At 39.9% G+C, this 252,725-nt stretch overlaps 7 protein-coding genes across 16 annotated transcripts; 2 read left to right on the top strand and 5 right to left on the bottom strand.

The window, feature by feature from the left end:
* Positions 1-819: 819 nt before the first annotated feature.
* On the bottom strand, positions 820-2,560 carry CALHM4 (calcium homeostasis modulator family member 4). Its single transcript, XM_054822209.1, has 2 exons — positions 2,003-2,560; positions 820-1,224 (listed from the first exon to the last, which is right to left on the bottom strand). The coding sequence occupies exons 1-2, from the start codon at positions 2,558-2,560 to the stop codon at positions 820-822; spliced, it is 963 nt and encodes a 320-aa protein (XP_054678184.1).
* A 5,941-nt stretch (positions 2,561-8,501) lies between these two features.
* On the top strand, positions 8,502-28,957 carry TRAPPC3L (trafficking protein particle complex subunit 3L). Its single transcript, XM_054820379.1, has 5 exons — positions 8,502-8,627; positions 11,345-11,442; positions 14,363-14,462; positions 26,886-27,071; positions 28,099-28,957. The coding sequence occupies exons 1-5, from the start codon at positions 8,586-8,588 to the stop codon at positions 28,216-28,218; spliced, it is 546 nt and encodes a 181-aa protein (XP_054676354.1). The 5' UTR covers positions 8,502-8,585; the 3' UTR covers positions 28,219-28,957.
* Positions 21,564-30,706, bottom strand: CALHM5 (calcium homeostasis modulator family member 5). 3 transcript variants are annotated; one of them, XM_054820378.1, is made up of 3 exons: positions 30,172-30,706; positions 25,593-26,013; positions 21,564-22,719 (listed from the first exon to the last, which is right to left on the bottom strand). In XM_054820378.1, exons 2-3 carry the CDS (start codon positions 25,794-25,796, stop codon positions 22,330-22,332), a joined length of 594 nt encoding a protein of 197 aa, XP_054676353.1. In that variant the 5' UTR covers positions 25,797-26,013; positions 30,172-30,706; the 3' UTR covers positions 21,564-22,329. The 3 variants fall into 3 exon arrangements, with proteins under 3 accessions (XP_054676353.1, XP_054676352.1, XP_054676351.1); XM_054820377.1 differs by lacking the exon at positions 30,172-30,706 and adding an exon at positions 26,146-26,549; XM_054820376.1 differs by lacking the exon at positions 30,172-30,706 and having other exon boundaries at positions 25,593-26,549.
* A 4,503-nt stretch (positions 30,707-35,209) lies between these two features.
* Positions 35,210-48,717, bottom strand: CALHM6 (calcium homeostasis modulator family member 6). Of its 2 annotated transcripts, XM_054820374.1 has the most exons (4): positions 48,619-48,717; positions 46,844-47,058; positions 37,625-38,324; positions 35,210-35,815 (listed from the first exon to the last, which is right to left on the bottom strand). In XM_054820374.1, the coding sequence occupies exons 3-4, from the start codon at positions 38,159-38,161 to the stop codon at positions 35,399-35,401; spliced, it is 954 nt and encodes a 317-aa protein (XP_054676349.1). In that variant the 5' UTR covers positions 38,162-38,324; positions 46,844-47,058; positions 48,619-48,717; the 3' UTR covers positions 35,210-35,398. The 2 variants fall into 2 exon arrangements, with proteins under 2 accessions (XP_054676349.1, XP_054676348.1); XM_054820373.1 differs by lacking the exons at positions 46,844-47,058; positions 48,619-48,717 and having other exon boundaries at positions 37,625-39,474.
* Positions 48,718-50,587: 1,870 nt separating this feature from the next.
* DSE (dermatan sulfate epimerase) lies at positions 50,588-87,037 on the bottom strand. 7 transcript variants are annotated; one of them, XM_054820367.1, is made up of 7 exons: positions 86,797-87,037; positions 85,894-85,963; positions 73,086-73,554; positions 61,983-62,236; positions 57,980-58,219; positions 55,634-55,841; positions 50,588-53,622 (listed from the first exon to the last, which is right to left on the bottom strand). In XM_054820367.1, the coding sequence occupies exons 3-7, from the start codon at positions 73,499-73,501 to the stop codon at positions 51,861-51,863; spliced, it is 2,880 nt and encodes a 959-aa protein (XP_054676342.1). In that variant the 5' UTR covers positions 73,502-73,554; positions 85,894-85,963; positions 86,797-87,037; the 3' UTR covers positions 50,588-51,860. The 7 variants fall into 7 exon arrangements, with proteins under 7 accessions (XP_054676342.1, XP_054676341.1, XP_054676343.1 ...); XM_054820366.1 differs by lacking the exon at positions 86,797-87,037 and adding an exon at positions 86,620-86,690; XM_054820368.1 differs by lacking the exon at positions 86,797-87,037 and adding an exon at positions 86,328-86,414.
* An 8,932-nt stretch (positions 87,038-95,969) lies between these two features.
* Positions 95,970-249,077, bottom strand: NT5DC1 (5'-nucleotidase domain containing 1). The gene is made up of 12 exons (XM_054822399.1): positions 248,961-249,077; positions 246,793-246,884; positions 245,027-245,098; positions 243,395-243,501; positions 241,896-241,975; positions 238,174-238,255; positions 147,583-147,757; positions 142,952-143,049; positions 119,124-119,242; positions 118,115-118,273; positions 111,902-112,070; positions 95,970-98,807 (listed from the first exon to the last, which is right to left on the bottom strand). The coding sequence occupies exons 1-12, from the start codon at positions 249,051-249,053 to the stop codon at positions 98,689-98,691; spliced, it is 1,365 nt and encodes a 454-aa protein (XP_054678374.1). The 5' UTR covers positions 249,054-249,077; the 3' UTR covers positions 95,970-98,688.
* Positions 225,096-232,623, top strand: COL10A1 (collagen type X alpha 1 chain). The gene is made up of 2 exons (XM_054822398.1): positions 225,096-225,238; positions 230,572-232,623. Exons 1-2 carry the CDS (start codon positions 225,103-225,105, stop codon positions 232,452-232,454), a joined length of 2,019 nt encoding a protein of 672 aa, XP_054678373.1. The 5' UTR covers positions 225,096-225,102; the 3' UTR covers positions 232,455-232,623.
* Positions 249,078-252,725: the final 3,648 nt, after the last annotated feature.

The raw sequence follows: 252,725 nt of genomic DNA, 5'->3' as shown, positions 1-252,725 counted from the left end.
AGCAAACCTTACTGCACAGAGTGCAATTTGTTTCCCATCCTGATTTGCTGTTTGTACAGTAGGCAAGCACACAAACAACTGAGAGATTTTGAAGTCTATCTAAAAGGAACAGGAGACTGACCTTGCTATTGCTTTCAGCCAGAATACATTTGAACTCTATTTTCCATGTATTGCACTCCTCCATCCTGTGCCCCTCAGTAGGCATTTTATCTCCTTACCAGAATTGAAAGGTCTCTTGCTGTATCTAGACTCAGCCTTTGTTGCTGAAGTTTCCCCCATATGTTTCTTCTGTGCTCCTGTAGCCACAGACTTAGCTTGTGGTTAGTTCAGTATATTTTACATAATAAGAAAGATGTGGAAGAGGAGAAATAAGGCATTTCTGCTAGGGGTCACTAAGACAAAGCTAGATATCTGCTTTCACTCTGTACAGAATGGACTGACTCATAGGATCTAATCAAAGCCCAGCTATTATTTTTTAAAGATTTTTTTTAATGGGAGGAAAGAAAAAGCATTAGGGAATAACTTTCTCTCCAAGTACATACTCATCCTTTTAGCACAAGTATTAGAAAGCAGAAAGCTGCAGCGTGAACCAGCCCACCCTAATGTAGATGCAGAACATCACATCCCACAGGAGTCAGATACCATCAGGAAAGGCGCCTGTAAGCATGTGCTAAAGGACTACGTTAACAAGATGTACTTGCTCACGTACTTTATATATCAATGTAATAAGGCATCAGAAAGTTCCAGAGCAGCTCAGGTCTGGTGTGGAGCTAGACACATTCCTCCTTTTCTTCAAGGTGTTGGTGGGGGCTTAGACCCTCAGAGCTGTGTTCTGATCACAGGGTCTTCATCAGTCTTCAGGTATTTTCCATCTACAGACTCCTTGAGCGCCCAGTCATGGAGCAGGCTGTAGTCATAGTGCTCCTCATCCACTCGTTTTAGAAATGCCAGTCCAGAGATAGCTTGCCACTCTCTGAGAGATGGGATGCGGATTTCCTTTACATTTTCACTCCCTGGGACAAAGCCAAAGAATTTCCTTACATGCTGCATAGCGTAGAGCCTGGAGTGCTGGTCTGTTGCTTCATCAAAGAGCTCCTGCTCATTATGGACATAGCTGCTCCAGTATCTGAAATGTAGAAAGCTGAGTGGGGAGAAACAGCTTGCCAGGCAGTAAGACAGGAAGACAGTGATGACTACCACAGCAATCAAAAGCCAGCCAGCCACCTTACAAAGAAAAAGAAAAGAAAGATATATTGTTACATCTGAAAATACAGTAGTAACTTCTGAGCATCAGAAAATCTGTAAGATGATCTTTACTTGCTTTTCCTGAATCAGTAGGTTAACAAGGTGTAAGCCTGGTAAGGGTCTGTTGCCATCAAACCCAGTCCCTGCCTACTGGAGGTAGCCATGTAGTAAAGTCAACTTTCTTCTGTCAAGTTTAAGGAAGTTCTGTTGTATAATTTGTTAAGGATTTTCCCTCCACAGCTATTATTGTGAGAAGTCATCTAATTCCTAGCTTAGAGCCTGTTTAAAACCCATTTTCTCTGAAGTGACAACTTAATGTTCCCCCTATTATTTAACCACTATGTAAGCTTTTAGAATTGAGTCTGATCTAAACCCAAGATTTTAATTTGGTTCATGTGGAGCTCTTGCAGCCTGGGCCCCTTAGTCACATGTTTCTTACACTTGAATGAAGAAATTTCATACTCTCCCTGGCTCTTGAACTTCCATTTGTCTTACTCAACAGTACTTTTCAAGATACTATGCAAGGAAGACTATATCCTCCAGTAGCAGGTAGCAAACAGGACAACCAGACATAGTAATTTATATACCTAAAGCTCAGTTCCACTTACAGGAACAAAGGAGGCTTCAAAACACACAGAGATTTGGCACTCAAGGCAGAAGATACTGATCTTCTTTTATCCTAACATTTTGCCTGCTGAATTAGCTCTAGTTCTCATCATTAGATCTGCAGGCAGCAGAAGCAACACGAGTTACTCACTTGTGACTGGTATCGGAGTAGGAGAATCACTTCATCTCTTGCCCGGGTCAGCTCTGGAGGAACTAACTGACTGCATGGAAACACAGCCAATATCCTTCTGCGTTCACTAGCAGTAACATTGGGGTTAGCTTCATAATAATGCACAGAGACATACTCACTCACAGCACAGACATAATATGAGCCATTTATCAGGGTGACTGCAAGCCACGTTACTGGAGCAACCAGTGCTCTCCCAGTGATGCTGCACAAAACAAAGCAGATCAGTTTGCATTGCAGCAACCGGTTTGGTGTAGTCTGTTCTTGAAGAGGAGACCTTTTGCCTGTAACCAGCCTCCAAGTCTGGTTATTCAGGGCATAGCCAACAACCAGAAGGATCAGTGCAGGAACTCCAAGGAAAGCCAGTCCATAGATAAGGTTCTGCCCAACATGACAGGGACAGCTGAATGTAAAAAAAGAAAAGAGTTGCTGCCCACCAATTGTCAATATTGCAATTATAGCATTAGCAATAACAACCTCTTTGCCTTTTAGGAAAGTTAACCACTTTGGAAGGAAAGTCATTTTAGATCTTACTCTCTACCAGATGCTTTTGCTTTAAGTCAATACTAGCTTTTAGTTATATTTAACTAATATTAATAGCAGACTAGAACAGAACAAACTCCAACAGCTTAAAAAAAAAAGCAAACCCAAGCACACAAAAAAACCCCAACCCCAAAACCCCCCTGCTAGTCTTTTTTTTTCTTCCTGCTAATTTTTGATTCTACTCCATGACAGCTAGAAGCTTGTTTGCTAGCTTTAAATATACTTACAGACATCCAATCATGTGTTTTAATTGATTCAATAATTTATCTCAGTGGTTCTGGAACATTTAGCTTTTAGGCAATTGTGAGCTCTGCCAGCCTCTTGCTAATTGTCTGAAACTAACAATAAATTCTCCCTGCTTTTTGGATGACATGTAATGCCATCAAACCAATGACTACCCTGTCAGGGTTAATTGGCAAGCTGTTTGCTAATCAATAGCAATTAGCAGAAACATGGTATGGGACTAGGAAGAAAAGAAAGTAGATCTTTCAACTATTCTTCATACAAAAACAACCAAAGCCTTGTCAAGTGGACTGATTATAAAAAATGAAGCATTTAAAATTTAAAATGCTTCAACTTTAAAATAAAACCAGAAGAGATTCCCTAAGTTGTACAAGGCTTGGAATCCCAATTCTGTTCATATTTAATGTCAGTTCTGGTTCTCAGGGAGTCTGCTGTCCAAACACCAGTCTGAGATGGAGTTAGCTGCTGGACCATGAGGACTTTAGTGTTTCACCTGTAGGTGGCAAGAAGCTAGCATGTCTCTTTTCCTGACAGTGTTGAATGTTTCCATCAGAAGGTGGTTTTTTTGGTAATGTGTAATCTATTAGCTTCACACAGTGTCAAGCCAGCTTCAGACATGCTAATGATACTAGCTGGCATTTATATAGCATGTTTGTGACTACAAGTTTTAAAATTTTCTGTAAGTATCGTCAGTCCCATTCTATGGACAGAGGCAGATAGAAATTTTTCAGTTAAACATTTCCAGAGCTGGCTGAATATTGGGATGTATGATCTGAGCTCTCAGCATCTCTGACAAATCAAGCCTTAAACAGAGGTTAGTTTAAAATGTTTCACTCCTGATGATTTTCTCTGGGTTGCGCTTTGTCTATGATCAAGCTACCCAGTAGTTCTGTACATTGCATACCCTAGGCTGATCTGAATATGCAAATACTTGTGTTTAAGTTCTAAGAAGTCAAAATATAAACATTTTTACCAAGAACAGAAAAAAAAAAATAGCCAGAAAGTCTATGAGGAAAATTGTCTTCCCATTACAGATGGCTGTCTCCAGGATGTGTGGACTTGGTCATGTGATATAACAGTGTCTGACTCCACAGCCTGTTCTCTCCCCTTGCAGAGAGCGTTGTTAATAATGATTTTCAGCTCAAAAAGTAGTTTTAGCACCCATGGTATCTGCTTGGATGACAGAGACACTCTCACAGCTGCTATACAAATGAATGGTATGTTACCCACGTCTTGCCAGTTTACTAGGCTAGACCTTGTTGCTCCAGTGCACTGTTAGGGTGAAGTCTGCTTGCCTCATCCCAGTTGCAATCTGTGAATGAGGTCCTATGTCACTATGTGACACTATTACACAAAATTAAAAGCACTAGAGAAACATGCTGAAACATCCAGCAGTACTTTGCTACAGCTTTTCTGGAACTTGTTGTCAAGTTCTTGGCTGGTTGGGCAGGGTAGTAGCACAACAAAAACCAAACACGGCCGTTTTGAAGCTTCATTTTCTTTCAGCATCACAGGATTTTCAATAACTTTTTTTTGTACTAGTGGCATTATATTTTGAAAAAAATTACCTTCTTTAAATTCAGTGGAATAAACCCATCAAGCTATTACAGAATTATTTTGAAGATGTGTTTTATAAGAGTCTTCCATTATGCCTCAGTTAATTTTAAAATCTCCAATTGATTGCTGCTGAGCTTTCTTTGGGAACCCATGACTTATTTTGTATTAAGGGAGGAAGGCTTTCCTGAGCCTCGCTTATTTACTCAAGAAACACATTAGATGTGAAACTGAAGAGAGGTGCAACACTGAAATATTCATAGTCAGCCTAAGGCTGTTGAATGAGGCAATTTATACAATCAATAAACAACTTTGTACTGCTGCATTGTCACTTGCTTTCATGCTGTGCTGCAAACAGTCCTGCTGGCTCATCCTATTATGGAACAAATTACAGGGTTGGATCCAATTAAGAGCTTGGGCAGCACGTCAAACCTTTAAGTATTGCCTTTGCAGAGGAACCCAGAGTCCTGCGGTAGACACTTAGGGTCTTTATCTGATGCCCAGGAAGAGTTAGGACTGAACCCGATCCAAAACACCACTACCTGAGGTGACAGCCAGCTTGCCTCTGAGGCAAAGAGATAGTTATAGCTGACATCTGAGGCAAACAGGCAAACCTTAGCCATGGTTTTGCTTGTCATTTTGCAGGGCTCTGTCAGCTTGAATTCACTGCCAGGAACCTCACTTCTGAGAATAATGATTTTTGGAGAACTGAGAATGGTTTGTCATTTTATTTTAAAACTTGGTTATTGGAAGACACATTACACCTTCGTATCCTCCCATACACAAGCAAATAGGTTTTTGTTTGCTATTTTTGCAAATTGTTTCTTGTTTGCTTTTTATTGAAGTAAAGCAGCCGTGGCAGAAGGGAGAGATGGGTTTCAGCTCCCTTCTCCCCCTAACTTAATCAAAATTCACTCACTCATCTCTTTCTACCAAGAGCTCACTTGTTATTAGTCATTTGGTGTGACTGTGGTAGGAAGAAGCTATATTCTGCAGCTTTCCTGCCATAGTTCTACCAGTTGCACTTAGTTCCCCCACAGAGAGGATTTTGGTATTTATTGTATCAGAAAAAGACTAGGATTTTGTCATCTAATGGCCAGGAACAAGTAGAGAGGAGGGAAGTGTTCTTCTGTTTTCCATCTGAAGGTTCCTTCTGTAAAGTTTGGAGGCGGCGACTGAACCCTGGTCTCTCTGGTCCTGCACAAATATTTTCATCACTGAGTTAGCAGTCAAAAGGCTGATGTTCTGCACCTCCTCTAACTGCATTTTGACTTACATTTTGCATGGATGTCAAGCCTGCCTGTGTATGTTAGAAAGCATACATTGAAAGTACCTACATGACAGATTTCCTGTGGGAGCATAGGGGAGCACTGCCCACGTCCTGCATTCTGCTGGGTCCCAGGTTGGCTTTAAGCTGCAAAGTCATTTTCATGGTCGCTTTGGCCTGGTTAAAGGAGAAGTTCCTCTCCCCTTAACCAGGACAAGCACTGATGAGAAAATCATCAATAAGCTTATATTAAGGGAAGGATAGAAACCTGTTGATGATTCTTTTTTAACTTACATATTTTACTTCAGAATTCAGCTGTGCTTTACAGGCAAATTTATATGAAATTTTAGGTGCCTGCAGGTGAGTTTCAGCAGAAAGTATGCACCCGAATCAAAAAACACCCTCTTGGGAACAGTTCCTGAGATGCCTAACCTAACCAAGGAAGTTTCAGCAGGTCATGCTAAAAGCATTTCCCAGGCAGGGCACTACAGGCAAGGTGGCAGCAACAGCACTGCTTCATTCTGAAACATGGCCAAAGCAGTAGCCACACTGGGCTTTGAGTAAAAGCACTCATTTGTGATGTGGGAAACCTGTGTTCAGGTTCTTTTTTTTCATGTAGCTTCAAACCCCCAGCACCTACCTTCTTGCAATTTGAAATAATTCAGTTTTCTACAAGTGTAATATTTAACACGAGCTGTTGAGCTGGAGGTGGAAAGCAAACAAAAACCTGATCCTGTATTTTACTAACTCGGTCACCCATCTTTTGTGGCAAGGGTATTCTTGTTTTGGCTCAAATAACTTTTTTGGGTATTTTTTTAGGCATTTGACACCTAATTCATTATTGACTCCACAATTCATACTGCACTCTGCTCTGGGATATTCATGTTTGGGAGAATCTTTAGGTACTGGACTACTAAAGATACCATGTGCTTGTCTCTACAGGTTTCAGCTTTCCCACAATAACCAGTCCACTTTAAGAGATAGGGTGCTGTTGCACACTTTTATCCATGCTTTTGAACTTCAGAAGATCCTTTGAGTTTTATGGGGTTTTTTTTCAGTTTAATGGGAATGAAGAGAACTGGTGTAGTCTAATGCTCAAGCAGTGTGCCAGACCAGCCTTCTTGGGGCTGAAGGCTAAAATCCTGTCCTAACAAACATGAGAGAAAGGGAGGTGCACTGTGATGCTAACTTCCTCACTACTCAAATTGCCTTGTATTATTTCTGAGCAGTCTTTGTTAAGGTTTAAAACAGGTGCCAGATATGTGCCAACCTCTACTCTTTTCACAGGGCTGCAAGTCAGATGACAGTTAAAATTAAGAAGGTGATTTTGTTCTGTTCCTGAAGATGTGGATGCAGTCCACCAGTGACTTCTTTCCCTCACTGGAGCCATTTGAATCCTCAGTTTATTTGGACACGCCGTTTCAACTTCATTTTCTCAATTGTGCAAACCTTTCAAAACATAGTACATTCTACCTATTACATCATATTATATGTGTGACTTTACATGTATACACGTGTGCACGTATGTATTTTCCAAACAATGCTGATGTGTTCTCATCACGCATTGCATTGTCTGGTCCACAGTGTTCCTTCATGATTGCGGTATTACTAATGCAGGCTGAAGTAATTCATCCTAATATTCAGAACTGGATAAATAAAATGGTACTCATTTATGGGTAGCCTTAAGTGCTTTGTGATGGTTTCACTGCATTTAAAGTATGCTAATGATAATCTTTTAGAGCTGTTTTTTTAAAACACAATGCAATACAGTTTCTTATGGAATATGGGATGTCTCTTGCAATGAGAGATGTATTTGGTGCTTGTCGCTAGTTGGAGACAATCTGAGAAACAAACGCATCTCAGACTCAATTTAGAAATGCAGGTAGCTATCTAGAGAATTGTAATGCCTGGCTTTTATAATTTATTTAAATTTAGATATGGGAAGTACCTACAATAGTTTCACTTATAAAAGTGAGTTGGATTTTACAGGGCCAGAAAAGTGCCTAGAAAAAAATGGAAGAGGCTTATATCATAAAGTTGTCGACACCAGCTCATTCTGTATAAAATGAAAGCTGTTAGGATGACTATGTTTTCCACAAAAAAAGCTGAAAATCCTTTTATCTGTGCTATTTTTTGTTGCTGAATTGTGTCATAACTTTAAACTACCATTTTTTAAAGTAAATTAATCCTTCTTATCCCCAATGAATCACATCTGCTGCTTTCTGTGTATCTGGGGTAGTAAATACCTGGAATTGTACTCTAGCACCAAATCTATTAATTAATTGAAATTTAATACACAGTTTATTCCTCTGGGAGTTGGGTGCTCTAGATCTATCATGCCAGCTTTGCAGAAACACAGTGGTAGTAGTGCCTTGTAACCTGAACTGCTCCTGCCTAGGCAGACAGTAACTCACCAGACTAAAGCAGTCAGACCATAGCTCCTTTTAAGTTGAAAATGATCAATTTTTAATTACCTTGTGCTGCAGTATCTTGCAATTGTGTTTTTATTCTTGAGAGATGGAGCTTTTGTTAACTCTCCAAACACCGAAACCTCACACAAACAACAGAATGAATTTATTGTCCCTAAAAATGTAAGACTTGTGAATCTCTTGGGGCTGCCCGCCTTGACTTCCCATGGCTGCTGCATATCTGATTACAAATCATTCTTATGGATGGAGCTGTTATTTATATTATGTACAGGGACATATCTGTTGCCCATAAAATTCCTCCCAAAGGGCTCGGTACACGTAGAGAATAGGAGGAGCATCACCAGCATTACAGAGTGCAGCAAACACATCTCATGCAAAAGGCGGAAGAGCAGAAAGGAGAAAACTTTAGAGAAGGGAAAGAGGAAATACAGCGATTGAGAGAAAACTATGCTGCCTGAAGAAGAAAAGACATAAACCGACAATCAAGTTCGTCCGATGTTACACAAGCAATATGTCTCGACCACCAGGAAGAAAGCAGGAGAACCACAAAATAGTAAGACATTTTTGTAAGGTGTCATTAAAACTGTGCATGGAGTAAGAATAAGCTATTATTATATTGATGTGTTTTATAGAGTCATATTTGCGAATAGCCTGAAAGTACTGAAAGGGTGGGGATGATGCTGCCAGTATGAGAGCAGAGGTGCTGACAGCATTTATGGCTACAGTGGGACCCCCTTGTGAGCTGCCAACAAGCTTCCAGCTATTTAGCAGTGACATGAAAAAGCCTGCCCATAGGACTTAGAGTCTGTTTGAGCAGTAATACTGAGATTTGCTCTAGGAGCCTTGATGTCTCTCCAGCTACCTTGACTATTACATGAAATGATTTTCAGACAGTCCTGCCCTCAACATGAATCCTTGAGGCCAAAACTCTGTTCTTGTTTTGGAGAAAAGAAACTGTGCCGGCCACATCTCTACCCCATGAACAGTTACAGGAAGAGATGGTTCATCTGGGACCTCAGCATACCTGGTACCCACTGTGTGCCTCCTACATGGCAGACCATGTCTCCTTTTGGGGGTGATGTTGCACTAGCAGAGGTCCTTCTTCATCCTCCTAATGTTGTGATGTTTCTATGCCCAGGGAGTGCAGCATCACAGGATCTCAACAGCTGACTCTAAGGCCAAAATCTGATTCTTGGGGAAACAATAGTAAAACTGTAACCGTTGTCTTTGAATGTTGGCTTTGACCATTGATCACATAGCACAGAATTCTATCAAGTAGAAGTTATATAGACCAAAACTTCCTTCTTTTTCTGCACTTCATGTTAATATTCTCCTAAAGCTCCAGCAGTTGTTTTAAATATACCACATGCAAGATTTTCCCAAGAGGCCTTCTTAAACTGCATGGTCACAAAAAGGAGTATTTTTTGCCATTAAAGATACGAGTTATTATCCTTCTTGTTCTCTGGAAGTGGTGTGTCTAAATACGAAAAATTGAGATCGCAAGTTTCCTCAGAATCTCTATCTGTGGTTGAAAATTTCTAACTGTTTAGGAATATTTTACCACAAGTCCAAAAAACCAAAGTGCCGTCATGCAGAAATAAGGCCACAGTGGTTTAAAAAAACCAATAATAGTATTGTGCTTTGAAGAGAATAAGTTGGCATCTAAAAGTATAATTATGACACATGTATCTATGTATACATATATGTAACAAACTGAAGAGAGAGGAAGTTGCTAGTAAGGAAAAGAGAACATAGACAACTGTAGAAGATTGATAACGAGCACAAAGTGACTGTCTCGCTCACTGGGCACGTAACTGCATGGTTTTACTTTATCCCTAGTGCTGAGATTCTGAACAGGCTTAGGAAAGATTGGCACAAAGTTGCTGAGACTGGGATCTGTTCAGAAGCAGAGGTCTAAGTGCTTAGAGAGACTTATGGTCAAAGATAGAAATGCCAGCTAAGTTTTTGTGCCTCTGTGGTTAGATAGTCATTAAATGAAATGCAGAGAGGAGATCTCTGTTCTGTGCTTGGATGGTTCAATTTCACACAAATCTTTCTTCAGGAACGTGGAGCCTTTGGGCTCTCTGGATGGTGAATGGTGATTTTTGCTAGGAACTGGGGCAGTGGAGAAGTTCCAGAAGGCTTTAAGAGAATGTCGTGCCGATTTCTGAAAAGGGGACAGAGGTTTCCACTGAAAAAGAAATAGAAGTATATAATATAATCAAAGTTAATATACAAAAGTTTATGGACAAAACATACTCCAACACATTGCAAGAGTGGCTGATAAATACAATTATGTTGATAGAGTATGCTGAAGTTTGTCTGAGGTATTTGTCTTATTGCAACACAGACTTTTTGCTGAGACTAGAATAATACAGAACCTGTATGACATCCATTTACTCCATTAAAAACTTGTTAGTGAGAATTTGGCAAAGTATGCAATATTATTGTAAACAGGAATTATCACCAAGGTGAGTTTAGGAGATGGTTCCATACTAAAGACTTTGAACGGTGACTTGGTAAAATGGGAACACTGATTAAACTCCAAGCTTTTGATGCAAAGGGAGCAGGAAGAGTTCTTTCCACCAAGCCGTTCTTCCTTTCCTTGTGTGATTTGTTCTATTGTTTTCACTGGTATTCACTATTATTTTTCCATAGGCTATAAATGAAAAGCACCTCTACATGCCACAGGCCTGTAGCACTTCCTTTAATTCCTGTCCAAGAAGTTTAGTGAGAGTCAATTCAGCTGCTACTCCTGCTAAATACAGTCAATTCTGCAGTGCCATGGCGGTGATCTGGCAGGGCAGGGTGGGAAGAAAACTTCCTCCAGATTGGTGCACAGCTTTGTGAAGGAACTGGAATATCAGTGGATATACTATTGTTCCTATTGTAAAAGGACTGACAGCTCATTGCCTTTATTATTCTTCCTGCAACTAGATGCTTATCACTAATCCTGGATGGCATTTGAAAGCATTTATCAATCCAGCATACATATGTGCAGTTAGACGATGCAAGAATGCACCTGAGGAAAGTAGCTATATCCCAAGAAATGGTATTTCTGACAAGCAAAATCCCTGTACAGAGACTCAAGTGATGATCAGTTCCGTTTCTGTCACACTTGATTTGTGGATTTCAGCAATTACATGCCCATGAACAAAAGTTTCTTTATTAATGTGAATGTTATTTTTGCTTGCTTTTAATACAGTAGCAGCTCAGTGGAAAAATTTGATTCTAGTTTGCTTCATTTTCACTTTCCACCTTTTCTGGCAGAGCAGAGAACTTTTTGTACTCACGTATGGGGCTTTGGTAGCCCAGCTGTGCAAGGACTATGAAAAAGATGAAGATGTCAACACCTGTTTAGATAGAATGTAAGTACTGTTTTAAATGTTCAACTTCATTGATACTGCTGTTTGTTCACCTATATGTTACCGTCAGCTTTATGTCTGTTATCTTACGAGTTCCTGCACTCAATCTAGGGGCAGACCGGCCTCTCACCTTTAAAAGACCATGCAGCAATGAGTGTGATAGCACAAATGGTCAATGAGGAACTCATTTTTACATGGATAACCGCTTTGGAAAATGAAGATCCTACGTTTATAGGATCCTGTCATCCTGACTGAGATTCCTAGGCACTATCACAGCAAAAATAATAGCACAGAAAATCAGCAAGAAACAACTTTTGAGCTGGTTAAATACAAAGATCTTTTGCAGAAGAGTAAGGCTTGTGTTTTCAGGCAAAAGGGACATGCAAAATGGATTTACAACAATCACAGTGGACAGAATACCTGACCACTTTACTATTAATCTGAAAGTTTGCAAACAAGCTATAGTCCGATAGCTATCTATGGAAGTGAATAAAAAACCCACATTGATTTGAAAAAAGAAAAATAATTTATTCATAAGCTAAGAAGGGACTATATCCCTCAGATACTTACTTTATATTTACCTCTCAGTCAGCTCTGATGAAAATCATACACTTCAAAAATACACAGGCTTCTTTATGATGCTATGGTAGAAATTATTAAAGGATTGTTTTGGAAGATGTGAAGACATATTTTGCTCCTCGTGTTTTTATTATTATAGCTGTTTCTATAAAATAGTTTTGGTTTTGTCCTGATAAAGACCTGATAAAATAATGACAGATTTCATTAAAGCAACATGACCATCTTTACTTCTGTGAAGAGATGAAAACAGCTCGGCTTCAGGAAGAAACCGTATAGATTAGCAGACCTGTGACAGTTGGGGACAGTATTCTTAGGTCCCTCTCTCTCTATATATATATATGTACATATATAATCTGTAGTGAGAAGGGTGTTTTTCACTGTACAGTTGCCAAATAGCTGCTTGTTAATTTATTATTCATTTGACTTTGCAAATCCAAGGCATAAAAGTCGAAAAGGATCTAAGTAGTCTTGTGTATCACCAATACATACCTTGCTAACTGCTGATGACATATTTACTAACTTTATTGATATTGATACTTGGGCAATAAATAAATATTCCATAGTTTTCTGATGCATGACATACTGCAATTTTAAACTTCACACTGCCAAAACTGCTTTTTGGTCTTGTCATCACAGTAGACATCAGATCACTTTTTGGGTTCTTATCAAAGACGTGGTACAAAATCAGTAAGAAACTCGCATTGAGTTCAGGCTGCCTCACTGAAGGAGTAGGGCCTCTGACAAACAGGCAGAGACTGCCAACATCCACATAAATGGAAAGGAAAAATTCCCTAAGAACATTTCTGAGTTGAGTTCACATTCTTGCATAACATTTGTGTCAACCTCTTTCCCTTTTTCGAAAAATACTTGGAGGCATAGCTGTTTTGCACACTATGTAGTTACTGACCTTTGCTAATGTGTGAGAGCTAGGAATGAATATTTGTTGTATAAAAAATTCCATTAACCTCCATCCTTTTTTATTTCATTTCTCTGAAATTGTAATGTTTTAAATACAAAATTAAGGTGGTGCTGTACCGAAACTATGTATTAACTAGCAGCTTTTGGATTCTTTCTGCAACTAGTAGATGAAGGGAGAGAACATGTTAGAAAAAAGACAAAGAGGGAATTGTGGAGGAAGAGTAAAAAATGAGGTGAAGAGATAAGAGGATAAAGTGAAAGAGATCAGGTGTGAGTCCATTTTGTTTGGGTTTTCCTGGCACCTGAACGGTGCAATTGTCACCGAAATCCGGGAATAAACCTCGTAACACCAATGTAGTGTTAAAAGGCAGGCATTCTTTATTGCAGCGCTGGATGCACGGGGGATAGCTCCACCCAACGTGCATGCCAGGTGATCACCAACACACAGGTTATGTAGGATCAAAACATATATATTCATCGTTTTTCTCAGAAAGGGTAGTCCTATGCTAATCATTTCTTGGAATCCATTTCCATATTCTCCTCCCCGTCACGCATGCTCAGTGATTTGAGTCGGTAGTCCTCAAGGGTCTCTGGTGGTCGTCAGTGGTCTCGCACCTGTGTCTGCTGGATGACCTTCTTCATGCAGGCATGCGCAGTATCCTTGCTGTGGGTGCACCTGTCCATAGCAACTTACTTCATAAGATTAATATCTCCAAACCTATTGTTCAGTTTGGTAGGGACTGTACATGGAACATAGCAGCACTGTACCTTGCCATGGTCAGTGAGCTTCATTACCTATTACCTTGGTTACAAACTAATTATCTCAACCTGATTCTATAGTTTCTGTTTCACGGCCCCTATCCCACGGTTACACAATGAGGGTGCCCAGGATTTGCTGAACTCTGTACCAGCCCAGAGGTGAATGCTGTGACCTGAAGGGGCTGTTGCTTTGGTCTCCTTGACAGAGAGGCTGTGAGATGAACTCTGGGGATCACAGAGGAATGGAGAAAATCCTGTGCTATGTTATCCTATCATATTTTTAGGGACAAAGCAGTATTAATCAGGTGTATTATTTGTATATTATTTATATATTATACTCATATATCTAAAATTAATATTTATTCATATATGTAAATATAAATGTATGTGTAGACAATGTGTATATAAACAACATTCATATCATCCTTGCCAAGAGCGTCGTGCTTAAAGGACTGTTCCTTAAATGACTATATGAACAGCAGTCCCACTGTGCTGCAAAATGTGATAGAAAGAAGAATCTAGACCAGCAAAATCTGTCATCCTCAAAGCCGTTCATTTAGGAACATGCAGCTGTTTTGCTGAGAAAATGCAAGAGGCAGATTAGGGAGATGGTAGGTGGAAAGAAGTTCCCCATTTGGAATGTTAACTTTCTTTGTTTTCTTCTTAGGGGATATGGCATTGGTGTAAGGCTGATTGATGATTTTTTAGCTCGTTCAGCTGTGAAAAAGTGCCGCAGTTATTCTGAAACTGCAGACATGATTGCACAGGTAAATAAGATTTACATTCTCTAGAGCTTCATCGGCTTCAATGGTCTTGGCTTTTCCCTCCTCCTGTATCGGTTACCTACATTTTCTGCTATATCATGATTGTCTTCTCAAACCCCACACATCTCCACAATCACACCCATGCTTCCATTGGGTGAAATACAGCCTTTTCCTTATCTACAATTTCATATCAATTACTAGCTCACAAAGGTTGGCCTTGAGAGGAGACATCAGTTTCTACCTCTGTAGCATAGTGTTACACCAGGCTGGGAAAAAGCCAACATTCAACAGAACGCAAAAAATGTGATGTGTAGTGAGAGAAGAATTTTGCGGATGGTCTCGATAAACCCACAGTGGTAAGTTTACCACAAAGGGTCATCAGAACCACAGAACTGGTTCACATGGGCATTAGTTTTATATCTGAGTTGAGGACAGAGAACATAGAATGGGATAGCACCTGTGAGAGGCTGCCAACCCCTGACCTAAACTGACCTTAAAGTCAGTTGCTGAGCTGAAATAAAAATCTTTCTATTCCTAGTAGCCTATGAGGCATTTTGACATTAGAAGAATTGAAAAGTTTTTTTGTTTGCTGCAGCTTAAGGTGATTTCTTCTACTCTTGCCAGAGAATGAAGTGAACAACAAAAAATGATCTAGTTTTAATGAACTTCAAATCATATATTCCCTCACTTTTTTCTTTTTCTAGGAGCATAAGCCTTAACCATCTCACACAGATCTTAAACTTTGATATTCTTACTCCTGCCATCTGAATCTCCTCAGCATCTCCATAATTATCTTAGATGTCTTTTAACCTTAAAATGGTAATATTAGGAATAAGCTGCAGGTTTTTCTGCAAAAGGAAGACGCAATGGTAGCAGAAAAGAACTGTAAGAAAGTAACAGAAACATTTTCCTCACTACCCACAAATCTAATAATAAAATCAAAAAGATAAAATCAGAGTGGGTACTTTCACTTTCTTTGATGGAAATTTCCCTTTTATTGAGTAGTCTTTCACACTTCTGTCAGACCACAAAGATCTAGAAGGAAATTTAGTGGCAATACACAGGTTCCTCAAGGTGTATCTTTGTCCCCATGGGCAAATCAGATCTCCTGGGGAAGCCCAAAGAAAAATCCATAGGACATCCAGCCACTTTAGACTGCTGAGTCACTGTAAAAGAGGTGGTAGTTCATAGATACTGAGTTAGCTCAGACTACTACCTGTTCAGGTCATGGTGAATGATCCCTTTTATCCTTTATGATTTTCAGCTGTGAAGTGTTGCCAGTGAAGATATGCCTGGCCGTTCCCAATGTGAAAAATGAACCACACTTCATAACAAAGAACTGCTTGCTAGGTAGTCTTTTGTCTTAAGAGAGCATCAGTTAATTGAACTGAGATTCATTTCCATTGGCTCATTTTAGGAGACAAAAATATGCCTGGCATACTTTTTGATTGCTTCAGAATTACCAGCAGCATCAGCTGAATGTGAGCATTATGTTTAACCGCTGACTGCAGAACTGGGAAACGGCAGGCTTTCTGTCCAGTGAGCTAAGGCACCAGTATACGCTGGTTATACAGGAGGATCTTAGTTCAAAGTGTACGTGGATGTTATCAGGTGCTGTGTGAACCTGCTCACATTAACCATATCAGAAATACCTACGTTAGATCTGACTGAAATGGAGGGACAGAAGTTATGTTATCATTCCAAAATGCTTGTCATAGAGGAACTGATGGCTGTCGCAGGATAGAGAAAGGACCTCTTTGCATTTGCTGTTGCTGGCAGGGCTATATAGTGCACATGCGCACAACACACACACATACCGTCATCTGCCAAAGTTTAAAGCAGAAGCGGGTGACATTACTAAAAGCCAGCCAGATCCCATTACCTCATAAAGGAATGGAAACTAAATTTCTTCCCAAAGTAAAGCATATTTTGGAGTGTCAAATGACGATGATGTATAATAAAGTTGCTCCTTTGGAGGAGCTGAGCCGGGGTAGAGGATCCACTGGAGATAGTGAGGACAGCTGAATGAAAACCCTGAGACAAGCAGCATTTCAATCACTGTATTAAAATACACTGTCTCATTAAAAGAATGATACCAGGCTGCGAAATCACATTTTTGTTCACTTTTATGTTCTTCTTCAGATGGTATTTGTACTTAATTTTCTCTGAATTTTCATGTATATGCCAGATACCTGGTTTTCTGGGTCTTGTTCCTAATGATTCTCTTATTTCCAAATGCTTTAATACAGTTAAACCATCATTCTTAAGTACAGGGGATTCAACAACAAAATACAGTGAGAAATTAACCATCAAAGTAAGGAAAAAGACACTATTTCTCTGCAGGTTGTACTTCAAAAGAGACTTACTGAGAGAGATAAAATTACTTGCAAAGATTGGAACAAACTTTAAAGCACACAGTCTCTTGAAAAGACTATTTTTAGCAAACTAAAAGAGCAGTTGTGTAGTAGGAGTATAACCTTTCTGAGGCAAAATGGGATATGGAAAGCATTTTCAGATTTCTTTGGCGAAACATTTTAAAATAGTCCTCAAGCACATTTGTCTGAGGCACATACCAACAAAACATATGTAAAATGACCCAGCAAGTAACTGCAAATACGCTGTTAAAGTTGTTGGTTCAGAATTACACAGCTGTTTACATGATCTCTAACTCTTCAGCAGAAGTGTTCTCAGCCAAGAGAAAGTGCTTAAATACTTAACTGCACTAACTCTTCTGAGGTAGAAATCTGTTTGAGGATGACTGTGTAGAGTAAAACCAGTTAAAAGTTAAAGTAATTAAGGCAGTTAAGCAGTTCAGGTAAACATAGCTGTTACCTGCAGTCCTTTGGAAAGCAAAGAAGTCTGCAAGATCAGGCTGTGGGTGTTCCCCGTGGAAATGGAAAGAGATGAAGTGAAGGAAAAAACATAAAATGAGGAGTACAAAGCCAGCTTGCCATATTAAGAAATAAATACCGGAGGAAAGGTGCCCCTAAGGCAGTGACTGAGGGCTTAAAACTTCCACCACTGGTTCAGACTGCAAAGCCTGAGATTTACTGCTAGCTTATACTGGACTGGAGAAGGGCCAAGTTACGATGAGCCAAAGTGAGTTCTTCTACACTGAGTTCCCATGTTGCTCACTGACTTCTCGTGTTGGTGCTATGACTTTGCATGCTTACAGTCGGGATTGAATAAAAAAAGATAAAATAGGTCATGTAAAAGTAGGCTTTCTGCTCACTGGCAAATTGGGATAAGAAAATGGAAACCAGCTGAGGTCAGTATTAAGAACAAAGCTCAGTTGAAGAAGTAATGTCCAAGACTGGATTCAGAATTTGCATCTGAATATAACTGAGGATTACTTTTGAAATGAGGGTGATAATTTTGCTCTGTAATCCTACAAAATTCCTCCTCACAAGACCCTAACATCATTGACCTGATCAAAAAAGATGCAAAAAATAAAGAGCTTCTGGTTTTAGATCTAATCCTAGAATGATGTTACCTTCTATAGCACAATGTCACCATGCCCCAGGAGGTGTCTGTGTGCTGCAGGTGGGAGCGGCTGGGCCATACCCTCTGGTCCTCAGTGAGCTACTGCTGGCTCACAGGCTCCATAGCTGTCTTAGTACAGTGCTGTGCCTAAGGATGTATCCCTTGCTGGAAAGCAGTGGCTGGAGACATGGGCTTTATTGTAGAAGCTCAGTACCCCGGGAACGCAGCAAACGTACATCTCTGCAGCTGCTTGTAGGGAAGCCCAACCACGTCACCCCCAAGCCCAGAGCTGTAGGACAAGAAATGTGATGCCTCTTCCCATGGGAGGTCCTTCCACACAAGGTGCCTATATATTGATATATGGCCAGTCTGAAAGTCTGACAGAAGCTGGCAGAATTTCGGAAGGTGGTAAATGTTGCTTTTCAGATCTCAGTAGTGAGAAGGAAATGGATACAGCAGGTTGCTGTGCTAAGTGGTAGACAGTAAACTGAAAAATGAAATGCTGCACTGTAAAGAGTAAAGTTTGTGAGTGCATGGAATCAGTAACAGATGGCAAGACCTTTAAAGCATCTTGCTCTTCCCAAACACTGACTGTGGAAAAGTACTAAGAATGAAAACTATGCTAGCAAAAATGTTATTTTGGCTGCCTTTCCCCTTCTAAGCAGATTAAATCTGGTCCTTCATTAATCTTGTTATTATGTCATCTGAAATTATGGTTTCAATTTTTTTAACAGTCTGTACTATCACTTCCTTTGCAACATTACTTATGCATACAATGTTTTGTAGTGAAAAGTCCCCAGTAGTATACAAAGGGACTGATAAGATAGTGGCCTCCTAAATATTTCAGTAATTCTAGACTGTATTTGAGCACCAGCAAAATGTTAATGAATTTTATTGTTGTTGCTTGAGAGAGGTGGGATGCTGGTTGAGACGTTGAAAAAGGGCAGTGGTACATTTTTAATTTTGACTGGACAGATTTCTTGTTTGACATTAAGCAATATATAATCCCATAGAATTATAAGTAACATTTTCAAAAGAAAGATTTTGCTTTATATGGGTGTCATGTTGATGGTGAGCCTATGTACATGTCTAAATAGATATTCTTTTTTCTTCCACTTCATATTGATAGAAATGAGACAGATTTATGGATCCAACTTTCAAACCTGCTCATTCATACTACTTCCCTGTCTTTTGGAGTCACAAAGATTGAAAAGACCTTTATTTTATCCTCTGAAAAGTTGTGTATTGTAGTTTTAAAGGAATTTCTGTCCAGTCATAGCCTGGTTTTTTTTAAAATATGTTCATATCTATTAATTGAATTACTTATCTAGCTACTTATTTTTTTCTGCTGAGACTTTTTTACAATTTTCACTTTATAGCTCTGCAATTTTGCCTTAATTTGGTGCTCCATTGCAAACCAGCTACTGGTTTTGCATAGTTTCCATGCAAGTTCTCTTTTACACAGGAAATTTTTACAATAGAATTTGGACAGATTCATCATACCATAATGCAAAGTACAGCAGAAACTAAATTGAAAGCATATGAGGGCCTAGCACAGTTAATTAGTTTTTGTAACAAAGACTTGAAGTTTGACGGAGCAGCAGACATGTAGCGGAAGAAGAGTTAAGAGAATTTAAATGAGAAAATTGAGTTCTTAAGAGGAGAAGAAATAATAAACTGAGCGAAAAAGCACAGAGAATTGGGCAGAAGTTTCCTGTTTATTTGTGCACTCATATTTTGATGGACATCAGAGTTAACGCAAAAATCTAAATTTTCCAAGAGAAAATGTTGATTCTGCTGTTTGGGGTTTTTTTTCCAGTTTGTTTTGGATAGTGTAGACAATAGTCTTTGCCTCTTTCTGAGCTGCCATGGCAGCTGCTGAACTTTAATTCAGGGACAACATTGATACAAAACAGTTTTTATGATAGCTGCTTGAAGAACAGAGTTAAACTTGCCAAAACCAGATTCCAGTTAAAAACAGAGGGTCAAGCTGGGTTTTATTTTTGTCTATTTTTCTAGAACTATTCCAGTATCCACACAGCAATTGCATTCAATCACAGGCATTTTGGTAAGACAGCACCGTTAGAGTAACACAGCCCTGGGAGCGAGGGTCAGTGAGAGACTCAGGCTCCAGCCAGGCTTACGTGTTCAGCACCTGCTCTTGGAGATGGAGGCACTCTCGACATGAGTTACCTGTGAACACAAGGTAGGGTAAGGACAGGAGAATCCACCTTGGTTTTGCCCCTCCACAATAAAGGAGAAGGCCAGGCTGGGAAGCATTCCTCTTTCAGATGGTCCTGGTTACTCGGGTGCAAAGCTTTGAGCTGTCTCCTGAGGAAAAAAGGGTACCAAAAGCCCAAAGCAGGATCCCTCCCACCCTTCCCTCTACCAACTATGCTTTTGCCTCTGTGTCCCAGCCCTTATATCACAGTCGAGACCTCATCCTTACATCAACCCACTTGTTTCCCATATTCCTTGTTTAGCTCTTTATCCTACTGAGTCCCCTCCCCTTTGCATCCCTACTTGCTTTGGTGTTCTGTGATACCAGTGCGGAAGGAGATGGAAAGCTGGTTTTGGGAAGTTTGGCCCAGGCAGCGGGGACATCCTGTTAGGTGATGTCTCCTCTCCTCTTGCATGTAGGGAGGGGGTGAGATGGGGCTGGGCAGTAGATGTTGGGGCATCTCTCATAAAGAAAGAGAAAAGCAGACAAATGGGAAGGGACATGGACCCTTAAATTAGATAGTTGCTATACCAGGAGAGAAGCCCGGGGAGAAAAATGCATATGCACCAGGCATGGTGTCAGACATGCCTGCTGTTATGATTTTCATTTTGGCAGCGTTGCCTCTGTGCTTTCAGCTGCAGCAGGTACATTTAGGCATATAACATGTCGTAAGTCTGCTGCAAAGTGGGTCAGCTAGGATAAAAGCTTTAAAACATTTGCTTAAAGACCACAAGTTCTTCAAAAACACACAGAAAATTCTAAGCAGTGGGATTAGCTCTTGGATTTTATTTTAAAAAAAGAGTAAATGCAGATAGATGTTTTTTTCTGCTGACGAAGTGCAGTATGAGAACAGCTGGGCAGAGCACCCTGGTTTGTTGATAAGAGCCTGATTCAAGCAGAGCAAAAATATGATGCTTTGCAGACTCAGGGAGACTGGCAGTAAAATGCTGCAAAAAGCCTGCCCAGTCACCCCAGGAAAAGAAACTTGGCAGAAACTTTGTTCTCCTTTTGTACAGTGTTTGCAAAGGCTCTGGACACCCTGTGTGAGCGCCACGTGCTGAATTCCAAGTGGGTGAGGTAAAGCATAGGGCTGTGGGGTGAAACGCATTTGTCAGAAGCAGTGATTGTGCAGTCGCCTCACCTGTGTTGCCTGCTGGTTCCTCTTGCTCCAGACACTGTTTCCTAAGATATTCAGAAAAATGAATTCCTTGTCTTAAAATGTGGAATTTTCTTCCAGGCCCTCTGTCATACACTGGCTGCAGGCCCAGTACAAACAATATTACACAGCTCTACAGGCTTCACCCAGTGCCCAGAACGCACTCAAAACAGGAGCTTTATACCCATACAAAGGGAAATTCTCAGTGGGAGAAAATAACACCAAGTACTCTATGGAGGCAAAATATCAGTGATGCATTTCATTATTGTAACAAAGCACTAACAACATATTATGTTTCAAAATAGCATGTTATTTTTTAACAAAAACACAAAACTGCTGAACCATTTGGTAATTTCAAGTTCTTGGTACCCTACACTTTGGCTGTAAGATTTGTCTGAAAAATTACCTGGCACCTCACTGTGCCCCATGTCCCAGGCAGATATCTCAGGGCCTAGAAGACCAGGGCTGATCACTGTGACCATCTGTTGCATTCTAGGTGCAACAAGAGTCCAAAGACACTGAGATGCCTTGAGTGACCACTGGTGCCTCACAACAATGCTGTACCTGCAAACGGCCTGGAAATGAGCTGGAAGCAAAACCTTTCCTTTCTGTGGGCTGTCAGAAAGCCACACACATCTTCTGTTATTATATTCACATCTTTTAGATGGTGTTACTTTATGATCGTCTCTTGATTTACATAGGATGAGCATACTGTAGTGCCTTTTACATAAGGTATTGTTAAAACCCTCTTGTAGAAGTCATTATTCATCTCTTTTTGCTGTCAGCTCTTGATCCAGAGCCAGCGAGCATGAACCCTCAATGCCATGGAGGACTGCAGGCTTTCCACTGACGTAGGAAAATAATTTCATTCCATCCTTCTGGAGCAAATTTGTAACTAGGAGGGAACATGATGAAGAAGAAAGAGGCCATTGTGAAAAAAATATAGAGATGGAACCAGCTAGAAGTATGCTATATTAGCAAGATATAAAAAAGCTGAAAATATATTTGATCTAGGGTATTTCCCTTCTGTCTGCAAAGTCCAGTATTGTCTCTCTTTCCTCATTGATTTCTTTCTGGCCTTCTTCAACTAGCTTGTGAATTGTGCTATAATGCTGTTTGCTGCTGCTGAAAGAGTAGAGCTGGGAAGCATCTTCCCATGCCTGAAAAGCTGGCAGGGGAATTGTTTCTGGTTCCTTGTTCTCAAAAAAGCACTTCAGGTTTCGCTCGCTCAGCTTGCTGGCGTACAGCTGGAAAATCTGCTCCAGTTGCTCCTTCTCCTTCTCCGTGTACACCCTCCAGAACATCAGCTGGAGGTGGCTGACTTTTGACTGGCAGCTGGCACAGCAAGTGGTTAGCAGGGAGAGAAGAGCCGTGGTAACTATCACGCACCAGCCTAAAATCTGGGAAAACAAAAGAAATTAGTTTCAGGTTAGGAAGGGCCAAGTGAAAATGTTACTTAAATCAAGAGCATCCAACAGAGCAACCACTGTTTGTACGGAGGGCCTGCTGCTCCTCTTGGAACCCCACTGCGGGCGTCTCATCCCGGTTTGCATTCGGTGCCTGGCATTAATGTTAATAGGACGTCCATATGGGGACCAAGGGGAAGCAGAAGACCTCAGGACTGAGGCTTCTCAGTAGTGCTCATTTTGATGTCTCTCTCTCAGGAAGGCAAAAGTTGGTTGATTTTTACAGTGGAAGGTAAAATCCTCAAGAAAAGTTGGCTTGTACTAGAGTCTGGCTGCCTCCCCCTTCTGTTTTATAACAAAGGGAACAGGGGTAACAAGAGCTGAAGAGATGTGTCTGGCACAACTGCAATTCAGGTGCAGGGACAGACGATCTTGAATCAGACTCAACTACAAGACCACGTATGAAGAAAAATCTAAGATAAGTCTAAATGATCGATCAAATCATGTCATGGCTGAATAGTGCTATACAGAAAACAGAGTGGACCTGAGAGCAGGAGTAGTGTCTGGGTAATTTAGAGAGGACATCGATGAGAGTTTATTGCAAAACTATAACTATCTGGCACATAGTGTATTAGAATTGCTCACTGAATTCTGTCACACAAAGGGAAAAGTGTATAGGGAGAATAAAATATCGCAATCACTAGATAGTAAATGGTTGTCCATCTCCTGAAAGCATTAAATAAAATTACCCAGCAAAAATTAGGATTAAGACACAATTCTGAATTGTGACAAACTGCAAAAGCAAAAAGAGTAAGTAACTTTTGTCCTAGATCAACCTTTTAAACTGTGACCATTTTTAGATGTCATTTTTTCAGACTTCAATTTTTAAAAAACCAAACAACTAGAACTGTTGTAGCATTAATTAGCTAACAAGAATATAAAAGGTAGTCTTAAATTTAAAAAGCTTCCCCCAAATTGTTGTACCAGGTGGTTCACTGAAATCTAAGCTATTCTTGTGAACTGTTTTTGACTTTGATGAATCAGCCCTTTGTAGTGGAAAATCATTTTTATGCCAAAACTGGTTTAAAATTATCTTCTTGCCCAATCCTGTGAGAATGCTCGGAGGAGAGGGCATGAGAAAGGAGAAATGGCGTGTGCATTGGCAGGTCAGTGTTGGCACTGGAATAGAGCCCAATTCATCTACACACTGATTAGAAATAGTTGCTGTATTTTCAGAGAACTTTGTTTTTGCTGAAATATGCTTTTCCAGCATCATTCAACTTTTTTTTGTAGCAACTTCAGAGTTTGACAAAATTCTGTTAGGAACATATTAAAGGAAAGAGCTGCTTCCAGGGCAAAGGGTGGAAAAATGTGCTTGAAATTTGTTATCGTGGGATGTTCTGCTTTAAGGAGAGCAGAGGTGTGAACACGATTTTTTCAGGCCTAGTGCCACTGGCCTAGCCAGTAGTTTTACCCACCTACTCTACTGCAATGTGTAACATTTGAAAAAAAAAAAAAAAAAAAAGAAAAATTTGTTTTCAACCAGTGAAACAAATTCCAGTGTGGAACAAATCTTCTAGGTTTGAGAGACCCATATGAACTGGAGCTGATTTCCCATGCTTTAACAATGATGATATGGAGAGCTGCGACCTTTCTCATGTGAACTCTTGCACTGATGGTAAAAAAATAACCACCAATAAAAATCTATATTTAGCTGAGGGAATATAACAAGTTTCCTCGGGGAAATAAGTGAAACAGAGAAGCTCGACAAACAATTACTCGTAGGGACTGGTATGGAAGAATAGCTTCGCATTCCTTTATTTTTCCACTTTGTACTGACTGATGATTTCTATGGGTATTTGGGAAACTGCTCATTTTAGCAGCTTTTCACTTTCTTGCAGCTTGGAGAATGAACCCGTGTATTCTCATGCTATAAACTGAGTCACTGGTCTTTCGCTGTTCCCTATACATACAACTTACAGTCTTAAGCACTATTTGTTATTTCTTTCTAAAATTCTCAAATAAATTGCTTTGTCTGTAGCGCAGGATTTGTCTGCATTCCACTCCTATTTGCATGAGGACTTGAAAGTAAGCCCGGCTCTTGGGGTGGAAATGGTCCCATATGGATACAATTGTCTGACAAAAACTTGCTGGCTCCACAGAGCGTTTTTCCTTCCTGCTGACAGTTATCTTTCCATCTTTCCTTTTTTTCTTCCCCCCCCCTCCCCGTTTTGATTTTTTGTCTCTGAATTTATTTACACTACAAGGCAGCAAGCAGAACTGTATCACACAAATATTGTAAAATCTAATACAATTTCAGCTTTGCATGTTCTGCTTGTTTTATTTTAGTGTTTCTTCCTTCCAAGGAGGACAAAAACATGCTCTCATCTGGCATCATGAACATGAGGAAGGCAAACAGAAACATATTATGTAAGCAGTCACAAATCCGTCACAAAGCTTATTTTCCACTATTTTTCTGCCGTTAGTGACCTAAGATTTCATTACAGTATGATGATGGTATAAAGTAGAAGAGTGTCGTATGGATTTTTTTAGTAAGACAGACCTCTTTAATGGGGTTACATTTGTTAATTCAGCATCCTAAACAATCTGGTAGTTTTTTACTCTTTAGAACAATCTTCATCCAGGAAGAAAGCTTTAAGTTATCCTGTCTTATTGATCCTGCCGTTAGTGGGACCCCCCAGGAAGCTCAAACTGAACTAAAAGATGACTTGTTTGTATTTTATAAGGCAGCATCATGCCAAAACTTTGTTTATGTGAAACCAATGGGTTTATCATCTTAGCATTTGCCACAGGTAAATCGCAGCAGCCGTGCAAACTGTATAATGCTCTTTATTTTTTTTTCTTACCTGGGACTGTGCTTGAAGAGTTCGTTTCAGTTCGTCACTCTCTGAAAAGGGCAAGGAGCTTTTGTCACAGGCTACCTTGTGTAGCTCTTCAAAGCACTTTGCAGATTTGTTGCGGCAAACTGCCTGTAAGTAGGCAGGATTTTTCAAGCCACTCATGGCACATTCATAAAAAGTCCCGTTGAGCAAAGCCACAGAAAGCCACATCACTGGGGCTACCAGAGCATTTAAAGTGATTTGTCCAAAGATGTAAAAGAAATGGCAGATATTCCCTCTGGGGAATATTTTTCTGGGATTCACCCAGCAGCCTGTAAAGAGTTTCCAGGTCTTGCTGTTCAAGAAATATCCAATAACTAGCAAAACAAAAGCTGGGGAGAAGAGAAACACCAAACCATACCTGAAGTTTTCATTGCTGCAGGGGCATCTGAAAGCAACAAGAGAAAACACACGTTCACCTCCCATTGTCAGCAGCGCCATGAAACTGTAACCTATAGCGGTTTTCTGGTTCATAAAGAATTTCAGGATTGTTTGGAAACCATCCATGTTTGATACTCACTACAGAGGTAAAAATCAAGATACTTTTATCTTCAGTCGTAGCAGTCTGTAGTGGTGTAGGAGGGGAGAGCTCTCCAGAGGAGGGACAGCCTGCTGCTAGCCTGCCTGCGTGTGCGCTGTCTAGATAACGCCGTGATGTCACTGTCTGGAGAAACGTGCTCACAAGGCACCCCTCCACTAGCAGAGCAGATGTTGCACATTTACAGTAACATTCATGGGTAGCAGAAGGAATGCAAGCGATGCTCTGTATAATCAAATAAGTTTGCAGTCTTGGCAGTCTTATTCTTGGTGGGTTGCTGGGGTTTTGTGACTGCAGATGGAGATCAGAGTAAAAACACACACTCGCCAGTTGCAGGAGTTCCTGAGTTGTGATTAGCAAAGCTGCCGGCAACGTAGTGAAGGACCTAATATAGACACTAATGGTCCCAAGGGAGTGTGACATGACTGAAAGCAGACGAGTGGTAACAGTAAAACCACTTTGTATGGGGTTGTAAATGTAGGAACATCAAAGACAGAATAAGCAGCCTTCTGCTGTACCTCCCTGGAGTATCACATTGCTCCAGATTTGCGTCTCTGGCTCAAGCTGATCACCAAAGAGACAAACCTAGTTTGTTTTCCAGCCTGTCTCACCCTTCCCCCTATTTTCCTGGCATAAAGCTGTCTACAGGATGTTGCATCCTAAAGTTTGCCCTCTGATTTGCACGCAACAAGCTGAAGCGGAAGAGTTTCATCCTTTTGCAGGTTGCTTTCAAGATGTACCTTGGGGTCACCCCTAGTGTGAGCTGCAGCAGTGCCGCAGGAAATGAATTCTCCTTAATCCTGGACAAAAACCCACTAGTGGACTTTGTGGAGGAGCTGCCAGCAGAACGAGCATCGCTTTGCTACTGTAACCTCCTCTGTGGGGTGATTCGAGGTGCCTTGGAAATGGTAAGGAAGTGTATATCTGTTTTCTCCATTCTTTGTCAATATGCAGAGGCACAGGAAAGCAAAACCACTTGCTCAGGTAAATGAAGGAAATTTAGTAGTGTTTAATCTCTCTCTCAGATTAAATGTCTATATCTCAATAAAAGAGGGCCAGACTGATCCTGGATCCTGAGGCAGAGCAGCACAGGGGTTCGCTCACCTCCCTGCCTGGCTCTTCTGTGGCGGACTCAGGTGCAAAAGCCAGGTGGGACCGGGGAGCCAGCTAACATGTAACGTGCAGAGCCAGCGGGCACGCTGGACTCCTCTGCTGCTCCTTCAGCCTATCTCGTTTCCCTGCATAGGTATAACCAGTAATAGCCATCCCTGATTCTTTCCAAATACACGACGATAAATAATATTCTCAGGTTACCGCAGCGCCTGCTGAAAGGGAGAACAAAGTGTGGATGAGTATAATGTTAAACCCAAAGCATCAGAAGTGTATCAGATAGCAATTTTGTTCTTAAATTTAACACCTTTACAAAATCATACACAAAGAGCATCACCTGAAAGTCTCTGAGTTGTAAAGCCTCTGTGCTGTTTTCTGGAAGAAAACTTTTGGGCTGCTTTATGTTTCTGTCAATATCTAATTTGTCATGTATTTCAAGAAAACAAAAGCTGTACGAGTATTATGTATGTACGTCAGGCTCAGAATTATAGTATCTAAGACTAATTAAAAGTATTATATCATAAGTATTAGTATGTGACCAGGAAATTTTGTGATCACAAAAGTACACAATTTAGGTTCTTGGAAGAAAGCAAAGCGCTGGAATGAAGGGTAATGTATGCTATAAATTCCAGTGTGTATATAAACTTCCTTTTCATTTACTTAGTTGGGAAAGATATTTTAAAACAATCTGGCAATCTGTTTCTTATGAAACCTGAGAAAGGGGGTCCCCTTGTGGTAAGAGAGAGAGAAAAAGCTTGTTATACTGGAGGAAGAGGAAAAAATGGACGTTTTTTTGCTTTACTGATCAGACCTGATTCTTTCTAGGTTCACTTAGCAGCAGAAGTTACCTTCCTCCAGGACAGGCTGAAGGGCGATTCTGTGACAGAAATAGGAATTACGTTTTTAAGGAAGGCTGAAGACAGAAGGCACAAAAGAAATAAATGAAAGAAATACTGGGAGGAACCCTTGCTGAGGGATATTTTGCGCCTTTTGTTTCTGAAGGAGACATGCAGGGTGAAAATGGCTTCCCTCAGCCAGCTGCACCAGTCATACATTTAACAGGTGAAGAGAGCTGAGCAGCAAACAGGAGGGGCAGAGCAGGGGGAGAGCAATGTTAATCGTCATGACACAGATATCGATATCAAAGATGAAAATGGCCTGCCCTTTCTTCTCACATAACCATGCTCTTCAGCTCAATGAAAGTTTTATCTTGGTATTTAGTGCATGCTGGATGCAAAATACTCATTTGGACACCAACTGTTTTCAGCTAAACGTGACCACCTTTTCCCATTTTGTTTGTTGGTAATGTTTGAAAGCATGGTTGCTAAGAGATGCTTTATTTCCCTGGCTGTTGGTCGTTAGGAATAATGAATTCATTCGCTGTGCCTGCTGTATGCAGCATCTTGCTGTCAGCTGCCGGGTTAGATGTGTAACAGTTTGCACACCAGACATCCTGCTTCCTTTGAAACTAGAGAGGGATGCATCTTCACTGATGGCAGGAGCAGGTTTGTTATGGCTCTTTCAGGCCCCAAATGCAGTTTTGCTGGCATGCCTGTTCAGCCCCTTGCATCTGATGACCCCAGCAATGCTTGTGTTGCTTCAAGCTATGGGTCCTTTCACGTCTGTCTGCTCTTCAAGAGCACTGACCTTATGACCACACTGAACAAAGCATGGCATATTTAATGTGTAGTCACTGTGGATCTGTACTTCACCTAAGGAAACTTGAATAAAAATTCAGAGATTGCCACACAACCGGTTTGCTGGTCCTTGTGTCTCTTCTTACCTGACCTTCATCACCAGGCGTTGAACATCTTCCACATGGCAGTGGACTTCTGTTACACAACATGACTGAGAAGTACAGAAATAGCAGCCTCACAGAGACCCGAGTTACAGGAAAGGTTTAATGTTGTCCAGCATAACACAAGATACCTGGGTAAGAGTGGGACAAAATCCCAAATCCCAGGTCTCAAATCCTAGTGCAGTACCCTACCCACAAAGCCAGCTCACCTTCTTCTCACCAAAGCACTCCTTTTAATCTGAAATATAAACCCTCAGTTCAATTCAGTGAAGCCCAGAGTGAACTCCGATTTTATCACTGTGATTTGTACCCTTATCTGCTATTTTTCCCTCAGTCTGTTTACCTCTTAATTCTGCTGAGTGAGGGGCACCTCATACCTTGGGGTTCACTCCCACCAGAGCTGTACAATCCACACAATAATCTTTCTCTCTTGGCTTGTCTTAATTGTGAGGTACAATGGTGGCGTAGTGTAATGGAGCTTTAAGAGAACAACTTGTACGGAACAAAAACTGAGCTATTCATTACCCAGCCTTGGGCTCAGCCCAGCATGGTGTTGTTACCTGCTACAATAAAGAGTTACAACATGGAACAACGCTTTACACCCAGTAACAAGTTTCCCTGCTCTTTTTTTTTTTTTTTTACAGGGCTGAAAAGTCTTGTGGAGTTTGCCTGATTTTGAGCCCTCGGTGGGGTTTTTGGTGGTTATGCCTACCTCGCTGAGATGTGGCAACTTTGGCTGACTGCAAAAAGGCTTTTTACAAGGCAATGGCCATTTTTCCTTTTTCCAGCAACATCCTACCAAATATTCTCTTCTCTTATTATCTTGACAGTGAATAACCTGTACTGTCCTTATTTTGTAAGATACAATTCTCTTACTTAAACCTCTGTTGCATTAGACTTACACACAAGTGTGTGTGCACGCACACGCCTATGGTAACATTTTCTGTCAAGGTCTGCACCAGCTAAAAAGTGTCAGTCACCACACTGCAGCGACACGGCGGCTGACTCCTGTGTATTCAAGGCCTCTTAAAGAGTTTCTGCCTGCACACATTAGCTAGCAAAGTCGGGGCTGGATGTTACAACATTTTTAAAGCAAGTACCATTATTGTCATCCTGGGGCCTTTGCAGTTTTGCCACACTGGCTTTGGTGTGGCCAAGGCTTCCTCCCCTTCCTTCAGTGCCAAACACTTGCAGTGATGCTCCGTGTAGGACATTAAAGCCATTTCTTCAGGTTTCAGTATTTCAGAATAAACAGCTCAAGGAAATGTTTACTTCTGCTCAAACATGGTAAGTTTTGAAGGGTCAGTTTCTACTGTGCAAATGAACATATAGCAGAAATGTCTGAGCCAGTCAGGGCAGCACAGATAAAAGATCAAGCCAAGAGGTGACATGAGAGTGCAGACTAGGCTGGGTGCTAGTTCATACTCATGTTGTATTCTGCTTGTACATCTGGTCCTGCAGCAATCACTCCTCTCAGCTTGGCTCTGTGCTGGGCAGATGTGCTCGATGCACACGCGTTTTGCTGCTAGTGGTTTTTGTATTTTCTTCCTATACTGGATCACCTTGTCCATTGTATTCTAAAGATGAAGTAAATAAATGTTAGGTAGAAAAAAGGTAATAAAAAATAGAAAAAATAGTGACCCACACTACTGACCATGCCTTGCTGATATTAGCTACCCTATGCGCATACAATTTTTGCTTGTCTCGCTTGGTAGCATATTCATAGAATTATAGAACCACAGAATGGTTTGGGTTGGAAGGGACCTTAAAGATCATCTAGTTCCAACCCCCCTGCTGCGGGCAGGGACACCCTCCACTAGACCACGTTGCCCAAAGCCTCACCAACCTGGGCTTCAACACTTCCAGGGATGGGGCCTCTACAACCTCTCTGGGCAACCTGTTCCAGTACCTCACCACCCTCACAGTAAAGAATTTCTTTCTAACACCTAATCTAAATCGACCCTCCTTCAGCTTAAACCCATTACCCCTTGTCCTGTCACTCCACTCCCTGATAAACAGTCCCTCACCATCTTTTCTGTAGGCCCCTTCAGGTACTGGAAGGCCGCAATTAGATCTCCCTGGAGCCTTCTCTTCTCCAGGCTGAACAACCCCAACTCTCTCAGCCTGTCCTCACAGGAGAGGTGCTCCAGCCCTCTGATCAGCTTCGTGGCCCTCCTCTGGAGTCTCTCCAACAGCTCCATGTCTCTCCTGTACTGGGGCCCCCAGAGCTGGATGCAGTACTCCAGGTGGGGTCTCACAAGAGCGGAGTAGAGGGGCAGGATCACCTCCCTCGACCTGCTGGTCACGGAAGTGTTCCTCAGTGCTTTGTTTTGGTGTACACCCTTCTTTTGAAGGTGGTTAATGGAGCACTCACAGGTGTGCTGAAACTTCTCTGTGAAATTTCTTTTGCTATAAATGTAATTACATACAGAAGATATGAGTGTTACATAAAGGTGAGGAAAATCAAAACTCAAACATGACTGCATACAAAAACAGTAAATAAATATCTGCTTCTATCCTTATACATAGATATAATTTCTTTCCTTCCCCCAAAGTCACTTCATCTATGAAAAACAGACTGCCATCACTGCCAACAAGCTTGAAGCCTTTGCTCATTGATTTTAATTAGACGTGCCAGCTCTGTGTCTTCCCTGAAGAAGCTTTGGTAATGAGACCCTGGCAGTTGCGACCATGAATGGAAAGTGGCAAAAGTCCACCCAGATCCAGCTGAGGAGATTAACATGAATTCTGAGGGTGTTTTCACTGCAGCTTCTAATCATGGAATGAAGTAAGGCATGGCTTGTTCCTGGAAGCTTTCAGTCTATCCTGGATTATTTTATTGTATCTGTAAGGTAAAGCCTGGCCCCACTGCATCAAGGAACATTTTGGCATTGATCGCAATGGCGCCAGGACATTGTTTCCTTCCCATTTTTAACATTCCAGAGTAGATTTATCTTTCTCTAGACATCAATGAACAAATCAAGTCTTTAATATGAGAGATAAAATGGAACATTTTTAACTGAACCCTGCTTCCTGGAGGCACAAGTAACAAATTGGGCACTTGTTACTCTATTATCGAGTTTCTTAGAAGGAAAAGAACACCCAGCAAGTCAGTGACCCTGTGACAGACAGAATACTTTGAAAAATTCATTTCTACATACAGAACTAAATCTTGGTTTCCCTTTATGTGTTATATTTCCAGTTTATAATAAGAATGAAGCTTCTAAGCTAGTTATATTCAGCTAGTTAAAATAGGCTCTTCTTTTCCTTCCTCCTTGGAAAATGATTGCAATGAACAACTTTATGGGATTCCTCTCTGTCTGTCTGAATCATTTCCAAGTTAGAGTTTACTGTCTAGAAAGAGAAGATTTCTGGGAGGAGTGAAAGGACAGCTGGACCAAACAATCTGACTCATCTCTCTAAAATGCTCCCTAAAAAAGCTTTTCAGAGAAAAATTGAACTTTATGTTCAACAAAGAACAAAGATGTTCTTTGATAAGAACGTTATTATTTGCTATTATGGATTGCGGATTTATAATGTTCTTAAGTATGTTGCTGTGCTATAAATGTTTGTTAATATAAACTTCACCTATACTGCCATGTTATGCATAAGCCTAATCCCTCAAGACATGCTAATTTGCACTTCAGGATCAAGTTAAACAGTGTATTTGGTAAGGACATCCAGGTGTAGCTTAGGTACTGATTCTAGGGCCAAAACCCTATATGTAACATTATCACAAAATCCCAGAATGACAGGGGTTGGAAGGGACCTCTGGAGATCATCTAGTCCAACCCCCCTGCTACAGCAGGCTCACCCAGAGCAGGTTGCACAGGATTGCGTCCAGGTGGGTTTTGAGTATCTGCAGAGAAGGAGACTCCACAACCTCTCTGGGCAGCCTGTTCCAGTGCTCGGTCACCCTCACAGCAAAGAAGTTTTTCCTCACATTCAGACGGAACTTCCTGTGTTCAATTCTGTGCCCATTGCCCCTTGTCCTGTCACTGGGCACCACAGAGAAGAGTCTGTTCCCATCCTCTTGACACCCACCCTTTAGATATTTATAAACATTGATCAGATTCCCTCTCAGTCTTCTCTTCTCCAGGCTAAACAGCCCCAGCTCTCTCAGCCTTTCCTCATACAAGAGATGCTCCAGTCCCTTAACCATCTTTGTAGCCCTCCGCTGGACTCTCTCCAGTAGCTCCCTGTCTTTCTTGAACTGGGGAGCCCAGAACTGGACACAGGACTCCAGATGTGGCCTCACCAGGGCAGAGTAGAGGGGGAGGAGAACCTCCCTTGACCTGCTGGCCACGCTCTTCTTAATGCACCCCAGGATACCATTGGCCTTCTTGGCCATGAGGGCACATTGCTGGCTCATGGAGAGCTTGTTGTCCACCAGGACTCCCAGGTCCTTCTCTGCAGTGCTGCTTCGCAGCAGGTCAACCCCTAACCTGTGCTGGTGCTTGGGGTTATTCCTCCCTAGGTACAGGACCCTAAACTTGCCCTTGTTGAATTTCATTTGGTTTCTCTCTGCCCAACTCTCCAGCCTGTCCAGGTCTCACTGAATGGCAGCGCAGCCTTCTGGTGTGTCAATCACTCCTCCCTGTTTAGTATCATCAGCAAACTTGCTGGGGTACACTCTATCCCCTGGTCCAGGTCACTGATGAATACGTTGAACAAGACTGGACCCACTAACCTCTGGGCACACCGCTAGCAGCAGGCCTCCAACTAGACTCTGCGCTGCTTATCACAACCCTCTGAGCCCTGCCATGCAGCCAGTTCTCAACCCACCTCACTGTCCACTCATCTAACCCACACTTCCTAAGCTTGCTTATGAGGATGTTATGAGACATGGTGTCAAAAGCCTTGCTGAAGTCAAGGTATACAACATCCACTGCTCTCCCTTCATCCACCCGGCTGGTCGTGCCATCATAGAAGGCTATCAGATTGGTCAGGCATGATTTCCCCTTGGTGAATCCATGCTGACCACTCCTGATAACCTTCTTTTCCTCCACATGCTTATTGATAACCCCCAGAATGAGCTGTTCCATCACCTTTCCAGGGATGGAGAATAGGCTGACTGGCCTGTAGTTTCCTGGGTCCTCCTTCTTGCCCTTTTTGAAGACTGGAGTGACATTGGCTTTCCTCCAGTCCCCAGGCACCTCTCCTGCTCTCCAAGACCTTCCAAAGATGATAGAGAGTGGCAATAACATCTGCCAGCTCCCTGAGCACTCGTGGATGCATCCCATCAGGGCCCATGGATTTGTGGATGTCGAGTTTGCCTAAATGTTCTCTAACGTGATCCTCCTCGACCAAGGGAAGGTCTTCCTTTCTCTAGACCTTCTCTCCTACCTCCCGGGTCTGGGATTCCTGAGGGCCAGCCTTAGCAGTAAAGACTGAAGCAAAGAAGGCGTTCAGTAACTCTGCCAATAATTATATATTAAAAAAACCTCTGTAATAATGATGTGTTTCTCAGGAAAAAGTAGAAAACAGTATGAATGGAATAGAAACAGGAAGTTTAATGTCGGTGTGTTTTCCCTGCTTTTTTTTTCCATTAAAGAGCTTTAGAGTTACAGGAAATGGGCAGAAGGGCTAATTAAGAAGCCCTGCTGCAAAAGGTCATCAAGATCAGGCAGTGATAAAGAAAATTCACCACCATGGAAGGTTTTAGTTTCACTGTTATTACCTAAAGCTGCTTAGCACCTAGGGGTAAAATGGCTGGAATCTTTTTGCTCATCTGTTCAAACTGATAAGCAGCTGAAGTCATTCAAATGGAGACCTTTGTTATGCACAGGTAGCTCCAAAATCCTAATTGCTTTCCAGATTTTAAAAGATACAGTCCTTGCCTTGAGAAACTAATTGACTGAAACTAAATATTTTAGTCTAGAGCTTGTTCTAAGCTCCACTGAAAGATATATTGCTAAGTGAGAGCTAATAATCTAAGCTGAATTTCTGATCCAGACTTCCATTCCCTTTTGTCACTTTGATACTGCCAGGTGTGAAGGTTTGGTGTTGTCGCTCCAGCTGCCAAATGCTCTTAAGGTGTTTGGTAATAATTTGACGTAGTACGTGCTGACATCTTTGCAGATGCTTATTATTTTACACGTGTCTCTTAATGAACAACAACATATGAAAACTCCCATCGTGACCGATATATTTATTTAAATGTACTTAAGCAAAAGTAATAAAATGTATTTAAAAGCAAATCTGCTGAAGGTTACAACTATCAGCTTTTACATACAATTCGCATAGATTTCAGTAAGAGCACAGAATAAGATTATTCTTATAGCAGTAGGGTTAAAAGATTGCCAGTGTTGCAAAGGATTTGTTTCATTAAAATCCGGATTCGTTTGCGCTCGCTTCATCCACAAATCCTAAAACAGGGGGATTCTGAGCTCCTTCCCTGAAGCTGTGGCTGTTGCCTCTGTTTGTATTAACAAACTTGTGTATCATGCTGTAATACTGCTCTTTCGAATTGAAGCTATACAAGAATGAAATCTTCCGCCAGTCTTCATTGCTGGGAGTCTGAAACGGTGCTGGGTCAACGGCTTCAAAAAAGGATTTCGTATTTATTTCTGCCAGCCTGGCTGCATGCTCTTTAGCCTTGATCTCAAAGAGCTCCTGTTCCTTTTTTAAGTAAATTTTCCAGAACTTGAGCTGAAGGTAGCTAACCGGGGAGCAGCAGTGGCTGACACATTTTGAAATCAGTGCCAGAGTAATGATGCAGGCTATCAGGAGCCATCCTATCAGCTTGGGAAAGAGAGACATAGGTTAACGGTGGGTTTGCATGGTCATACGTAGGAGTATAGAACTTAACATTGAAAAGGACATGAAAACTGAAAGCAAAGACACCCTGGAGCGCCTGTAACACTCTGCTCGCTGTGGAAAGAGGGGATCCCATGCACACAATTTGGCCAGCCTTACACAGTTTCTGCACCCCTGAGCTGATCTAATTGGATTGAGGATGAATACCAAAAAAAAAAGAGGTGAAGTTCTTCCCTCAGCTTGCTTAACTGTAAAGGCAAGATTAGTGACCAGCAGTTTCTGCAGTTGTGGTCAGATTTGTGGTACAGAAGGCACAGAATCTTCCTGTCTGCCTCAGGCGCTGCGGGTTAGACTTCCTGCTGACTGTGATTTAGCCGCTCTTGGGAAGTACTTCCTTTCCCTGATGTCTGAGTCTCCAAAAAATAGCCAGTTGCCACAGCACACAGGAAAAGTTGCATCCTGTATGTGTTGTAGGCAGGACATGGATTTGACTATCGAATATGGGAATTCATTCTTGTTTTATACATGATTGTAACACCCCCAGATAAGTCACAGGGGTCCCACCTAAAGTGAGTGTCCTAGAAGCTGCTGGTCCCTCCAGCACCAGCGGTACTTAGCTGGAAGCTGCAGGCAGAGCTCTCTCAGCGTCCCCTTTCACATCAGGCTGATTATTTTTTTTTTTCAAGTGAACAACATTGAGTGGTAAAGAAACATGAATTTGTGTTCTTTTCGGTTCTTAATTTTGTTGGAAGTAGATCGGATATTAAAAATAATGGTCAGTAATAAAAATGCTCTCATGTTTTTTCTGGTTTTGACTGGTTTGTTTCTGATTTCATTGCAATATCCATAACAGTCAGCTTTCCTTGATTTTGCTCCTTTCTTACCCTATCTGGATTCAATGGTATAGGGTTTGCCACTTTTCAGCCTTGTTCTTGGGGGAGCAGCATGCTAAATATTTAACATTTTTGTTTTAATAAGCATTTGTATTAAGCACGAAGTTGTAAAAATCCAAGTAATTATTATCTCTTATAAACTTAAGTCCATTAACCAGCCTTAATATTTTCCTGAGAAAAAGTGGTAAAACCTGATTTTTCTATTGGAGTTAAGACGATGACCAAAGTAACCTAGAAACAAAATTGGAATGCTGCCAAAATTTGGGGGTTTCATTTTCACTCCAAACAAAAAAGTCCACCCACAAGTGCTATTTTTTTTTGGATCATACAGTTTGCCTTCAGCACAAGAGCAATTTAACAAGACAGATATGTATTTTAACTATTCTTCTAGAATACATGTGTGAAATTATTAACAGCTTCAGGTCTCGAGATTCATAGTCAAACAAGCTGTCCTTATTTGCTTCATCTGCCAGTTCTCTGTTGCAAGGAGACATCATCAGCTTTCTCTCTATTCATGACCTCAGCTTCCCCTCAGCTAACGCATACTTACAAAAGTTTGAGATATTTGGAGGGGTAAAAGTGGAAAAAGAGAAGAACTCACACCATGCCTAAGTTAAGCAAGAAGAAAACTTGCTGTGGAAAGTCCTGGTCTCTAGGCTGGTTCCCTGCCCAGCTTTGAAAGAGGTTTTGTAGATAGCAGTACCAAACAATTGCCAAGCAAACATGTAAAACCAGAAAATAGCACAAATGCACACTTATTACCTTTCTGTTAGTGTTTTTTTGCTAATGAATTTTTGCTAATTGTGTACTTTGGTAATTGTATAGAGTGAGAGAGAAGGCAGCACCATACATTGAGCAGCCAGGGTTGAAGCCCATAGGGTGAAGAGTGGTGAGGCTTTACCTGGGACTGTGCCTGAAGGCTGAAGAATTCACTCGATATGTTCTTCCATAACTTCTCATTGCAAGGTATTTTGACCATCAGCTTGCGGCACTCTTGTCCCTGATCTTTACAGAAGTAGTTCTGTATCAGGCTGTTCCCGCTTGCTGCGCACTCGTAGAAGCTGGCTCCGAGCAGGGCCACCGCGATCCAGGTGAGAGGGGCCACCAAGGCTCTGGCCGTCACCGGCACCAGCACAAAGCAGTAGTGGAAGCAGGTTCCCCAGGGGCGGCTGCTGCTGCAGCACTTCTCCGCAGGGCAGCTGTTTGTCAGCAGGCGCCACGTCCTGGCGTTCACCATGTAGCCAAGCAGAAAGAGGATCAGGGCAGGCACTGAGAGGAAGATGGAGCCATACAGCATGTTCCCAGAACTGCAGGGACATTTGAACACCACAGAGGAGAAGATGTGCTCACTGGCAGCTGTCATCAGGGACACAATGCTGTAACCCAGAACAGTCTGGTGGCGGATGCAGAAATCCAGCACCCCGCGTAACTTATCCATTTTCTGCCTCCCCTTACTTTGAGGAGAGTGAAATCTCAGTAAATCCCTTCCTCAGGAAAGGAGAAGAGAAAGACAAGTGTCCTGCAGCTCGCTTGGCTTAGAGGAGTTTGCAGAACTTTCACTTTCCGTTGTTGGTGATGCAGTGAAGCATAGAAGCGGCTCTCTTCAGAGGAAAAGGAAGAGCGTGGGCTCACTGTACAGTATCAAGGTCAAGGGGAGATCACAGTGGAAACCCAGCCCATCAAAACAACAAAGATCTATCTTTGTTTCTATAAAAATAATTTGTATTTGTCCACACATGCAGTGTAACTAGCAATGGCTTAAACCTCATCTTTTCAATGAAGCTTTTCAGTGAGGTAACAGATTCAAAGTGTGAATAAAATGTGAGAAAACCACCCAGAACTGTGTACAGTTTTTTTATCCTGCCATATTAGTAGCAATACGATATGGCTTGTTCTCTTATGGAAGAAAATTCAACTATCATCATGTTAATTTTTCAAGCTAATCAATTACTCTTTTTAAAGTAGTTAGAGCAAATTAGCCAGCGCACATGTAGCAATGATCCAGCAAGTGGTTTCCATTAAAGCTCCAGCTACCAGAGTACCATTTGCCAGGAACCAGACTTTGGACTCCTTTCTCCGTAGCAGGTAGTGGTAGCTTTGTAGCCCAGAAAAAAACCCCACCCCTAAACCAAACAGAAACTAAGCAGATGGCATGAAGTGGAAAAATGATGGAAAAGGCTTGAAGAAAAATATCTGGAAGGAATTCCTGGGCTTTGAAGACTGACCTGCTTATGGAAACATTTGCTCCAAGTCCGTAGGTTTCATTCATGCCCTGAGGGAGCTTAACCAGGCTGCTGACTAAGGGTTGTCTCCTCTAAATCTAGATGAGGTGAACTGGCACTCAGAATTAAGGAAGTTGAAGCTTTGTTGCTTGCTCGTAGCCATGTAGCTGAAGGCAATATAGGCAGTGTGGTAGTTTGTTGTCATCACATGCTTGGTGAAACCCAGATGTGCAGCCAGCCGGGGAGCAGGTGGTCACTGTCATCTTCCCTGCCACAACCACTTATCTGGGATTTTAGAGTCAAAATCACTTGCCTCTTGCATGAACCTGGAGCTCTCTGGCCTCACTGGCCAATATGAATTAATCTTGAACAGATTTTGAATGCTGTAATTTATACTGCACTGATTCATCCTGGGCATTATCATGGCACAGAGGTTAACCACAAAGCCAGAGCCTCACCCCAGGCTCAGGCAAACATTGCCTCCAGCTGGGCCAGCCTGATTTTGGCACTGGCTACTTCAGTCAAGACAGTAAGGTGTGATGCTGCCTGTATCACTCCATGCTGGACCCGTGGCTGCAGGAAACGAGCACGGTGGAAACACAATGGCTTGTCAAAATTCTGAGAGAACCTAAATTACTTTTAATGAACGTTGAGGGTCATTTAAAGCTTCAAAGGGCCCTTCCAGCTCTTTGGGCAGCTGAGTAGATGGCACGGAGGCATCAGAGCAGGCAGTGCTGGTGCAGGTGGCCGCCAGGCTTGCACCAGATGTGCCGTGCTCAGCACCAAGCTGCTGCTGCAGAGGAAAACATGCCACTAACTGAAATGCTTGCCTTCGTCTGGAGGACACTGTCCTTTGTTATTATGTGGCAGTATAGTATAAAGACATAAACTCCCAAAAGACATAAAATCAGCGAGAGTGAAGCAGACTGAAGGTTGAGTTAGTCTGGTCACCTCTTGGTTACAGCAGATACACAGGGACAGGGAAGCAAGCTCAGGAATGCGCTCACATCCCGTGAATCCGCATTTCAGGGATTTCCTTTGCATCTAACACCTGTTGTGGTATTTCTTACATAAATTTGTCCGGTTTCAGTTTTAACCCATGCAGACTTTTTAATATCCAAAACATTGTATAGCAAGTGTGCTTAACCTTCATTCGAACCTGACACCACCCCATTTGATGCCCCCAAGTTCTGGAAGGGGAAGAGATAAAACAGTGGATCCCTACCTGGTGTTTCCATCAGCTCATGATCTTGTACGCCCTTCATCATAGTCCCCTCTTTTCCAGGCTGAAAAGCCCCTAATGTATTTAATCATTCCTTGTCTGATGTATACTCTTGTGTATATATATATATATTTTTAATCCATGTTTCCACCTGAACCATTCTCTAAGATTCAGGTATCATTTTTTACATGAGGGGAAATGGGGGGTACACCAGATTTGCAGTGGGATAGGTACGGGGTATACCAGATGCACCGGATATACCAGATTTTGCAGGGATGAAGCTGCAGCTGAATCACAGTTTGCTACAACGGCATACTGACATGACTTTGTTTTCTATTTCCTTGTAATAATTTCTAGAATTTAACTACTTTTGATCATCCGTGAAGCACTGAGTTGATATTTTAGCAAGCTATGTATTATAATAAATTAAAAAAAAAATCAGTCCTGAGGGATAATCTCAGTCAGCTCAGAGTCTACCAGTGTATATGTGAAGGTAGGATTTGGTTTAATTTTGAACATCACTTCCTCTACACTAAATTTGACCTGCCATTTTGCTTTCTGGTCAGGTGGTGTAAGAAAGTATATCTGCAGTTCTTTAAAGCAGAGGTTTGTTTTTAACTATCCAGAATTACTTTGTAGTATTGGCAAATATCATTGCCTTGATTTTTACCTAGAGGTAGCTAGAAGCAATGGTTAGCGTACCTTGAGACTGGAATTCACCACATCTGAAAAAGTCTTAGCAGATGTTGGGATGGCAGAAATAACGGGAGCAAGGTGCAATTGTAACCGTGGGATAGGGGCCGTGAAACAGAAACTATAGAATCAGGTTGAGATAATTAGTTTGTAACCAAGGTAATAGGTAATGAAGCTCACTGACCATGGCAAGGTACAGTGCTGCTATGTTCCATGTACAGTCCCTACCAAACTGAACAATAGGTTTGGAGATATTAATCTTATGAAGTAAGTTGCTATGGACAGGTGCACCCACAGCAAGGATACTGCGCATGCCTGCATGAAGAAGGTCATCCAGCAGACACAGGTGCGAGACCACTGATGACCACCAGAGACCCTTGAGGACTACCGACTCAAATCACTGAGCATGCGTGACGGGGAGGAGAATATGGAAATGGATTCCAAGAAATGATTAGCATAGGACTACCCTTTCTGAGAAAAACGATGAATGTATATGTTTTGATCCTACATAACCTGTGTGTTGGTGATCACCTGGCATGCACGTTGGGTGGAGCTATCCCCCGTGCATCCAGCGCTGCAATAAAGAATGCCTGCCTTTTAACACTACATTGGTGTTACGAGGTTTATTCCCGGATTTCGGTGACACAATCACTGCACAGGCACCTCATTACGGAGACAGGGACCCGGGCTGCCTCTGAGCGCAGGGGAACCTAACGACCAGCGGCAGCTCTCTGGAGCAGATAAGGACCACACAGCGGAAAGAGCACAGCCAAGAAACCCCGCTACTTCACTGAGCCTAATTTTAGCAGTTTTATTTATCTGTAATAAAACACGATTTCAGGAGCAAGCTTCCTGGGGAAAGGGAGGGGAGCTCTGTGCGAAAAAAGGATTAACCCTCCCCTCCAAGCAAACATGTTTCCAGTAAACACTCGCAGAAAGAGGTGGGAGAGGGAGGAAAGACCACCCTGGTCGGAAAGCGGGGGAGTAGCAGTGGTAGGAGTCAAGCAGGGCGCAGCGGTGGCCGGGGCGGGGGGGTGGAGGGAAGGGGGGAGCCCGGCCTGCGGGCAGCCTCGGCACCCGGCGGGGCCGGGGAGAGCGGAGCCCTACGGCCCGGCAGCTTCTCACCTCGGAGCATTGTTCTCCCAGGGCAGCTCTTTCTTACCCTCAAAATTAACACTTGTCTCGCCGCAACAGCTGTAAAGCATTAACTGAGAAGTGTTTGGAAAAAAGAGCTTTCTGTTAAAAGAACCCAGAATTCCAATTTAATGGTTGTTTTTGCATTGATTTGCATTAAATTTCACGCCTTCCAAGGGGAATGAAAACAATGCCAGAATGAAAAAGACGGACGTTTTTAGAACAAAATGATTATTTTTGTTATTTGAAACATCTTTTCATTTTGAAATATACTTTATTAAAATGAAGGTCAGCTGAAAACAAATTGACTTCTTTAATATTTTATCAAGTTTCTCCTTGACGTTTTAATCTCTATCTTTTCATTTGCAGCTGAATGAATCTCAAATGTTTTCTAGGTGGGAAAAGCTGTAGTCTTAACTAGTTCTGTGGTTGTATCAAATGCATAATACTGGCCTTAAATGCAGCGTGTGTATGCGCATGCTGAGGGGGCTTTGCCAGTACATATTGAGTAGATCTTGTTTTAGTCAAGTTAGTAAGTCCTTACAATAGGTTATTTATATTTTTGCTAAGACATCTGCTCTTTGTTCGGAATAGGAAAAGACCGGGTTTGTTTTTCTCCAAATTATTCTCTTTCGGGCTGCTCAGAGCAAGGCACATCCTGTCCCAAATTCCTGTCAGTAACCTTATCACACTCCACTTCTTCTCATTATTAATCTAAAATCTTGTACACCCACAGATGCAATGGAAAAGAGCACCTCAGCACTGGTTTTCTTTTTATAACAACTGGACTTGCTTCTTCAAGTGAAAGAGCTACGAGCTGCATTTCTCAGTGCCCAGTTCAGAAGGACATATGGAAAAGGCTTTTGACTCTAGGAAAATTCTTGTAGCACCTTTTGTCTCGTTCCAGGTGAAATGAATGCTTAACTAGTGGGGGCCTTGTCCGCAAGCAGATCTGCACCTACCCTCCAGGTGGACTGATCTCCCCTGGAGGCCCATTACCTTGGTTTGTGAAACCGAGGAAGTTAGAAATTCTGACTTTACGGTTGAACCAGTCTTCTTACATGTTTGCGAAGTGTCACACAGCTCAGTGGCACCACATAAATCATTACTAGTACTAATACTTAGCAGAGCAGCAGCCTGAGAAGTAGCACTGTGACTGGGCATGTACAGCTTACAAGCATTTGTGTACATTACACTGCTATTTTAAGGCATTACATTTATTAGCAGGTTTTGGCTGAAAATGAATTTTAGTGGGTAGGAAGGAACCAGATCTGCAAAACCAAGCATAGCTCTGAAGGAGGCTCTGACGGGTGAGCTCTAGTACAGAGTCACACAAGCCATTGCACTAATTTTCTCTTGCTGTTATTTACTGCTGCTCTTTTAACACTACAGGTCCACCACAGGTCTCATTTCTGGATGGGGAGGGTCCTGTAACCCAGTCCTAGTGTTCTACAGCAACCAGAAGTGTGAGGGCTTTACTGTTCAATCTACACTAATCTACAATCCATACGTGGCATAAATAAGTTGGTGCGATTCTTCAAGTGTTGGCTGTGGATAAAGTGAAAAATACTTGCTGAGTTTATAAGAAAATATATGATATTTTCATGGGATTAGAAAGGTAGATGTCAGGTTTTATGATGAAATTAAGGACGCTTAGTGAGGCTGATTATAGAGTTAACTCATTTGTAATCAGGTAAATCACCCTGGGTAGTCAACTAGTCAGTTCTAAGAAAACAAAGCTCAGTCTTTTTCGTTTACTATGGAAAATGAAATGCCATAAAATTATTTTGCAATTTTAAGCATATTGAACCCAAAGTATTTCTTGTTACTTAAAGAGTATTTTTTTTTCTAACAATAAAGCAGTGCAAGAGCCTTTCAAAGCTGTCCACATGCAGTTATCTTAGCTATGCCAATAAGTTCACAGCCTTCTCTGGGCAAAATCAGGTGAGCAAGTTAAGAATGAAAAAAAGAAACCTAATGAATCTTCCTGTGAAGGGATGCCAGTCATTTTTTCTTACTAAGTTCAGAAGACAGGCAAACTAATCACCCATGTGGAAGAAACTGCACAAAAATATCAATACACTTTTACCAGTGAAAAGAAATGTATTGCAACAGCTATTACTCCTAACATACCCCTGGAGGAAGATAACTTCGCCAGGAAGCACTGCTTTGTCGAAGGAAATGATGGGTGACTGGACTTCACCGCAGATTTTTCAACCCCTCTCCCACCAAAAAGCCCACATGATATGCTAGATATAGCATATAATTAAAATTTAGCATACATTTCTCTCTGCAGAATGCGCATTCATCCCCCTTTTCATTCAGTAATGATGATCATGAGGGAGGGCTAGAAATGGCCTCAGTCTCCTGTAACTGAGTTATGTTCTCACAGAATTGAGAAGTTTCTGGCCTCTGGTCCTCAACCTCACCTGCTCATACAGTTTTTCTAATCAATCTCATTTCTTACCTGTAGAATACTCAAACTGTTTCAGCTTACCACAAATGTATGAGCTGTGTCAGACTCTGTGGTAGCTACGTCTGGCTTGTATTAAAGGCGGAACTCTATTACACTCAACGGCACCTGTGTGTGCACTTTCAGTACCTGCCTTTTATATGCAGCTAGTCCTGCTGTCAGCCTGTCCTGCCACTTGGGAGAATGTACGACATTGTAACTGGCAGAGAAAATATTTTTTCATTTTTTCTTTTTTATTTATAGGAAGATATGATTCAGAAGGAAAGAATGATAAATGGGACATAAGGAGAAAGCATTCCCAGTTGCCTGTATTTTATGTTAGCAGTAACTTTCCAAGTCTCTGGGTCTGCCCTCGTTTATTCTGCAATGCTCAAATACTCCATCATCACTGTCATTTTATTTGCAAGGCATTTGCAGCTGTAAGTATTTCATAGCATTATTGAACATCTTCTGTATTCCTCTACTTTATATAAAGGCGGAGTTATTTAAGTGCCTTCCCAGGGACTCTGGTCCTCTGCCCATTTTCCCATTGCTAGCAATCTGCAGTTGGGTGCACCAGAGGAAACTTCATGAGGTGTACAAGATTGTGTTTTACCAGAGTTTACCACTCTGGAGCCAGGTCCTCCACACAGCTTATTGGAGCAATGTCCTACGGAGCCTTGGGCCCTCTGAGGCAGTGTAGGATATATGGCATTTTAAGGCTAATCTATTGCATACTGTTCACCGCTCACTGGGGAAATGCGATCTCATCATTACCAACGGATCAACCACAGTCACCTTCATTACCCGACAAATTTAATAAATGAAAGAATACAATTACTTTACTTGATCAAAATAAGAGTTATACCATATAAAAAAAGACAAGCATGAGAGAAGCGAATATAGTTCTAGATTATAATTATCAGTTAAGATCTAGTATAACTGCTTTAGCATCTTTACTAGATCATGAAGCAACTTGGCCTTCCTTAGCATGTCCTGAAGAGTGCAGCTCCTCATCCTAAGGTTAGTTCTGTTCTTTAGGGCAAAAAAGAAATGCATATGCTGATCACGTACTGTCTCTTGCCACAGGCTGAATTCATCTAGCTTACTCCCACAGCAATGTGGCAGTCTAGGGAAGTTTCTACGCCCCATCCTCCTCACATTTTCTTCACTGGCATTTGCTGTGGGTAGATCCAATGGGCCCATCTTTCCTGGCATTCCTAACTTCCATTTACAACCTTTATGAAGACAAAGTGGAAAACCAGGGATTTTATACTTATGATTTTAGAATCATTCCACCTCCTTGAAGATTGCCTTCCAGCTGGTGGTAGGTACATAGCTAGACTGAGTGCGTAATGTTTGGAGTGAAAGCACTTACTGGTGAAAAAATGTATGTTAAAGTTCGGTGGAAAGTTATAAATTCATATGTCCTTCTCCTATGGATTATTGTTCATGGTAGCATGACCCTGGGGGTTGGAGTGGGACAGCTTTCCTCTTCATTGTCCCTGGGTCAGTTCGGACTGAAACCAGTAAAATCACTGGTGGTTTTGGTCAAAAGTCAAAGGGGAAAAAGGCCACAATATCATGCTAAATATCTTACACAACAACGTGTTTCAAATGCTAAGCAATTCTTCTCTGAGTCCCTAAACTTCTGGAAAATCATCATAAATGCTATGAATGCTGTTTTATTTTATCAGCCTGAGGAACCTGGCAGGAAAGGTAGCATCAGAGGGAACTGGTACACGTGCATTTGGCTGAAGGAAGGGCTAGATACACTGGAATAAAATGGCAAACAGGGTAACAAGATTGGAACTGCTTTCCTCATAGAGGCATATGCTCATTGCCTACAGCAGGCTTATGTATGAGGAAGAAGCAAGTGGGCCTTGCTTAGGTGGCAATGCCCAACTTTACTGTCGCAGTGGGCTACACTATGTCTGTCATGGAGGTCATAGGTACTGGACCCTGTCCTGTCAAATGACTGAATGTGCTACAACTCACGTGTAGTAGGCTTGAAACATGCCAACCTTTCTGTGTGTGTGCTGTGCGCATGAACATCAGGACGCTGCTGCCTGCCTACGTGTCAGGGGTTCCGAGAAAAGGGGGAAGCTGGGAGTGGGCTGTCACCCTCGTGACAAGTCACAGAGACCCTGCCGGACTGATGTCTTCCCCAAGGGTCTCTCATACACAGAGCAGGCTACCGGCCAGGCAAATGGTGGTCACAGCCCATTCCTCGTGGCTACCTTTCCTAGGGGACTCCACAGTGCTTTTCCTTTCTGTGACTGGTGAGTATCTGCAGCCCGGATGGATGGGGCTGTATCTTGGGCAGCCCCAAGTTAGATGCTGAGCTGAAGAGCTCTGAAGTCCCAGCTTACCTTACACCTACAAGTTAAAGCTTACCTGAGAACAGATGAGAACACAGCTTTCACAGCATCACCAAGGCCCAGGGGGACTATTAGGATCCCACTGTTTGTCTTTCAGTGTAACGAGGATTCCCACAGTAATTCTGGCAGTGTTGCAGGCATTCTTGTGGAAAGCATGGACATATAAAGGCATGCCAACAGCATCTCTTCTCCTGCTTTCTTCTGCCTTTTGGAATTTGACTGAGAACAAATCTGTGGGATTTAACCACGTAATTCCATTACCACAAGAACATGCATGATTGATATTGTTCTCTTGCTATTTTTATTAATACGAATTAAAGCAGAGAGGATATGACCTTGTATATATGGATTCTTGTGCTCCTTAGTATCTCATGGCCACTGCAGTTGTGCCCAGTTTCACTGAAAACTGAAGATGAAATCTAAATTATCATTAAATTATTAGTCTTCCTGTTGGCTTAAATGGCTGCAGCCACTATGCAGTGTAGAGTAGCAATCAAGGCAAGGACAAATTTAAATTAGTCACCTGTCTGTATTAGTTATTATCAGGAGAAGAACTGATGCCAGCTTTGAGGAAGACCCAATGATAATCCTGTTTTTCAGAATATTTTTTAAAATGCACTTATATATTGTGTAGTTGGGTCCAGTTCTCCTGCCTGCCTCAAGCAAACAACAGCTATGTTCCTTCCTTGAAAGGGTCCTGGGCTCACTCTTTGAAGTGCTTTGACATGATTAGTTTCAAGGCTGAACTCATTTAGAAAACTGTGTACTGATGACAGTATGGACATATCTAGCACTGGATCGCATAGGCCTCCTGCTGCAGAGTGCTGCTGGAGTCAACTGCCAAGAAAGGTAAGAAAATAACATCTTGGCTTCCTACTGAACTTTAACAGAGTAGCCAGAGCAAAGGGATTAAAGCTAGACAAAAGTATGTTTGATCCCAACTAAGACTTTTGCAGACCAAATAAATGTGAATGTAATGTCCCGGTGCAGAAATACAGCTATTTTCCAAACACTATATGCTTTCAAACTCTAAGAAAAAACTTTTCATCAGTGGAAAATACGTAGGCCAAGAGAATAATTTGATGTATTTCAGTCATATAATCCTTCAGAATAAGCTTTGATCTTACAAGTTTTAAGAAATGAGGTAAAGTGCTCCATTCCCTTTGCTTCCTTTAGTCACAATGATGTATGTAAGATACCTAGCCAATTTTTAGCTGCACTAAAAAAATCATTAAAAAAATCTAAGAACCAGATTCCGCTCTCAAACATACACACCACTACCTGTGGGCTGAATTCCCTTTAACTTTGTTCAGAATACACTGAACTAACTTTAGACTAATTTAGACTGCAGCCTTGAAATGAAGCATGCATGACTGAACATCAGTTATTGAGGAGAAGTTGAGTGAAGTCAGCGGGGTCTCAGATGAATAGAGGAACCCATCCACATACACCCAGTTGTAGGATAGCTATCTTTTCCTGCATCCAGAGATGCAGAAAATTAACATTTTTTAGAAACTAAAAAGAAGCAGAATAGGAATGGGAGCAGAGGCATGTGCCAGAAACTCTTCAGTCTTGTGACTCCATTTAAAATAGGGGCTGAAAGATAACTTTGCTACTGGGTACCGTACAGTGACATTTCAAAAGTGGTTCTGTATAACCAATCCAGATGAAACAACTAGTGCTAAGTGCTACTCCATGGACACAGAGCTCACTGAGATTGCTTCTCTCTTGCATTTCAAAGGACACAAAGGCGAGGACAGCATCCTCTCTTGTGTCAGAAGGAACACTAACCTTCTCCAGCCCTCCCACCAGCCAGTAGGTCTATCTGGGCTGATCCTGTTTACTTGCTCTTCCTCACCACACTTCCTAGCAAAGCAAGGGCAGCTCAGATTTTTCTGTATTCTGCCATCCAAGGGCTTAAACTGTTTCTTCATTGTGACACAGACACTCCTACCAAACAGCCCAAGCTGCTGGTTGCTGATGTCGTGGAACCATCTGTTCTTCCATTTGCTTCAAATTCCATTAAAAAATTATCTCTAATAAAAAATGAGAGGGAAAAGAAGAATGGAAGAAAAGAATGGAAACAAAACTTACATGACCATTGGAGAGGGACTTTTTAAAGGCTCTGGCCTGGAAGAGAATAAGTAAGAAAGTACACAAGATTCTTTTTGTATCCGAAACATACTCAGCACAATTACAGCTTCATCACTAGTTGAAGGAAACTTCAGTTGCCCTATCTGAATCAAAGTTACATCTGTGTAAGTGGAGTTCAGAGCGGCCAGTAATGACTGTCATATGCAGGTAACTCGTAAATCTTTAACAGAAAGGTTACCAGATGCAAACCAAGCATCTCCCATTCAGGAGGACAGACTGGTACAGTTTAGGTCCCTTCACTCCATCATTGCACGTACACTATTCATTTGAATGCTGGTCTGCTTTAAAAGCTGCTTTAAGACCTGGCTGTGAGCATGGGCAGCTCTTGCAACCACCTCTCTCCCTTTGCATTGCTAGAACGGTGCAGAGAGGTGTAGTGCAAATGAGAGCTAATGTGGAAGAGCATACCTGACTCTCTAATCTTTGTTATTCTGCAGTTTCATCTGACAGCTACATAAATCCCATGCTAGAATTCAGATGCCACACTGCAGACCAAGAAATGCATGCATTTCTCAAAAGCGTTTTGGACTATAGGTTAGCTTTCTATAGCCGACTGTTCAAAGCAGTAGCAGATTGACACAGGGTAAATGTGCATACACTTGAAATAAAGTGAAATATTTGTACAAACTCCACTGTTGACATTAGTCTGATAAAGGCTAAAAGCTACCACAGGTCTTTATTTTCCTGAAGGTTCATATGTCCACAGAGGACATGGAGATACAGGCACAGGTTATTTGCTTATAAGGCGTAATGACCCCCTGAATTACCCTGGGGCAATTTTATGGCACCAGCTCCCAGTGGAGGGATGTGCCAGGCTTTACAACTAAACTGCAACAGTACCTGCATCTTGATTTTTCAGTGTTTCATGGCCAATAATAGTATCATCTAACATTGAAAAACTAACCAACAGTGTCTTTGAAACTGAACATAACCCATCAGCTATTTCTGCGTGCCTTCATGTCATCACAGTGCAAAGGCAGAAATAAGGAGATTTCCAGCGATACACAGACTGTCATAATCTAGTCATACTTTCGGCAGGCACGACTACAAACATGGAGCTGTACTGGGCGACACTTTCCAGGCTCAGCTCCCTTCACCTTAACCAATTAAGTGGGTGATTTGAAATAGGTGATTAACCACCCTACATGCCTTTTGCAGTTAGGGAAAGGTATGTCTTGAAGGTGTGTCAAGGTCTTAGGTGGACCAAGTAGCTATCTTTCTCCACTGACTACGAATGGATCAGAAATCAACTGAAGTCCTGAATCTTTGCTCAGACTAAATGTACCAAATTTCATTGGATAAATCCAGACCTTGGAGATTGTAGGGGTTATGTACGTGAAAACAGTGCTCAGAACTGGCTCAGTAGCTTGAACCTAGTGAAAATACTCAGATCTGTTCACTGAAGATGTTTAGACAAGGAAAGCTCATCACATTTCAACACAGAAACTTGCATAAGGCTTAACAGCAGTGACGTAGATAACAAACACCTAAACAGGTGTAAGGAAGAAGAAACAAAGTTTGTGATTTGAACAAAGTGCTGATGAACATCATTACTGTAATTATTGGGAAAAATATTTTAATCAAAGAAAAACAACTTTTCCACAGAGACAATTAAACGTTTTTATTTAGCAAATGTACTGGAAGAATTGTTTTTCTGTAAAGACATACAGATATGCCCTAATTCCATAGAGCTTCCATTCTCTCAAATAGCTATGATTGTTTGAAATCAGTTTAATGAACAGAAGGGGATATATGTGGAGATGTCAAACTTATTTTTGTCATAAACCACATGATTCCATTTACCACTAATCCCCAAATAATTGACCCGGGGCCACCAAGAGCTTGCAGAACCCTTGCTGGTGCTTTATAGAGAACAGGCTGTTCACACACTTTTAACTGTCTTCTGTTTCTAGCCATGTGAACAGAAAAAAGACATTAAATACTTCCTTAATACCTCTTTTTCCATACTGGCAATTGCTGAGGTTACCACAGGATCGCTTTGGTTTTTTGTTTGTATTTTTACAATTGCATATGGAAGGGCAGTGATCAAGGACATTATTTCCCTACTAAGACGTGCTTCAAACTATAGAAAACTTTTGTGAAACCCTGCCTTGTAAAATTGAGAACAGACCCTACAGCATTCATCCTTCTACAGTCAACACTTGACTGAAAGATAAAGGGTTTTTTTTTCCTGAGAATTGTGTTCCTTTATACATTGAGTTAGCCCTGTATTTGCCTTCTGCTACTGCCTACTAGGTGTTGTGTCTCTCACATGGCAAGTACTGACATGATTACCATTTCCCACTGTGCCAGACTGTAAAGCATGGAAGAGATGACATGATGTAAGGGTCTGCAGTAATTATACAGGAGTGTCCCATATTGAAGCATTCTTTGGTTTGGCAGAGAGAAATGAAGTCTACTGCTAAGATCTGCCTTGCATACTTGTGTTTGAATGTCCTTATCTTAACAGAATGTCCAGAGACATCCATAGCAGCCTGAAATGAAAACTCAGTAAATGCAAATCCAATTCTGTATAAAAAAGAAAGCCCTTAGAAACAAATCTATTAAGAGGGCTCTTCTCACAAAAAAAAATTAATTACAACTTTACATTACTGAACTCTGATGAACAAAGCGTAACAGTCCCTCAGATGTGAGGCCCAACTCAAAACACAAAGGAGGAGTACTTATTAAGTACTTAGTTTTCTGAGATATTCATTGCTTGCCCTATTCTTCCATCCCTTCTGGTCTGAAACCAATCTTTCCTCAGCTGTTTTTGGAATGTTTCAGAAAAAAAGAAGATAAACTTTGGCCCTATTAGGGTTAATGCTTTTGCATAGACATATATGACCATAAACTGGTCGACTAGTAGAGGTCTTCTGCTAACATTGTGACTGAGAACAGGAAGAATACAGCCACAATAATATACAGCTGTCTACTAAAAGTATTGCATACAGACATCTTTGGCCATGCAGTCTCTTGGCCTTCTGAAAATACGTGAGCTGCATTGCTAACATGACAAAAAAAATAGCAATGTTGAGAATTAGAAAGAGGCGGGTATAAGAAGCTGATATGGATGGGGCGCTACTTCGAGCAGTTGTCACCATCTGTGCCAGCCCTGAGCGGCCTTTAATTGATACCCCAGTTTTGTGCTTCACATAAGTGGTATCTGCAAAATCCAGAAGATCTTTCATTTCCTCATCTTCATCTACAGGCAACTCTTTTTGTGCTTGAGTCTGTGCCTTTTGTCGCACTTTTCTTTCATTTACCTCAATTTGTGCAAAAATGTCAGGAACGGCATCAACAAATTTGTAGCCTTTGGCTACCTTTCTGTTTTTCTTTGCTCTGCCGTGCTGCTGCTGCTGCCTCTGTGAAATTGCAAATATCCTGTCAATGGCCTCCTCTGTCTGCCTCTTATCTGAAAACCTTAGCAGGCGCTCAGCAGTCTTCCTAAAGCTAGCTGTGTTGCGTACACGAGACAAGATCTGCTTCTCAAGTTGCTGGAAAACAGGCTTAAAATGCTGCAGGTTCCTCTCCACGATCCCTACGTAGTCCTTCACTTCTGGCACTGTGGAGCTCCTAATGGCAGAGGCTCGGTCAAAGACAATTTTCTGGCGGTCTGCAATAACCTGTGCAAAGGCAGAGCGGGACCCATCCTCAACGGGCCACAAGTACACCGCGTAGGCGTGCTCGCTGGTGGTAACAAAAACATCCAGCTGCGGAGAATCTCCACGGACGGTGAAGCTCTGCACGTCGACAGAGGGCCCAATGAAAATGTAAATGGCCCTCGTGACGGGGTGCCGCAAGAGGGTCGTCACATTCACGTAGTTCGTTCCATTGTACGGGTAGCCCCGCGGATACATCCTTGAGGCAATGGTAGCTTTCTCACTGTGACCAGTGTCATCCATCCAGTACATCTTATATATCCCATCGCGCTGCCTAATAAAGGCCCCATGGACATCATCAACAACTGTTTCTTCAAAAGGCACATCCACATTGTGGAAGAAACTGGTTGCTGCCTCCAGGGGGCTGTCATCTTCTAGATGGATTTGGTCCACTAGCAAGAGAAGCTGGGGATGGAGAAGTATGAGGTTTCTTTGCAATATTCTCAGCTTCAGTTTAGGATTGTATGCATCCACTCCTTCTCCCCTGATAAAAACCACCCCACTTCTCTCCATGGCGGCAACCACTCGTCCCTGACAGTCACCAGCCAAGTCATGCTTATATTTAAGCCACTTTGAGGAACAGTCTTCTGTAATCTGCCCTTCCCATGGGGAGAAGCAGCTCTTGGACACGGCAGGGGAAAACATCAACACATTATTTAAAAAAGTGTATTTTGGCCCATACAGAGCTTCTGTTATGAAAGGTACACCATTGGGAGCAAAAGTAAAGGAGTTCTGGTCTGGGTGTTCGTGGCCAGCATTAAAGTTCCTCCACCCCTTGATCCACTCTTTGTACTTGTTCTTATGAACAATATCATATATTGCACGTCCTCCCAGCTTTCCTGACTTGAAGGAAAGGAAAGGCCTGTTGATTTCAGCTGGCAAAGCACTTCCATAGGTTACCACTCCCCAGTCCTCAAAATAATGCAGCTTAGGAACCCCGTAGTCTGGCGGAGGTACGGAGCGCAAACTTGCATCATACCTGCCAAAAAGACGACGAAAATGGGCTTAAAAATCACTTGATTGATTCCATTATCAGCACTTCTACAAAACTTAAAAACAGATTCAATATTTACATCAAGGAGCAAACTAACAATATAAAGCCCACATGTATGCTTCCTCAGTGAACTAATCATACAGTTGTAATATTTATCATACTAATCCCTATACAAATTTATTGTGCGCTTTTTACAGAATAGCTGAAAGCATCTGCTCCATATTTAAAGCAAGAAATCCTTCTGCAATCCGAAAATAAGAGTGCCACTAATTTCAAGCTAGCCATGTTTTGTCTTATATCATAAAGCTACTTAATGCAATACAAATCTTTTAAAAAGACACACTAGGTTCAGGCTGTAGACACTGTCTATTTTGCACTAGAAGTCAATATTTGCACCTATTTACTGACTACTTAACCCAGAGAAGCAGAGTGTGTTTCCCCAAACTGATGATTACAGAAGTCTGTAGTCTCCAAACAGAATTAGCAATAAACTAAAAATAAAAGAAAAGGCATTTTAAAGGATAATTTTTTATGAATTACATCACTTAGTCTATGCTAGCTCCTTCTCCAACTAGGTTGAAGAAAAATTTGCATGCGTTTCTTGTATAAATTGTAAGATATAAGACATTTGGTTTAAAAAGAGGTCTTAATTCCAGAAAAGGTTACAATGCTTATAATTTTTGTTTTATTTGATCTACAGAAGTTAAAAGAAAACAAACCAGCCACGGAAAACAAACCCTAACCTCTAGCATTGTTTTTAAGCAAACGAAATAAACAGAACCATCATTAAGCCCCGTTACATTTCTGTTAGATGGTTCCTCATCAGATTTATTCTCTACAGCTAACCAGGAGACTCAGGCCCAAGACAATCACAGCTCATGTCCTGCGTATGGCTTTGGGTAATTCCAACCAGCGCTAGGAGCCTGCTCTATATCTAGTGGTCCTTGATGGAGATTCCCCTAAAAGTAGACCTCTTTCCTGAGACTCTAATGCAAGTGGACATGCTCATCACAAGAGCAACACTGCAGCACAGGGAAAAGGCAATTGTTGGACTATTCAGATACTTTTTTTTTCTTTTTTTTTACTCAGGTGTTCTTAAAAAATTATTTCCCTTTGACACCAAAAAGAATTTTCTAAGTATAAATTCCCAATATTTCCATAGAGATGCAAGAGAAAAGAATGATGGAATGGGGTTGTAGAGGAGAGAGAGTGTATTTTGTAAATAACAAGATGAAGGGTGCTTGGAGCCTAATAAACGTGCATTCTAATGTGCATATTGTAAATGAAAACCAATATATATTCAATAATATTTTTCTTGTAAGAGAAATAGAGCTACACAGACTCCCCGAAAATATACTTGTTCTCTCCACAGACTGAGGGAATTAATACGTATAGCTAGAGCCTCTTGGGTCTTTTCATTTCTTACCTTTAGAAGATTGACATACAAGTTAGCAGAGCTGAAAATTACGTGGAAAATATGGATCTAGGCATCTATCATGATATTTTTTTCTAAGCATAACTTGCAAATTAGTGTGCAAAAACAACTAATAGTACCCTTATTGCTTACTTTATTTTAGCTTTTAAAAGAAAGCTCATGTTATTACTTTTAGCTTTTAAAAGAAAACTATGCTTTCAATATTCAATATTAATTATTAAAGAAAACAACGGTATTAAAAAGCATTAGAATAGACCAAATAAACCGAAAATAACATGCAGGCAAATTTTCAGTCCTTTTGGAACTGCTTGCATTCTATAAAAGCAACAGACAACAGAAAGAAAACAAAAAAGCAGATGTAGGACAAGACCAAGGTGTTCCCTGTAGCAACACATACTGTGCATCTATGCCAAGTGAAGTTCTTCTGAGCCTAATGACTCTCTGGGTCACACATGGCCAGCCTGATCTCTGCTTCTACAGTACAAACCTAAAGATAATGAATTATCACTAATAGCAAACAGCTGTCAGGTTCCTTTTGAGCCCACTCATGCCCTTTCATACCAGAGAAATTCAGTGTGGAGAGTGCACCACCTCTGCCCTTTGGATGGTGTCCCCGGGCCCTCCACCACTCGGTTCCTTCTGATCTGCTCTGCCAACCAGTTCCCGCTGCCGTTGCGCATGACAAATTTGTCGAGAAACACCAGCTGGCTCTCCGGCCCATAGAACCAGTTATAGTTGGAATCCGCGATGGCCACAGTTCTCTGAAACCCTTGGGAAAAAGTGAAAAGGAATGTAAGAACGAACAAATAAAAGTACAAAGATGCATTTGTAGAGCATGACGGTGAAACCAAGCAGTACAAACAGACACAAACAGAAACAGCCTTTTCAGATGTTTATAGACCTACTTGTAAATGAGCCATAAACAGGTTACACAGGAGCTGTTTCCTTCCGCTGTGGCTAACTTGAATACTCACCTTTCTTCTTTGGCTAGGGGCTACAGACAAAGTACTACAAAGAATGTAAGCAGCAATGCCCCATCCACTTCCTCTCCTCACCCATATCTGGCAAGGTAACTTTCTCTTTACAGCTTTCACTATGTCAATCCAAACTTTCTAAAGCAAGCAGCTCAACATGAGCCGGCCGTGTGCGCTTGCAGCCCAGAAAGCCAACCGTGTCCTGGGCTGCATCAAGAGAGGCGTGACCAGCAGGTCGAGGGAGGTGATCCTGCCCCTCTACTCCGCTCTTGTGAGACCCCACCTGGAGTACTGCATCCAGCTCTGGAGGGCCCAGTACAGGAGAGGCATGGAGCTGTTGGAGAGAGTCCAGAGGAGGGCCACGAAGCTGATCAGAGGGATGGAGCACCTCTCCTATGAGGACAGGCTGAGAGAGTTGGGGTTGTTCAGCCTGGAGAAGAGAAGGCTCCGGGGAGATCTAATTGCGGCCTTCCAGTACCTGAAGGGGCCTACAGGAAAGCTGGTGAGGGACTGTTTATCGGGGAGTGGAGTGACAGGACAAGGGGTAATGGGTTTAAGCTGAAGGAGGGTCGATTTAGATTAGATGTTAGAAAGAAATTCTTTACTGTGAGGGTGGTGAGGCACTGGAACAGGTTGCCCAGAGAGGTTGTGGATGCCCCATCCCTGGAAGTGTTCAAGGCCAGGTTGGATGGGGCTTTGGGCGACCTGGTCTAGTGGAGGGTGTCCCTGCCCATGGCAGGGGGTTGGAACTAGATGACCTTTAAGGTCCCTTCCAACCCAAACCATTCTATGATTCTATAAGAAAACAGAGGTTTGGCCAAGGGGAAAAAAAAAAAATCAGCTTCACCATGAAACAGCTAACAAAGTTCACTTAGCTCTTAGGAACCTCTCCACATTAGATGTCCGAGGTCTCACATGAAGTCAGCACAATTCCTTACATGCTTATGCTGATATGCCAAAGCTGCGCTCAGCCCCCCTTACGTACACAGCTAGATCTGGGGTTCTTACAGCCAATAAAGTTATCACTGTCTTTTCAACCAGGAATTTGAACAATATAAGTTTCTAATGGATTATCCTGCAAATAAGCAACAGAAAACCATCACTGAAAACTTGCAAGGCTGCCTGAAACTAAATGTCTTCTGAAAGCTAGAAGGGGTCAGCAATATTTATTAACTTATAACTGGTTTCGTATTTGCACACCTCCATCTTTCAGTCAACTAGGACTTCAAATCAGAGATGCTACAACATACTGCGAGAGACTGGAAAGGTCCAGCAAAAGAACAGAAATATTAAAAAGTCTGCCAAATTGACCCATTAGTGACATCAGATATTTCCGTTTAATTCTCACATCGAAAAAAGAAAATGGTTTGTGTACCCCTGCACAGAGAAACCTATGATTAGAGTCAGTTACATTTTCCAGGAGAAAAATATTTTCATATAAATGGTATAAAAATCTATTTCAATGTTTTGTGGAAAACTGGTGATCATATAAAACTTTCTTATACTTTGCTGATACTTTTACCCTGGCTTCACCATTTTCTATTTTACCTAGTATTTTAGTGTGATGACTTTTGGCAAAGAAAAAAAATCAGTAAGAATCTTGAAGAATATTATTTTTCAAATGGAAAACCCCAGAAACAGGTCTGTTTCAAACTCTGAAAACCAGAAATCAAATTCTGAACCATAGCCTTTTCTCCCAAAGGATGTTCCTATCTTTTGACTGGTTTTAAAAGCCAGAGTTTAATAAACAATGATCTTTAATAAGCAGTGATAAACAAGGATGTCACTGTTTTGATGGATGATGAAGGTAAAATCCAAGGAAAACGTTATTTAAAAAAAATCCAAGTACAAAATGTTATTTAAAAATGGCCTACTTCAAGTATGAAATTTACTGCTGCTTCAAGAGTCATCTTCATACACCCAAATGACCTACCTGGCAGGACAGTCCTGTACAAAAATGCAAAGTGCTGCTTGAGCCAGGGGTGGTTGAAGTGATTGATATCAAAGTGCCTTTGGACAAGAAACATGTACTGAAACAGCGATCTTGTGGTGTAGCTGCCGTAAGCCACCCCTTCATAGAGGGAGCCATCTGTGACCTCCTGCAGCAGGACTACTGACTTCTCCATGATTGCCAGCACTTGCTTGGTCCACAAGTAAGCTTCCTGAAGGTAGCCTGAAAGAAAAAGATGTTGGCAAATCTAATTACAACACCGTAGATCATAGATTATGTCATCTGTACTCCCACAGTGGGATCCTTTACAGCAAGGAATCCGCAATCCAGAGCTTTAAAATATGGCCTAGCACTGCAGTGTCCCTGTAGTTCTAGGGTGAAAAATAAAAGGCTATGTTTAAACACAGCAAAACAAAGTCACATGAGCAGGGAAAATCTATGAAACACCCTTTGCTAATAATGTGGGATTATGCTTTCCATCTTAACGGGAAAATTTCCTTAATGCATTCAGGACATGCAAAAAGGGGAGAGCCACACCAAGACTATTGTATTTCAAATTAAAGCCGTATGCAAACAAACTTATGGTCCCCACTAGAGGGCTCCAATAATGCAAATATTCTAATCCATCATTTTTCACTGGCATGATCAACAGAGTTGTAAGGAAATCCTCAGAGTTTAAAAATACAAAGAAGTTCACATTTGAGCTGCAGTTAACTGATATTCTACTACAATATGCTCTATTTTAAGACACGCTCCATTCTACTTACATTTTCATTTTATTATGCAACCTAAAATATTAGTTATTTTGGAAATGTTTTGCATGGTTAATTCCAAATGCAGATTCCTCAACTCCAGAATAAAATTAATCTTCCAACTAGGCTGAGTTTCAGCCTCCACATATAGAAGCCCTAAACACTTACATTTCTTCTAAAGAAAAGACTTCTGGAGATCGTACTATTTTGTTCTGGTCTACACAAATCAAGAGTTGGGAAGAGGTTGCGAGAAGACCTTCTCAAGGCTTGTCTGCCTTCACCAAGAAACAAGCACAAGCAGGAGAGCCTCAGCACTGCATTTATGTCTTGCAGAAGGCAGCACGTGAATCCCAGCAGAGGAAAGGCCACGTGCCTTCTCTTATTTTCTTTTGGATCCACTGGCAAGAGAGGTAGGACTAAACAGGGACCAACTGCCTTGTGCTTCTGTATGACAACTTGGTGTCTACTCAACTCGAAGCGTCTGGACATAGATTTAACCAGACTTATTTCCACCATATAGCAGAGCTCAGCTGGCACATATTACAGCCCGTTATGTGGTGAAGCGGTGCCTGATGAATGAAGCGCCCGTGTCAGGCTGAGTATGAGCTGCATTCAAACCCGCTACTAAGACTGTTTCATGTCATTGCCACAATTACTGCATTTATGCTCAGCAGAGTGATGAGCAATTCAGACTTCCTACTAGTCAAGGCTGCCAAATCCTGCTCAGTTAACAGAGAGAAAAAAGAATTGGAACGTCTAAGTTAAACAGACAACCTGAATCTAACATGGTATTTTTATCTGTGGGCTGAAGAGATAAATATGATGGCGAAGGCCTGAGCAACAGGGGCAGGAGGTGCTGCTTCTACTTACTTTACTCACAGCTATCTTGACACCACTACTCTGATGGAGTTGGCAGCACAGCCGTCTCTCCGAATAAAATCCCATATGCTTCCAACCCTTGTTTTCCCTTGTGACATTAACAGCCACAATAGCTAGCTTTGACTACTGCACTAGCAAAAATGCTATTTTCCATGGTTCAGCAGTGTATTTACATGTATTATAATGCATATATGTTCTGTTTACTTAGCTTATATCTATGCTATAACCCCATACCTGTAGTATTTTAAAAGAATAATACATTAGAATAAAAAAGTAAGAGACTCAACACTCAACAGAACAAATCTCACCTAAAATTAACAGTATCTATGTCAAATTAGGCCTTACTCAAGTTTTTTCTTTGAATATGAGTGTTTATTTTAACTGCAAAGACTTCAGTATATGTGTGTGCCTAGAATTCATTTCAATTAGTTTCATTTTTCAGTCCTATGACAATGTTTACATGTTTTTAACCTGGCTATTTAGTATCTGCATGCTTCAATACCTGAATAATGTTTAAAATTATTAGTTGAAATTTAAACCTTTTGGGAGAAAGCTCTACTACACTGGGATACACCATTTGCAATTGCTATGCATCTGATACAGGGAGAATAGTATGTTTACTCCTTTTCTCCCTCTCTTTTTTTTTCTCTTTCAGAACAAGCCTTTCATCTTGGAATTAGAATTTTTAAGAAATGGTTTTTTTAAAAACTTTTAGACCAACAGAAAAACTTTATTTGAATTTCATTTTTTAAAAAATTTAAGTTGCTTTATAATGAAAACAATAGAATTTTCATTTAGAAATACAGAAACTGGATGTTTCGACCTTTTTTCATTTGAAATATCAGCACAAATTTTCAAATTGCTCAAGCGTTGCTGAATTTACCTTTCCCCCCAACCCCCCCCCCCCCAACCTCACCAACCTTTGGTGAAAGAAATATTGCCCAACTTTATTTGTGATGTTACCATTGTTTGGCATAAAGCATACTTATGGTCTTTAATGAAAAGCAGAGTCATCTTGCAAACCATCAGCTTTCTGCAATGACCGAGGCTCGGGGAAGGATGGAATTATGAGGAATTTAGCAGAACCCACTGAATAAAAATGATCTGAGTCTTCAATTTGTGGAAGGCAAGATAGGAGGAGAGGGAATAACTTCCACACATACTCTTGCTGCTTTTCAGCATGTGCACATCAGCGAATGCCCTTGTTTTGACAAACACTTAACAAAAAGATGACCTCCCTCAAACACAATAGGTGCCACAATTTTTGTCACACTTCTTTGGCATCTGAACGCTCCAACGATGTGTAGATGTGCCTTTGCTTGGCAGGGCTGCACAGCTCGGCGATGCCATCAGCATGCAGAAACTAGATTTTCCTTGACTTGCAGCAAGTAAGTAGGTCCATTGGGCATCATGTTTTCAAAATGCTACCAGTAAGTATTAAATAATCACTTGATAAAATACTGACACATTCTTAGAAAAGCAGGAGCTGGCTCCATGCCTGCCACCTCTCAGCCAAAGTACCACTGGGGTTTAAAGTCAGGATTTCTTATCTGCTTTCTCCCTCTGACTCCGTGACTTGCATTCTCCTTCACACCATGCCTCACTGAAGACAGGAGAAGGATAGCCCGCAGGCAGAGCAGCCAAAAGCAACTGGTGAGGTTATTCACCCGAGAACTGGGAAGGACAGACTTAAGTCCATGAAGCAAAGAAGGAGATGACACCTGGCACAGACACCTCTTGGATGAAGGTTTTGGGGTGCAAGGGCATAGTTCAGAAGGAAAAAGGTAAAGCCCTGCTCATCTCCATAGAAAAGGATGGTGGAAAGAAAGGTCCTGAGCTGTGGCCTTTGCCTGGATAAAGTGACACCTTTGCAGCTCTCTCAGGGAGAAAGGAGAGAAGTCTTGGATGACATTCCAGGTTATCCTCTCGTCTAGCTCCCAGCTCAGAGCGTGGGCTGTTTTGACTGCTGACCTTCTCAATGCATTGTCTAAGGAGACCAAGTGCATCGCTCTTTACTGATAATGCACCCTGGAAGACTCTGTCTGTAAATCTGGACTGGACAGACTATACACAAAGGGATTTTTAATTCTTACGAACAGTGAAGTAAGAATTTCAGAATCACTTAGCTAACTGAATTTATATACAGAGGTATATATGCATCTATGTTATACCTTGTACATCTGCCCACAGACTTTTGTTCTATTCAGTAAATTTAATTCTTCTAAGCAGCAAAAGAGCAAACCCAATACTGCTGTACTCTCAGAAGCATTTCTATCAGTTCCTGAACTTTGCTGCATAAATGGCTGATTGAGTTGATACACGTCAGAAAAAGGTTCCTATGCTTTAGCACATACCTTGATTCATCAGAACCAGGCTTCCAGCCAGCAGGGCCACACAGTTGGTAGGCTGGTGGTTGTGGAGGTACTGGAAGCCCCATCCACGTCTGTATGATGTTTCGTACATATATCCCGAGGCGTTGGCAATTACCTCAAGAAATCTCTCCTGCTGAGTCTTGCTAAGATAGCTGTACAAGAAGTCATACGCAGTGGCAAAACCAACTAAGGAGTGAGCGAGAGGGACCTCATCCCACGGGGCATCCTTCACTAGCCTGTCAATAAAGAAAGATACAAATTAACTGAGTTTCGCCTACTTATGACTTAATGCCTCTGAAGTTAGGCAATTCATGTTGACTTTTAACACAGCAGTAAGCTACTTACCAAGCCTCTGAGACCATTTGTTTTTCTTTCCTAAGTATGGACAACATTAACCTTCAAAGCTCATTAATTTGATTAGAAAGATTAAGTTGTTAAATATTAAAACAGTGCTTGCAATATTCTGGGTTTTGCTAGGAGAAACAGATATGCAGAATATTGATTGTACACAAATGGCATCTGTTTATCCGAAGCAAGATTCACATCATTTCTGTGAGAAAGTAATAGCATAAAGTTTATACTCCTCCAAAATACTGTAACAATCTTCTTTCTTTTCCAGAGGAGTTAAATGTTGATAAATTCCTGAATGGTGGCTATGGGTGTGACGCTGTCTTTAAAGCAAGTATAAAAAAATAACTCATGCTGTTTCTTCATTTCCCAAATGCATTCAAGAAGTAGAGATGATGGAATTTACTTTCATGACTACAGTTCAAATTAACATATTTAATAGCATTTAAAAAGCAGTGTTTAACATAAAACAGAGGTAAAATGATGCCACTACTCAAATTATTTTCTAGGAGCTACCTGCTTGTATCCAATGATTACACTGAACTTAGCAAAATAGAAAATTTGTACCAAGAAAATTCATAATGGAGGTGGAGGTAGTGTAGAACAAATATTTCTTTTAAATCAAGCATATATTTTGTATCAAAGATTTTAGTTTTGCAGTACTGACTGTACTTTCAGGCCACAGTTCTACAGAAAAGGAAATGTGAAGGAATACATATTAAAAAGAAAAAATCTTTGATAAACTGAACAATCATTAGTTGCTGTCACGGTTGCTACCTTCTTTCACTTTCTTTGCAATGTATTTTTTATTGCAGAAATGAATTTTAAATTGTTGAGATGAGGGAGCATCCTACTGCAATCAGTGGAAATTGTGTTGTGCTCCTGAAGATGTGCACCTTCCAGCTTCAACTATTCTATGACTCTGTTAATATGATTTCATCTTAATTTGGGTAAGCAATAGTGTGAACAAACACATGAGAAAAAATACGAAAAGACCAAGATTTTTAAAAAATCCTCATTCTGCTATAGGAGCATTAATTTGCATGGAAAATGCATGAATGAACCACACAGAAATGATGACCATCAGCCTAGGGCACTGCAACTATGGTAAAACACATGTACAAGTGAGAAAAATGACCTTTGATTTTTATTTCAGTTCATCTAACATCACTGGAAGAACTCAAATGAACTTGGCACAGTCGTACCTGTATGTAAGGTAACCCTCTGTAGGCTTTTTGATTAGCTGAATTTCCAACAGTTTTAAGTGTTCACCTCTCATCTTCAATCCCATCTTCTGCTGAGTGAAGTTATACATTCATTTTTCTTTTTTTTTTTTAAAATGAAATCTTTATCTCATAGATTTTAAATTAAATACATGAATGCATTCCACATTGAGCAGCAGGATTTGACCTTTTTTTTTGAGCCAGGCTTTTTATTAGACTAGATTATTTTGTTTGCACAATTTTGTTTCTTGGTTAACAGACAGGCATTGACAGAAAACGGTTGTGAACAATATTAAGACAGACAGCTATAAGGGTGGTAATAAATAACTGTCAAAGCATCAGGAAAAAAAGTTCTAGAAATTTACTACTCATCTTCTCCACATCCACATGCTATTCTCTGTGGTCAACGTTGGGAACGTTTCTCTGTTGTTTTTTCCACGGTTCAAACTCTAAACTTATCAGTGAAGACTTCCAGCCAGGTATAATACAAGTTCTTACTTATGTTTTCACTTAATTGTTGTGCAAAAAATTACAGACCTGTAAGCCAAAACATTTACATGCTTCTCCTAGACACTCATTCTTTCTGTTTTTCCAGATAAACTGTAAGAAAACGTAGCTGAACTAGGCAAGCGACTCTTCCAACTCTCCAGATTTATTTATACTGTGTCACTGAGGCACAAAAATTGAAAATCTGAGTTAGCTGGTTATTTGTCAATCTCAATTAATTCTCTGCATTTCTATTGCTGCTTTTTCATCTTTCCTTATCACTGAAAAAGCTCTTAAAATGTAGTTACTCCTATACATAAAAGTAAAGTTGCATTCTACGCCTGTTATATGCAACACCCTGGCACCATGATTGCTGTCAAAAATCCTTTGACACATGAACATACCTTTGACCAGCCATATCTTGAATCCTAATTTCCAAAGTATTTTTAGTTTTGCTTTTCACTAAACCTTTGCACATTCAGAAATCAGAGTTCAGATGGGTACGGGCAATATCACTTTAAAGGCCTCTGCCTGGAACAATTACAAAGTGATTGAGGCTAAGCTATACATTAGAGGGGAAGAAAAGAACAATGAAAAAATCTGAGTTAATTTAAAATATTTAATTCAAAGTTCAGTATCCTTATAACAACACACAAACTGCGAATCAGAATGTGCTCAAAGCTTTTAATGATCTTTACTCAACTTCATCTTAAATGGGATTTGAGAGTGGAACTGATTTATTGTAACTTACATTGTGAAGATGTATGCTAACTTTATGTTTGGTTTTGAATGCAAAACTGCATCAAATTCTATAGTATAAGAGCGCATATTAGTCTCTGTGGCACCACTTCTGATAAAACAGAAAGCACTCTTCTACACGGGAAGTGCTAAATTGATCAGTTATGACTGCATTTAGGTTGTCGATTTCTTCAGGGGAAAAAACCAAAACAACAACAACAAACCTTCAGTGTTAAAAACCTTATGTTAGAGAGGCATCCTAAGCCTCCATACTGGCATAGTTACGCACCTCAGGGTAGACAAAGTAATTTTGTCATAACTTCCCTCAAATTGCAATTCTGTATAGTAAATCTTGTATAGAATTTAACAGAGGAGATACACACAAGTAATAGAGAAAATTAAAGACGAAAATTTAAAGATCCTCATTTCTGAACATACAAAACCACAGTCAACATCTGTTCTTAAAACAAAGCTCTCTTGAAGTAATAACTCTTTAGCTGATATAAATTAGTGCACGTCCATTAACTGAATTTCAATGGAACCAAGCAATGTACACCAAACAATGTGGAACATGATTCACAAGAAGAATGGTCAAGTAGCAAGCATTAAATGCTTTTTGTATCTAAATTACACTCTCATTTTTCAAATGGATTTCCAGTGTCAGATTTGGTAAACAGCCTGGCTGATAAACCGTGGGAAAGCATGGCTCCATAGGCCTGCACTGAACATATTATGTGAAAAAAAGTTTTCAGGGCTGTCTATTAACTACTCTGCTCTGAAATATTAAAGAAAAGTTGTGTGTATTTATACAAATAAATAATAGGTAAATGCCAATGCTTTGCACTGGAAAACAGCTATTTTCTAAGCCTCTCAAGAGTAAAACTTTACATCGGATAGTATGAACCTCAGCTTAGCAATTAACTGTGTCTGAAGACACCAAGTAACCTTTACCTCAATGCTCCATTAGCCTCTTCGGTCTTTTAAAGGTATCGTATGTTACAAAAAAAAGAATCCAAAGTAAATAAAAATACCTATAATGGATTCTTTAGGATAGAGCAACTACTTCATTGCAAACATAAACACTTTTAGCAAAAGCAACTGTTCAAAAAAATTCTAAAACATATTTTAAAATAACAGCTAAACAATAAATGCATCCCTAGAGATAGTACCAAAAAAAAATTTTTTTTTTACACTTATATACCTATACCTGTATTTAGAAGAGGTGCCTATCTGGAAATTTGAGGTGGTTTATAAAAGAGCAAGAAGTGCTGAATGAGTTTGCTGCCTAATGATGAAACTCCATAAACATCCAAAGCCATATGCATCGTTCCGCACAAAGAACTGCTGTCTGGACAAATTCTGTGAATGGCACAGGACAAATACATGCCTGGGCTGTTCTTTAACTTCTCTTCATCTGTGTCATATAAAATATTTTTTGTTACTTTATTTTAAACACTTAGAGTTTGACATAAATCCTCCATGAAGAAATTGAAGAAATAAAGACATCATGGATAAGGTTGGTATTATGGATAAGTAGTATGGTTTTCCTATACGTGTTGAGAATTTTAGCAACAGTGCAATGTGGTAGATTTGCCATCTTCTACAATGAATAATGAATCGGAAGGGGTGGGGGGGTTAAGACCCAGTTCTTCAGTCATCAATTTACGATGTCAAGAACCAACACGCATGTGCTGCATTGTGCAAGGCTAAGAGTGTACATCCCACCTTCACTAAATGTGATTCTGTGCTCTTAATAAGTATACCAATTGTATAGTATTTTGGATGGGAAGTAAAAATCAATATCAACAACAATAACAGAAACAACAAGAAAAATTGTGGTAAGATTACAACTTCTCCTTTTCTTAACAACATTCCTAACGCTACTAATGTCTCTTCTCTCAGTAGAAACGGTTTTCTGTATTTTCCCCTCATGTCCCTCTACTAATAACTACTTACTATTATATATTATAACTACCAGAAGCATTTCTCTAAGAAATGTAAGCCAAGAGGGGAAAAACAGTCTGCCCAGTTCAAGGCAGGATTTAAATCAAACTCTCCTGCTTAAGTGAGTTCCCTGATCATGGCCTGTGGGATGTTTAGAATCACCTTTCCTTCACTTTGTATCCCGTTCTTGAAAACAAATAAAATTGAAGTAAATAGGAAAATAACACTCTCTAACTTGAGAAATAGACCCCACACTCCCTTCCAGGCAGTGTGAGACCTTATTTCTAGCCTCTAGGTCAGTAAGTAATATGGCATCACTGCATGCAAAACGAAGCATTAAGCACATCCTGACACATACATTACACAAGTAATCCACATCCTGTAGTTTAATGCTCCAAATTTCCCCATGACCAGTTACTTACTGCAAGAATAACTCTTGGAGGTTGAGGGCAGATTGAGCTGATGACTGAAGGAAGCACGCCAGTAACTCCCTCCTCAGTACTGAACCTCTCACTCTCACTAGGTGGATGCAAGGGAAATGAGTCAGGGCTCTTTTCTAAAGGCTTATAGGTGAAAATTAGTTCACGGACAGCCCTCTAGCGCGTTTCGATGCTATCTAGCTAGCTAACAGCATGGTTGAGTTTAATGCACGTTAAATGTCAAGTGTGGATGCAAATGTGGCACATGATGGGGCCACCTGACCTCCTGACCCTGAAATCGTTGGCGTAATTGCAGAGTCTTCCCAATGCCAATGCCCTGGCACTCCACAGACCCTTGCGACTGTTCTGACCCACTTCTGGGGGAAGGAGATACAGCTTTAAACCTCCCGTCAGGCAAAGGAGAGAAATATTCTTCCGTGGCAGGAGGGAGTATACCTACCAAGGGGAATGAGACCACCAACATTTATTTTATAAACTAGACTCAATTTTCAGTATTTTTCTTACAAAGCCTCCAAAACAAAATATTTCCTTGTGCTCAAATGGAATATTTTCTTCACTAATGGAATGATACCTTCTAATTTTTGTTTTGGAAAGAAAAAAGAAAAATCCTTGAAAAAATCTGTTTCATCCAAACAACCTCTCAGCTTTCACCCTTTCCATATTTTTCTGGTTGGCTGCCAAAACAAAAACCCCACTATCTGCACAACTTAAGCGCCTGGTCATTTGCAATGACGAAAATGTTAAGAATAAAAAACATCCTTGAAAGACTGACGATTTATATTTCCAGTGTCTAAGGTAAAACATGACAAGTTCGCCCCCATCTCTTGACCGGTTGTGTTTCAGCAGCTGCCACTCTGACACACTCGCGTTCACCGCAGCTCAGTGCACAGGAAGACAGGCAAAGGAGGGGTTAAACGTAAAGGGCGACATTCATATCAATATGGAAAAAAAAAAAGGGCAACATATAGACAACATTTTCCAGAAGCTTTAAGAGCTTTCTATAAAAGTAGGGTTGCACTGCTTAGGTGTTGAGGAGGCAACTAAAACTTTACTTCTTTGGAAACCTTCATCTACTTTCTATCCTCTTTTTCTCTGTTTCCCCATGCATCTCTAATCATCATTCTGCTGCTTCTAAACCTTCTTTCAGATCTTCTTCGCTCTTTTTTGGTCCTGATCACAAAAGAATCCTTTTCATACTGGGCTCGCTCTTAATATCAGTCAGGATCCTTCTATGTTGACATATTAATAAACAAGAACGGAGTCTGTTTTAGTAGTTCTCAGCGCCATATTAAGCAGACATAGAAATTTAGTTATGCTATTATTTCAACAGATTATCTCTAGTTCTTGTTGTAGCAAATTTTTATACCAGGCATGAGCTCCCTGTGGCTACCACAGAACTTCAGCACCAATTTATCTCCTAGAGATCCTACCAATTAAAAAAGAAGGTATAAAAGAAACTCTTCAAACTCCAGCTAGCCATTTAATTTCAGTCTCATGCACAATTTCTATTTTTAAATGCTACATATGAAAAAGATAAAACAGCATGAGGGTTTGATATTACACTTATTAACATAATATATATTCCAGATACCAAATTCATCCTCCTACCCTTCCTCCTCTTTTTCTTCCTCCCTGTAGGAGACTACCTCAGCATCCCCCAAGCTTCTTTTATACTAACTTCTATGCCACTGTCTTATAAAACCCTCCGAAGTTTACTTTGAATGTGACTGCTGGTTGATTATTGGGAGTCAAACAGATGTTCTAAATTTGTGGTGTCAGCACAGAGACTCGCTTTATTTCAACTCAGCGACTCCGTGAATTTATTTTAGTTATACATTTATCTACACATTTAATTATTTGCATTTATGTATTTTTACTTTGTAATCCATATTGTTCAACACCGAGCACTATCTGGACACTAAGAGCAATGGTCCTATAGCACGCTTCAATACTTTTAATAAACAGGGACTAACAGAAGGCTATAGGATTGCTGGTTAATAAGAAATAGCAGAAAGGTCTCAGATTTGTTATGCTGAAGCCTCCCGTTACCTTCTTCTTACTCGCTGCCATTTCCTTGGAATGTTCGCATGTGCTCGACAGTGATTATCTCCCCTCTGAAACCCGCAGGGCCAGGCTTACTGTCAAATCCCACACCTCACTGCACATTGGTAACATACTTGTCCCTAAAAAAGGTGCGTCAACTACATGCAAAAAAAAAAAAAAGTACAGAAATCTCTTGTCTGGCAATTGCAAATGGGGACATCTCTCCAGCTGTAGGAAGGGTGCAGAAGTTGTGAATTTCTAAGGCGTTTGTTTATAAGGCAGGCTTAGTAAAGAAGAGTTTTTCACTGTTTTGTCCAAAGCAAAGAATCCTTCTGGACTTTTATTTCTGCACGATGTGTGACTCTGATTACATCACTCCGCTCAGTGCGGGAACGGGCCGAGGCGGCATATGGAAAGAATCATGAGTACAGATCCCCTCGGCCAAAAACGCACTTCTGGTGGGGAGTGCTCTAGGGGCCAGTCAGAGATAAAATGCCAGAAAATGCATGTATATCCTCTGTTCTCCGTGAAATAAGATAACATGGCTTAAATATAAGGACAAATTTTCCCTAAGATTTTAGACAGCATCTAGATATCAAATCCCAGGAAAATCAAGTGAGTTATTTCACACCAGCTTTTAATTTTTACGGGTAAAACCATTAAAGTTCATCTATTTTTACTGAAATATTAATGCACTATGTTTCCCTGTTCCTGGTAATCTCCAAAACATTGTTCGTTCCCATATTATTCTGGGTGATTGTTATAGTTAGCTATTAGCCATTGCCCCTTTGTTTATTTTAAAATATAAACCTACTCCAGGATGTAGCAATTACGGATGCTCTGTTATGAGCAGCATGCCTATCAACATCAGTTGTTATGACAAACTGCTCAAGCTCTGTTAGCCTACATGAATGGGAACTCAATTAAGGGTGTACTTTATTATGTGATATAAAGTGACTGTTGTAATAGATGGGAAAAGACAAAAGTGCTTCATTACACGCCCCTTCCACGCGTGGATCAATTACCAGTAGACTTTCTCATAATTGTATCCTGAGGTATTGAACCATATTTGGACTATTGAGGATTCTCGCTAATAGAAAGATGAAATTTAAAATGTCAGTCTCCTTAATTTCCTAGCATTCTGGGACAAATAACCAGTGACATTTTAAACTATACTTATTTTATCCAGCTATCACACACGCTACCAAAATACACTTTTGTTTTCTGGTAAGGCTTAAATTTTATTTAGTATTTAGATTTATGCCTCATAGTAGTGCTCAGGCCACAACTCTCCTACTTACCTATTTGGTTGCTCTCCTAGTCTTACTCTAAGTGGAGAAGTGTGTGCAGTAACATGTTTTAGTTGAGTTTCTTAGGAAAAACAGATTTATGTAATCTGTCTGACCACTGCTTCAGCTTCTGAAGCTGCTGACCTGTTTGAGCAAAGCCAGACAGATCAGCACATGCCTCAGAGATGTGACATTCCTACAGTTTCCTGCAAAATCACTGTTGGACAAGGGAGGGGGATCTGTATTACTGCCATCACTGATGGAGCTATAGCGTGAACTCCACGTTGACAGCATTCAGCCGTAAGTTCTCAGGGGAAAAACAAAAATGGAAACCAGATCCATGTTTCTGTCACAGCATTTGAAAAGCTGGACGGTTGGAGGTTATACAAAGGGCAGCTTACCCCAGCCCTATGGCCTATGTTTCTGATTTCCTTCTCCTGTACTTCCCCTACTAAGCGCACTGCACCCGCTTCTTCTGCAAGGCGGAGAACCTTGATTAAACCTTGATTGTTTGCTGAATGACATGTCTACATCAGAAGGGAAAGTTGGGAAAAGCACGGCTTGTCTTTCACTGAGGTAATGCAAGATACTTGCTTGAGAAAAACAGTAGTTTGGGGGAGGTAAGTATCATCAAAGCCAAGTGGAAATAGGATATCCGCTCAGTTCTGATTGGCATCTGGTCAGTTGGGACAAAGGACAGCATTATGGCAAGGGACAGAGGAACCACAATTAATCCAGGGCAGGAATCACAGGGCACAAGGAACTGAAATGAGGTTATTGAGACTGAGATGTAGGAAACTGAGAAAGACGGACACAAATAAGTTCCAATACTCAAAATACTACTTGCTCCTCTTTCTTATTCCATTAAAACAGATGGTCATGCGTTTACACTACCCAAAGCAAGGTGAGAAAGACTGTGAACAATGAAACTAGGGCAAAAGGTGTTGACCTTGGAGCAGTCCATAGGTCCTGCTGGAGATGGTTACACGTCCTTGGCTTCACCTCTGTACAGCTCTATCCCTCTGCCAGCGTGCCAGGAGAAACACAGACTGCCTCTGGAGGTAAGTAAGGCTGAAGCTTTGTATCGCTATGCTTCAGTAGAAGATTTTGGAAATTACCACCATCCTGTTGTGGCAATACCTTTCTTTCCAATTCCCATGTGTCCTCTGTTCTGTGACATGCAAGAAACTTAAGCCCAGTGTGTCCCTTCTCTCCCAGCACCGCTTTTGTTCTAGTTCCTGTATTTCTGTGGAATTTACCATTTTAATACTCGGTATAGGGGAACCCCAACATTGTGATGCCTTTTAAATCATGCCCATCAGGAGGATATGGATCCCAAGTTACGTTGGCTCAAATCCAGCATAATTCCAATGACGGTCCATGGATGGATGCCATTTATAGGTTGGTCTTAACCCAAAGGAGGTAAGGAATAGTAGTTTGAGCAATGAATACTGCTTGAACAGCTAATGCTTCTTCCTGTGCTGACCTGAAACCTGACTCAGACTTCTGCTGAGCTGCTGTCACCACGGAGCTGTAGGACAGCAGCTGTGACAGAGGGGAGCAGTGCCCCATCGCAGCTCCTGCTCACTGCCCTGGGCAGAAGCCACTGTCCTGGCAAGGCCCACCTTTTCATCCTCTGAGCTCCTCACATTGGCAGCAACCCTGGGCCACAGTCTGCAAGGTGCACCGAGTGGCATGTGCTGCAGAGGGGTAGGAGAAATGTGTCTGCCTGAGAAAAAAAGATAAATTGCTGGTGGGTATGAAAAAGGAGGATGAGGAGAGAGACCTTGGGGTCCCAATTGCTAGGCTCACTCGTACAGTGAGCACATTAACTTCTGTCCCCATAGAAAGAGCATGGGACAGCGAGGACAGACTAACTTGTGGATGACAGCTCACATCCAGGTGAAGTTAACCCAGGAGATGGTCATCAAAATGCCAGTTACTCAGGCAGTTCCAGTAAAGTAATCAGATGCACAACTATCTTTATCATGTCCTACCATATCTTAAGGAGAGGCCCAAGAACCATACGGCCAAATGGAGCTGCAAGTCTGAACTGAAGCTCAGACAGATGATAGAGCAGACTGCAGAAACTCAAAAGTGTCATTTTTACCTAGACCTAATTATACCTTTTTCATAGATCCCTCTTTCCTGAAGGGACAATTCTTCCTAAGGAAGAATTGCCCAAAAGATATGTACGAGTCTGGAAAAAAAGAGATTAAAATAACACTTTTAGCACTTCTCGCCACAAATCAGATGTGAAACCCTGCCTTCTGATTGGGAGTGGGTTTGGAAATTTTTTTTTTTTTACTTTACAGCAATTAGGATGGTACACAAAGGGTCATGCTCCTTCTTTCAGCACTAATTTGCAACAGGCTAAGTCCGGTGAAGGTGAGAAGCTGTCTGTCACTGCTGGTCCAGGTGAGGGTAAACGCATTCAGCAAGTTAGTCACTGTTAAAATGTATGTTAGAACAACTGAAATAATTTAAGCAATTCACTCATCCACTCACTCCTCCAACTGCAAGCAGTTTATACAGTAAGAACAACTTTAAAAAAAAAAAAAGACAAAAATCTACCAACTAGGCTGAGCCGCCATCCTCTCCATGTAATCCTTGGCCATGCTGATGGCCTCGATGTTTTCAGGGTAAAGCACACAGAACATCGCCAGGGCCCCGAGGTTGTTGCCATAAATTTCATTCCACCGAGCGCTGAACTCCTTCGGGTCCCAGGGAGGAAGGTACTCCAGGGGATTTGACAGCATCGTTTGCACTGCCTCGATCAGACGAGCCGCAATGTGCTGGTGCGTGGTGGTGGCCTGGAGACGCAGAGCCTCCACGTCCCCTTTGGAAAAGTAGAGCATGGGGTAGCTGTCGTAGTTGGCATTGACAAAAGGAACCATCGCGTCCGGGTCCTCCCTGGCGCCGTAGGCAAAGGCGAAGCAAACCACGTGTATGAAAAACACACTTGGGGCTCCCCGTGTGTGAGTCCTCATTGTGGCATCAGATCTCCAGGTCTCAATGGCAGCCAAACCATCTTTGAAATATCCTACGGCAGATGGACAGGAGAGAAAGAGTTAGAAAATAAATCCGTGAGACGCTATAACTCAGGATGTCCTCTAGGAAATACGATTCCATCTGGACTTAAAAACCCCCACGTACTGTCCATGTGGCTTTCAAATCATTTCTATATGAATACTTCACATCAAATACCTACTGAGCAACTCATCCTAAAGAAAAAGCTGTACACTTTGCAGAAAGCCTCTCCCTCACTCCCACATCCTTCCCTCTAGTAGCCGATATGAGGCGAAGGAACACACTGACAGCTCTTGTACTCGAGATTTCAAATAATTGCAACGGTACCTAAGATGAAGCGGTGCTGACTGTACTGGCAAGCAGAGAAAGGCGGGAGGGGAGGAGGAAGGGGGAGAGGCAGGGAGCTTGTGCTGGCGGCAGCCAAGCCTGCGTGCTGCCTTGGCTGATGTTAGCAGCTGGAGAGGGAAGGATGAGGAATGCTGGAGGTTTGCGCCGGGGTCATTTTAGACTGCGCTCAAGGCCTCCGGTTCTGACACGTCTGCGTTTTCAAAAAAAAAAAAAAAGAACAAGTCAGAAAGAAAAAAGAGAAAGAGAAAGCGGCGGAGCCTTAGAAAAACAGCTGAAATACCTTGTCTTTAGGGCATCTAGGGGGTTTGCATGATTATTATTATTATTATTTTTCTAAGGTGCTCTCCATTTTGCATACGGAGATTTACAGCTACTAAGAAGGCTGAATGTTGAATTCAAGTACATATTTTCCTATGTACATGACTTCTCAAAATGTGCTCAACTGGCAAATCTATGCAGAGGTTACATGCAAGTATTTAAACATAGTAAGGTACTTCGTAAAAATTACCAACTATCTAGCCTGAAGCCTCAGATAAAACACAGCCAGGATTCCCCTGAGGAAAGCCAGCAAATTCCTAGAATTCTTCGGAGGGGAAAGGTTACAGAAAGCAGACCCAAGAGAGACAGTTTTATGTAAATAATGAACAGTAGTTTTCAATTATTAAAAGAAGAAATAGACAGAAGGAAAGAAAACCTAAAAACAAATATGAAATGTTTTTTTCCATGGAAAACCTGTTTCATAGGATTCAGTCATAAAACTCGTAAGCTGAAGTACAAGGCAACCTTTTATTTCCCCCTGCAGCTCCCTACCTATAGATGTCAAAATTTTCGAACAGAAACTTAGGCTGCTAGAGCCTTATTTAGAGACCCACATCCTGATTCAACAATGTCATTAATATGTGCATAGACAATGAGACAACCTTGATAGACTGGGTCCCTCCATGACTACTCTAGCTGCTTGCGTTCAGCTCCTAAAATTGGGAACAAGCATCTTTGGCCAAGAAGTACACCTTTTCTTGTGCATTCCTGCCTAAGGTAAAAATAATATTGCACCCTGTAACTGCCTACATTTATATTAAAGCATATTTAAAGCATAATTGCTTTAACAGAGTCTAATGGAAGATGACATTTTCATTGTATTTGAATGCATTTTGCAAGTAAGTTTTGCCCTTTCTTTGGATGTAAATCAAGCATTACAGGATCACAGGGTGGTTTATTTGGTAATACTTTTACTATATCCACATATTCTCTCACCACATACACACATACAAAGAAACATACACCATAGTTTATCCAAACATACTCAAGTCTACTCATATTCTCATCTATAAATAAGCAAAACTTACAAGAGTATATTTTGAAAGAAAGGAGGTAGAAAACAGCCAAACTGGTACATCATGTTTGAAACGTGCATCATGTTTGAAACATGATGTCATTTTTTCAACTGTTGAGAACAACTCCTTTTTCATAATTACCCCACCCCCCCAAAAATCAAACACATAGGTTTTTTTAAAGTGTTTATGATTCTTTAGAACCTGGGGCAGAGGAAAGAACCTAAAAACAAATCTGGAAAAAAAAAAAAGCACAAAATGCCTGTAACTTTTTCTGTGATCATGATACATTGAAAGAAGTTTCCTGACTTACACAATCAGAAAAAATCACAGCTAGCATTAAGGACTACATGCATTCTTTTCCTTGGCTTGAATTCTTAAAATACTTGTGCAGATCAGTGAGAATTAAGCACATAGATAAATTTAGGGATGGTTTTAAGAGCTCCCTAAATTAGGGTCTTTCTGACCAGAGATGAGGGAATATACACTAAGGTTGCCCAGAACTCCCTCTTTGTAAGTCTGGACACACATTTCCCAGCATTTCACCATCATTGAACAGCTCCAGTGTTGTCTAAAATTCATAGTCTATATTTTAAGAATTTGGTGACCCTCCTCATTTTCTCCCCTTATGCACGTGTGCATTTCATAGAGAAAGTAAACCCTTTTTTCACCTTGTACCAGAGAAGCAATCACCATACCACACTGTTCAGACTAACAACAGCATAACTGGAAAACCAATCTATAGTATATTCATAGGCAGCATATTCAGAGTCAAGATCTGGAAGAAAGGCAGTCGGCAGTGACAAGAGCAGGACTACAAAGTCATTCTTATTTATTCTTGGTTAAATCACGCTGACACCCTTCCTATGATATGAAGACAATAACTCACAGCAGCCATGATTCGGTAAGGCCAGTGAGCCCTGTCCCATAACTTTGCAGGGCTCAGCCCGGTGTGACTGGTGGATGGGAGGAGGCAGGAATAAGAGTCCACCTTCCTTTCCATACAAACCTCTGTGGAGGCACAGCCACGTGGAGAGAAATCCCCAGGTGAGGCGCCAGGATGGCACGACTATGGCTCAAACCGTGCTACAGGCAGTGAGGAGAGACTGATGTTCCACGTTTGCTCATCTGTGATGTCCTTAAAAGCAGGACCAGCAAAAGTAATAATGAAAAAAATTGCAAAGCTCCAAAGAGAGTAAGGGTGGATTTGCAATAACAACTATCACCCAGACTGCATGGTTCTGGACGCAGCCATGACGAACAACCCCTGCAGGGATTTCAAACGGCAGAACGGCCTTGAACCGCACACACTATCGAACTCTTTGCTGACTAGGACCAGACCTGACCACACACTTCACTGACTTGTCCAGGTAATTCCATAGGACTAATGGGCATGGTCATCATTCCTCAGTTCAGTAGCTGTTTAGAAACTACACTAATTAATAAGACATATATCAAACCACTTGCAAAAGAACCAAAACAACTTCAGCAGAAGGATGTGAACAAAGATAGTAACATTTAGGGACTATTTAAAATTCATTACAATGGTATAAACGTACCTGGGCGGGGGGAAGCCAAAACCCCTGACGCAGAATGCATGTTCAACTGTGTTGAACTCTATACTTTGACATTTCCTTAGTTAACTTACTTGCATACTGAAAGCTAAAGAAAAACATAGTACTGTTCAAAGACGCACATATGAACCTTGGTTATCTGCATAGCTCAATAACTGGACATAAACTCCAACTTACCAGTTGTGAGTGAACTTGCTACAAGTTTGTTTGATACACAGGGCTCAAAAGAATGGGAGCTTGGGCTTTCTGATTGCTTAAATCACACTGACCATTTTTTAAAGTTAAAAGAATTTCTTACTCTCATATTGCACTACATCATTACCAGCCACATCTTCCAAGAAAAACTTTACCAAGCAACTCAACCTTTTCTGAAAATGAGAGGTTTATTATTCGGTTTGGAAACCATGACCTGATAAAGTACTGAAAATTAAGAAGAGTGAAGGATGCTCGCCCATGGAAGAAAATGCTTATATACCATGAGCTTTGAAAAGGCTCTCACTTAGTCCTAGACTGAAAGAGCATTTGCCACGATTTCCACTCCACTGCCAGCAGAAACAAACAGTAAAGAACATCACTTACTCTACAAAAACAGAGTAAATCTTAACTATTGCAGTTCTCCCTATCTGCATCAACGAGTAGATGTTCAACTGCAGTTCTGAAGAGCCGCTATGCTTTTGTGGATGCTTTTTGCTGGGACACTTGTATCACTTCTTAAGAAGTAGAAATTGCAGGTGTCTCTGCTAGCATCTCCAACACTAGGTGATGACTCACCTCTGACATGGGTATCTCATCAACCTTTGCAGCCAGGAACAGAAAAGGTGGGATTTCTGGTGACTAAAACTTCCACCAACTGGCGGCATCGCAAAACCACAGTTCACTCAGGTTTCTGAATGAAAGAGCTTCCCCCAGCCCAGGGCTGGGACACAAAGAAGTCAGACCTGCCCACTCAGTCACACCAGGAGTGACTGTCACAGCACACGGCTCTTGCCTATGCTTGCTGAGGTCACGGGCTCTCCTCCACCTCACTGCATGACCCACCGAAGTCATGGGACCTCTTCTACCTCACTGTGTGCCCTGGGGAAGGCTAATGCTCAAAATGAACAGGAGTCTCCAGCCAGAAGGAGGTGGATGGAGTTACACCCTTGGTGAGATCTGGGCTTCCCACTCCCCACGTGCTATTTTCTCTTTCCAGATTGCTCAGGAGATGCTGCAGGCAAACTCCTGGCACCTCTGCTGCAGATATGTTGGCTTCCATCTGAACTCCCCTGCAAAGTACCTAGTTGTCTCCAGAGAAAGTAAGAGCAGCACTGACACTCTGCTTGAGTATCAAACCTCTATGCTTGTAAGAAAAAAAGGAAATATTTTAGCTAGTTTAAAACTCAAAATTACCATTTAAATACTTACCTTCACAGATTTTACAACTTTTTGTCTTCTTTTGGGCAGCTCCTATTTTCCGCAAAGGCTACAGTTCTCATTATTGCTACCTGAATGACCTCCACAAGTGTTTGGGTAAGAAAGAATTGTGTTCAAATATTTAATGGAAAATCTGTTCCACCATACTGTCAAAAAGCAAATCTTCAAACTTTTGCCTTAGACAATGACCTCTGAATCAGCAAGGACTTTCAAAGTTTTTTTTTTTTTTGCAGTGCTTCTTGATAAATTATTCAAAGTGAAAGCAAGCTTTTTCTACTCATTTTTTTATAATGCTTAGTCAGTTCCAAATTTCATGCTGAATAACAGTGCCACTCTGCTTTTGTCACAACTTAAATTACATGGTAAGATCACCTTGTTAAGCCATTCAAAAGTACTAGCACTAAAATTAAAATAAGCAATTGTAGCACCCAATACTAAAACAGGTAAGAGAGTCATAGCTATTTTCACAAGAAATGCTCAACCACCAGCAGCAGCTGCTGCGATACTAATGCCATCAAACTCATAGGTAATGTTGCAAGAAGATGCATGTGGTATCTTGTTCCGCTAAATGTAGATGGGTATACATCTTTTTGTACCGATGCTGACAGCTGCCAAAATGTAATTGTTCGTCATGAGGTTAGATCACAGTGGAGAAAAGCAAACTTCTGTAGGAACTCTTATTTAGCACTTTGTCCAAATACCTCAAATCATTAGCAATTTTTTTCACACACATTGCAAATGACTTTGTTGCTGATAAAGGAGCAGAATCTATAAAGCTGTATTAATCAGGTGGAAATAGTAGTGTTTTAAAATCATGATGGAGAGCTATTTTGTTCAACAATGTCAGTTTTACCACTGATCCAAATATTTTGCAAACCTATTTAAAAATGGGAGAGCAATTAAGTCCTCTAACTGAATCCAATGACATTTCAGTATTAAATAATGCAGGGTAAGTCCACAAAAGCAGAGAGGTGAAAGGGTCAATAGAGACTAATTCCCATATATATTGCCATTCCGTTCCTATTGACTCACAGAAACATTATCTGATACAGCAAAATTAAGCAGCAGATGGAGTGGGACCAAGAAAAGTATAAACTTATCTTTGTACCGTAACAATCACAATAAATCTACTGACCAAAGTCCCAAGCCGTACAGTTCCCACATCAGCAAGTGGTACTGCTGAGTCCCTCTCAAAGCTGCGGGGCTGGACACCAGTGCAGGAAATTCTCATGTCCCAAGGTAAGAGCAGTCGGGAGCTCTTCCTTCACCGCCCTTTCGGTCAGTCAGATAAAACACCACTGACCATCTGCCTCTCCAATAAAAATGCTGGAAAGGTGTAAAAATCACTCCTTACAACTTGAAAAATACCTATTACGACCTTAACCACCAGGGGACATTACTTCATTTCTTCCTCTGATTTTTTTCACTATGAGAAATACGCTACATCACAATTATATAATGTCAAAGGTATTTAAAAGCTTAAATACTGAAATCCCAAATATAATTCAGAATTAAATCTACAATAAAATAAAGTATAGCTCAGGTACCCGGCCATTCAGTATTGCACTTGTTCTGAAGCAATCTGAAATACCTTAAAAGAAGCTTTGAAGCAATTTACATGTCTGAATAACAGCTGTGCTATGAAAATCGTAAAGGCAATCAGAAACAAACAGTTCCTATAGAAATTATCAGTATATGACATCATGTCAGCAGTCAGGATTTAAACTCGTGTCTGTCCTTTGATCTATGCACAAAATTCAATGGATCTATTTAAAGCAGTACACAGTTGTCTGAGACCGTCATTCTGGGGGAATGGAGGGCTGCACTCATTCTCCACCATGCTACAGATAGGAGAGCAACTGCAAAGTATTTTTGTAAGTTTACAGTAGGATGTGTAAGGTATCTGCGATGGAAGATTCTTCTGTTTATTCCTTTCATTTAAAAGCTTATTTGTCTATTTTACCACTGTATATATAAATTAACAGGGCATACGCATGCGCACACTGAACATAGAACCTTTTCTCTGCCTCAGGCAAAACCAAGATTTAAATTGTCTGCATGTCCAAACCATAATCTGGGAATTTGGAATTTTCTTCTATTTTATAATTTATCCCAGTGCATAAATGCTTTCTCAATTTTTTGGTTGCACTAAAATGACTATTCCTAACCCTTACTGGGATCTTTTATTCCATACTTCACTGTATAGAATAAGTAAGAAAGTGATTTTGATATCCAGAACCCTGAAGGCGATCATTCCCAACCAGTACAGACAAGCCTGTTAAGGCATCCACATTCAGTGAATGAAAGCTCAGGCACTTTTACCATCAAAGGCATAAAACTATAAACTACCACAGAAAGATTTCCTTTAGAGCGCGAGCATTTTTTGTTTTAACTTGAGCCGAAGTACTTTTTAGAAGGCCATTTTGAGAATTAAAAATATAGTTATTTTTTGCAGAAATGTTTTCACAGAAGCTAACAACAATGGAAGACAGTTTGAGAATTTTCATGTAGGCCAAACCCGATATATTAACTATGTTTGTCTGCTCCATTACTGTCCCAGCAGTCAATCCTGCAAACCGCTCATCCGTCTATGACATTGCTACAGCGTGTAGGACACTTCTGGGGACTAGGACAGAACACAGAACAAAAGCACCTGTAACAGTCTGGGTGGTGAGAAGAAGGTATTAATTTGGCAGCTGCTAAGAAGTAACGCATCTTCCCGGCCCACGCACGTAGAGCCAGTCGGGGGGTCTGTAAGGATGTGAACCCCTCGGTGTGGGGTCTCAGAAACAGCGCTTAGGGTTTGCTCTGACAGCAGCCTCCAACCCAAGAGCGCAACTGCGCCTCGCAAGAGGAAGTGAGCAAAGGAAGAGATTATCCGAGGTAAGCAAGAGCGCGGTCTCTGCATGGATCGAGGGGTACAGCCGTGGCGCAGAGGAAGAGCTGGAAAACCTTCAGAGGGTGATTGCAATGCCCAGGAGGTGCAAAGAAAGGACAGAAAAAATTAATCATACATGTAAAAGGGGAAAGCCAATTTACTGCTGTCAAAACAAAATTCCTCCTGGTGCTTAATCCAGCCCACTCAGACTGCTGCATGCCATGGAGCTTCCCTTGCTTTTTAGGAGGCTGATTACAGCATCAGAAACTTCTTATACCGAGATCAGCGTTCCCATTTTTTACTTTAATTTCTATCCTCTTTTCCAACTAATAATTCTTTGTTAGTCTTGAACTTTACTCTTCCAAATACTTTCAGTCCCCTGGCTTGTTGTTCGCCTCTGCTATGTATAATTAACAGTTTTAGTCTTTCTTGTTTGTTGTTTTTAATTGCTCTTCATTCAGTCATGTCCAAGATGTTGGAAACGAATGAAATATTCCAGGTGGAGTTTTACAAAACCAGTTCTCACTCTCTCTATATCTCTATCTACCTACAGACTTCAGTAGCTGAAGATATGAAATAGATATATTTATGTGTAAAGCATTTCCACAGGACGTCATATTAATAGATGGGAATTCTAAAACGCATCATATCCTTCAGGTGCTACGGGATCAAAACTCATTTTAACTGTGTTTCCATATCCTGTTTATGACTCAGTCTTGCATACAAGACTATATTAAAATTTTATTTGTTATTTACGTTAAAGCATGGTGATAGCATGTGGGAGCACCAGCAAAGTCAATTTATGAACTTAAAAAGACTTCAATCTAAGCAATTTAAAACAACACTTGCTTTTATATTATCTGCATATCATCTTAAGATGTGTGTACGCAGACCTCAAATGCGTATTCACATAGAAGAACCGCTCTTTCATTTGCTACAGGATTATCGCCTCTGTGCTTATAGACCTAAATTGCACCACTCTACCCAGTAGTCATATCTCACCGCAGATCAATATGCTGTTCATTATTACTGGTACAATTCTGTTGTTACCTCTGCTGCTTTCATGTGTTATCTAATTATCTGTGGGGTTTTTATATATATATATATATATATATATATATATATATATGTATGTTACATATAGTTTATCCATCTATCTGTGGATATAATACATATGTACCCAGATGCAGCTGATTTTTTTCAAAGGTACAAACCTGGAGAAACAATGAAATGTATTGTCCTGCAGTTCCTTTGGGGTTATTACTACTGTCTGCACTGCTGCCCGGAATACCCTTGATAAAAAGTGACAATTATATTTTCATAGACAGAAGCCTCAAATGCACATGGAGTTAGAAGGCTACATTATTCCTGCAAAATTTAGCTACTCACAACTGGCATGACCAATTTGTGTGAGTAGGCGTCAACACAACCATTAAATCACAGGTTAATTATGAAATTTTGAATTGTATAATCTCATTTCTGACCTTGAGTTGTGCAGGCATGGCTCTCGCAGCAGAACTGAAACCTGACACGTTGTTTTGGCAAAAAATGTGATGCACCATGCTTACAAGGATCTGATTAAAAGGCTTTAAAATGACATGACATCCACAGAAATGCTTTCAAACAACTTTTGAAAATACTTTAATAACTCAAGGCAGCCATATGATTAGAAGACTTAAGAAGGCATACTGGCTTTATATCAAACATTCAACATTTTTACTATTTCTGTTAAAAACTGACAAAACCAAACCAAAAACATATACCAGGACAACTGTGGTGAAAGAACTCTTACGTTAAAATTCTGATTGTCTGGTACAGAGATACAATACCTGCCTGAGTCAAGTGACTGACGTCCCTACAATCTTGCTCTAAAATACGCTATTGCCGATTTCTACTGTATACTCTGTGAGTTTAAGCAAGGGGAAAAACGGACAGACCAAACAAAGGTAATTTCAGACAGTGTACATAATGGCCATGTTGTGCCTGGGCTTTCACACCTGACCATGTCCCAAGAGCAGATGAAAGCATGATGTCATCACCTGATGTCAGAAACTATTTCCAGCACTCTGCCCTTCATGTGAATCCCAAAATGACCAGACCCCTCTGGTCAGCTCTCCGTTACCAACACTGCACTTCTGCTAAACTTCTACTGACAAACCATTCATGAGAAAGGTCCCAGGTGACATCAGCTAAATTTCCTTTCTCCTGGCAGGCTTTAATCCCCTCCTCTGCTTTGTTCCCGTCCTGAGCAGATAACCGAGCCTGGCCAAAGTGCTGTGCACAAGGGTTTGGGGTTTTTGCTAATGCAGTTCTGTCACACCTCCCCTTATCCCAGCTGGGCTTAGCGGGGCTAACAGACATCGGTACAAAGCTTACCCATCTAAACAGAAAAGTAGCTCAAAGGAAGCTCTGTCCACCAAATATTGAGTCTATTTATAATAAATATGAGGCTACAGTCTTGAACACAAACTGGCACCATGGTTTAGCAGCTTTAGGGGACTACGCTACTGTAACTAAGCTCTTTTATCTACCTCAGCTGAATGGAGAGAGCAAAGAAGGTGTAAACAGCCAGGGCAAACTTGCCGCTGAGGTATCATATTTACCAGTTAAATAAACTTGCTAAGCAAAAGTCCTATTTTCTTTCACTCACCAGACACTTGGATTACTGAGTCTAAACCAGGGCTACGGAAAGTTGTTATTTTCTTTATTTTTTTTAGTGCCTTCAGAAAAAAACCAGGGAAAATGGGCTTTATTTCTTGCAAAATGTCCAGGAACAATAGCAGTAGTAACTAAATTTCTTTCTGCTCGTTGCTAGAATATGTTGTGGGTGCCAGATGTGCAAGTTTCCACACACAAGCCTAAGAATGTGAATTGGTTTTAGCTAAATGCAATCACTTCTGAGAGAAGGGACACTTCAGTTTTACAGACTCATTTACAGCCTCATTTAACCCTAGTTCTCACTGCTCAGACTGCTGGGTACTGATGGATGTGACCATTTCTCCACCAGCGTATAAACTCACTACGTTCATTCACAACCCAGCAGCTGCCTGGTGATGGGAATGACTTTCTACCACCACTGATCTAGGCTTTATTTGAACTCAGTTTTGAAAAAGCTTATGTGCTTGCTGTCATTGTACTTGAGGAAAAGAAATGGGACACACAGACCTTGTGAGCACAGTGTTTGTAAAGGCATGAGCCTTTAGAAAGTATCAAAACCAAGATGTCACTCTAAAACTAGCTTTCAGCTACTCCTTTTTACTTACAATTTTATGAAACCTATGAAAATCACATCTAACATTTAGCCAGGTAATTAAACATATTTTCCTCTCCATTGTGGTATGGACATTTACTAAATATCTAGTTAGATTAACTAATATACACTGTAACAAAAACTGAGCTCCCTTAGGCAACCAAAATCTACCAACTTTCACCACAGGCAGTCAATTTGTTCAGTTCATGGATTTCTTTCTTTGCAACCCATATTCTCTATGACCGAAGAACCGGTTTTAGAAGAGATTGTATATGAATATGCAGTGGAAAACCAGTATCAAGTGTCTTCTGAGGTCACTTTCCACCGTAGAGGATACAGATATGTTTATAAACTATTCTCATCTCTTGCTCTTCTATTAAATAACAGCACTCAGTTTTCTTAGTGGCAATTCAAAATTATGCATAGTGTCACAATGCTTCAAATAAAACAACAAAAGCAAACTCTTGCTTTGAATAATAAGAAAAGAAAATGACATTTTCTTTAAGTACCAGTAGTTCTGTCCCAGTAAAATATGCTGCGATTAGTATATTTTGGTTTCACATCCCAGTGAAGTTTGCAGATAGTCAAGAAAATGCCAATCCAGAACTGCTACTTTGTTGACTTCCACTAAAAATTTAGCTAATTTAGGTCACTGAAGAAACACATATAAGCAATGACACACAGTAAAAGAACTCATAGTTGAAATAATACTTAGCGCTTCTGTAGAAAAATGCACTCAAGGATCTCCAAGTAGTTATGAAACCAATTAATTAATTAAACTTCTCAACACCCCTGTGAAGCAAACAAGCACATTTATCTATTTTATGAGGAAGGAAACTGAGCCACGGAGAGGTGGAGTGACTTGCCCGAGGCTACCCAGCAAGAGTCTTTCAGAGTAATAAACAGCATCTGAATTATTGATTCCCACTGCCGCCCTGAAGCTGAATTGTTCCTTTTTTGAAATACTGCAATGAGTTATAATAATTGTTGGCATGATAAACATAATGTGGCAATATTTAGCTGAGATTTCCTTTGTCTTTGTTTAGATTATATTAAAACTTTAGTGTTATTTAAATTGCAATTGATCTTCTTAGGGTAACAAAAAATCTCCAAATAGTTGAGCAATATTTCATGTATTTCATTCACAATTGTATCTATTTCTTATACTGCCCTTGCTTATGCCCAAAAAAAGAAGCCACTCCAGCTTGAAAATGCAGAAAAATATCACAGCTTTATATTGTTTCAAGAGGGAATGACAGAAAAGCAGAGAGAATGGCTACTTTCATTCATACCAAACTGAATTTGAAGAGTTGGCATGAGACGCACCAAGTGAGGATGCATCCCTTCCGGGCAATACCAGCTAAAGCAATTGCAACTTGCCATCCTGGGGCTGAGGAGACTGAGCTTTGTGAGTTAGTAACTGTGGTCCCAGGTCACTTACAACTTTTCCACAACAACAACAACAAAAAAGAAGAGTGGCAGGAAGTTGCATCGGGCAAATCTCTCTTTTCCTGTCTCTCAGCTTCCCTAGGTGCAAGACAGGGATGCTGCCGCTTACCTTTCACACACGCATGTTTGGGAGGCTTAACTCGTTAGCAAAGGGCTCGGAGGCTCTTGCGGTAATGGTGCTACGGAAGAGCAGGAAGCTGTTACACACGGCGCCCAGAGGTAGAGCTTTAAACAGAAAGAGCTATGCCCCCCACCCCACCCCCCGCCTCGGACACGCGGGGCCCATCCTGCGAGCTGCCCAGCACCTCCGGAAGGGTGCGGGTGTCCAACCGCCGGTGCCCTGACAGCACGCCCGCACCGCCACGCCGCGCCGACCCGCCGTCCGCTCCGCCGGGGACAGCCCGGAAAAGCCCGTGCCTGGAGGCTGCTCCCCGCGGGACGCCGCCGGCCACCACCCCGCGCCCACCCCGCTCCCGCACCGGATCGACCCGGCCCCCGCTCCCCGGCCCCCGCCGGGCGCTGCCGCGGGGCGCCCGCCGACACCTGGTGCCCGCTAACGCGGCGGGCCGCCACCAGCGCCTTGGCGATGGGGACACATGTGGCGGGGCGGGGGGAGCGCTGGGTCCGACCTCCCCTCCCCAAATCCACCGGTAACCGGCGCCCCCGGCCCCGCGCGGGCGCAGGGGCGCTCCCGGGGCCCGTCCTGCCGCCAGCCTCCCCGAGCCCGCCGCGGACAGGAGGAGCGGGGGCGGGCGCCCGGCGGAGCGGAGGGTTGGGACGGGATGGAGAGGACGGAGCGGAGCGGAGCGCTGCCCCGCACCGCACGGGCACTCACCGCCGGCGGCCCCTGCCTGGCGCGGCTCGGCGCGGACACACTGCTCGGCAGCCAGAAAGTTTCTCCTCCGCAGCCCCGGGGGAGCGAGCGGGGGGGGGGGGGGGCGTTTTTCAACTGAGGAAGAAAGTGACTCCCCCCTCCCGCTCCACCTCCCGCCTCCCCGGCCTCCTTCCTTACCTCTCCCCGGTCCTCCTCCTCCTCTTTCTCCTCTTCCTCCTCCTCCTCCTCCCCCGGCCCCGCCGGCCCCTCACGCCATGGCGGCGGGCAGTGCCGCGGCCCCACTCCACTCGCCGGGGGAACCGCCCGGCCGGGCGCGGAGCAGAGCGGAGCGGCGGGGGAGCCCGCCCGGCCCTCACGGTCCCGCCGCCGCGGCTCGCTGCCGGGCACACGGGCTGCGCAGCCTCCCGATCCGGCCCGGGCGCTCCTTCGGTTCTGCGTGTGCTTATTTAGTTACTTATTCCTGGCGTACACACGGATTTTTCTCCCTCCCCCGCCCGCTCCTCCCCGGCTCGTACTTGACGGAAATACCCTAATTCTCCCTTTTAGCGGGAGGACTCGTTTCTCTGCAGGGAATGTGTTGGCCCTTTGATTTTCTGCAGCTAGAACGTATGGCACCGGCACCACGGTTCGGGCAAGGGGAGCTGTGGTGGTTAAAGCGTCCAGGGTGACCCATTCGTATGCAATATCCACCTCTGGTGCTGTCACCATGCTGTGTGAGCGTAATAGGAGCTCCCATCCAAAAAAAAAAGTTCCCTCAAGTCAGCAAAGAAACAAAAAGCCAATTTGTCAATCTGCTTTTTGAAGTATGGTGTGACTCCTTACATGAAATGTTTCACCTGTAAAACAAAAACGTGAAATATCATGACCATTCAGGCCAATCACCCTGACAATTTTTTGCAGCCACTCTACCGAAGAGACTTAGGAAAGTAATATAAAAGAGCATAAAATAAAGGGCCCTTAGGAACAGTTACCTTTGCTTTCTTTCTTAGTCACTATAACCAGGAAAAAGTATGAAGTGAAGAATTTCAAATGTTTGTTGGCTCCCAGAAGCTGAGCATGTTTTATCATCTTCAGACCTCTCTACTGGAGCAAAAATAAAGACATTTACATGTCATACATCAGGATGGTGTCCAACTACCTGAAGTTTACATTTCACAAAGCTTATTCTTCATTTTCATAAAGTGTTTACTGATGCTACTGGATCAATTAGTGGGCTCTAAGTGCTCCTGCCTTTAAAACATAAAAACTGTGTTTTCTGAGGATGATTTTAAACAAGCTCTTTGTGGTTTATAGTGTGATTTCCTGCTGTTCTATCAAGATTAATAAACTTGTGGAAACCAGGCGAGACTAGAAACTATACATTCCCCTTCACTCCTTCACTCCTGTTGTATTTCCCAGTGATGTGTATTGACAGTCTCAGCATAATGAATTGGGATGCACAAGCAGTTGCTGCAAACTCTGAGAGCAAAGCCAGAGCTTGGAATGAAACATTGGTTTTTTTACCAGTAATGACATGCCTAAAAGCACTAAGTGCTTCAGTTTCAGTCATGCAAACACTAGATTAATCATTAGAAGATATGTTTCTAACCACCTGTTGGAATGGTATCCTATACTGCATTGATAGTAGAGTTGTAAAATATGAATGTTGTGACACGAATGAACATGAGAAGAGCTACAGCCTCCCCTGGTCAGACCAGATATGGCTAAGAGGACAATTCTACTGGAATTATTAAAATAGTCAGGATACCTAAAGTGATGAGAAGGGAGGTGTCTAAGTACCAGTCGTGTTCTGCATCATTAGGTATTTAAATATATTAAGTGTCTGACTCTAAGTAAAATGGAATTAGACCTTACAATTCTGAACAGTTTAATGCCCGAACGGTTTTTGAAATCCTGACCTTTGTGGTTGTATCTATGTATATTTTAGACAAACTGCACTGTGCTGCCTTGTCATGACTGAATATCTGGGCAAAGCACACTGTGGCTCCCCTATAGCCTGTGCTCTCCGTTTCTGTCTCACAGAGGATGAGCTGGGCTATGCTCGGGTCTTGCTCTGGTGTGCAGTTAGGCTGGGATGGAGATACATATGCAGAGTGGAGAACCACAAATCCTCTCTGCCTTGTGTCCCCTCGTGTAAAATGAGGCTCATTTTACCACCCAATAACTCACAGGGTGCTTGTCAGGCTAAATAAAAAAAAAAATATTATAGGAAGATTCAGAGATATCTAAGAGAGGCAAGATCTGTCCACTCTAGATTAACTTGAGCATTGCTACTAACGATTTTGAAATGAGGATGATCCCAGGTTTAGCAAGCATCATATATATGGAAAGACTGAAAAAATTAGCCTAAGGTTGAGAAGATTGGAGGAGGATCTGATAACAGACTTCAGCTACGTAAAAGCTGCTGAAAAGAAGATAATAATCTCTTATCCACATCCTCTGAGAACAGCATGTAAGTTGCAGTAAGAGAAATTTAGGCTAAATAGGAAAAAAAAGTATCTTTAAGGGTAAATAAAATAGGAGCGAATGCTACCTCTGTCCCTGAAGGCTTTTTAAGTACAAGTTGGACATATATTTGAAAAGAACAGTTCAGGTCCAGAAAGTCTGATGGATCTTGCCTTAGAGCAAGATGAGCTCTAAGATCTTGCCTTAGACCAGATGACCTGTCAAAGTCCTTCTCAGTCCTCTTTTGTACGTTTATGTCCAAAATACTACTTGCATAGGCAAGGTTATGGCTCCTCTTTCATCTCCTATGCCCTTCACCTCTTTAGCTATGAATATAACCTCCTTTGCTAAGGCTGAGCTTCTTTCTGTGATTTGCCAGCCTTGCTGCATGCCAGTGAATTTGTTGCTGATGACAGCAAGAAGAAAACAATTAAGCAATAAAACAATGTCAGTCTTGAGCAGAAATTCTGTGTGGGATCCATCTAGCCTCTGAACGTGTCATGCACTTTAGTTCTATACTTGCTGATAACTACCGCTGATCTAGTCAAGTTAGATTCTATAACCGCAGAGAAAACAAAATACTTTCAGGCCCAAATTCATCTGACCTGTTTTAAACATTGTCTTTAGGATATGACGAATCAAATCCTCAAGCTACCTATTCTTGCCACCAACTATAAAGTTTGTTTCAATGACTGACTCCGTAACACACCATCATACAATTTCCACACCCTTGGTTCTTCTACCCCTGAAATCTCTCACTCCCTTTCTGTTCCCAAGTAGCAGAACCCTACTTTATTTGTTCCTTTCTTCTTTTTTTATTGGAAAGATCCCACTGAGATTAATAATTGGTGTAGCTATCATTCCCTTAAATTACATCATGCAACACCGAAACATACAGGAAAATGACCTTTCAGCTGGCATTGCTCCAGAATGGATTTAGGAGAGGAGCTAAATTTACCTTTTGGAGCTAAAGACCATTGACTTGGCTAGGTTGTGCAGAGCATGTTCCATGGAAATTATTTGAAAACTGTTCAGGTCAGAAACTGTTCTACTCATGCGTCACATGCTCTTTATTTTTCCTTGGCCTTTATGGCAAGCAATGTTACCAGGAACATGAAATGTCTGGTGTCTGTGTGACTGAGCCAAATGTACGTGGGAAATGTTGCCCTTTTCCAACAATGGCAATTTTTTTAGGTCGCACACACAGAAGTCACTGTCTTAGACACCAAAGTATACCGTGCACGTCTTGAAAATGTCTGCCACATCAGCAACACTGAGCAGCGAGAGCTCTTGGTTATGAGGTCTTGAGAACATCTGTCCTTTACTCCCCTTGTAGTAAATGATGTTTGAGAAGGGAAAACTTCCAAGAAGGCCCTGTGGTTATCTGGTTTGCAGGGAAGGGAAATGCCCTTTATTTTCCTGCTGCATTGATGAGCTGGATCATGCGGACATGAAGAGGGAGCAAGCCCCTGTTGCTCTGCTAGGGCTGTGGGAAAGGGAGGCAGCAGAGCTGCAGTGAGCCAGTGATGTAGGGCTCACCCTTTCTGGAGGACACACAAAGTGAATTGTCTGCTGATGCTTCATACATTTTAAAGCCTTTGGCTCTCACTTAGATGTGAAAATGGGGGGAAGTTTCCTTTTTCCTTCTTTATGACTGAAGATGTTAGCCTAAAGAGGGAAGCTGTATGTCACTCAGTCTGCTTCACATACACAGCCTTGGCCATTCTTTTCTTTCTTTCTGCCCAGCCTATGCAACAATATTTTTTCTCCTTTTATTTTTCCTCTCTGGGTTGTTTTTTTTTGTTTGTTTTTGCTTTTTTTTTTTTTTTTAAAAAGTACCTCCCTATCACTGAGGTGCTATTCTCTGTGTGATCTGTTTGGTCTCTAATTTCCATGTAAGAGGCACTTCTACTTTTATCATCAAGTGGCAAAACTCTTCAAAGAGAGAAAAATACAAAATTCTCTGGATTTTTTCACTAATTCTCCAGAACAATTGATTTTCTTTTGACCATGACCCTTGTGTTCCCTTCTTTTGTGTCCAGCTGTGATGATTTCTGATCTTAATGCTGTGAGCTGAAATCGGTAGGATGAGAGCATTATGCCAGTCTCTTCTTGTAGTTGAACTGCAGAATTGCAAGTCTGCGTACTTGCATAATGCTCACCCTGCCCTCCTTGATCTGGGCTGCTCTGCCCAACTCTTCCCCCTGGACTTTATTAGTGGTACATGAAGGCAGCTCTAATTTTCAAAACTTGTTCCAATTCCAGCCTCATATGGGGGAATGTTGGCTATCTCCTCTTTTCCAGCCAGGGTGTGGACCAGACAGTGTCCTAACTTTGTTGTTGTTCCTACAATGTCCTTCAAGTTTATGAGAGTGTTGCATGATTCATAGCATTTACTACTCGGGGATTTGGGGCTCTGGCTGACTGTGCAGGCAATGGGCAGAAATAGTCACAGCTCCAAAACTAGGTAACGAAAAGGAGTGGTCTGAAATCAGCCTTGGGAACCTGAAAGAGTGGGAAATCTGGAAATCTTGTCTAAGCTCGTTAGGACACCTTTCTGGCTGGGGCACATTTAGTGTGGTGCAAAGAAATTTCTTTGAAAGGAAGATCTAGCCAGTTGTTTCCTACAGGTCTATCAGGTGCCAGGTACATTTAGGGGACTGGAAGGATGCATTAGTGCAACAAATGCTTCTTCCCTCATTTGTCTGCCTCTATATCTGCAGATTGGAAATGCCTCTCTCTTCCTCACAGATGCAGTTTTCTATGTTGTGGTAGCCAAAGTATCAGTAGGGTAGCTGGAAGGGGAAAGCACTAGACCTGTTTCCTAAACAGCTCTTCTTTGTATGTAAATGGAAGATCTTTCTCTGCTTTACATTTCCTTTCTTTCCCTCTTTCTTGCTCTCACCATGTGTTCAGCCTGCTTTAGCCCGAGGCCAGCAGACAGAAAATCAGATGAGAAAACAATTCCTGCAGATTTCTTAGTAAATGGGAAGCATCAGCATCAGTAACCTCAGCAAGGAGAGGTAAAACAGTTGTGAGTGGAGACAGATTTATGGTCCTCAGACATGTCAGGAAGACAGCAGCCATAAAGCAGGTATATAGGTACTTAGAGCGAAATGCCAAAAAATACCTGGACCAATAAAAAAATTACATGTATCATCTGGTCCGTGCCTTTCAATAGTAGAATCCATTATGACAGCAGTAGGACAATACCGTTTTTATTGCTTTTACATTACTGTAGACATCAGCTGGGTTTAGGTTTATCTCCTTCTAGCAGCTGTCAGGCTGCCTAACTGTCCTGCTCTTTATCACTTAGCCTTCCTTTTCTCAGATGATGATCAGAACGGGTTGGAGTGTGCGTATGTGGAGGGGCACCCAGCAGCATGTGTTTTTTCATTCAGCTGAATTGGTTGTTACTTTATGTTCTCAAATGTATGACCTTTCTCAACATGTCAACTTCTGTCCTTCCATTTTCTGCGATGTTATAAACCGAGCAGTATCCCCTGGGGACTACAAACCATGAATGCTCATGCTGAGAGAAACCTTCTCAAGACGGATTTCATCAGTGCTCCCTTAGAGCTGACTGCCACAATCTCCCTCTCTGGATGCCAGATACATTGCAATAATGTTTTCCATTTGTAATACACTGTGGGTTTTTTAAGGCTAGAATCCACCTATTTTATGGAGTCACTTGATATGTAGAAAGCCAGGCAGATAACTAAACAACTGCTGGAATACATGAAAGTATTTACAACTTGCTTACTTTCCCCACCCCCAATTCTTGTGTTTCATACTCCTGTGTCTCTCTCTTCCTCCTTACACTAGAGATGTGCAAATGAAAAAGGTGTGTCTTAGGGACTATATTTGAACTTCTTGATGACTCTCCATTTCTCTTTGCAGTCGTCTCACTCTGATTTGCTGTATCCTAGTTGCAGCCAAGATCAAACACAAACACGGGCATTAGAAATTAATTTCCCCTTAAAGATAATGCTTACATATGCAGCACTAGAGGCTACCATAGTCATCAATTCTGCACACTTGATTCTGAAGCAACGGTGCCCACCACCTGGTTGGCTCTGGTTGTAGTCATACATACTCCCTAAAGACAGCTCCGTCTCTGCTCCCAGTTTTGGGAGCTTCATGAAGTGAAGTGGCTGCGATGGTTTCTCACCCCAGTGCAAATATTTAAAAGACGTTGTGACCATGTGTGAGAGAACTACGTATGCTCTCTGGCAGCGTGAGTGGGAAGCACGAGGGATTTTTAGCACAGTTCTGATTAAATCAGCTTAGCTGCAGTGGGGGCAGAAGTTAGACGCGGTGTTTCAGATGTTTGCCCTTCTGTCAGCTGTGGCATCTGGTCAGCTGCAAATCCTCTGCGGTCTTGCCATGCTTGCCAAAGAACTGCCGTGGGTACCCACCTCATCCTGAGAAAATTTCCCTTACACCTTTGTCCTAAATTCAAGAAAATGATCGGTCATGCTGGTGACAGCACTAGTCCATTGACCTGTAGATAGGAATCCCCAGTTTGCCCTGTAAAGATGCTGGCAAGCTTTTCAAGTTGGAAATGTCTGAGTCTGTTTAACTTCCTGGATTCCATCTTATTTTGGCCCTAATCCAGGCTCTGTTTTCAAGTTAAGCATTTCTATTTATAATGCTTACGGAAAAGCAGGATTTGTTTCTTGCACTGAAAGCACTTAGGAGAAAACCTCTATTTTTTATAGTTCTTTTTCCTCCTGTGACTCACCAAGGAGGTTCGATGTTCCACTTATTCAGAACTGCAGAAAATAAAATTACAGGCAACTGGATTTATAATGGGATTGAGCCTTTCCCCGGGGGCTTCTGGATCAGCTACGTGCCTGCTGGAAGGGCTGGTTCTTGGTCAGTTGTTAACAATAGATGTCTGTGGCTATGTCATTATAGCCGTTACACCATTATAGCTGGCACTCTCTGCAGAGATAAGGTTCCTTTAGCCGTGTACTTTCCCTCCTACATCTGATGCTATGCTTCAGCTGAAATACTATCTGCCTCCAAGCATGTGTACAGAAAGAGGCATATTTGGTTTTAAAAGTCAGTCGCTTAAATGTACCGGAAAACTTGTCTTGCTCCTTCCATGACGCTGAAGAGCAGCAGGCTGCCCCATGCCGTACCCCTTTGCCAGGGAAGTCAGAAGCAACATCTTCCTGTCAGATCCCTTGCTGTGTGGTGTAGTGTGTGAGACTTTTACCTTTTTGCACAGAAGAGACTTTATTTCTAAACCTGACTTTTGGAGAAACTCTTTCTACTGTAGGACATCAAGGTTGTGTAAAAAAGTGTGTTTACACTCAATGCATTTGTGTTGCCTGTGGTGGCAAAGGAAGGTTGACGTGGGAACTCAGACAGTGCCTTCTCACTGTCAGGATCTCCCTACTGATTTATATATTCTAACACTCTGTTGTCATTTGCCTTGGCATGATTTAATGCATTCTTGGCTCCAGGAGGAAAGACTGAAAGGTGAAACTACAGTATTTATTTGGTATGTGACTGGACAAGTCATGGCCAAACACCTCAAACAAGGCCACTGTGAGAAATGTAAAATCACATCTCCGCTGATGGTAAGAAAGATTATTACAAATTGTATATTGTCTTACATAGCTAGAAAATATGCATCTATAGGACAGAGAAGCACTCCAAGGCCAGGTTGGAAACCATTCGTTTTGCTAGGACAATAGGTGTTGGCCATACCCCACTCCTCTCTCAGGTGGGATTAGGACTCCTGGAAAGAAAAAAAATGAGGTTTCTACAGAATGACTGTTTCTCCGGAAAACACAAGCAAACAGTTTTGATTTAGAGCAATTTCACAATAAGCCAGCCTTTACTGAGAGTTACATGGTTTGCAATCTAGTTGTAGCCAGATCTGATCCAGAGTGTCCTAGGGCCAATGACCTGGAGATGGGCCAGAGTTTATATTTATTTTCCCTCAGACAAAGATCAGTGTTGTGTATCGCATGTGGTAGATGACTTTCTGCATCCCATTTTACAATACAGCAACTGATAAGTAATCGCCAACTTGTCAGTGAGGTGTTTTACATTTCTTCAACTTCTACAGTGTCTGTCAAAAAGATTGTGAGATCGGTGGTTACACAGTGTCTCAAGCCCTAAGACACTGGAGGTGGTCCAGCCACCTCGCCTGGAGCCCTAGAGCCCTTCTGCATCCCAAAAGATCTGCCCGTTGCACATCTGTATATGAACCCCCCTTTTCATGTTACCATGTTCACGTTTTATAGATTTTTTTCCCTAGGTAGGCTGTCATGCCAGGCTGGCCAACGGCTGGTTGCTACTTACACAAATTTAAACCAGTTTGGGGAGTGCTGGATGCTGGTGCCTATCATCAGGCAAATTTTCCTGTGAATTCCCTTAGGAATCGCTCCAGCATTGCTGCACTATCACACATCTGGGACTCGGACGAGCTGGAGAGCCCCAGCAGCCTGGGGAAGCACCAGCCTCAGAAAGGCCTGTGTCCTGCAGTGCCCCGTATCTACCACGGATAAGCTATCTGCATTTGTTTATTTAACTTTCACTCGCTGGGGATTAAGAAGCCTTTAGTTTCCAGGAACAAGCCCTGTTCAGGAAACATTTGCAGTGAGCTCTGCTTTGCATCAAAGTTGACTTCCCTATAGGTATTAAAGGTATTAATTTATTAAAGGTATTAATTTATACTAGGGTGGGGTTTTTTGATTTATATATCTTTTATTCTGAGTGGGTCAAGTTTTGCTTTGTTAGAGGCTGTTGCACGAAACTCTCCTTGCAGTGCTTCGTGATGACCTTGTCTGCCTTTTTTCTTTTTGCTGCTCAGCTATAAAGTAAATTCAGAGAACTTATATTTTTTTCAGAAATAAATTCTCTTTATTTTAAAATTCAGACACATGTGCTTTATACCAAAACAGACACCAAAGGAGACTTGCTATTCATCTCTAGTTTTAAGCAAAACTGTGCCTTTCAAGGCTATCTAACCAGACACGGTGATTCTAATGAATCTTTACAACTTTATGTCTCCCCGCCTATACTCAAGATAGTGTTGCAGGCACTTCAGTGATCTTTCTGTCAATGTCTCTCACAACAGAATCCAAGACATTTCAGAGATTTCCAGGGGTTTAAAAAAAAAAAAAAAAGGAAAGAAGGAAGAAGCAAATATGGGGTCTTTACAGTGTCATGTTAAATATGGCCAGCTCTCTACCAATTTTCTGCCACGTGCATTTCTTCTCCCTGGTCTCCATGCCACCTCCATTTCCAACAGCTCTCCCATCGCCACGGATTGCCCTCCTAAAGTTCCTTCACTGCCAACCTCTGCTTTGTAATAAGACCTGTATAATTTGCAGAGATTCTTGAATAAGAAGAGTCTTTAGTAAAAGTCATTAAGTCCTCATTTCACAGGAACTCTGGTTTTTGGGCAAATGCTTCTGTTATTTCCCCTAAGTCTTTCTGCAGCACATGGTGGCATCTGGAGTCGTGCTTGCAGTAGCCTTCTGTTATCCCCTTCTTCCTTGGTCCTTCCACCAGCAAGTGCAAATGGCTGGTGACAGCCTTCATCAAAACCAGGTACTGTCACCTCCCAGTTGAGCAAGTCTGTATATGTATTTGTTCTGGTGAGCTTTGTGTTCAGGCTGTCCTTAGAATCTGTCACCTTTCCATTAAAAAAAATACTGCTTCTCCACTGAGACACCAGGACTTACTTAGACAATTTTCACTCTTTCATTAACAATTCAATTGTAATTAATTCTCTTTAAAAAACAAGAAAAAAAATCCCCAACCTACAAGAATCAGTTCCAAATTCAGAACAACAAAAGTGTGATGGTACACAATATTGGTTTGGACCACAACCTAGTTAGATAGAAATTATTTGCAGAGGATTACTTGATTCAGGTTAGAATTTCAAATGATGCTGTAATCAGGGATCTGTGATCTTAATCTGGATATCTCTCTGCTTAATACAAATCATATCCTTATGATGAGACAGATTTGCTGCCGAAGACATTGATGCTAATTTAAAAATTTCAAAATAAACTCAAGTATTACTTATTTTTACCTTCCTAAGTCAAATATTTTCAGCCTAGAGTTGATGAGGAGGAGAATGGCACTTTCATTTTCCTTCCTCACCCACCTGGTTTTAAGGAAAATTTTCTCAATTTTTTCTTCATTTATGTTTTCCTTTCAAAAAATCAATGCTTAATGTTAAATGGGAAATGTGACATATTACTTGTAAGTATACTGAACCACAAGAATGTAAAAATAACATCCCTATGTAAATGAAATACAGGTAGGAAAAAAGTATGGAAACAAAGACTGGTATCTCTGAGATGAGGTGGAATAGTGTTTGCGTCTGATTCTGACACAAAATATTTTAGCTGGTGAAGCTGTAAAAATCGAGTGTACTGTTGTGACGTAAGTTAAATGTTAACACAAGTTAAATACATTCTGATAATTGTCTAGATCTCAGGACATAAATTATTATTGTGGGCCTTTCTTGAAAGCAAGACAATAAAATGTCTTTAAACTTTGAGGGAAATGTATCCAAAATTCTACCATGCTAGTGTGCCTAGACAAAACTGCTGACTAAACAAGTATCTTTGACATGTTTTTGCATCTGTTACCCTGCGTTAGTTACCGAAGGCTCCCTGTCCAAAGCGCTGGAGAATCTGGTCTTTCGAACTGAATGCACAGAGAAGAGGATGCCCGTTTGCTTAAATTAGCTGATAAGAAAGCACATATTTAGTTCATGTCTTCAGTCTTGCCTCTTTTCTGGGCTGAGGCTGTACTTAGCAAAGATGGCTCCATATACCGTATCCTTCCTACTCTTGGAAGAATTTCCCAGGGAGGTGTAGAATGTGGGTTTGAATCCACTCAAGCTGAGAAGGGAACTGCACACGTTTCCCCCCTTCTGCAGAAGAGCTCTGACTCTTGAGGTACTGGAGACTAAAGGAGGAAAAGGCACGTGGGGAACCTTACCGCTGAATAGTGGTTAGGCACTTTCAGGAATACGAAGTGTGTGACAAAGGCTTTCAGGACTGTCAGTCTGCATTTAGCTGCCTAGATCCCGTTCAAATCTCTTTTGGAGTATGATGCATCTTTCTCTTGGGCCTCAGTCTTTCTGTGTCAGCAAGAATAGTTACAGTGAGAGAAAAAATTCCTCAGAGCCTGCAAAACACTGATCTATGGTGATAACCTGGGCTGTCCAAGGTAGTTGTTAATGAAATATGGCTGAAGGTCTGGTTCATGTCTTTCCTGGGGCTTACGGTAGCAACAGCATCACCTTAAATAGGGATAGTAGTGAAAATGTCCTTGAAAATGTAGAATGTAACTTGGGATGAGTTATTACCAGTACATTTCTCTTGAAGGTTTTGGGCAGTACATGGAAAAAGCCAACAGCGCTTTGCGAAAGGCAGTGGTGGTCAGAAGATTTAGAGAGAGGGATGCATTGCTCACCTGTTCTGGCTGGACCAGAGCAACAAGTGAAACACAAGTCTACACAGGAGTCTGCTTTAATCCATCATTCTATTTTATGAAGCATCACACAGCATTTTCACCAATTAGCATTTGATAGCAGTTTAAGTAAGGGCCACAGGGTTATTCAAGGAAAAAGCCGACAACCTATTTCATAGTCACTGACTCCTCATTTGGCAGCAGTGCTCTTGGAGGGCTTGGGTAGTACCCAGCAGTTGCTGAGCTATTTGAGGAAAATCGTGTAAATCTATAATCCAGTGGTAAATCTGAAAGACAGAAACATACCATATCTGATTAGCAACACAGCCCGTATCACATAAAAAATAAGCCTGTGGTGAATAGCAGGACTTCTTAAGCCCTTGAGCTGTTTGCTCACCAGCATTAGAACTCAATCAGATTGCATGATTACATATTTATTTGACATCTTCAGCTGTACAAGGGATTGACTTACAGAGTCTACTCAACTGCAGTAAAGTATATTCAGTTCTTTGATTGCTGGAATTACGCTAGTCATGGAAAATGATTTAACTAATGCTTAAAAACTAAACAAAGATCTTCATTGAGCCTAGATGGGATTTTTCCACTAGAACACTTTCAAGTTCATTCTTCAGTTTATCACCTTTCTCTTTTATGTCAGCAATCTACTCATAAAATCTACTCATATGCTTAAAACAGAGAAGTTAGTTTCCTTTTTTTTTTATGGCTATTATAGCAAAATTCCCCAAAGGCACCTGCTTTTAGACCTTGCAGTCCAGTGTTAACATCATTTTGTACCAAGCATTCTTAGAAATCTGCACTTGTAACTTGGCGTACTCATCACTTCCAGTCTGTAAAGAACACCGAATGCCTTAAAATAGTTCTGAACAGTCAAAGCTTTCTTTTCTGTAGTGTTTTAAAAAAAAGTCTTTACTGCCAGCAGTGACCTGCCCACCCTCACAGCCAGAAAACCGATACTTCCCATGCTCACCTCATATTCAAAGTTCAAGAAACCAAATTAAACAAACCCCCACAAATAAAACTTCATTTAAGAAACAATTACCCTTCCAATACATGAAAAAAACCAAACCAACAAAAAAGGGTTAGCTCCTTCCCAAGTTGTCTGTTTAGAACCAAAGCAAAACATAAAAACTATTACTCAGCTCATCTGAACAGTAAGTTATTAATGACAACTTTTTTTTTTTTTTAATTTGGAGTAAATTTGGAGTGATGATATCCTGTCACTATATGCTACAATATTTTTTTTTTTCCGCTCAGCAGCTTTTGTGAAACAGAAGAACACAGTCTTAGCAGTTAAGGCACAAACAACAGGAAGTTCAGGTCTGTCTCACAAGCAATTCACAGGCAGGCACCAGGACAGCATCCAGGTCCGCAGCTTTAAAACCATATTAAACATAACTAAAGCAAGCAAATTAGTATCTAGATCCAGCTGAAAAATCAGAGAGAGGCTGGAATACAGTAGGAATGGGGGGAGATTTGATGGGAAGTGAATTACGCTTCATGAAGTGGGTTACTTCAGCTTGTCAAAGAAGTACATTTTCTCATTTGGCCTGAGTCAGAGGACTCTGGAGCCCGCTCTGAGCACGGCAAACCAGGCAGATGTTTTTCCCGTCTGCAGAGGGCCCAATGGATTTACTGGCTGCTGAGTCTATTTATGATAGCTCTGTATAAAACAAAGATTTCCAAAATAACAAATAATAATAAAAAAGAAAGCAAATATTTCTGAATATCTTTATGAGCTATAAAAATTAAATGCCATAGTTCCTTTTATATAAAAGCTTTCACCAGCTTTTTAGTCTAGCAGTCTGGAGGGTCCCAAGAATAGTTTAACCAAAGAGCAGCACAAATGGGGCAGATTTACTGCAGGGTTGCTTGTGCTGAAGAAAAGAACCAGTTGGATCAAAATGGTAATTTTGTTGATATTTTCTGGTGAACTAGTTTTACACAATCAGCTTAAACACCAAACCCATTCTATATACAATGCACAAGACTACAAAGGAGAATGATCACTTTTTTACATCTTCGAACCCCAATCTATCCATTTATGTATTGTTTTTGTCTGAGCAAACTGACTTTGGAAGATGATCAGAAGGTATCCATATGTAAAAATGTCGCCCAAGGCATCCCTGACAGTTGCACGAAGCAGATACTATTCTTCACCCATTAAGCAGATTTTATGTATCACAGAGTAAAAATCTTCCTCTATATCCAGGGTTTTTTTTTTTCATCAATGATTTCATTTCCTGCATCTGCTTTGCCTGGAATATGCAACATTTTATATTATTGCTTTATTTGTGTGATGTATTTATGAGAAAGCTCTGGACTGATTCAGAAAGGCATACTTGGAATCTTAGTGGCTATGAATAAACACACAGTGAGGAAGAAGGACAACTATATGGGGAAAGAGAAACGAAGATTTTTTTATTGGGGGAATGCAAAATTTATGAAAAAAAATGAAAATCCAGAAAATATGATGAAGACTGTTAATTTAAACTAAGTTCATTTAAGTTCTCTGAAAACTTTACACCTTAAAATAAACCACATTTGTCCTGGATTGCAAAGGTATCATACGAATTGTACGCCAAAGCTCAATCCAACTTCTTTTGATGTAAATGGCAATGGTTTCACCAGGTCCAGCAATATTGGCTCATCAACAAAGAAGAATGATACAGGTCTGGAGTCTGCCTCCTGGACACAGCAGCAGTTCATTTCCTATCTGGTCTTGTTCCATATTATCACTGACGACATAGAGGAGAAATAAGCAGCTCCATTTCGCTAAACTGAAATGCTTGCGCAGGCCACAGCTTGATGCAAAAGCATGCAAAAAATAAGATACAGCATTTGATAATAAAGCCAGTCTCAGGAAAAAAATAGTTGCTTATTTCCAAGTTGTCAGTTTTCCTAGCGTTTTTGCCAGTAAATCTCTCCAGGTTCTGCTACTGTGCATGCTCACACTGCTGCTGTAGTGGCAGACCTTTGCACCTTGGCACCCACTTCTCACCTAACACTGATGGAGAGTCATAAATTAGGCAGGGGCAGATACCCAGTCCTCGCTGAGATCTAATTTGACAGCCAGGCTCTACTCAGTCCTAACCTACACTGACAATGAATTCAGCACCAAACTCATCCAACATTGCCACTATCCTAAAAAACCAAAACCAAAACCAAAACCCTGAACAAATGAAAGAGCTTGAGGCTGGAAAAAATGAACTAGCTGGCTCTATCTAATCGCTTGAGGACCACAATCTCAGAATTTTTCTGTCATACTTAGGTAATTCCACCCCGACTCATTTTGTTACCAAGACCAATAGGACATTCATTTTTAAAGTCAAAGACTCTTAGAAATCAGACATGGAGGGTCTCAAGGTCTACACGACCCTTTCTAGATCTACAGAAATGTCAGTTATGAGATGCATCCCCCTGAATTTCTGTCCCGTTCCTTTCTTTGCTCCCACTCCAGAGCCTGAGCGCAGGTGACTGATGAAAACCAGTTTCCTTTGCAGTGACCATTCAGCGTTACTAGTGTTTCCCAATGGCTTGGGCAGCCCTCAGGGGTTATATGCCTTAGCCTGAGCTCAGAAGCAGGACTCCTGCCCTGCCCTACCTCACTTGCAGGACTCCAGCCGCCCTGGTGTAAATAAAATGGCAATGATGATGTTTGAACAGTAACCACTGTCAGTTCCTGTGTTCCAGTTACCCAGATCCAGGTATTAAGTGGCATTAATTACAAATTTTGCTCTGATGCTTATGTATACCCATATCCTTGCATGTATTTGGGTGTTGTGGATGGATTTATTTCATAGTTATTAAGCTGACAACATCTCAGCATCTGTGTGCTGTTCAGTTAGTGTAAGCAAACTAAATGAAAGCCACAAGCTTTTATCAGAAGAAAAATCAGAGTTCCAGCCACAAGGAAGCAAAAGGAAACCACAAGAAGAAGGGAAAACGTAATATTCTCGATGAGTGATCAGGAAAATATTTGAGTAACTGAATGGAAGACAATTATAATCTAATCCAGACACAGGCCTGCTTGATAAACTTAATACATCTAATCCTTTTTTGATATTTTCTTGAACAAACCAATACATTAAACAAATATAATCTTAACTAAGCTCTTTAGATGGAAGGCTTTTTTTTTTTTTTTTTTCCCCAATTAAAAGCACAGTCCAAGACTGAAACAGATTTCTCCCAAAATACACAGCAGAAATGTCAGGAATCATTTTGCAGTATTGACCAACAAAAGCGAAGCCAACATTTTTTAATCATGACACCACAGCAGCATCCCCGTGACGAGTGCGAAGCCTTATGGAAAGCACAACTCAACTCCCCTCCCCTCTTTGAGGTTTGCTCCCCGCCAGGCAGCAGGGCTGGAGCCAGACGCTGCAGAAACCTCCTAGCAAGCAGCAGGGTTGTCTTCTTAAGTGAATCCAAATATATCCTCCTGATTATCACTAAGGAAAAGGCACAGGGAGGAAAAGTAAAACCTCATTAGCGATACCCAAGTTTTAACTGGAAAAATCTTTAAACTGCTTAATTGTGGCTAATCTCAGAAAACACAGACAGAGCTCTATCTTACGGCTCAGCACCCAGGTGGTATAACTATAGGGGCAGATCGTCAGCCAGTATTAATTCTTCCGCTTTTACAGGAATTCCAGTAATTTACACTGGCTTAGAAGCTTTGCCATAAATCTTTCCTTATATTTCAAAGCTGCTGTTGAAGAAAAAGGAAAATATTAATTTCTTAATGGTAACAATTTCTAATAATAATTTCTTAACAGTGGAGTAAGCACAACTGCTGCAGGGGAGCTCACCAGTTTGGCTGCACTGTTGAGTGACCTGACTTGCCAATCTGCAGGTAAACTCTAACAGGTGTTGGCTTTTTATAAATACTAAATGTTTTTATCTCCTGATGCATTTCTATTTCATAACAGTCAAAGCAGCACTTGCAGCAAAAGCTTAGAATGTGAGGGAGCGTACTAGTGGCAAAAAGAAAAAACCCCAAGGTCACAAATAGATTTATCTGATAGCAGTTATTTTTAGCTAAAACTTCTTAGGCTGATTTTCCTAAACAGGAGGTCAGATGTTTGCTGTACTAAAACAAAGCTCCCGAAATAGTGAAGTCAGCACAAGGAAAATGTTCTCTCAGTTACATGAAAGTCATTGCTGCTGTCTGCACACTCTGCAACTCAAAAGTTAGAGAGGAGGAGGGAGGGTATCTGTGCAGCGTCGTATGGGGAAGGAGGGACTCTTCAGTACAGGTATGCTCTCTTTAGAAGGAAGTTGCTAAAACTTAAGTGTTTGGGTGTAGTTGGTGATATGAGCCAGTGCAGTTTATTCCTGGGCATCTGGGAATAAAGGAACAAAGGCCAAAACTAGCCTCGATGAAAGTGCAGGTTTACTGCTTTAATTGCACTGATGCAAGAGCTTTTGCCAACACAGGTGTATTGGTTGGAGATCATGCCGGCAGCTCTGCTGGTAGACATCTGTAGCATGAGCTTGGCCTGAGAAAGAGCTTCGCTGCCGCTGGGGTTTATCACTGGTTACTCTTCTGCTGTATCTAACACGGCAGATGGTGACATTGGAGGAAACCCAAGTGGCAAACTGCAGGGAGATGCACAGCAGCAGCAGCTTCACTATCACAGTTTTGCAGAGGGATGAGTGGTTGTTGCGATTGCCCATGGTGTGCAGTTTCACTGCAATTATCTTGGGAGCAGCAATTCACATTATTTTGGGTCTACCCTATGGCCAAGGGACCACTGACCCTGGCTTGAACAAAACAGCTGTGCACAAGGCGTGCGCTAACCCTCATAGAGACTGCAGTGAAGGAAAGTCTTGGAAATTCCTTTGCTGTTTTGTGTTTATATGAGAAAACACTTTGTATGTGAGGGAAATTTCTGGTTTAGTTTAGAAATTTTTGCTTTAGTTTTAATGGTGATTTTTGGAGATTCTTTGAGAAAATAGCCCTGTGTGGTTCTTTGCTTGATCTGGAACTGATCAAAAGAAAATATTGGATTATAATATTTTAAAATATTTAGATGAAGACTTAATCTAAAAAAAATCCTAAGAGAATGCCAAGATCCTACTGCAGGTGTTAGTCTTTCAGGGATCTGTTAATTACTTTCTGTCTGAATGACTCATCCTGGATCTAAGGGAGGTGGGGAGGGCTTCCGAGGTAAGTTGAAGAAGTTAACTCGAAAAGAAGGAATTGTTTGAGATGACAGGAATTTCTGATTGATTAAGAAAAAGAAGTAAGTTGCATTTTGAGACTCTGAAGGAGCTATATTAAGATAAATCCAGTGATAATATGCCTCTTCACTTTAATTTTGAGGTGAACTCATGATGATTTACTCTCCAAACTTGAGTTAATGTTCTCATGTTCCCCCCTCTTGTAAAACAAATATTTTCTTTCCCTTTCCCTATTTTTTACTCTGGATGAGTAACAAACATTGCTTACCTTAAAGTAAAAAGCCACACACAGACACACATTAAGCTTTTTAAGCAGTGAAGACAAACCCTACATTGTTTTTTGTGTGTGCGTTACCATCTAAATCCAGAGGGAATGTGTTAGGCATCAATCCAGAGTACATAAATGCTTCCAGCAACTTTTTCTTGTACATGTGAGGTTGCAGGTTGTGTAAAATTCCAACCTGGTCAAAGGAGTATTTCCAATACTTGGTGACTTACCTATTTTCACTGGTTTTCACACTGAAAAATTATCAACACTTTGTATTACCACCAGTGTTTTTAAAGAAGCAATCTAAACCCACCCCATAAGTCTGCGATCTAGTGAAAACCCAATTACAGCTTTAATTACAGCCTGCAAATGAAATTATGCTGCCTGAGTTGAAGGATAACTTTAAAGCAGAAATGACTGAGTTGTTCCCCCTTTCTTAATGAGTTGCTCATGAGTTCTCCCTTTAATCTTGTAGAGGTGGCTGTACTTTGACATCTCACAGAGCAGAATAACGATGGCAGGAACATTTCTGTCAGTTATTGGCTAGGAAGTAATCTTTTGGGTTCTGCATGATTTGACATGGCCTTCAGGGGCACAAGTCAATACACCTTTCTGGAGGAGGAAGGAAAGGCTGAACAAAGTATAATACACTGAAAGCTGTACTTTCTACTGTGAAAACTACTACCACGTAGTCAAATCCTTTCAGAAAGTTGGGGTCTCAGACCCTTTGGGATATTACTGGGTCCTGAAGACTTTTTAAAAGCTAGTTCTTCTGATTTATTGAATAATAGTTCATTATGGTTGAAATGCAGCTTATTGTTGGTTTCAGTTGTATTTTGCAGCTGAAAAAATAAATGCATTACATTTGTCTGTTATGTTGAGTATATTTTTCTTTCTCTTAAATGAAGAACACTGAAACTAGTTTCCTGGAACAGATGAATCAGATTTACGTTATCTGATGCTTTTCAATTTACACATAGAGCAAGATGCTGTTAATAAATTCAGAACATGTATCTTCTCTCTAGCCAGTCATCTTTGCTATCTGGTTTTTTACTTGCATCAAAACCTCAGAACCAAAAAACCTCAGAAATGCTGCCGTTGTATATGTATACCAATTTTTCACCAAATGTAAAAATACATTTCTTGCATAAAAAGTTTCATTATAAAAATGAGCTCTTCGGCCTTTTAGTAGCAACTGCTTTAAATCCTCAAAGCATTTTGATAAATGTAGTCTTTAGATGATATTGTATAGATACATTCTTACATTGAAGCTGGCAAGTAAAAGCATGGTTGTAAGGTAAGGCATTAAATATAAAAGGTTACTGCTAATTAACAAGTAATGTATAATATAGATAGTTTTTTATGTTTAAGGAAATTACATGCTATTATTGTATTATTTGAATAAGTAAGAACACATAATTATCACTCTAGTTACAGGAAAGACTAATTTAATTTTAATAGGAGCTGGATTTGACTTTAAATGATGTAATATCAATGAAAAAATAGAACTAATGCATTAAAATATGGGGAACTTCTTGTTTCACTTCAGCTATAATTAAGAATGATACTGTTCAGGATATAGAAATGAATATATGGCTACATGCTTAGTGAAATTCATGACTTCCATGGTAATAGTTGATTCTTCAAGGGCATTCACCTTTAAAATACATGTTGAAGAAAGAACATGAGGTTTGCAATTTGTAGTTGATCTGTGATGGGCAGACCCGTGTATCTGCGATCCACGTGTTGCCAGTTCTGGTGCCCCAGTCACAGCTGTCTTGGGCTTTCATTGTGCAGATAATCTGCAACTCTAAGCAGAAACATGAACTTCTTTGCCATGGTTCACTGGCAATTTTATCATTATATTTATACAGCAAGCAGGCTGATAACTCACATTCCCGCAGAAAGTGGCAGGGTACAGATCTGTAGGTGTCTTTAAAGAGACAGCTTTTGTAAATTATAACAGACATTTTTCTCTTGTACTAGCTAACTGAAATAACACATAGGCATGAAGAAAAACTTATGCACCCATATGGGCAAAGCATGATAGAATTTCATATAGCACACATGATTTTAAAAAATGCATTATCCTCATGCATGACACAAGCTTGGTTATCAAATCTCCAAAGTGTTAAATGAACCCTGTCTCCATAAAAGATTTACATTTGCACTAATTCTCTGAAATGCAACTCTCTTGAGCTGCAGTATCGCTCAATCTCCTGTTTTTGCTTGCAGTAATTTTTAATCCTATGACAAATCTCACCATTCAGAGGTTATGAGAGAAGTTCAGGAGATTAGGTTAACAATAATGAAATTTAAAAAAAGTGTTTTCTGGGTTCTCCTTATTAGGATTTGTAGAGCCCACTTTCTTAAACTTTTCTTTGCAATGAAGAACAAAACAAACTTATCAAAATTTCCCCCTAAGCTCTAAAACTCCACAGTTATTCATCATGGAATTTTTTAAAGTGGGACCTTTATAAAAATACCAACCATAATGAGATTCAAAGGAAAAGCATTAGCTTGAAATATGCATATCATTTTTGGCATCAAAGAATTGTTAATCAAATATGCATCTGAAATGGGAGCACTGACTAGTTATTTTAGTGACTTTTTCATATGAAAACTTCCTTTGTAAATAAGATATTTATATTTGATCTACTTTGTAAATCAGAGAGATCTTCTGTAATTATTGTTGGAATACCTATGTGATGCCGGACATATAATTATTTACATGGGTATCTGGAAATTCAATCAAATGGCAAACCTGCTCCTTGAAGATAAACCTGAGATTATTCAGGTATGATAGATAAGAGTACCTGCCTCTACTTGGCTCATACCAAACTTTCTGAAGTGGAGGAGGATGTATTAGAAACTGTGGTTTATGCAAAGTGCCATTTTTCAGACAGACCCCTACACCTTCTAATTTCCATGTGTGAGCTCGAATGTAACATTCCCACGGTAACAGATCCTGGTTTGGAAAATTTGGCTTATGATATCATTGGGCTTGAAAATGGTCAAAATCTGTAAGGGAGCTGTAAATGAGGGGAGATTCAATAGCAGAAAAGTGAAGAAACAGATGGATTTGTGAATGAGGTGTGTAGAATAGGAATAGGGGCATTGGCTTCTACTATTTAATTGACCATGTACTGTCAATATAATCATGAGCTCATCAGCTTTCCAATACTTGAGAAAAACTTCCCTGCTTACTGGAAGTGGGTAAGGAGAATTAGCTCATAAAAGACCTACAAAATGTTTAGAAAACTTTCAGTTTAACTCATCTTCTCTTAATGTTACAAAGATATAACCATAATGCTGCTATTCAGTTAAACCTTTCTAGTATCATCTTAATGTCAAGATGATAATGTCTTAAATGAAGAGATTTACGTGACCTTTACCTGATTTCCACTCCAAACTGAAGAAAGTACAGAGAAGGTGTTAAAGAAGATCCTTTCTGTCCTTTGGGCAATTTTAACAATAAACAAAATGCCCTTTTTCATGCACAAGGAAAATGCCAATTTCTCTTCAGGGACTGTCAGGGGAGTTTAGATGACAAACTGTGACGTGGTAATCTGCAATCCCACTAATACTTTCCTTGCCAGAGGCAAGATTAAAATTCAGAGTTTCTGATGCATCTTTGAATGCAAACCACTTTTGAGTCAGATAGTGAATTTTCAAGTAAAGATGGGGACAGAAGTGTAGAAGAACGCCTACATTTGAGTAGCACAGAAAGCTAATGAGGAATGGATTGGATTACCTTTTCACCAAGCTGTTATTTTACTAATTACACATACAATTTGTGTATATGCTCTGTTATTTTACACTCTGAGTGCCCAAAAACTGCAACAACAGCATTCCCTGTGAAACCCTTTTCCTACAATGCTCTTTGGTAAGTATCAGATTGTTCTCTTTAGTTACATATAGAAATTCTTCAAGTGAAACTATCAGAAGGCATCTGCACCAAACTTACAACATGTTGGTGAAAAAAGAGAACTGTCAAAGTTGTTTCTATTCCAACTTCTCAATCCAGATCTATAGCTTATTTTCATTTTTTTTTTTTACAAATTTTCTCTATTAAAAAAATGGAAACAGGTTTGAAGGGTTTTATTACCCAAAATGAATTTCTGCTAACTCTCTCAAAAGAATTCTCATATGAATTTTGATGAAAACCAAGTTATTTTTGTAAAGCACCACTAGTATTGTCTAACGTTGAATAATTTTGGAATAATCTTTTTCAATGAAAAATGTGTCTTGAGAAGTAAGCCAAGCTGTTCTTTACGCACAGACGTATGTCGCATCCAAACAACAAGAATCAATTTTAAAGTCAGCATAGCAGCAATTGCCTGCCTTCCACCAAATATTTTTGCAGATCGCAAGCTGTTGGGATATTTACTTAGACGTGGCACTTACTATTGCTCACACAGACGTACAAAGGCCAGGTCAGACATTGCTGATTGTGAAGCTGTGGAGAGCCCAAAACTCCCAGGAGGCTGCAGCACACCTTGATGGAGGCGGCAGCTCGTTCGGCCGGGTCAGGTTGAGCCAGGTGCTGCTGGGGCTGTGCCAGCCGGTGGCTGGGAGCCCATGGCCAGGAGCTGGGCTCGCACGGTCAGCACGCCAGCAGCCTGGCTGCGCGTTTGGGCTCGGGGGATCTTGAGGAAAGGCCTGCGTTTTTGCAGCTTGGCAGTGAAAAGTCCTCTGCTTGTGATTAAAGAAGATGAGTAGAAAAGGAAAAGCTGGAGCACATCAAACTCGCATAACCTGTTTGAATCTCTTCTAGCTAGTTATTCCCAAATAGCTGCAGCTAAGCTATGACTTACAACTGCAGCCAAAAACTTCAGGGCTTGGCAAAGCAGGGGCTCTCACAGCTTGCTGTGACAGGAGTCAGACAAGGTATTCGAGAGGAGTCAGGAATTCCTCAGCATCCATAATAATGAACATCTGCTATTCCACACAAACAAACAAGAAATACCTTTCTCTGTAAGAAACCAGAGATGTTCTTGTACCTTCAGCTTTGAGTCTGCTTTCAGGCACTCAGCTGCAAGTTAAAAATGTTATTTCTCCCCTGTCCTTTAGCTCTGGGGTATAAGTTTCGCACACACCTGCCCCTGCCCCAGCACCAGTCAGATGCAGCGAGGGATGGCACACAGCATCCCCGCTAATCATAGAATCATAGAATGGTTTGGGTTGGAAGGAACCTCAAAGCCCATCTAGTTCCAGCCCCCCTGCCATGGGCAGGGACACCCTCCACTAGACCACGTTGACCAAAGCCCCATCCAACCTGGCCTTGAACACTTCCAGGGATGGGGTCTCCACAGCCTTTCTGGGCAAATGGAGGAACAGGCTTTGCAGGGGCTCCGCTGCCGATGACAGGCAGCTATACTACTCACTGATTTACAAGGATATGCCTTTCTGGTTCTCACCCTTTCATCTGTAGCTGGAAACTTGGTGGTACGTTTGTGGTTTAAAGACTTTTGCTAGCCCTGCAAACTGAGCTGTGGCTGGGGGGAGCTGGCGGGGAGGCAGAGTTTCACAGAGTGTGGCTGACCAACGTGTTTCCTCTAGGCCAACATTTCCAAAACAAGCCACAGAATGACTCTGGAAAAGGTATTAGAAGGGTGTTTTACAGAATTTACCTGTCTCTTGGCAATTTCCCTTGGTATATTTGAGGTCTGTAGCTTTAGGCTGAAATACAGACTGCAACATGGCAAGTATCAGAAGCGTAAATAAATTGTGGCACTGTATGAGTTTTCTGTTTTGAGATATCTTTACAATGTGCATACACATGTAGAACATGGTTGCAAAGAACAGGTCTATCGCGTGTTCTGGTGTAGAAATAACTGCTGAGAAAATCTGAAATGGTCTCTTGGAACAACTTTTTATTCCTTGGTCTTATGCATGAAGTAGGTAACATGCTGAACAGAGGGATTAGTAAACTAAATGCTTTTCATGTATATTTTTATACAGCTAAGCACCTCATTCATCTAATAATTTATGTCTTCCTTTAGATATGGTGTATCAATAAAGTTCAGTAAGGCAAAATGATAGATTGAGAACAGATAGATAGATAGATAGATAGATAGATAGAGGGTCTTCATCACCACTTTGTAATCAAGCGATATGTACTGCAGTTGCAAAGTTATTGCGGTATTACTGCTACGACTATTGCTACAAACCATCAAAAATAACGTATGGTCCCTCCGGGGATAAACACTAGTGGAAATCAGAAGATCAGCCATAATTGTACCTTTGACGCAGCCTTGATATAAGAAGGTAGAAAGCCTGAGCTGGTTTCTCAATTAGGTGAATTTTTGGAGAACAAGACATTGCTTGTGATGGCCTTGTTTTCCAGATAAGGAGAATGTTTTAGGCTCTAGCTCTATGCATAATGATGCAGTTTCAAAAGCAATACACGCATTAAAAATGAAAAAGAGAAGCACAGTCATTTCAACTGTAATGGGATAAGTGAGCTGATTGAGGAAGGATAACAAGCCAGATCAGAGAGAAACATATTTGGAAGTGTGAAAACCCCAAGTAACTTTGCATGTGTTTGTTTCCTAATGTAACTCACCATTGAAAGTAGAAACAGCAAAATATTGTGGGGAAGTCCTGACCAAGTTCAGGAACTAATCTATGGTCTGTTAAATGTTGCATCCTATTTCTAACATAGGATAAATTAAACTTCTAATATTTGCAGAGACAAACAAAAAACTGGTGTATCAGACAACTATTAAAAGCACAAACATCAAAGTAATTAATAGCCACTAGCATTAACTGTTGCATGATATGAACAGAGTATTTTTTAATGTATTTTAGATACATGTAATCTCAAAAATAGATCTACAGTGTTACAAAGTTACTATGAATACTACATGTTCATTAAAAAAAAAAAAAAAAAGCCATCTTCCTTACCTGCTATTGCTTCAAGACTAGGGATTGCAATAGTGCTGTAAGTGCTAATACATTTACAGGACCACGTGCGAACCAAGGTTTCCTCTGCATTTTCCAGGCCTGGCAATCTGTCCATGAAGAAAGAACCCCACTGTATAGACACAAAGTAAGGAGCTTTGAGCTGATCTCCCTGAAAGAAAAATAAATAAATATGTAATCTTAAAAAAAGAAAAAGAAATCTTCTTTCTTTATCCAACCATAAGCATTAGTTTAAGGAACTCTAGTGTTTCTCTGATTTTCTGGGAAAACTGTATTCTATCTCAGGAGCAATGTGACTTGAAAATATACAGAAAACCAAGAACAACCTTGCTCCCTTAAGTCCTCAAGCTCCTATTTATGTAATTTATGGATTCCCTAGGACATAAAAAGTTGGCTTTATATATTTTTCCATTAAAAAATCTTCTCTTTTCCCCATTTTTCTGTTTTCAATAGTGTGAAAGCCTGCTGCCTTTGCTGGAGAAGCTGGGTAGCTGCAGCCCAAACTGTAACCCAGCCTGGACCTCCGCCTGGGAGAAAGGAATCTCCTGGTGCTGGATGAAGTAACTGCAAGGAACGCATCATGCCACCTGTGTCATGTTATCTGTTTCTGAGCTGAGGAATGAGTGAGAAGAGAGCCGCAGGATCCATGGAGAGCCATTCAGTTGCCTAGCAAATTGTGAAAAATTGATTTTTTTCATGTATATTTTCAGACAACAACATGTAGACTCATTATGTTTTAAAGAAAGCATTAAAGCAGCATTTGGAAAACTGATTTTTTTAGCAGTTCATCTTGAAATCTGCTATATATTGCCATGAACAAAGCTCCAGGAGGCCTCTACAGAAAGATGAAAAAATGGAAAACAAAACTGTGAAATACACTATAGAAAATCTGTTGAAGTAATTTGTGTGCAAAGTAACTTTTCAGACCAGCAAAGCATAGAAGAACAGATATCCTAGCGTGTGCCTCCAGATTCGTGAACTTTTGTACTTTATTTTCCATTTAACTCCTTTCTTAATAGTTTTGAGAATCTGTTGGAATAATTTGTGTTTATGACAGAGGTCTGTGGCTTTTGATCACAAGAAAGCTGTTGATCCAGCCAAACAGACCATGTCAGTAAACACAGAGCCATTCTTTTTGTGATTCTCTATAACAGTTTTTTCTCTGAGCATAGCTGGGGTGGGAGGAAGTATTGATTTGGACAAAAACAGATATTGGTTTCTGTCTTCTGATGTGAATAGGTTGGGAAAAAAAGCCCGTATCTTTTGTTTCAAAACAAGTAGTTAAGAGCTGGACTCTTTTGTGTTACTCTTTTTTGCCTCACACACAGGAACAGCATCTCACTCCCCCCCCCCCCCCCCCATCTTATCTTTCCATGCAAATCCTAGGACTTTATAATTAAATGTGGATGCCATGCTGAATTAAAATCCATTTCCCAGCTGGATGACACATGCAGAAAACTCTTAAGGCTGTTACAGCTGTTCAGGTGATTAACCAAAACAACAGCCCCAGTACTGGCCCACATAAGCATATGCACAAAAGACAGGGCCTTGTTTATTGACAAGAGAAAAAATCTGAGGCTTCTGCTTTTTGAAATGTATGACTGGTTCAATAGACAATTAAAATTGCAATCTGAGGAAATGAAATGATTTTTTCAGAGGTCTGATTCTCAGAGTGGGAATTTCTTCCTTATTAAGGAGGAGGGAGTTACATTTTGAATTTCCAGACCAAGCCCTTAGTAAAACCAAACCCAGTTAGATATGAGAGTTTTCAGCAAGTCACCTGGTAGAGAACTCCCATCATTTTGCTACTGGCTTATCTCCACATGACAGGAGTGGTTTGGTAGGCTAAATCTTGATCTCAAATCTGAAAAGAGCTGTCAAAACTTTGCCAACATCCTTAGCAAACATCAGACATCGCTCCCCCTGCCATCCCTAACTGATGTTCATATCTCCTCTGCAGCATACCTAGCCTGCAATGAAGGACAGACCATGTACCATGAATCTATACATCTGTGAAATGAGGCAAAAGTCCCCTGTTAACATCACTACTTCTCACATGCCTGGAGGCACACATTCAACAGTGGGGCAAAGGAGCTCTGCAAGGTGCACCAGCCACTCCTGTAGTCCCCAGACAGGCAGCAGGGCAGTAGATCCTGGGAACTGCTGAGCAATCCCTCTTTCTTATGCAAAACCCCCAAGCATGTGGTTTTTCTCTCAGGCATATTGGCCAGACAGTAGCAGGTCAGATGTTGATTGTGTCAGTTGAGGGTACAAAGTGTCAAAGACTTCAGAGGAATAATGACAGTACAAGTTCCCCAGGTCCCAGGGCTTTCCACCAAGTTAAACCACCTGGAATACTTGCTATCACCTTTGCTTTATTAAGTGCAGACGAATAGGGCCTGTTAACAGTGCAGACAGACTCAGTTAATAGGACCCTTGGGTAACACTGATTTGTCAGCTTACAAATGACCTTTCTAAAATACATACAGGCAGGGAGCTGAGCACTGAAGTTTTTCTACATTTGGTAGAGAGATGAAAGAAAGAAGGATGTAAAGGAGACAAGAGCAAAAAATAAAGCTGTTAGTATTTTTTAAAGGCATTATTTAGATGGAGATTTGCCATCTATGCCCTCGTCTTTGTACCAAGTGCAGAGCACTGGGGTTACTTTACTGCATCCAATATGACGGATGGTACTGATGGCCGTGTGCTTTGTGCCAAGGTAGTAACACCACCACTGACTCATAGTGCCAGAAAAAAATCAATGCTTGGAATATATTTTTGCCAGTATAACAGCAAGTTTTTGAAGTGTTTCTGCCAGCACAGCTGTGCTGGTCACAACAACCAGATGTCCCTGAATAACACACCCATACTGGGTGTGCAAGTGAAGCAAGCCTGTCACTGGTCTAACTTTTGCTCAGAACCTGCCCCCCACAAGTCATGTGCAAATATAAAACATTTCACCCATGATCATTGTACCTAAACTACAACATGGATCACTATAAGCAGACTTTAAAATAAAATGCATTTCACTTCAGGATATTGCTTTAAGGATACTGCTTTAAATCGCCAGGCTTCACAAAAGCCCATCAGGTTGTTCTTGAAAGCGCTGTTAGATTTGTGTTAAAGATAAATGGGAATAAAGAGGCAAACAGAGCCACAAGTCACAGAGTAATTAGCCTTGTCTATGGGAGTCCCGGAAATTTGGGGAATTAAGGGCCCTGACCCCCTCCAACTACCCAGCCACTAGGCAATACTGTAAAAATGAGTATTTCCTTCTAACTGCAAAAGTATCATCTATATCCTCCAATAAATGCTTCGATTTCTGCTCCATTCATTACTATAGCCCAAGGTTTTTACACACTGCCTAGCTCCTCTGTAATAATTTCCCTCGAAATTCTGGGACAAATTCCAGCTTTTCCTTGAGTTTTCATTGATGAAATTGATCACACATTTAAAGAACAGAAGGCAAACCCAAAGCTTCCAGCCAAGCAAACAAACCCCGAGATCTGGGAGGAATCTTGTTCCAACACAATGCTTGGTATTTTTTCCCCCCCTGCATGCTGCAATTCACTTAGGAGCCAAGTAATTGCATGAATAGTTTTTAGTTTGCTATTCTCTTGCTCATTTGGTTATGACTCATATACTTCAAAGAACTGCAGTTGTTACCATAATTTCACAGTTATGTGTATCTGGCTTATATCAAGCATTTAATTGAAGGGAAAAGACAAAAACTGCTAATGCAAATGGAAATTACTAGCCTCCTGGTTTATATGAGAGGAGGTTGTTTTCTTCCCCTCTCTCTGTTAGTGATGAAATACCAGTCAAACAACTGAAAATAGGTTTTTGTAATTTCTTTCTGAAAAATGCAATTGCAAATTAGAAGCAATACTTTATTTCTTTAATAATATTTTGTAAAGATTGATAGAAGGGAGGATTGCATCTTGTATGAACGTTTCAGTCCTTCTCGGCACACACAGCATGGCATAGAAAATCTGCAATAGTAGCGTATTTTTTTTTTATTGCCAGTGAATGAGAAGACTGATGAATAAGGCTAAATCTAATTTTAGTGCCTAATTTTCAAAGAACACCTGACTTTGTACAATCCTTTGAGTTGGCTTTTCTCTCCTCTTAACCAAAGGGTTAACGGGAGAAGTTGATTAGGGGAATGAAAATAAAACTTTCATAGGCCTGTAAAGGGAGTCCCTTTGAACTAGTCCTGTTAGTGGTGCCCAGTCAACTGCAGAGATATGGATGTGACCCGTCGTTCAGACTCCAGTGAGCAGTGTGGTAATGAAATAACACCACTGACCTGCCACGGCCCCCCTGGTTCAGGTTCCTTTAATCAACGCAATTCATTTCTCCCTTGCTTGCTTGCTGTCACTGGTAGCGGATGTAAACCGAACAGGGGTTGTGGGTGGCAGGGGTGGTGTCTCCCCGAGATACTGCAATCTCTTATCAGGGATACTGTAGTGTTAGTGAAATGTCAAGGACCTGTCTAAAAGTCTCAATTTCCTGCTTGATAACTGCAGCAATAGAGGAGATGGATCTTGTGAGCGGTACACCAGAGGTATTGCAACAAGATAAAACCAAGTCATCATCAAGGGCTTAGAAACACATCACTCAATACCCCTTTCCTTGTATTTCTAGGAAAAGAAACATTTTCTGGCTATCTGTTTAAAAACGTGTGCTTCAAAAGCACATACTGAACATGCTTAAGAAACCATGGTTGAATAAAAACCCCCAAACCTTACAGACATGTAAGCAGAAATGCAGCAGAGTCTCCAGTCAGAGAATGAACAAATTTGTGGAGGAGAATGAGTTATTTTTATAGCATTACATAATGAAATCAAATTATATTGACCTATGTGGCACTATTACTCACTCTTCCTTTCCTTTCCCCCTTTCTTACTGAGAAACACATTTTTCTTGACAGGAGACTTGAGTTTGTTTGTTTTCATTTTTGTTTTTCTACAACCCAGGAAAAAGCCTAAAAATTAATGATTACATTTCCTTATTTCAGTGACCTAAGTTTAGAAATCAGGACAGAGGGGGAAAATATTGGATACATCTATTAAAAGAAGTGGAGAAATAGATGTTGCATCTATATTGTTTTAGTCCCATTGAAGGAATCATTTTCTCCACTAAAAACAAGGGCTTTTAAAACACTTCTTAGATTAAAAACATCTCTATTACAAAATCTCACAAAAATCTTCCTATCAGTAAGTTAAATTTTTAATCACAAGGTGTAATTATTTAAAAAGAAAAAAAAAAGTTAAGTGCTTTTCAAAGCAAAGTTGAAAATGCATATCTACATCTCTGCAATTAGAAGGAAATAACCTATTCATTTAGGAATATAAGAAAAAAAGAAACAGTCCAAACGGCAAGTGAAGCTGCACTGTAGTTCCTACATAGAACACGTTGGAGATACAACGCCACTGCCTCGGCCATCTGAGCACCATTCCCTATTGACTTTATTCTTTGGCAGCAGAGAGAAGGATAAAGTGTAGTGACCTTCCATCTTCCGGGGAGGGGATTAAAGTGTGGCAGTTGCACTAAGGCCTGGCTTCCCAGGTGCGATCAACCTGCAAATTTCATTATTTATCTGATATCAGTAGTCTGCATTGGACTAGACTTTGAAACAGCCTCTCTTATCTGAGTGCAGCTGTCACCAAAATAAACAACCTACGAGGGAAGCAGCAAATTAAAATTTCTTTGTATATAAGGAAAGCACAAGCAAACTGTATTTCATGGAGAGAGAAACAGAGCTTTAAAACAACCTAAAAAAAATTCCTCTGTGTTTACAGTTGGCCATGACACGCAGGGAAATGTCGTGAACTCGGCAAGGTTCAGGTGCTGGATTTGTAATAAACGGCCATGAAATTTGTCCTTGTAGGACACAGGACAGGTTCTTGTTACTGAAGACTATGTTTTTTGGTTAAGGGACTGCACATACAGCTCTTTTTTTCTGAGATCTGTGATTTAGCTCCAGGTAGAGGATCTGTGTCACCCATGGAGTGCTGAGCTGGGACAGGACGGCAGCTCCCAGTGTGGCCAGGAGGGTACATCTGCGAGGGATGCTGATGCTGACAGCAGCCTGGTAAGATAAGCAGGCTCATACTCGGCGCAGGTGGCATGAGGCTTTTTTGTAACTTACTTTCTGTTCTGTTCCAGGAAACATCTGCAAGGAACCCTTACCTCATATTTTCCTTTCTTCTCCAAGGGCTCAGATTCAGCCTCCGCAGACACCGTAACTTTGTCCCCTAGAAGCTCCTCTAAGATGAAGACGGTTTCCCAGTTGCTATAGTGACGTGCTGGGAAAATATCTGAGTGCATGCTGTCACCAAAATAAACAACCTACAAGGGAAGCAGCAAATTAAAAGTTCGTTGTATATGAGGAAAACATAAGCAAACTGTATTTCACAGAGAGAGAAAAAGAACTTTAAAACAACCTAATAAAAATTCCTCCATGTTTATAGTTGGCCGTGACACACAGAGATGTTATTAATGTCACAGTTTGGGGTTTTATCTTCAACCAGCTCTGTAAGAAAAAGGCTGGCCCTGCACATCCTCCTCGCTCTTACCTTCCAGGGGCGTTGCACAGGGATGCCTGGCTGGGGCTGGCAAGCGGGATGCCGCTGAGATTTTTGACTGACAGAATTAGCCTTCCAGGGACCAGTGGAAAAGACTACCAAGAAAATACACTAAACAACAGGAATGAATTTTGGACAACTTTGGAAACAAGGGGAAACACAGAGAATCTCTTGGCTCAGAGCTCTTCTGTGTCCAGGGGGTAATCTACCCACTAGGGAAAATGTAGTCCCTCCGTCTTCAGTGGCATTTTCACCCATCCAGGCCTGTATTTAAAATAACATGATCCTAGTTTTCACTGATGCGACCTTTTAATCGATTTGATCTGCTTCCTCAGGGAGATTGTTTATTTCCTGATTACAATCTGATTCTCCTCAAAGCTGTCAAAATGCATGACCATGCACACAGAATAAAAGATCTAGACAGTTTACATATTCTACTGATAAGAAGACTAATATTCTGCTTCCAGTTCTGGACTGCAGTCTGTTAGACAACAGCAAGAATAACCAGAACAAAAACTTGTGACCGATCACATCAATAACTTTAATGAAAGCTTGTCTGGTGAATTTTAGACTCAGGGTATTTTTAGAAAGATTTACTCTCACTTATAACATACCTTGGGATCCAACTTGCCAGTCATCTTCTTCAGTAGTTCATAAAGCTGGATAGCGTTACCTTGGGAATACCAGCCAGGCTTGTCCAGTGATAGCAGAGCTTCCTGCTCCTCGTCATTCTCTGAAATCACCAAGCAAAATCATTCATTGTTAGTGAGAGCAGCCCATGCTCCTGTATTCGTGAGATGTGTGAGAAGCTGCCTGTGCACAGCTTGGAGATCGTGGTCCATTTTGACATTAAACCAGCTCCAGTGTCTGGCTCAAGTCCTGGTACTGACTGCAGGTTCAGTCAAGGTGTTTGGTAGCTGGGGGTAGGCAGGCATTTGTGAGGAAAGAAGCAGCCGAGCCTCGTCTGCAAGGGCTACAGAAGAGCTGAGGAATCAAAGTCATAGGCTTTGCCTCCCAAACATGGCAGCAGTGAAGGCAGGAAACCACACGGACCAGACTGATGGAGAAACTGCTACACATCTAAGGTGAAACCATGAGATAAGACAGACTGTGAGAGACAGCATGTAGGTTTCCCCACAGACGAATTACCTGATGCTTTTAAACACTGACAGAAATACAACAAAACAGACTGAGGTAGCTCTTATGGGCATTCACCAGCCTTAGATCAGCACAAACAATGAGCAGTTCCCAGTTATCATCCAGTTTTGAAGAAATGACGAGAGGACAATACTGCTGCTGGTGGTGTAAGCCACATTGGCATATATCCACACTGGCAGCTATCAGTGAATTGGAGACATCAGTAGAAGCTGAAACTCCCTGGTCAGCACCCAGCTGTGCTGTAGGCTTCGCTTCTAGCTGGTCCCAAAGTGGCTGGATCTGTCCTGGTGTCCAGGTAACCTTATTGTTCATTCAGATCCATGTGCTATTGCCAGATGAACTCCTTTTAGCTTCTTGCTGGAGCCAAAATACTAGCCTTAGTGAACTGATAAACTAGAATTTAATCAGAAATATTAATATTAATGTCTTCTGTCCATTGAAGTGGTTAAACAAAAGGGTGGTTTTGTTATTCAGTCTCAAACATGTCTTATTTTTTATGCTAGAGACAGAGGGGTTAGCAGCCAATACAGTACTTTGATCTGACTTAGGTGTAACATCAGGACTTCAGTTTTTCTCCTGCTTTATAGAATTTTTCAAAGTACTTGAAATTTGTTAGGAAGAAGACTAAGACAGAGCAAACTTCATTTGGTTAGAGACTGCTGAAAGCTGGAATGCAAATTTTGGAGAACAGTGAAATGACAAGACAACTTTATGTTTAGGAGCACTGAAGATGTACATGGTGCAGCACATTGGTCCTTGAAAAATAAAAAAAGAAGGAAAAAGAGGCAAATAGGTATGGGGAAAGAGGCAGTAAATCATTCTTTAGCATTATGAATACAAGAAGTTGAATAAACATAGGATTTATTCTCAGACAAAACAATTCTATATTAAGGGTGTTTTATAAACTAGGAAAAACCAAGGAAATTCAAAGTTGACACTAACAATTCACATAGAACTTGTGTGGAAATGTCTTTTCCTTTGTTCTTCTTCAGAAACCTTATGAAAATAAGTATGATAGCATCTATAAAAAAAAATAATCATTTCCTGAATTTTAAAATACTTTTGACCAAACAACTTCTGATCAAACAGAAGTCGTCAAACTTCAGCAAATTTGTTTTATTTTCCTTGTATTTTTAGACATATTTGTAAGGCTGGCTGAACAAATAGACACAATCTTCAAATGATATGGACGTAGAAAAAGAAACTTATGAAGACAACTCTTTTGAGCTGCTGTCACAAGTTTCTCAAAATTTGTGAAGGTTTGTATAGCTATCATTGTCTCTCCATTCAGTCAGTCAGGAAAATACTAGAGAAAAATGGAGCTATTATGAGAAGGATTTTCAGAATAACAACACTGCATTTGCGAATAGGAGCCCTATGTATTACAGCAGCACCAGAAGGCCCCAGCAAAGAGCAAGACCCCACCTTGCTACCTCTATGGAAAGGCATGAGGGGTAGTCCTGACTGAAAAAATTCACGCTAATTACAAGGTGGAAGGTCTCTCACTCTGTGAGATCTATTACTGTCACCCCTAGCAATGGGATTCATCTCACTTAACTCGATGCATCCGGAATTTAGGTTTCTAATTTACAGTTACAGTCTGAACTAGTTGGCCAGGTTCCCTCGGTAGGCAAAAGAGTGTAAGAAGCACTTTCTAGAGGTGCCAGTTCTGGAGAAGGAAAGGATTTAATTGTTAGGAACTTTGCTTTTAGGTAATGAAATGAAGGGAAATTTCGAAGCCTGGTTTCCTCTTCTGTGCTTGGAGGCAGCAAACAGCATTGAGATATCTAATTCATTATGGGAACACCTTGATTTTGGAAGGATCTTCAGAAATCTGAGGAATTAGATCTTTTATAATATTTGTGTTGTAGGGTTATAGGGATAATGACTCTCAACTGGTAAACCTTGCCTTGAACCATCTCATATGGTTGCTTGTGCTCACACATCTAAGGGTGACTCTGTCAATTTTATTTCTGTAATCTCAAGTGGGAGGAAATTAATGGTGTTTCATTTGTAGTGAGTCATTAACTAGAAGGGTTTCTAATCCACTTACACTTTCCCTGTGGCAAAATATAGTCAAGAAAATTATTCTTCAGCACTGGCTCTTAAGGCCTTTTGTAGTAGTTCTGCCATGTAAAAATTGATACGCAACAACTTAAAAATCCATTAATGACACCATTGGCTCTGGCCTTGTGTTGTATCCTTCAGATAGCAGCTACATGACAGCTCTGAAGGAATCTGCAAATTTCCTGCAAAAATGCTGCATAAATGTGCTTATAGTGGTTCCTAATATATTTTAGATAATCCAAGCCTAACATTGGCTACACTTAGACAGGAGAAAAACTGCTGCTGACCTTCCTTCCACTTTGCTGTTATTGATTTGTAAAAGTTCATTCAAAGGTCAGAAATGCTATAAATATTCCTCCAGCAGGAAGCAACAAATATATAGGCAGGGATGCTAAATCCTTCAGGTCTTATAAGCTGGGAGGAAAAGGAGACGTCCTGACAATTTTAAACAGACTGGATAACCAAAAAGAATTTCTCAGATGACTTAGATAGAGCAACTTGCTTCCTTCTGAAGTCTAACATATCACTGCAACCTGGATTCCTGTAGACTAAAAACATGCCACAACAAGAAATGTAAAGGTAGCAAGCAAGTAAAATTAAAAATAATTAAACTCAGAAAATCATTCTATAGAACACTCACCCAAACCTCAAAAGTGATTCAGAGCAATTTTCTGAGGGGAAGTTACCGTTCCTTTTTAAAAACAGCACCAAAAGTTTGACTCATGCTAGAGCAATATTAATATTGCTGGAAAGGCAATTTGCATGTTGCTGTGTCTAAGAGCTTGGGAAATGTTTTCTGATTCAGAAATGTACTCCCATCACCATTAGCAGATACAGTTTTTCAGACAAACCAATTCACTAACAAGACTCAGTATCCTTTTTCTTGTGAGAATTTTCTTGCCTGCCTTTACATGTGCATTGCCGGTTTATAACATGAGCTGAGGAACATCTGGTTTCATTCTGAATGAATATGCAAAAAGTAATCAGTGAAGCTTATTCCCCTTTAAATGACAACTGATGGTAATTTACTTTGGCATGGAGTTGCTCCTCGGGAAAGACTCTGCACACACTTGCTTACTGCCGTCGGCTTTGCTATCCTTTTATGGGTTATACCCGCCGAGATGGAAACCTGAGCAGATGCAGTGCTGAGGTTGTGTCCACATTGCATGTTCAGCCCATGGTCTGAACCTGGAGCTCTATCCCTAACCTGGCTGGCGTTTGTACTCTTAAACCCTGGCCCATGGCATGGGGCTCTCGTTTGGGAAGCCTAAGGTTAAGAGAGAAGCTAAGAGGTGAGGGCGGATTTATGCTTTGACAGTTATTCACCTATACTCAGCCACACCTACACTGAGGTTAATTTTCAACAGCTCACCACCCCTGAGGCCACCACCCTGCGCTGCTGCTCCTCCGGTTAGGGGTTGGGTGCCCTACGGCGAGTGTTGGCTACCCGTCGGGGCGAGGACCCACGAGTGACTCACCTGAGAGCCCGAGGACACCTCACACTTACTTGACTGGGCAGAGACTGGGGTAAGAAATCAACTCCAAGTGCCCGCACGCCATGCCAGCCGAAGTTGTGCTAGGTTTAACTGCAGTGTGTGTACAGCTCCCCAGCACCCCGTTCCCTCTTCTGCCTTCCTGTCTTTCTCCTGACAGACTTTTACTCCTTTCCATACAAATCTAGTTAGACCGGCTATTAGGGTTACTGATATTTTTTGTTCCTTTGAACTGCGCAACAGAATAAAAACATGTGGTGGTGACTGTCACTGCTCGGGCCTGTACCTGCTCCTGCCTCTTCCTCCCGCTGGGCAGCTCTTGCAGGCTCTCACCGCACGCAGGCGCTTGGCACAGATGGACGTACGTGTTTGGCACACTGAAGCCCTGGTTACCGCCTCAGGGGGCTTGTAATACAAGTAAATTTTATGATCCACAACTATCATGCTGATATGCCTCTCTGAAATTTAAAATAATGTCATTTCGGGCCCCAAGGGCATTAATATAAAAGCTGGGTTATGTTCCAGCCCAGCTCGCAAGCACAATCTGATTCTAGATGGCATACCGAGTTCATTTTAGAAACACAAACTCTCTTTTCCAGAAGGGAGGTGAGGGCAGGAAACCACATCATTTTACAGTCAAGACAAAGGGACCTGCATAAATAAAATCCTTCTGGTAGGTTCTTCCAGTTGTAAAGGTAATGAGATGGGATGACACAAGCTGTAGAGTTCCCCTGTGAGCATGCTCTCCATGAAGAAAGTAGGCACTTACAAGCTTGCTGGGGTACAATGCCATACCCTGTGGGCACCCTTCTGTAGGGTCGTATCCCAAATGCCTTTGTATAGACCGACCACCTTTCCCAGGTAGTTTCCAGGGTTCGTGCAGATGTTAGTATGCTTTGCCATCCCTGAATTACTTCTGTGCCGTGGAAGCAGCTGTGAAATCCATCGACCTGGCACATGCACCAGCACTTCCCAGTCTCCTGTCTGACTGGATGACTGCTGGGAAGTGATAAGGAACAAATTAGTCCCTGAGCATGATGCCTTGAAATAAAAGGTTAAGGCTTCCCAAAGTGAATAGTGATTTTGGCCGTCTCCATTTTTGGCTGTCCAATCTGATGTTTTTCAGAAAAATTGTGAAGATCAGCTCCCCTTCCTGCCCGTGAATCATTCTGCCTTCTTTGGGGTAGCTTATGACTGGTGAGACAAAGGCTGAACTAATCAAAGTAAAAATTCACTTTTAAAAACCGGAACATGAGTTTTAATTTTACATAGGCAGTGATACATCTTTCTTATGCTTAGCAATCCCAACATATATGTGCTCATTCATATGGAGGATTAAATAACAGTACTACTAAAAGCTAGCAATATTCCGAAAGAATAGATAAAGCTGAGAGAAAAATACAGATACTGTTCTATGAAAAAAAGGGAACTATTTCATAATAATTCACAAGTGCTACTTATCCAATCACTAACTATTCCTTTTCTCACAATGGACTTCTGTTCTTTCGCTCATTTATAAGGCCTGATAAGACCAAAGTACAAGATAGTGTACTTTCAAATTGCCCTGGGCATATAAGAATCACAGACTCCTTAGAGAAGAGAAATAAATATTAATAATAACAATAGGTGTTACATTTTTAGTTTTTCTAAAACCTTTGTACCTTTTATCAAAATCTGCCTTACTGCTTAATTGTGCCAAGCTATGTAGCAACAAGACTGAAGTTTTACTACTTTGTAAGAAAATCAGTATTTCCTTTAGAGAAGTCAGCAAGTAAGTTTCTTTAGGAAGTTTTGATTACTGTGTTACAGGAGCTGAAAATAACAGCTCACTACAGATTTAGTAACTTGTTTTCAAATCTGTCAAAGCATTAACTTTACAGCTTCCCAGGAACAGTCTGGTTAATGAACAAAGTGTTTCTATTTAAAACATTGATATGATGAAATACAAGCAAGGCCTTTTTTCCTTGGAAAAAGAAAATCACTTTTTGGGAAATGATTCAATTGCAAGTTCATTTTTAAATGTAGTCCATGTGCAGATTTGGTGAAGCTTTTTCCATAATTTTATTTAATTGTATTTATAACTCAGAGAACTTCTATTTTGGAAGGGTAAGAAGGACATAAATATGGAATTTCATTTCTTCCTTGCACATATTTTGTAAGTTTGGTTTGGTTTTTATTTTTTCAGTTGGGATCTTGAGAGATCCCAGTTGACCTTTTGAGAAGTACCAAATGGCAAGAAAATAAATAAATTCCCTTCACAGAACAGTTTTATTCTGGACTTCTTTAGTTTTGTAAGAAGGTCCAGAGCCTTATAAATGAGGAAGTCCCAATATCCAGACAAATGTCCCCAAATAACCCTATCAATATTAACAACACAGTTACCCTAGACATTCCTAGATAATTATAGAGAGACAAGCTTTTCCAGACAGCATTTTGAATTCAAGTAAGTTAGGAGAGGTATGGTAATTGGGGAAAAAACTTACATAGTCTTTTCAGGAATATGCACTTCAGTTCAAGCAACTGCCTATAACCTTTCTCACTAGGGTGTGCTTCACTGCTGCACAAAAATTTGAAGAATGGATGGAAGCAGAAGATAGAGAGAAGCACAGAAGATGAGGGCCACGAGTCCACTTGAGGGTAGGAAGGCTCTGCAGAGGGATCTGGACAAGCTGGATCCATGGGCTGAGGCCAACTGCATGAAGTTCAACAACGTTTAGTGCTGGGTTCTGCTCTGGGGTCACAACAACCCCATGCAACGGTACAGGCTTGGGGAAGAGTGGCTGGAAAGCTGCCCAGCAGAAAAGGACCTGGGGGTACTAGTCAACAGCTGGCTGAACATGAGCCAGCAGTGTGCCCAGGTGGCCAAGAAGGCCAACAGCACCCTGGCTTGTATCAGCAGTAGTGTGGCCAGCAGGACTAGGGAAGTGATCGTCCTCCTGTACTTGGCACTGGTGAGGCCGCACCTCGAGTACTGTGTTCAGTTTTGGGCCCCTCACTACAAGAAGGACATTGAGGTGCCGAAGCGTGTCCAGAGAAGGGCTGGTGAAGGGTCTGGAGCACAAGTCCTATGAGGTGCGGCTGAGGGAACTGGGGTTGTTTAGCCTGGAGAAGAGGAGGCTGAGGGGAGACCTGATCGCTCTCTTCAACTACCTGAAAGGAGGTTGTAGTGAGGTGGGTGTTGGTCTCTTCTCCCAAGTAACAAGTGATAGGACCAGAGGAAATGGCCTCAAGTTGTGCCAGGGGAGGTTTAGATTGGGTATTAGGAAAAAATTCTTCACAGGAAGGGTTATCAATCACTGGAACAGGCTGCCCAGGGATGTAGTTGAGTTGCCATCCCTGGAGGTATTTAAAAGACATGTAGATGCGGTGCTCAGAGGGACATGGTTTAGTGGTTGGACTTGGCAGTGCTAGGTTAATGGTTGGACTTGATGATCTTAAAGGTGTTTTCCACCCAAAATGATTCTATGATTCTAGTCAGTTGTGACCTAACCTATGACTTCAGAAAAAATGTCTCAATTTTCATAATTAAAATAAAATTGAGAGCCACAAAGCATCTTCTTCACACTGTGCAGACTATAATCTTACAGCTTATTCTAAGTCTCTAAGTCTCTCTAGTAATACCTACTGAAATAAGGCATATTGGAATTTGCTCTTGGACTGTACTCTTCCACACTGAAAATCGACACTGCAGTGCGGTGGGGAAAAACTTCCTGCCATCATTTACTTTGGCTTCACACATTAAAAAAAAAGAACAAAAAAAAAAAGAACAAAAGTTCTTTAATCCTCAGTTACAGAAAGACTGAGAATTTTTTCCCCTACATCTTAATACTTCAGGTATAAACTATACTACATAAACTGAACAGACAATTTGATTCTAAACAACCATATCTTCATAAAGCAATGCACCCTGCTGCATGGAGCCTTTTTTTTATTTCTTCAGTTCCCTAAAATATGTTATTTCAAAGGGCATAATAATTGCGAAGTAGACATGAACATGGATAGTTATTGCACATATTCATTTGTCTGGAATACACAATAGCTATTTTCATTAACTTTTATGTGAAAACTATTTATACAGCCAAATTGAGTTATGATTTATAAAAAAGCTCCATTCTTTTTTCTTAACTTACTACACTATCTTAAATCCCTACTTTAATTTTATTAATTCTGTCTGAAATTTTGGCTTTCCAAGTATCGGCTGCCTTTGAAGGGGGTAGTTTTACATCAACATTTAAAGTCTAACTTAAGATTCAAGGTTCCACAGGTAAAAAAATGAAATTTGGGAATTAAAAATAAATAAATAATTCCACCATGCCTTCTGCCTGTTAATAACTGTATAAGCATTCCGTAGCTGCAGATAGCGGCTATTAAAACCTTGCTCAGACTGTCTCTCTGACTCAATAATTAAAAAAGAAGAACTCACAACAGTTTCCTTATCCCAGTGCTGCTGCCAAGCCTGGCAAGCTTAGCAAGCAGCGGCAAGAGCACTCCTGGAGAATGCAGATGCCCAGCCACTGGAGCCCAGGCATCTCCCTGCTGCTTGTGGAGGTTAAAAAACTCAAACATGGGTTTTTTTCCTGTCTGAAAAGGAGAAATTTCTCAAAAAAATAAAAATAGAGAGAACTTGAAAATAACTTATTCTCTCAGTGCTTCACAGTGTCCTGCTTTTTAGAAGTTGTGAAGTATGCTCATTCCCAATATTTTTAAACAAAACTGGATGCCTTGGAATAAGCAATTTTTCCTGGAAATAAAAGCTAACATCTGAGACTACCGAGAGAGGGGTTGTGGCTCCTGCTGACCTAAGACTTCTTTTTATCACATGGGAGAAGAGAAGCATTACATTACACACTTAAAAATCATACTGCATTTCATATTATTACTATCCCTTCTAGGAAAAAAAACCCCAAAACGACCGTTAAAAAATTTGGGGTTGTGCGGTGCACCCTTGCCATGAGCAATGTGCACATTAGGGTCCATCGCAGAAAGCCTTTAACAGAAAGTGCTGAAGAAGGAAATTTGTTTGGAGTTGTGCTGGTGAGTAATTAGGTGGTGCTACAAGTTATAGCTAAACAGGAGAAAGAGGAGAATGTAAACTAGGAAGCCTCCGCAGACCATGGGTGTGCTGGAGTTGGGCCAGCTGGGGAGCAGGACGGCCAAGCCGCAGCCTTGCCGAGAGGTGTGGCGGGAGCTGTGCCTGAGGATGTCCTTGGCAAGGGTGCTCGTCCTTGGGAAGGGTGCTCGTCCTTGAGGGTGCAGCAGGGAAAAAGCATCCTAATGCAGTTAGCATTTGGGGGATCATAGTCAGCTGCATGAGGGGAGGACACTGCACCCATGGTTTAATCTGGATTAATTTGGCTTTTGGGATAGAGTGTCACCAGTTCCGCCATAGATTTCCTACCTGACCTTGGGTGCTTTGTATGTAAATAGAAGTGTTAAAGCTCCCATATATCAGAAGTCCTATGAGTGTAAATACGTTAAGGTTCATGAAGTCTTTTGGTACAGTGACAACAACAGCCATTTAAGTGGCTCAGGAGGGCAAAGTGAGATGAAGATGAGAGATGCAGAACTGGATTTATGTAGACTGTATAAAAGAACAAATAACTGCGCTGTGATGTTGCTCAGGCCATGAAAATACAGAGATGACAGTCAGAGGGAAAACTTCTCCTGGGGTCCAGAGAAACTAAGACATATTTTCATCTTCTTTCCATTGCTTTGTGCCTCTTCTGCCTCTTTGCAACTCCTGTCTACGTAGGGTGTGCCCACCAAGCTCCCTGTTGAGATTTACGATCTGTGGCGGATGGGAAGCAGAAGGGAAGGACAAGGCGTGTGCGTGTGACAGAAGACAGAGAGATGATGGCAAGTTCATTCTTGAGGTCTGGGGACAATGTCATGGCCCTGTGGACAACAGTCATGGATAAATTCAAAGGAGGGACAAAGAACATGACAGGGTTAGAATAACTGGCAGAGACTTCAGATGCTTTCTAAGTCTGCTATGGGGCCAGGCATGTCAGGGAACACCAGAATGAAAAAGAACAAGAAATCCTGTTCCTATTAGATCTGTTGAGATATAGTAGAACTTCATATTTAATAAACAAAATGAAAAAACATTATGAAATTAATTTTCTAACAAAGAGGAAAAGTTTTTATGTGTGAAACAGTCACTGTAAATCTCAGAACAATGTAGCCGGGCTGGAGATGGCAAGGAAAAATGGAAACTATTCCTTTCTGGCAAAGTACGTTTAGTTACTCTTTGATGGGAAGACCGACATGAAAGATTTGTAGTAATGAGGTTTTTGAAGACGTAAAAGAGAAATGATCCCCATGACACTTCCTATAATACTTTTCCACTGCCTTATCTGTGCATTTTGTGTGGTTTGCAAAACCACTTAGTCTTTATATGAAAATGCACTTTACCTTGTTTCTCAGAACCAAGAGCTTGTGCCAGATCTCCATATGCAGGAATTTCACAGATAAAATCTCTTGCCACTATTGTTCCAGAAAAAATCATCTTGGAAGGCTCTGGCAGTATCACAGAGACACCTGGGATCTGTGGACAGTAATAATATATAAAGTGGTTTCACAGCAGATAAGAATCAGATTAGGATGAATGTGTTTACTAATGAAAAGAAGTCCTGGGGTCACTAACTCTACCTAGAAAAACACGCAACAAACATACTGAAGTTTAAGACATCTGGAGTCCTATGTGAATAATAAAGAAAGACTGAAGAACAAAGGAAGTGAGGAAGAAGATGGTGCGTCACTTTTATGTTTTCCTGAGCTTTCAGGTTGTAAGAAGTAATTCCCTTCTGAACACCAGCTGCAGAGGACTTGCTACTCATCTAAAAAATGCAATGTCCCACTATTGCTTGCCAGCCAAGAAATGTTTTGTGTTCTCTCACCTTTTATTTCCCTTTATTGAGTGGGACAGGAAGAGCTGCTCCTGAACTAGGTAACTCTCTACCCACCTGAGATTTCCCCCATGCGCAATAAATCCACACCTGCTATTTGTTGCAGCTCTCCTTTGCCACTTACTGCTTTGCAGTTCTCCTGAGTGCTTCATAAACTAGGTAAACGTTGGTATTTAGAAACTGGGAAACGGAGGCAGAGATTCACTGTCATATCAAAGTGAACCAGATCTCGGCCCAGGCTTTGGTCATGATTCCTCCTCGTGTTCTCAGCTCATTTCTTGGGCTTCCTAACCAGCTCCTTTCACTAGTTGCTTCCAATAGCAGATCTGATGCCTGCAGTACAAAAATCAACACGTGTTTTCTGTGAAAAACAATTCTACAGACTAACCTTAATAAAAGCTTGACATTTTGGAAGAACACACAAGAGAACTCTAAAGCTCCTTAATGAAAACCAGCACTTACAAATTCATGGAAACTATGCTGAAGGGAAGCTTTCTGCAGTGGTTGCCAGCCCTCGTTCTGCCAGGAATGTACCATACACAACTCTCTTTTTTTGCTCTACTACAAACTGCCTCAGTCCCAATTTCCAAATTAATTAAAAATCAAATCACAAGGTAACTCTTTATGAAGTTCTCTGTCTAATCATCTACTTATTTTTGAATCCCTCAGAAGAAGCCAGTTAGAGAAGGTGGATGAATAACACCCACCCACCAACCCCCATTTCTATCACGTATTGCTTACACATGTGATCTATGCAAAGAATGATTTTTCCCTGCAAAGTCATACTGATAAATCCCCCCCATGACGTAGGTAATCTTTCTTTCTTCCAGAAATTCCTTGTGGATTTTGACAGCTGTTTAAGAACTATAACGTGAAGTTTAAACTAAACCAACCTAATTCACACAGGTTTGCATTGAGTCTTAGTAGTGTGGTAAAGTTTACAAACTTGTATTGATCCATCCTGTAGGCATAAGAGTAGACCTGCACAGATCCCAGCTTTCTACTCAGCAAGTAGCCTGGTTCTATTCACTTGCTAGTATACTGGTGCCTAGATACATTTGAGATGCCTTAAGGTCCGCCAGCACCTTAGTCCAGTTGTAAACTGGGAAGGCATGGGTCTTCCATAAGTCCTGTGCCACTTCTGCCAGACCTGTGTTTGGGTTCCCTGGGGCTCTTGATTAGCACTGGAGGCCTATAATTAGGCAATGAGCGCACCATGGCTGGGATTCAGCCCCAGATGCAGAAACATAATGTAAAGGCTCCACGATAGGAAGCGCAGCTGCTGCACATTGCAGCGGTGAGTCAATGGGGCCAATGTATTCTGTATCATACAGCGTGGGCACTGCCGTTTGGGCAACTGCACAGCCCTCCACTGACCGTGTTGGCCAGCTCTTCATTGCCTATAATGGGAGTTGTCTGAGTAATACCAAATGATAGATAGCCAGTGAATTTTCTATACACTGTGGCTTCTGTATCTATTCCTGGTACTTATTTATTTCAAAATAGACCTCTGTGATTTTTGACATGTGGTATCACCTTTACAATGTAGCTGTGAGTCAATTTTTGTATAAGGTAGAGGCTTGCAACTCAATGTAAAAAAATAGCTTCTGAAAACTATCCATTTCTCTGATACAGGTTTGGCAAGAAGAGAAGCCAGGTTTTGAACTAAGCTACCAACAGTGTAACATCTTACTTACAAACAGCAGGAGAGTCTGGTAATGATCTGCATGAGTTAATAAGGACCTTTATTATTCCATGGACAAAATAAAATCACAGAATTGTCATAGAATGGTTTGGGTTGGAAGAGAGCTTAAATATCACCTAGTTCCAACCCCCCCCCCCCGCCCCCCCCCCCCCCCCCCCCCGGCATGGGCAGGAAATCCTTCCACTAGACCAGGTTGCTCAAAGCCCCATCCAACCTGGCCTGTATCTATTTAACCACCTTATATTAAAATGCACAAAACAGATCGAAAGGAAATATGCATTCTTTTAATGCCAAAACAGCTGCTGACTTGCACGTGGTTTGTTTCCCTAGCGTTCCTTTCTGTCTTTTGATATTTCCAATTTAGCTCTTCCCCCCAGTCATGGGTGGACACTCTTATGTGTGCTGGGAAATAGAATGAAGGTGAAAAGAAATAGTTCATGTAACCAGAAGCAATATTAAAAACAACTTCTAGTCTAGAATTCTGGATATTGAATTATCTGTATAAATAATTGCTAGACATTCTTCAGGTATTATGTTACACTAGTCTGAACTCCCATGTATCCAATGTAAAGGAGCCACAAACTAATTGATCATTAAGACTACATCTTAATGTTCTCTTCAATAAATTAAATTGAGTGAGCTTACACATCCCTCAGATGCAATTGCTTAGCCAACCCTTTCAAGCTTTCAGCATTTCTGTAGAAGGAAAAACATGAGAACTGAAGGAATTATTTCAGAACGGGTCCTACCAATGCTGCAACGAGAGCTAGTATTGCAAGTCTTGCTCGTGTATGGAAGATGTGCATTTGCTTTTGTCTTCCACATAGAATTGGGTCTCTTCACATTCAGTGCAAAATCTTCTGTAAATCCGAAGTATTTTTCAGCATCACACGTTGTTAGAGTATTATCACACTATAAATGTGATCTACGTTGAGTGCTGACTGCTTTGCTTCTGAATCTTGTGTAGCATTTGGCTGTCTTTTCTCGGAAACTACGGAGGAAAAAATCATCTCCTCTTAATAATCTTTTCATGTGTTGGAGGAGACAAGTCTGTTTGCTGAACACAGTTTTGTCTGGAATACAAACTGGTCATTTAGATATTTTGGCTTTGGTTTTGAAAACACAGACTAGGATATGGCAATTCACGTTCTGTGGGGACTCACTACAGAGAGAGGATGGGGCTGACAGGCCCTTAGTAGCTCATTCTGCTATAAGAACAAGATGCATTTTTTGGATGAATTTGGCTTCCTAAGTGTGGGAGCTTTCGTGCCTTATCTCTCTGGTATTACAGGTACAATCCAGATCAGACTGTATCATGGTGCCACTCTCTGCTAATATCCTGAAATAAAAGAAAATAAAATAGCAACACCAGAAGGTGATCACAAAACTACGACTGAGGATTTTCTATAGATCCTGACTTTTAATGATCTCCCAGTCACATAATGTATGTGTTTAAATGCAGTTATATATAGCTGCTATATTTAACTCACTCTGTTCACAGTTTATATAGTTACTAACTGTTGTTGTTAAAACAACTGTTGCTTTTAAATCCTGATGTCACCTCTTTGGCAACCATATTTAAAGCATCATCATGACTTACAGATTTTGCAACCTATTTCACAGAAATAGGCTATTTGATAAACTTATTCTTAGCACACAGGCTTGGAAAACTTAACTCACCGTATTAAGAAGGCATTTGACACGCTTCCCTATGAAGAAAGTTTCTTCCATTAAAATTAAACATAAACACGACTTGATTACCACTAATCAATTTTAAGAAATCATTGGTATGGAACTGTCTTCCAAAACAAACAACTACTCTAGCTTATTGCTTTCAATAATTGGAAATAATTATTGAATAATTATTGAATGATTTGAGTAATTTCAGTATAGAACACATCAAGTTCGTAGGTCCAAGTCATTGAACTTACAAAGGATATATCACTGAACCATAAAAAGTAAATCCAGCAGAATTAATTGCAAGTATGTTATCTTAATTTCCCCCAAAGGATTTTCACAGTCAAGACTCTCATGGAGTCCTTATGCAAACCTAGTTTACGGTTCTTCACTGCTTCTGGATTAGGACATTAGAAATCTTAGCTAAATATGCAGATCTGCCAGAGATATGATTATGGGTAAGTCATTCAATGTCTTGGTTCCTTGGCTCTAACAGAAAAGCCAGTGCTTTGGTTTTTCTACCATTTGTTTATCTGGTCGGCCTGTGGGCTCCTTGAAGAGATTGACTCTTATCATGTGCTTGCACAATACCTTAAAGAATTGGGGTTTGAGTTTTATCCAGGCCTTGAATATAATGTAATATAATCAATAACTAGGAATTTGCAGTAGTGTTAGTTACTGTAACTCCTTTTGAAAAAGAAAATACACTTCCCATACACAAAGAATTCTGTTTTTAGAGTACTTGGCAATTATGCTAAACATGTTTTCCAGTTTTAACAAAAGGAATATTGTTGATATTATGCTTTTGAAAGCAGTAGCTTTAGCTTTCTTTGAACTAGCTTTCTGTAATATTCTTATCAGCTTTGTGCCAAACACGGTATTTAATATCAAAGGTAATCAGCTGAAGCAACCCCTGCTGTCTTTATGCAGAAGCACTTTGCAGTTTTTCACTGTTTTGAGTTTTGAATGAATAACTTCTTATTCCTTTTATCCTCTGAGGTACTTTGAACACTATGCAAACATATAAAGAACTTGGCTCAACACATTTACTTTAGTTTTTTCTTTTAAAGAAGGATAGACATCGGAGAATGCATCCATAGTTCAGCATTCATCTTGATACTCAGAAACAAAGATGCGCCATATTTCAAAGACTATTTAACGTTTTTTTTTCTATTTTTGCTTTAATAAACAAGGAGTTGGTTATTATCAACAGTGGAAATAATGGGGCCTATCTTCCTATGAAGTTGTGTCTTGCAGTTGGATTCAGTGAATGCTTAATAGGGTGCAAAGTCTCATGGATGCTCTTCCAGTAGCTGGGTCATTTGTGGCCGGAGTCTCCTGGCTGGATACTCCAGTATCAAATCAGGGGTAAGTTTACACTGCAGCCTTTCTCTGAGTTGGCAGTGACAGACCCATTTTTTCCTCTCCAGCCTGTAGAGGCTGTAATATCTCTGAGAATACTAGACCACACTCAAATGTGGTTGAAATTGCATTACAGATAGAGATTTGCAGTAGGGGATGGGCAGAAATTCCTACTCACACATGACATGTGATTGCATAAGCCTCAATGTTTAGGAAAGCAGACTAAAAGTTAAAGAATTAGCCTGTGTCCTGGTAGCTCTAGTTTCTGATGTGCTGTAAAACGCCCAAGTGAGACCAGTCATTGGCAAGAATACGTCTAAACGATGCAATGAGAATCTGGCCTCCCAACACTTCTGAAGAAAATACCAGCAAAGCCCATTCCAAGAAAAACAGAACAAAAGAAGAACTTTCCATTCCTCTCCCTAGGAAAACGGAATGGCCTCTCTGCTCTGATTGCCTGAAAGGATGTACCGTAAGGGAAAGTTTGGCTTGCTTATTCTTTGGCTACCACACAGCCTGGCTACTACAGAGTGGCAACTTACAGAAATTACACCAGCTTAACTATGCCGTTGTACGAGTGGATACATGTACCATCAGTGCAAACTGCAGAGTGGCCCCTTGCATCATTTTACAAAAGGGATAGAGGTGATACACTGCCAGTTAGTAATAAAAATGTACTTCCTCAATTTCTAATTTGGTATCTCTGCAGTAAAAACCACTATTTTTATGAGGCAATGACCATCAAATATTGTAGCCAAGGACATTGAAAACTATCAGAAAAAAATTAAGCTTTATGCCAACATTTTGCTATCAACTGTTAAAAATGTATTGTGTCTGTGACTTTAGCAATCTACTCTGCAAAAGGATCTGGGTATGCACTGGCCCAACTTTATTTTGATTTTTACATCTGTTTTAAATGCTTTCACATAGACCATTGTACTGAACATGTAAAAACAAAATCCAGACTGTTATTGTCAACTAAGACTATGTTTAGCAAACATGAAATAAAATTTAACTGTTAGAAAAGATGTCCTCAACATCTCCCTTACGGTCTCCCATCTTACCTATTGCATGGCTTAATTACAAATGTTGATGACAAGACAGGAAATGATCACCTCTCTATTCTAAATGATTCCCAAACTGTTGATTTCAAACTACACACAGGTATTATCTAGCAAACTTTAAAAAGACTAATTGGTAAATCCCTTTGATTACTAGATAACATACACTGATTTTTTTAAAATGTTTGTCTACAGCACATAAATAATACTGGGAAACCAGAAGTCCCTGAGAGAGTTGTTTACATTGTCAGAAAAAAATCTGTTGAGTGGCTGAAATCTGTGCAAATGCAGTACACAGAAGGGAATAGTTTTAGACTAAGATCATTTAAACAAAGGATGGAGGTGAAACATTTGACCAAGGAGCTTGTCATTGTAGATTTTTGGAAATACCCTCCGAGCTCCTTCAGTGGATGATGAATATCTGTATGAAAACAAACACTGTTACATGACATTAAGTTTGGTTTTATGTGCATCCCACTGTCAGCCCTACTGGCCCTTCCCACGCCGCTTTTCAGAAAATGGAATCAGGCATTGACCATGCTGCTGAAGAGGGTGTCCAGACATGATGGATAAACTGAAAATCCCTAGTTGAGATAAAAGCAGGGAATTATTTCTCATACTTTGTCCCTTAAAACAGTATACCTCCTATTGCAAGCTAGATACAGAACCTGGTTTTGATATCAGAGAGTTAGGAGACCGTGGATCGCAACATCATGATCTCATGAGCTACAAAAAGACCTAGTTTTGAAAATTAGAGTACAAAATATGATTATTTATTAGTTATAGCCTTCGTTTTCCTTTCCTAAATAGCAAAAAAATACATGAAAAATAGTGCCAATAGACTATACAGAATTGCTAACCAAGATCTCCTTGAAAAGAATTGCATTGCTTTCACAGACTATACAGTACTGTGGGATGTTGTAACAATATAAAGACAGTAACTTCAGAAGACATATGGGAAACATTTATGAACTTTATTCCTCCTGAATAATGCAGGCCTCAGCCAGCGCAGCCTTTATATGCCACTCTGTCACAAGCTCTCAGCAAATATACATTTTTATGTGGCCTCGTCTTACAGAATATTTCCAGACAGGCTGATATGAAGAGGCACCGTCTCCAGAAGAACGGCAGCTTGCACAGCTGCAGTAAATAAAGGAACACCCCGAGTCATCGGAAGAGCAAATTACACAGGTGTCCTTTGCTGATGGTGGTATTATTCTGCTCGTGTCTTCTAAGAAGCAGGAAAAGAGGCCTTCTGTGGTTTCTCCCCAGAATGTTTCCTGAGCCCAGAGAGCCTCCACAAAGGGCAGCGCCGCAGCCCCTGCTGTGGCCGGAGAGCAAGCTGGAAACACAAATCCATGTAGTACATGGATAAATCAGCTTAAGCTATCTGACATATTAGGCTTATTTCAAAAGTCCTCTTTGAGGCAATGGTAGAAGTCAAAAAGCAAAGACTTGAAATTGAGAAAACCCCATCAGAGTGAAATCTCTCTCCTTTTTGTGTTTACGTGTGCTGCTCTGCCCTTACTCTGCCTCCTCCTGTGCTCTCCCTTCCCATCACCTGGCTCCCCCAGCCCCTCTCTGATTCATCTTTGTCTCACACACATGCACTTGCACACCTCTGCATTTAGGTCAGGAGATTTTCCTTCCTCCCATCTCCTCTGCTGCTCATGGAGGGAGCAGTAGGCATCCAAGCCTCAGTGGTCAGTGATAAGGAGGTACCAGGGATCCACGTCAAACGATGGAAGTTCTATTTAATCCCAGCAATGACCTGTGGCTGGAGGAGTTTAGGACCAACCAAATCTGAAGAATGACAGTCTTTGCAGACTGAGGACCACAGCCCCTACATTTGGTAAGGATTCACAGGTGCAACAAAAGACCAGGTTCCTATTGGGAAAGCGAGCTCTCCACCAAATATCAAGCCTCTGCATGAAATGTGCTGTCGTGTCTGTGATGAGCTAAAGGCTAAATCTAAAACTATTTTTAAATTTAAATTTGAATCTACATTTAATATGAAGATCTGATGATCTTACCAAGATTGGTAAGAAGAGATGACTTAGCCAAAATGAATAGACAAGCTCTCTTGAGTTTTAACCTCACAGGCTGATGTAAAAGACAAAAAAATAATTTCTTGTTAAGTTAGCCTTCACTGTAGAGGTAGCAACTGAGATACCTACCACATAGCAATTATAGCAACTGAGCTATATTGCAGACTCAATTCAATGTGTTTTGGTTGAAATTTTAATCAGAATTTTCTAGAGATGGCATTTACGTTCTTCAAATGAGTGAATAATGCAAGACTCTTTAAAGGATATATTCCCTTTTAATGGTGCAATATCATCTGTTTAAAAATGTCTACATTTTTAACAGATATTCTACAGTTTTACTAAAGGTCTTGAAAAATTTATAGGGTAGTATTTTGGTATTCTTCTGGGCATAAAGACAAAAGTCTCAAATAAAAAGAATGACCTGAAAAGAAGTTATATGGCTTACACATTTCACTTCCAGGAAAATGAAGGCACTCCCTTCCTGATCCCACTCCTCGGGCCTAAAAGGCCTTAGAATATAAATGCATTAAAATAGTTATATAGGATCAGCCCTGATTCTCCACCCAGTTCTGTATCCCATCTCTGGAAACAGTCAAGCCAGACGTCGCAGAAGATGGCAGAAGAAAACTTAAATAGCAGACATGGGATCACCACTTCCTTCTGAAGTCTTGAAGCCTCTAATAATCAATGACAGTCTTCAGCCTAGAAATATGCAATTTTATATCCCGTTCCCTTATTTTCTTTTCTACTTGGTCTTTTCAGTTTATAGCATTTTCCTGTATTTTTAGAAAGCTAGAAAAGAATGACTAAAAGGGAGGAAAAAAGCTTCTGCAGTGAGTTGTTAAAATGGTAGTTACCAGAGAATCGTAAAAAACTGGAGGACTGAAAGAGTTTCCTAAATTGGGGGCTTGAACATGTAGCAGAGGCACCGTAAGCTGGACAGAAATTCAAGTGCAGGAGTAAAGCAGACAGCCTGGAAGTGCAATTGAAAGTGGACTTTTTGAAAATCTGAGACTCTCTGCAGAAGAAGGAGAGCAGGTTTGTTTCTCTGGGCATTGGGTAAGGGCACACGATCTCACAGAAATATGACATCCACTGGCACTCCATATATAGGATTGTTTTCAGCCTGTACATATATGTACACATATATATGAAGATATACATAAATTTTTAAACATGCATTGCACAGACACTGAACAATCAGCAACACATTTTCAGTTTACCAAAAAAGACAGTAATTGTTCTTGAGCTGGAAATAGAAGATATAAAAGTCTTATTTAGGACCAAGTGAGAATTCCCTGTGCATACAGACTTATAGAAGGCTCTAAGGGAATTTAGAGTTATCATCTTTAGCATTTCTATTGTAGTTTTGCATTCTAAAAAATGTATTTGACAATGATGAGAACTGGCAGCCATTTTGACTGTATTTGACATACAGTAACGAGTGATGTGATAAAGGGAACGCTCTGTTGTCAAATGTTACAGAAATCTTGGTGTACTGCAGATTATCAGATGAGTCACAACTGTATTTGCCATTCATATTCCTTCAAGTCCTTCATGGAATGATGTATTATTTTAAGCTGGATGTAGTGATTGAAAGCAAAGAAAATGATACATTCTCAACATAGGATTTACACAAACATTTTCGACCTGATCCTTAGATTCAATAGCTCAAGATACTATTAGTAATTTCAAGAACCATTTAAAAAATTTCCCAGTGTAAAATAAAATGTAACCTTGTGAATAACAAGTAAATTATGGGGTATTTGTATTATGGGACTAAAGTTTTTTGGCATAGCACTATTCTCATAAACTATTTGCTTTGCTACATAAGCAAATGTAGCAACTATAAAACTATAAAAACTTTTTTGCCAGATAAATGTAGCTGTTCTAAAACCTGGAAAAAAACATATAAATTGTTCCCTCATTTAACAGAATGGTACTTCAAAAGAAAATTACGCAAATTAAATAATTAATTACTGTGCTTTTCAGTGCCCCAGTTCAATAAAAAGCAGTTGCACAAATCTTTTAAGATTTCAAACTGTGTTTTGGTTGCTTTAAATGATGCATGTCTTGAAACTCAAATGAAGCAGTGATGCATTTTTAATTGTGCAATTAAAATAATTTTTCATGGTTTCTAAATGGATTAGTTCTAAAATTACTTGTCTACTGAAAAACATTTCTGCAGAGCAGTTATCCGATATCGTAATTCTAGACAATGTCTTCTTTGTCATCTTGTCCTGTTTCTTGTTCTCCTTCAAATGTTTACTGAACACAGTGGCCTTTTTGAAATTATTCACTGAAAAGAATTTATCCTTCTCTTTAGTAAAGTTCAAAACCTTTCCCTTAGTATATCTGCAGCAAAAATCCTGTTATATATAAGTAAAATTTAGCTCCAGTACACAATGTAACACTTGGGGTATTTGAAATTAAGATTACATTCCACATTTTGTGCTTCAAGTCCATTTATAATATAATTCCCTTGGAATTGAAGGAAATACGATATTATTAGGAATTTACTGTAATTCAGACCCACTGATGGATGGAACAACATGGCTGAAACTCAACCCTGGAGAAATGGATAGGATTGATAAGCAGTTACTTCAGTTCATTTTCTGCAACAAATTTCTTCATGGAACAAGCTTTGTTTCACTTACTGGAGCTTTCTTCCCTGAATTACACTGAGAAAAGTTTAGTCTTTGTGCATTAAGAAAATATTTACTATGATGTCCACCTCTAGTTTTTTTCCTATTTCAAAGCAAAAATAAGGAAATTTTGTCTCCCTGCTGTATTATGTTTAGTGCTCTCAGAGCAGAGAGGGTCTGAAGCACAGTGGCTAAACTCTTCGTCTGCCTGAAATCCATAGTGGCAAAAGGAAGATAGAAACTAGAAACTGAAATTTTTAATTTCCAGTGGTTCTGATATGAAAGAAAAATTAAACAATTTCTGGAAACTGGAAAACCACCACCATCAGCACACACATACCCCCCCACCCCCCAAACAGAAGGTCCACTGTATGCTGTTTAAGAAATGAACTGTGTTCCTTGGTATCTGCAGTGACTGAGTGAAACTATCAGTGCCTGCTCTGAAGCTTGTACATGTGTTGTGAGGAACACAGAGAGAGGGCAGCAAAAGATACATTAAAAAAAATATTATTTCAGACATTTTCACATATAATTGCTCCTATTTTGATGGCTTAAACTTCACATTCTCTTAAAAAATCATGTCTATAAAAAACAGTCCTATATGTATAATTCTTTGCTTTCAATGGTCTGGTTGGTCTTTCAGAAGAAACCACTTACTGTCAGTTGAATAGAAATATATGAAAAAAATCCACTCACAGGTCAGTAGTTTCAGCAAATTATTTATCTGATGATTGCTTTAGTTACATTTGTGTCCCTTATCTACTTAGATAGTGAGGTCTCCAGAACTTAAACTACATTTTATTCTGTATCAATAAGGTATTCCAGCAATGAGTGATCAACCCTCACTTGAGTCTCTTCGCAAAGCCAAAATATAAAGTAAATGAAAACCAGTAAGTCAGTAAGAGGACTCCAGGGAATACTGTTCCTGTTTGAACGCATGAGAAAGAAACAGCTTCATGAAAATTGGTACTTACAATCTAATAATGTCATTAAGATAATGCTACACAATATTTCTCAATGGAGACAGTAATTTCAAGTCTTCTCCCTCTGTTCTGCCCTGGTTTGCACAAAAATTTTGTTGAAATATCTCGGAGCTTTCTGGCTGTCTATTAAATTTACTGAAACCAGCCAACAGGTTCAAAAGTTGCTGGCTGGATTACTGACAGAGGGACACAGCAGGATTTCCGTAGGAAGTCAGGCTAATCTGACTGTTTAAAAAATACCCAAAGTGAATTACATTTTATTTTCAATTTGCATTATATGATACTAAATAAAATGCTTCCAGAACTGAGCCTTTTTCATCCTTTATGTTTTTGCTTCCCCCCCATTTCATATAAATAGTTTCAATTTCACTACTGAGCTTATTTTTTTCTCAGATTGTCAACTTGGCAGTTTTCTCTTTGAACTAATACTTTAAAAATCACATTTAAGATATTTCTTACTTATTTTCCTATATAAATTGGTGAAACATTAAATTGCAGTTTCAATATATATTTCTGTTGCTCATTTTAGTTTTACTGTAAAAGTTCCAGAGGCAAAATTTCTTTTGGGCTGGAACAGCTGACTTTCCTGTCATAAAATGCTAAAATACAGTTCAATATATGCTGACTTATGTTATTTTGGACATGAGATTAATTTTCAGGTAGCACTTAATCATAGGGGTATTTACAAAACAGCCATGTTGCTATCGTTATTTGTAGTTCAATGAACACTGTTTTTATAAACCTCTTTTGTTACAACCTAAGGGACAACATTGCCAAATGTTTCAGATTGTTTTAATTAAATTAAGTGAGTACAGGGGCACTTCCTTTTCGCCTACTCTGTCATTATTTAGCCAAAGTACACACAGTTAATACTGTCAGATTTCCATCATAAATAATTTCCTTCAAGCTTGCAATTTTATTTGTACTGTTGATGAATTTCCTTTAAATTCTTGAAATATTTCTGCTATGTTTTTTCCCAGAACTAAATTTCATTTTCTCTATATGACCGTGTCAGCACAATAAAGAAAAAGGATTGTTACTTTTTTATTAATGATACAATATCAGAGTCTCAATACCATTTTTAATTACTGATGCAGCTCTGCCTTTTCATTGTCCTCAGCACTGTAATTCTTAATTTCTCAGTGATCATCAGTCTTAAGAGAATTTTTTACTAATATCTCTATATCTCTGGAAGAGTCTTATGTAGAGTCTATTTTACCCCAATGCTACATATTCAAAATATGTTGTCCAGTCCTCTCACTTTTTTTTCTTTTTTTTTTTTTCCCCCTTCTTTTTCCAATGGATAGAGGTAAGCAGATGAGAACTGCAACTTACCAAGAGTTCGAAAAGGTCTTTGGTTTGGGGTATGGGAGAAGAAACCAGGTTTCAAAGCATTTGTAATCACAATGTCAAAATACTCTTCAAAATCATTCCTAGAAAGTAAAGGAGATTGAATTAGCTAAACTAATGAATTAGCTAAGATGCCACTAAATACTCCTCAAGACTTAAGAAAGTAATGAAACACTTCTTTTTTTCCTACGCTTGTCCAGTGTCATTAGTGCCCTTTCTTTTCCTGAGGTTGTCAAAAGTGAGAAGACAGCTGGCTGAGAACCCACCGTGCTGCACCTTCAGGACCACTCATTATTTGTACAAAGATGTTCCTTGGCCCAGGGAGTTTTTAAATCTCAGGAGAACACGTGACACATGACATATTTTAATCTCAGGTGACAACATATGCATAGACAAGTATAGAAAAGTGTAAATAAGGGATTTTTTCTATAAAGCAGAATACATGAAGTCAAGTGATGGGGTAGGAAGTAACTGAAGACTAAAGACACGCAGGTGTCTTATATTGTTGGTATCCACATTGTACGTATTCATAGGCCTAATGGGTGTCTAAGATGCCACTGTAGTCAACAGAGATGTAATTAGTACACCCGATTAAGTCTTAAAAGGTGATTTCACATACCCTAAAGTTGAAATGCCATTTTGTTAGCTGACCCTTCAGACTCCACTGGCTGCTCTGACTAAATCCCCGCTGGCTACCGGGAGGTTAGACATGTGGTTCACAAATAAACACCTTCCAAGTATGAGTCTTAATCTGCCAGCTGAAGCACACCGCTAAATTCAGATATTTTTAAAGATCATTAGGTCCGTGAAAATACAGACCAACATCTGAACTGTGGAAATCCCATCAGTTTAAATGGGATTGTACATTTGAGCATAGCATATAAGTGGGACTTAGGCATTTTTTAGAGACCTATATGCAAGTCAGTAAGATTACAAAGCCAATAAGAAAACCAGGCAACCTTGAGGAACATTCATGCCACCTGTCCTACTGTGAGATGGGCTATTTCTGGAGGTGCCAGTTATTCCTACTCTAGCAAGGGTCTTCTGTATTTTAAGGCATCTATTAGACCTCACTTAATACATCATCAGGCTGGGAACTATAGCAAGAAAAAATAACAATGTCTACCTGCAAGTTTTGAAGTTATTAAAACATAAAATTAAACAAATGTTGCTTAAAGAGTGGTTATTTTTTATTAGAAAATGTAAAAATTTCCCATCTGTGACATGTATTTTATTTTATTTAAAATGTTTCATTACTTAGGTGACTGTATTGCCCATAACATCCAAAAAAATGATGGATAGTCTTGTATGGAACAAAGAAGTCCCAGGTGGCAAGTGCAGGATGGGTACAGGCACTAAAAAGTCAACAGGAGAAGAAGTTTGCTGGAAGAAAACTAGCTAACCATGTCATTTTCAAATAATCTACAATTTCCCATGAGACTGAGATATCTTGACTAAAAAACTGAATGCTCTCCCCATGAGCTTATCTTCAAGCTTTTATTTCGTGCTCTAAATTACATTCCAGCCTTAAAATAGAATGTCTTTAAATTTCCTTCCTCTAATGAAATGTTAGGTTTGTCTATTTTTCTCCACTTGTGACCATATATAACCCTTTACTTTTTAAAAGAACCAGTATCAAATATGACAATGGCATGTTTTTAAAATTAGCTTCTGTGTGGAAGATTCCAGAAGTTCAGCAACCAGGCATGGCTCTTCTTGCCTTATGTGAAAACAGAGTTAAACTTTTCAAATTAGCATACAGTGCAAATCATGCTTTCACGGGAAGTTAAGCTTGAACTTTCAAAACAAGCCAACACTTCAGGAGCACAACAAAGACTTGTGGGAACTGTGGCGAGTGCTTTGTGTAAAAAATTCGAAACAGAATGAACAGAGTTTTCACAAGATTTGGGTAACTTTTTTATTGATTTGTTGAAGAAAAAACTATGTGTGGAGAGGTGTTATCTACGGCCTTTTCTGAATCATAGTAAATCTCATGTACAAAGCTACTGGTTTTATGAGAGCGTGTACCTTGTGTTACATTACTACGTAACATTTTACATGATAAAATCTGTTCCAGTTACTGCTTGTGTTTGGTATTGTGGCGTGTGGTTACAGTAAATGGCTAAAAGACAAAGGGTAGGATGTATCTCACATAACTTCAGCCATCTAAAAATTGCATGCTGAATTCACAGCTCGTGGCCTACACCACAGACAGAACCAATGGAGAAACATCCACATTCTTAGAAGGCAATTCATCCCACTTATTTCAGACATAATTCTATGGTACAGAATGAATCGCCAAAGATGATGCCCAGTGTTTTCTCTCCACTAACCACAGAGGGAATCAAAATGAGCAGCTTCAAAAAATTCTTAGCTTTTAGACGGCTGACATTCATGAAAAGGGCAAGCGACACTCGGCTTCAGTGACTATGTGATTGACTCGTCTTTTGGTGTGCTCCTGCCAACACCTAAACATTCAGTCAGCCTGCCACGCATTCTGATGGTAGGTAAGCCTGAAAAGCCACACCATGATGTTGCTACTTGTGTGAATGAACTCGCACTTCCTTCTGTAGGTTTACATGCCTTATACACCGATGTCAGCAATATATGTGTGCTGTCTCAGCTACATGTGCGTGCTCTCGCCGGGAAATGGTTCTCAATTTGTTTCAAAATGAGATTTTCTCTTAGACTTCCTCTCTTCTTACCAAAATGTCTTTCAGTTAAGGTCAGCTTGGTCAGATGAACACACTGGGATAGTTTGCTCTTGAAATGGTAAATGATACATTTAATCCCAGTGGTGATTTTATGTGGACAATAATTTCCTAGCCAAAAGGGAACTTCTTAAATAAAGTGCAAAAAAGTTAACAGTTACAAGGTAAGCATATTTGGAGTAAGAGGATAAAATTTCACACACATCTTTATCCTTAGGGGTTTTTTGATGTAATACTATACAGTTCTGAACTCTTCAGTATGATATTGATTAATTGAAAGTAGGGAAAGAAATTAATAAAGGATCACATAGACGTATTTCATAAGGGTTGATGTCAAGAATAAAATGCAGGTAGCCTGGTCAAATTAAAGTTAAGGGCAGAGATAATAGGTGTGAACCTAGACTATATTCCAGTATCGCAAAATGCAGCATGGGTTTGTAGAGTCTTATTGTCTGATATGAGGCATGGAACAAACAAAAGCAATAAAAAGTTTAGAATTATTTTCAGGAAAAAAATACTTCAGTCAGGTCTAATGGACAGTGAAGTACTCAGTTGTCCAGAAGATGTCTTGGAAGCCACATTGCATGAGTCACTGGAAAATATGCTTGTAATAAACACTGTAGAACATCCTACACTTATGTGGAAAGACAGAGTGATCCAATATCCTTCTAGGAGAACATCTCTCTTCTGTCTTTTGAAAGGCAACCGACCCTCTCTGCTACCTTGCTTACTGTCTTCCAGAAGGATCTCTCAGCTGCCTTAAACAGCTGAAACACTATTCATCAAGGAAAAGAAAGCCAAAATCATTATATGTGGCCAAGAATTTAGTTCAGTTCTGAATTTTCATTCAGAAAACAACTAGACAGATCCACACAAAAGAGTTAATTCACAGGCATCTTACTAATATGGAGAATTGCTTTTTGTGAGGAAGTATATTTTCTTCTCAACTGAGCAAGTATAACGTTCGTGCAAGACAGTGAGAACTGGCACAGCTGATGCTCAATTTAGCATTTAGCCCACCGAGTACAAAAGAGAAGTGATACTGGCAGGACTGGTTTTGGAAGGTCGCTCTGATTTTCACTTTAACCTTTAGTTTTCTTACAGTGTTGCTGTATTCACTCTGCTGTTCCCTTGCATAGGTAGGTAGCCAAGGTTGGCTCACATTGCACTACTTTGTTTCTTTGATACATTGTGTAAATAGTCTCTCCATGTCACCCACCTAGCTATTTGCATCACTGATTAATTCATTTCTAGGGATGTAAGCGATGGTTCTGCTGAATGTCACTGAATTTGACTTGACCAGTCACGTTCTCTACACTACAGCTAAAAATAGCTGTTGTGATCAGCAACTACAATCCCAACCAATTGTCAAGTGCAATGAACCACCTGTTTTACCTTTTCTGCTGTGATCTGTAAATGCATGTTTCTCATGGACAACTGTCTCTTGGAAACCACCATTGGGAAGAAGTATTTGTAAGCTTTTCCATGCAGATTTACTGCAAGGAAACGAATTATTACTACTACTTGCAGTCACCACTGGAGAAGCACAGAAAGGAAGTGGCTTGAATAACACAGTCTAGCAAAAACCTATGATAAAATTGGGATTCAGATGATGTATTGGGTGTTGGCCTGAAAGATATTCCCTGTCATCATCAATCCCATTATGATGCCCAGAAAAGGTGCAGGATATAAGTGTGCTGTGGGTGAGATACAGCTCACAGGCTCACAGATGGACTACTTTTTGCCTCAAGTACCCTGTAACACTCTACTCGAGAGAGGCCCACCAGAAAGCTCAATCCAAATAATTCACAATACATAAAGAAACTCAGATTGACTTCTCTATAGCTCAGGCTTATCACCCATTGCTGCCTGGCAGATGTAATTTGAAATGGACATTGCACTTACCCAAGAATATGTTCGCACAGGAGCCTGCAATAGTCACTGTGAGAACTAGTAATTAATAGCAGAATCTTCCCAGCACTCTTCAGTTGTTTCAGCCACTTTTTTACAGACTCGGGACATCTTTGTAAATATTTGTCTGGATGATTTTTCACTTCTGGGAAATATGTCCCACAGTCTTCTAAAAAATTAAAACATAATTATGTATTATCCAATCCTGCTCACAAACCACTTAATCCACACAACAAATACCCTTTTATGTGCAAACAATACAATTTTAAAAAGGCGAAGCAAAGTTTAAAATTTTCCTTGGGTTGTAACTCAATATAAACCAAAAAACCAATCAAACCAAGAGGGTACACTGTAGCAGAAATAACTTTGCATGACTTTTCTCTTTTATTATGGAATTTTCATAGTTATTTTGTTTGATGTTCTTTTGCTCATAAGAGTAAATAATACATAAATTGCAAATTATAGTCTTACATGGCAAACAATTTCTTCCTGTTGCCTTTGCTCAATTTTTGGATACTCAATTTGTGATTTTAAAATGAGTTTAATGTTTAGAAAGTGGTAAGGAACTGAAATTCCCAAGAACATCTGTTCAGTTACTTCTGACACTTTAGGTTAGCATTGTCTGATCAATAACGTCCATTTGAATATTTTTGCATTTTTCACAACTAGCACTTTATCTATGAACGGTTGATAAAACAAACTGACAAAGACTCACAGGTATGTGGAATACTAGGAACAGATGCAAAAAAACTCAAACCCAATTCCAATTCCAGCTTCAATAATGCTATTTTTGCCAAATATAACAGCAACAGAATTTTGGAAATACACTTGGAATGTAAGATTTTAAAAAGCGTGCAATAACACTAAGTTGGCAGTAAACCTTACCCGTTCATTAAAGTCACTAATACATATTTACCTTGCTATAACCCATAGATGTTTTACCAAGACATCAAATTAACATTAAACTTACCTTTTTTTTAATCTTTCCTATGACCTAGGACTATATATTTCCTCCATGCTCAAGACCTCTATAACAAAAAATGTCAAGCTAATTAAAGGTCTAAAAAGAAATATAATAATTGTAGAGACAGAAACGATACCAAGTATTTGGTGCTCTGTGTGCTATAGTATAACGAACATCATCACAGAAGATTATTTTTCTTCCAGCATTTGTTCTATATGTAACTGTCTGTGGTCAACTTTGCTGAATGATTTAATAAATCCCAGACATTACTTAGCCTTCTGGTATGTGAGTAATGCTATTCTCTAGTTTGAAAGAATAAGATTTAAACCACTTGAACTTTAGCTATTTAATGAAAGAGAACATGTATGTTTGAAACAGTAGTATCAAAGAAAGACTAAAAGATGCTGGGTGCTAAACATAACACTATTTCATAAATTACACATTCAAACATCTACAGATGGCAGGAAAAAAAGTCTCCCAAAAGAGGTTTCGAATAGGCTGTTATCACTGCAACTAGACAGGAGGCAAAATGTACTGCGACTTGACAGATTTCTTCCCAAAAGCTATAGAATGGACTACTATATCTGAGGAAAGCCTCTCAAACAAAATCTCTCAACTCATAAGCAGGTCACTATTCCAGTTCTTTATAGTATTTAGGTCAGGCTGTGTAACAGCCTGTACCACGGGAATACAAGCCTGTTCCTGCAGCCAGCATATTGGGATGCCATGACGTTTGCCTCGAGAGCTAACCTTGAGAGCTAGCCAAGACCAAAGATTTTTTTGATTAAACAAAAGAGATTTACAAAAGAAGGTTTCCTGTAGTGTTTCCCCCCATCTTTCCTGGGGCATGAATATTGTTTAGGATGAGCAGTATAGTTTTTAAGAGCAGAAGCTGCAGGTTTTTTCAGTATTTTTCAGTATTTTTTCAGTGTTATCATTAGTAATTATATTTCATATGCTATGCTATGACAATTTTTCTGTGTTGTTTTGGAAAATGGACAACATTACATGAGAATGAAGAGAGACACAACAAAGCAGGCTTGGCATTATCTGTCACGGGTTCAAACAATGAAAAGAAAGATGGAGAAGGTCATTTATATATACAGTGATCTGTCACTCTTTTTACCCCAGGGTAAAAAGATCTGGTTTATATGAACTTTACCGTTGGACGCTCTTTGTTTTTCTTTCCTTATCAAATGCTGCCTACCTTCTGTTGGCCATTCTTTGATGTGCAAGTAATTTAAAGACTTTGAGTAAATTTAGGCCTTCTTTGTCCATACTCTGTGCAGTATCTGCTATGTGATAAATCTATGTATTCGGCCTTTGAGTTAGATCTGCGGTGGAAAAGGTCGACAGCTCTGGATTCAACATATGAGCTGAAAGAGAGTCTTATTCTAGTTTTCTGTCCAGACCCTGAAGCCCAACTATTAATTGCAGACAAGCAATGAATCAGTTCTTGACACTAGGATCTGAAGTTTGCCTCTGGGCTGTTTGCCATATCAGGCAGAGGTACCTTAGAAGAACCCTCATTAAAGCATACTCTACTGTAATTAGGCCAACATGGCCCGGGAAAGTAGAGTTTAACTTAATTCCTAACATACTATTGCGTCTGGTAAAGACAGTTTGGTCAAATATACACTCGTACCTGTAAAGGAGCTTACCCACCAAAGCTTGCAAGATTTTATGAAAGCCAAATAAAATAAAAGCTGAAAACTTTGCTCGTTATCCCAGGCCAAGAGCCAGTTTTGAGGAGGACAGCAGAGCTGCAGGCACCTCGCTGGCAAAAAGAGTTGTGGAAGTTTTAACGTGTGATGGAGAAATAGCATCACATCAAGCCTTCACAATCAAATGGAATGATTTGGCCGTGAGAAATGAAGCATTTTTTCCAAGGGGACGTATTAGCACTATGCATATGCTGCACTTGTTTTTCTAAAGAAGGAAAATAATAAGAAAACTCTATCAAGCAAAGAGTCAGTGAGAAATCAGAAAAGAACTAACCTTACCAGAGCCAACAGAGGAAAGGAGAAAGTGATTTAATGGCAATAAGAGTGATTTTATGTAACTGTCATACAGCTCTGTTCTTGAAAAACAAAAAAAGTAATTCTTCAGACAAACACCATTCTTGAGAAATAAGAAATGTCTCTAGTTCGCAGTACCTTTCTGATAACACTTATGGACCATCCAAGTTTCAATATACTCTTAAAAACTGAACTAGAAGCACACTTTAGAGAAGCTTTGTTGGTCCACAAATTCCACAAATTCATCAAAACGGGGGGCTTGTGGTCACACAAGATCTACAACTGACAATTTGCTATCTGTAGACTGCCTAAAATAAAATCTCTACATTTTTATCCCTCTGTTTTATGAATATCACTTAACATACAGCTATATGGACATTGACCTGTATTAATGTGCACCCACAAATCAGTGAAAGCAAACCAAAAATAATAAAACAAATGTTCCAGCTTTCATCTAAAATGTCTCTATTGTGTTCAGTTATCTGCATGCATGCCAAAGCCTACACTAGTAACCTCTGGCTCTTTGGCAGTGTGAACACTTTCTCAAAATATAAGAAAGCATTTCATGAAAACAAAATGGAAACAAGATGACCACGACAATCAACATAACAATCAACATATTTACCCCCTGTGATTGTATGAGAAAACTTAATCCAATGATGTGGAACAGGAAAGCAAATGTCTAAGCATTTTATTCACAACTTTGTAATTTATTACATGTATGTTGCCATGGAGCAAATGCAGTTTTTCAATTTCCACTCTTGTTACTAAACAACTTGGAGTTTATCTGAAATCTCTGAAATACAGCCTGGGATAGCAAACTAGCAACTAGCCTCTGTAGGGATTTATAATCATCTTCCAAATACACTTTAAAAAGTAATAATTGCCTTTGCAGTCCATTAAGTATCCTTTCAGAAAAATATATTTCCTTTTTAAGTAGTAGAAATATAAGCAATTAAAATAAGTTGTCTAGAAGTGCCGCATATTAAAGTCCTGCCAGGAGCCTCTTGTCAGATCTACATCCTGTTTTATTTTCAAAGCAATATCATTTCCTCTCTGTATATTATCAGAGGTTCCCTTAGTGTCCAGTTTGGGGTTTGTTTTTTCTTGTCTCATCTGACATTGTAATTTGATCAAGATGTTCTTTGCATCATCTTGCCTTACAGTTCAGTTGCTTGTAATGCAGCTGTGATAGCAAGCGTGATGGGAATGATGTATAGCTGGAACGCAGAACCCCCCGACCAAACTCAGGAAGAGCCTGCACAATGCTCGCCATGACTGGCAGAAGTCCTCCAGCACAGACAACAATCCAGTCTTTAGTCCAACCACCCTGCTCTACTACAGTTGCAAAATTACTTTATTGAAGTATGCAGTTTGATGTTCTAATATAATACCTCTACTTGGGGAAAAAATAATTGTGGATTTCTCTTGCGCTCTTCGTTACACCACTTCTCTTTGGCAGGGTCGGTTTACACCTCCCTGGCTCTGGCCTCCTTTGGACTCAACGTCTGTAAATCTGCACTGCCAGGACACTGCAGTTTTCATACCTTAACTGTTATTTGGATAATAAAAAAGGCAAATGTTCAAGAGGCATGTTTCAGTCCAGAACTAAAACACAGGAACACAGTGTTTCAGTATTGTCACTGCTTCTGAGGGGCACCTACTTGATTGAATTAAAAAATTTTTATCCGCTATTTATACGATTTAGCTAAGCAGAGAGGTATGAGGCTAAAAAAATCCCTATAATTCAGCCAAGAAAAATAAACTTTCAGCTGCAATTTGTAGCTTGTATTTAGTGGCTTTAACAACTAACCATCTCTTACAATGAAAGTAGTATTTGGGAATGTGACTTTTTTCTCTTTTAAATTCAAAGGCGGTTTGATAGCTTAGCTATCAATACCCACAGCCAGATTCTCTGCAGCTCTGAAGCAATTAAGGACTTAGATCTCTTCCCTAATTTTTGTCTGAATGCAGGCTTGTAGGTAACTTTTATTAATTTGATAAACAGAGCAGAACCGAAATAAAGTGTTTCTACCAACGACGATGCAGACAGCTATATTCATTGTGCAGTGTTTTCCATTGCGGTCTTACAGCACTTCAGGTTTTTAGAGTGAACAGAGAGACACTTCTTTGACCATTGTTGTTGGCTTCTTTCATCTAAACAAACATATCCGACAACAAACGCGAGCATTCAACAGAAACACAAGGAAAATACCTTTATGACAGAAGACTTTGCAAAAGAATTTACATTTCATCTACTGAAAGCAAGTAGAGGAGAAAGGGGGTGATGGTTAAAATTACATTAGACAAGTCATCTTTCATTTCCTTTCATTTAAGTTCAAGTGTGTATTCTAGTAGGAGCAGCAGAAGCAAAATGAGAGACAGAGGGAAGGAAATGTTAACATAAGGCAAGATAAGAAAGCAGAGTGAAGCGTGAAACAGGGATGACTGGGCAAAATATGGTTACATTCTGGAGGCCTGGGTTCAGGCAAATATCAGGAACAGGGAGCAGCAGGAAGAGATAAATCATCCCTCTCCTTCCCCCAGGAGATAAAGACATGTAAAAACAGAATAAAAGGATGAGAGTCCAGGAAGATAGGAGATTTATGAAGAGGCAAATGTCATAAGAGCAAAAAAGAAGTGTGACATGTAAAATATTCTGTATTTTTATGTTCTCTGTGACTGTCTCAGTTCCTTACCTAAGACTGTGCGGTCTCTTAACAGACCAAAGGGTTAAGGATCCTGGTCCAGCTCAGGCAGTAAGAATACTAGTTATTTACACGTCTCAGTTAACTAGGAGCAGACATGAAAGGGGGGTACTGAGTTTGGAGACAATGGAGATATTAGTATTATGGTACTAAATCTCTCATTTTTGCCTGAGAGAACGAGAGAAGCAACTTTTCTGGGAGGAGAAAAAAAAGAGTATGGCTGGGACCAGGAATTCAGAATGACACCTTGGTGAGATGCTGCTCGTCACGAGGCTGAACGTGGCAGTATGCTGAACCTCTGCTTGTCAAAGCTAATAATTAGCTTGTGTGCCCGGATATACGAGTGGCTGCCTACAACCAGAGTATCTTTCAAACTACTCTTGGATGTGGAAGTGGAACAGAACAGGAAAGAAAAGGGAAAAAATGACAGAAATCAGACAGAAGAGAGGAGCTAGGAAATACAGAGAAATGAAAAATAGACCAGAATAAATTGTATTAATTGTATAAATTAATAATTCATACCCGTAGATAACAAACATGTACCAGTATGTGAAATCAAATTAAAGAGAAAAATTTCCTCCTCTGTTCTCGGAAAAGTCAGGATTTTTATGATCGCAAAGTAAAAGCTTTGCCTGTGGCACTGCAGTTTTGAGCAAATCACATATTACTAATGGACATACAGGATCATCTGATTCTCCGTTTGCCTCTTTTACCTGTCCATCTGCTAAAGAAAATGTTTACAGCTCATGTAACATTAACCTTTGCAATATTTTTAGCACATCCAGCTCTGGTCAGGCAGAAATAGATCTTATTTTCAAAACTGTAAACTATTTTCCAGCGGTGACAACTCTGTGTTCACCTTGATTAATTTCAAGGGGGTGACTGTAAGGTAAGGATCCATGGTGGGCTAGGGAAAACATGACTACCTGGATTATTAGTGACTGTGGGGCTATATAAATATTTAATATACTGAATGAAACACTTCAGCAGAACACACACAAAACATCACCTCTGCAAACATTTCATGGGTCACTTCCTCTTCTACTCATATTCTACTCCTGTGGCCTGTAAAGAGCTTACTGCAAAAATTAAAATGCTTTGGTAGCTAAAGATAGGTCTCAAACTGAAAGGAGGCTGAACGACTAGAAATTCTTCTAAGAAAGCCAAGAGCAGCTGTTGTTCCTTCTGGTCTGATACAATGAGGCAGGAACCACCATGCTCCCTCCCACCCTCGCGTTTCCGAGGTGAGATTCCCATGCCAAAGGCTGTCAGGAACTGCACAGGATCTTTAGCTATATTTAAATGGAAGTCATAATGTCAAAATTAGAGGCTATTGCTGCTCTGCCATCCCTTTGCTGAACATCATCCCCCCACCCCGCTCTCTGCGTTTCACAGTGGATCGAAGACCTACCATGGCCAGCCCAGAACCTCCAGGCTGCAGGTTTCAGGGCTGGCCCTAACCAAAGTCAGCTTCAAGGTGAGGCTGGCTCTTTTCTTGAAAACATAACTTCTTAACTACTTTTTCCCAAAAGCCTTTCAAGCAAGCTTAAAAACTGTCATTTCCTGACACCCCCCCGCCCCTTCCCATCTGAAAGAACAACCCCATTCAGTCTGCTCCTAATCTTTGCCCTCTTGCTTCCTAGTCCTGCCTCATCTCCCATTGCATCAGCAGCGTCCTGGCTGCAGAATGGCCAAGGCTCCTAGGAATGCAATGCCACAGTCAGATGCTTGCATGGGGTTTTTTTTGCATGTAGAATTACTCTTGTTCTTGTTGAGATCCATGGACACTGGAAGAGAAAGCCAGGCTATTTTCATATGTTATCTGTTCTTATTAGTGTTCCCAAATGGCTGAGACCAACCCAGATCACTTCCACCTTGCTGGTTTATAACTGCTCCTACTGCCAGAGTTGGCCCCACTCTCTAATCCTTGTCCTGTCTCATCCCATGCTTGCAGATCCCTTCCCTGTAGTAAAGGATAACAACACAAACTAAAAAAAGTCATGAGAAGCACATGGCATGTGGCAAAGTTTGCAGCCTGACTTCATGAGGACTGCTAACACATGACATTTGTTAGAAACGTGTCTAGATGTGGGTAGTTTGAATGACCTTCCATAGTTTTGTATACACAAAACTTGGAAACAGCATTTCTTTCTTTGTTTTTCCTTTTCCTTCTGGTTTAATGTTAATATTTACATCAACATAGCAACGTTTCCATAGTACACTACAAAGCAGGAAGGATGTACTTTGGAGGTAGGACAGAGGAAATTATTTCTTTCTCAAAATAATTCACTTCCTTGCTTTACCTTACCATGCTAGTTTGCAGTGTAACAGACCAGATTTAGCAAACCATATGAAATCAATTAATTTGTGATGACACTCTTGCAACTCAAGGGCTGAGCTCTAAACCCATGCAGAAGTAACTACCATTTGTTGGACAAACATATACAGTTAAATCAGTCTGATTCTTCAGAAATTCATAATCCCTCCTGCAACGAGTGACCTTCTAAAGTGAACATTCTGCAGGTGGAAAAATCTGTTTTGTTCCCTGGTCAAGAATGTCTTATAGGATTCATGCAACATGTTTACCTATGCTCAGAAGTAAAAGACAGGAAGGTAATACAGTGATTACTCAAAGCAACGAAATCCACATTTTTTCCTCCTATTAAAGGATCATTTGTTACATAAGTATTGCCATGGTGTTAATATTTATAGGGAGACAAACTATCAGTGGGAAATTATCAGAAACATTCTGGAAATCTCCATCTTCACCTATACACAGATTGCTGAAGCTACTGATCCTTACACATTCATTTGTCATATAAACTCGCTCTTTGCCATAGAAGTATATTTGAGATTATTCTTCTATAGACATTATAACTATTTGCACTGAACACCTTATTTTGCCAACAAACTTTGCATAATTAAATGCCTGTGGTCAACTCACACACCTTTAAAATGCATCCCCTGGTACACACATCATAAAAAAACTGCAAAAAAACTTAGGACAGAAGGAGGAAATTGTTTTGTTCAACTGAACACAGCTAACAAGGCGGGAAAGGGGATCTGTTCAGGATACTGCTGTAGTCTGAAAGAAATGCTGGCACCTAATTTGACAGGAAGGCAAATATTAGAGTACCTTTTTATTTGTACATCTGATGAGGCTTACCTGAGTCCATTGGCTTGCATGAAACATGCTGTTATGTTTGGCGTGGAAATGAAATGCATAATGAAGAAATAAAATACAGTCCATAGATATTTTATAATGACACCCAGACTACAAGTTGCTGATAAACAAACTAAAAGTCCTACTCAGCTGTGCTGCTCCACCAAGAAGACACCACAGGCAATGCCCTTTTCTGTAGATCTCAAATTAAAATAGCTCTGTGGCGGAACTGAAATTCTTTTTCAAGCTTTGAATGCACCAGCTACTTTAAGGCACTTGTTGCAGTAAGAATGAAGTTAAAGTTCTCAGAAATATTTTTACCAGAAGCAGTAGCATCATATATCTCTTATATATGCACAGGTACATACTAACACATGCATAGAAATATATATATATATATATATGGGTATACGCATTGTAAAGAAAACCCATATTTTTTTTAAACAAAGATTAATCTTTTTCTGTCTCCCAAGGAACTGACAATAACAAATGGTGTTAATTGCAGCCTCTGGGTCTACAGTTGCAAACTTTCCAAATGGGTACAGATGGACCAAGAGCTGTATGTAGACTCCAGTTTTTCTTGCTACTTAACAGTCCTGTACAGGTGCGACATCCACACTTCAACAACAGCTTAATGGGCAATGGGAAATTGCAAACAACAAGCACCACAAGAATGGGGTAGGGGGATGGACTATGTGTAAAATGAGGCATTTTAAATTGTATTAGAAAAACATATCAGAAAATTAAAGAGAATACAGAAGACTGTGACAATAAGGGAGATTTGTACCAGGCTATTCACCTTTCATCTTTATGATTAATGTATATATCCAGAAAAATCAAGTTACAGGTCATGTGTGCTTTCTGTGATCTCATGATTTTTCTATCTTATGAGTAGTGTTCAATAATAAGTACTTCTACTATAGGTGATGTACCACCTTCTGTTAAGCTTATTGTCATATTTTATTACATACGACGAAAGCCTTACTCTTCTTGGCTGGGATCTCACACTAGCTATCCCCTTAATACAGCTCTCAAATCACATATATACCAAGTACTTTTCATGGTTCTGGCCCACAGAGCTTCATAAACCAGGTCCTGGATGAGGCTGCAGAAGTGTATTTCCAGTCCACACGCATTACAGAAATACTAACAGGAAGATGTACCAAGAAGGGCCATCAGGATAAGACCCAAAGAGCTTAAATGACAAGAAGAGAGTGGGGTTATGTTTAGACATCGCAGTGAGACGGAGTGTAAACCCATTAATTTATCTCTTAGAAGGCAGCGCAGCTGGAGGAAACAAAACCTACATGTATGCATATTTGTTTGCCGTGTAAATTGTTCAGCCACGCGGTACTGGAAGGAGAGAGAGCAACTTCCCCGCCTGGAAACGCATCCTTTCAGGCGGTGTTTCTCCGCTGCGCCGTGCGGGTGGTGCCACCTAGCGAGCCCGGGACCCCGCTCCCGGGAACCCCGCGGGGCGCAGCCCCGCCGGCCTCGGCACCCCCAGCGCCCGGCGGGCACCGCGGGCGGCGTGGAGGAGGATGCCCTGGGGTGGGGAGCTGCACCGTCACCCCGAAGCACCGCAGCCTTTCTGTTACCAAGAACCATCAAAACATGGGTGTCGGGAGGAAAAATCCCTTCTGTTTCCTGGGCTGTTTTGTTTTGTTTTTTTTTTTTTTCTTTTATCTTTTTCCTTTTCTCTATTTATTGGCCTCCACGAAGGCAGAAGAGCCTTGGGAAATCCCCTACAATTTTTAGATAAAACTCTTAAAAGACAGAACAGAACTGAAACCAGCAGTTGCACAGAAATGACCCCAAATGGCAATGATCTGCAAACAGCAACCATCAAGAGGTTAGGGTGTGGGTGTGAGGGAAGGTTTAATCAAAAAGACTGGGTGATTTGACAGCTGACAGATAAATCTTAAAGATAATAACAGTCTTCAAACATGTAGAAAGCTCCAGCTTGGGGAAAATAAAGAAAAAGGAATAATCTGTCCCCTGAGACCAAGGTCAATGAGTCAAGAAGCAGTGAGCTTATGCTTCTGCAAGTCTAGATTAGAAATGGTAAGGAAGTTTCTAATTTTAAGGGCATTGACGCACTGGAAAAGCTGCCTAGGGGCTTGTATGATCTTCATAAGTGCAGGTCTTTAAAAAGAGGCTGGACAATCATCTGTTAGGAAGGGAACACCTAACCCATTCCTTTGGTAGTGGTGGGGTAAGTGCAAGGTATCTTCTATAGTTCCTTAAAGTACTATGATTACATGTTACAGATTAATTGCACCTCTATCTCCCCTCATTGCTTTATTTATCCACTTCACCTATGGATAATGATGCCTATGATCATGTCAGAAACCAAAGCTGAAGCACCAGAACAGCTTTTGACTTCTGGCTATTAATAGCAGAGTCTTCACCAATCTGAACAATACACGAACTAGAGGTCCACATTGGCAAATTCATCAAAACAAAAGAGCGAGACACAGACTGCTGACTTCATCCTACTTTCCTTGCAGACCATGCCTCTCCCACTTGTACCAGTGAACTGGCCATAGAAAGGCTGAGTGAGAAACATTCAATTTCTAATGCTGTTCTTTTGAGCATAGAGACCTGTTTATTCTTGTAGCACTATCAGCTTGACAACGAAGAAAACAAAGCTGCTTTCAAGAAATTTAACAAGATGTAAAGTCTCCATTAAAAATGTTTTTAAAATTGCAGAACTGATTTTGTGCAAAGCCTGTGTGTTGAGTTCATCATTCTCTTAGGCAGAATGGAAAAGAAGAAATTAGTTCAAATTATACCTAAAGTGCTGTTGGAAAGGTTCTTGCTGGTCAGTCCATCTACAAGGAGTGTAGAGCCCAGGGAAATCTGAAGTTATGAAAAAAAATCCTCCAAGTGCTCTATTTGTGATTTTGCATTCTTTTATCTCCTGGTTTGAATCTTCATCTGTTTTAACATTATCCAAACAAGGGCAAACAGATGAAAAGTAAACTTGTAAGTATCACTTAATGTAAAATAGATCCCAAATGAATGGTGGCTAGCCCAGATTAATTCCAGGAGTGAGCATCGGAAGGAAAAAGGGTTTCTGTAAGCAGAATTGTGCAGGAAACAATTACTTTGGCTCACAGATGTCTCTGGGATTCCAGATCCGCCCCCCCCCCCCCCCCAAATCCTGCATCAGGATTCAAGAGAAGCCCCTACAAAACCAAAAAGAAATAAGGAAGGGAGAAACACACATGTGCACATGGACCGGCGCTTGCTTACTGCGCACAAGTCCATTTTGCAAACCAGGCAGAAGTACTGTCTCTGCCTTGCTGGAACACGGTTCCAGTCGACTGAATCCTGGTGCTGACGTGATTTTGTTTTTGTGCTTTAATCTCACTTATCTGACTCTCTCCACTTCATATGGCAACAGGGACTCCAGCTTTACAATACCTCTCTGCATGTGGGTGTCCTAATTATCAAACCTGGAATTAGTCTCTGGCTCTGTATTTCCAGCTCATCCTTTAGAAATCTCAGTTAGTCCAAAAGTACAACCTAAATCTGGCAGAAAAGGAATCACGTGAACACAGGCCCTCTTACACGCCACATAAATGTCTGGCTAAGGATACCTGCTATGCTTGATCTCTCCTTTTTTCTTATTCTGATCAGAAATGAATTAACTGTCAATGTGGATTGTTAACTCTCACAGCCAGTTCCACTGCCATTTTCTTCTAAGAAATACCTCAACTTTTTGTCAGATTTTGTTTCTATGAAGGAGGTGCAGAGATGCGAGCATGGGCAATTCAAGGTGACAGGAATCTAGCATACAAGCTTGAAGAATCTTGCATGTTGAAGCAGCTACATTTACAGTTAGGACAGCGAAGTCCAAAATTTTTTGAAGATACCCTTGGATACACGTCCTTGGTGTGCTCTGCCTTTAAAAGAGACCTCTTGTAGCAAATGGATGGTAACATATCCTGGATAGATTGTATGTATTTGGACAGACCACTTTGCCATTTCAAATCACCTATGGGCTCTATCAAGTGAGAACTCTTGGCTTTCTGAGGCCATCTTTGTATGGAAGTCTGCAGCTACTAGCAGGAAATTCCGGAAATTTAAGGCAATTTACATATTTGATAAAAATATTTACATGACTACAGAATATCTGTTATAGAACTGTTGAAATGCTGTTGCTGTTTCTGCTGATGCAAACTTTACAGGGCTCAATCTCTCAGGTCTACTGAAGTCATTTAATACCTTTTTATTGAACATAATATTTGAAAAAACATTTCTTTATTCCTCTGTAACAAATCTGCTTGTGGTTCATCAACTTCAACAGTATAGAATACATCTAATTTATTGTTGGAAATGATTCTCTCTTGCTAGCCAACAATCCAACTGCTTACATCAAAAACCCCAGTTACAAAGGATGTGGACTGAGGTACATATTTTTAAAATATCTATACTAATTGCAGAGCTGTAAAGCTACTAAGAAATGCATGGTGTCCCCCGAGCAGCAAACAACAGCTGGTTGATCTCAGGACTCTCTCCTCTACACGGTGACAGCGCCGTAAAGCTCAGGGCTCATTTCTGCCTTGTCTGGCGCTGATGAGAAGGAGCCTCTGCCTTACGCACATCCCCAGGCAGCAGCCAGGAACAATGCCAATATTACAGCCCCAGACTGCAGGGATAACAGCAGAGCCCAGGGGACGTGGCTGAGCCCCTGCCCCGCTGTGCAGCGGCTGGCAGCCTGGCAGGGGGTGGCTCCGGAACTGCACTGCTCATTACAGCAGTGGGCACTCCTGGGCATCCTCCCGCTATTCTCTTGGGTGGGTGGGCTGTGGAGCAGGAGGGTTTCTGTGGACCTCCAATCCACCACCACCAGCCCTGCTCCAATTCTGTTCCCCTCCCGCTACACCCTCCATTAAACACTTCTTTGATGAGAAAAAACGGAAGGCAAGAGCGTGGTGAGCACCTGAACGAACCCTCACTAGGCTGCAAGGAAGAAAGTCCTCTCATTCAAATCCCACTTACACGGGGCTTAGCCAAACAGGATGGAGTATTTATGAAAGTAAAGACTGCATGAACAAATCATATTTATAAGTATGGTGCATTTAAAATGTTTGTAGAGGCAGTTTCCACAGAGCAACAAAACTCTGCCCTGAATATTTATGAAGAAATCAGATGCCACACAAACATCTCTTGTTTTCCAGACTGCAGAACTGGTTAATATGTCCCAAGAGAACAGATGTGTAAGGAGTCCCACTTCAGCTTTAGGCTTTAAAATACCATTCATGCCAAAGGCAATGACATATACAGCATGTTTGCGTGTAGCTCTATGCATTCTGCAATAATAAGACATAACATTTTAATCCTTGTTCACTTATTTTTTGGACTGGCATCTGAACATTAATGTCAGATTCCTGTGTCAATATCATGTGTTATATGGTCTTTCTTTTATTACCTCCTTTCTGCTAGAAGATATGAACTGAGTATAGAAAAATGTATCTATAATCAATGCTGGTCTCAGATTATTTATAGTGATATAGGACACAAAGTAGAGCGCTCTGTTTTTATCATTAAAACGCTCCTATCAGGATCAATCTGAAATTATATTAGCAATAGTAGCTACGTCACAATTGCTTTTTCAAAGGAATTTCCCTGCTGTATAAGGACTAAAAATAAGCAAAAAGAAATAGATGTAGAAATAAGGTTTTCTTTTTCCTTTTTAAATTGAAATTGTCAGGCATCAGAAACTATTTGAGTATCAAAGATGTAACTCTGTCTGATAATACTATACCAGATATACTTATACACAGATCTTTCAGGAATTTGCCCGTATCTGTATTCATTGGTAAAGGCTGCTATAAAACAAAATCTGTATGTAGACATTTTACATATGTGAGTGTAAGATGTATTTGTACAGAGAGATAAATATACTTCTATGGAAAATGCATTATACCATTATAATTACAAATTTTTGGGCCAGTGGATAGAATAAATCAGTAACTGTACTTAAAGAAAATTTAAATTTTCAGGTCTGTGTATACATAAAGACTTTAAGAATCTTTAGAGAAATGACTGCAAATTCTTACGTGCTCATATAATTGTTAGACATTTGGATTACTTCCGGCTTTTCCAATTTCTAAAAATTGTATTGCTACCAGTAATGGAAAAAGGAATACAGAACACAGTAACATCAAAAATTATGTAGATCAAACTTGGAGACAAAAATATCTTTAGTTGTAAGCGGAGATAATTTTCATATAGGAGTTCAGCTGCAGGAAATTCCAAGTCTCTGTAGGCAACAAAGAGCTGATGTAATGGAAGGTAGGGAAGCACACTTGTGTAAGAACGTATGAAATCCACCCAAGAACATCCTGCCATGAGATGGACAACTTAGTACAGACAGAGTCAGACCAGTAGATAAGACAAGCATTTTGGAATGCCATAAATACATTAGAAAACCAAAAAGAGTAACTAAATGACCTTCAAAGGTCCCTTCCAACCTGAACCATTCTATGATTCTATGAAATTGTGTAGTGCTTCAGTCATATAAATTACCCAATTGCCAAAGCTGCATGTGTAAGTTGCAATCATAGTATTTACTTAATAGCATAGAATCTTTGATACTTTTGATTACAGAAATGTACTTTTTGTGATTGTGGGCATACGCTTGAACATTCTCTTACAATGAAAAAGTATTAAAAAATATATTAAATTGTCTTTGGACTTCTCTTTTTACCTTCATACTCTTCCCATGGTCAGACAGCCAAAGTCTCTGTGACACTAAAAGGTGATGCTGGTTTTCTCTGAAAATTCAGAACTTTTGCCCTACGGGTTATGTCAGTATCCTGGGATGAGCCAGGGAATCTAATTTCATGCTGTTAGCATTTATCCCCTTCACTCGCTGCATCCAAGAAATAAGGTCTCTAATAAATCAAAGATGCAGGTGTTTTTGCCAGTGGGATGTTTTCTGTATTAACATAATTGAATATAAGGTGTCAAACTGAGGATGGAGACACAATGCCTGTATCCAGCTGTTACAACTTAAACCTGCCTTTTGCCCAAATTCAAGCTGTGGTAATACAATTTTACTGCTGGCTAGAATGACTAAGCATACAATAAAAACTACATTAGAAAGTAAAACAGAGGAACTTGTAAGACAGCAATTACAAGATAGTCGAGTGCTGTGGACAGAAATTTTACAGGCAGGACTGGAACAACAGTCAATATTTAGGTAAGCTGCAATATGACTGGAAAAATTAGTCAACTTTGAGGTGCCTTGATGTGGTAGCTGTTCAGACCGCAAAGATGAATGCCCAGTGTGTGATTATAGTGTGACTGGTTGTTGTTCATGAGAGCAGTAATGTGGCTGCATTTAGAGACTAGAATCATTCATTCACAGAAACACATTGTTAGAAAGTATGAAGACAGCATCACATACTGTTATGAACAGAAAAATATAGAAAGATTATAATACGCATTTTCTTGGAATTTTTATTTAACTCATGCTCTTTCATGATTGGCTCACCATGATCATTGTGGTAATAAAAGTCTTTCTTGGTATATCTGGGATCTATGGTTGCATTCTTGCATAAATATTTTTGCCCAAAGAGTGGGAGTGCTATATAGAAACAAAAAGTATCATGCCATAGGCTGTCTAAACAACTTCTATCTGATTGTTTCTACCTTTATACATTTTGATATGTGTGTAGCTGTTGGTACTTAACCATAGCTGTGTACTACTAAGAAATATTTTATAGATTGATAGAAGCATGCCTCTTAAGGATTTGTCCCTATTCCCACGACAAAATTCACACTGACTTCAGTGGGATAAGGATCTTCAAGGACTTCATTCTCCTAAACACGATAAGAGACTGAGCATCAGTTACTGACATTTTATACACTCAAAAGACACAAGCTGATTTTGCTCCTGCTCCTGCTCTCATTTTAATATCTGTGTTGCAGATGATTGCACGTCATCAAACAAGCAAATCTCAGCAGTTGCCATCTGGCAGCTGAGAACTTGTACCTGCATACCTGCTTCCTATTCCCCCTCGTTTAGGCGAACATTTTATTTCACCGTGGGGACAGGTTTAATGTGCGCATATACAATCAGTCACTCCATCTCACCTGGCAGGCAGTAACTTTTTAAGCCATTTGCAAGCCCAGGAACATGCCCCATGCAAATGCCAATCTAAAAACACCTTTCACAGTGCTCATCTGGGAAGTTTAAACTTTTCCTTTCCAGCTTCTTTAAAATGCCCTTTATGCAAGCCAAACGAAACGGATACAGAGATGATTGCAGCAGTCCATGACTGGGAAAAGTACTCTGGTTTATTAAGTGCAGAGAACTAAACCAAACAGGTGACAGCATTTCCCCACAGTGCAGTAAGAAGCTTGTCTGAGTGACTTACAATCTTAGGCACGCAAGAAACATTTCAGTTGTTACGTACAAAGTATGACTGCACTCATATGTTACTCAGTCAATATCTTATGTGAGTTGTAAGCTAAGTTCTAATGTAGCAGAACTACATCACTCCAAACAAAATAACCCCCCCCCCCAAAAAAAAACCCAAAAATGTAGAAAACTGTCTTATTCAAAGTGTTCTACCATGTTAAGGTAGAGATTTTCTTCCTCCCAAATAATGCCACAGTGTGAAATATCAAGTTCTTGTGTAGTTGGTGAGAACTGAAGGACCGTAACATGCCTTATACTGATCAATTGAAGCAGGAGTTCAGTTTTACAGAAACCATTTGAAATTTCAACTTGGTTGTTCACCAGTAATGCTTTTAGTAAGGACACCTTTCTGATCTCAGTGAGGGAGCAATTAAGGTATCTAATAACCCACTAAAATTGATAGAAGAGAGAGATTTCAGATTGTTGCGAGGGAGCTTGTAATAGCTCTGTCATCATCTTTAACCTGCCTTTCCCAGGCATCAGTGAATGTCCTGCTTTTTCAAGTATTTCCTGGCACCTCCATTGCCATCCACACAACGTGTTCATGATGGCCCAGTCCTGATCCTTCAAGGAGTAAAAGGGATTTGTAATATCAATTTCACTCGGAGCAGGATTAAAACCTTGAAATACCTCATGTCGGATGGATACAGAAAGTTGCCTTCCCTCCACAATTTGGTATTCTTAAATATAATTCCAGTTCAGTATCAAGGATAATTTATGTTCCCAAAATAGGTTTTCTAGAAATATTCTGGGAACAATTTAAATTGGAAGCATGCTTACGTGCCATTTTTTTTCTAGCTTGACAGATACAAAGTTTTGCATTATAAACAAAAAGCAAAAATCAAACAACAAGCTATATTTCTACATGAAAGTTCCAAAATGAGACCGACAAATTATTTTTCTTTAATTCCTTCGGAATACAATGAAATAATGGAATAAAATGGAAGGATTGTTTATAACAAAGATGGCATTCAGGGCCATACAGGAAGATATGTGAATTGCTCTTTATATTCACTGCAATGACACCCAAGCATCTCTACGAAAACCCTGACTGAACAAATATCTTATTTTACAATAAGGTTTGAATACAACAAGTTTTAAAAATAATTTTACAAATCTTATAAAGAAAAAATTCCTCATTACTATGATGTAATTAAACTATAAGCCTGGATGCAAATGTCACCAAGCACTGGCTCGGCTGAAACACCAGAGGGAGCAAGTTTCACAGGGGAGCGAACGCGTCTGTTGAGACTCTCCCAGCTATTGACGGTGCTTCATCATGTAGTAGGACGCAAAAGAATTCAGTCAGATTACCTGGAATGGCTGAGGACATGCCAGTGAAGCAAAGCCTTTCAACTTGTGAGGAAATGTGTAACAAGGAGCAGAATATGTAACAAAACAGCAGAAAAAGTGAGGATGTGCTTCATTTGGATGGCTGCAGGTTTTTACACAGAAAGTTTAAAAATCTTGTTACTATGGGATGAAAACCTAACAGCCTTGCCATCTTCATCTAATAAAGATTATTTTGGTACAGACAGGTTATTAAAAATTGACTCACACTCCTCCTTCATAGCACAAAGTCACAGATTCAGTTGTGAGTCACACCTCCTGTACAAGAAGATTAAAAAAAAAAAAAGCCATAGAAACGATCAAAGGTAAACCCACCTATGCAATGAACTGAATTACTTGAAAAAGCCCCCCATTCTCTTGTGCTCCATTAGGGACTAAACCTAGGCACGGCTCAAAGGAAAAAGCCCCCCAAATCAGTTGTCCCTCTGATGATTCACATCTGAAAAACCTAGATCTGAGTGAGAAGTGACCTTGCTGCCAAGTCCTACCAGGGAACTGAAATTGTTCAGCTGCTCTTAGGGACTGACCCAGTGAAAATTTATGCTTGCATCTTTAATACTGTTTAAAATTTAGCAATGACAAAAATCCTTCGATGTCATTATACTGGGCCCAGATTTGCCCAGAGGACATTGCTACCCACTACACGGCGAGGTCCCGAGGGATTCTCATCGCGACTGCTGTCCCGTTGCTGGTGGTGCCTCGCTCCAGAGTGACCTCTACAGTCAGGAGTAGTTCTTCCATTCCCATTAGTACAATTTCTCCTCATGGAGAATTTTTCAACTTTCTTAACTGTTCAATCTACTGATGGTCATCCGTTTTAGTTTAAAATACAGCTTTTTCATTTTAATTCCTTTTCCCTCCTGAAATTTAATACAGATTCTAACCTGGGAGCTCTCTTTGCCAAACCACAATAATTTAATCCTGATCCATATTTTAAAAAAAAGGTGAGTCAGGATATGTTCCATTCCCATCAAAATTAACTTATAGGCACTGAGTAACAGGTTTATATGTAATGCAGAAAGCAATCTTTGCTGGGACTGGGTTGCCAAGACCTCTTTGCTCAAGTTTGTAGTATCCATAGGGGGGAGACACAATTGTTGCTATACAGAAAAGATTACTCATCAGCTTTATTGATTGTGTCATATACATGCCTAAATTAAAGCTTGATAATATTTCATATAGTCCCTTGTGTCTTCTAGTAGCATTTCTCTTAGAAATCTTCACATATGGTGAAAATCTTTCAGAAGTGTCTACATATTCACATAAAGAAATGCTCCCCTGGCAGCAGATCACAAGGAAACAGGGCACATCTATCACAGCACCCATACTGCAGCTGCAGTGGAAGATGAATGATGTTCATCAGTAATTAACTTGCTTTTTTAGGAAACAACCTCCATCTTTGAAGGTTGTTAATAATACTGAACCGCTGCCTCCATCAAGTACTGTTCTCGCAAGGGTTTTGAGTATAATGTACTCGTTATAATTATCAAACGCATTTCTTTTCTTTAGAGCTAAAGCATGTTTAATTTGCTCTTTGAGATTATAATCATTCTACCTAAACAAATTAGGTTCCGCATGTAAAAAACCCACAAAGTTTATTTTGTACCTAAATCTCATCTGGATTAATTAAGGCTGAGAGGCCTCTGGGGAGCTGAAGACTTAAGAGTACATTATGTTTTTTGTTGATGCTGGTTTTATACTGAAGAAATATTTTGTACTCCTTTCCATCAATTTATCTGCAGTCAATTAATTAAAAATGTCATATATTATAACTTCTACTTTGAGGACTCCATTTTGCTAAAGAAAATAAACCCAGTAGAACTCTGGCAACGCTCCCCACAACATTCTACTTTGCAGACGTTATCATCTAAAAACCCCACAGCAGAGACCCCCAAACACATAGTCCCGCACCTGTTAAGAGTTTCACCAGAGCAGCATCAACTAATCAACTGTAACTATCTATCCAAACTGACACATTTAAAGGACAACAGCCAAAATTGCCATTTTAGAAGAACAAATGAGAGTATTTTTAAGGATGCTTAATCATCAACACATATCAAGTCCAATACGTGGTAAATTCTCACCTAAACCCAGACTCGAAGTAATACATAATTTCAAGCAATTAAATGGCATTTAATAATGTGGGGTACCGAAATTATATGAATCAGAAACTAAATAATATATTTCAAGAAACCAAACATTTCACAAAGTGCAGCAGACTGGGACATCTTTGATGATCAAAAATTTGCTAAAATCCTCATATCTATATTATGAAGCTTTAGGTCTAGCTGTTGGCCTGACCCAAAAATTAGAAGAAGAATTTGCAAGAAAGTTGTAAATAATCCTAATGCTTAATGCTCAATAGATAGAAGTTTATATGAGAAATGCATTTAGCAGCTAAGTGTCAAAAATCAACTGTTACGGAGTTAGTAGCTCAGTGACTCTAAGGGAAAACAAAGTAGTTTTTTTAAACTTATCGTTCCACTGTTGACCATGGTTATGTCCAAATTCTTAAAGAAAGACCATCCATCTGAGTTTTGTCAAGTTAGAAGTACAACTTTTATCTGATTTGTCATTTTTAAGTGAACCAGAAATATGTGCAGAAAATTTGCTCTGGTGCTTTTACACTCCGGCGGGACCGAGGGATGGACGTGCACACCATCTTACTCCTTCCTGCTCTCTCTGGCGAACGGTGCCTGACCCATCATACTGTTAGCAAGTCACTCCGTATATACAGTATGCACAAGAAGGGCTGATTCAAACAGAAGAAAACAGTTTGTGGCGCTTTTGGAGTCTGCTTTCAATTTCAGAACAATGAGCTTCAGAAAAGAGGGAGGAGGGCTGGAGGAAGTCACAGGGCCAAGCCTGGGAAGGGGAGGGAGAAGGGGAAAAAAGCCACCTCTTGAGTGAGTAGGGTTTCTGGTCAGGGAGCAGCAACAACAGCAGAACGCAGAATTCATGACATTTTATTTTGGAGCTGATGTAATTGGTATTGTAGTAGCAAAACGGCTCATATTACGTTCACGCCAAACACTTTATGATGACACAGGAGAAAGGCACTAATCATCCCAGGGATTTGAGCACTGTATTTATGGCAAGAAGCAAAGATCTGGGTGCAAGGAGCAAAGCAAGAAGAATGACTGAAAGACAGTAATTTGCAACATGTACTGTAGCTCTATTTAAGTCAGTTAAAAGTCTGTCAAACAAAAAAAAATATCAGAGAATGCTTTTTTGCCCCTAGCCACCTTTAGGCAGCATTAGGAGGATTTCTAACGCCTAGACAAAATGTATTTTCCTGCTTCTAAAGTACAGGCTGAAAAAAGGAAAACTCTGATGGTATCTGGCAACGTCAGGGCTGCTGGGGTGCAAGCACAGCCTCGTGACTGGGGCAGTACGGGAGACAGACACATACATGGAAAAGGTCACGCTCTGCCAAGCCTGCCCTCTGCGCTAGAGATCTTCAGAAGCACACCAGGTGTGTGCGGCATGATTTACAATCTCTTCTCCAAAACCATGCACGCATGCCGCATGGCTGCATCATTTCTCTGCTCAGGCTACATCACTGCTACACTGCCCACACAGCTGTTTAGAAATTAGGGAGATCATGAAACGAGATTTTAAGGAACCCAAAGTGAACACAACTCATGGCTTCTTGGACTCTGTCCACAAACTACATCCTTCCATCTCCTTCCCACTATTTTGTGACTTGAAAGCCTGTTGTTGAGGTAGTATTACGCTGTGAAACACTGCGTTGAACTTTTTCTTACAGAGTTCACTTCCTAACTAGTTTGAAGTGTTGTGTTCTACTTCTCTTGTTGCCCAGTGACTGCAAAGTTTCATCTCCCACCAAACGGCATGGCAGCCCTTCATTCTGGACGTACCTTTTCATCTAAAGTACCAAGCTCACCCGTGCTCAGAGATTCAGTGCAGTTATGTGAGTTTAAAGTTTCTAAGAGAAGCCACTTGAGTTCTCTTTTTCTTTGGATCATTGATATTTACCTTGTGGCAGCTTGTGGTGAGGGGGCTCCAGGCCGGCGCTGTTAGCAACCCTCATCCAAGGAAAGGCCATTCATACCAGGACAGCCACCTCTCAGTGCGACAGCCTCACAACACGGCTTTTTCTAATGCATCCTTTTCTCGGACTGTAGTTTGCAACTAGTACAAGTCCATCACAAAATTGGTATACAAAGTCTACGGAAGAACGGTGAGCTTTTCAAGACTGGAGGGTATATTTGAGTGAAAGAAATGCAACTCTGGTTTCATAAACTCCACAGAGTGTTTTTCCCTCCTTCTGTTAAGTAGAGAGGTCACTGTAATTAGGGAGTTTGTACTTCACCTGACCTTACTGGATAAACTTACTAGCTGTCGGATCACTTCACTTGCCCTTTTTAAACTCTGAGGAAGAGGCCGGCTGGCACCTAGGCAGGCTGCTGAGATCCAGCAGCGCCGTCACTGCCTCCCTGCTTGAAACAATCCCTTCCAGCCCTCTCACATACCACGCAGGTCTCACAGTTCAACTCCCAAGCTCCCAGAGACCACGAAATATTTGGCAGCGCAACAGGTCTAAGATCTTTCCTGTTTGGTTTTCCTCAGAGCTCTATAAGGCAAATACTTGGTGCAAAGGCAGAGGAGACTTAAAGGATTTCAGCGGTGGCGTTCTCCCCCTGGGTTTTGGGTTCTCTCGCTCTCTGTGCAGGCAGTTGGCTGGTATCCTCCAGCCATTTGGAAGTTAGTTTCCCTCTGAAATACACATTAATGCCACATATTGGCTTTCGTGCTGGAAGGTGGATGCATGCCATATCCCCAGTGATTGGACATTTTTCACACTGTTTTCAAATCCACCAGCAAGACAGTTCAAGTCACCTTCTAAGATTGATGTAAGTTACCAGAGTGATAATTCTGTGTTAAAGTAGTTATCCGGCTTCCTGACAGATTTCTTTGACACTTATAATTCTCCAAAAATAGCACATAATTGTGTATCATTTTTATGTTTTTAGTTTTGTCAGAAAATCAGTTACCACCAGTATCAATATTTAGCAGACACTTACCTGCTTTTAATGGAAAATGATTTAACCTTTTTTTTTCAGCCTACTTTTAAATTGCACACATAACTTCTGGTTCCTTTTCTTTTTAGTTCCTTTTCCTTTCTTTCAGTTCAAACTATGTAAATGCAAAAAGAAGCGTACCCTAAAATATCTATTTGATATAAAAATGTATGTAAATATCTTTTTTTTTTTTTTTTAGGAGGATAGTTGTTTATATTGTCTAACTTTTCCAAACCGGTTTTCCTAATTTATTAATGCAGAGACTGAGGCAGGTCCAGGTGGTGATTTACAAGAATTTAATGCAGGTGCTAACTCTGTAGAGGGAACAGCACCGAAAGCTCACTGCTAATGTTCTACTGGCAGCTAATTGCTTCTGCCCAGGCTAAATAATTAGCAAACTGAAGTGTACTGAATAAATAAATATTTTAAAAACCTAAACAAGTAACCCTTTAAGTTACTGCATCCATCCCAAGAAATCCTGAAACAATTCATTGACAAGACTTACCCAAGGAGAACAGAAAATATTTTCCAGTTCATGAGGTCAGGAGTAAGCTGTTGGCGATTGAACAGACCTTTCATTATTAGCTTGTGGGATCTAGTAAGTATTTTTTTCTTGAACGGTTTTCTTTTCCAGAACTGGGAAGTATTGGTTTCCTTCTCTCCCCTGCTAATGACTAGATGCAGTGGCTCTGCTAGGTTGGTCAGAGGCAAGGAGGCAAGAAGAATGTGTGATGTCTCCCACAGAGATTCTTTTCTCTGGACAATTTAAATGTGCTATGAAAGTAAGTCCTGTCCAGGTCAGCTTTAATAGGAAAGAGGATACTTGCCAGGGATTGTGGTTACCCTCAAGACTTCATTTAAACCTCTTGGGAGCACAAATATAAAATTCCATTAACAGCTTGCTATATTTTAGCTTTCAAAACCAAAGCTCTAGTGTGCTTTGTAATGTAGAGGAACAGCTAGGATATTAAGAATATTACTGGGTTTTTTAATTAATGAAATCTACACCAGCAAAAATTTGGAATATTGTTTGAACCACGAAGGGGTACTAAAGGCTCAGTATCTCTACTTCTTCTTCATTCTTTTTGTCTTTTTTTCTACTAGGAAATCTAGAAGAAAAATAAATAAATCAAGCACCAACAGTGTTGTCTTATTAAAATGTGCTTTTTTCTTTCTTTTTAAATTGTGATAAGATTGTGCCCTTGTTGTCATTCCTCCCAGGAACTAGAACAGTATTCACTTGTCCTTAGGGAAAGGAATACTAGTGCAGTTGCAATATAAGCACCTTTGCATCTTAATACCCTCACCAGGTGGTTTCTCTTTTCTTTTATCACTCTTTATTCTCCTTAGCATAGGCATGTAAGTTCACAGAAGTGTAACAGGATAAAATCTAAGCTCCAGAGACATTTATATCAGATCTGTGCTCTAGCAGATCACCCAAATTTACACCAGGTCGGGTGTGGACATAATCACATTACTTTCACATCTCCCAAAGCACACTATAACAAGGTCTTTATGCCGACATTATGGTTTCGTGCTGGTTATACGCTACATGCAGATCAAATACCTGATCCTTTATAAAGTTTGAGTGGTGCAGGCCTCAAAGAAAGCCTTCTGGGACAAAGCTACCCTGATGATATTTCTGGAGATAAATCTTATCAGCAAAGTGATTTTACCCTACACCAGTGCTTTATGTCATGCAGTGTTCTGGATCAGGCATTAGGAGCCTTAAGCCAGTTTCAGTTCATCACTGAACCTAAGAGCACATGCATTCAGGTTCAACTGAAAAGAAAGTGTTTGAAGATGCTCATACTCAGACACTAAGGATGTTTCTAAATCCATCCTTTTACAGCTGTCCACAGTTACCCCAGTTTTAGAACATCTACAATGGTTTCTACTTACTGCATACACTGTTTATGTGAAAGCTTTGCTTTGCTTGAGTTTCTATATTGATAACCTTAATTTGTTTCCTTTTGCTGCAGGAACATTTGCAGGTGCGAGCAGAATGCTGGCAAAGTCCTCAAACTATATCAGATCATGGAGGAGAGCAGCGCTGGGAATTTCTGTCTGTCCCCAGGTCTTCCAAAGCAGATTTTCACTGCCTTCATCACAGTGTCAGGAAGAAGAGTCAGAAGCTTCCAAAGCAGTTAATGCCAGCACTGACAGGTCACTTCTGGGACTGGTCCTAAACAAGAGCTCTCCCCTGAGATGCACGTACAGTTCCAGCTATATAATGTACAGCTACACTGTAATTGTGGGGTGTGCAAAGAGGGAGAATGAGAAGTTTCTCTCTGGGACATGGAAATTTCCCAGCTCTGCAAGAAGAGGAGAGGACTTCGTCATGAATCACTGCTTTGGTGAAAACCTAGCCTAGTACAAGAACAGTCCTCAAGGATGGGAATCACCCCACCTAAGATTGACAATCCCTAAATCTGTGCATGATGGCAAGGCTTTTATAGTCAGTGGAGACAAACAGGTGTCTCTAGCATGCTGCTCCTCCCATCCCAGTGTACACAGATGTCTAAAATAGATCGTGTGAGTCACAAGCTACAAATGCCCATTTCTTTCCTTTGCGTAAAAAAGGAATCTAGACAACAGATGCCTAATTGTTGATGTCCAGTGTTCAGTCACATGAAACCCAGTCTGGCTGGAAGGATGAGATTTGTTCAGCTGGGCCAATTAAACATGAAGATCTCTAAAACAGGAGATAGCAAACAATGGTTAGGCAAGAATGAATTGGATTAATGAATGCCAAATGACTAGAGGCATAAGACTATCTGAATATGAATTATCTGCTTTTCCACCCTCTTCTTCCTCTCTTTCATGAAAGATGAATGTTGACTATGCAGATAAAAAGGACATACTCCAAATCTTGACTCTCTTCTACAAATACCCATAGTTTGGCGAAAATAAGATGTCTTAGCTTGAATACAGCCAGTGTCAGAGGGCATGGAGACGAAAGAAACCTTTAACATTTACGCTAAGCAAAGTTATGTGGGTTTACTCCTCTTACTTGCATTCACTTTTCTCATAAAACATTGCAACTATGCTCTTTATTGCAAATTCTGCAATTAATTATCTGTATTTCATTTTAGATTAGGCTAAGCCGAACAAAAAACCCCCAGGGTAACTAGCTGATCCCAATCCTAAACATCAGGATATGACAACAGGTAGTTGTAACCTGTAACAACAGGTGTTTCTACTTCATTCCATGACCTGGATTAAGAAACTGGTAGTATGGAGATTTTTGAAAAAGGGTCTCCCAGTGACCTCTGATTGTCATGCAGAGCCTTTTTGCGTACAGCAAATAGCGCAGAGTATTCCCAGTGGGGCACATCAACAGCCTCCTTTCACATTTGCGAAAGAGAATACTGGCCTCTATACTTCATTAGCAACTTTCCAAAACCTCATTGACTAAACATTTGAACAAACTAGCTAAATAATCCTCTTTCTCTGAGCTGAATAATCCTCTTTTTCTCCACGTAATACAGAAGAAAAAAATATGCAGCCAAGTGTTATTGACGGTGAGGTATTTTGATTTCATAAGAAAACATTCAGTTGTGATATTCTTTGTAAATGTACTCCTTTGTTTATTGAACTAGGTTGCTAGGATCATAGTCCAATTAGTTCAGAGAAACAAAGGAAGTAGCAAACAAAGCAGCTGGGGTCCAAAATGGCAATCATCAATTGTATTTCTCCTTTCTTGTAAAGCAGACGGCTCAATATGTTGGCCTCTCAAAACACTCCTAAATCTATATGGCAAAAGGCCCTATACTGTTATGGTAGAGCCACGTCCACTGTGTGGAGCACGTGTCTACGGGCATTTGGTCTTTTTTCCTCTCCACATCCTTCTGGAGAACTTACAGCACAATAATTCTGTAATTGTTACTGAGTGATGTAATGCCACTGCATTATTTTCTTGCAATTCCTTTGCAAAATGTCTTTTAGTCTACTAGCTTTTAATGACTTTACAAAACATGCTTATATCTTAGTCAAAGTGTTTTGTAAAAGTTGTTCAATCACCAATATCAAAGCCTTTTTCTTTCTACTTATGCAATGATACAGTCACTGAAAACAAACTTTAAAACACCTTTTTAAGATCTCCCTTGAGGTGTACTTGAAAATATTAGTCCTCTCAGACAAAAAATTGCTAAAAAGACCAACGCATTGATGAAGGACATCTGATTTTCTTTATATCAAATACTCACATATTACTTGGAACTTGCATTTCAAGGAAAGTGAAATCCTTTTATATAATCCCAATGGACAAATAATGATATTTGAAAAAGCAGAGAGCCTAAAATGACTGGGAAAATAAAGAACTGCCAAAATGGTAAAATTAATTACTCCTTGAAAAAAAGATGCTCAAGGAAATGCAAGCAACTCCTTTATGTAGTGGGGAAAAAAAAGCAGTTCTAGAGAAGAAGTAGAAATAACATAGTAGAAATCAACATGTGATCTCCAAATTAAATGGAAGTCTTCAGTGAAGACAATGTGGTGAGATAAGTACATACCCATAATCATAGTTAAGGCTCAAGCAAACCTTGAACAGCTTAATGCACTTAAGTCTACTCACAAGCCCACTTTCACCTCAAAACTCTGAAAAATGGCCACATAATACCAGATCCAAGGTAGGATTTTTACCAAATCCGGAAAGGATTTTTAATGCAGATGCTACTTAGGTAGAGCTACAAAATATGTTCAAATCATAACAAGATTTGTGCCAACACCAGAGAATAAAAAGGGACTCAAAACTTTTTATCCTTTCACACCTCAGACTCTATGTTAATCTTAGGATAAAATTTGAAGGAAAGAATAATTAATGGCTTGAAGGTAAATGGACAATAGAATAAAATGTAACATGGCTTTAGTAAAGGTAGGTCATGTCAGACTAGCCTGAGTTTTGCCTTTGATAGGATACCTGATTTTCGAGACAAAAGAACTGCACAGAGAGATTAGATTTTATCTGAACTTCAGCAGAACATTTGATAAGGTGTCACAATGGAGATTACTAGGTAAACTGGAAAAAAAGGAAGATTAGAAAAAGGTGCTGACTAAAGTGACTGTTGCAGAGGAAATGCCAATGAACTGGGCTGAGAGGGGAACCTCTGGGCTGAAAGGAGATTACTCCACCAGTGCTCCTCCTGGATTAGTCTTGGCATTCATTTTGTTTACAATTTTACTTTGTGATTTGACCCCTAAACCAGGAATGAATGCAAGAAGTCAGAAATAAAAAGAGAAGCATTGCCAGCGTGAAGGGGGAAGAACACCATGGGAAGGGAAAAATGGACTGAATAGTAAATGTGGGATGAAATGTAATATTACAAAGTACAGCATCCTGCAGTTAAGATGGGATTCGTCTCATCCAATCTATGTAAAAACTTCTTATCTTCACAGCTGTTGAGTCTCCTTGTATAACATCTAGTAAGATGTGAACAAGTCCACTGGCAATTTTATATTATCTAGTTTAGGCACATGTCTAAATTGGATGAATACAGATTCTTTGGAGATTCTTCCCTCTTTCTATAGTTATTCATAAAGGCCACTTGGAAGATTTAGGTGCCTAACTTTTAAACTTCTAAATTTGATGAGAAAAATCTCCCCAAGGACTATTACATATTTTCATTATAGTAGCACATCAGCCAGAAATCAAACAGGAGGAAAACATGCATTTTTTGTATGACCCAGGACTCTGTAAAACACAAATAACTTCTTCAGATATACTACACAAAGTAAATTCAACGGAAACAGCAGAGAGTTAATACACGTACACAAAACAGTAGTGAGATCTCATCTAAGTAAACATCTGGCTGTCCATATTCTGCAAGTCTTTCAAAACACAGACAATCTGTCCTGCAAAAAAATCACTGCAAGAGCAATAATCATGTGAATAGTTAAATGCATCCTATCATTAGACCTGCCCTGCAAGGGAGAAGGACAATTTAATCTTAAAAAAGCACAAGAGCAACAGGCTATAAACTTGCCATGAACCAATTCAGGCTGGAAACTTTCTTAACCATCAGAACATGAGGTTGTGGGACAGCCTTCCAGAAGAATTACCAAAGGCTGGCAACCTGAAGAATTTTAAAAGTGAGCTGAACCGTTTTATGAAATAGATTATATGGTGCAGGGCCTGAAGAGGCTGCACTTGGTGTGCAGGGAGGGTCTTGCTAGCTTTATGTTCACTTGAAAGAAGACTCAAGAAGCTAAATTCCTAACTGTAATTTGAAAATGGGCTGAAATGCCCTGGAAAATCTTTATTTTGTACTTTAAAAAAACCAAAAAAGCCATCTCCCAAGCTCTTAAAAGATTTTTTCCAGTGTACTTTAGTATATTTATACAGGTTTTCAGAGGGAAATAACAGATTTGTCAATTCTGATGACAGTAACAGAACCAAACGTCTGAATCCAAAGCTAATGTTTTTCTTTATAGGGGTATGTTAATCTAATCATATCAAACATTTGGTTGTTGATTTTATGGTTGTTTTGGTTTTTTTTTTAGAAAGAAACAAAGAAAGAGTGATTTGAACAATGTAGATGAGCCTTTTCTCGAAATATGTTCAAATGCACTATTTCTTTACAATTTTTTGTTCACTTGGACAGATCAAACACATGAACTTTTTACTAAAGAGCTTTTTTCACTTTTTTTTTTTTTAAAGCTTTTTTGGTATATACACATTATTAAGCAAATTAAATCATTAGTGAAATAATATATATCATAATTAAATACAACTTGAATTTGTTTCAGTAACTATCTCTTTGCAATTTCATATGAAATAGAACGCTTAAAATTCATTATGAGATAAATTACTTAATTTCTGATGTCCTTATCTAAGTTTGAAAGAGAACTTGAAGAGTTTCATCAAAAAATTAAATTTACAAAGCCTACAACATAGCCACCAGATGGTTTTGTAGCATGTCCACTTTAAATCAGCTCATTGTAAGTAAAGAGTCAACAACTGTGAATAATCAGACTTTATTTCTTTCCCTAGGACTTCAAATCTCACTTTGTCTTTTTGCCATATGCCAGTCATCATTGTAGCAGTACCAAATAGCAATGGACTGAATCTACGTTTCTCATATAATGCATCTTCTTGTAGTGTAGATCTTGGGGAGCACACGCTGAAACAAGCATTTAAGGACAAAAATATTGGAATTGTAAAATAAATGTATGATAAAAAAGAAAATTGTTTATCTTCAGTTCCCAACCTTACATTACATTTACTCACCCAAGAAAAAGGAGGTAGTTATTTAAAAAGATATAAAGAAAACATTACGCTTGATATATTGTCTTTTCTTTCATGCATCTTTGAAAAGTCCTTTGAAGCCAGCATGCAGTATCTTGATTTTATAAGGGAAATGGAAAAATGAAAAGTTGAAGTGGCTTATCGAAAATCACACAATAAGCCTTCTGCAAAACCAAAAATATAAGTAAAATCAAGACATCTCTTGATTTTTCTGTGCTGTGTCTTAACAAACAAAAAAAGTTCAACAAACTCAGGAATGTCAATTACATTGTTCACAGGGATGTGTACATCTTAAAATTAATTATTTTAGCTGTACTGTTCTACAAACTATTTCCATTTGGTCATAAAAAAATAAATCTACTAACATAATTTCTGTCTTTATCAGGGATCTTGCTTGCACTGTGCTGAGATGCACTAATACTATGCAGTCAGAGCTATATGGCAGCTGCAGGTACACCGCCTAGTAGCTCTAACTACAGTCTGAAGTATTGGTTTCATGCAAGAAGGCTTTCTCTATACTCAGAGCATTGTGGTTGTGTATCCCTTACATGCTTATCCCCACCCTGCTTCATACATATGGTGGAATCTTGCTTGCATAATCAAAATGAATGCGTCTGATGACCCTATGGGTTTCTGTTGCATAGGCTGAGTCTGAATTTTAGCTGAGCTTGTTAGCAAATGAGCTTACATAAAAGGTAGTAAACTAGATCTCTTTCTTTCATCTGGTTACCAATTACAATGAAGCATTTTAGGAATTTAATTACATTTGAACTTCTAAAAATCCTTTGAAATTTCCCAAAGGTCTTCAATTTACCCTGTGACATCTACACAAGCTACACTTTTGTGTTCATATAGACTTCTTATGTGTTTTCTTAGAAAGCCAGGCTAAATATTTAAGGATAGGAAAACAGATCTCAAATAGTGTCATCCAGGATTGCTTTGCCAATCTCAAAAGGTGCCAAGATAAGGATTGGTATAATAGTGAAATTGTGACCTAAAGCCAAAATTGTATAGAAATGTGACATCTGCATATGGCAATAAAGAAGAGCAAACACTGCAAAGCAGGGCAGAACAGCAGGCAGAGGTTCCCTGAAAAATCAGGGTGCAGGAAGAGTGCACTTTCAGAGATCAATAAACATTAATTTAATGTTTAATGTTTAGTAACTTGACTGTCTTTCCACATTACATGTTATCTTGCCAGCTATAGCAAGCAATATAAAAAAATATATCATGTGAACATGGTAATGATTGAAGAGGTAATGACTGATTTTAGGGTGAACGTGCTCTGTTCCTCTGCATGAAGCTTCAGTGGCATTCTTTCATGTTGAAGACATAAAGATATTTTGTTAGGGGCAATCATAGAATGGTTTGGGTTGGAAGGGACCTCAAAGATCATCTAGTTCCAACCCCCCTGCCACGGGCAGGGACACCCTCCACTAGACCACGTTGCCCAAAGCCCCATCCAACCTGGCCTTGAACACTTCCAGGGAGGGGGCAGCCACAGCTTCTCTGGGCAACCTGTTCCAGTGCCTCACCACCCTCACAGTAAAGAATTTCTTTCTAACATCTACTCTAAATCGACCCTCCTTCAGCTTAAACCCACTACCCCTTGTCCTGTCACTCCACTCCCTGATAAACAGTCCCTCCCCATCTTTCCTGTAGGCCCCTTCAGGTACTGGAAGGCCGCAATTGGATCTGCCCGGAGCCTTCTTTTCTCCAGGCTGAACAACCCCAACTCTCTCAGCCTGTCCTCATAGGGGAGGTGCTCCAGCCCTCTGATCAGCTTCGTGGCCCTCCTCTGGACTCAATCTTATCCAAAACAGACATACAAACCTATATAGACAGTCAGTTTTCACTGTTGGGTCTCTATTTGTAACTAGATATATTAGCTATTGAGAAAGTATATCTTGCGTAGACAAATTATTTTAAAATACAGCCCATGTGAAACTGTGCCAGAACTAATGGTGTATGTTGAAGCCTAGTTGTAATACACTAAGTGAACAAGGTTTTATGGTTATTTTTTGAAGTAAAGCTATAAACTCTCTAGGAGAGCAGAAAATCATTGTAAGTGTTGATGTCTTCATATTTCGTATACATTCATAACAAAATACAGTTTCCATATTTTAATAGAAATATATAGAAAAACATTTAGACTGAACTATATATGCCATTACTATCTTCTTTTGGTCTATCCATCTATCTATTTATCTATCTACCTATCTATCTTTTCTAATTAGTTTTACAATATTTTAATATCATGTGATAACTTAATTAAGGGAACAAGAAAGAAGCCTTAGCTTTACATCTCTTTACTGTTGACGAATTCAGTTTCAAGCTCCAAGTGCTTTTGCTTCTTCCTGCTTATCTGTCTGTGTATTTCTATGAAGAGTCTCACTGACATTTCTAGGTTTCTTATAAATGTTAACACATTTATTTTCTTATAAATGTTAACACATTTATTTTCCAAACATGCCACGGGCTCTGTGGCAATCTGGCTGGTAACAGGCACTGGGACCCTCAGGCTGGACGTACTTGTTGCCGTGGTTAGATGATGTTCAGCAGCCTGAGCAAGAGATGCGCAGATTCTTCTCCCGAGGTGACAAGCTCGCTCTCCCAGCTTTTGTACATTTGTCTGTTCCTCTGCTAAAGGCTTATCATACTTACAAGTTCTGGCTCAATACGTTCATTAACCGAGTGCTATGTACAGTACAGTAGGAGCCATTTTATGCCCATGGAACTAAGGGCCAGAGATAACTGATTTGCATAACACGAAGGAAGGCCAGATGGCAGGCATGCCTTCCTGCTCCGGAGCTCTAACGACACCCCCATTTCACACCAGTAATATGTCATTCATGGAAGTATTCATTACAAAGTGTTTTCTAATGGTTGATTTTGTGGTGTTTTTTTGTTTGTTTGTGGGGGTTTTTGTTATTGTTTTTTGGGGGGGGGTTTGTTTGTTTGTTTTTTTTTTTCCCCCAAGAGTAGCAGCTGTGATAATGAAACAAACTCTGTCTCATTTACAGTAGGGCAAGCTCCAGGCAGGTTATTTTTTTAAAAGATGAAAAGTTTCCCATGTTGGTACTATATTTTTCAAGAAGGAAGGTTTTTTTAAGCAAAGCAGACAGTTAAAAACATTTTGTAATATTATTCCCTCTTAACAAACTTACTTACATGTAATTTCTATCATTTTGCAACTGAAAATGCTGAAAAGTAATGCTCACATCAAGCTAAGAATGCATTTCTTTTATTTTGCTCATTTCAGATATATGTTGTATATTCTTTCACGCCATTACCTTTTCAGAATTAGTTTGCATTTTATATGGCACAAAGCCTTAAAAAGCTGCTTAGGCCAGGCTAAAGCCTGGCATCAGGCTAAATCATTTTAAGAAGATCTAGGAGTGTCTAAGGCCCTAAAATATTTTTGCAAGGTAGAATTTATTATGCATTTATAGCTTGGTGCTTGTTTGAAGAGAGACAGAATCACGGAATGGTTTGGGTTGGAAGGGACCTTAAAGATCACCTAGTTCCAACCCCCCTGCCATGGCTGTATGTGAAGGAAATAAGAATATAGATAAGGGAGGACCATATCTGATGAATGAATGGGATTGTAGTCTTCAAGCATGCGGATGAAAGAAGTGTCTGTTAAGTATAAGAAAATAAAGTTGAGGAATAAATTGCAGCCAGAGTTTTTGAGAGACCACAAGTTTTTCCACTGTTGAAGAAACACTTGGTTCTCTTTCCCACAGAACAGAGCATTAAAGAATCTCTTCTTTATTAAGATGTCATTTTAACTTTTGTGTGAAAATAAAGACTCTCCACTGAAACAAAGAGTATATAAACCCAAGAATATATGTATCATGAGTCAAAAGTTTAGCAAATCAATATGGCATTTGTTTCATGGCTTTCTGAGATGTTAGAAATAAATGTTAATTTTGGGATAATGTTACTGCAAAACAGCTCAAGAACTAAATTTTGTTCTTAAGGAAAAAAAGTAAGCAGCTGTAAATACTACTTTTTCCAATTAACTGTAAAAGTTAGTCTGAAATGACTTACTGAATAAAACATAGGACAAAGACATAATTATTTTAATGATTTTATATAGAGATTTTTTTCTCTCCGTGTTTTCTAGAAGGAAATCCAGAAGACACATATTCTTGATATTATACACAATGTAATTTCTAAGAAAGACCAAATCTCTACTGAAGTTAGTCTACTGAAAAATATTTAAGTATTTGAATGAAATACCATCTACTTAAAATAATGACCTAAAATTTAGTTAGGTTTGTGGACATCAGATTTTATTCTAATAACAAGTTTGGCAACAGAAAAATGATCAGTCTTTTTGGATTAAAAGCAGATTTTTGGCTCATGTTTTATTTATACCAGTACTGTAATTGAAATTGAATGAATAAAATGATAATAGAGAGTTACTTTTTCAACAGAAGAACTACCTTGTGGACTACGTGTGAAAATCTAGTAAGATTTGGTACAATGGCACCAAATTTATGTTCTGTTTAGGTGAAGAGAAAGCTGAGGAAAGGAAAGCAAGGAAGTAGGAATCCGCAGCAAATAACGTGAGGTGTTTGGAAGTTGCTTAGAGGATCTGGCCTGTACAAAAAGGATATGAGCCAGGCTGAAGATACGACCCAATCTAGTCGGCTTCTTGCTATAGTGCAAGGCTTGTCTTGGTGCGTTCTGACTTGGAACAGGGCATTCGTAACTAATAGGATATGAATCATCCATGGGTAAGTACTAGCAGAGGCAACACAGAGAAAGTCACACAGATGTATGCAGAAAAGAATATGCAGTTTATATGTCAATAGTATTTGAAGTTACTAATCAAGACGGATATTCCACGGGATCAACACTAGTGTCCCTAATTGTGCTCTGTGGAATAAGAGATACTCGTGACACCCGAATGACTTAATTAATATTATGTGGCATCTGTGCCCCATATGGGTTCAACATGCCTTCTATTGCCTTTCTGAATTGTATAAAGACAATAAACTATGATGAAGGAATAGACCATCAGTAAATACTACCTAAGAGTACCACACCAAGTTAAAATAAATACAGCTGATGGCATGGGTGAAAGGCAAATCCATATACCTCAAGAACATTCATTTGTGGAAAACCTAGATATAGTCTGGATGATCTATCATCTGGTGGTGTAAAGAGCCATGATGCAAAGTCTAATTAATGAAGCAAACTTAAAACAAAAGAAAAAAATTTAAAGAAAAACAAGTTCCTAAGCAAGAGCAATGTAACAGAGAAAGGACAAAAATAAAGAATTCCGGTATCTGCAGAAGACATGATTATGAATGTCTTGTTTTGCTTCATTCTAGTTTCCTTGGGAATCACTTAGACACTCTAAATGACAGACATTATAGAAAACTCATGAATAGTTTAAATTAAATACAGGCCATGAGATATGAAGGAGAACCTATAAGCAAAGGGTTGGTCAGCATCAAAGCTACAATAATCATCAACTGAGAAAGTACTTAAATATTTAAAAAGTGGATTTATAAATTACAGAAAGGCTTTCTACTCGCTTTGGTTGCAGGAAGAATTCTTATGGCAATACATTGTACATAGGATGAAAATTCATTCACAAAATTCCACAAATGTAGCTCTAATGAAATGAAACCATTAAACTGCAGTTAACATTTAATAGATGCCCTTATTGTACTGTTTTAAAGACTCAAGGCAATGTTGCTAACTTTTAGATCAAAACCTCTAAATATGTATCATCCTTAGGAAAGTTCAAGATTTTGCACCTTCAAAAATTAAACCCAATCAACCAAACCCTCCCCCCCAACCTAGATCAAAACTTATGTAGAACCCAAACCTTGCCACTTGCATTATTTAGATGAGTTTCAAGCACAGTAGCATAACATGATTTGGACCTCAAAATGATGATCATTTAGGCATATATTTAGATTTACTGTTTGCAAGAAACAGTATTTTTCTAGATTTATAATACATTAGGCAATTAAGTTTTGTAACATCAACATCTATTAAAACTCAATGCGCTTTTAAAAACCATAAAAATCAGAAACCAACAAATCTTTGTGTAATTTATTTTTTAAAAAAACTGCAACTTGCAAAATACCTAAGACTAGGAGGCAACATAAAGGATCCAATATAAACCAAAAGCAGGAAATTCCAAATTTGAGGTTGAAACTCAATCCCCAAATGAAGCAAGATGTATGATGTATGCAACATTCAGTTGCAGCAATTTCTGGAAAGGAAAGCAAGAACAGATACTATTTTGAATCTAATTCTGAACTTCTTTGTATGTATGCGTTAAAATTTTATCATTACACTTTAAAGCTAAGATGTTGCATGAACAAAATTTTCTGGAAGATATTTTCCCTTTCCATTGTGAACAAGGTTATTATGTGCATTGATGCTTAGTTACAGGTAGTCTGTCCTAGCCTACAGCAACTTATGAAGTCATCAGGTCTGATGGGACTATCATGATAAACACATATGTATTCCTATACGGTTATGCAATTTCACATTCATGACTATTGGTCATGACTTTTACGACACAGCAATAGGAACACCACTGTCCTCTGGCATTAGCTCTGTGCCATCAGCAGCACAACCACTGAAAAATGGAAACTCTCCCACTAAGACACTTTGACAGTAACAGAAGGAAAATGCTTCCGTCTGTCAGGCTGTACCTATTGTAAGGTCATGACTTCCAATAATAACTCAAAATAAGACTCATGGATTAATGAAAAGTTATTGTTGTCAGATGACACTTGTTTCCGGTGACTACCTGACAGATGAATTCAAATTAGAAATTATAATCCTCAAATGTTAGTTCATGACCAGTCTCCCAAATCATCCGGTTTGTTACAGATTATGGTATATCACTTCCATCCTTTGCTTGAGCTATCTTTTGATTTTCAGTATTAAAAAAGTAAATCACAAATCCCATTTGTACAACATCTTTTGAAATCTGTACTTAAACATTTTTAAAAGCAAATTATAATGATCAAATGCCTTTCTAAACAACAAAGAGATGTCACACACTGAAATGCCAAAACATTGCCAGGTCCTGTTTTTATATTCTCACTTTTCATAATATTTATTGGCACTCCGGGCTAGGAAAAATTCAAAGTCAAAACTGAAATTCTACCAGTTTTTTCTCTCCAAGTAGAAATGTGTTAAAAGCTTTCTTAGGCAGATCTTAAGGTAAGCAGAGTGATCTCTAATGAAAGATGAAAACTAAATGATGAAAGAGTATTTGTACATATTCAAATTTCCCAAAATAACATGTTTTGGATGAAATGCATTTATCATCACAACTAACCACTGTATTAAAGAAAAAAAGAAAATTGAAAAGGCTTTAATCAAGAGACAGGAAAAAGAAAACGTATGAACACTAATTTAGAAAAAGTGAAAAAACCGCCTCTTCTCACAAATGCAATGTTTATTTATTTAAACTAAAACAAGTCTTTTAGATCAATGGTTCACAGTTTTAGATCACAGCCTCACAGTTTTTTGGCCACTATCTGCTTGTTTTCCATGATGAGCTGGTTTTAACAGCCCTTTTTCTGCCTCCAGAAACAATGCAGAATGCTTCACAGAAAACAAGTCAAGAGCTGGGGACCATGAAACAAAAGATTCTGCCTAAACAGAGTAACATCTTTTAGTGATCACCTCTCTGTCTCCACCAGAATTACACACTTGATGGCTAAAGAAAGCTACAGCTCTACAACATCTCAATTTCGGTTAAGCATCTGGCCTCAGGTTCTTCTTCCTTAGCAACTAAAATCCAATGGATCATGATTGTTTGTTCCACCACAGCAGAATTGGATTCTATGTACTCATGCTTAGTTGGGGAAAAAACCACCACCCTCAACCCTAAATATATTCACGTTACTGAAAACTGGGACGCAGTCATATGTGATTTAATGCCATTACCAAAGAAAAATAAGCAATGTATCTAGTAAACAAAACATCTCAAAAGTCAGTTGAAGTATTTTATACTGATACATAATTTACATCTTGAAATTTGTATTATCATTCCTGTCTAAAAGAATGAATTACAGAAATCGAGATTGAAGATGTACAAAAGTATGTATCAATGTGTCAACAAATAAAAAAAAATCACTCTGAACGCAAAATTCATTTTCTAAAGCAGACCAACACGACTCAGACAATACCCAGAATTCTACAATGAGCAGCAGTCCAACCTCTCTACAGCTCTAATCAAAATAAAACTAACAACCTGTATGCAGGATTTACTATGATGAAATCAGCTTGTATCAATGATTTGATTTTGGAAGTCTTTCTTTTCTAGTATTATAGATATTGCAATCACAAGAAATTAAAGACAAGAACCCAGGTCTGGTTTACATTCAGAACAAGATTTGTAAACAGGATTAAAAATATTTGTCCTTCAAAGATTTCATTTGCCGTGAAAAAGGCATGAAAAGAATGAATCTATAGATAAAGCACCATAACTACAGCTAGGGTGGGTTGGCATTTCCACTCCTAAACTGAGTGACTGCTAAACTTCTGCCAGTCAGTCAGGATTTTCCACACCAGATGGCTGCATCATGATCAATTGCTTTACCTTTTGAAAAAAATTTATTTGTAGAGAGTTTCAGGAAAATGGCTTAGCCACTACCATGAATGCAAAGAACAAGAAAAAGTTGTTTTAATATAGGCCCTTGAAATTTATGTAACGGCATAGGCTGTCTCCTGGTGTTAAAGTGCTCTGTTTTTACATTTCAGCAACAATCTAAAATACACGCTTCTGAAATTTGCATTATGGATTTAGGCAGTAAAATTCTCCAAAGATTCCACCTTTCCTATGCATTTTCTATTCCCATGTAGTGCTGCCGTGCCAGCAGGATTACATAATTCATTATTCCTGCCTAGAAACTCAACGCACCCTGTTCCAAGTCTCCTTAGCATGAAGAGGACCTTGCCTGCAATTCTTTCCCTCAGCGGAGAAGCAGCCATAGCTGAGAGCAATGAGCTTCTCAGTTCTCAGCTGCCTTGGCAGTCTGGAGAGGAACTAGAGTCTCCCAAGAAATGACAAATCTTGAAGACAACTGGCTTTTTTTAAGAAACAGACATGGGAAAGTGGGACTAGGAAAATATGGAGAGGGGAAGAAGCAAAGGAATGATGGTTTAACCATCCCAGCCATGTTAACCACCCAGCAATGGCGTGTGAAATAGCAAGTACAAGTGCATTCAACTCACAAAAATTCAGAACTGACAAAGACTGAATTGAGGCCCACATATACAGAAATTATTTTATGGAGATCAATAGCTGACCTGCTGACAGTCCCTGTCTTTCTCAACACTCCTGTAGCACTTGGCGCTCTGGACTATAGATGCTGTGGTCCTAAACTGTGAATTTCAAGGGGTGCATTAAGGACGTTCAGGTATATTTTAAAGGGCCAGCTCAATAAATACACGATAGGAAATGTCACCTTCATCGTAAGATCTACTGTAAAAATGAAGTCATGCACCCATTATGTGAAGCACAGTTGAGACTGAAGTGCCAGAAGTATGATGTTATATTCCTTGCACTTTATAACTGCACAGCTTAATTTCTTCTCTTAATATGCCAGGCTTACCACCTTACTTCTACATGCCTTTTACATGCGTGCATATACTTTGCCCAGAAATCTATTAAAGTTGGCTTTTTTATGACTGCCAGCATTACCACCCATCAAGGCATCTGAGACTTCTACAAACATTTATGAACTTCCATCAGATTCCTATGAGATATGGGTATTTTGTTATCCCCACCCCACAAGAATCTCCAGTTCCTTGAAGCAGAGAGATTCTGTGGCATGCGTATCCACTAATTCTGGGTGCATTTTTGCTTGACATATTTTTGTTTCTTCCAAACATATTTATAGACAGAAATGCCACTGACTTGTTCTACGCCCCTCTCTTCTGCCCTTCTGCATGTCAAGCCCTCAGCACCTGTAAGATGATAGAAGGTACAGCAAAAAATTAATGACCACTTGCAAAGAGATGTGCCTTGTGACAGCCTTGTGCCTCTAGATGTCTGCAGTTCAGTGAAAAGTTTGTGCCTCCTCAAAACATTGCCAAAAATGCCATGAACATGAACGGGATCGCTGCCTCCAGAGCAACAATGCCCTGAAACTGACATTCCCACTTAGTTTTCTCTATGGCACTAAACTACAATTTTCAGCCAAATTCTTTTCATTTCAGGGTTAGAGTCGCTGTAACTGACTTGCATTTTGAAGTGAAATTAATATAATCTCAGAAATTTGCTCATCCTTAGAGTGGACAGACTCATATTAAACTGAATTAAATCAGGCAGATAAGCAGCTCTCAAAGAATACGTTCCATGTAGCAAGATCAAAACCTGCAGACAGACTAGTCTCACAAGATTTTGGCTACATGCAGGAAAGAATTTGAAGTAAAAAGTATTTTCTACATCGTTGCAGATAAAATTCAAGGCCATGAAGCCAATTATAAATTTGATATCTAAAAGGTATTTTGCATTACATTTTTCAAAATGGTTTGAACTATCTCTGAAGCTAAGGTGCAGGGAACATGACAGAGTTGTCTATATAAATTAATAGAAGTATATAACTTTTCTTATATTGCACTTTGAAATTGCACAATAATGTAACTCTAATGGTGTTTAACAAGTGCTCTTAAGATGCACTTACAAGTCTCACATCAGAGAAATGTCAAAAAGAAACAGTGACTGTAAAAAAGACGAATCTGCCTCAACCAAGGGAAATGATGATAATTTACACCCTGCACTGTCATCTTCAAAATTTATACTTAATTTTCTAATTATTCTTTTTCCTCCCAAGGGCTATGGCAGTGACTGAATATACTCCAAAAGCAAGGTTTTCTTCTTCTGATAACAAAGAACTGTTCATGCTGAATACAAGTATCAGCATAAGATATATCTTATATCAACAAGATAAACCCAAGGAAACAAGAGATAAAATATGGATTCAGTAAAGCACAGCATAGTCTTTGAAAGTCTGGTATGGGACTATCATAGGCATGAAACCAGTGTTTAAAAGATGGAATTTTCAAATCATCCAAATCCAACACTTGAATTAACAGATTCAGAAGTAGTAATGGAAAGGAAGAAAAGATCTTGATTTGAGATTATTCTCTTGGATTCCAGGAAACACTAATACTTTGGACTTACCTATCACTCCTTAATATGGAAAAACTTCACAGATATTCTTTCTGACCCATACATTCAGAGAAGTAGAAAAATGGGTAACAGACATGAAGGCATTTGTAAGATCTTCTAGGAAGCTTGCCTCCTTTCTGAAATCTGAGTTTTGCTACGAGAATATGGATATAGTAACAAACATGGGAAAATGCTGTAACTTTTTCTCCTAAGAAGCAATTTTTAGTGGTTACAGAACATAAAGGATTTTTTTTTTTACTCTCCAAAAAAGCCCATCCCATTAGAGAGACACATCAAATAAATTTCATGCTCCTCTTTAACATAGATAAATAAGAACACGGGGGTTAAATGAGTGAGAATCCCCAATCCCCTTCCACCTCTCATATAGAGCCATTTTCTGCTGGGAAACAAAAAATTCTTCTCTCCTGGAACTGAATCAGATGGCAGACCCGTCAGTCAGTAGCCAGCATATGATTCAACTCAGCTTTTCAATAAGTTAAAAAGTCCAAAAGCCACCAAAAAAGGGGTTTTGAACGAGAGGGCTGCCTCCTTCTAACTCTTCCGAAATGCCTGCTGAGCACTCCAGTGAATCATGCCTGCTGCAAGAGGAGCACCTCTGAGTTAAGAAAGCAGGGACTCTCGGTGACAGCTGGCAAGCAGACACACTCCCTCTATCGAGGGACAGCCTTCATTCAACTAAAAGGTAGGACAAACACCAATTCCTGTAGCTGGACACTGAAAAGGAGCTAGATGATTAAAATACATAGCAATTACAACTCTCCCCCAACCACAGTGTTTTTAAAGAAAAAAAAAAATCCAATATAGTGTTTTCTAAAAAGAAAAATAAGTTTATTATATAGAACAAGATGCTTCAAAAATATGCTTATTTTTGTTTATATTTTATGATTATACTAGCAAGCATTGAATAATTGAGTAATTAACACTATTGCAAGTCGGAAAAAGACATTCCATTCTAGTCTCGGGAAACGATACAAAATGTTAAAATAGCACTAAGTATTCCACTCATGTGAAATTCAGAGCTTGAATCGCAGAATGATTTAGCTGTGCCTTCAAATGCTTTTAATATTCCTTCATGCAGTGTACACAATCAGAAAACTATTTCTGCTGTAATTCACTCACATTTCCAAGGGGATGCATTTTGAATGGGGGTTTTGTCCTACTCTTTAAGCTAATTGAAAGAAATACTACTTGTCTCCCAGATTAATCATATGTTAGGTTTTTACTAGTCTGATCATTTAACAAATTACTAACAATGAATATTTCCTGTGTGTTCAAAAGACTTCTGTTTAAAATATTCCAGAGTAGCCTTGTAACACTTACAATAGCAGTAGGCAAAACTGCTTGAGCTTAACAAAAAAAAGTGAGTTACACAAAAGTGCTGAAAAATTAGATTGAAAACAAATACTTTATTTTTTTTCATCTGTTTTGATGTCTGCTCTTATTGTCTAAATACATTGGAAATGTAGCTATATGAAAAAGCATAAAAATAAGGTGACAAAAATGACCATCTTTTTTGGGGAAGGAGCTTGTCACAGCTATAAAACTGAGGCTGCACTGAAAACTAATTTTTTTTTTTACTTTAAACAAGATTTGAACAGATACGTGGCATACAAGTTTGGGTTTTTTGTTTGTTTGTTTGTTTGTTTGTTTTTTGTTACCTCCTCTAAACTGATTTGGCTATTTTTAGGCCAAAAGAGGGGGGAATGCTTCAGGTATTTTTCGGTCTACTCAGTAATGTTTAATGAATAAATTTTACCCGATAATCCTACTTTGAACTTTAGGGTCCTCAGCAACCGATTGTGGTGTTGGCCTTATTTTACTTAAAAGTTTAAGATTTGAAAACTAGCTTTCGAAAGAACAAAAATTAACTTTCAATGCAGATTCCAGATGACCCTCACCATGCCAACTGTTACAGCTCCACTCTATGGTCACAGTTAGACTAAGCTGCAAACTTTTCAAAGTACCCATCTCAATAAAGTGAAAAATCATCTTATCAGAGAGTTACTGTGTTATACATTTATAGAGGATGGCCCAAATTTGGCACAGGAAGCCACCAACACAACTTCTTCCGCACCTTATCTTACAGCTCATATCGTAAAGTGCAAGTATGGGCTTATCTTTGCCTAAATACTGTCTTCATATCTGAAATTAAATAATGCATGGTGATAACTCAAAACAAATCATTAGTTTGCTCAATACTAACAAGAATACTTCACACGTAATCGTCTTGCAGACTATTAGATTGTTAGTATTACATTATTTTAAATTATTATCTTTTTAATTGTGTTATATCATAGTGTATTTACTTAAACGCATTTGACCCAGTTCTACTAGAGCTTTTGTTGTAAGAGGTTCTCAGATGTGTCTTAGCCTGGTGTGGAAACTTACACACCAGGACACACATAAATCAACGTGCCCCAAAACGAGTCTGTAAAAGGAAAACATAAAAGCTGTCACAGCTACTGCTCTCAATTACACTCCACAGCCTTTCTATGTAGGAGGAGTGGGGAAGCAGAGAATCAAGGACAGAATACGAATGCTGGGTTTGTTTGTTAACTTTGGAATCTAAGGACAATCAGAATATTAAAGTTGTTTGGTATTTGTTTTAAGGAAATAGGTCCCTGAAATTTGAAACATAGGGCTTTGCAAAGGCAAAAAGTCAGGGCAAAGATATTTCAAAACCATGCATATGTCTGGGACAGGGAAATGGCCTCTGGCAGCTGAAGCTGATCTTGACTCAGGGTCCATTTTGCCATAGAACCTCCCATGTCTCCAGTCTTCCTTCCCCAAACTTCTCTCCCCTAAAGCTTTTCTTTTTTTGTCCCAGTTCCTCCCAGATCTAATTTTCCCTACCCCAGAGTGCCAATGCTTTGCCTCCCAAAGCTCCACTCTCCTAAACTCTGGCCTTGCCTCCCACTGCCACTTCCAACCAAACTCCATCTCTTTTTCCCACAATGCTGCCCAAAAACCTGTGGCTTTCCCCTCTCTACTTCCAATTCCTTTCCAATCCTTTTGGAATAGGATAGGATAGGATGGGATGGGATGGGATGGGATAGAATAGAACAGAACAGAACAGAACAGAACAGTTGTAAGGGACTTAAAATGATCATCTCATCCAACTGCTTGATCACTTCAGAGCTGACCAAAAGTTGAAGCACATTATTAAGGGCACTGTCCAAATGCCTCTTAAATACTGGGGCATCGACCACCTCTGCAGGAAGCCCGTTTCAGTGTTTGACTACCTTCTTGGTAAAGAAATGCTCCCTAATGTCAAGTCTGCACCTCCCCTGAGGTTTTACTGTCAAATTCTCTCCCATTGAAACTTGTGTCACACACCCTCCCAAAATTATTCTTTTCCTGATCCACTCCTTCCAACTCCACACTGCACCTGAAATCTGCTCATATCAAAACCCACCTTTCCCCAGTTTAGCCCTGTAGCTCCTGACACTGGAATTACTCAATATTGCCCAATATGCTCAATGTGCTCAATAGTTTTTGTGTTTCCACTTCTCTATAACAAAATAAAAACACTGAAGACACTTTTAGAAAGTGATCAGCACATCTAAAGTTAGGCATGTCCCTAACCTTAGTTGGGCTGATTCAGGGCTCAAGATTGAACATTAACATTTGTGCTTCAGAAAAGCTAACTAATAATCTTTCATGCCACGCATTTACAGTTACATTGCTAATAGAAGCTCTGTAATGGCTCCCCACCTCTTTAAGGAGGTCTGTTCACAATCGGGTCATCCTGCACCCCAGCATGTTCTTGAGGGACTCCTCAAGTGTGAGGTGAAGGATCTAGGAGGTCTGCTCAGGTAGCCATCACCTGCAAAGATGTGAGCACTGATCACAAGGCCTTCTCCCACGCACCTTACCAACAGGAGCAGTATTAAAATCAGAGAAAGCTGGAGAGCATTCCAAAGAAAATGTCCTAAATTTATGACTGAATTGGTGTTGTCTTCCAATAGCATTAAGAATTAAAAGCATTTACTTTTTAAAAAATTTTTGCATACAAAGCAGCCAAATATTTTTGAACGTAACATCATAATTTTTATTTGTGCAGAAGACCTAAGCAGCCTGTTACAAAGATGTCATGGTTTAACCCCAGCTGGCAACTAAGCACCATGCAGCTGCTCACTCTATCCCAGACAAAACCAGCGCAAAAAAGCAGAACGCTCTTCCTTCATTTTAAAATGGATGTGCCAGAAATTCCTCTATGATACAGCACGCAGCCTTCCTAAAATTAAAGACTTAAAACTTTGTGGTTGGTAAAAGAGTTTAGCATGGCTTGCCATGAAATGCCTTTTAAAAGCAGCCTGCAGAAAGAAAAGTATGCATCTTAGTAATTGTGGCCTAAATGACTTTGTGGTATAAATCAAAGGAGAATATCCTTAATAATATAAGGAAGAGTGAGAGAGAAATGTACCAGGCAATATTGTTTCTCCTAAACACAGCCGTTGCTGATTGAGCTTTATTTTCCCATAATAGCCAGTTACTGAATGCAATTTTTAAAGATTCAGCATACCTTCCATTGGTAGCCTAAAGGATCTCCAAAGGGTATGAGTGCACACATCAGTTAAAACTTAAGATTTTCATTTATCTTTCTATTCTGTCAGGACTTGTCTTATTTGCTCTGCACTATGACTTTGAGTTATTATATCAATTTACTTCAAGCTATTATCTGAGGATATAATGAATAATATATTTATATTTTCTAATATATTTATGGAATGGATTGACATAATAAAATTTACCTTATGTGAAGCTGCATTTAGGAATCATCATATTAATAACTTGTACCAGGGACAACCTGAACTTAAACAGAATATAAGAAGTCTGAGTAACTCTGACAGCAAAAATCTTATTCGTGGGTCCTTCAGTATCAGAATTGCTTTTCAGCTTCTCTTCAAGCTCAGTGACTTTCTGCAAGCATATGGGAGACTGCAGATCACCAGCCTTTTCCTCAGTATGACCATTTTCCCGTGGACTCAGCCTGATCTTTCAGTTATAAACCACCTATCAATGCTCCATGCACAATTCCTCCCAGGATGGCATATTATTTATTACCAGTCACATCAGTAGTTCCAAGTGCTGAATTTTAATTTTTAATACTTTCCAAGAAACAGCATTAGAGCTATTTATTTTTGCATTAAGTCATTTTCTGGTTCAAGTTCAAAGCATATGTGTATTTCATAATTCTGCCACAAGATTATTAAAGGTTTGATAAACTGGTCTTACTTTGCCAAATTTAAATTAGATTAAGCATGGAATTGGTTGGTAAATTATTTGGGGGATGAGAAAAGGGTTAGTTGCTTACTAAACCAATTTAGATAACCTAAATGATTCTATGATTCTGTGTTTCCATGATTGCTTTCCTCACTGACTTATCAGTGATTTTTCTTCAACTTTTAACACTCTGAAAGAACTTACTCCCTTACCCTACCCAATACTTGCAACAATTTAATTACTCTTCTGAAACATTTCATTTTCATTTGAAAAAGTCCACTGTCATGTTCATTCACTACACAGTTCAAGGGAAGGTTACTCACCAACCTTTTATAAATACTATTCCTCTTGAACGACAAAACGTCATTTTAAACACTCCTTTCACCAGAGTACTTTTTGCGTGCCTTGACTGTAGGGGTATGAGAAGTGACATGACTGAAAAACTGATCAGTTTTCTGGAAAATCTTTACAGAAAGTAAAAATAATTCAACTTGAAAATACTGTAGTACTTTATATTTATAATTTCCAGTATTATCTGCACCCCTGCAGTCTGAGTGGCATGGTTGGCCCACATAGGACATGACATGGTCCTCCACTCTCCCACCAGAGAGAGGAAGCACTTCACAGGTAACTCCTGGCTCTGGACAGGACGACCACGGGTACCACAAGCACACAATGGCCCAGCAACAGTGATGCTATCAACTTTCACTTTACATTGAAGAATAAAATAAATCAACGAACAGAGTTCATTAAGAATAAATATGAAATCATACTTAAGGTCTTTCATGGAAAAATCAGCCATGTAGATGGTGATAGTGGTGTCTGGGAGACAACCCTAACAACGATTCCAAGATATGCTCACCAAATACTTTTTGTAAAACATGGAAAAAGACAAATAGCACACAATTCAGATAAAAAATAAATCTATTGAAAATAACTTCTGAACATGAAACCGGAACAAGAATTTGTCTAAATCATATCTTTTACCTCAGTATTTATCTTTCTCTAACACTTAATACTTATAGAAACCACCACTGATTATTGGTTCAGAAGAAAATAGTATCAAAAAAACCAAACCCAAAGAACTCTACTCGGCAATTTACAGAAAGAAAAAAAAGTAGGATAGTGATAATTTTGGGGGAAACATCCAGATTTTTAACTAAGAACATCTGCTGTTTGCAAAGACAAGCTTTGGGCCTGTACTGCGTGATCCATTACGACAGAATCTGTTTAAGTCTCAGAATACAATTAGGTAGGAATTTTGGGGGGTAATGTTTCACAAGCGCCACTGCTCACAGCTCCCTACCCCAGCATCAAACAATACCTGGATCCTTTGAATAACAGAGGATGTCTTCCCCAATAATGTTGCAAATAGGTGAAAGGAAAGACTGTACATGTTGGATTCTTTAAATGACAGAATAGGCCATGGAGAGCAAAACTGCATGCCGTGATTGACTCTAAAGCATACAGAACCAAAATGAGCATAATGTGGCTCATCTGTATTTTAGATGATAGCTTGGTGTTTCTAAGGAAGCGCAGTAGGCAGTGGTGGCAATGTGCTTGGGGCATTACCTTGAGTAGCATTATCTGGTTATTTTTAGGACAGCCACCCGGATGGGTGGTGTTAAGGAATGCCATAATCCTCGTTAGGCCACTCTGCAGATGGCAGTGTATCTGCAAATATAATACACAGCAATTGCCAGGTGTTCTTGCATCGGGGTTTGGATGAATACAGCAATCAACAGCTTACTCTGTTCTCAAAATAAGCAGTATATAAGAATCATACCCTATTTTATAAAACAGAGGAAAACAACAATCCATTGGGTCAAGGTTGCCTAAGTATAATCTATGTAACTGAAATAAGACTATTAAATCCTTATTAGCACATTAGCACTACTGGTACTCAAGTATCAGGTTCCTTTCAAAAAGCCGTGAAGGAAAAGACATGACACTTTGCTGAAGTTAAGCTGGTTAGCTTCTTTTTTTCCGGTAGGAAAAGTAAAAGTGTCCCCATCTTCAAAATCTAAGACATGAAAAATGTTCAGAGAAGACAATATTTATTGTCTAAAAATTATCTTTAATATTTTTTCCTAACAAAATCAAGACATACCAAGAAACTAAATTTTTATCAGGAAATAAGGAGGAGACAGCATGATAGGCGTACTTAGAAGTACTGTCATCTCCAAGTACTCAAATACTGTGACTGAAATCCAAGAAATTAAAACCAAATTGAACAGCCTTTTGACCTTTTCATCTTTTAGGATGCCTACCCTGTTCCTCCTCTTCCCCAAGCATCTGCTTAGGACTATTGTCAGTCAGCACACTGCAGGGACATTTGCTTGACAAAGTACTTCATTGCATTCTGACCATTTCTTTGTTGGATCATCTACAGCCAACATTCAGTTTTAAATACAGATTTAAACATGTTGTCTGTGTTTCAGTGAATACACTGATGTTGACCTTCTCCTGCTGCTGGGGTATGCAGAGCTGCCCGTGCTATCCTTTCTGAACAATGGGAACTCATTGCCAGCTTTCCACTCCATCGCCTTTTGCATTGCTCTGTCCTTTTCTTCTTGCACACTTTCCTGCTGCCACGTGCGTCCTTCTACTCCTCTCAGCTGTTGCCAATAGCTGACAATTTTCTTTCTGTCACTTTTGTGCTCTATTTTTACTCTCTCCGCCTATGATGTTTATTATATGACAAACATTTCCATAAGGTGACCTCATTCCTTTTCCCTTGGAACAGCGCAGTCCGTCTTTGTCAAGGACAGGAATGGAAAATGGTAACATTTTTGCAGCAAAGCAAATGTCATGAGTTTAAAGGCAGGAAGTAAAACTTCATTAAAATACCGAAAAGTTGAGGGATTCAAAATAATTAATTTAATTTCAGGGAGTCTACTCTTATATTCTAATTATATAAGACATAGATCTTAAAAACCATGCAGAATATATCAAATAGTAGCAAGAGGTACAACTATATTTGCTATTTACCAAACCAAATGCCTATTATGTTCTAATCTTTTGCCTACACTTTTCAAAACTATTTCAACACATAACCTAGAGTTCATAGAATGATGTGAAATAGTACATGTTTTCTTTTGCATCCAAGTTTTATATAAAAGTCTGTACAGTTGCTTTTGTACTAATGCAAGTTTCCTGGTTTCATTCGCACTCTATTTAGATTAACAGATTCTTGCTATAGCTTTAGAACAGTGATTTAACTAAGAAACAGCTCTGCTTAATATTTACAAAGTTTGCAACTTCTGTGGTCTCTAGCGCAGGATAATGTCACAGCTTGTCCTACTGCCCTGCCAGGGCATGAGCCACACACAAGAGGAGTCCAGCCTCGGCACCTGGCTGGAGCCTCCAGCGGAGCCCACCGGCCTGATCCACCTGCAGCTGCCTGCAACTAGCTCTGACCAAGCTGCGGGCATGGGCAGGAGGGTGGCCACATCCCAGACTCCTGCACATCTGCACTGGAGGACTGGCTATCCCATTTGTTCACATGCTGCTGTGGTGGCTCTACGTAGTCATGAATGTACAGGGGAAAAGAGGAGCTGGACCGGCCAAGCACTGGACCCCTTCCTCCAGCATATACTTCTCTCCAGTCTTGTTTTCCAGTATGAAGCAGTTTGAAATTACTGGTCATGACAGATCTGAACCCTGACTGCTTTGATTTCCTGCAGAACATCACATTTTAACTCAAGATGCCCCAAACTACAAAGTAATCTAAAAGGATTTCAAATATCTGGAGTGCACTGATACAATCAACCTTTTAAAGTTATAAAAGATAAATTGCAACATAGCTCATTTTCAGGACTTCAGTTTACTCCTAACCATACAAGGGAACAAATGGCTCTGTTTCACATGCAAGATACAGGTTTTAACAAAAATCACACCACTCAGCTAAACCGTAGTAACTATCTACCGTTCTCATGGCCAGAGCCAAAGACTTGCATTAAAAATATGGGCTATGAAACATGCTAAGTGATTTATGGACTTGTTCCTCCTCTGCTCACTCCTTCAATCCAATGCTGATAATCTGTAATGCTCTCTAATTTTCTAAAATGGGAGAAAACTAAACCAGCAAACAAGGTTGATTAATTCTAGCTATCTCAGCTAAAGCAGAAGAACCTGACAATCACCACATATGGTGTAAGGGAATGAGGAGAGCACAGGAGAGGGACAAGGGGACAGAGCTAGGGCAGAGAAGCTGACCTTTTGGTGGCAGCAGCCCACTAGATGGGATCAGCTACGAAACTTTGGCTTAGCCCACAGACTGTAATTAATTACTCTCATAATTTCACATTTACCACAGGCTACTAAGCACATATTCACGCATTGCTGTTGTGATGCAAGGTAATCCATTACATGGTGTGTTGCCGAGCTAAAGCACAGAAAAAGTGGGATGGCAGTTAACATTGTGCTTTGGACTCTATCCACATGCTGGTGGCTTATCCTTCTGCCTCTGAATTACTTTGAATTACCAGACCACAGTAGCACGTATTGCTCATAAAATGTGAACCTCCAAGTACCTGTCCTTGGAAATACACATAAACCATTCCAATGGTTATGACACTTTGGGGGAAAAAAAAATAAAAAGGTTACTGAGTAGAATGAAGCACATATCTTGCAGAAATGTAGGGGATACAATTTTGGAGGTATAAAAACATGCATTTGATAAAGATGTTGTGTAATACATTTGAAATTATTTAAAGTCATTGCTTAAAAATAAGAGACAGATGACAAATTTGGAATAAAGTTTTCCTCTTGGCATTTTAGATGTTAAGGCTAACTTTTGCAAAAATATCTTTTAGTGTTACAGTTTTCTTAGGTTTATTCCGACCATTTGCTAGGCCAAGGATTATCTTTAAAGTTATTAAATTAGGAATCAGAATTATATTACAAAGAAAAAGAGCTGGAACACTCTTAAAATATGGAAAGTAACTTGCAAATGCCACAAATGCTGAAGTTATTACTTCCTTTGGCTTCTGTTTTTTTCTTATTAAAGAATTTTTTTTTTTTCTGAATCAAATTACACTACTACAATGTAAGCTGAGAGCCCCCTTTTCCATCCTTACATCTAAATCCAGCTAGTAGTACTCATAAAAATAGGCACTACTGGGAAATAAAAGGGCAAGAATCTGGTACTCCAATAGTCAAGGGGTAAATTTTCTAAGTACAGTCTCTCCTGTCCCATGCAGATGACATTTTCTGTGCTAGACTGAACACTTAAACTCTTGTAGTAAAACATACATGAAATTGTAGGCTGAGTTATTAAAGGTAACCATAATGTTATATCTGTGGCAATTACTTAGAGACATCTTTAGTTTTAAACAGAAACGTAAGAATACTTTTAGCACTCAGGTATGTATTCTTTTTGTTCTTTACAAATGCTTTTTCCTTTAAGAGAGATTTCTGGTCTGGAGGCAGGAAGATAAACCCTGACGTGTCTGTCACCTGTGGTGACCTGTGTATGAACAGGTCTTCTCTGTTCATTCCTCTTACTGTAACAAGAAAGCATAATGCAAAGGCACATAAGGAATAACTGCTATGTTAAATATGAATATACTAATGATACTGGAGGGTGCTGAGGCTGCTTTGATAGGATGGCTGGGGTGTGCTGCCATAAGCAAAAAATTCTTTTTGACCATGGAGTTCTCAGTCTACTGCATACCTTTGTGCAGTTCCTCTGTCCTACTGAAAGAAGAAATTGGACATAAGGTTGTTCAAAAAGTCATGCACAGAAATTTTATTGTTGTGGCGAACCAGCTTAAAGCAAAGTTTCATATTGGTTATTATCTCTCACAACCACACTGCTGTTCCAGTTCTGGAAAAGGGTGAATTCTGCTTTCATCAAAATAGATTGTCTCTTGTCCATTACACATAAACCTTTGACAATTAAAACCAATAGAAGACAGCAGCAGACTTCTCATATTTGTAACAAGGACATAAAAGTGCTCAACAAACAATTTCAAGAAGATGTTATTTTCATTTCATTCTATGTAGCCAAATAGATTACAAGAGATGTGACTTGTTTCCATTTTAGCCTTAAATAACACATGAACAGACAATGCAACAATTACATATGTAATTTTGTGATACCATACAGAAATATTATCAAAAACAGCATGACCAGCAGGTCGAGGGAGGTGATCCTGCCCCTCTACTCCGCTCTTGTGAGACCCCACCTGGAGTACTGCGTCCAGCTCTGGGGGCCCCAGTACAGGAGAGGCATGGAGCTGTTGGAGCGAGTCCAGAGGAGGGCCACGAAGCTGATCAGAGGGCTGGAGCACCTCTCCTATGAGGACAGGCTGAGAGAGTTGGGGTTGGTCAGCCTGGAGAAGAGAAGGCTCCAGGGAGATCTAATTGTGGCCTTCCAGTACCTGAAGGGGCCTACAGGAAAGCTGGAGAGGGACTGTTTATCAGGGAGTGGAGTGACAGGACAAGGGGTAATGGGTTTAAGCTGAAGGAGGGTCGATTTAGATTAGATGTTAGAAAGAAATTCTTTACTGTGAGGGTGGTGAGGCACTGGCACAGGTTGCCCAGAGAGGTTGTGGCTGCCCCCTCCCTGGAAGTGTTCAAGGCCAGGTTGGCTGGGGCTTTGGGCAATGTGGTCTATTGGAGGGTGTCCCTGCCCATGGCAGGGGGGTTGGAACTAGATGGGCTTTGAGGTCCCTTCCAACCCAAACCATTCTATGATTCTATAAATCTATGATTATTACATAAATGAAACGAAAAAATAAACGTAGATTTTTAAAAAAGCCTATAATAAAATATGTTGCTGAAAGTAAAAAAATTACAATCTGAACAAAATTAGGAAAACCAAAGGAAAAAAGTACATAACAGTGACAAAGATGTGCAAAGGAAGGAGAAATAGAAGGGGTAAACTGTTTTACTCAGTTTTAGACACAGACATATGCCTTATTCCTTTTTATAAGGTGTTTTGTAGAAATCATATATTTCTATATTTCATCACATGATTTTTTAAAATCTAATTTGAAACTCAAAATGCAATGAAAAAAAATCAATTTATGCATTAAGCATTACAAATTAAAAGCTATTTGCAGACCAGTTGACCTGGCACAATTTGTGGACTTCAGTCCTCAGGCAAACAAAAGAAAAACAACTGCATTCCAGCTTCAGAAAAACCAGTATCCTCCCAGGCTAAACTGAAAACATTGTTAATAATTTAAATACTTTCTCCATCCTCAGCGTTAATATGAATTTTACTCTTTTTCTTTCACGAGCTGCTAAATAAACAAAATAGGTGTCCAGAAGAGGATATGTTCAAATAAGATAATGATTTCTTGTAAGTCTACAAATAATCACCAGCCATCTGCCAGTGGTATCTTACATTCTCAACTAGGAAAAAATACTCTTTCTCTACTACCAAAGAAAGCAGTTCCATATTTTAATACTTTGAGTTCAAATAAATAAGTAGCACTGTTCCTCCCTGCCCACTTTAAAATGTTTTAATAGACCTTTCAACTAACTTGGTACTGTCCGCCTCATACCACGTCTGCTTAAAGCTCCTGCAGCCAAAGTAAACATGTTGTGTTTCATGAGCAAAGGCCAGTTTGGAAAGAGAAATTTACTAGTTAACCATATATAACTAAGCTGGAATGGCTAAATTAGTGATGGGAAAATATTTCTTAGTCTTCTGTCACCTTTTCCAGCTTGAAGGTTGCCCGCCTTTCTCTCCCTCGCTATAAATACACATACACACACGTATGTACATATAAAAGTTAATTTGCTTTTAGTAAGAGAAAATGAAGACCATGTGAAATAATGAAACGGAGCCACAAATTTCCCAGCCTTTCACAATCATATTTAGAAGAAAAAGGGTTTCAGAGAAAAACATATCACAAAGTTTTCTCCACAAAAGATTTTTTGACTGAAAAGTGCTTTTTAAAAAGAAATGCAGATTTTAAAACATTATTGAAATTTTTTTTCATTTGTGGGGGACAGAGGGAATTTAGTTACTGAGGAATATGATGACATTTTCCAACAGCTCACTTCATCAACCATGTCACTTTTATCTCCATACACATAAAAAATAACCACATCTTGCATATAACTGCTTCCGCTGCTCTTTCAAGGCATAACAGCTCGTTTCTAACATTGCATTAGTAGCACTGTAAATCAACGTTCTACATTTCCCCCAGGCTATTTTGGAAGCTTTAACTAATCCATGACAGGGTGAAAATTATGCATAGATGAATTGGAAATTCATAGTTTGAACTAGGAATTAAGTTGGAGCAGTACTAAAGAATTTGGACACTTCTTTTTTTAAACAATACCTACTTTGGGCAAATCCATACTCCACTGAATTAAGTCAGGCTAGTACAAAACACCTGGTTGTGGCCAACATTGCAAGTATCAAAGCTGTGGTTGGTTCTCGAACAAGGCATATTTATTGTGTTTCTGTTCCTCTACATTTTCTGATGTATAACTATACCTATTTATCTAACTGCAAAAGCTAGAAAAAGTAAAAAACCCTTCAGGACTGATTAGCTTGGATTTTTTTTTTTTAATTCTCATCAAATTCACTTTTGAGTCCCAAAATTTGTCTCTTATAATAGCGCTGGCTGAAGTAGATAGCAGTAGATACTACTTCTCCTAACCCATGTTTGGAAGCTCCTCCTGCCATAAATCAGCCCCAAAATATTGCTTCTATCATCACAGAACATAGAAACATCAAACATATTTTTAAAAGATAAATTAAACTGTCTTCTGTGACTCCTGACCTTCTTTACGGAAGGGGAAAAAAGCACCCTCACACTAACCAAAAAGATAATTGTTCTCTGAATCATGTGAGCAGTTTGTGCGATTACATGGGGCTGTTCGTGTGCTGTAAGCAGAACTTGTTCAGCTGAATCAGTAACTAAAAGCATGAGTCAACTTTTGAGCTAAAGAAGGTGGCTCCTATACTATTATCTGGACGAGCTTTTTTAGGAGACAAAGACTAGTGCTACCTAATGTCACTTACACAAATATTTAGCTGTTCACATTGTCTAGTGTGTAAAGCAGGGCTTTTGATATATCTACATTTCCAGAATATTAACACAAACTACATCTATTTAAAGTGAAGAAAGACAACAGCTCTAGAGGAGGTCTTGGGGATGAGGCTGTGGGATTTGTTTTGTTTTTGTTTTGGGGATTTTTGTTTTGTTTTGTTTTTTAATCTGAGTCATGGAGGTTATGGTAAAATCTCTGTTGATACTAAGGAAGCATTTATTTTCTATATAGAAGGGGACCTTTAATTCATAAGGATTCTTGTCTTCTTTTCAGTCTTTTCAGTTGTAAAAACTGAAGTAGCTCTGATTTCTCAGAAAAAAAGTATTTCATATATGTTTAACTACAACAGATGTTCTCTGCTAAAAGGAAAATATCTGCTTTTCCAATGGGTGTGGAAGTATTTATCTTTCACTTTCTTTAAAATCGCTCAATCACCAAGTGAAGTTCTAGGAACGCAGCGTAACAGACACCAAAGCTGTTCTCTCTGGATCCACTGCTTCATAGCATACTCCATAATCCGTTACGCATATTTGTTACAAACCTTACCATCTGCCACATACCAACTACCGTATTTTGCAGTCCAGAACGAAGAAGTTCTGTTCAAAATCATAAGCACAGACAATAGGATTTCCAGCCTCCCCACTCATCCAGCTCCAAAGCCACTTTCCCTTAAGAGTCCCGCAGAGAACTGCTGCGTGGAGGAGGCTCCTGCCAATTCCCAGTTTTGTATGCTCTGGCCTTCTGATGGAAATAGTTTGGTGTAAAAGAAAAAGTTCTTTTCCCTTTCCAGCAGCATTCTTTTTCCACTCGTATTCTGTAACAGTACAACTATTTCTTTTTGCTGTAATTTGATAATTTATTTTTAGGTGACCAGAACTGGCAGTTCTACATGATCTGTTGGACACAGCAGAGATATCTACACAGGCAGGTGCAACCAGAGTCTGCTCACACCCTGGGCTGGCTGCATACAAAGCAGTGGTGGCCTGGAAGCAGCTGCATTAGCACGGATGTCCCCTCGCTAACACATGTATCAGTGCTCAGGTGTTGCACCACTCTAGGACGATCACGTAGCTTCCAGGCGAGACCTGCTTCACGTCCAGATGGCTTCTGCAGAAGTGCAAGGGTCTGGTGCCAGCTGTATAGACATGTCCAATGTGCTCAGAGACTCAAATATCAAAAAGCAGAATTTGCTTTGTGTAGCTGGCCAGATGCATGAAATATGCTGAGGAACATCCTCCTGTAAAGCTGCAGCTGCTAGAGAAGAGGCAACCTCCCAATAACTCAAATGGAAGTACAACAAAATTAAAAGGGTCAGCTAGACATTAGCAATGGAAGATGCGATGCAGCACCAGTGAAGAGTTAATAATGACAGTCAGAGGAAAAGTACAACCTGCTACCATGCTCTCAAATAGAATTCGGCATCCCAATTTTATTTGTGTGCATTTGGCAAGTCACAGAAAGGGTTTTATATCCAACTCTTCTGGCCAAAAAAAAAAGTGGCTGTTTTGGTGTCTCTCAGCAGAACTTGCCAGATGCAAGTTCAGTCATGCATCTGTCAATAGAAACACTGTGAAATGCTTCATGTAGGTCATGTAGGCTTTGGGCCTGCCAGGCTTGACAGCATTCCTTTGTTGACTTGTATTTGCTGCCACAGCCTTATTTCTACCTTAGCCTTTCCTGTTTAAACTCATTTTCCAGCTTGAAAGATACACTTCAGACTAATTTAGCAAACTATCCTAATAGAAAACCTTTGACGAGGGCAGGACTTTTGTCAATATGGGCAACGTCAGGATCCAACGGACTCCACTTACAGACACAGGGGGCCAGTCTAGTCATTTGCTCTGGTGAACAGTACGGTCTGTCATTCTGCTCCCTGGCATTTGCAAAGAAGATGAGTTTTAGTGTATAGAGCCTGAAATAAGTTTGAAACTACTCCTAATTTCACTTTTGGGAACAACCCCGTTCTGAAGCATAATGAATGAGTTAACTGAGCTCTATACATAAAGGCACTAATTAATAATTCTCAAAAGATGATTATATTGTTTAAAACTGTTCTGAAAAAGAGCAAAGAAAAAAGATGATACTTGAGAAAGCAAAGATTTTCATGCACTTAAGGGTAAAGTCTCAAGAATAATTCAAGGAATGCTCCTCCTTTGATAAGGCAAAAATACTCCTCTTGCTTTTGAATTTGTAGATAAACATATTAAATAGAATTTTTACGAAGTTTTGCTATAGCTTACCTAGCACTGATAGATATATCTCTTGGATATCAGTTATTATAAAAGTTGAATTTTTAAGTCAGGAACTAGTTGAATTCACCGAGTAGAAATAAATGTTTCTATACTTTCTATGTAATTTCATAACTTTGGATTAATTTTTTACATCACTTTCCCAAAACGAGTGTTTTGTAATAAAAATGTAATTTATGATTTTTATATATGGTCTGAAAATGGTGCTGGCAAGAAATACTGAAAATTAGGTCATGCTAGATAACTTTTCGTCTCCATATACACAAAAGATGCCTTTTATTAAAAAACATATTTGTAAAGTTTATTTGTGCAAGTCTATTATCCAATTTGTATAGTTATATACAGTATCTGCAGATATATACACATATATATTAATAGTAACATATGTGCTGTATCCAAAGACAGAATATATATCATATCCAAACAAGCAGGAAGAAGACAGGATAAAAAATTGATAAAAAAAAGAAAAAAAGAAAATGGAACTGTTGAACTCATTTTTAAAGCAGTATTTGAGAGAGAGAGAAAACGTGTTATCAAAATACTAAACTAAGAAAAATCAAGTTCCTTTGGAGATATAGGACAGATTGTGTGTCTGACGTAGCCATTTATGATAGTTCCCAATGCTTAGATTCTCCCAAATCCAAACAAGGCCATATAGTTTTACAAAGTTCAGTTCTCCTTGCATACTAAAATGCACAATTCACATTTAAAAGTAGGAAAAAAAAAAAAAAAAGAAAACTCCTGCCGAACATTTGAAAGATGTGATAACAAATCATCTAAAGGGAGCTCCCCTGTGTGGTGTGATATACGAATTCTCCTCCTGAGAATCAGGAGCAGTGTGTGAAGCAACCAGAGCAACTCAGAGCTAAGTAAAGGCTAGGATGTTATGTCCTGAAAGATATGCTTTGGGCAGAAACAGAAACAACTGGGCAAGCTTCTTTGGCTTGTGTTATGACAGTCAGAATGAATTATTGTAATGACCCAGTCTGGCTTTAGTCACTGAAAACATTTAAAATTATGTTTTGCTCAAGGGAGAATAAGCTGAAGACTCCAGAGAATTATTGGTAAACCTGGTAGTGATGTCTCAGATAGCAAGAAGGCTCTTCAGTCTCGCCATGTTTAAATAAAATTGAAGAAAACAAGTGACTGAGCAACTGCAAGAAGAAACCTGAAACGAGTGGCATATCAGAAAAATATCCGTATTTGTTTCCTGCTGGGAGAAACTCCTGTCAAGTTCACGGACATAAACAAAAGGGCCCTGAATTCCAAAGCTGACCTGACTGAGCAGATGGCATTCTTGGGCTGTCATCACAGCAGAAACATTTCATCACAAGCCTGAGTCACTCTGCAGCTTCTCAGAGCTAAGAGCCAAAAAGCAGGTTTTTCTTTTTTTGTGTGTGTACAAGCAAAATGAGTGAGAAATTTAAAAATTTTTATCCAGTACATCCAGGCTAGCACTCAAACTCAGATGATCTTCAGTTCTGCTGAACGAGAAAGATGCTATTTAAGATGAGACAGACTGAAAATTCTGCTCTCAGACAGCATGAAAGAAATTATAATAATAAAATTAGAAAATCTAAAGGTTTCACCTACAGTTGATGGTGATTCCTTCTGAAGTTTCAGGATTGATGGCTTTTGTCCCAGGTTGCATTTTTATAGGAACACATTTTAAAGTGAGTCAATGGACAGACCAGCATCTTTGGTGGTCTAATGCTAAATACTGAGTTTTGGATATAGTGTTTTTGAAGAGATGTAAAATATGATCTAAATTATGTGCTAGTTAAATTACTCTATTTAAAAGCAGTGATTCTATGTCAATATAGTTGATTTGCAGCAAGAATATAGTGTACAATGCAGCAGTTTCTTGCTATCTAAAGCCTCTCTTCTAGTCAACTTCAAAAATGTCTTTCCTTCTCTGTCTGGGCCTCATTTTTCAAAAAAGGACTCTCACCTTACTCATGCTGCTTGGCTCCAAGTAACCCCTGCTTGATAATGCATGAGTATCAAGAGCTGATATAAGGAGCAACAAATTCTTCCGTGCATGCCATGCCGAATGGCATAGATAGAACACAGTAAATAGTATGAGGAACCATCAAATACATGGAGAAGCAGACAGCAAAGCTAAAGGTATAGAAGATGGAAAGAAATGCATAGAAAGAATCGCCGAAAGACAGAGATAAACCTTCATTTCTAAAATTTATTGCTTGCATGTTTTATATGAGATGTGCAGCATTCATATTTCTAGTTACAAGCTGTCTTCTCCATTTATACCCACTTCCACCAGCCCTGAGACTCTTCAGGAGAAGAAATCCTGCAGCTCTAGAGGGAGTGAAAACACATTCTAATGTGCTGTTGGAAAGAGGATAGCCTGAAAGCAAAACAGGTTTCCTTTGTTATTTCCTTACGGTTTGCCATTTTGTCTTTGCAAACTTTGGAAAGCAACTTTCAAGAACTGACAGGCTGAGAAAAAAAATAGCAGTAAAGGGAAAGGGAGGTATTCTTAAAAAGTATTATATTAATATTAGTCTACTAAAAATCCTACAAAGCAAAACAAATCAACAAAATCTTTTGCTGCTGTAAAGTGTATTCATATCAACATAAGAAAGAAATTTTTTTCAGTGAGAACAATCATTCACTGGAACAACCTCCCCAGGGACATGGTAGTATCACCATCACTGGTGGTTTTCAAGATGCAACTGGACAGGGTGCTAAACAAACTCATCTAGGCTCCTTTTCCCACAAAAGGTTGGACCAGATGATCTTTCGAGGTCCCTTCCAAGCTGGGCTGTTCTGTGGTCGCATGATTCTATTGAATTCTATGATTCCGTATCAGAATCTTCTGCAGCTTCAATGTGTCCCTCTCTGCTCCCGAAACCAATAGGTAAAGAATCGGCATGGATCATAGATATGACGGCCCATAAGTTTATATACTTGTTAAAGGCCATTTAAATTACTTTGTTTAACAGAACACTTCTGAAACAAGGTCTTACACTTTGCAGCAAGACTAAAGTTTGCAATACAAACAAGATGTTATGCAAACATTTTCTGGCTCCCTGAATCTTTCACAGTTTTCAGCAGTGATCCAGCTTCAGCAGAAACAGAATAGAGTAGTTGCCTCCAATCTGGTCCAATCCACAGAATGGGAATTAGGTAAACATCCTGGGGAATGAGACACACGCTTTAAGTATTTAGTAGTGACCAAAATGGGTCAAATCAAAATATCTGCCTCTTCTACTATCCTGTCTCAAACATTTGCCATAAGCAGATGCTGAGGAAAGGGTCAGACAGGGAAAGAACACTTAAGTCCAAAGAAATAAAAAACCTCCCCATTTTCCACTGCCTAACTGTTCTAAATACGAACTATAATAAATGTGGTCAGCTGTACAATCTCATCCTCCTCCCTCAATGAAGGTACTTACAACTGCATTTTAGGAAGGTTTGACTAAAACGTGGAGAGCACCTGCTGTGATTTAGTCCTTGCGGGTGGTTCTGCCTACAGGGAGCAGATGCCATTCATCATCAGTGGGCACGACGGGCCAGATGCAAAGAGAGATGCAGAGCATTCAGTTCACTAAATAATGGACAGAGAGAGACATTTAAGGATGGATTTAGAACTGCCAGTATATCAAGAGCCAGAATACCTCAGTCAGCCACCTGGAGAAAGGAACGTATCTGAAATCTTATCTCCAGCCTTGTCCGAGGACGGCAGTTAGTTGCTTCTATAAGAGCAGTACTCAGAGCATGAAACTGCCTCCATGACTTAGGATTGAGGCTATCTGGTCATGGGCTTCAATGCCTCACTGCCAAAATGGAAGTAATTTTCTAAGTACTTAACGTACCTACAAAACTTAAGTCAAAATGTGTGGTGCCTAACAAGGAAGCAGTTTTTAAAGGGATTAGTTTTACTAATCTTAGTACTCTTTGCAAGAACCACACCTACTCAAATCCCTTTCAGCGTTGTATTTTCCAGTAGAAACTAACTCACACTTTGCTTTCAGAATTAAGAACATCAATACTTAGAGAAATGCTGAGGTCTACACAGTGAGTTTATTTTTATGAGCATAGGGCTAAAAACTGCCAGCATGCCCTCTTTTCTTACCTTCTCATAACCTGACCGAACTACAGTCAATTTTCTCTCTCATTTCTCTTTTGCTTCTACCATTTATTGCTGAGCAGCCACAACTCCTGCCCTCGGAGCGACTCCCGTTCTGCTCTACTGTGGCCCCCTGACACTGGCTCCTTCCTGACTGGAAGGGGAGGTAAAACATATCCCTAATTTTCTGAATTACAGATCCTGTCTGATAACTCAGGCTTCCCAGAGGGCCGTAGCACACGGGAATCCCAAGGCCTCCGAGAGAGGATCTACACTTTACCTTAACTATGAAACAAAACTTCCTGAAAGATGATGGTATGAACCCAGCATACACTGATATATGATCATCTGTACTTTTATTTACCATTTTAGCTACTGCCATTGAAACAGTAGTGGTCACATATATATGACCATTATACGCATACATACACACATGCCATTGGCATCCGAGATTCCTGGCATGAGGGCACCAAGACAAGTTAGAGGTCTGTATAATCATGAAAATCCTTAATACCTGCCTAACAACAATATCAAGGAGGAAACAAAGGGCTGGGGCCTGGAGGGGTGGGGAACAACCCAAACAAAAAAACTCCAAAAAATAATGACAGGAAAAAGGCTATCTAATAGTTATATTCGGATTACTTTGAGAGGTCAAGCCAAAGAGTGATCACCTACGCATATGTGCAGAGCTTTAAAATTCTAATCCTCTCTGTGTACTTATATGCTGTAATGACCAACCAGTTTCCAAAAGCATCTTACAATCCCCCTCCTCCCCCCAAAAGGGATGCACCCCAAAAGATGTATTGATATTCTTAACCATATTTATAGTCCTCTACAGATTATTCTGATATACATATATATAGAGGAGGATGCAAGACTAATAGTCTAATCAGCTCCAAAACATAGAGAATATAGAAAGCATTTCTAGGTCCTCATATTGAGGGACAATAACTAAAATTCAGAGCAAACTTTCTGTACTAGACAAAGGAAAACAAATGCCAGACCTTGGGAAAACAAAATTCAAAAAACCAGTTCTTACTGACTTTACTGTTGCTTTTTATACTTCAAAAGTAAAAAAACCCACTGTTCTTCAGAAAGAGCCAGAAACATTGCAATACTCATCATTAAAAGGTTCTCCAGATGCAAACTTCATAAATGATTGGGATGAAGAAGAGAAGAAATCCCACTGGGAAGAGATGGCAAGCCTGAAGCTGGTGTACTTGTGAATCTAAACTTTTCCAAAGCACTAGTTTCTTACTCTTAGGAACTGTTTGGCAAGAGGTTCTCAGAGGAAGGCAAATATCAGTAAGGACAAAAAATGCAGAAATAACAAGTGATCATGCTTTAAATTTTAGAATTATAAATGAAACATATGAAACATTGGTATTCTTAGGGTTTTTTTCTTGTGAAAATTTCATTTTAATTCATAGTAATTTAGTCTTAATACACCGCACTTTCAACACCAGTTTTTGTAGATTAAACAGTTTTAATAATAATATTAAATATTATTTTTTTAATAGTAATGATAATAAAAAATAAAGACTGTGAAAGTAGTTTTCCTCAAAACAAAAACCTGATGCCCTGAATTGTAAAAGTGTGAGAGAAAAGAGCTTAACCATTAAAATAATTACCTGATGTTGTAACACAGTTTGCTTCATCTCTAGTGGGAAGTATGAGGTTTCCTCAAGATTAGGTTTTCAGACAATTAAAACATTGCCAAATTTTCACCATTCCAACTCCAATTTCTTATACTTCAGGCTTTTTCAGAAAGATTTGTTTAAAACTGTTTGTCCATTCTTTAATAAAAATATTAGGAAAAAAAGTCTCTACCCTAGTTCTGTACATTCATATTGCAAAGCAGGTTCAAGTCCTTCATTCTTCCCATAGGTTTGGAATTTGTCACATACTGGTGTACTGTGAAAAATATCCATTCTGCCACAATTATTACAAATTTCAGATGGGATTTGTGCAATAGAGACTTATCAGAGTTTCGCAGCTAAATGCTCCAAAGAGCCTATCTATACGTTCAGCCCCTGAGACCTCCCTCACACCTAATTAGCCACTTAATGGACCACTCTCCAGACTGTGTTTCTTTTGGAAGAGGCAGTACCAGAATATAACTGCATCTGCTTTGTCCTCCAAGTACAAGAATAGAAACTTGAGATGCTTCTTACGTGCCTTCCAGGCATTTGGCACATGGCATAAATGCAGACGTAGAGGAAAGTGCTGCGCTGTAGGGGTACAGGGAACCGGTAAAGTTTTGATGGGCCATAAGCTTGACTGCAGAAACTCAGAACTAGGTTCTTAAGACTCTGTTTATACATTCATTTTCTGTTAAATACAGATTTGAGCCATACGTATCCTTTAAAAAACATCAGAGACCTGGTCCATGTTCACATAAACCAGTGTAGACCCCACTGCCAAACAAAGGAATATTTTACTTCACAGGCCACTGTGCAGTCACCTTAAATGTAACTAGATGCCATCAGTCCTTGGTGCTAAGTTGTTGACGCTTGGACAGTCTCCTACAGTCCTTTCCTGAACACAAGCATAACTGAGGACAAAAATTGTTTTGTTTCAGTTAGACATTTTAGATGTAGGCCATAAAATAACTCCAAACACAAAATGTAGTCTTGTTAACTATCACTTTTTTTGCAGTCGTATGCATGTAAGTATTCAAAATAACTGCCCACAGCTATTAGACATAAAAAAAGCATGTGCATGTATGCATCTGAGGTGTCATACTGGTCCACCAGGTAACCTAGGAATGAAGGACTCCAAGAACAGCATGGTAACAACTCAGGAGAGAGGCTCCTCCCAGGGCTTTGAACAAACAGCCTGAGGCAGTGTTCCATCGGAAAAGCCAGATAGTAGTGTGTCCTGCACGATCCTACAGAAGGAAAGTTTAAAAATACTGAAATGTTAACCTGTTCTCTGCTCTTGAAGTTGCAGAAGTCAACTCTCAACTGAAACAGATATTCTGATCCTTTACCTCTATCATTATTTTTGACTTTTAATTCTCAAAAGACCAAGACCCTGAGTTCCCATGAGATCATTTAGCCCTAGCTGGGAGATTCATAGGCAATATCACTGTGATAGCTCCTAATCAAATTCTCTAGAATCTAGAGACTGCTTTCTTAAAGAATATGAATCCTTACAGCCAGGTCTTTCTGTGCTTCTAAAAGATGATCCAGTAGAATTTTAAATATTCCAAAGCAGTTTTAGAAAGAACATGACAAAACCATGTTCATTACCCCCATTAAGTTTGTAAAATAGATCTTCCTTTGTCAACGCAAAGGTTTGTCTTATCATTATTTGGCATTTTTGGTCTAGAAACTCTAAAAGGTATTAAAATATCCTATACTATTATTAAATAGTTTTTTAAGGTTGTCCAGAGATTATTTCACATATCAAAGAAATTCTCATGCTCCCACCAGCTCTCAGCTTCCCAGCAGTGTTGACACTCCCTGCATGACTAGCCTAAATATATTTTCCCTTAAAGTACCTGCAAACTATTGGTGCACAAACAAACAATAAAACCTGTTATAAATGACATGAGTGTCTCGGGGACAGAGTACTGCATGAAGGCCTCAGAGGGAGAAGTCTGACAGAAACTTAGCATAGTTCACATAAACATCCTGCGGTCTTCAGCACAGCCCAAGGTGGAATCCAGCTCTGAAACCCAATACAATTTATGTACACAGGACATACCAGAAAAGATCTAGATTTAGACAGATATAAAAAGGAACCAGGAGAAAAATGTTAGTAATGTTAATTTTACTTTTACTTACTAACATGTAGGTAAGCAAATACATCCCACCATAGGTCTATAGACACAGGAGGTCTATTTTCTGAAACAATAAGCTCTCTCTGAATGACCTAATATGCATTCTTGGTGACCTAATATTTCAAAGGACAAACAGTGTTATGTTTAGGTCCTGAAAAAAGGAGAATGTTTAAAGATGCTCAGCTTTATATAAAAATATTTCAAGCTGGTAAATGAAAGGTCTTCAATCCAAAAACCAAATTCCAAATCTCATTCCTCTAACACCTACTGAATCTGCAGGTGGATTTTCTATATATACATATATTTCCCAGCCAGGCAAAATACATTTTAAAAAAATACCATTTTAAAACTCTAATCAGAGACATAGAACTGATGCAATTTGGACAACAGACTTCCTTTGCCAAAGATTTTCTAAAGTTGACTTTCAAGTGCTGTAAAGACCTACTAAATCCATTCAGCAGTGAGAATGAAATGAAATGAAACTATAGCAGTTTCATAGTCAAACTGTAGTGAATTTCAAACCCGAGTCACAACAGTGTAACACATAGCAAAATGAGTACACCCATGAGCATGCCTAAGATGCAAACGCACCGTACACAGTCTCAAACTAGCTGTATACGGAGATTGCTCATTCCCACAACAGCTTGGAGCACAGTGCAAGCTAACCACATGGCATTTACCCTGCCTTTCCCTCTGGTTTTGTAGCAGCTCAACACAGGCTGCAGCCAGACTGCCAAGCAGAGTAAAACTACTTCAGCTTTTCAGCACTGAGGTCCAACAGCCTGCACACAGCCAGAAATGCTGGGTTCAGGCCCAGGTTAAGGCATCTACATTTAAGGCAGTCTAATTTCCAACTCAGCTGTACCCAAACACCATTTATTTCTTTTGAACTTGTGTATTGCATAGGGTTACATTCATCTAGTATGGTCAACTACTCAGAGGTCTTCCCCATTTCAAGAATGTTTGATCAGAAAACAGATGAGCTGAGCACCAGGAGTTGCAGTGTCCTCCCTTCTCTTCTTTTATCTTTTCTTACTAAAGAAACCCACAGGTTCTACAAGAATTTCTAAAGAAAGATGTTGCATGAGATAAACATAAAATTCAGACTCCACTTCATTATCTGGATTATGTAACACACATAAATGACTCCTTCCCTCCATATCCCATTTCCTATCCTATATGACTCTCTCTGTCACCCTCATTTCAAGGTCCTAACTCTTTATCCTGGTTATTGCAGATTGGTGGAAGTCTTCTTCCGCTCCAGACCTGTAGCAATACCAGCATGTCAGAAAGCCTTCCTTGAAATCTGGTATCAGTCTTCTGCTGTAGCATATGTCATTGGCAGCAGCTACTGACAGCAGAGCAGCCTCCTCCTTGCTTGTGGACCATGAGCTGTTAAACAAAAGGAGTCCCAGAAACTTTACCTTTATCTACATCCCTAGCTAAACTATGGCCAGAGAAACCATTTCAAGAACAAGAAGCGGCTATTGGTTACAGATCACACAGAAGAAAATGGCCCATTTGTTAATGAATCAGATGGGGACCTGGCATTTTTGGATTCAGTTCCCTGCCTCTCAACTTCTCTGATCTTTAGTAAAACTATTAAGGCTTAAACACATTCACATTACAGCACTTTAACCACATAAAATCCAAGCAGCCACTACCTTTCCATAGCTATATTCTTAAGCTGTGACAATTACAAAGCCAAAGGTATAGCCAATTTACTGTGAATGTCCGGAAAGGTTTAATGGTTTCAGTGGAACCTGAACACCTAAATCCAAGACACTTAATTTCTGCTTGCAAAGTCAGCCACTTTTACTTCTGTATGCAGCAGAAACACATCAGGCTCTTCTCCATTAACTCCGTGGAGATCCTTGCTTACATCTCACCATCAGCAGGTGCAGAAATCATCCTATGTCACCTCCAGCAATTTTTGGTTTTCCACCACTTTGCACATCAACAGCAGGGTCAGAAAGCATCACCATTGGAAACAAGCTGGCAGTTTGGTCAGGTTGTCTGCCATAAGTTTAGGAGTCCCTATCCTTCTCTGATACCTGGACGATTTTTTGTATCAGTAGTTTGGGCAGTATTTACCTGCTTCACATATGAACCCTTTTTATAGAACTATCTTTCAGTCCTCAGATCTTTGAATGTGACAGTCTAGTGGTTAAAGTACTTTAAAAACCTCATCCTTGACATTCATGTGATTTTTCTCCTATGAAATGCAGGAGACATTGAAGCTTGTGGATTTGAGTCAGGTAATACGGTGTCACCTATAAAACTTTGCAGCCCTGACGCATTTTCTGTAATAATAAAAGCAGCCACTTCATTAGCACTTTATTATAAGCAGGCAATTACAACTCTCCTTTATGACAATATAATGCTTGTAAAAATTCAATGTCAGCTATGTGAAACTAAAACCAGTCCTATTAGTAGTCATCAGGAACAATTAGGCTCCATGGACTCAAGCCTATTTTGCATAAGGGAAAGAGTATAGAAAATTTATACTCACCCACCAACAGAACTTTCCTAAGTTTCAACTTGAATGAATGAAAAGGAAACAGCAACATTTAACACGCCAGGCTTAAAAAACCCAAACAAATCCCTTATTTTTAAAGTGAACTCAGACAACGTTTATTTGTTCTGGCTGTAAAAGTCTGGAGTTTCCACACACACACACACACCACCTTTGGCACCTGCTTTTAAACATGAAAGTTTAAAAACAACCAATTGTCCAAACCACAGCAGGTAGTAAGGTCAATGAATGAGACTATTTAGCAGGCTAACTACCTGCTCCAGTGAGTAGACTTGAAAAAGCAGCTCATTTACACCTATTTTCACCTTTGGGAAAGTAGGGGTGGTTCCCACTCTTTTTCACCATGGCTTCTACTTTATTCACTGTGCTCCAGGGGAGTCTGAAAGAAACCTCGAGTCCAGCAGGCACAGAGGTATTAAATTAGATTAGTATTAAATACTCTAAAAAACAGTCAGAGAAAAATAGGGCAGGAGTACTGTGTCCAGCTCTGGGGGTCCCAGTACAGGAGAGACATGGAGCTGTTGGAGAGAGTCCAGAGGAGGGCCATGAAGCTCATCAGAGGGCTGGAGCACCTCTCCTATGAGGACAGGCTGAGAGAGTTGGGGTTGTTCAGCCTGGAGAAAAGAAGGCTCCGGGGAGATCCAATTGCAGCCTTCCAGTACCTGAAGGGGCCTACAGGAAAGCTGGGGAAGGACTGTTTATCAGGGAGTGGAGTGACAGGACAAGGGGTAATGGGTTTAAGCTGAAGGAGGGTCGATTTAGATTAGATGTTAGAAAGAAATTCTTTACTGTGAGGGTGGTGAGGCACTGGAACAGGTTGCCCAGAGAGGTTGTGGCTGCCCCCTCCCTGGAAGTGCTCAAGGCCAGGCTGGATGGGGCTTTGGGCAACGTGGTCTAGTGGAGGGTGTCCCTGCCCATGGCAGGGGGGTTGGAACTAGATGGTCTTTGAGGTCCCTTCCAACCCAAACCATTCTGTGATTCTATGATTCTGTGAATTAAAGAAAACATAAAAATACAGCACCACCCCACCTCCCCTGGAAAATGTAACTATTCAGCATTTTTATGTGAATGCTCTTTCTGCTGTTACATATCAGGTTTTTAAACCAAACCACCAGGAACTTACTAAAAAAGAAAGAACACTTGCAGTAATCTTTAAAGACAAGTTATATATTTCAGGAGTTCAAAGAAATTTAACATATCCTGTGAAATTATCCGGGCCTATGGAAAACAAGCTTTCCTCCTTCTATCACTCCCAGGAAAGTTTGACTGCATTTTAGTCCAAATCAAATTCTTACCAATTCAGCTTACAGAAAAGATTCATAAACCATTCTATAGACACAACTGAGAGTGCAGTCAACATCAGGCAGAAGGCTGAAAATTAGCATCTCCAGATAAAAGGAACTGGAAATCTCTTCACCTGGCTTTGTTTAAGCAGTTCCAGAAACAGTTTTGTGGAATCCCCTCCTCCAAATCCAAAGTAAAATTTTCGTACGTGCTTAGGCTTTTCAATGGTCAGGCCCTTTGATTTTTTTTTTCCTAAATTATGCACAAAGTTAAGTGGATATTTCTGTTCTTCCATCAGAAAGACGTAAGTCCTGTCATCACTTGCATGTTTACATTTTTAAACAAATCTAGTGAACATCCAAACTGTAAATATATAAGCATTTATAGTAATCAGAAATGCACTTCTAGGAGAAAGAATGAATATCTATACATAAAATCAGCTTTGTGTTTTCAGTATCTTGAAAACTGATCAGTTTTCATTTAAAGCCACACAACTGATGTGAGTTTCAAACTAATGCATTCATTTGATCAGTATTTGTTGTTTTTGCTTTCAGAGGCAGGGGAAGAAGGAATAAAAATGAGGAAGGAATAAGGTCAGGCCAGCAGCATACCCAAGGTACTGGAAAACATCTTTAACACCAGTACTTCTGTTTGGTATGTTTTACTCTAGTATAAATTCTATAAGATGGGTGAAGACTACCTTATCTTTATCCAAGCATAATGAAATAAGGCCACAAACAATGTAGTGTTGTTAAAAAGCATTAATCAATAATACTACCTGACTCTGAGGAAGGTATAATCAGAAACTCATGTCAGTCTCAAAGCTTTCTCTATAAACTATGTGGAACACATCTTCTCCTGAGGTTTCAGCATGGTTATTCAGTGCCTCCACAAGTTAATTCAGTCAGAATACAACTATAAATATTTAACTGGGTGTCATCTATTTAAATATACAGCTATATTAAATAGAGTTCTTGTGATCAACAGTTACCTGAGCTGAACAGAACAAACTGGTCAGCAGTCAGTCATTTTTGCAGTGCCAGAATAAATACAGACCATCTTTCCATTACTACTTGAAAGTAGGACATTTATTCAACCACAATTACAAGTGTTAGAAGTACAAGGGCATTAAATCTATAAAAAGACTAACACAGGACTGTAGGGGTAACACAGTTTCTTTTGTTGTTTTTTTGAAGACAGAATTGTTTATTATATCTCAAAGTATGAATATGGATAGGACTGCACAACCCTGCAGATTACCTCAACAGGCATCTATTAATTACAAAAGACGACATGCATTCTGAAGCTCAAAAGAAATCTTATTTATTTTGCAATTAGCAAGGTAAACATTTTCTTCACCATTATGTTTTCTAGTCCCATGCAGTCCAAGTAGCAAGTGTTGGAACAGAAAATGCTCTCCATGTAAACACAAAGTAACAACGATTACAAAACAAAACAAACAAACAACATCATCAAAACATAAACCAAAAAAACCCCCAGACTTCCCACCGCTATTGAATACACAGATTTTCCTGCTTCCTATTTCTTTGGGTGCATTTGACTATAAGCACCAAGAAGCTGAAAAATAGCTGTATAAGTTTTCCCCATTAAGAAACAGAGTGAAACACTTTGTTCCTCTGCGCTCCCACTGAGGGCTTACCAGGCCGCTATCATGGGAGCGTGCAAACACTCTTCAGCACTGTGTGACAGAAAGGGAGAGAGGATGGTTTTAAACCATAGAGTTGAGATGATGTAGGAGTTTTCCAGAGTGTCATAGAGTGCACCACAAACTAGGAAACTCAATTAGTCCTTTAATTGCATGGCAGGCTTTCAAACTTCTCTTAGAAATTCCTAAGAGCCTTTCTTTGAGAACTTAAAATTGGAGACTGGAGAATTTCTTCACCAGAGATGGTGCTACAGGCTATCAGAATCCATTACAAAATGGCAGCTACCACTCATTTTGGGTATAAGTTTTCCTCTATTGAAGTGCTTATCACAGACCAGGGTAGAGTCTTCAAAGTTTACTTCAGGCAGGTAACAGAATTGGAACTGACAGCATCAGAAAGCACTTGTCACAGATACTGAGCTATAAGAAGCAAAATAATTGTGTCCTCTCAACTGTATTGAGATTTTACGTCATCAGTAAAAAGATACTCCAACTTTTTTCAGACTACTTTTTAAACTACAGGAAAAACCTCCCACCAACACATTCTTGCCTCTTTCTTCAAAAGTGAGATTACCTAGCCAAACAAAAGGACTAAACACCCCCCCCCCAGGTTCCTTGGGTACCAAATTTTAACTTAAAAAGTAATTATAAATTAGAAAAATTTCAGGATTAAGACTAACAGCCAATTATTAAAAATAAGAGAAATTCTGAGTTAAAGCTGTAAATTTTTACTTTCAAAGAACTCACAGTTCTTTGAAACTATGTAAGCACATGAACAGAACAAACTGGTCAGCACATCTGCTTAGATGGTGCAAAAATCAAGATCACATACTCAAAAAGTCAAACCAATAAATCTAAACATATTCACACTGAAAATCCTCAGTATCAGGAACATATTTAGCCAGTTCCCAACTACTGCAAGGACCTAGCCCAGCCTTTCTCTGAGTTTTGATGGTTTTATTTTTTGGTGGGGGAGGTGAGGGTGGGAAAGGGAGTACTTGCTTGTTTTATTACAGTTTGTGCTTCATTAAGCTGTTCCACATTTCTTCCTCATAAGCAGCTGCTTATTGTGGGACTCATTCAAGTCCCTTTGCGAGTAACTTGCAGGATTGCGGTGAAAATCAGTTCCCATTTCCCAAAGCATGGTGCCACTTCCATGTCACTTACGCATGTGTTTCCACTGACTGTGGGAGCAAGACACTGAAGAAACAGGGGATTTTGGAAAGCGTGTGCAAGTGCATGCTTTCCAACAACATTCAACAGCAAATTGAACATTCGGCCAGCAAATATGATGAAACACTGCAGACTGCTGAGAATAGCATTAAAGACTGTGATTCCACTCCCTACTTCATATGGTCCAGAGAAACTCTATTTTGAGTCTTTTTATTGCAGTTAAGCTTAGGACTTAAACAATTACATCGCTATTTTGAAGGAGTAGTACCATGGCTACCTTTACATGGGAAGAAGCAGCCAATACATAACTAAAAAGCAAGTTCTAGAGTGGTGCAATAGATCCATGTGTCACACCATTATTCCTGATTATTAGGGTAGTGGGACAGGGGGAGCAAGGGGCAGTGAAGATTACTTTCAAATGAAGGTAAGGCAACTTTCTAAATGCATAGCTACAAAACAAAAGCATCTGAATGTTTATACTTTGCAAACAGGTATGCAAATAGCCTATCTTTTTAAAAATGCGCTGTTTCTGTAAATAGGTGTACACAAGTATGGCTACTGCACGTATTTTTGCATGTGCAAATATATGCCGAAGCCTACCTTTCATACATGTGCTTAGAGCTAAATGCGTGTCAGTGCTCTGCCAATAAAAAACATCCACAGCGACAGGGAAAACATACAAAAGAAGTGAACTCCAATTCTACCTCAATTTCCTATACCCACAAAAAACAAAACCTCAAACCCAAGCAGCAGCATAAGATAGCACAATAGGGTGGAGCTCAGGTTAAACATAAGGACAACGGGTTTGCCTGTATATACCTTTTGACCCCACAATCATGCCTATTTACGCAGAGACACAGAGATGATTCACCTTCCTGGCCAGAAGGAGCCAAGGCAGGAAGCAAGGCTGCTGGGCAAATATCAGTATATGTTATTGGTGCTTTTGTAACCTAAGCGTGCCTGCTTTGGGGGCTAGAAATTAGCATGAAACTGTGTGTGCATAAAAATGTCACCTGCTGTTCTTAACTTTGTTAACCAAACATTGTCAAATTAGCAACAACCACACTTCCCACTAAGGGCTGTATATTTAAATGTTTTAAAAATCAAAAGCTATTTTTGGATTTATGTGAACCAAAAAAAGGTGCTGGAGTTATATTTCTTCAAGGAGGAAATAAACTCTATGCCCATACATTTGCTGCCTCTGTCAAAAGTGGATAGTTGGATTCTCATTTGAATTTATGGAGAATAATTTTTAAATGAAGCACCTTGAGAAGTTACACAAACATCTTGAGGACAAAGCTTCCTTCTTCAAAAGATTAAAGAGAACTGAATGCACGTAGGGGGAATAGAAATGTCAATCTCAGACATGCAAACAGACTCTGAAAACCACTGACCAGGTTGGGCACACAGGCTTAATGGGGAAAGCAGGCTTCAGTCTGAAGACCTCTGCAGCGGAAAGGGTTTATTTACAAAAATGGAACATAGCGTTGTTTAGAGGATGGCTAGGAAGAAGAATAGAAGAAAAGAACTGTTCGACAATACATTAAATAAATGATTGCAGCAGTGTTTAAATCACAACATTAATACAGCCCTCTAGTAAGCAAAGGTATTAGCACAATTGTAAGCAGAATAGACTTGATGGTCCATTGGTCTCTCAGTACACTAACTTGTGTTCTAGGATATTTGCCATAATACATAAAAGCCCAAAAAGTTGTTGCTTGAAGAGTGTGGAATTAAACAAAGACACAAAGCAGGTAAAATTCAGCCCACGTTAACCTGTCATTCCACAGGATTGCCGCACAGTTCAGGGCCACCAGCTCGCTCTTTTGGTTGGAACGGTAACAGGTGTCCCTTCTGTACCAACCATGCATTTGAACTCCCAGTAATGCAGGTTATTTATTAGTATTCCTATAATATAACATGCTAGTGCCCTTGCCTGACTGCAGTGTTAATACAATTGATATTAGGGTATGAGTGCACACACGTTGTTCTGCATAGGTATTGCTTGTACCTCACCAAAAGGCTCCCCAGATAGCTTCTACAAATGGCATAAATTAACTTGAAAAAATAAATACATGCTCATTTTACCCTGACAGCAACTTGTAGCACATGCTCAGTTTAGTAACAACACAGTTATTTATCTTTGTTTTTCCACTAATTTTTGGTGGAAAGAAAATAAAGAATTTCAGACACATCCAAAAAATCTAACTCCTACAAGACTGAACACCACATAACAATGTCAAAAAAGTCTGCAATTGGCAAAGGAGTTTTAATATGTAGTAATTTATATGCAGTTATTTTTGCTGAGAATGTTTGATAAAAGTGCACTATAGTTCTACAGTTACATCCTAAATGAGAAAAGTTTGTTTCTTCTCTCTTATTTTGCCCTTTGATCTTAAATGATGTTTCAGAATCACACACAATTCAAGGACTGCAAATTACTGCCTATTTAGTACTGAACACTAATCAAAATGATGCTGAAACACTGTAAGATTCCATTATTTATTAAAAAAAAAAAAAAGAAGTCACAATGTGTGGATAAAGCCTGTTAAGCAAGATTAGTTTCAACTTTCTTAACAGCTAACACCAGTTTATAACATGAGGAAAAATAAAAGAAAAAAAAAGAGAGAAACTGCAAACAAGTTTGATCCACCAACAATAAAACAGGAGTAGTTTAAATTTACTAAACTGAAACCATTTAATAGGAAAAACATGCATCTAGCAAAAGTACAGAAATAACTGCATTTGATTGAACAAACCTTAAAAAAAGTTAATTGCTGAATGAAGCTTAAAAAAGCTCCACCAGCCCCAAACATCAGCCTGTATAACACTTGCAAATTTAGGCAGTATGGATTTCAATACATTTGTTACAACTAGACACAACGATGCTCTCATTGTGTGAGGTAAGCTTGCATTTCAAGAATTCATAATACAGAAACATTACTTGCAGAATACATCGTATACATAGTACTATACCTCCAGCATCAAAACAGAAGTCTAGAAATATGATGTGCAGATAATCTCCTAAACCAATAACTGCTTAAAAGTACTCTTCAGGTTCTCACGGAACTCCCTTATTAACATCTTAATTGATTGCAAGTTCTCCATTTGTATCCCAATGTACAATTAGTCACATAAGTAGTCTCTATAGACTTTAGTGGGGTTACTCCTGAAAGTAACAGCTCACCAAAGTTCAAAATGTATAGATCTTTCCTTAAAACATTTACAGAGAAACCCAAATGAAGCACTTAGAATTATCAACCTTACTTACAAGTTCATGATTTTTTCCAATGTTACCTTTCCCAGTTCTAACAACAGAGGGGCCGTAAAATTTTAGAAAATACTAACTATGAGCAATACAATTTCATCAACAATAAGAAATCCAAGAGAAGGAGGAAAAAAAGTAAACTCAAAAACTACTTAACAGGATCTAGGATGACTGCCTAAAATAGCTTCCACCACCCCTAAAAACACACATATACACACAGATAATTACTGCTTACCGATTTGGGAGGAGGAGCTTATGCCCAGCAGTCACCCAACTAGGGGGAAAATTGTATAAATACTCAAGGGTGACACTTGAAATCATCAGCTTCTGCTCACTCACCAGTGGCAGAAGAACTCCTCAATAGAGGAGGATTCACTGCTCTACTACACTGCATTGGAACTCCACAACATTCTGGTATGTTATGATTTCATTCTATTTGGCTTTGAAGGTAACTTTTACAGGACACGTGTTTTCTGTCTGGGGAGGGAAGTGGGGGGGTCATATTTAAGAGCCAGTGACAGCATCCTTACTGCCACTGGGGCTACTTGAAAGGCTACAGATAAAAGCTTGGTTTCAAGCGAGGCAATGTGAGATTTTTGACACTGATGCTGAGGGAGCCAGGGCTTCATGCCTCATTTGCTATAGCATTAGACAGAGGCCATAAGGTGGTAGAGTGTCTATGTATTTCCACTGAAAACTTTTCTTCATTTCAGGAGTTTTGGTATATGCAACATCTGAACTTACTTTTGGAGCCCTGGTGTAACTAGGAAAATAATCACTGTTTCTGAAGACAGTGGTTTTAAATAGGCTAGCATCCATTTAAAAATGACACTTTACCTAAGAGTGAGACCATTGCCTCTAAGCTATCTATACAAGAGCTCAATCATTGAAAGTGACAGCAATAATGATTCCCTTTTTGTCAGAGAATTTCTCACAGCTAGTGAAAGCAGGAAGAAGTGAGCACAAAATGCTACTTTTAATACCAATACTTTAATAAAACTCATTTATTCATGCACAAGAAACAGAACTGAACAGCTTTATAACAAACTTTTTCTCCCCTTTCTAACACAGAACGGATTTGGAAACATGCATTTACAAATATCCTTACTGCTGCTTTGTCTGAACATAGTCCACGGCAGCGATGGATATTTTTCTGAGCGATACCAGAAACAATCCAGCATCAAGGGGCCACATTTTCTACCATTCAATGTAAAGAGTCAAGGTAAGTTTATTTTTTGTTAATAAACTAACACAATTATTCCTAGTGGGTCAATACATGAACAAAAGCTCTTTGTTTATACCATTGGTATTCAACTTTCACTAACAGTTTAGGTTTATTAAAATTATGTCATCACTGCAGAAAGAACTGGCAGTGGCTCTTACAGTTGAGTTCTATTGACAGAGATTGCACAAAGATGCACACTTGTCACAGACAAAATTTTTTTACACGATAATCACTACAGGCATACAGACCAGAAACAAAATCACAGCTACAGATCTGATCTTCAGTTGTGGGAATAATGCAACATGATTGTGTGCATAATTATGTACATGATAATTATCCTCAAATTTCTTGATTCAACACTGGGGTTTCTAACAACAGACCTGCCATTTACAATATTCAGAAAGAACTTTTACATATTCTGTCATATTACTACTCAAAACAGGCCTTAAGTGTGAATTTAAATATATATCTGATACATTTTTTATTATAAAAAGTTCTCTTCATTTCATAAATCAATCTTACTGTATAGGCAGATTGTACAGACAGTATCTAATTGCAATGCTATACATTGTGACATCTTATTTCTGGGTGTCCTCTCTGTCCTTATAAGTCAAACAGGTAGCTACACTTAGTGTTTGAAACTATGAGTTCTGTTTTATTTTTCCATGCTTTAAAAAAAGCCAAAGCTTCTTTTAAAAAGTTGAAATCAAAATTTCTGACTTGCTAGGTTCTGGTTTTTATGTGATGACTTGTCTCCCAAAGGATGATCAGTAGTCTCTGTTCAAAATTATCATCACTAAAATTAAGATAACTGAATCTTCCTTGTAAACATCCCTCCCCTCCCCTTCCCCCCCCCCCCAAGAGCAACATTATTTTCTTTCAGACATCAGGCAATTCAGAATAGCTTTCACTTGCTGTATCCCATCTACTTTCAGGTGTAATAATCATACTTGGGTAGAAATGAGGAAGCCAAATAAGGGACTCGGAAAATAGGATTTGCAAATAAGCTCCTCTTCACCAGAAAAAGGACATTTTACCCATTTTAGGCTATATCTGCATTAGAAAATAGGGTAGCACAACAGAAGCAGATCTGGAGAGCAGAATAGTTGCTGCTCAGGACATAGCATCCACATTACCTTCATTTAGGAGGTTTCATTTCATAATAGCTCTAGTCTGATCCCATGGATTAGACGCTCATGAACAGCACACATCTAGTCCAAAGATACAGCCTTGGTCTCAACCCAACCAGCTCCAGCTCACGTGCTCCAAGAATGCTCTGCAATAAGAGCCACCTGAAGGCAGCATGGCTGCGAAACACATCCCCCAAAATACTGTCACAGTTTCATCCCTTGCTTTCCGTACAAGGACTTTCTGGAATCCCACCAGCACTTGCAGATTGAATGTAGATACGTGTACATAAATAGCTACTCTGAGGACTTACTAACTGGAATTCCCACTGGGTTAGAGTTGCATTTCCTTCCTCTCCCCTCATTAACTTTTCATAGTTTTTCCATGACTTTATTCAGAATAATTTACATTTCTATATTACTTTTAAGTGAAGTACAATATTTACTTGGTTATCCTCTACAATACTTCACTTCTCTTCCCCTCATACTGTTTTGTTGTTTGGTGGGTTTTGGTTTTTTTTCCTCTCTATAGAAAACATTTGGATAGGGGGAAACCAACAGCAAATTAAGAAAAAGGAAGGAGCAGGGCAGACAGAAAATAGAGTGAAAGGAGGAAATGACTTGTCCTGAACTAAGTTTTCACTTTAGTATACTAACACAGAATCTAATGTATGTGAAACTTCATATTTAGAATGAGAATGATTGTATCAACATGTGAGAAGTGTAAAATGCTGTCTATTTAGGCAAGGTAACAAAGACTATATACTAGACCTCAAAAGGAGGAACAGCCGACAGTTTTACAGACATCGCAGTCTGGTCATTCAAAATTGCTTGACAAATCTTCATTTGGGAAACAAGTATCAAAACAGAGGACTGGAAAACCACTGCTACTCTTCACTCTGGAAAACAAGCATCCTACAGAGGGGTTTTAGAAGAGTTTAAAGAGGGCAGACTGTTACAGATCATAGTTTCTAGTCTGAGATGATCATGGAAGAATAAAATAGGAGACTATAGAACCAAATTCATCCAATTATTGTCTAGCGTATCTATTAGCTCGGGTAGCATATGGCAAGCTTTTCATCATAGCTTACTTCTCCTATTTGGTCACCAAACACTGGCTTCTAGAGATTTAGTTACCAGTAAATTCTTTTTGTTTTGTACAGCTTTGTCAAAAAGCAGCCTGGAACTAAAATTTCTATCTAGGCCCAAACTAGTGACTTAGGACAACATGTAATAAATCATACAATTTCTGTTGGCAATTAAACCCTTTTAAAGCTTCATTTAACTTGGTTAAATTGTTTTAACAGTTTTAAAAATCTTGTTCTTAGCTCTCCAGTCAGAATATACTTTCCTTTTCTGTATGTGTTTAGTGTTACCATTTTAAAAATACACTAGGACATAATTTTTAAACCAGTAGCTCTTTGGCTTTTAATCTTTGAAAAGTCCTAATTAAGAATAATCATTGAATGAAGTCTCACTGTTCAGCAGTGCTTAAATAAGTCATTATTGCAGGTTATGTTAAAGTCTTCATAATTAATTCAATATATAAATAGAGTTTGGCTGCACTCAGAGAACATAAACCAACTTCGCATCAAGATATGTGTCAAGACACATAAAAGAGTAGCCAACCACTACTTCAACTTTCCTGATAAAATTCCTACTTCTTTAGTGTGTTCAGCTGTCCTTTCCTCAGAGGACTTACCATTGTCTCTAGACAATTACCAGACATTTTAATCTAAAAGCAGCGCAACTTTGAAATAATATAGCTCCTCACAGAAAATCTCTACAGTAACATGAATACTGACAAAGCCTTTAGCATCTTACGCAAAACAGCAGAACCCACCACTTTGTGAACCTAGGACTGATATAAAGGTGCATGGTAAAAAAGCAAGAAAGAGAAGCACTCTGAAACTAAAGTGTGATGCAATTTGCCACCAAAAAAAAAATTAGATCAAGTCCAATGACTGCATGTTACTTAAATACAGCTCAATAAGATGAATGTTGCCTCCCTGCAGAAATTAAAATCACTCTGACTGCTAAAGAACAAAATACATTTGGTAGACCTGGACATAGTTCCTTGAGTTACGGTTATGAAAGAGCAGACCTGGCTGGTGTCACTGCTGTCTTCTGCCCAACTACCCACATAAATGCTTTGTTTTGGATTTGATGCAGTTGATGTAAAAACCTATTTGTATTTTTCCCCTAATGCTTTACAACTGAAATAGCATTAGCTCAGGAACCTGTTTAGATTGAGGCTTTGATCTGACCTGCCTGTGTTCTCTGATGTGAAGTTTCTGAAGTTCTATCCACAGACAGAACCTATGGAATAAATTCTGAGTCCTCCAGTTGAGTAAGCTGTTTTCTCTGATGGCAGCTCTCTTATCTGTGGCGAAGAGAAAATCTGTAACACGTAAAGAACATTTACATGCCACTTGTGCTGCAGGATATGTGTTAACTCTGACAAGCTTAAGCATTTTCCAAATTATTTCATCATATGATGTAATTATTAACTTGCCATATGTTATGTCACCTTTATAACAAGAAAATCAACTTGCAATTACACCCTACTGAATCTAGGAGTTCAGTACTAAGAAATCCATCAATATCGTTAAGATACCAAAGACTGCACCAGACCTGTCACTGGTACTCACAGATTCCACAATCTCCTTTGCAGCCGAGAAGGATGTGGTTTTGCATATTCAGTTTGTCAATAAATCACAGACATTCCTTTCTTCCTATGTGTAGGATTTTAACAACTATATTCCTTTTCATTGCCTTAAGGAGGATGAGATAGGAAGGTGTGCAAAATAAGGTGATAGGGATCTGTGCTGATTTTATGCACTGGCAAAAAAGAAAATGTACTCTCTACACTTGGTAGATAAGAACAATTTCCCTGGCAATATAGGAATAAGGCAATCTTGCAGATCCAATATCAAACCAAAATCAAATGTATTTCCTATACACGTCTCTCTTTCTAAAATGTTATGTACAAGAATAGTTTTCCTCCTTCATCTCATTTTTGGTTCATCAAGACTAACCACAGATTGGAAAAAACAATGTATTATCTAAGAGACAGCAGAATATTCATTGCATAAATTGTCATATATATATATACACACACAGAGCTCCCTTTGTAAGAGACTGGAATGCAAACTTCAGCTGATCCAATTGTTGATCTTATCAATCTGTTCTAAATAAGCAAACAGAATATATAGGCATTATAAAAAGCAGAATCCATGCTCTTCCTATATCCCTCAGTTTTTATTTTTAAAATGACCTCTTAAATTAACAGTCATCAGAGGTACAGTATTTTGTTCCAGAATGCTGCCAGTTGCTGCAAACTGCTAAAGTAGTCTCATAATATCCATATTAATCTTGTCTGTAACGTCTTAGAAATCAGCATCCTAATTCGACCAGGAAGCTGCAAGCTCCCCAAAGTGAACAGCAAACTAAGCAGTTAGCTTGTTTGTTTATTCCTCTATTTGTGACATTTGGTTAAGTGGCTCCACCTGCTGTTTTGACAACTGAGAAAATGCAGTATTATTAAAAGAAAAAAAATCAAAACAATGCCAGAATTCTGACTGCAGTAAGATGAATTATCAGTTGAGACCTTGCCACTGTGTGAAATTTTTATGACAAACAAAAATCTTTAAGACAGTATTTGAAAATATAACATTCGTGTTTACAAAAAAAACCAAACCAGAGTGGGCCATGGCCCCCTTTTAGAAGTGTGAGGGGGGAAAGACAAAAATCTCACTACTTAAATGTAGCACCAAGTAGTTTCAGAAAAGCAGCTACACCTGCACCGGAAGCTTTCTCTGGTTTCATTCATCACCAAGATGCAAGTCTTATAGCTTGCTAAATCAGTTACCTGTTTTTTTTTTCTTCCTTAATAATTTGCATTTTTTTGCACAGCATCTTTTAAGCTCTCCCATGATCCTAAATGCATTGAAGCAAAAAAAAATTTCTAGAGGCCTTGTAGCTCACAACACAACTCCAACACATTTGCACTTATTATTCATGTAAGAGCTCTGAGACACTTTTGCCCTGAATGTCAGGTTCTCAGTGACCAAACGCAATATTAGAAACTTGACTTCTATGAGATTCAAATTAAGTTAACCTCTCACACATTTCACCGCCATGCTACAAGTCTGCAAATCTGTTGTATCTGCCCTGGCTGACCTGGTTTCCTCTCCTTCACAGGTGTGCAGATAAGGGGTGAACAAGGACCACCCGGTCCCCCAGGCCCTATTGGACCAAGAGGACAACCAGGTCCTGCAGGAAAGCCAGGGTTTGGAAGTCCTGGACCTCAAGGCCCCCCTGGTCCCCCAGGACCACCTGGATTCTCTGCGGTTGGAAAGCCAGGCATGCCAGGTCTACCAGGAAAGCCAGGAGAGAGAGGACTAAATGGTGAGAAAGGAGAAGCTGGGCCTGTTGGGCTCCCAGGCGCAAGAGGGCCACAAGGACCCCCCGGCACTCCCGGCCCTGCAGGACTGTCTGTTCCTGGCAAGCCAGGACCACAAGGCCCTCCAGGAGCTCAAGGGCCAAGGGGCCTCCCTGGCGAGAAGGGAGAGCCAGGTATTCCTGGTATAAACGGACAAAAAGGAGAAAGTGGATTCGGAGTTCCAGGCCGCCCGGGTAACAGGGGTCTTCCGGGCCCGCAGGGGCCCCGAGGCCTCCCTGGTCCTGCTGGCATAGGGAAGCCTGGCGAAAATGGTCTTCCAGGTCAGCCAGGTATGAAAGGTGACAGAGGTTTACCAGGTGCACCTGGAGCAGCTGGTATCCCAGGTCCCCAGGGTCCCCCAGGAGAACCTGGAGAAGCCGGTGTTGGCAGGCCTGGGCCAATGGGACCACCAGGAACAGCAGGCATCCCCGGAGCCAAGGGACACCCTGGACCTGCAGGGTTGCCTGGATCTCCAGGTCTTCCAGGATTTGGAAAGCCAGGATTGCCAGGGATGAAGGGACACAGAGGGCCTGAAGGTCCTCCTGGCCTTCCAGGACCTAAAGGAGACCGAGGCCCAGCTGGCGTGCCAGGAGAACCAGGGCCAGCCGGGCCACCAGGGAACATGGGCCCTCAAGGACTCAAAGGTTTGCCTGGTGAGAACGGCCTGCCTGGGCCCAAAGGTGACACGGGCCTTGCAGGCCCCCCGGGATTACCAGGGGCCAAGGGTGAACGAGGTCTACCAGGATTAGAGGGAAAACCAGGATACCCAGGTGAGCAGGGTCTTGCTGGTCCTAAGGGACACCCAGGTTTCCCAGGTCCAAAAGGTGACACTGGCCACGCTGGGCTACCTGGCTTGCCCGGTCCAATGGGTCCACAAGGAATTAAGGGAGTGCCAGGCATCAATGGTGAGCCAGGCCCCAGAGGGCCTTCAGGGATACCCGGGATCAGAGGCCCCATCGGCCCCCCTGGCCTGCCAGGAGCCCCTGGTGCGAAAGGCGAGCCAGGAGCACCAGGACTGCCAGGCCCAGCAGGTATTTCTACGAAAGGCTTAAGTGGACCCATGGGACCGCCTGGACCCCCTGGGCCTAAAGGCAACAATGGAGAGCCTGGCTTGCCAGGCCCCCCAGGTCCTCCTGGTCCCCCCGGCCAAGCCGTAATCCCTGAAAGCTATGTTAAAGCAGGAGAGTCTCGGGAGCTGTCAGGAATGTCTTTCGTAAAAGGAGTAAACCAAGCTCTTACAGGGATGCCAGTGTCTGCTTTCAGTGTCATTCTCTCAAAAGCCTACCCTGGGGCAACAGTCCCCATCAAATTTGATAAAATCTTGTACAACAGGCAGCAACACTATGACCCCAGAACAGGAATCTTCACCTGCAGGATCCCTGGACTGTACTATTTCTCCTACCATGTACATGCAAAAGGAACAAATGTTTGGGTTGCACTCTACAAAAATGGTTCCCCACTCATGTACACTTATGATGAGTACCAGAAAGGATACCTTGACCAGGCTTCTGGCAGTGCTGTCATCGATCTCATGGAGAATGATCAAGTATGGCTCCAACTGCCCAATTCAGAATCTAATGGTCTCTATTCCTCTGACTATGTTCACTCTTCTTTCTCAGGTTTCCTATTCGCTCATATCTAACAACATCCCATTTACACTGTCCTCACACTCTCTCCTTCAGACCATTTTAATGGGGCACTGATTGCAGGTCATGCAACTTCAATTTTGCAACAGAAATGGAACAGGGAGTGAAAAGGTGGAAGAGATTGGTTCAAACCTAGTAGAATAATATTGTATGTTTTTTAGAGAATTGTCATAAGAAATTTGTTTCAAATGATGATCAATTGTCCAACTGAATGCAACATTAAAATTTTATGAATTAATATAATGCACCAGTCTCTCTTTTTTTTTTTCTAACAAAGGAAAATTGAAATTTCTAACTATCGCCTCTCATAGCACAGCAAGTAGCCATTCCAGGACTCCTGGTCATACTTCACTATACTTGAATTAACTGAAGATATTACTTAGGTAAACAGTCTCAGTTACAGCATGGTCATCACAACAGACAGATAATATACTTCAGTAACATTAGTCTACTGTCAGCTTCGTCTTTTACCTATCAAACATAGGTCAAGGAAACACAACTCTGATATAGTACATACCATGTCACAGTTTTAATTTAGTTCAACTTTTCTTATTAATGAATAACTGCCTTGCAGAAAGGTAGATTTACAAATTATTACCTGTTACTGAAGATCTAAAACTTTCAGATGAAAAAAGCAACCAGATTTGAAACCTAGAAATCCACTCAGCTTTCTTTGATGCACATTTTATCTGCAGCAATAAACTAGTTCAATAAGCTCCTAACATTCTGTAAAACTACAATGTTCAGAGTACAGTAAAACAACTAACACCAAATCCAGAAGAGCCTACCTTCACAAGCATGCAGACACTTGCAAAATCACAACAGTTTTACCACCCCAAAAACTGGAGACAACCTTTGCACGGTTTTTCCATCAATAGTTCATGCCTTTGTAATACAACACTTCTGGGAGTATATTTTACTTAATTTGTAAATGTATCGGATGATGACAGTAATAAGGCAGTAGACATATTTACCATACCTACATAAACTCATGTCTCACAAACACTAGACATTAATCTATTACAGCACCATGAAAAGTTAATGGTATAAAGTAAGCTAGCTTAGTAAAATTAGTGCTTATAAATTAGAAAACCATAATAGTTTGATCACACATTTCTTCCAATGACAGTTACCATTCACATACTTTAGAAGTCATATACATCAAAACCATACCAATTCAAGCTATTATTTTTAGCTTAATTTTTTAAACAGAAGTTTTTAATCACTTGAACTAAAAGTACATAGGTTCATGTTTAAAAGTTTTGTGATATCACCATTTCTTCCTGAAAGCAGAACCTGAGGCTGTTTGAAATCAGCAATTTCCCAAGTACTTGATAGTATATTGAGATTAACAGAAAAGAAAAAGTGAGGACACCTTTAGGTTGACCCATTGTTAGCAAAACTATATAATGTTCTGGAAACTGTAAAGAACTACTAAGAAAGTAACTTTGCAGAATTCTTTTTTTCTCCTCTTATTAAATGCTGCTGGGTAAGGAAGCCTGTAGCTTAGGTTATACTTTGTAAAATAGTAAGTGCTTAAGTAGAGAGCATAAAGTGAGATCTGCTTATTTCAGCAGCCAAGTAGACCTAGGCAAGCAAACTGGTACTACTGTTATTGCACACAAATGTTTGTATGGAAATAATACAGTGGACAGTAACACAATTAATAAGTAGCAATCCTGTCATACTTTTCTTTCAAGCCAAAATAAAACGCAAGACACTTGAGTCTGAATTGTCTATGCCCACTTTTCTACCTTCCTGGTTTAGGCCAAATATTAATTACAGATCTTCTGAGAATTATCTCTCTCTTTTCCTAAAAGTGTTTTCCTATGCAGTCACTTGCATTAGTTCAACAGCATTTTCCATTATTTAAACACAGCATGTGCTGCTGCCAATACATGCAACCAATCTGGCACTTTTGTTTCAGAAACAGAGGGACTGAGTACTGGAGCTGGAAAATACTGCTCAGTAGTTGTAAAGTTTGTGGTTAATTGCTTTACATCTGAAACGTATGCCAAAGCACATGTTTAAAATTGTTGGAGATGTTTGGTGCTCAGCAGTACATTACTGTCCTGTAATTTCAATTAACTCGTCTCTGCACAAGAAACTGGGCCTAGTGAGTATTCTTAAAAGCATGGTTCACCAATTCTTAATGTCCATCCACTTTAAATCACGTTTTGTCCTTTAACATCTTTGTTCCTTGAATGAACACATAGGACTTCAAATAAGTCTACAGCTTAGTACCTCAGACCTGTCTTGTGGAAGGCTTTTCATAATTGTTCAGACATTAAACCATTAAGAAAGCATCTCATAACACTGAAAAGCTAGAGATTACACACCAAACTGTGGTACAAGCGCAACTTCTACCTTGATTTTAGCTTTAGATTCTCAATGTAGAGGGAACTTTGAGAAGGTCTGTAAGTTTTTTTAAATTTCTTTTTTAAATATTTTCTCCACATGAAGATCAGCAATCTACCTGAAGATAAAGCTTTTTCAGAAACCACATCTTTTCTGGGTCATGGGCATTAGAGGAAAGAAAATCCAATAGGAGATTAAAATGAAAACTTAAGAGCTGGTAATAGCACAAAACTCACTTCTAAATTATGAATTTCTAATGTTTTGCAGAATTTTTGAAAGATTCTTTCCTTTTGGCCAGAAAAACATCTTTACTTTATTGTTTATTGTATTTGAAATTGCATATAAAAGATATAATGGACATATGACAGACATCTAGATCCACTATCTTCTGCCAAGACAACAGGATAACAACATAAACTTACAATCAAAAACCTCTGTGTGTATGTGTGCACACACGCATGTTTTTAGAGAGAGAATGGAATAGTTTAGAAAGATCCAAAAAGTTTTCCTCCCCAAAGTAACACTTCCCATACATCAGCATGCCACTTTGGAATACTGATCAATCACACAAAAGACAGGTTTTAAGTCTAGCACTTTCTTTCACTGATAATTTTCCTTTCTGTAAAAGATGGTCAGTGACAAATTTCTCAGATGCATCCTTGAAGCATGAGAGCAGATCTCATCAAGCCTTTTTATGGGCAATTCATGAAGTCTCTGCTGCCGTATTAGCTATGATCTTTTTACATCCAAAACTGAAACATAATCTTATGAACTGATTGAAAATAGTACAAATATATCATTTTTACTATATAACCACAGATGCCACAGTTTTCAGAAGTGTCAGGGAAATGATAGGGAAAGACAATCATGGAAGACAGAGAAAAAACAGCCTTTAAGAGAAGACATTTTACAAAATTCTGCTTTAAGAAGTTATATCAGGCAACTTCCTCCTACAAAACCTATTTATTTTTCTGTCCAAAAATCACCAAATCTGAAATTTTTCATGTGGAAATAATTATACAGTACTTCAAGCCCTCATGCCTCCTGAAAAGATCAAATTTGGTTTCCATAATGTGTTGTGGACCTTTGTCCACATATTTATACAGTGTAAAATACATTGCCACATGCCATTTATTTTAAAATTGCTCTTTACTAATTCATATAGAATATACACCAAGTGAAACACATACAAACTAATGTTAATCACCTTAAAGTTGCAAAATATTCTCGTAATAAGCTAAAGATTTACAAAAGGATTACTCAAGTAATTTAATGCTCAACTTGGGATAACAGTTGCAGAGGGCATTCTTGTAGGTATTACTGGGTAAGAAATAACAATTTTGAAAATACAAATATATCTGTGTTCATTGCTATCTGACATCATGCTTTTCTGACAGTATTGTTTAATAGATTCCCCGCAATTATTTTGAGTTATTCTTCAGAAAGGAAGATCTGAATAACACAAAGACTATTTTGTAACCCTCTTACTCTCCCTCTGCAAGACTCAGTTCTTCACTTCTTTACAAAGAGAAGAGTGGGTTAATACCCTTCATTAACTGAGTCAGGACAATTGTGGCTATCTGAAAGAGCCATCCAAAAAAAAAAAATCATAGGGCAATTATCTAAGGCAATTACCGTAGCTAAGACAATGAAAAGCAAGATCTACCCGACACCTGATTATGATCAAAGAAATCATGTGAAAAAGAGAAGGGACATAAGAAACAAGGGCATACTGACAACAAACCAAAGTGACTTGCAAACACTTACGGATTTCAAAAACTAAAGTAATCAGTCGTTCTGCTCCATCACTGACAATGGCATTACTAAGATGGCATTTTGACTTGGGAACTTTGCGTCTCCTCAACTGACCACTTAAGTTTGCTTTAGAAATTCTACCTTGACTAACTGTTAATGAGCACTGCTTTTCTCTGAAGGGTTAAACCCTCTACAAGGCATCGAGGGCATGGACTTAAGTCAAGAGGCTGTGGTTTTCAGGCCAGGTTCTGGGCTACGACAGATGGTGGGGCTTCCTCCCATGTAGACGTTGGGCTGGAGCCAGGTTTAGGAGTTTCCTCAGGAAGTTACGTTAAGCTTGCAGCTGAGGAAAAGAAAAATCTCTTTGGCACAAACTTGTGACAGAAGATTAGTATTGTTATTCTCATTTCGCAGAGGGACTTGATGCAAAAAGAGATACTCCATGGGAATATCACAGGTAAGTGACACGGGAAGAAATTCTCTAGTTCTTCTGACTCCCTGTTCAGTGCTTTATCCACTGGACCACATTATAAAAGGAAAATAAGATCACTACAAAGCCTTTCAAAGTGATGCATGGCAAAACATAGTACTTTCATATATTAAAATATTTTAAAAAGTGTATACAATCTGCATTGTTTTACTTCTGATTTCACAGAGCTTTATCCAAAATAACTCATGCCTATCAGTTACTACATTTTCTTATATTTTTAAACACTTTTGTGCATGTGCCTCACGATTTTTATAACAGAGATTCAGCTGTATTAAATTAAGCGCCAATTTTGATAACAGAAAGAGTTAAGTCACATCACACATCTGTCTGTATGCAGATTCCACACTTACACACACAAATAGGTACTGGATAGGTAGGTATATGCATAAATGTACACATATACACACACAAGCAGGCACTCATAGAAATAAAACAGAGCTATTATTTCCGATTTCAAAGATCACACTTTAACTTCTGTTTGATCTAATTAATTTCCAAAGAACACTTTAAAATTATTCTTTTTTGCCAAATACTGTGAGATCCACACCTTTTGAAACAAAGAGCTTTCATGGAGGAAGGCTATTATTAAAAATTACTCTGCAATTTCTAGTAAATTTATAGCAAAATAAGAGAATTTCAAAAAAAGGGTTTACAAAATAGGAAAACAATCTCTACACCATTATGTCAATACTACATGAGGAATTCTAATCAACACTAGACAGCTAAAGAAAATTATCAAATATTTACTACTGTAATTGTTTTTTTTCCCAATATATTTCTGATTTTATTTAGGAGTACAATACCACAAGGAACAGAATCAAAATATGGTTCAAGGGTGTCTACATTACCATACCAATCATGGGAAGAAACCATTTTTCCTCTAAATTCAGTGAAGTAGCACATCACAAGTGTTGTTAAAAATAGCAAACCAGTTCCAGCTAAACTAAATAGTAATGATAAAGATGCTCTATTTCAGGATAAACAAGTGTCTACTACACAACTATTTGTAAGCTGCATTGAGTAACCTACAGTGTACTTGTACATGTATTTGCTCTGGAAAGCACATGTAATATTTTCAGCTAGTACACTAAGTTTTAGGTGAACCCACTTACCTTTAAAAGCTGATATTTTATAATTGTGCTGGATAGCAGCCACCATGTCCTTCCAGAAGTCGTATTTTTTCTGACCATCATGCTGTAAGTGTCAAAAGGAACCTAGTCATTACATCAAGTATCAGGTATTTCGAGCTTTCATACTGAAACCGTGACAGGAATGCCATTACTAACTAAAATAATTTGAAAATGGAGTAATACAGTCTTAGACAGTAGGATTCAGGAGATCAGGATTCAGTACCCAGCTTGACTGTCAACTTTGGGTAACTGCTCACAAGTAACGTCCCTATTTCAGAAAGAGATGGTGGTGGTGGTTGGGGGCGGGGAGCGGAAGAAGGGTAAAGGAGAAAGGATTCCTATTTGTGAGGAACTCCAAAGCGTTACAGCAAAAGGGGGCATTAGACAGAACAGCAACTTATTGAATGAGCCATCCCACTGACATTTGGGGAAAGTGAAGTGCCTAGAACTGTAAATACTGTACTTAATTAGCAGGCTGACATTATCTACAGCCTGGTACTTGTATCACCTTCCACCCTCAGAACCAGCAAAACCCTTCACTATAATTTAGAGACAATGCTCTTCTACCAGCAACTCTACCCCAAACGCTGTATGAAATACTCATCCAGAAGCCAGGCTGAGCAGCACTGTGTTACATCGTACTCTGAAGACTGCCAAACCCTGGCTCTGGCAGAAGGATAGGGGAAGGAGATCTGCGCTTGTGAACGGTCTCTTGCCGTTCCTCGAAAGTCTCCCAAGCAGGGAAGAGCTCTACCTGACCTCAGCCACCCTTTCTGCATCTCACTCGGGGAGAGGAAAAGCTTCTCAGCCAGCTGAGCCCCACAGCATTCTCAAACTCCACAAGTTTTAGGAGTGCTGAATTAAACACAGATGCAATTACAGAGCCAGCCAGTATTACAGAGCAGAGGATTACCTATGGAGCCTGTAAGAGGTGCCCATAGTTACAAGGTACCGGGAGCAACAAAGCAGGTGGTATAGACTGAGTTTGCACACCATGGGAAGTATCATGTGGTGGTGTTACAGGCTTTCCACACCTACACTAGGAGAAATTTCAATGTGACTGTTAACAGATTTCATGGCATTGCCCTCTGTGTTCTGATCACTGCACTGATATCTGAATAATGACCCATTTTGTAAGCATAAAGCATTTTCTAGAGAGGGAAACATTCAGAAACTGGAAAAAAACCCAAACCCACCCCTTAACATCACCAACAAAAACCATGTAGTTTGTATGTACTGAAGTAAACTGCTGTTTCAGGCCTAATCTGCCATGGAGGCTTCCAGAAGAACAGTTCGCCCTTAATTTCACAGCCAGCAAGTCACACGAGGCCTTTTGTGCATGACTGACAAACACTATGGCAGTCTGCTTATCAGCCATCGGCTCTACAGTTTAATTAGAGCAGGTATTCGACTTTTTTTTAATCCACTCCTATAGCAAACTGCTACAGAAATACATAAAAGAACGAATAAAGAGAAAAGGTTTCACGTGTGTCAAACTTCGGTTAGCTGCTAAGCAAGGTCATTATTCAAAGCCGTGTTCAGGAGATGCTGGGGAGCACCCGTCGGACTAGCAGTGATGGCATGAGCCTACACTAGCGTTAACCTTGAGACAGATTCAACTGTCCGCTGCCTTCATGATCCACATGGCTGACTTGCTCCTTAGTTTGGGGTTTTGGCTTTTTCATTTTCTTTTAAAAAAAAAATAAAAAAAATCAGTGCAGTGAGCTAACAGTTCCTCAGAGTGATGTTTTGAGGACAGATGGATACTAATTTAAAAGTGGGTACACTTCCCTCAAAACACTTGACCTCAGAGAACATTAAAATAACTGTCAAACTAATTCCTTAGAAATTTACAGCCACTGCAGACCAATTCCCAGAAAGCAGAGAGAAAAATGTGTGGATGCACATGCAGTTTACCACGATTTGGTGTGATTATCAAATGTGATTTCATTAGCTGAACTATCAGACAAAGCAGTATTTTGTGTAGCTCTTCCATGCAAAGATCCAAAACACCAAGAAGCTCCCCTGCTTTGTCTCAAAATATGTAAGAGTTCTGGCTCTGGATACAGCAACAGCAGATTCATTTTTAACAGTGTATAGCAGCCCAGCATCCAACTCATGTCTAAATCCAAACTCAGCAGTTCTCCCATCTATTTGCAATAGGAAATTTTCCTGATTCTAGAATGTTTTCTAGAAATCGTAAGAAAATAGGCCTTACTAAACAGGCTCCCAGAACAGGCATCAGAAGCCTCTGCTTCCTTTTAGAAATGTGGGAGAAGAAATTGTGATGGTTTCTAACCCTTAAGATGCAGCATTTTGCAGGCATGAGTGCTGGAGGGGCTGACTACCTCCTACCTTGCATCTTTCTCATCTGGCTGATGCTAACCTTCCAGGGAATTCCTCTAACCCTCCTGTTGAAACTGAGCCAACATCCAGTAGAATTTCAAGAACTACTAGCTGATAAAGAGGGTGCACGACCCAGTTCTGGTAGCTCTCTGGAGAAGCCACATGGGTTTAATTCTCTCTGACGGAAGGTGGCACTGACTCTGGGTCAGTGTTGCAGCTTGTGAACTAGTAACTGAACATGCAAGCTTCTTACACACATACTGTGACATGCTTTCTCTCCCAGTAAGTAGGTGATTTGTGCTGAGTCTAAATTGAATATAAAATAAATACAATGCAGATGTCACATCTGAGAGAGGGTTCTAAGCTGTGAACGGTAGAGGAAGGAGATTTATCAGGCATAAAATTAAGAGCCTTATGGTACACCTGTGCTCAGCGTTTCCTGATAAGCTAGCTTTAACTAACTCTTCATACAGCACTTGGACTTAGGCAGCAATCTACTCAGCATGCTATTTTGGAGTGGAGGCTAAAGCCTCAAGTCAGCTGATAACCAAAGGGATCCCAGATACCCATCTCTCAGCTCCGAATTTCACTCTGCAGACAATGTTTAGTATTTGCAGTTTTCAGAGCTTTGGTACCTTTAGCGAAAAGATTACATCAGTACTCTCTTGACACCAATATACTTACTGTATGAGAACCCTCTCCTATCCCCAGCTGCACACAGTTAAAGAGTCAAGCCTTCTTAAACTTAACCAAATCAATTAACTTCAAACTTCAAAGGCAGGATTTAGGACATTCTGTCTATCTAAAAATCACTGAAAAAAGTTCAAGCAATTGTATTTTCCACCTTGAGAATTAAACTTATTGTTTAGCAAAGAAAAAGATACTAGTCTCGAGGTGTATTTACATCTGTGTACACAGCTCAATATATTTAGGACAAACACAAGTTTAAAAAAGGATGGAGTTAAGCTTTCAACTCATTAACAACTTGCAAATTAGCAAACCGTGTTATTCAGAAGACTTACATTACATTTAATTGAAGTATCATCAAGTATAATTAAAGGAGATTTTAAGAACTATATTCTGCATGTCATGGAGTAAACTTGAGAAAACAGTGCATTTCTATTCATATCTTAGTTATTTGTGCCCTCTGGTGGAAGTACATTTATTTTGAACATGCCATGTAGCTCACAATTCGCTTCGGAGACAACTTTAATACACTAAGTCTGACATGAAAAATTCCAAACAAGAAAAAAAGCTAATGACCTTGATGTGGTTCAATACACTATTTGTATGCATTTAATAATGTGGGGGAAGAGAAAAATAATGCAATACTTAGTTTCAAACAATCCAGTTCTTACCTGATCTAAGCTGTCCACAACCCTTGCGCACAAGAGAGCTCCTGGCAGGTCAAAATAATTATCATACAAATAGTATTTAGCTGGAAAAAAATAACAAAAAAGTCTACTTTTTTTTAATCCATATTGTATGATTTAATCACAAATTAAAAAAACCCATTTAAATAATAGCATCCACTCCTATTTGGATTTTACTGGTAATAAGCATTATCTGCTTCCCAATCTTTGTTAGCCTTTATTCCCACTTCTGATTCTCATAGTTGGCAACTGGAAGTTGTTCATCTATATCAAGGCAGGGAGATTTTAAAAGTACATTATAAGGTTCTAAAAGTTAAGGTGGAAGAGATGGGAAAGAACCATGAGTTTTAAAAGTCAGGATAGTATCACTCAGTTCTTCCAAAATATATATTTCCCTAGCAGTGGAAACACAAAGAAAGAGTTTGAGAAGTTGTTTCAGAAACATTTGGACAGGTCTCACACATAGTTTTGTCCTTTGCACACACACGCTGTAGACAGCGCCTGAGCCTGAGGGGAAGCATGCCCACATTACTACGTGGGCCCTCAAAACAGAACAAAATCAGGAGGGTGCAAATGTCCTCCCAGACCACCGTCATGCTCAACAACTCCTTCCTAGGAGTGAAATGACTTAACCATTGTTGTTTTGTTTTGTTTTTTTTTAATTCATGATCTTGTCTGTGCTGTCTGTTAGGTACGTTAAAGACCAAGTCAGCAAAACAGGGATTAACATTCACAAGAGAGACCAAGTGCACTTTTCAATGAATAAGAAAGGCACATTTGCTGTATGACCAAAGAAAACCCTTCTCTTCTACCTTGTTGCAAATGATTACCTACAGCTTAGAATAAGCATCACAAATAAGTTTAAGTCAGCAAAATCTCAAGGAAAATATCTCTGTTACATAGGACAATGCAACTTAACAGAGTACACTACGTGTATTACTCACGATTGCCAAGATCAAAGTAAAAGGGAGAGGAAGCACAGAGCGGCTAGCAAGAACGCAAACAGTGCCTTCAAAGGGACTCCCATCTTAAAACCAAGAAACTTCAATTGCAGGAGGAGAACTTTTGTTTCCGGACCTCCTCTGTTCTTTGCACCTGCACCTAGGCCTCTGGTAACAGCACTGATGGTAATGAGTCAACAATTAAGAAAAATCTAAGATTTACTAAATATGTCCTAAATGAGGACGTATCTCAGTCTACTTTATCACGGAACAACGTGCCCATCTCTGTAACTAAAACACACCTATAACATCAGCTCATTTGTCTCCTCACTGGTGACCTAAATTTAAGTTGAACTCTAGTATTAAAAGGTGAAAATACAAAAAAACCAACAAAGCCAAAACACTCTCCCCAAAATATGTACCTATTCCAGTAATTCTCAGCTTAAGTATTTTTAAATATTTGTGATAAGAACTAATACTATGAGGCACTAAAGGGGCCAGAGCAATTTCAAAGAGGACATGCTAAAGTAAGGACATGCTAACCTGAGCGGGAAACCATTCCACTGACTGTATTAAAATGCTTCCACTCCCTCCTTCCATATGTCTCCAGGAGCTCTTCGGATGTCATGCTCTTTGTACCATGGCTTGCCCTATTTGATGCATTAAGGTATTTATATTTAAAAAAAAAAAAAAAAGAAGAAAAAGGTTGAAAACAGCCAAACTACTCCCAGTGCAGAGTAATGCATTGCAACTGAATCCTGAGGTGCACGCAAGTTGCTCAGAAGTAACTCTCTTTATAACTTAGAACCTTTTCAGGACCTAAGCTTTTATCATATACATTACAGTTCTCGATAAAAGCCCTACTACACAGAGGCTTGGTTGGCTGGGGGCACAGCTACTGTGCCTCACCTGCTAACACAATCACTCTGTATTGCTTGAATGTTCTCAATTGTGTGAGGACGCTCGCTATACATGAACTATCAATATACACTGTACAATAAAACACAGCGCAGAAAGCCTATACATCATTCTAAAGCCTGGAAACATTCACAGACTGCAGGGCAGAACTATGGAAAAGTGCTAGTCTGAGCCCTGCAAGCAGCTGTGTAATAGAGAAGTACACACAAACCATTTTAGGAATTAAAAATCAACTAGCTTGACCATTAAATTGGGCCCCAAAAGAATGCACAGGCTCCAGTTTTGAAGCAAATGCAGGCAATGCTCGGAGAAGTAATCCTGTACCACTTTTCCCTTTACTGTGGTATATCCTCCAGTCTTGAATTCTGCATTTAGTACTCCAAAATTCACGGTACTAAAAGAATTTTGGGGTACACAGCATAGACTCAGAGGTATTCCTTCCTTTCTTTCAACGAGATCAAATTTTCCCTAGCATCTTCAAGCTCCTTCTCCCACATGTATCAGGAAAAAAAAAAAAAGTAGATTCTATCTTGAGTACTAAATTACATAGATTTTCATTTTGGAGAAAAATAATGGGGAAATGGGACTGGGATTGACATACTTGAGATATATTTACTTTCAGATTTGTGATTCAAAATAGAGTCTTCTATGTTTAAAAAAAAAAAAAAAAGAAAGAGGGAAGAGGAACTAAGGATGTACTGAAATGATGACTGAAAGCAAAATACGGCTTTTAAGAGGGAAAAAGCCAGAATTTTGACAGCAAATGTGTCAGTTTCTGTGTTTAATTTACCTGAGGCTATTTAAATTATATGCTGTTAGCCTGCAGAATTTTAAATGTACATGGTACAAAGATAATAGTGCGCTCGTTATTAGTATTAGTCATTAGCACTGACTATGAGTCAGGTTAATCACGATTCAAAGGAAAAAAACTTACCCTGGATCTTAGCGAAACTGGACAAAGAGTACATTGGTATCCAGTGAAAAGTGAATTTACTTTCAAGATCAGTATGCCCTCAGAAACTCAGATGATAGCTGCTAGTAAAGAATATATCTTGGAAATATTACAAAAAAAATGCATATGTAACATTAAGAGAAACTGAGCACCACGTTACCAAAGAGCATTTAAACTTTTACATTTAATAAATGAACGTATGCTGAAATTAGTAGTTTAAATATTTAATAAAACTGAGAGAGGGCTTTCAGAAAGAGTAAATTTTTTGTGTTTGTTTAACAATATCGACTTTTTGTCAATATTACCTTAAAACTGTTCCATCTTCTGCAAGTTTCAGGAAGTTTCCTTCTTCAATCTCCAACACCAAGCCTTTACAACTAAGAATAATTTTATTTTAAGGAAGAAACAAACAATTAATGCTTTCAAAGAAATGTCTTGTTATAGATCAGAATAGTGAAATGCAGTTACAGAAGGTATGCAGTGATGCTACATAAAAGCAGCAAAATCACAACCCTTTAAATACTTCCATGTTTGAACAACGGTCTATATATGCAAATACATATTACTACAATGAGGACTGGATTTCACTTACATAGCAAATTCCTACTAAATAAATCCAGTTCCATTGTTCAGTGAGTTCAGTGACTATTTGTATAGATAAGGTTGGAGGATTAAGGTCCAAACATATACAGCTAAGAAATGTTATACTTAAGCCACTTCTATTAAAGAAATATATTTCTTCTTGGTGGCAACTCCCCTACTTACTTATTATTACTAGACAGATAACACCAGTTATTAAGGGAGAGAGGAGTAGAACATCATTCTAAATGAAGCAACTAAATATCCAAGGAACACATGAAGCAGAAGCATCTCCACGCTAGGCAGCTCTAACAAGGTAAAGAGTTGACAGCATAAGACAGACATCTAACGAGTTCCTAACTCTCCTAGTATATCTGTACCTCACAGATAACTGAATGTACATTTGCTTAGGTCATTTGAAAAATTAATTCAGAGTTCAGTGGCTAGGATAATAATGAATAAACAAGACTGAAGAAGTAATGCCACATTCATCCTCTGTTTTAAGGTACCCAAAGGAAAGACGATATGCCATGAAGGCAGGAAGCAGACCCCAGCCTTTCACAAATGACACCTGGGTGAGTAGCAAACGACACGCTGGCTACCAGCACTGTGGGCTTGCAGGTCCACGTTAATGAACCCCCAGCTCCAATAAGGGACCAAGGCCGAGACATCTAGATCTTAACAAAGATTTAATCCATCAGAGGTCTCAAAATATGAGAAATATAGATACATTGATTTCAGCTTTCATGTGACAAGCAATCTGGTTGGAAACTGTCCAAATACTGAACTGTAAAAACAGCTGATCAAAACCATTCCCACAATAATACATGCATTACTTAACCCCCTGCCCTGTGTTTCTCCTAAAAAATTTAGTCGTTATGTGGCCTTACAGCCCCCACCCCGCTGGCCTAGACAATAACCTATAAAAGTCGGAAGACCAGAAATTCACATTCAAGCTCCTGCTCAGAGGCCACTGAGTTCAGAGCAGAAACTTGCATTTCAGCCTTTTGCATCACAGCTTTGTGCCTGACGTGCCACCCAAGGGCGACCTCCTGGCATGTCAACTTTCCTCGGTTCCTCAGAAGGCTGTTGGGATTATTCTCCCTTACACAAACAAAACCACATCTGTCAAGATAAAAATTACTAAATTCTGAGGGTTACTGGATTTACCAGTTGAATTGAAGGTAGAAGACAAAGAAGATATATAAACTAAGAGAGTAAGTCAGACTAAAAGGCTTGTGTTTAGACAGCTAGAAGCACAGACAAAGCAAGGTGGGATGCTCAGTTCTCTCTTCAAAATACAGCGTTCGAAGTATCTCACAACAAATACTTGTTCAAACAAGTATTTAAAAATGTAATTTTGTGTTTACCTATCGGGCTTGGCAATCATAACAACAATCGCCTAATAACAGCAGCTGTTTTCCAAGCTTTGTAAAAGTTACAGCATAAAGGAAGTTGTTAAGAAAGTTTCTGTTATTTTCAACATACTCACCAGAAGTCTAAGCTGTCTGGAGCTAGAGTCAGCAAGTCTTTGTCATAACCCTTCTCCGTTACCAGATACTGGGCAAAACTATCGTATATTAACTACAAATGAAAACAATAAAGGCATTAATTACATTGATCAAGTGAAACGAAAGATACTGCTGCTTCCCTGGAAAGTGGCAAGATGGGAGTGTTGGTGTGTCCCAAGCAAAAGCAAACCAGGGACCCAGGACCCTGCCCCGCTGCCTCCACTACGGGAAATAGAGCCTGAGGGTGTTTTTGTCACAGCTGGAAAGCAGCTCAAGATGCTCACACAACAGTTCTGGTGCAAGGCGTCCAGCATAATCAAGTTTATGTCATTCTACCTTACTGGTCCTGTGCTTCTGTTGGGAAACCAAGATGGTAAGTACCTACGACTAGTTTGCTACTCTCCCTTCCCCAATCTTTTTTTTGATTTTAAGTGTCACAGCTACCAAGTGTCAAGAAGTGGCTTCTGAACCAATAAACAACTACCCATAGGGGACATTTTCAAAATATCCAAAGGAACATATTTTGAAGGAAACAGGCAACTACTAAGTAAATTGTTACTATTTATAAGTTCAGAAAAAACACCATTAAAGCCTGATATATCAGTTGTGATTTATTAATGTAATATGTTGGTAAAGTTGCACAAGATCTATGCAGATGCTGCCAAGTCCTTAAAGACCATACAAAAATAGTAATTGCTCCCTTTTTTTTCATGATTCTTTCATTAAAGCTGTTCTCTGGCTTTTTCTTTTCTTCTTAATTACAAAAGCTGCTCTTGGAATGAATCTGAATAATGTCTGAGAAAGACTAATATGAAGGCCAACACTGAAAGAGTGAGAACTTTTCAGCTGTGCCTGTCAGCATTTTTAAGCATTTATTTCCAATAGATAAGGAGGTATGCAATGGGCATGGTCAGTCTGTCTTGATATGCTAGGAGAAGATGACGAGTGAACTAAGTTTAGTAAATGTTTTTGGGTTTTTGTATATTTTGTTCAGTTTTTTTTTTTTTTTACAAATTCTTCTAGTTATCAATTGTCTAACATCTGCGTTCATCGGACAAAATTCTTATCAGGAAGAAGGTGCCTGTGCAAGATGTAATATGCATGGCATAACAGAAAGAACATGAAAGGTAAGCCTAGAGTTGTATAGTTTCCAGAAAAACTTCAGAGCACACACATTTTATAACTTGCTACTATTGAACTCTCTTTTGTAAGAAGGACACCTCTCTGCCAAAAGTCACTCACAGCTAAAGGAAGCTATGCAACTGTTCAACACAGGACGCACTGAACCATACCTGCTTATAAATGGGACACCTCATAAACATTTGTGTCTAAACCAAATTCTGAACTATCTTGCAATTAACGTAGGAGTTCCGTGCAGTGCAAAATGTACCGTAGGTGAAAGCAAAAAAAAAAGGGGAGGGGGGACACCATCGGCATCCATGACACAAGATAGCTCCATGGCAAAGTCCCGACACCATCAAAGCAGGTCGAGTCAATGAAAGATTATCAGGGAGTTTAAAAGTGTCAGTCGGGAAAAAAAAATAAAAAAGCATCAAGGGCGGGAAAGCGCAGCACGTGACAGCAGTTGCTCTCCGTAAGGGGCAACAGGGCTAAGCCAGAGATGCTGAGCGCCCTTAAGCTCGGCGTTTTATTTTAAGCACCAGAAAGTTTGCAAGGTCGCAAGTGCTGCGGACTTGTAACTGTGTGCAGCATCTCTGGATTTGGCGGGGGAGTGTGGGGGGGGGGTGAGCGGGTGCACTACCTTTTTCTCAGCGCCGCTACAGTTAGGAAAGCTCTCAAGAAGCACCATTTTCAAGGAAAAAGACATGGCTGTCCCCTTTGCTCGGTCAGAGGCCTGCTGAGGAAGCGGCCAGCGAGACACGCACTTGTGCTTCTCTTCTCTTTTTAGGTTTCCCCAGAGGTAGCTGTGCCAGCAGGCTCGGGGCTCGCCGCCCCCGCAGCGGGGCTCCCGGCCCCCCGGCCCCGCCGCCCAGCTCCCCGGCTCTTTCCCCTTCGCTCAGGCAGGCGGCGGCGAGGGGGGCGGAGCGGGGGGGGAACGCGGGGGGGGGGGGGGGGCGCGCCGGCCCGCGGCTCCCAGGCCGTGCCGTGCCGTGCCATGCCATGCCATGCCGAGCCGGCCCGCACTCACCCGTGCGCTCTGCGGGAGGTGGTACCGGCAGAGCGTGTGGTCCAGGTCGAAGCCCATCACGTCGCAGTCGGCCAAGGAGAAGTACTGCTGCATCGCCGAGCCGCCACCGCAGGGAGGGAGGCGGGAGGAGGAGGAGAAGAAGGAGGAGGAGGAAGGGGCGCGGGCGGTGCTTCCTGCGGGGCGGTGCGATCGGAGCCCCCGCCCCGCCCTCGCCCCGCCCCGGGGGCCGCCCTCACCTGCTTGGGGTTCGGGGCCGTGCAGGGGCCGGGCGCGGAGGTCGGCGTGCGCATGTTGGTCCCCGCCAGACGGGCCGCCGCTTCTAGGGCAAGTTTGGCGGCGAAGTCCCCGGCAGTAAGCCCGGGGTTCGGAAAGGCGAGCGCAAGGCAGATGGCCGGAGGCGTGTTCAGGCGCTCGGATTTAAAAAGTGCGTTTCCCGCCGAGGTTTTGCGTGCTTGGGAGCAGGCGCGGAAACGGAGGGGCTCCTGCTGGGTCGAGCCCTAGCTGCAGTTCATCGGGAGTGTTAGGTGCGTTCCTCGCAAGCGGCAGTCCGCCGGAGGCTGCTTTGCTGAGACCTGGGGAGGGAAAAAAAGGAGTTGGCCTTGGTTAGAGTGCGGGCAGCCAGGCGATGCCACTCCGTAAGGGCCCTACCAGGGAGAATCTTCTTGTGTGAGTAGCCAAACACCGCTGCTACTTCATTACCGAAGTCCCTGTAGGGTACAGGCAACACTATAAAGTAAGCAACGCTGTATGTAGGTAGCTGTTAATAACCCAAAGCCCCAGAGGTAACTACCTTTTAATTTCTTGACAGCTTTGGTAAAAAAAAATAATAAAAAAGTAAATAACGTTAAGGACAGTACAGGCTGCCTCCAGATAACATAATCAAATGGGTATTTTGATAGCTACCTGCCCAACGACTATTGCTGTAGTGCAATTAGAAAGAAAGCGCTGTCTGAAAGGAAGTACTGTATGTGGAGATAAGAAAAGAGATGACAGTTGCATTGACTCGATTCTGTTCTCTGGGGCTGAACTTGAGCATAGCGTCTAGTGAAGGCCAGGATGCTTAAATAGCTGGGCTTGACAGCTCTGTTTGCAGGACCTCCTCATTCCTCTCTGCAATTCTTCTCTCTAGACCAATGACACCATCAAAACTTTGTTTTGATTCACAAAAGATGAAAAAGTCTAATTCAGTTACTCTGCAAATAAATATCTTTTTTAATTCTTGTGTGGTTATAAGTAGAATAATATTAAAAGTATCTGAATTGAGAGCAATTGTTATGAAACATTTAATGCAAGTCATCTTTTCCAGCATTGCCTTCCTGTGCACAGCTGTAAGTGTTGTGCTTTGCAGGTGGGAAAGTTGGGGTGCATAACCATAGCAGCAGTGCACAGCAGCGGTTTTGATTATATGAAAGTAATTATGTTTTGATTATATCAAATTACGATTTGATTTTTGCAGGATGGCTCAATGATGATTTGGTATTCCGGAGTGAAATGCTTTTGGAAATACAGTCAAACAGTTGAATGAGATACAATGTACTTATATATTAAAATTCAGTTTGCTATGCTCAGGTGGACACAGATGAGAGAAATTTAAATAACATGACCTATCACATATGTTTAAAAATTCTACAGAGAAGTTCAGTATCAGATTAGAAAATGGATTAGACAGGAAAATACATGGAAACTAGGAGAAAAATTCACTAATGCTAATAGTAGGACAGGATGAGCACTTAAGGTGTCAGAGGAAGAAAGAAATGGATTGCATAATTTTACCTTAGACCATTGTATAGCAGCTTCTTTCAAAGACTCTCAGTATCTCCCACAGATATTAATATACTTTACAATGCTCTTGTGTAAGTATATATATGCACGCCATATATATTATATACACCATACATTATATATATATATATCATAAATTAAGGATACATACGTATGTTTTAGATATATATGTTAAGGCATATATGCTTGAATACATACATACATATGCAGGTATGTATATGTTTTCCAACTTAACAGATGTGAAACCTGAGCATACAGAAAGATATTCATCCAGGGTCTCACACACACCAGGGATCACAACTATAAAGATGGGGTGGCAGCCTGGGAACTCTGAGCACAAGACATTTTATCTTCCTAAAGCTGCTCAATTTAGGGAACATGGAGCAAATTCCTGCCCCACTGAAGTCAATGACTACAATTTCGATTGACTTCAGTAGGTCCAAGAGTTTACCCACAGCTGCTGTTTCACACTGTCCTCACATTAAATTAAAGTATGTCTGATTTGCAGATTATATCAGTACAGGTCTCTGATTCCAGAATGACTTTTTTTTTTCACCGCAAGGACTCATGCAGCTTCCAAAATGGTGTTTAGATTATGGCATTTTAAATTTATAACTTTGCTTGCTATGCCTGTAATACATTTTATATGAAAACTCACCACAAAAACAACACGCTGCAGTACTGAAACGTCTAGGCAGATATTGAAAATCATATATTCACTGATAGAATCATAGGATGGTTTGGGTTGGAAGGGACCTTTAAAGATCGTCTAGCCCAACCCCTTGGTCACTGTATACACTGTCAATTGAATGTAATCTTGAACATCCACATTTTGTGAGTTCTGCACAATAAAGTGCTAATCATAGTTAATCTTAAACTACTTTGTGTGAGGAACAATACTCACCAATGGAGAAATTCAGCAAGTTAAATTTCAGGTGCATGAAGCTGAAGATTAAATTAGAACTATGACAACAAGAAATATAGAAAATCTTGATGAAGAGAATTGGTTTTCGGTTCCGGGAAAAGAGAAGATAAATGAGAGAATATCACCTTCACATTCAGTATTCACAGCACAAACCCGGTAACAGGAAAGTCTCGGCAGTTTACTTTCAGCACACAACCCCCAAAATTTATTTCTTTTCCTTTTGTCTTAAAAGTGTTGCTTTGTATCTCGCTTTTTTCCTTTCAGATGAATGCTTTAAACATACTGACATCCCACTCTAGGGCCTTTCTCAGAAAAGAGCTGCCTTTAATTGAAATCCCCAACTACCGTAATGTGTTAACAGCATCCTTTCAGATTACTTTTTCAGCTCTGTCTTTGAAGTTTGATGGTACCATTAACTCAGAGATGTCCACATAACTGAGGCTGACCTTCTAGGCTATCCCGTCCTAACTGATAATATTTTAGGTTTCTCCATGGTTAATTTATGCCTCACAGTAATTACTTTCATATTGTAAGTATATGGTGATAATCCACTGGGAACAATTGTAAATCCTGCCCTAGCAGGGGAAATTTCTAACCAGTCACGCTGAAGGAGGTGTAATTGCCAGTGGTGTGGCCCTCCTCCTGCAGCTGCAGCATCCCTCAGGCCAGGGCCGGGGCTGAAAGGCCACCGGGAGGGAGCTGCCCCCCGCACCCCCAGCTGCACCCTCCCGGCCACCGCGGCTCGGCACTGGGGCTGCCCGCGGGCACACAGACCCCACGGAGCGGGTGGGACAGAGCAGTGGGTGCTGTCTGCAGGCACACAGACTCCACGGAGCGGGTGGGACAGGGCAGTGGGGCTGCCCGCGGGCACACAGACCCCACGGAGCGGGTGGGACAGGGCAGTGGGGCTGCCTGTAGTCTGTGCCCTTGTGTTTAGTGACCTGCAGGAAACACGTGTGATGTGCTAGATCTGATGTGTCAAAGCCTTTTATATACATGCAAAGGGGCATTTTTTCATTATGCCTCATGCCTGCTTTCCACGCAGAGGATCCTACCCC

This window comes from Grus americana, chromosome 3, assembly GCF_028858705.1.
Source record: "Grus americana isolate bGruAme1 chromosome 3, bGruAme1.mat, whole genome shotgun sequence".
In the NCBI taxonomy this organism is placed as follows: Eukaryota; Metazoa; Chordata; class Aves; order Gruiformes; family Gruidae; genus Grus; species Grus americana.
The sequence above is the reverse complement of the archived record's forward strand: the minus strand, read 5'-3'. Positions and strand labels throughout refer to the sequence as shown.

Bases quoted from the DNA above. Each gene is read 5' to 3' on its own strand.
- CALHM4 (XM_054822209.1), bottom strand. From the start codon at position 2,560: ATGACTTTCCTTCCAAAGTGGTTAACTTTCCTAAAAGGCAAAGAGGTT. The intron at 1,225-2,002 runs GTGAGTAACTCG...TTTCTTTGTAAG, and splicing joins TACTCCGATACCAGTCACAA to GTGGCTGGCTGGCTTTTGAT.
- CALHM5 (XM_054820376.1), bottom strand. From the start codon at position 26,132: ATGGATGGTTTCCAAACAATCCTGAAATTCTTTATGAACCAGAAAACC. The intron at 22,720-25,592 runs GTAAGAAAAAAA...TTGTTTTCCCAG, and splicing joins CTCTTCAAGCACAGTCCCAG to ATTTTAGGCTGGTGCGTGAT.
- NT5DC1 (XM_054822399.1), bottom strand. From the start codon at position 249,053: ATGCAGCAGTACTTCTCCTTGGCCGACTGCGACGTGATGGGCTTCGAC. The intron at 118,274-119,123 runs GTATGTTATAAG...CTTCCCTTGTAG, and splicing joins CTGGCAAGTTGGATCCCAAG to GTTGTTTATTTTGGTGACAG. The intron at 98,808-111,901 runs GTAAGGAAGATG...TCTGTCTTTCAG, and splicing joins TAGTCTTGAAGCAATAGCAG to ATTTACCACTGGATTATAGA.
- CALHM6 (XM_054820374.1), bottom strand. From the start codon at position 38,161: ATGGATAAGTTACGCGGGGTGCTGGATTTCTGCATCCGCCACCAGACT. The intron at 35,816-37,624 runs GTAAAGCCTCAC...CTCTTTCCCAAG, and splicing joins GCCTTCAGGCACAGTCCCAG to CTGATAGGATGGCTCCTGAT.
- TRAPPC3L (XM_054820379.1), top strand. From the start codon at position 8,586: ATGTCTCGACCACCAGGAAGAAAGCAGGAGAACCACAAAATA. The intron at 8,628-11,344 runs GTAAGACATTTT...CTTTTCTGGCAG, and splicing joins AGCAGGAGAACCACAAAATA to AGCAGAGAACTTTTTGTACT. The intron at 27,072-28,098 runs GTAAGGAAGTGT...GATTCTTTCTAG, and splicing joins TTCGAGGTGCCTTGGAAATG to GTTCACTTAGCAGCAGAAGT.
- DSE (XM_054820367.1), bottom strand. From the start codon at position 73,501: ATGAGGACTCACACACGGGGAGCCCCAAGTGTGTTTTTCATACACGTG. The intron at 62,237-73,085 runs GTAGATTTTTGT...CTTTATTGACAG, and splicing joins ATGGCGGCTCAGCCTAGTTG to GCTAGTGAAGGATGCCCCGT. The intron at 55,842-57,979 runs GTAGGTCATTTG...CTTTTTCCCAAG, and splicing joins GTACAGGACTGTCCTGCCAG to GGTTTCAGAGAACTGTGGCC.
- COL10A1 (XM_054822398.1), top strand. From the start codon at position 225,103: ATGCATTTACAAATATCCTTACTGCTGCTTTGTCTGAACATAGTCCAC. The intron at 225,239-230,571 runs GTAAGTTTATTT...TCTCCTTCACAG, and splicing joins ATTCAATGTAAAGAGTCAAG to GTGTGCAGATAAGGGGTGAA.